This window comes from Hoplias malabaricus, chromosome 17, assembly GCF_029633855.1.
Source record: "Hoplias malabaricus isolate fHopMal1 chromosome 17, fHopMal1.hap1, whole genome shotgun sequence".
NCBI lineage: Eukaryota > Metazoa > Chordata > Actinopteri > Characiformes > Erythrinidae > Hoplias > Hoplias malabaricus.
The window spans coordinates 29,058,611-29,302,403 of record NC_089816.1 but is presented as its reverse complement, the minus strand read 5'-3'; the positions used below and the strand labels follow the sequence as shown (position 1 = coordinate 29,302,403).

Genomic DNA, 243,793 nt, shown 5'->3' with positions numbered 1-243,793 from the left:
TTTCTGATGGACTGTGAGCGTGTTCATCTATAGATGTTTTTAAAAACAGATTTAAAACCATTTAAATATTTTTAAACTAGCATATGGATGATTTTTTTTTACTTCGTTTATTGTTTATTGTACAGTGTCCTGAAAAGTGCTTTTTTAAATATTTTTTTAAAATTATTATTATTATTACCCTTTCCTGGATCGGGGCCTTGTCGTGGCAGAAGGGCTTGTGTGGTCTAATGACTTCCAGGGCTACGTCGTGGGGAGCTGTTAGCTCCCAGTAGGTTCTCTCATGGTGAACAGGTCTGGAGTGAAGATAAAGACAAACACGATCCAAGAAGCATCCCTATGACTACAACATTTAAAACTAAGTGTACCCTTCCTGGGGCTGGGAGTAGTGTCCGATGGTGAGCGCTTGGTGGCCGGGCAGCCCACGTGACCCAGCCGGGCTCAGCCCGAAACGGCAACGTGGGAGAATCATGTGGGCTCACCACCCACAAGATCCAGAGTAGGGTTGCGGTGCAATGCCCATTGGGAACAGAGTAGGGGCGAAGGAGCCCCTGGTGTCATGGAGACTGGCAGCAGAAACTGGTTGTTCTTGGACATAGAACATAACCTAACCTCACTGGGGGGTTGGAGCTGGTGCAGGAAGTTGAGTTTGGGTGGGCGTTTGTCCTGGTAAATGAGTGGGTCGCCTCAATGCAGCTCCGGCTTGCAGAGAGGAAAATTTTTGACTATTGTGTGTGCATATGCACCAGGGTATTCAGCCTTCTTGGAGGTAGTTGGTGGAGTTCTAGAGAAGATTCCATGCACTGACTCTATTGATTTGGGAGATTTCATTGCTCACGTTGGCATTGACTGGGAAATCTGGAGTGGAGTGACTAGGAGGAACGGCCTGCCTGATCTGAACCTGAGTGCTGTGATGTTATTGGACTTCTGTGCTAGTCATGGTTTGTCCATAACGAACACTATGTTCGAACACAAGGTGGCTCATAAGTGTACTTGGTACAAGAGCATCTTGGGTCAAAGGTCAACGATCAACCTTGTGGTCGTGTCCTCTGATCTGAGGCCATATGTTTTGGACACTCGGGTAAAGAGAGGGGCTGAGCTGTCAATTGAACACCATCTGGTAGTGGGTTGAATCCGATGGCGGGGAAAGCTACTGGAAAGACCTGGGAAACTGAAACGTAAAGTGAGGATGTGCTGGGAAAAGCTGGCAGAGGACTCTGTATGAATGGATTTTAACTCTCACCTCTGAGAGAACTTCTCACATGTTCCAGAGGAGCTAGATGGAGTGGAGTCTGAATGGATCGTGTTCCAGACTTCCATTGTGGAAGCAGCTGCATATAACTATGGTCAAAATCTTGTTGGTGCCTGTTATGTTGGCAATCCAAGAACCCGTTGGTGGACACCAGGGGTGAGGGAAGCTCTCAAGCAGAAGAAGGAGGCTTTCTGAGCTTGGCTGGTTCAGAGAACTCCTGATTCCGCAGATGTGTACCAACAGGCGAAAAAGGCTGCAGCTGTGGCAGTTGCAGAAGCAAAATCCAGAGCATGGGAGGAGTTTGTAGAGGCCATGGAGAATTACTTCAGGGCGGCCTCAAAGAGGTTCTGGAAAACACTCAGACAGCTCTGGATAGGGAAGGGGGGACACTGTCCAAGTTGTGCTCAGTGAGGATTGTGAAACTCTGAACTCGACTGAGCATATTGTTGGGCGTTGGAAGGAGCATACTGAGGAACTCCTAAACCCAAGAGACATGCCTCCTGGGCAGGAGGTAGGGCCAGAAGTGTGTGAGGTGTTAGATTCCATTTCCTTGGCTGAAGTCACTGAGGTGGTGAAAAAGCTTTGCAGTGGCTAAGCCCCAGGAGTGGATAGGATTTGCCCAGAGTTACTGAAGGCACTCGATACTATGGGGCTGTCTTGGATGACACGCCTCTACAATTTTGCATGGAACTCAGGAACAGTACCGTTGGATTGGCAAATGGGGGTGGTGGTTCCCATTTTTAAAAAAGGGGACTGGAGAAAATGTTCCAATTATCATGGCATCACACTTTTCAGCCACCCTGGGAAAGTTTATGCCAAGGTGCTGGAAAGGAGAATCTGTCCAATAGTGACACCTAGGATTTTGGAGGAACAATGCAGATTTCGTCCTGGCCGTAGAACCAGAGACTAATTCTTTACTTTTTCATTGATGATCCACATGCTTTGTGAATTTGGAGAAGGCGTAAGACTGTGTATCCCGAGAGATTCTGTTGGAGGTGCTTTGAGTATGGGCTGCCAGGGTTGCTCCAGCGAGCCTCACGGTCCTTGCACTCTCAGAGTTTGAGTCGTGTTCGCAGCCATAAAGCCAAGCTCTCAATTCACCGGTCAGTCTACGTACCAACTCTCACCTATGGTCATGAGCTCTGGGTAATGACCAAAACAACGAGATCGTGGATACAAATGGGCAAAATGAGCTTTCTCACTCTCCATGATCGGGTGAGAAACTCAGTGATTAGGGAGGAACTCAGAGCAGAGTCGCTGCTCCTTTGCATTGAGAGGAGTCAGCTGAGGTGGTTCGGGCATCTGGTAAGGTTTCACCTGGACGCCTCCCACTGGAGGTATACCAGGCACTTCCAACTGGAAAGAGGCCCCTGGGTAGACCCAGGACACGCTGGAGGGATTATAATCTTTCAGCTGGCCCAGGAACGCCCTGGGGATCACCCAGGAGGAGTTAGTGGATGTTGTTGGGGACAGAGACATCTGGGCTTCTTTGCTCAACCTGTTGCCACCTCGACCCTGAAATGGATAAGAGGAAAGATGATGATGACATTATTATTATGGCATCTGGTTGTTATTATAAGCCCTTCTGTACTCTGTTATTGGTCTGCTCTATACACCTATATAGTGTTTTGATCCTTGTACTGATTCCTCCTTAGTTTCCCAGTATGGCTGTGAAACTGCAGTAATGAACTGCGTTGGATTTTTTTTATCTGCTGGTATAGAGTTGATCAGTCTGCATCTGATTAGTATAATATGTCATTTTGTACTAACACGGTCACTATAATCAAATGATCAAATTTATATTTGTAACGCCGCCCACTGCATAACAGATGCATGATGGCATGCTGGAACATGCAAGATGGCTCATGCCTGGATTTTTGCTTATACATCACATTTCTTAATAATGGCATTAAACCTGTCAGAAAATGGTTACACTAGTCTTTTTACCCATTTTAATGTAGGCATGTTTCAGCCAGAATGTGTGTATTGGTGTATTTAATCACCCCCATGTTCCAAACTGGCAGCTGGAAGTGAAATCTGGTGGTTTTTTTGCTGCTCCATCAGCAATGGCCTAGTGTTCCCTTATGTTTGTTAGTTACATACAAACACTCTACAGCTGTCATCATGGAACCTGGGAGTGTCAGTGTTGTATTCTCAGGGCTTGCTGCCCTGCACATTTTATTCCTTTCCCTGCTTTATCACGTCAATAACTCAGTAAGAGGTTTTTAATGAGGTGTTGAGTTGGAACAGATAGGTTGGGATCCAAGACCAATGTTGGGAAACACTTGTAAATTCTGTTCTGCTTTGTATCCTTCAGCAGAAGTGCATTGGTGCCCCTTAGTGGTGTAAATGGTATTAGATTACATTTGCATTTGTAAGTTTATTTCATAAATTCATCTGTTCAGATTTTTTGTTTTAAATGTTGTAAATGTTGAGCATATTTCACAGCACAAATTTCTGATATCATACCAAAATGTAAAATCTACAGAGCCCCTAAAGGGATTGGGGGAAAAATAAACAAGACTATTGATTTTGCGTTCCCTCGCAAATACTTTGTGGGCTCCGTAGTACTGTGCTTGCTGTTGATTATAAGCTTGCTGTGCGTGTTAGGTGAACTATGGAGCAGCTCGTTGTTTTACTGTGATCTTGGACTGAAATATAAAGACATAGTGTCTCTTCTCAGCAGAAAACATGGATATGTTATTGGGGCACGCCAACTGAAACGTTTGTTGCTGTGTTGTTGATAACTATGAACATTATAGAGATACAGACAATGTACACAGTTTCCAAACAGTGGGGGAGAATGGAGAGTGAACACCTGAATAAATGTGTAGCTATTGGTAGTGTATTGGAGTAATGTGTGTAAAAGTCAGAAAATGGTATCCTGTTTTTACTGCAGCTTTAAAAAAACCAGAATTCCCAGATACAACAAAATGCATGGTGTAGCGACCGGCTCTAGTTCTCAGTGAGCCACTGCCTTACACCCTCCATCTTGGTATTGAATGACCGGAGTTTTTGCAAGAGACTTTGCTTGGTAAAGGTTTTTAATTAAGATTCTTAGCTTGACCCCTACCCCAGTCAATAACAATGATAAAAAAACAGCCGTCCACACTTTAACTTTCTTCACCTGTTAGGTGTACCTTAGAACACAGTTCTAACGTATTGGTCAACCAAAGAAAGGAGTGTGTGTGAGTGTCCGTTCTGTAGCAGTGTTTTGGTGTTCTATATTGTATAGTGTGAAAGTCAAGTATCAAAGTTATTGATTAAAATCACTTTTTAGTGCTGTATATGTGAATAAAATCTCTCATGTTGTGATAAACAACTGAAGCTGTATCTATCCATAATCAGTTTCTGTAGTATTATTACAATCTGTTGCAATGTAGACTTCTCATGTGAACACGTGTAGAGCACAAGAGAAGCACAAGTATAACACAGTAAATTATTCTTAGAATTAAATACAAATAACACGTTACATTTCCAAATCTCACATTGACATTGATTAATTGATTTCTTCTGTTGATAGTCACAGTACTGTGACTTGATGCAAATCCACAGTGAGGATCTTGAAATGGCTTGTGAACAATGGAGTCAGGATCTTCATTACGTTGGCTTGCATTGTGGCAAAATAATTGCAGTATTTAAAAGTTTAAAAATAGTACACAAAACATTTCAAACACTAGCAAGTTTCATAGTGCAGTGAATTTTTTATTGAAGTCCAAGTTACAACTGAAGTTTACAATCTGGATTTCTGTTAATATATATTTGTATATATGAAACAAAAAGGCTACTTTAGGAAGAATAAATGTAATTTGCTTTTTTTTAATATTCTCTCTTCATAATATAATGTACAGAATAACAGTTGGCTAGTAGTAATATCCTTGAAAAAGAGCAATATGTTCCTTTTTTAATGTCGCAGTGCAACTTACATCTTACACACCTGTGCAATGTACTATGAGGAGTACACTCCTTTAAAAACACACAGTGGAGTCCCATCTGACTGATCTTAGAAGATTGACCAATGAATAAATACAGTGTAAAAGTAAGACAGGTAAGTATGACCATACTAAAAAGTATTAAATACAGGATTATGTGGGGAAAAAAAAAGATGCAAATTTGTAGTCAAAGCAAGGCAATGCATTATTGGTTGAGTTTGCTTTTGTTCTTTTGTGAACTTGAAGCAGTTTGTAATATAAAACGAAGAGAACATTATACTTTGCTTTATGGAGTATACCTATTTGTGCTAATGGCCGGTTAGTAATACAATTCTCCCTTAGTCAGGGATTTTTATTGTTTAAAGGCTTGTAACAATGCAGTTACTTTGGCATTTCACAGTGAAAACACACTGTTTTTAAAGCTACAGTCAGTATGTTTTTACCGCACTCCCTCACCTCACCTAAACTTCAGCACAATAAGTTATAATATGTTGCAATTGAATGGTTTAAAATTCATGTTCCCCAGAAATGGTTTGCTAGTTTTAGTATAATTTTTAAGGAAAATTAAAAAAAAAGCAAAAAAAGGAAAAACATACTGACTGCATCCTAGTATTGGTGACATACAAAGTAAATATGTGAGTCCTTGGCCTTCAACAGGTTATAATCTAAAAGAAGTAAACAAAAATGTACAATTCACATTGTGATGCTGCATGTGCTGCTACTTCAGACCAAAGTCTGCAGTGTTTTCTAAACCAGTAAGATTCATAAAACAGTAAAACAAGGCCATGTGTACAGCAGAGTAGTTATGCCATTTACATTGTTGCAATGTATGTGGAGATATGTACATATTTTGGTTTTAATATCATTCGGCTCCATCCACAGTCATTGTAAACCTTTGAACACTGCTTGGTGTCTGAGGAATTATTTACTTACTCTCCATACTTGCCAATTGACCAGTAAAACATCAGTGAGGAGGCTGATTTTATTTCAGCACACATGCATCGAAACAATACTGGCAATTCTCACTGAATTCACTCAGCGAATGATAAAACTCACTTTGTGCTCTTTGTAAATACTCCAGTCCACAGGCAATAATTAAATATGATCTTTTATGGATCAGTCTCAAACACATGCTTTAAAATTGACTGTCTCTTTAATTGACTGTCATTCTCAATAATAAAGTCATTAACTGGGAGATGTGTACTCATTTGCATCAGTTTCTTTATGTATTCGTGTGGCATACTTTTCAGTAAGCTGTTGGTGAGGGGATATTACGATTTGACAATCCGCAAATACAATAACTAATCTCATAGTATGTAAATCTGACAGACTCAGACCAATAATCTCTAAATATTTCTGATAAACTGTACACTCATTACTTTAGACTATATTATTCCTAATAGACTTTTATGTCTCATTATTTTAGAACCTAATTTCTGTCAAACCTTCAACATTCTTAGCCGTAAGTTTGTGATGTAAGTTTGTGACAGAAAGTGCATACTTTGTAGTGCATCTTTTACCTCTATTTCATAACCTCCAAATAATGTGCTTGTATATGTTCAAATGTATAACTGTGGCACAACATTGGACTGGAATGACAACCCATACCAAACCAGTAAATCAAATAAATGAACCGGAACTGTCCATGAACACTAGAAAGTCAATCATTCTAACTCCAGAGTGGGATTTTCCATCTACACCGTTTTAAGCAACAATTAACCATTCAAGCAATGTACTGTAATGTGTATATATCTATTTTTTTATATAGTTTTCTATGCTTTTATACAAAAAAGAAAAAACAAACTGTCTTAGGTGATTCTGTACACACAGAATCCAAAGATTGCATTCACAAGAATAGTTCACAGTTTAAAACAGTGGCTACTTCTAAGCAAACATGAAGGTCTAGATTTCTGTTGTCAGGTGTCTCCTCCATTGGGTACCCTTTTTACCTTCATGGAATTGGCTTCAGTGAAAAGTCTGGAAAGACCAATGCTTAGATCGCTCCTAATAAAGCATGGTGTGATTGCAACCATCGTATCAGTTTCTGATTTGCATTTCTAATAGTCATCAGCAGTAAGAATAGTTATCAGAGCGTCATGGGTGCAAATTTTAATATGAAAGTACAGTGTTTTGGTGGAATCGGTTCCCCTCTGTATTGCTACTACTTTTCCTCCAGTAACACGTTGCAACCCAACCAGAGATAGCAAAAGGAACACTAATAATCTAATCAAAAGTAATCAAAACTCAGTAAAGTAGTAAAAAGAGCTTTCCTCAGAGCTTTCTACTTTAGGTCATTCAACAGAAGGAAGAATGCTTTCTTGTCACACATGCAGTAGGCACCCTGTAAGGGCTGCTGTCGCTCTTCAAAAGTATTTACATAAACCTCACATCTGCTTGCCATCTCTGCCGTATTTACACACGTTACAGTGGTTGGTTGGTCAGTTGGTTCGGCATCATGGGAAGAAAGGAGGAATCGAAGAAGGATGGAAAAAGATCTGAGGCAGCAGTGGAGTGCATTCAGACACCATTTGGGTTTTGTCTCACACGTGGGTCTCGATGAAGGAGTGTGTGTGTGTCATAAGAGGAGCTGCCAGTGGGGAGAGATCAGCTGCCCCGTTGTTGCCTGAGCTAAACTCGCAAATGTCCAGGAAAAGCTCCTGATGCCATTGTTTCCACTCACGGAACTTCTTTGAGGTGAGGCCAGGGTCCTCCAGCAGTTGATTGATAATGGCCAGCTCGTCCTCCTTTGCCTGAGGGAGAGGTGATGTTTGTTAGTGTGAAATCTTGAACTCCTCGCTTGCTGTTCTACACCAGCACAAGCCATACTATGGGGTTGTTAGAAGAGCTGGCAAATTCAGGTTCATAACTGTAAAAAGCCTTTTCAGAATTGTTTCAACAGCCCTGACTCCTGGCCCTGGTCTGAGATGATTTGAGAAAACGGGTAGTTGGAATGAAATCTGGACGTAGACATTTGCCATTTCCAATTCGTTACAAATTCAATAATGTTAATTGAAGGTTGTAATATAGCTGTAAATCTAGGGTACCCCAAAAATGTCCCAAAATCTTTACAGGCAATAATTTTTGTGAAAATAGTTTACATGATATATTAGCATGCTAGTTGTAATTTTACACCCTGAAAAGTACTGCAGTAATACACATTCAATGTTACATTTTTATTGTAAATGAAGGGTTAATTAATATATATATATATATATATATATATATATATATATATATATATATATATATATATATATATATATAAATTTTTGAGCAACACTCAAGGACCACATCCTGCATTTAGCAAAGAATCCAATTACAGAGTGACTCATGTAGGCTCAGTGTTCTCATCAGATTACTAAAATGCTTGCAAATTTGTTAAGTGTTTCTATTCCAAAATTAGATTTTCTGAATTTATCAGATTGTGTTCATTGTCTGTGCATTCCCTTAGGAAGAGTGTTTCAAAATGTTAAAACTGCGCCGTCTGTATTAGTGGTTCACTGTAACAGTAGTCTCCAGAGAATAGATTACTGAGGCATTCAAACTGTGAGGTGTGAAGGAATTGTGGGGGCTGGGGGTGATAAATATTTAAATGCCTGTAAAACTGTCTTTTCCTACTGTGACATTTTCTTATTTCAAAATTCTGTCGTGTTGTGTTTTTTTGTAATAATACACAGGCAAAATTGTTTGTGTTAAATGTAGCATCATGGAGCTAATTTGCAACATCTGTATCTGAATGGTACTGAAAGCTTCAAAATTTAAAATAAGGAATGCATTTCATTTTTTATTTTTTTTAAAGGCTTCACTTGTCCACATTTTAATCTAGAACACGTTTTACAACTTAAAACATATTGAGCATTTAAAATACATTCCATTTAAGTGTTTATGGTCAAGTCGTAGGTAAGGCTTGGGCGACTTAAATATGCCAAATAGACATTCGACAAACAATTATAATAGAATAATTGAGAGCTCACCCACCTTGAGTGTGCTGTTGAGGATTCGGACATGGTGCAGTTTGTCATTCACGATGGGATCACTGCAACGCTTGAGGAAGTAACGACGGAACTCCTGCTTGGTGGTTGGCCGGAGGTCACCAAGGAGTGAAAGGTTGGCTTGGTCTAGAGCACGATAGAGCTCCTCCAGTCCATCAACATCCTTTCCATCATGCCTTTTCTTTCCTGGACAGGAGAAGTACAGACCAAGTCAACCCACATACATGTCAGGTCTGAGAGTGATACAGTCACGGGACATCTTCACATAACTGTTTATACTCAGGAGTGTTTGTCAGCTTTGATTCTGTCAGACTTCAAAACACTTTCTCAAGTAAATTAAGACTACATGATTTACATCAGAAGAAGGGAACATAGGGGAAATGTGCTGGCCATGTAGAGGAGGTTACAGGACACAGTTAAAAATGGTAGTGGAAGGCTGAAACCATTGTCAGTTAAAACATTTTAAGTCTGACCTTTAGAATCCCTGAAAGTTAAAATGAAGGGGTGTTTTTCTTCCTGTATAACACACCAAAAACTGTTTGAAAACAATTTTAGCCATCAAAAACTGCCTTATCCTTCCAGGCATCAGGGTTAAGAACATTTCTAAGAATAAGCATGCAGTAAAAGCTTTGACCACAAGGGAACAGTCCTACACTATAGACCGTCACTGCAGAGACAGGAGTAAGTTGGCAGGAATACAGCCACAGGTGAGCCAAACTGTTTATTATAAATGATAACTATAATAACCCTGGAGGAAATTGCTAAAAATCCTGCTTGTTACAATGGGTACAACAGGGTGTTAACCATCTTTATTTATTAATGAAATGTTTTTATATTTTTATTATTTTTTTATGTCAAGAAACCAATAATGTACAAGTGATGATAGATTTTTTTTTTTTTTCCAAAAGTTTTTCATTCATTCATTCATTCATTATCTGTAAGCGCTCATCCAATTCAGGGTCGCGGTGGGTCCAGAGCCTACCTGGGATCATTGGGCGTAAGGCAGGAACACACCCTGGAGGGGGCGCCAGTCCTTCACAGGGCAACACAGACACACATTCACTCACACCTACGGACAATTTTGAGTCACCAATCCACCTACCAACGTGTTTTTGGACTGTGGGAGGAAACCGGAGCACCCGGAGGAAACCCACGCGGACACGAGGAGAACACACCAACTCCTCACAGACAATCACCATGAGCGGGAATCGGACCCACAACCTCCAGGCCCCTGGAGCTGTGTGACTGGGACACTACCTGCTGCGCCACCGTGCCGCCCCTCCAAAGGTTTTTGTTGTGTTATAATATAATACTTTTTTTTGTTCCCTTCAGGGTTTCTTTACTGGCCACATTTAAATTAAAGAGAAAGTAAAAGACGATTTTTCACTAAACAAATTTTACATTAGATGAACTGTTTCATCACCCACCTTCTTTACTGTCCTCATCATGCCTAGCAGACAGTGCTTCCTCATCTTCACTCTTGTCTTCTCCATGACCTTGCAGCAGGCTCCTGGCCCTCACCTCTCTGTTGCGTGGCAGGCTCTGGCTACGCTGCTTCTGGGCTCTGCGATGCATCTGGTGCCCCCTGTCCTCACTGCCCACCAGAGGAAAAGGCCCATCACGGTCCACATGATGCCTCCTCACAGGCAAAGTTGCTTGTCTCCTGCGTTCCGGGGATAGAGCTATGCGTCCTCCAGCCCCAGGTCCACCATCGTAACCATGTTCACCTTCTGTTGGAACGGTCTGCAGGAAGTGCAGGCCCGAGCTTGTCAGTGGTGTTTCGATCAGGTCCTGCCAGGAGCGGCGCTCACGGTGGTTGGAGCGGCAGCCTGAGGAGTGAGTGCTACTGGAGCCTCCACCTCCCCCCTCACCACCCCGGGAATCTTCAGCAGAGGAGTGGGAGTAGGTGGACTCGCTGGAGAAGTGTCTGCCATGCTTGGGCTCTGGGAAGGGGCTGGATGAATTGACCTGTGGGAAAAGAGGGGAGGGAGTGGAGCGCATCAGGTTCACAGAGCTCTGGGAGCGTGGCAGTGCAGCGGTCAGAGGCTCTGAACAGTGCAGCCTGTGAACCTGAGGGCAGGAAGGTAGCGACCGAGGGGCAGAACGGGGGAGGTGTGCAGGAAGGAAAAGTAGGATCAAGTGAAGGATATATTGGGGAGTGTAAGAGAAGGGCAGAAGAGCACTACATGAAAAATTTGTTATTTTTAAACAGGGATGGCAAAACTAGGTCTTAGCCAGTTACAGCACTGCAGAGGCAAGTCTCCCTCTGCTTAAACTCTGAACTCGAATACTGAAGACCAGTACCGTGTCATTTTCTTTCATTCATTCATTATCTGTAACTGCTTATCCAGTTCAGGGTCGCGGTGGGTCCAGAGCCTACCTGGAATCATTGGGCGCAAGGCAGGAATACACCCTGGAGGGGGCGCCAGTCCTTCACAGGGCAACACACACATACACACTCACACCTACGGACACTTTTTGAGTGTCCTGTCGGAGGAAATCGGAGCACACCCACGTGGACAACGGGAGAACACACCAGACTCCTCACAGACAGTCAACCGGAGCAGGAATCGAACCCACAACCTCCAGGTCCCTGGAGCTGTGTGACTGTGACACTACCATTGACAAAAATATTAACAAAAATAACTAAACTGTGGGCGACACAGTGGAGCAGCAGGTAGTGTAACAGTCACACAGCTCCAGGGACCTGGAGGTTATGGGTTTGAGTCCCACTCCGGGTGACTGTCTGTGAGGAGTTTGGTGGGTTTCCTCCCACGATCCAAAAACACACATGGTAAGTGGATTGACAACTCAAAAGTGTGAATGTGTGTTTGTGTGTGTCATGCTGCGAAGGACTGACGCCTCTTCCAGGATTTGTTGTTTGAAAATAGTAAGCAAGTGTAATTTATAAAAGCATTCATATCAATGAACTGATGATTTGATCAAAGGGAAAAAAGCTGCAAAATGGGTGCATCTGGTCATTCACTGTTTGGGAATAGTATTGTATCAAAAAATGTGTGAGTGTTGATTTAGAGGATTGAAAGTTGGTGATTTTGATGTTAGCAATCGTGAACGTAACCTATTAATGCCTTTTTGTATTAATGATTATGCTCTTCTCCTCCTTGGATCACCACCTTAACGTGGTGGAGGGGTTTGCGTGCCTGCGTGAGCCTAGGAGCTATGTTGTCGGGGGCAATAGCCCCTGGTAGGGTCTCCCAAGGCAAATTGGTCCTAGGTGATGGGCCAGACAAAGAGTGATCCATAAAGACAGATGAAAAGACAACGAGGACACAGCCTCCCTTGCCCGGAGCAGGGTTACCGGGGCCTCACCCTGGAGCCAGGCCTGGGGGAGGGGCTCCTTGGCGAGCGCCTGGTGGCCGGACTTTCACCTATGGAGTCCGGCCGGGCTTAGCCCGAAGGGGATACATGGGTCCACTCTCCCATGGGCCCACCACCTGTGGGAGAGGTAGTAATCCGGGTCTGGTGCATTGTGGATCGGGTGGTGGTCGGGGTCGGGGGCCCTGGCGTTCCGATCCTCGGTTACTGAAACTGGCTTTTGGAACATGGAACGTAACCTCTCTGGTGGGAAAAGAGCCTGAGCTGGTGCGCGAGGTTGAGAGGTACCGACTAGATATAGTTGGGCTCACCTCGACACACAGTATGGGCTCTGGAACCAATCTCCTCGAGAGGGGCTGGATGCTCTTTCACTCTGGAGTTGCCCAGGGTGAGAGGCGTAAGGCAGGTGTGGGCTTACTCATAGCCCCCCGGCTTAGCGCCTGTACGTTGGGGTTTACCCCAGTGGACGAGAGGGTAATTTCCCTGCGCCTTCGGGTTGGGGAAAGGGCTCTGACTGTTGTTTGTGCTTATGCACCGAACAGCAGTTCAGAGTACCATGCCTTCTTGGGGACCCTAGAGGGAGTGCTGGAGAACACTCATTCTGGGGACTCCATTGTTCTGCTGGGGGACTTCAATGCTCACGTGGGTAATGACAGTGAGACCTGGAGGGGCGTGATTGGGAGGAACGGCCCCGCTGATCTGAACCCGAGTGGTGTTCAGTTATTGGATTTCTGTGCTCGTCACAGTTTGTCCATTACGAACAATCGATTTTATAGTCGTATCATCTGACCTGCGGCCATATGTTCTGGACACTCGGGTGAAGAGAGGCGCTGAGCTGTCAACTGATCACTACCTTGTGGTGTGTTGGATCAGATGGCGGGGGAGGATGCCGGACAGACCTGGCAGGCCCAAACGTGTGTTGAGGGTTTGCTGGGAACGTTTGGCAGAGGAACCTGTCAGATAGATCTTCAACTCCCACATCCGGCAGAGCTTCGACTGCATCCCGGGGGAGGCTGGTAACATTGAGTCCGAGTGGGCCATGTTCCGGACCTCCATTGTTGAGGCAGCTGAACGGAGCTGTGGCTGCAAGGTTGTCGGTGCCTGTCGGGGTGGCAATCCCCGCACTCGGTGGTGGACACCCCGGGTGAGGGGGGCTGTCAAGCTGAAGAAAGAGTCCTATCGAGCCTGGTTGGCTCAGGGGACTCCGGAGGCAGCCGACAGATACCGAGGAGCCAAGCGGCTCGCAGCCTCGGCGGTCGCTGAGGCAAAAACTTGGGTGTGGGAGGAGTTCGGTGAGAACATGGAAAACGACTTTCGGTCGGCTCCGAGAAGTTTCTGGCAAACCGTCAGGCGACTCAGGAGGGGAAAGCAGTTTTCCACCAACACTGTATATGGTGGGGGTGGGGAACTGTTGACCTCGACTGGGGACGTCACCAGACGGTGGAAGGAATACTTCGAGGATCTTCTCAATCCCACCGGCACGTCTTCCGCAGAGGAAGCAGAGCTTGGGGACCCCGGGGGGGGCTCGTCTATCACTGGGGCTGAAGTGGCCAAGGTGGTAGGGAAACTCCTTGGCGGTAGGGCCCCGGGGGTGGATGAGGTTCACCCCGGGTTCCTCAAGGCTCTGGATGTTGTGGGGCTGTCCTGGTTGACACGTATTTGCAACATCGCGTGGACATCGGGGGCAGTGCCTCTGGACTGGCAGACTGGGGTGGTGGTTCCCCTTTTTAAAAAGGGGGATCGGAGGGTGTGTTCCAACTATAGGGGGATCACACTCCTCAGCCTCCCCGGTAAGGTCTATGCGGGGGTACTGGAGAAGAGAGTCCGACCGATAGTTGAACCTCGGATCCAGGAGGAACAATGCGGATTCCGCCCCGGTCGTGGAACACAGGACCAGCTCTTTACCCTCGCTAGGATCCTGGAGGGTGCATGGGAGTTTGCTCAACCAGTCTACATGTGTTTTGTGGATCTGGAGAAGGCATTCGACCATGTCCCTCGGGGTATTCTGTGGGGGGTGCTCAGGGAGTATGGGGTACTGGGCTCTTTGTTACGAGCTATCCAGTCCCTGTACAAACAGAGCAGGAGTCTGGTTCGTATGGCTGGCAGTAAGTCCGACTGGTTTCCAGTCGGAGTTGGACTCCGTCAGGGCTGCCCGTTGTCACCGGTTCTGTTCACAATTTTTATGGACAGAATTTCTCGGCGTAGCCAAGTGGCGGAGGGTGTCCGGTTTGGTGGTCTCAGGATCCCATGTCTGCTTTTTGCAGATGATGTGGTCTTGTTGGCTTCATCGAGCCGGGACCTCCAGCTCTTGCTGGACCAGTTTGCAGCCGAGTGTGAAGCGGTAGGGATGAGGATCAGTACCTCCAAGTCCGAGTCCATGGTACTCAGTCGGAAAAGGGTGGAGTGCTCTCTCCAGGTTGGAAGTGAGATCCTGCCTCAAGTGGAGAAGTTTAAATACCTCGGGGTCTTGTTCACGAGTGAGGGAAAGATGGAGCGTGAGATAGACAGGCGGATCGGTGCAGCGTCAGCAGTAATGCGGGCTCTGTACCGGTCCGTTGTGGTGAAGAAAGAGCTGAGCAGAAAAGCAAAGCTCTCGATTTACCGGTCAATCTACGTCCCAACCCTCACCTATGGTCACGAGCTTTGGGTAGTGACCGAAAGAACGAGATCGCGGGTACAAGCGGCTGAAATGAGTTTTCTCCGCAGGATGTCTGGACTCTCCCTTAGAGACAGGGTTAGGAGCTCGGACATCCGGGAGAGACTCGGAGTGGAGCCGCTGCTCCTCCACGTCGAGAGGAGCCAGTTGAGATGGTTCGGGCATCTGGTTCGGATGCCTCCTGGACGCCTTCCTGGAGAGGTGTTCCGGGCATGTCCAACGGGGAGGAGGCCCCGGGGCAGACCAAGAACACGCTGGAGAGACTGGCCTGGGACTGGCCTGGGAACGCCTCGGTATACCCCCGGAGGAGCTGGCGTCGGTGGCTGGGGAGAGGGAGGTCTGGGTTTCTTTGCTCCGACTGCTTCCCCCGCGACCCGGACCCGGATAAGCGGTGGATAATGGATGGAATGGATGGATGGATTATGCTCTTAAATAAAATGACAATTGGGATTTATAAGTGGGAGAATGTTTGATTTCTGAAATACAATTATACATCACACAATCGCTTTCACACATATTTGTGTACATAATACATTACTTATTCAGGCTTAGGTTTATAAGAAGATCTTAAAAACCTCCATTTTCCTCTTGAAAGCAAGAGGAGATCTCAGATGGAGAAACAAAATAACTTTTGTAACAGGTGTTTATTCTGAATAAAAGATCCCATTTACCTCATGTACTACTCAAGTTGTAGTAGCAAGCTTAATAGTCACGTGTGCTTTAATTTCACATCTGTGCTCAGACACTGAAGAAGCGACTGGAACCCAGTAGTTTTTACGCTTTCAGTTCTTACGATGTGTCTGTTTTATAAAATGTATGTAAACCAGAATTATCACAAGTTTCCTTTTTGCCCAAGGCTTAAATTCCTATGTTATTTTAAGAGGAGTATCAAAGCATGTGCACAGCAACATTTGAGCAATCGTTGCATAATGAAAGGAAAAAAGTTAAGTAGGAATCAAGGTAAAAGACACCTGTGTGGACTAAGTACTGTATTTCAAAGGTATTATATAGCATATGTTTGTGCTCTGTCTATATCAAGTTATCAATAGTTAAATTTGAAAAGAAAGAAGTGGCAGTCACCAAAAAACCCCCTCCCCCCACCCTTCCTTTGAAATAGTGGCAAATATCACACTTATATTGACTTGACGCCATCTTGTGGGTGAATGTATCTCAGCAGGGGTGAATATATAAGACGGTTTCTGTACTATTCAAAAACTGGTGGTAATTAATAAGGCTGCAGTATGAAGCTGTTGGCCTGACTCTAATGAATCATTGCAAGATTAGAACCTCATTCCCTAAAGAGTTGGAGATTGGATATTTGTATTAAATATATTACACTGACAAAGTTGAGCATTATCAAGTCTCTGGGAGCATTAGCTTCTTGGAGTACGTATATCTGTTTTGTCAGAACATACCGAGGGTGTTCGATGGTACGTGTCACAGAGCGAAGAAGGTCCTTCCTGCTTTAGAGGCATGGAGCCATCGATATCGTCTTGATCACTTTCACTCCAGTAATCTGAAAGAGAAAGTAGCTTTTAAAAGCTTCTCACTTGCCCTCGCAAAGATCAAACTTAAGTAGAACAGCTCAGTGACTGTGTGTCAAGGGCAGGGAACATCTAATTCTGGCCTTACCCTCATCCAGCCGTGGCACTTTATCATCAGGCGTGTAACCAATAGCTGCCAGCCCCAGTCTGTTCATCCATCTGAAAGAGATTAGAGAGGTGAGCCCTTTAAAGATATTCCTCTACTTACCAATGTAGGCTTGGATCTTATTCTAAAAATTAAGCATTTTGCTTAAGATGAGTTACAACCGTGTCTAAGTGAAGGCTTCTAGCTGGTTTGCCAAGGTTATTCTGGATCATTTTAAGATGTTCTTCTTTCTTGATTAATGCATCTACTTTTGCACAATCTCCACTTCTACTAGCAGCAGAAGAACCCCAAAACAATGTGCAACAGCCAACATGCTCTACAGTTCTTGAGGCTGAATGCCTTACAATTTCTCCTCCAAACTGATTTTTCTTGTGTAATATGTCAATGATATGTCAATGATGATTTTAGCTGTACTCGAGGAAGTCATTTTTTTTATTACATTTACATTAATTTAGTAATTCAGGTATGTGTATGTAACATTTTAAACCTGTATGTTTGATTCAAATTTGTGATATATATTTATTATTAGTATCCTTTTTTTTATAAAGATGTATGGTGTTCAATATTTTTGTCATAGAAAGTTACAGAAATGTTTTAAAGGAAAGTTTAATGAAACCTAAAATGCCTGCATTTCTTTTATTACTATATTAATAATTATAATGAAAATATTCCACCCCAAAATCAGAAAGGTTTGGGACAATATGAAAATTCAGATTGTCAGCTGTAAATAATAAATAAATAAAATCTTCATCACAGAAGAAGAATAAATTAAGCCTTATAGATTTGTGTTTTTTCTCCTTTACAATGCTAAATGATCTACTGTAAAAAGACCTAAAAAGTTTCTCATAAAGATTAACCGTAAAATCTACTGTTGTTATAACAAAACAGCTTCTATGTATTTACTCAATATGTTTCAGACGGGAGGAGCTTAATGCTTTTTGCCTTTGTTATTTTTTTTTTCAATTAAAAGGAATTTGAAGCTGGAAGTGGCATCTTTTTGCACCTTCTACGTTCTCCTCCAGCCTTCATTTCTGTTTGTGAATAAATGATCACATTGTCACAATGGGAGCCCTCACTTCCAAACAGAAGATCGGGGGAGAAAGTCGTATCACTTCTTTTGCATGAATTGATAATCACAATCCATTTTTCATCCCTCTCTGCAAACCAGGCCCCAGCCATAGATTGACAGCACAGCTTGATGTTGAGGCTGGGAAAAGGGTAAAATGGAGGCTGGGTGACTGGGAGAGGGAGTTGGGGGGGGGGCACAGATACAGAACTAAATCATTTACACATATCATCCCATCTGAGCTGACATCCCTCTAAATTTAGCCCCCCTGTCCCGCCTTATGTTCCTGTCCCAGCAGAACAGAGCAGGAAAAGTTATTTGACTGTCACACTGAGTTTTCCTGCTTTGGCTCTATTTAAAAACTAAAATGAAATAAATAATTTGCTAAATCCTTCGGTCCAAAATGAGAGCAGATGTGGGACAAACAGGTTCACACGTTGATCACCGAGGTCTCTGGAGAGCACAGTAATGAGAACATGGCCGAGAATAGAGCCACATTGTCCGCCTTCCTGATTATCCAGCTGTCCAACCTATAGGCCAACACTGATTGGTTGTGGATAGCTGCGTCACAAATGGAGCGACAGCCATCATGCGTCATGCATAACCTTAGCTTGATTAAGGAGCTGGCTGAAGTTTTAAATATATATACAGTGTACAGAGTAATTGCCTCATCCTCCTTTGAGGTCATTACTGATTGGCAGATTTGTTCATTTAGTTCAGAGCAGCGGTCCAAGCAGCCTCTTATGAATTCTACTCAGAATGACCCAGAAAAGAATGAACATGACCTCATGTAGTCTGAAGTCTAAAATATACTATAAACAGTGGTTCTCTTGCTTTGAGTAGAACAAATATTTTGAACCTTTCAGTTCTTCATTCTTAACCGTAAAATATAATTCATAACCCAGTTAGAATTCTATTTTTCAATGGCTGCATGTACGCCATATTGAAGTGAACAGACATGGGCCAACTGTCATGAACTGGGCTTGACTTAAGTTATGGCACTTAAGGCCAGACATGGACCAAATATTGATTTAGTCCAGATTTGTTGCACAACACACTGGGTGTCTTGCCCATGTAAGTTGTACCTGATGCTGCGTAGAGGCAGCCTGAGTCACATTCAAAGCCAAATGTGGCACATCTGCAGTTCTCTGCTGGCCCACATTTGGCAAGTTCTCATTACTGTGCTCTCCAGAGACCTCGGTGATCAACGTGTGAACCTGGCCAAACTTTCATTGCTACCTGGGTAGGCTTGGAAAGCCGTTTGTGTTTGTAGTTGATGATGAAATATCCAGAGATAGGCTATGGATATTTTTCTTATGTTTTTAGTTTGTGAATCAGCAAAATGCTCCAAATAATAGCTCATACATTTCCAAATGCAATGGTTCACAGTCGAAGGAGCTAATGTTCCATTTAAAAATGCATAGAAATGCTAGCTGGCAAAATGATACAAAGAGAATAATACGAGCATGTATGGAAAATCACAGAGGAGATCCAGAGCTGCTGTTTATTTATTGGTTGTGATAACTGAATGAATATACCACACATATGACTTTGAAATCCTGTAAATGCCAATGAAAAGCTATGAACTATGTTCTCCATAGAATAGAATTAAACTAATCAATAAATGTTATCGCCCAATTGGAGATTTTTAAATGCAAGTTGCTCTACTTGTTTTATTTAAAGTGGAATTTGTCATCAGTCACATTTTTGTTTCTAGCAAAAACTTATTATTATTGTTATTATTATTATTATTATTATATTTCAAGTTTTCTGCAGTGACAACTATCAGGCAGGTTTGGAATGAAATTTCAGAGAGGGATTAAAATCCTGTACTTTTCAGTAAATTTGTTGAGTAGATATTGAGTAGTGCCACGTGTAAACAAAGCCATAACATGTAGCTACTGTAACAAGTTGTCATATGGTAGGTCACTGAACTGTGCAGTTGGGCTGACTGATCCATTAGATGCCCTGGATACAAAATCTGTTCAGGGTGCACGAATGGGGGAATGGCAGCTAACAAAATGTACTCTGAACAATCATTTATACATTGGGCAGCAAAGAAAGAGAAACATGCATAACTTATTCATGTAAAGGGTTTAAGAGTTTGGTCCTGGGAAGAAAATAATTCTCTCTGTGTGTATTCACGTGTGATCAGTGACCAGGAAAATAAAACATCAGCATCCTAAGGCTATTGTCTTCTTTCATTCACAGTGTTTGGGCTAAAATGGGCCTTTAATAGTATCACGCACTATACATTTGTCGTCTTTGATACAATCATTAATTTAGAAATACATTTAATTTATGCAGCTCATGCAGCACTGGAAAACTTTCTTTGGGTAAAAAATCATTCGATATAATGTGTTTTTTCCCCACTCCAACAGCACATGCACACAGTAGCAATCTTTTCTGTCTGTAAAACTGTGTAAAACATAAATAGAAAATAAATAAAAATACTCTGAAATGGCTTGGATGTAAATTAATTTATTGTAATTTAACACAAGCCAATCATTTAGAGCTTTACACGGGGCCCGTACTACTTTCTTCCTACCTGTAACCACAGTGTTTCTATTATCTGTCACTGAATGTTTAAATCTTAAACCTAACCACTAGGGTTGCTGTGGCCATTTATAATCTGATAAGCAACCAGCTACACTGTACAGCTAAAGCCTAATTTATATTTCTACATCAAAGCAAAGCCGTAGGCAACGCGTTGACGCGAACCCTGTGCCATAGCATTCACCGTTGCCTGACGTGCAAGTTCATAGTGAGAGATTTCCTCAAACAATGTGTTTACATCAGGGATAAATAAAAACGTTGAACAACGGAGTAATACAGATGTCTCTGGGGAAAAAATAATGAGAAGTGGAACAACGTAGGAAAAACTTGCTGGCTTTGTATTTGTTACATTCTTGGCACCTCATGTAAACTATGCTCTGTCCCAAACAATGACCTACTCCCTAAATAGTGTACTTTAAATATTTATAAAACTAAATCTACTACACCACTACATTGTGTACTACATAGAGTAGAGGAAGATGTTTGAGATTCAACCCTAGTGTTGTGGCAGTGCAATTGCAGAGCAACACAGACACCAATGCAGTAGTATAAACACTTGCAACGGCGTAGGGCTCTTGCATAGCCTGCGGAGTAAACTCTGCGTCGAGTCAATGCAGAAGTATAAATCACCCTTAAGTCTGGTCCCGGACCATGAGAACCCCACACCCACTACATTGCTAGCTTCACAGGGGTCATCAGGCTCCTCCCTTTGGTCAGTGTATTTTTGCTGAATTAAGCCCAACAGTTAGGACACCTCCGGAAGACTCAACATTTGAAGTTCAGCATCCCAGAACTAGCTTTGCAGCCCCATCATGCTCTTATATGTAGAGTCACCTTGGCCTCCCTGGTGACTAAGGCCATACCAAGCCCCACTGGCACCGTTAAAACATGCTCAGTGCAGCCTGTTCCATGTGGACTTTATGGATTACACCAACTGCCAGCACTATCAACAAACGTTAATTCCTCACCGACCTCCCTGGTGACTAAGGCTGTACCTAGCCCCACTGGTACCATTTAATGCATGCTCAGTGCAATCAGTTCCATATGAGCTTTACATGACACATCTCTAACAAACACAATAACACAACACAGCACCCCACTCACCTGCCCTGTCCTTCATGTATCTAACACACAACACACCCCAGCCATTTAACATTTTGAATGTATTTCCCAAAATATTCTGTGCTTTCCTTATCCACAGCTTCTAACTAGAAATTTCAGGTACTTCTGATCCCTCCTTCACAGCTACTGTTAAAAATATAGATGATACAAAAGGTTCTTTGAGTAAAGCCATAGAAGAACCTCTTTAAGTTCCTTGAAGTACAATTTTTGCTGACTCATTTAAATGGGTAAAGAACATAGTGAAAGATTTTTAAACCTTTAAAATGTTCTTCACAGTTATGAATTTCTTAAACAAACATGGTTCTTTATGGAACCAAAAGTGTTTTTTCAATGCCATCACTCAAAGAACCCTTTGTAGCAATTTTACTTTTAAGAGTGTACCCTTAGCTTTCACCATCTAACACCAAACTGCACAAGTAAAGATGTGGCAGACTTTGCTACAGATCCCTTAACACCTGTTTCTACAAGTCTTATATATGCCTACCACCCATGTTCTCTCATCTCAGCCACCAAGTCTGGGTACTTCAGCTTTTTTTCAGCTAATGCAATGATGAACACATTAGTTTAGTAAATGTCAAACACTACTGTTTTCTTTCTTCAATATATAACGTCTTTGGGTGTATATGATTGTCAGTGAGCTAAAATTGAGGTCCTCTCTTACCTGTTCATTTCCTCCAAACAGTCTGTGGCAAAGAAGAAGCTCTTGATTTTGGGGTGACATGCTTTGAAGGCACTGTAAGAGAGAAGTAAGGTCATTCTACAAATGCAGCAAAAGTAAGACTTGCATTTTCACTTGAGTAAACCATTAACTACGTCTACATACAGCTTTGTCAACAGTAGTAAGTAATTAGATTGTATGTCCTCTTACCAGTGATAACAATGTTTGTTTTAGTGTAATTGCAGGTTCCAGAATTAGTGATTTGGTGGCTCTGAGGCATAATACATGCTGCATTTTTAACCCATTAACCCTGCAATTCACTACTGTCAAGCTTTAACACTGCTTAAAAACAAACTCTGAATTTATAATTTGTAATTTATACCACATAGTTTAAAGTTTATAATTTCTGGTAAATTTCTGTATTATTGTCCAATTTTTTTCAGCAAATACTAAAGCATAGGCAAATCAGAACCCCCATATGAGAAACCAAAAACACACAGGAAGGCTTAGCTGAACCAGGAGTGGTGGTGCACCATTCCACTACGCAGCATTACTTGCACAAACATAATCCTTGTGGACAAGATCTTATATATAAGATCATTTTGTTCATTTAGAAAAATGAGGAAATCTATTTCAGCTTTTGGAATGGTCCTTAAAGTCTCCAGATCTTCAAAGAAATGTGTTGACACACTAGCCAAAACAGTCTAGAGACCTTAAAATGATTTTTAGCTTCTACAGAAAACATTTGCAAGCTACGATTTCTGACAAACGGGATGGAATTAAGTACTGACACGAGTATCGACATTCTGCACAAGCCACATTGTTGTTTTATATTGTTGTTGATGTTATGTCATGAAAGACTTCAGTGATATGATATAAATGTAAGCAGATGTAGATATAAGACTTGAACATGTAGCACACAAAACACCCCAGTGGAAGCCTTAATGTTGTTAAAGTAGTTTCTGACATTGTCGTAGTGCTGTGTGTGGAGTACTGATACAGCTTTAAGGAGGAAATGAAAGCAAGAATGTGAAGGAAACAAAAACACTGTTTTGTTTAATAGTTTTGGATGATCCAGTGACCTGTGTAGAGTCTGTGTTCTGATTGACTGTGTTCATCTTATGATACGACAACACTGTTATGTTCACTTACCGTCTTTACATTCGTATATCTTTCATTACTTATCGGCTGCTCTCAGCATGGGGCCAGTGTGATTGTGCCCCAAAGCTCAAATAATTTGGCAAATACTATGTTTTATATTTGATTACTACAGAGGTGTTAAAAAAATATTGAAACCCTATTTAAGAAAAAAACTAGTGTCATTTGGCCTATTGACTGTATGTATTACTTTTGTTCACACTTTTTACTTTTTACTTTACTTTTGTCACGGTATGCGGCATGGTGGCGCAGCAAGTAGTGTCGCAGTCACACAGCTCCAGGGACCTGGAGGTTGTGGGTTCGATTCCCACTCCGGGTGACTGTCTGTGAGGAGTTGGTGTGTTCTCCCCGTGTCCGCATGGGTTTTCTCCGGATGCTCCGGTTTCCTCCCACAGTCCAAAAACACATGTTGGTAGGTGGATTGGCGACTCAAAAGTGTCCGTAGGTGTGAGTGAATGTGTGTCTGTGTTGCCCTGTGAAGGACTGGCGCCCCCTCCAGGGTGTATTCCCGCCTTGTGCCCAATGATTCCAGGTAGGCTCTGGACCCACCGCGACCCTGAACTGGATAAGCGGTTGAATGAATGAATAAATAGTGTTTGAAAAGCCTCGCATATCTGTCACTGTGAATGGTAAGTGAACCAGGACTGAAATACAGAAATATATATTTTTCTTGTTTCTGCCAGACCAGGGGAACACAACTACAAGTTAAAAACAATAATCAAAAGCATATGTTTCTTCTCTCCTTAAAATTAAAGCAATAACGTGTAAAAGACCAACAGGAGACGATTGGTAGAGAAGCAGTGGACAGTCTCTTATGCCTTTCCTGCAGCACATGTAGCCTGAGGAGTGTGATATGACCAGTAACACCACATTAAAAGCTGTGAAGGAGCTTGGCTCATTAGTTAGTGCTGGGATAAGAGGACATGAGACAAGCTGTAATGAGTGACCATGCCTTGTGAGGGATGGCCCAGTCCAGTTTCAATCTTTCATTGTGCATCTTCATCAGCACCAAGGCTCCGGCCCCATTTATTAATTCTGCCATGACTCCATCGTTTGTTTCCCTACCTCAGCGAGGTAATGTATGCTTTATATTACCCAGAGGGCAAAGCGTATTCTGTGTGGGAAGCAGAGTGAGGGGGGTGGGGGGAGTGGAAATGAGAGTGCTCAAGGGAAACCTGAAGGAGACTCACAATTTCCGCCTGCATTCGATTGCTCTGTCAATTCGGAACTCGGGCAAGCTGATGAAGCCCTCAGCCTTCTCATCCTGCAGAGAGAGAGAGAGAGAGAGAGAAATGTGTGTGTGTGAGAGAGAGAAAGAGAAAGTGTGGCAGAGAGAGAGAGAGAGAGAGTGAGAGAGAGAGAGAGAGAGAGAGAGAGAGAGAGAGAGAGAGAGAGAGAGAGAGAGTGAGAGTGTGACAGACAGGGAGATTGGATTGTGAGGGTTTGTTAAGTAAAGGAGGACTGGATGATTGAAGTTTTAGAAAGCATGACGTTGGCAGCATGGGGAGATAAAAGGAAGTGGCAAATCCGTAAAGTAAATGGAGAATATTACTTATGCAAACTTAAAAGTCTGTTTGATTTTGGTGGTTATCTGACTCATTGTCCTGTATAAGCATGGCCATAGCATCATAGCTTTGAATGTGAACTGTACATAGTATAACTTTTGCTCTCTTTTTTAGAGGTTGTGTATATAATAACTACAATGAAAATGGGAGTGGCTTTACTTTAGGTTGAGTTATAGTGTATATATATACAAATGTTTGTTTTTGTGTTTTAATGATTTAACAATGCAAGGAATTTAAAAAGGCATGTTTTTGCAGTGAAGCGCATTTTGAAAATTCTTATTAATTCTTATTTAAGAATTAGAATTAGCATTAGACTCATTTTACTGGCTACTGTGCTTTCACACATAGAAATTTGTTCTCTGCTTTATCCCAATACGTGCAGTGAAACACACATTTACACACAGAGGGCAGCCCTAGCTATGGTGCCCGGGGAACAGTTGGGGGTTAAGTGCCTTGCCTCAAGGGCACTTCTTCATGACGTCTTGACCTGCCTACTCTGGGGATCGAATCGGCAACCTTCTGGTTACAAGCCCAGTTCCCTATTCAACCAGGCCACTGCTTATTAAAACCCCACATTTACATAGCACCTTGGTGTAAGACTATTCAGTGGATGTATATTTGTGAAAATCAGGTGGAAGGAGTCAGGCTTACGTTTTGGTTGGTGTACCAGTAAAGGGAAGAATCCTTCAATATGAACCAGTATTTCTTCCACTTTTGAGTGAAGTACCCTTTGGCATCTTTCTTCTTCCATAACCAACCCTCACAGTCTCCATGGCCCAGATCTTTACAGGAGATTTTCCTGCGGCTGCCGCTGGTCAGGGAGCCTACAGCACAAACGGTCAGGTATTTTAAATGAATAAAATATCTTCAGCTTGAATAATTCTATATGTAAACTGCATCACTCATCTTTGATTTGATGGTAAAATTTGGTAACATACCTTTAGTTCTCTTTTTGGTTTTAGTTCTTAATGAAGTATAATGGAATGACTGTTGAAAGGAGAAATAATAAAAACATCTTGTTGGAAGATCGTTTTACATGTACAGTCTACTAGCATCCAGCTTTAGTGTTTTGTATTCCTCCATTAAAGGAAAATAATCTGAACTGCTGCTGGCATGGGGTCCTGCTTTCTAAGGTTAAGCTAGCAAGTTCCAACAAGCAATATAGGACAGATAAGCGCCCATAGGAGTTTCATGAGGACTGGTTAATTTTTAATAGATCATTTTTAATTGAGTGGTTCATATTTAATGGAGAAATTTCACAGGGCTTGTATGCTTGAAGCTTGCCAACATTACCAAGCGCTGTATACAATGAACGATCACTGAATTAGGAAAACCTACCTCCACTAGTTCCACTGACCATACAGGAACACTTCGTAACTGTAGACCACCTGATTCTCTGCATACTTTCGGTCAGGACCACCACAGAGCAGATATGATTGGATGATTTTCAGCTTTGCAGTGACACTGACAAGGGGGATGTGTTAGTGTGTGCTGTGCTGGTTCGAGTGGATCAGACACAGCAGTGCTGCTAGAGTTTTAAAGCCCTCTTTGTCACTCCTGGACTGAGAAGACCACCAAAAATATCCAGCCAACAGTGTCCTGTGGGCCGTATTCTGCGTCACACTGATGAAGGACTAGAGGATGACCAATGCAAACTCTGCAGCAACAGATGGGCTGCTGTCTCTAACTTTACATCTACAAGGTGAAACAATGAGTTCGGTGTGTTTAACAGAGTGGACAGTGGACACAATGTTTAAAAACTCGTGGAGCACTGCTGTGTCTGAGCCACATGTACCAGCGCAACACACATCAACACGTCACTGCGTGTAGGGGTCCTGACCAAGGAAGAATAAGGGTGAAATGGGGATAAAGTATGCAGAGAAACAGGTAGACAACAGTCTGTTATTGTAGAACTACAGAGTGCTCCTGTATGGTCAGTGGAGCTGATTAAATGGACAATGAGTAGATACAAAGTAGGTGTTCCTAATCCAGTGATTGTTCAGTGTAAATTCCATTTTGTTAATAACAGCCTGTGAAACGCTGACCAATTCAGCTTATGATTATGAAGATTTACCTTCCTCATGGACGTTCCTCCTTGTATTTCCATTCCAGATCCAGGATACCTGCACATATTAAACAGTTTCAGTGTCTGCAGGATGTTTACTATGGAAGCTAAGTGGTCAACAGAGCAGCTGGTCAGTTCTCACCTCTCTGGTTCTGCTCGCAGTGTGTCACCGGCTCTCTGTTGCTGCGGAGAGGAAAGTTTAACACGTCACTGTCAATCTGCTCCAAGTAATGTTCTATTATGTGAGTCATCTTGTACTTGCAAGCACAGATTTGGTGAGTGGTAAACAATACAAAGATTCTGACTCCCACTCCCTGAAGGAAGATGAAAAGTTAAAACAAGCTCCTCTGCTGTGCATGAACTGAAGAATACAAATGGTCCATTTAGCTCCTCTTGACTGGTGAGAAAAATCATTGTGGTTCAATTACTCTTCACCAAACTTGCAAAAGTCAGCCAGCAAAACAGATGTGGATTACTTTCTCATACGCTTGCCTATTTAGCCACCAGCTGGGGCTTCCAAAGGCTCATCCTTCAGCGTGAGACCTCAGCTGAAACATCATGTCCATGTCTAATACTGTCTCATCCTACCCCATAACTGAAGCAGAGTGTATTTTCTTTTGAGTTTCTGTGATAGAGATGTGCCTTGACATGACTCTCATTACAGGCAAATGGCTTCCGAGGCACTGTCTCATCCTGAGTGCCACGTGCGAACCCGTTCTTCTCTGCATTCGGCTTGACTCATGGTCTTTATTTTTCTCGCTCTCTCCCTTCCATCTCACTTTCTTCCTCACGTAGAGGATCTCACAGGGCCTGTCTGTGTGCTGACACCAGGCCTTTAAGCCCTCAGCTATTCCTGTCACATCTCTCCCTGTCTGTTCTGCAGGACTCTAAAGGAGAGTGTGACTGAGAGTGGCTATGTCATTTACACCTTTGACTGACAACTCTAGGTCTGAAACTAATAGTGTGGCATCATAAAAGTCTAAGCTGTGGGCCTGTGCTGTTAAGAGCACACTCTTATTGAAGTAACTGTGAAAACTAAATCCTAAAAAAGTTAACACTGTGTTAACACAGTTTATTTTTCTTTTTTTGACCATGCCTAACACCGACAAACAGCAAACACAGCAAATACAGTTACAGCTTTTGAGTTGAAACTTAAAGTAGTAGTATTTTACCTTAGAATTACAGCTTAAAATCACTGTGATGATTCACTGACCTGTAATAAGGAGTGTACAACCTCTGTCATTACTACTCCAGGCTCATCACTGCTGAGATTGCGCTACAAAACTTTTAGGAAAGGGTAGGAAACCACACCCTTCCCCGGAAGCCAAGTAGCAAAAGTATAAAATATTATGTAATGTTTGCTTTTTTTGTGTGAATTTTGTGGTTGTAGTATAATGTCAGCATATATATATGTGGCTACTAACCAGAGGCGATTGCTCTAAGACTGCAAGGGAAGCTCAGCTTCCCCTAAAAAATAAGTGATCAAATATATTTTGTTGTGTGTACATGTCATTGAATTAATATGCACAACAATGCGCTCAACTTTTGTTCAGAATCAGCTTCTTATCGCTGGTAAAGACGCGGCTTTCCCGCAGCTTCACAGTGTTTTAAATAGCGAAGCAGCGAAGTGCAGCGAAGCGAGACGAGTCATTGGATAAATGCTGGGCTTTGTCCCGCCCATCGGACGCTCAGCGTCTCTGGGGGTCTATGGGGCAGTGGGCTGGCCTCGGCTGGCCCGGACGCTCAGCTTCTGCATGATAATTGGATGATCTGTCTGAGGCTGAATACCTTTTTGATTGACAGCGAAATGAGCGAATCAGCGATCCTTTGGTGTAAAGATCCGTGGGAGCATTACATTTTCATTCTGTTCTGAGAGCCGTAGACTTTCTTAAACCTCTTAGCAGCATTTTCTTTGTTAAAAACGACTAGCGACAAATCCAGCTTCTATTTCTGGTGGGTTTTTTTGTAGCTGCTTGTGTTTGGAGACTGACTTCTATCACTCTTTCTGACTTCTATCGCAGTGTCTGTCCAGCGGGTGCTGCTGAGCCCCTCCACCGTCACAAAGCACTCACAGGCGGACACACTTCACATGGGCCAAGGCCGTTTAAGCAGCCTAGGTCTGCTGGCCATTGAGAGGACACTAGTCAAGTCCCTGGAAAAGACGCCTTGTTGGTACGACAGGGTCAAAGGTCATTTTCTTGTAGAATTTACGTATAAATAAACCGACACATTTTATGATGAAGGCCAAAATTGAGCTTCCCCTCCTTGAAAGACCAGCATCCGCCACTGCTACTAACGCATGTTTAATCTAGTAAAACAAAACTGAATATTGAGTGTCAAAATTTTACAGTCATTAAGCTTTTTACTTTCATGAAGACTTGTCTTTTTGGATTATTTGAAATGCCACTTTTTGCCTGATTGATGAGTTAATGATAAATAAAGCCTGACTCTGCTCTTTGAAGGTATCTGCTTGTATCTGCTTTACCATTATATCTGCTATAACACTTAGCATCTTAAACCTGTGAAGCTCAACATATATGTTTCTAGAAAAATATTATCTATCATGAGTACAGTGAATATGGTATCAATGTAAATTAAATTGTTATATTTCTTAAAACTGAAATAAGACTTCAGCTCATACGTTAGAACATAGGGACCTCCCCGATTACGAGTGGGTATTTCTCACATTGTGTATAATGCTAGTTCACCTGGCATGCTAAGTCTTGCCATGGCCTAAATGAAATTATTAAATGAATAACCATGTTAAGCATTGTGTGAAATACCCACTTCCAATCAGAGGGGCAGATCCACAATATTCAAATGCAGGCATTTAACAGATACAACAACACTATAATGAGTTCTTTTAAATTTCATTTTAGGGACACCTAGTTTTTTTTCTCCAATTCTTTAATAGGGGATTCTGGTCTGCCTGCATGTCATACCTTGGTATTAAGTCAGTTAACCACCTCCATAAGCCAACATACAGACATAAGTTCTGCAATGTGTTTGAGCAGAGCATTTGAGGGCTTTGCGTAGGTGTAGCATGGAGAAACAGATGGGCACAGATGCTTTAGGCACACTCCTGGACTCGCACTAACCCCAGCTGACATGAGCGTTTGTGAGTCATAAACAATGCAAGACAGCAACAGAACACACTTTAAGGACCCTAGAGTTGGACCCACTTTCTTTGTCGGACCATGCCTAAAAGTCCTCCGTCAAACCTGCTCAAAGATGGCCATTGATCATCAATCTCTTGTCATCTATGGCTTTATAATGGAGCTTTTCTACTCATTTCCAGTACATTGACTTGGGTTGCCTGACTCAGGTTATTATGTGAGCTTCAGTGAAATGTCAGAGAAATGATTAATTCCTCTATTTAAAGCTCTAGCATGGAGCAGATAAGGACAGACAGGAGTGTCACGTTACTCACGTGGTAAAGTGGCACAGTGTTATTTTCAGGCAGTGGGAAGGGCAGGCTGTCTGGGGGCGCCGTATCCAGTCGCACAGTGGAAGCCAGAAGAGAAGGACTGAGGGGAAAGCTGGGGCTGCTAGGATTCTTGCCCTTCTTACGGGAGCGGCGACTGGTGTCCCGCTTACATTCCCTTGGTACATCCGGTTCCTCTTGGATGACCAGGATCTTGTCATCACTCATGTAGCGAAGGAGGGATGTGTCTGAATCTGAGGTTTAGAAAGAAATACATTCTTTTTTTTAATGCTTGCTTCGAACAGAATGAGTAGAACTACTCAACCCCCACCCCGGGCACTTTGGTTTTATTCCTTGAAGGTTTTTATGCCTGTCTGAGCTATTTTGACTTGACATGTTTCAATGATTCTGAACTACAACACTAACAGTCTTATTGCCTTGGAAAGCACCATTCCCTTGGAACAAAAACCAGTTTCTCCCAAAAATTTATGGCCAAAGAATATTTTATTCAATGTAAATTAATGCAATATGATTTTATTCTTAGTAAAGCAATAATAGCCTCTTTTCTAGTAGTTTCTCATTAAACTGACAGTTAAAATTGTAGCAGATATTTTTAAATTATGATAAATACACAGAACACACCCTGCATTTGAAACACGTACCTTGTATCTACACTCATTGTTAATTTTATTTGTGGTGGATCATTCTCCGTGCCGCAAGCACATTGACGTGGTAGTGATGTGTTAGTGTGTGTTGCGCTGGTACGGGTGGTGATAAATGGTGGCACTATGAATTCAACCTCTCTGCTCATTCTAAGACCTGACTGATAAATACCTCTTTAACACTTTAAATCTTGTGTGAGCATTACACAATCACCTAAATAAGCCCACCAGTGGCTAGTAGCCTTAATGTTATTCATAGGATGTCTGAAAGATGCTCCCGCTGAGAGTCGATGGCTGAATGCAGATGCACACACGCTGTGAAAGAACAGGGGGAAGGAAGGGCTAATACTAGGAATTCCCATCTTTTACAAAATGACCCTAATCCCTTCATTTTGTTCCACTCAGTGTTTTCTTTCCTCATATATTTTTTCCCTGATTTATTCATGGCCAGATACTCATTTCGCATTTCAGAATGGAAGTACGTGGAAAAAGACAAGTATCTGAGAATGACTGCTTTTTACTAGCCACAACATAATGGGATTAAAACCCTTTTTGACATGAATCAGCTTTCAGTTCTTGCCTAGAGGAGCCAAATTGTTTGGGAATGTCTCACAAGCTCACAAGTAGTTGAGTACCCTACAATGAACAATCACTGAATTCGAAACACCTATCTTGTATGATTTGGGTTGTATTGGAATTATATCGGTATCGGCAGATAACTGCTTTTAAAAAGATAATGGGCATAGTCTCAAGGCTTTGATTTTATTGATATTTCAAACCTATAATTGCTGACATATTTATTTAATGCCACAAAAAGACTGGATGTAAAAAATAAAAAATAGGCTGATGAATGTGTAGATAAATTGGCTCAGATTCTTCCCTCTCTGACACTGTGGAGGAGCATAAAGACAGTGCTGAAGCTCTTATTTCTTTATTACTGTATTTTAGACTAGTTACATTGCTATAGGTCTACTGGTGTTTGTGTTTAATCCTTTGTTTTATGTTTACGATTCCTTTATTTATTATTAATTTTTTAAATTAGTTTGAGGAAGTCTATAATTTAATTTAAGTTGTTTAAAGTTGTGACCGGTCTCTGTAAGGAACAGTTAGCTAAATAAATGTGGCTAACAATTTTCTCCGGAGACACCTTTCATTTTATTGTTTGTGTCAGAACTAATGGATAGTTCCACTAATGATGTTTCTACTGTTGATGGCCCAGTGGCAAATTGCACAATTACACATACTGGGAGTATTTTCACCCTAAACTCTATCAGAGGTGATGGAGAGACAGATGTACAGATGATCCTGTAGTAGTGCAGCAAGAGAAGGGAACGGTTGGAGTGGAGTCTTTTTGGAGGACAAGCTCTCTGAGCCAAGGGAAGAGAACAGAATTTGAGATAAAGGGAATGGGGAAATCCGAGCCATGGCCTGGAGGTTTTGAAAGGCTCTGGCATTTTCTGCTTATTCTACCCTTATACCACACTTTTATCACTCTCAAGGAGAGCACATCTTTGATCATTTGAAACCAGCCTCCTGGCACTGATGCTGACATGATCAAAATAGCAAAATCAAAATCAGCACAGACTCCATAGCTGTCTAAAAGGCAGAGATGAGGAATGGTGATGAAAAATGTGTATAAAACATTGGAGAATGACCCAAGTTCAGCACAGCTGATGAATCAATATCAGTCTCGACCATTGTCTACATTAACGTGTACTGAACACACCACCTTAAATTAGTTCTTGAACTTAAATGAACTTGGAAATTAACTTTGAACTCAAAGCCAGAATGTTATTGATTGCTTTGATACAATCACTGCTGCTAGCACATGGTGTTACTACTACAGTGGTTTGGAAAAAGCCATGGCCAGGGTAAATAATTAGTTGTAAAAATAAAACCAAAAATGCATTAAAAATTGATTAAATGTCATATTAGGAATAGCACTTGTTGCCAAATGTAATAATAACAATACTGCCATGAACTACCATGAAACACATAACCCATAAAATGGTGACTTCAGTAAATACACTTTAGCTTGTATTTAAACAAATATAATATACACAGATCAGCCGTAACCGATTATGACCACCTCTTTGTTTCTACACTCACTGTCAATTTTCTGTCACTTAGCACTACTGATATTTTATTTACCCCATGTCACCCTTTAATAATCTAGACCCCCACAGAGAAAGAATAATTTGGGTGTCGGATCATTCTCATCGCTGCAGTGACACTAGTGGATCAGACAAAGCAGTGTTGCTGGAGTTTTTTAACCACTCTGTCATTGCTGGAGTGAGAATAGTTCACACAGGACACTGTTGACTGTATATTTCTGGCTGGTTAACTCTTTTTTTATGAACGTATGCACAAAGATCTGTCATGATATAGGGGTATGTTAATGCCCATGGCATGGGTCAAATGTGAAAGCACCATCAACCCTGAAATATTTATAAAAAGTTAAGAAAAGCTGTTGCTGGGTACTTATTTCAATATGATCAAGCCAAGCAACATCCTGCACAATCAGTCAATTACACTGTAGCACAGTTTTTAGGTGCAGCAAAAGATTAAAAAATGTAATGTAAATCTAAAGTTTAAAAACATATAATTTTGCTAAACTGGATTGATCAGAGTCTTCAAATGTTTATAAAGGAATGACGATGTAACTGTGTTAATAGTGCTCCTGATGCAAATGTTTTGGAATATACTGTCAGCATCTAATAATATTTGATATTTATCAAATACATTTTATTAATCACTGCTTTCTTTTTTTATTACTGTCCCAGCATTTCTGGATTTTGGGTTGGTCATATATTACATGTAGGGCCACCCTATGTTGTTTTTTTTATAAGCAACTCATAACTCATTTTATGAAAACCAACAGAGAAGGAAATAAGATAGTCATTCATCCAATGCCCTCAACAGCAAATGAGGCAAAGCGGTATGGGCAGCTAAACAGACAGAGCAATGCATCACTGGAGGTGGTCCATGCTGAATCTCATTTACGACTTGAACACCACCACCTCAATTCTTCTTTTTGTTTTGTTGGAGCGGGACGTTTATGTGTGTTGTATGCACGAGAGAGTCCGGGTACTACGGGATGTCTGTGGCCACCAGAGCAGTAGAGGTGGGTGCTGTCAGCTGGAGAACCCACCTCGGCTGCCCCTCTTGTACATATTGGGCTCCTTGCTTTCAGCCATCCAGTTGTACTCCGGGGGCATGGACACAGGCCTGTGATCACCTGGAAAGAAGTCCAATCAGCACGTCAACTGATGGGGCAAAGTATGTGCTATTGAAGAAGTGAAGGGGTAGGAAGTGTGCTCAAGGATTTTGGGGTGCGTTGAGGAGGGACATAAGATAGGGAGAATAAAGAAGGGCATGGTGTCAAAACACAGCCAAAATGTTGGGAACATAATGTCGTTGTCCAAAGAAAAACATGTATCTTTGAAATAGTAACCTTTATTGAAGAGGGGGGGGGGACCTGTAAATTTCAATGAAAAAAACATTTTATTACAAGTAATTTTGGCGCATTTCTATTGGACAGCTGCTGTGTTCAAGTGATGTAGGAAATACTTGTTTTTCTTTAGGCAATGACGATTCAAATGTTTTAAGAACCCAAACCAAGAAGAATATTTTAGATCTAAATTTGTGAACAAGAGCAAAGCCATGTCAAGTGTTTTAGAAGTGGATTTGATTTAAAAAAAAAAAAAATCATTAATTTATTGTCTGTAACTGCTTATCCAATTCAGGGTTGGATGGGGTGAAGGGGGCGCCAGTCCTTTGCAGGTCGACACACACTCACACGTTCACTCACACACACACACCTATGTACATTTGTGAGTAGCCAGTCCAACTACTGTTCATTCATTCATTGTCCCTGAACCGCAAATCCAGTTCAGGGTCGCGGTGGGTCCGGGAGCTACACAGAATCACTGGGCACAAGGTTGGAACACACCCCAGAGGAGGTGGCAGTCCTTCACATATTCACTCACACCTATGGACATTTGAGTAGCCCGTTCACCTCCCAATGTGTGGGAGGATACCGGAACATACAGACAAAAACAGGGAGAACACACCTAACTCCTCACACAGTCACCAGGAGCGGAGCTTGAACCCACAACTCCAGGACCTTGGAACTGTGTGACGCCGACACTACATGTTGTGCCACCCTGATAAAAGTATATTTTTCATTATTTATTTCCATACTTATTACTTTGTGTCAGTACTTTATATATAGGTGATTAAATAAATAATATCTTCATGCCAATGTGGGTCAAAACAACAACATTTCAGCAATAAAACAACACTCGGAGAAACGTAATATGAAAGAAAAAGCAAATAATTAAACACAAATATTCCGATTTTAAAACTCTTAAAACATATGATAATTATCTTATTTACATTTTAATTCTTGGTTATGAATTCTGTTTTTGAGTCCACAGAACATTTGGCTTTATTTTGACATCAAAGAGGGCAAGTCAAAAGAAGGGAACGGGGACACGTCAGAAGGACGGGGGCAGTGAGCATCGAGAGAAACGTGAAACGAGTTTTGGGGCAAGGCGAAACAAGGTGAGGATCACATGAAGAGAAGGCGTGTGTGGAAGGAAGATGCATTAGGATGTAGGCTGTGCAGAGGCACATGTGCGTCTGGGGAATCAGATTGAAGGAGCACGCTTCGCTTCAGCAATTAACAAACTTGGAGGCATTCCAGTTCCCTGGCAGGCTGCTAATAGGAGAGATTTCTCTGTTTCTTTCATCACAAGCTTTATCTGCGTGATGGCCAACATGTTTCTCTATGCAGGGTCTTTCCTGGAGGATAGCAGACAGTGGGCTCATTCTTTTCGCCATTATCCGACCTTGGCCAAAGCTTTAGCTCCTAAATGACACCTGCTGCTGGCAGATAAATGGTCATTACTGCTAATGCTAAAGCCATAATGGATGTTCTTGGACCCAGTCAGACTTGTGGCATATGAATGTGGCATAGACGTGAATTGGACCTGTAATCATAAAGTCTGCGAGTAGGTCTGCTGGAGGACCAACCTTCTCCATTTCTATTGAGAATGGCATTGTTATGAAAGGAAAACCCATCCAGGAATAGAGCTTCTTTAGATTATTGTCTGGTTGAGGGATTATATATATGATGCAGACACATGCAAGGTAAGGACAAATGAAAAGGAGCCAGACTTCATTCCATTGTCAAATAAATCATGCTCTCCATACAATTGTTATATGGCACAGGTCAGCTAAAATAAATTCAGCTGGGTATTTTTGTTGGGTTTTTGTTCTCTTTTTTATTTTCCAACCGTACTGGAGGGCAGACTTGTCTGAGTTGGAATATGCCTAGTCTGAAAGTCTTGGGAGATGTAGATGGGAGCTTAGCATGGAGACTGCTATAAAAACAGTTCTTACCATGGGTTGGAGTCTTGTCTCTCCTACGTACCCCTGTGGACCTGCCTCTGTCATACTCCGGTCCAATCGGGATGCCTTCTCCCTCAATTAAGGAGTAAAACTTGCCACTCTCCTGGTCAACATAGTAGCTGAGTGTTTCTGAACACTTGGAACTGGATTTGCTCATGCTAAACTTGCTGATGTCATCACAGGACATGATGCCCATCTCTTCTCTGGAGTAAATAAAGAACATATGTTGGTCATGTCAGGAGGGGACATCTGACGTTTCATATTGATTTACTTATTTTTTTCAGTCCAGATTTTGATGAACATTATGAAAGTCTTGACCCCTGAAATTAAGAGATCCCACATTGGCTTATTCCAAGCCCTTAGCTTACTCCAACACACATGGAGTCTTTTCTGGCACTTCCATTTAAATTCAAGCTAAAATTTCAGTGTAATGCATAATGTTTTAAAGCTGTTCCAATGTGTTTATCAGTTTTCACACTGCTGTTGATATACGCTATTGTTTAAATACTATCAAAAATTATGGTTGAATTTAACTTAAACCTTGATTTGGACAAATGAGTAATATACAATTGCTGATATAAACAGTGCTCAAAGAGGACATTCATATTCAATTTGGAATATAATAGAATTACCGTTCATCCAGTGAAAGTCTCTACACTGGATCTACACTCAGAAAAATATGTACAGTAGAGTACATTATTGCCACTAGGTACAAACAGTGTGAAAGTACATTTAATGTACAGCAGTGGTTGTAAAGTCCAATTAAATAAAATTCCCTTAAATAAAATTACATTCTCTTCTCCAGTATCAGTGGTGAATATTTGTAATATTTGACTTTAGATCTGAGTAAAACAAAAAAACATAATATAAGTCCTGGAGATGTAATTGGGCTTATGAAATCAACACAAATTATTATAGAATATGGTACAATTATGTTCCCTAAAGAAATGCACTAAATCCTTCAGGGTACCTCCACAGTGGCCACAAAAGGTACCAGCAGAGTGACAGTTTTTCTGAGAGTGTATTGTGATTTTGAGAGGTAATATGTTCTCATTTCTTGTTATTAGAACTCCACAGAGTCTTCCAAGAATCATCCTGTCTTGCTGGCCAAAGCTGACAATTTTGGTGACAAGTTTTCAGTGAAATGCACAAGCTCTTGGGCTGTAATGACACATGGTACACATTTGGCTGTACTCGACTTGTCCTGTTGTGGCTTCAGAGGCAAATTGGTTTACTAAAATGACTCACCTGGTACCATAGAGACCCGAGACTGGAGACAGGATGAATACATCCTGCATATTAGATCCATCTATCTTGGAAGACATGCCCATGGTGCTAGTTGGAGTGGTGGGGTCACCATTAGGACTGGTGGGGATAGGCTGCAGGTATAGACAGAGAAAAAGAGAGACAGTTGTCATATATTGTGCCACAAATTTCTTGTCTAAAACCATCAAGTGGAAGCCGCCAAAACAGAACCAGACAAAACAACCATTCTAAAAGTATAGAATAAAAATAAAGTTCTGGTTTAAGTGGCATTGTTTTATGTGCAAAATAAACATCAGATCTAGTCAAGCTCTCCCCCGTGTACTTTTCATCTTGTTCTAAAATAAAAGTAAATTATATATATATAATTTACTTTTTTTTGAAGCTGAAGCTGCCGTAAGAATACAAAAATCTCAAAACCTGTTATTAGAATTTCCACAAAACACTCTATACACTATGACAAATAAATTATACTGAAGTGTATTACATGTACATATGATATTAAGTGCAGCACTAGGCAATGTTTTACTGTTCTGAATTCATACATATGGGTTATGTCTGCATGAGAATGGAGTATTGTTCTTTTCATTGTTATAAACCTTTTTATTTATAACATAAGAATGGTGTCGGTGTAGAAGTCTTTACCGAAAATAAAAGACAATACCAATTCATCTACTTTAAAGTGCTCGCAATATGGGCAAAAGTTTTTCAATTGTACACATACCATTTGTATAATCTCCATAAATAAGCATGAAATCAAATGAAGCAACTCTGGAGCAACTACACATGAGTCTCATATCTTACTTCCAGAAGAACTGTTCTCTGGAGTAATGAAGAGTGGTGTTTGTAATACAGAATTAATATCTAACTCATATCTCGTTAACACTATTGTGAATGTCATCAAGTCCTTATCGAAATGTTTTAACACCTAGTGTAAAGCTTTCTCAGTGGGGTATCTGTTGCTGCAACCATAGAGGAACTCATTTTTAATAGCCATCATTCCAAAAGAAAAACTTGCTGTGTGTTTATCAGTTATGAGATTATTGTTTTTATTCTCTTATGCTATATTCTTGATTAATTTTAAACTTTCACATTTGAAATACAATGTAAGTGGATTTACCTCATAAAAAATGACTTTGACCATCTGCCAACATCCTTTTTTTTTTTTTTTTTAAAGGTTAATCAAATGAAACCATGGCCACTATCGATCAAACTATTGAAAGGCAGTTTACTACAGTAGCTGTGAAGCCCCTGTGAGTGACAGGCATGAGGAGTTAGTCATAGCACTATGCGTCATGTGGTGCTAACAGGAAAACATCACTTATAAAGGCATGCTGAGATAAAGGCCAGCTGCACACTTGGAGTTGGGATTTAAAAAAAAAAAAACCACCAAAAGACATTATTGGCTTTGTTGAGATGTTTTTTTATGATCCATAAACTTTTCATGTTAGATTCTTTATTTATCTAAATTTATTATATATTTTTCAAAGTTAAATACAAATCTAATATGAAGCTACAAATGCCATTCATTTCTGTTTATGTAAATGGTTAGTGAATAGGTAAGTGAATATAAAAGTTATATAAAAGAGTAGGAACACTGAGACTCAAAAGGTGGGAATCTCCAACCCAGGGAAATAGGCAACCTTGCCCTTAAGTGTAGGAGTAACACACATCCTGTATAACCCATCAGTTTGGCAAAGGTAGCATACAAATTGTCTTTGTGCACCTTCGGGGGGCTGATGGTCAGCAGTCTGAGCAAACTCAGTTCATCTACCTCTTTCCACAGAGAGTAGGTCTTCAAATCGGGACCTTGGATCTAGTACCAGTCAGCTGATATGACGATATATTTGTAAGTGCTAATGAACCTGACTGGCCAGGTGTAGTGTAATACTAGCCATTGTAAAATCCTGGCCTGGAACCTGGATGAAATGTCCACATTTCAAGACCTCTGGTGTAGGGCAAGTAGTACAACCACTGTTGAATGTGTGCGACCTTCAAGCCCTCAGATTGCACTGCATGAGGAACTATCACACCACTCTAAAAATATGCTCTGGAGTATTCTGTAAAATTGTTGTGGCAACATTCAGAGAAGAATAAAACAATGGTGAAGTGACGATGAATGAAGCAAGAATAGGGCAAAGTTCCACTTGCAAAAAATTGTGTCCTCAATTACCAAATGATTCCCAAGTGTATTTTAAAGGAAAAATGATGTAATACAGTGAAAAAAATGCCTCTGTCCTAATGTTGAAGGCATCAAATTCAAAATGTGTGTATATTTACATAATACAATCAATTGGTAAATGAAAACATCCAAATTATTTTTTGTGTGTTTTAGTCAATTAAACAGAGATTCAAGGGATTTAACAAACGATACATTTTTGAATTTACTACGTTTTTACCAAAAAAATGTTAAGTTAACTAACCCTAACCCTTAATTTCTATTATAATGAATGGCATAAAACATCTTGCTAAGCGAAAGGAGGCTAACCTTGGAATTCCTCTCCAACATGATGAAAGAGGTGAGGAGAATCTCCCATTGCCTTAGCAACCACGCACAGCCTTGGCAACAGAGTAGCATTCATGAAAGTTCTTTGCTTGTAACCAAGGTGGAGATAGAAACCCTCAGTGTTTCCCAATCAGTGAACCGTTTCAGTCAGCAGCAGAACTAATGAAAGCCTTGTTTACTGTATGAGATGAAATGATGGATGAACACCCAGAACAAATCAATCCCCCTCTCTCTCTCCCTCTCGCTCTGTCTCTCCATCCATCTTACTGTCCACAGCAAATCAGCGCCACAAATGGAGCCATAATTGATGCTACTGTTCATCTTTTAAACCACGTAGGTAATTTCTTTTAAGGCAATTGCATTTATGAGAAGTCCCACTTGCCAATTTAGCTTGTTATTTCTTCAGTTTCCCTCATTTATTTAAACACCAATATAGCACCTGCGCAGGTGCTCTACAAACACCATTTAAAAAGCAGCCTGCTCAGTTCCATGCCTTTTAGCAGTTTTACTCATAATGACATGGCAGAGGGGGATGTCTGTTCCCATGACAACACACCTCTTACTTCCTAATCTAGATGAGCTAAAAGCTTTGTTTTACTGCTCATGGTGAATGACTGATTTTGGTAGAGTCTTTCACAATCAAACTGCTCATTCAAACTATAAAAAAAGAGCACGGAGCAACACTTCTATTCAAGTGATTCATTCAGACTGTGCCTTGCTAATGAGTGTTACTATTACATCACACGGTTTTGTGCAGCTTTGCAAAGTCACACTTTATGCAGAGTGTGAATGTGCTCAAAAGTAACATTTGTAAAGAAAATCAGCTCCACAAATACTTGGGCTGAGAGATTAAGCACTTTTACATTCGAAATTTGAAAGTGTGCAATTTTTGAATCACAAGAGCTGTGATTATTTTAACAATTATAGCTCTATGATGCCAGGGGCTCCTTCGCTCTCGCTCTGTGCCCAATAGGCATTGCAACGCACCACTACTTTGGATCTTGCAGGTGGTGGGCCCACATGATCTTCCCACATTGCCTTTTTGGTCCGAGCCTTGCCAGGTTACATGGTCTGCCAGGACACCAGGCACTCGCTGCCTATCACTGCCCCCAGGCCTGGCTCCAGCGGTAGGTCTTGGTAAACGGGCAGGGTACACTTTCTTTCTTTTCTGCTGGTCATAGAAAGCAGTCATTCTTGGATATTCACTCCAGAACTGTTCAGCATGATAGACCCTACTGGGAGCTAATGGCTGCCTACAATATAGCCCTGGAGCTTTTCAGACCACACAAGCACTTCCACCACAACAAGGACCCGATCCAGGACACATGTTTTCTCAGACGGGTTGCTGGGCATACTCTCCCTGATCGGTTGAGGAGTTTGGAGTAGAGATGCTGCTCCTTCATGTTGAGAGGAGCCATTTGATGTGGTTGGGGCATCTAATAAGGATGCCTCCTAGAAGTATAACAGGTTCGTCCAACTAGGAGGAGGCCCTAGACCCAGAACATTGTGGAGGGATTATTTTCCCCAGCTAGCTTGGGAATGCTTGGGGAACCCCCAGGAGGAGTTAATGGAAGTTATGGGAGACAGAGTTGCCTGGGCTATTTTGCTCGCATTGTTGCCACCACCATGCTAAAATGGATTAAGCAAAGATGATGATGATGATATTATTGCCTTTATAATTCCCCAACCTGGGGAAACCAAATAACCTGGTTCTTAAACAAGAGAATGCCTTGCATTCTGCAAAAGCGCTATGCAGAATAACAATTGCCAAAGACCATTGCTAAAGGAGGATATATGATGAGCAAATGATTTTGCTCAGTTAGTAGAGCACTGTCCAGCAAAATCAAGCAAATGCAGCTTATATGCCATCTCTAACAAGTTTGACAGTTGTCTTTGGGCATTTTCCATTCAGATTCTGCAGGGCACAAGGCATCTCCTTGCTTGAGGGCAAGTCCACCCTATCATTCTGGGTTGGAAAATAATTTTGGCCTTGGCTTATGGGTGGGTTGCCACATCGAAGGTCTTAGTCAAGTCACTAGCCAGCATTTCTACCTTAAAATGGCAGCTTTAATATCACTGTGATGCTTCACTGACCTATAACAGTAGCAACTGCATTGCAAAAACTCCACTATGTAATTTTTGGATGACTGTAGGATACCACATCCCCTCCCTTCTCTATCCACCTTGATTTCAGGTCAGTGCTGTAAAGGTGAATTACACTCTGCCACTGTGGTGGGAGCCCACAAGCAAAAATGCCAAATCTTACCTAATGTTCTTTTATTTCGTATTGACTACATTTATTTTAAGAGTTTGTGAATCCGTTAAATGCTGATCTGTAACACTACATTCAGTATAACTGACCTGTACATAGATAATCACAGAATAAATTGTTTTGTTGCCTATGGATTATGTTTAAATCATTTCACTTTATTTTATTTTTCTTTTAATAGAAAAGGCCAGATTTATTTTGGCTCATTCCTAGCACGGGAAATCAAGGGGTGGAATTGTTCGAAATGGAAGAGAGTGGGGTAAAGGCTGGTGCTCAGTGGCTCTACCGAATTATATCTGTGGCTCAGTGAAAATAGTATTTTGCTAATTATGGTGACTGGCTGGCTGTCTTCATGGGCTGTGTGGCTCTGATGTGGTGCAGTGGGCCTGACAGTAAGATTACACAGTAGAGAGAGAGAGAGAGAGAGAGAGAGGAAAGTGTGAAAGGGACAGTTATGGACAATTTTCCAAGGCGTTTCTTATTGTAAATTTAACATAGCAGCATATACAACAGTCAGCCATAACATCATGGCCACCAAATTGTTTCTGCATTCCCAGTCAATTCTTCCAGCTCCACTGACTGTACAGCAGCACACTGTAGTTCTACAAGTACAGAATGTTGTCCATCTGTTGTTCTGCATACTTTAATTTCCTGTCAATGGTTCAGGGCCCCCACAGGTATGATTGACTAGTGGATAACTCTCAGCGCTGCAGTAACACTGACAGGGTGGTGGTATGTTACTTTGTTGTTAAGTTGATCAGACACAGCAGAGCTGCTGGAGTTTTAAATCCCTCAGGTTTAGGGATAAGACTAAGTTCCTCTCAACCAACCAAAAACATCCAACCACCAGTGTCCTAGTGGCATCATTCAGTGATCACTAGTGAAGGACAAGAGGACAAACACCACAAACTCTGCAGCAATAAATGAGCTACTTTCTCAGATTTTTTGATTTGTTCAACACGGTCACTGTGATCCACACATACCAATGCAGCACTAACAAACAACGACCACATCAGTGTTACTGCAACACTGAGAATGACACACCACCCAAATCATACCTGCTGTGTGGTCTTGTGTGGCCCTAACTAGTGAAGAACAGGGTGAGAGTGGGTAAAAAGTATGCAGCACATCCAATGGATTATAAAGTCCACTGTCCATCCTGTTATTGCTGTTAGACAGTTAGTGTTGATATCAGGGAATCTAAACTGTAATATATATGTTCTTGACATATCAGGGATATTATAATAAAAATAAATATTATAACATTGCTCGCTTCTAATAAAAGTAAATGGCTGAATAGGTTTGGAAAATCGTGTACAGAAGAGTACAAGCCATCTGTATGTAACTACTTTTAGGCCACAGGTTTAGTCAGCTTTACTCAGCAATAAGCAGCAGCAAAGCCAATGAGATGGAAACATTAAGATTTCCCAGGGTTGACTGGAGAAATGTTTTCCATCTGGAAAGCACAACTACTCTGCCGCAAAGTTACAGCATGTTATAAATAATGAACATCTGAACATGTAACCTCAAAATAGCAAGCATTTAGAGTAAGTAATTATTCATCAGGAAAACAAAACATCAAACAATAAGTGAAGTGTCAGAAATGAGGACGTGCGGTCACTCGAGCAAACCATGCATTGCTGTAATTACATTCAGGCACATGTAAAAAAACACAGAAGAAAATATCAGCAGCCTCATTAAATTGATACATCATTGCAGCAGTAATACTCTGCTATGAAATATGAGCACCTCAGATAATGCAGCTTCTGATTTGAGTGCAAAGTCCAAGTGCTTCTATCAGTGCATTCGCAAAGACAGAACTGCAAGACTAAATATAGACCACTTTAATAGTCTTTCTAGATCATCAAATGGAATGTATGTCACAGGAGTTTCCTATAATACTCTGTCATCTAAATTAGTATTAGGAATTCTCTGTTAACTTCTTTATATTCATTACATTTATGGCATTTAGCAGATCATCTTATCCAAAGTAAATTACAATTAAATCATGTCACAATTAAATCATGACCCCCCACCCCACACACATACACACACACACACACAGAGAGAGAGACTAGGTGTGACTTGGGTGGTGAATCATTCTCAGCACTGCAGTGACACTGATGTGGTGGTGATGTTTAAGTGTTTGTTGTGCTGGTACAAGTGGATCAGACACAGCAGGGCACGCTGGGGTTTTTAAACACTGTCTCCTCTCACTGCCCACTCAGTTAGACACACCTACTACATTGGTCCGCCTTGTAGATGTAAAGTCAGAGGCACGAGCTCATCGGCTGTGGTGCAGTTTGTGTTGGTTATACTATAGTCCTTCATCAGTGGACACAGGGCGCTGCCCACAGGACTCCTCAGTGCTGCGGTCCCCTCAGTGCAGCACTGAGAATAATCCACCACCCAAGTCGTCCCTGCTCTGGGGGTCCTGTGGAGGTTCTGACGATTGAAAATTTGAGTGAAAAGGGGCAAAAATGTACACAGAGCAACAGACAGACTACAGTCTGTGATTGTAGAACTACAGAGTGAATGGTGTGGTCAGAAACAAGGAAGGTGGTCATAATATTATGGTTGATCAGTGTACTCATTACAACAATTCAAACTCATGAAGGGCAGCAATTATATCTATGATGCTATACCAGTGCCATACCGTTTACATACAATAGCTGGAATATTAGAGAGCCTGCTTACCACATCCCACATTCTTCTGACACATTAAAAGAATCACAAGACATGTTTAAACACTCTGCTAAACTGCAGAAGCTGTTGTGTCTTTGCTTACAGTCTTAACTGATTGCAAGAATACAGTAAAAGTCAGTGCACTATGTGCTGCTTAGAGTCTGATGTAAATTACAACATTCAATTTAAATTTTGCAAATTTCACAGTTAAGGCCGGCACGGTGGTGCAGCAGGTAGTGTCGCAGTCACACAGCTCCAGGGGCCTGGAGGTTGTAGGTTCGATTCCCGCTCTGGGTGACTGTCTGTGAGGAGTTGGTGTGTTCTCCCTGTGTCCGCGTGGGTTTCCTCCGGGTGCTCCGGTTTCCTCTCACAGTCCAAAAAAAACACCCGTTGGTAGGTGGATTGGCGACTCAAAAGTGTCCGTAGGTGTGAGTGAATGTGTGTGTGTGTTGCCCTGTGAAGGACTGGCACCCCCTCCAGGGTGTATTCCTGCCTTGCGCCCAATGATTCCAGGTAGACTCTGGACCCACCACGACCCTGAACTGGATAAGCGCTTACAGATAATGAATGAATGAAATTTCACAGTTTTTTTCATATATGAGAATATGTCATTTGAGCTACTAGGTACAAGTTAATACTTTGTTCGGTCACCTTAATTTTCCAAGGGAGCTGTTATGTACTAATTTCCACAATTACTAGAATGTCAAAACAACGTGAAATACTCCTACTGTAAACAACTAACCAGAACAAAATTCAAAAGATTTCTCCATTTTTTTTTTTATGTAGATATGCAGTGCAACCCAACAGAAACTAGGACAGAGCAGTTCACTGCCTTCTATCATTCCATGTGTGCTGTTTGTTAAAAATGTATAATACCCTGAGTGCTTTTGTTAATGAGTGTTCAAGAAGGACTGGAGGCATACCGAATAAAAAGTCAGTTGTAATAAGAGCAAAGGCAGTCATAAAAGTCATAATAAGAAAATATACAGCAGTACTGCTGGACTTTTTAAGTACAGTGTCTCTGTCTGCTCTATAAGACACCCGTGTCTTGTTGGTCCACCTTGTAGAGGTAAAGACAAAGAGAGTATGTAAGATAGTCATTCTGTAGTCCTTCATCAGTGATCACATGATGCTGCACATGATTTTTGATTGGTGGACTTTTATTAGTCCAGAAACTTCAGCAGCACTGCTGTGTCTGATCAGTTGGTAACAGTGCTTGTTGATTTTTAGTTTACTACATCAATTGAATGCAGCGTCACATGTCATATTGTGTGAAAATTTCATGATGAATGAACCAATAGAACTACTCAAAAATGACTTGTAATTAAATCTTTTACAGCAACCTTCCATTGAAAATTAGTAAGGTATCCTTCTGTACAGTTGCCGTTTTGGAGATACATGTTTTTTTCTTTGGACAGTGATTTTATAAAATGGAGATGTGTGTTTAGAATGTAAACATTTGTCGCAACTAGATGATCTGGTGAATCATCCCATATAGTATGCCCTGAATTAACCCTATCAAACAAAACTACGCGAAAGCTATGCGTTCTTCTTGCCCAAGATTCTCTCTGCACAGAGGAGACACAGATTGAATTGTAAATGCCCTGAACAAAGGGCATTTAATAATCCATACACTCATGGATTTTTAGTGTAAGAAATGGAAAAAGTGAGTGAGGGGGCAGACAAGGGAGAAAGCAAGAGAGGGAGCTCACTGACATCAAGGCGAGCATGTTGCATGAAAATGAATTAGCCTAATGTATTTCTAAAAATAGCAGCCGTGCAATCCAGGGCTCCCTGAGCTATGGGCTCATAGTCATATAGCCCTTTAAACATCAAATTCAACCACTGCTTCTGCTACAGTACTATGTGTTTGTGAGTGTGAGTGTGTGTGTGTCTCAAGAAATGTCAGTGCTATGTCATGACTTACACAACATTTGTTAAAGAAATAATGAAAAAAATGACAGTTGTCTGCCTGGAATTAAGGAGTGTCCATTTTGATACAACAAACCCAAGAGAATAGTTTAATACCTGATAAGATTATTGCAGAGCTGTATAGTTCCCTTTTACCTTTTAAAATTTGTAGTGACATCATCAAATGCTTGCTGAACCCTGTATGCCTTCATAGAGATACAATAAGCTCACTGGCCAAAACAATGAAGATTTATTATCTATCAAATTCCCAGGATATTTTTTTCTAACTAAGGGGCATCTTGCTGGTAACACACAAGTAATCCCTCTGAAAAAATAAAATAAAATAAAAAAAAACATCTGCTCATCTAGAGTTTCTACCTGAAATTAAGACAATGATCTAAACCTGATAAATGTTTGTATTAAATAATTATCAAATATGTATGTATGTATGCACCAAAGACAAGTATCTATATATGATATGATTATATATATATATATATATATATATATATATATATGTGTGTGTGTGTGTGTGTGTCCGCATGGGTTTCCTTCCGGTGCTCTGGTTTCCTCCCATGGTCCAAAAACACAGGCTGGTGAATTGGTGACTCAAATGTGTCTGTAGATGTGAGTGTGTGTGTGTGTGTTCCCCTGTGAAGGACTGCTGCCCACTTCAGGGTACTGCTGGGCGATATGAGCGCAAATCAATATCACGATTAATTTTACATTTTACCACGATTACGATTAATGAACAATTATTTTGTTTTGTATTTTTGATCCTCACAGTTCACTGACGAGTCTTGAACTGTAAATATGTTCCAGTATTACAGCTGGGATATTTTTTCTAATGCTGCTGGGAGCTTGTTTCTCTCTGGTTTACTGAGCATTGTTTATATTTGGTGTGTGATTATGCTTTGAATCTATTTTTCAGAGCATAGTTTCACTGAAACTATAAGGGAAACTGTCCTGGGGGCAGATAGGGGCAGAATTACATGACTACAGCTTGGTAGCATGGTTTTAAAGGGACAGTACATGAACACACCGTGGGGAAACAACAGAATAAAAATAATCAATATAATGATATAGACAAGATTATGTCAATTAGAAGTTCTGAATGTCGACTTTGATTCATTTTTTATTAAATGCCCAGCCCTACTTCAGGGTGTGCTCCCCCATGACCCTGAACTGGACAAGCAGTTACACAATGAATGAATATATATATATATATATCAATTTTAGCACTGAAACCTGAAACAATTAAAAAATACCTTTGTTTGTAACCTTTGTTTGAACATTTTCTGTTTTGTTTCGGAATCTCTAGCTGCATCAGGTTATAAAAACCACATGTGAGCAAAGACATTGATATGAAGCACCAAAGCTTCTGAAGGACTTCTGATAAGAAGGGTGTGTATTTTGAACACTACTTTCCCATTGCTGAAATGCCAGAGACAACTGTATGACAAAAACTGTGCAGCTGATTCTTGTCTAGCCTCATTTTTCTTTATCTTTAAGTCAATATGCACAACAACTGCAGTAGATTCTATATTTATTTGGGTTGCCTGTAGAGAATTGCCAGCTTTACATGTTAGATGTAGACATCTAGTTCACAAATAATAATTATTAAATAAAATCTAAATTCAAGTCTATTAATACAGGGTTTGCCTGCTTTTGCTGCAGTACAGCTTCTTCTGATTTGTGACTTTACACAATAAACTGGAACATTTGCTATGAGGATTTTATGCCAGTTAGCAACAAGAACTTTAGTGAGGCCAGGTACTGTTGTTGGATACAGTTGGACAAATTCTGGGTCACAAAAGCTACTCCAGCATATCTTGTACACTAGGTCCATCAAAGCTTCATCATTGCAAACGAATGCAGCCCAACTATTCTACAGCCTAGTGCTGGGGTCTTTACAGAGGCTTTTTATAAAGATTTGTTTTTATTTAATGGCAGTCTAAGGCATTTTTCACTGTACATCTCAATGCCTTACTGCTTGACTAGCTATACAAGGTAAGGTTCAACATGACCATGACCAATTCAAGCATTGACTTGGATAAACAGTACTCTATGAAGGAAAGGTAAGTTACTTGAAGAGCAAGAGGCTTCCAGCGCGCATTCTTTAGCAGAGCAGGCGTTGAGGTCAATGTGTTCTGTGGCCTCTTCTTCAGGGTGAGAATGACACCGTTGGGATCCTCACGTAGTGCATTTACAAGGTTCTTCAGCTGCCAGCCCACCTACAGGAACATAGACACACGGCAAAAGAAAGGCCCTTGAAATATTGACTTTGTCAATTTAGTTAGTCACTAAACACAAACTGTTCTTTAAACAGTTAATACTGCTTCAGATTTTCTGCTCTTCTGTTCTACTTGTATTCCCTTAAACACATTTCTGTTTATGTTTGTGTGTGAACATGTGTGTGTGCACATGATTTTGAAACATTTGTTCAACAACTAGAGATTATTTCTGGATCATAAACACCACTCCAACTCAACACAGAGGTATTGAATTTTGTGACATCAATGCAGAACACTGTCCCACTGCTCCACAGTCCTCTGTCTGGCACTTAGGGCTTGATTTCAGAATATTGTTTTGTGCAGATTTGATTGTATTCAGTAGGAAGTGTTTAGTTTTGAATCATAAACCACTCTCCAAATCTTCTCAGAAGCATGGGATGCTGAAACTCATCACAGCCCACTAGTTGACTCTTGGTACTGAGCTTAGGCTCATGTGCAGCTGCTTAAACACTATATATTTCATGCATCAGCAGTAGGTGCAAGAGTGAAACTCAAAGTAGCTGAATAAGACTATCATTAGTTTGATACTGATTCTATATTTGAACGTTGCAGTCCTAGTATTTGGAAGACATGAGTTGATGAATGAAACTTGTTAAAGTGGAATGTAAACCTGATTATAGCTGATACTTAGGTTAGTTATTTTTAATATGATCCTTTTCATTTTCAGTGATGCCTTTCATATTTACTCAAATTTAACTGGCACAATTAGACTCAATTAGAAACACTGGATTCAGATTTCAAACTGTGGGTCAGGTTGTGTCTGGTTGAGGCATAATAATTGTTGGCTATATTCATGTTTTGACCAGAATTTCAGGACAGATTAAAGCACTACATCAGATTAAATGGAATTGGCTGGACATTTTATACAGCATAAGCCAAACTAAAGCTTTGAATATCTTGCAGCAGCCGACTAAGGGAAGAAATGACAGTTTACAAAAGTCGTCTTCCTTTCAAATAGTCTGTGGCCTCAAACTGGGGATAATACTTCTTCCTACCAACAGCAAGGCCACAAACAAAATAACTTTATCCACCCATAAGATGATGTATCTTTGTCTGGACAGCCACATATGTGGAAACATGCCTCTTACCTAATTCACCAAGGCACATGTCACACATGACAAGAGGCAGATGGGGCAGCTCAGACCCCAGACCAGTGCCCAGTCAGACAGAAGTCTGCGCTGACAGAGTCCAACTGTTCCTATGATACATCATCATCTCCTTTCTAGGTCATTCACAAAGGTGCATTTCATCAAATGTGAATTTATTAAAGGCTGCTTCAATTTCAATATTTACATTAAGTCCACACAATGTGTAGAATAAATAAAAAAACGAATTTACATTTTCTGTTTTTCATCATGCATTCATCTTTGTGCAATGTCTGTGTTGAATGCCAAACAATAATGTACAATAGACACATATAATTTATATCATAAACACCAGATCAAAGTTATTTTAGCTGACTGCTATTATTACCTGTCAAAATGATGCTTATCACAACGAACAGAATGTGAGTTGGATGTATTGTTTTCATTAAAGCCAAGGCCAATTAATATTAATAAGAGAAATCAGGAAAAATCTTTATTAAACATCATCACTGGGTTTACAAGCATTCTAACTTCTAACCAAGGTTCTAACTCTTTTAGAGAGCAGCAGTTGGTTATGTTTTAGGAAAATTTCTGAGCTACCAAGAAACAGTCATTAAAAACTAACCATATCAACAGCACTTATCATTGAGGAACATTGTTAATATTGTCAATCTAAATTACAGCAGCTAGAAGAAATTAAATATGAAATAAACCAAACTTTATTGATGAGAGGTGTAGAATGATGTTATTGTTTGGTGTGACTATTATATATAAGCATGTAATTAAACGATGTATTATTGCAGGGTACGCACTAGTCATGATTATGTTGTATTTCTTGATTGGTATCCATTCACAAAATAAAAGCACGGTATAATGTCTTTTAACAGTGCAGTGTTTGAATATTGTGTAGTAAAAAAAGATATTCCTATCCTGCTGTCTTGATTTTGTTATAGTTATATCTAGTGTAGAGGACTTTGGTCAACTTTGGAATTTTAAATGTGTGATTGAATTACATCCACTTTTTAAATGTTTATGTTGTTAATGTTGACATTATAGATTATATAGATGTTTTTTGAGAAATGCAAATCAAGCAAATTTGTATATACACACTTTTATTGAGTTAAGGGCCATTGTTTTAAACTTTGTAAATTTTGCCAATGATTTTTAGTGGCTAAATTAAAAGTAATTAACAAAATTACAAAATGTTTTCCAGTATGAGCAGCAACCTGTTGGTTGTTAAATGAAAAGTAATTCCAATATTAGAATGATAGCAATTAAAATGACACTATTCCATTTACACTGGCCAGAAACATATTGCCAACTACTTTAACCATGGCCTGGGCATCATTAGATCACAATGACAAGGAGACAGAAATGAACAATTCTTGAAAGAGAGAGAGATTGTTTGGCATCCGCATTTTTCAGCAGGGGACGCTCTGGCTCTGGGAGGGGGGAGATGTCATCAGTGAATTGAGTGTGAAAACTAGTTTTGTTTGACTCCAGGCCATGACAGTCAGTGCTCCACTCTGACCTTGGCATTGGGGAAGTGATGAGGTGTCAGAAAAGGTCCATTACAAAAACAGGCCATGAGGGGCCAGTCTGAACTCTATAGTTCAGGCAGAGGGCAGTAGCCTTACCCTCTTTGAACTTCAGCATGGTCAGCTGATAGTTATTCACAGTAGGGATGTATGATGTTTAAATTGAGGTATAAATTTGAAAGTGAATTTAACAACAAGAATGAGTTTATATGCATCCCAATGTGTTGAACGTTTTCAAGAATGCTTATAAGTTTAGAAATATGATGTTTGCATTAGGGGCAGCAGGGTCCGTAGGTGTGAGTGTGTGAGTGAATGTGTGTGTCTGTGTTGCCCTGTGAAGGACTGGCGCCCCCTCCAGGGTGTATTCCCGCCTTGCGCCCAATGATTCCAGGTAGGCTCTGGACCCACCCCGACCCTGAACTGGATAAGGGTTACAGATAATGAATGAATGAATGAATAAATAATGGTTTGTATCAGCAGGTTTGCATCTGCACGACCAAATGCTTTCTTTTCATTGTAGCATTGCTGTAAGGATATGATGGCATGGTAGTCAGGTACTGATGCTGGATGATTGGTTCTGGGTCACAAAAAGCCACTCTAGCTCATCTCAGAGTTACTGGCTGGAGCGCCATCCCTCCAGAAAACACAATTCCAATGCTTCACTGCACAGCAGAGGGGGCCTTTATAGCTCTCTAGCTAACACTTGCCATTGTGCAAAATGACATCAAATGTGGCTGTGCCAGAGTGTCCCATTCTATTTCAAAGCTCTACTGTGTCAACTGTACAGACAAAGCTGTCTACAAACATTTGGACATATAGTGTTAAATCAGGAGGGCATGTATTCCAGAAATGATAACACGTGCTTGAGAGAGAAACGCCCAACATCACATATGGCTGCTCAATTAACTCAAAGTAAAAATTTCCACAGGGCCTGCTTTATAGTCAGCTGTTAGTTATGCATGAGTACAGTGTATGGGTGAGCGAGTGTGCTTGCACATGAATTTGTGTCTGTGTGCACACGTGCATGCATGTCTATAAGTTTGTCAAAACACAGTGAACTGCATTTCATTTTTAAAGCATCTCCTAGTTTACTGTTTCTATAATGTATTTTCACGGGAGCTCTGTGCCAGCATACACTTGGAAAATGAAATATATTGGTATTTTAGGAGGCAAGGAAAGATTCCTCTACATAAGCTCATCAATGTGGTACGTCAGCATTTTTTTTTTTAGTAAATATACACTTATTGTGGGGGGGCACAGTGGCGCAGCAGGTACCTCCGGGTGACTGTCTGTGAGGAGTTTGGTGTGTTCTCCCCGTATCCGTGTGGGTTTCCTCTGTGTGCTCTTCCCTGCAACTGCTCATTGCACTGCTTATTTGCTGCTGCATTTTTTTTATAAACAGTTTTGAAATTTCTGTTTTAATTTGGTCCTGGCAGCAGGACTCTATGTAGTCTGTAGATACGCGTGTCAGTCATCATGCAGCAAACAAACCTGGCAATACGATACTGATGGATGTTCCCTTTGGCAGGAAGTTTGATTCCTAAATGTGCCCATTTCCTCTTAATGGATAGGAGTATTACTTGGCGAGTGGTAGGAGGTATAACGTATGTGTTAGAAAGAAAAAACAAAGGTTGGCCATATTTGACGAAAGTAACAGTGCTGATCAAGCTAGATTCTGCTCACCTTTGGAGAAGAGCTAGAGGCACTCCACAGCAGTGATAATAGCCTTATAGCAGGTTTGAAGATGAAGTACCACTAGTGCCATGAGATGATGTTTTGTCATCCTCCTGTCCACTTATCCCAAAGGTACTACTCACACATCAATCATCTGTGCTCCACAGTATTGAAACCTTCATTCTTTATGCCCCATGCATCCCCCAGGAAGCTAGCTCAGAAACAGAATGCTAACATACCAGATTTTTAAGAGGAACACAATATTATAATGCATTTAGTGCAGCATTAATTGTCAAAGGTATGATCTGTGAAACCATGAACCATGTGCTTTAGCAAAGGTTTAATATCTGTGTGTTTACCTTCTAAACAAATGCAAATATCAACAGCTGTTCAGTGATAAATTTGATTAATTTCAAGGGAAACTTGCTTTTAAATGAGTTTGTTGAAAAGGCCCTTGCCTGAAGTGGGCACATTTTCAGGTGAGATGAAGATAATTGGCCTTGTGATGGATACAAAAGCAAAACCAGAGAAAAAGGACACAAAGTAGCTTTGATGTGAAGCTTTGAATAGCACCCCCTTGTGGGAACAGTTCTTAACCGTGAATGTGTATGTGTATGTGAGAGAGTGTCAAGAGGTGCTTTGTATGTAAATCACTAATCACTGGATTAGGAACATCTACCTTGTATCTACTCTCATTGTCTATTTTATCAGCTCCACTGCCCATACAGGAGAACTTTGTATTTCTACAGTTAGAGAACTGTAGTCCACCTGTTTCTCTGCAAACTTTCTTATCACCATTTCTCCGTTATTCAATGGTCAGGTCCCCCAAGGGACCACCACAGAGCAGATATGATTTGGGTGGTGTATCATTCTCAACACTGTAGTGACACTGACACTGACGGTGGTGTTACTGTGAGTTGTGCTGTTATGACTGGATAAGACACAGCAGTGCTGCTAAATGTTTTAAGGCCCTTAGTATCACTCCTGGACTGAGAATAGTCCACCAACCCAAAATATCCAGCCAACAGCCTCCGGTGTACACTGATGAACTATAGGACGACCAATACACACTGTGCAGCAAGAGATGAGCTATAACCTCTAATTTTACAGCAACAAGGTGGACCAATGAGGTAACAGAGTGGACAGTGAGTGGACACCGTGTTTAAAAACTTCATCAGCACTGCTGCGTCTGATCCACTTGTACCAGTGCAACACACACTAACACATCACCATGTCCGTGTTACCTGTCACTGTCACACAGCTCCACTGTCCTTGGGTTGGGGGTTTGAGCCCTGCTCTGGGTGACTGTCTATGAGGAGTTTGGTATGTTCTATCTGTGTCTGTGTGGGTTTCCTCTGGGTGTCCTGTTGGTAGGTGAACTGGCTTCTCCATAGGTGTGAGTAAATGTGTGAGTGTGTGTCGCCCCTGCGAACGACTAGTGCCCCCTCCGGGATGTATTCCCACCTTGTGCCCAGTGATTCTGGGTAGGCTCCAGGCCCATTGCGACCCTGAACTGGATAATTACAGACAATGAATGAATAAATGTAAGTCAAATATAGACACCCCTTATAAGGATTTGGTTCAGCTACTGTAAACTGTACCCCACACTGTACACACACAACTAAAATAATCTCAAACCTGCACAGATGCTCGTGAGTTTAAGGTCACCATGTCCAATGTCAGTAGTTGGCTAGAGGTGTATAATGCCCTCAAGCCCTGGGATATGGAACAGCATTCTCTGGAGTTATGGGCGCCATCCCGTGCACTTTCTGAAGGAAACTAATTACTAGTCACTTTTGTGATTATCAGTAGATATCAGTCACTCTCAACAGAATCAAAATAGGAAGTTTAACACAGGAAGCTCTGTTGTAGTCTTTTTATATCAGTTATTTGTGTTGTAGCTATGATCTAATGAGCTGATTCTCCACATTTGAACATTTTCTAATTCTCAAAAAACGTGTCTTTGAAAGTAAGAGACACGTCTTCTCAGACATTTGTATTTGAGAGTAAGAGAATGAGAGAGAGACACAAACACTTATACTCACCACAGTCTGGTGATTGACCTGGATGACCTCGTCCCCAGCGTGGATCTTTTTGCACTGGTCAGCAGGGGACTGCAGTAAAACAGAGGAGGCCAGATAACAGAAAACATGCATGCTACTTGCTACATATTCAAACCCAGCCTTGATTATTAGTAACAATATATGCACTTTAAATTTTGGTTTACATCTGTACATCTGCTGCTTCTCTGTAGCACAGAATTCTTTTTCTGGTGGTGATAGCAGCAAACAGTAAATGTAAAACACGTCCCATTACTTACACACTGAACTCTAGACAGGGCATCTATATTTTATTGATAATTAAGCAACAGTAGGACAATAAGAGTTTTCACAATTAATTCTGTTTTGGTGACTGTCAAATCTTTTTGTGGAACATTTCCAACATTCTAAATGAAAGTACATGAGTATGTTACAGACTAATCTTGTGCTTTATATTACGTTTTATTTGGGGTGTTCTGATATAAAATCTATGCAATATTTAATAAGTTTAAAACCAAATTCCTTTAATAATTACATTCTTTTTTATTGTGCAGTTTATTGATCAGAAATGAGAATTTATAATTTGTATTGTTTTGGTTTGGTACCATCAGGATTCTGCAGAATAAAACAGAAATTGATATTTTGTGTGTGTGTGTGTGTGTGTGTGTGTGTGTTTGAGTTTTGTGCATGCATGCGCTTCAGTATGGTGGTCCACTTCTGAAACTCTTGAGTGCCTCTCATTTCCCTCCACTACAGAACACTGGGCTTTGTCTCCCAGGTAACCACAAGGTTGCATAGCAACGGGAGGCAGTGCCTCAGCTGTGCAAAGCAGCGAGGGGTTGATGGTGAACGTTCTGCCTTGGGGAGGAAGGAGACGCAAGCTGTTTAGGTGGAATCACTCTATCGCATCCAGCCGACTCACTCAGCTTCAATTAGCCAACCAATCAATCAAGGATTATAAATTCAGCGATGGGCAAGCTTCCTTTCCTAGATTCTTGCCCACAGCATTCCTATATGTGCATCGGTATTTGCTTACAGTATACAACATTAGGACTAGCACTCGCTCATATAGGGACCAGTTAGCATAAAACATTTATGTTTATGTTAGTTTAATTGTATGTCTTATTGGTAAATTTTTCATGCAATGTTAGAACCAAAACCATTTCTTCTACATTATAAATCAGTGTATTGACATCTGCTACAGCTGTTCTTGACATCTGTATATATTAAGATGTGTACTTGCTAAACAGGCTCCAGTTAGCATGAGCTAATTTTCAGAATGCTGTTGATGATACTTTAGAACTGGGAGTTTTTGGTAAAACATTCCCTTAATAAAAGAAGAAAATAGCACTTTTTGTTTCGTCTCTCACATGTCCAGTGGTATCTGCTTACAGATTCATGTGCATGGCATTAAGATGTGTACATGCTCAGTAGGGACAACCTAGACTTAGCATAAGCTTTTGTTCATTATGCTAAATTGTGCTATACTAATTTTCATTTTACACTTACATGTATGGCATTTGGAAGACACTAATTTATCAACACATTGCAGCGGTAATTGAATGCTGTGTTAGGAGTCTTGCCCAAGGTTTAATGGGCTAGAATGCTGTTTCTGCTCATGTCAGCTGTCATGTCATGTTTTCAGGCACAGTTAGAACCTGATTAAATGTTTCCTTTAAAAGAGCAATATTCTGCCTCATTATCTATCTCCTAAGGCATTACCTGGCAGTGCAAGCATTCAAATTCATGGTTCATTACTAATGTGTCCCAGTTCTGTTTTCCAATAGCTACCTCCCTTCCTATTATAGCCCTGCCCCTCCATTAAAAGGTAAGCAGCATGCATTTACACTAATCTCCTCACGCCAGCCTCACTGCGATGATTAAACTGTAGGCCTGAAGAGACAGCCCTGGCGGTGCCAGTGAAGGTGCCAGGCACTTTACTGCAGCCTCCTCTCACAAGTGATGCCATCAGGCTTTACACGCACTCGTTTACCCACCCACCCACCAGGCCCATTATAATACCCATAAAAGACTCGCATGCTTCCCTGGCAGCAGCAGCAGCACCATCACAGGGCTGGAACTCGTCCTTGGCAGTGCCTGCTGTGTGCCAGCCAGTCGTGGTTATGTGGCAGCACCTGTCCCTGGCAGGCTCCATCTGGCTCATGTGGCTTTATTAATGGAAGCTTAATGCGTGGGGGGTGGAGATGGACAGTGAGCTAACCACAAGTACACTTGCCAAACTAGACTTCGGAATGTCAGCCAATCACATGACACAGCAGCCTGACCTCTGTCTATTGTGTAGTCAGAGTTCACCGATATGGTCATTCTGGCCTGGCTAAAGGCACGTCTGCCCCTGACAGGCCCAAAAATAGACTTGATATCAGTGTCTAATTGTGTGGCCTTGAGGAAGAAGCTGTAAAGGCACAATATCTGTTTCAAAACATGCAAAGATCCTCATTTAACCCAGAAATTATGAGCTCAGATCCACACTTGCAAAACCAGAAAAAAATTGATAATCATAATTATTGAGGACAAGCCCTAGAGACAAGCCGAACCTGACTCCCAAACAAACCCAAGATTTGAATCTCATGACCTTTGTCGGGGTCAGCTTTAGACAATTTCAGATTTGGGGGTCTGACCCTCCTAATTAACACATGGACTGCCAAAATGGACTAAAAAAAACTCAGTTTGGGGGGTGTAAACATATATCCTTGTTGTGATTGCAAAAATTACAATATACAGTAAACAATCTCTAGATTAGGAACACCTGGCTTGTATCTTTGCTCATTGTCCAATTTTATAAGCTCCACTGACCACTCAGAAGAACTTTGTAGTTTTACAATAACAGACTGTAGTCCTGTAGCATTGTTCTGTGCAGGAATCTGCAAGAAATTCCTTGTGCACCTTTCCCAAAATTGGGAAATGGGTCACGTTAATGTGAACTTTGGGACAGGTCAGAACTCGTTCCCTGTCTCTCAGCATAACACTGGCTCTGTGTAAATCCTAAGGCATCTTTAATGAGGGCTGAGTTTACCAAACCCAGAAAAACAAGGGCACACATGGAACCCTGTGTCTGTGGGAACGAGAGGAGGCAGCGTGGAGGCTCTGGAGGAGAGAGGCTTGGCGGAAATGTTGAAGGAAGTGCTGCCATGCCCTCTGCCTCGCATGTGTTGTTTTCTCACATGCTGTAGCGAGGGCTCTGTTTAATCTTTCATGAGCTGCCTCCCGAGTGCCGCTGTCAGCAGCTTGTGCTCCCTCTTCCCCACTGTGTGGTAGGCAGTCACTTACGTTTTCTGTGGTTCCTGTGATCACATGGAGCCCGTCGTACGTGGACTTGATGTACATGCCCTGGAGATGCCCATTACATTGGTGGGGGAAGAGAAGATGAAAGTGGTGTTACATGAAACAGAAGAAAGAAACACAGTCTGAAACGCAGAGGACATGGACCTGATATAGACCGACAACTTTATTTGAAATCATGCAGCTCTTCCTTGAAGGTATACATTCCCATGTTAATGGCTCAAAATGGCCATTAACCTCCATATTTTGATATTCAGAATTTAGTGTGAGCTTTTTCTTTGATGCCGGCAGCTTTTTAGAGCAAGACGAGTCAATATTGTTCCACTTAGTGTTGATGGATTCTAACAGTTAATGAAAAACATTTCCAAACTATTTAGTGTTTGTGAGGCCACATATTCTCTAAAGAATTTGAACTTAGACCTTACCAGATCAAATCAAGAGCCTGACAGACTTGTTCCCAAGCCACTTCTTTGCAGTACAAGCATTGACTTGTTAAAAAAAAAATCTCTACACATTCCTCTTTAGAAAACAGATATTGCTCTAGCACTCGACTTTGCACTATGCTACTATTTACAGTTCTGGTATGCTAACTGCATTTCACCTTAGACAAGGCATCATTCCATAATAGGGCATTACACGCTCACCCAGTCACTCACACACTCACAACCCATGGACAATTCCGCACAGTCAATCCACCTTCCTTGTGTTTCCGGACTGTGGGAGGCAACCAGAGCACCCGCAGGAAGCCCACATAGAAACACCAATCATCTCACAGGAAGTGACCTCAGGACCTTGTGTGGCAAGCACCTTTTACTTTAATACACTACAAATTACAGCTTTTGAAGCTTTTAATGTTATGAGTTTATAGAATATAGTATTCTCTACACTACATTGTAAAAGCGATTTAGGCGGCGTGGAGAACATAAGAGATTAAGGGCGATTAGGATTAATTCTGACGTACCAGTCCTTCACTGGGCATAATGTTGGTCAGGTGCACCACCTCCAAGTGAGCTGACTGGGACACTAGCGAGTCAGAGGACAGTGAGATGATGTGATCACATATTCCAGATAACGTCTTACACTGAGAGAGAGAGAGAGAGAGAGAGAGAGAGAAGAAAAGAAAATAATACATCATAGATTACTCAAGGGTTAAAAGAAATTGATCTGTGACCTGTGATATTAATCTCATTTTAATTGTGCATACCTACACAGTGTTTTTACCTGTACAAAGTGTCTTCGGAAGAGTATTAATAGAGACTTTGTTCCCTTTTTCTGCTACAGTTACAGACTCTGCTCCTCAAGGAAGACTTTGCACTAGATTTTGGATCATTTCTTTGAGGATCCAATTGCATTCAGGCACATGAACATTAGTGAGGTCAGGGACTAAAGTTGGATGATTAGTTCTGGGTCACAAAATGCCATTTTAACTCATTCCAAAGTTCTGAATTGTGCTCTGTCACTCCAGAGAGTTTCAGAGAGTTTCACTGTTCCTCAGCTCCGTGTTGGAAGAGTTTATACCCAACTAGGTCACATTGGGTATGGTCGCTCATGTGCACTTACCCTAGAGCATCTTATTCTACTGGTCAGTGATTTTTACTGAGATTGTACAAGCTGTGTGTGCACAATAGGATTCAAGTAGCTGCATTAAAGGCATTCTCTGTAAGACTTAGTATGCTGTGCATGGGTTCTCTCCTATAGTTACAAAGTGTAATTCATCCACTGAAATCAAAGGGAAGAGGGGCTGAATTGGAGGTGGTTTCCTGAGCCTCCTCCAGAAGCTACATAGTGTATTTTCTAAAGTGCTGAGCCCAAAGCAGCAATGGCAGAGTCTCTGTTATCCCTATTACAGGTCAGTGAAGCTTCATTTGAAGTATGAAGTAGTTATTTTGAAGTAGTAGGTTTAAGATAAAAATAACACCTAAGTACTCTATTAACAAGTTGTTAGGGGTGTTTACAAACATTAAGCCTTAAAGTACTGTGCAAAAGGTTTTAGTGCCCAAGAAAGTGAGATTTAAAAATGTTTTTATCTGAGCAGTAAATGTTTATTTGCTAAAAAAAAGCCAACAAACCAAATATTAGTATAAAAACAAATAATATTACAGTAAGTAGTGATATTCTGTATTTGAATGGCCTTGTTTAATTTACAATAAGTTAAAAACCATCAAAGGTTTACACTAGCAAATGTTTTAAGAGTGTAGCCCTTTGCTGATTATTTATTTATCTCCTCACTTGCATCATCAAGCAACAAAGCTTGCATGAAATTATCTTCCAATCTGACCTGATTTTTAATGAGCAATTATAGGATTAAAGTTCTCAGCAGTGTGCAGTGAGTTGACGCCCTCCAAAGGCACAGCACTTCAACAGCATTTAACAGCCTTGTCAGGAGCGAGGGGCGGATTGAATGAGGCGGACGCACTCGCTAAAACACAGTATATTTAATAACGGATGTAACAACACAACGAGACTAAAACAGAACGAAAACAAACGGAGCAAAGCAAGCTAAATAAAACACGGTGAACTAGACAGGGTAAGCGTGACAGACGGACAAACAGCGAAAACAACGATAAAGGAAAAGAGACGGGGAGAAGCTGAGGAGACAGACGGACAGACAAGAAAACACGACCGACATGAGAAAGGTGAACCAACGTGACTGAACAAAGGTGAAATGAGAAATGTACGACAAACAGGACGTGACACAAGAGGGCTTAAATACAGACATAAACGAGACACACCTGGACAGATAACGAGGACGGGCTGACACATGACACGGACGAGGAGGCGGGACGAGGGCGGAGACAAGGATATAAACAAAACATAGCCATGTGCGAATAAAGCACATGGCGGGGACAACAGACAGACAGGACGAAGGCGTGACAGATGCCCCCCCCAAGAACGCGCAACTCCCGGGCGCGTACTCCTAAACCCCCCAGGAGCTGGCACTGGAGAGGGCACGGAAAACAAGACAGGACTCAGGACAGGACGGGAACAGACACAGGAGCTGGGGACACGACAGGACCGAATATACGAGACGGGACATGGGACATGACAGGAGACTGACAAAGGGGGGCAGCAAGAGACGAGAACGGACTGGACAGGACAGGAGTGGACACATGGGACTTGACAGGGTTTTTTACATTGGACATGACAGAAGACGGGACAGATGATAGAACTTGGTGCTGGGACTGGACAGGAGCAGAGACTGGTGACAAGACACTGGACAGGATAGGAACGTTAGACTGGACAGGGGTACGTGACTGGACAGAAGGCAGGACAGGTGACATGACACTAGACTGAACCGGAGACGGGACTGGAGACTGGACAGGGGATTGAAAGGGAAACTGGACCGGAGACAAGACAGGTGACTGGACATTGGACGGATACGGGAACTGGACGTGAGACAAGACAGAGGGTTGAAACAGAGACTGGACAGGGCTGACAGGGGACTGGACATGAGACAAGACAGAGGGTTGAAACGGGGACTGGACAGGACTAACAGGGGACTGGACATTAGACAAGACAGGAGACTGGACTGGACTTGGTAGGGGAACAGGGACCAAGACGTTTACGGGGACAGACATGAATACAGTAACAGGTACAGGGACAGAGACAAAGGCTGACACGGGTACTGGGACAAGGACAGAAACGGGAATCATGACAGGGACAGACAAGGGAACCAAAATAACAGGGGAGTGCCCAGGACTGGCTAATGTCTGTGGGACAGTCTGAGGAACCAGCCTGGGCACAGTTCTGGGGATCGGCCCTGAAGTCCTTCGGGCCGACCTACGGACATGGACAGGGGAGGCCGTAGCCACAGTCACGGGTACAGGAGCGGCGGGCGCCGCCGCAGTCACGGACACAGGAGCGGCGGGCGCCGCCGCAGTCACGGACACAGGAGCGGCGGGCGCCGCCGCAGTCACGGACACAGGAGCGGCGGGCGCCGCCGCAGTCACGGACACAGGAGCGGCGGGCGCCGCCGCAGTCACGGACACAGGAGCGGCGGGCGCCGCCGCAGTCACGGACACAGGAGCGGCGGGCGCCGCCGCAGTCACGGACACAGGAGCGGCGGGCGCCGCCGCAGTCACGGACACAGGAGCGGCGGGCGCCGCCGCAGTCACGGACACAGGAGCGGCGGGCGCCGCCGCAGTCACGGACACAGGAGCGGCGGGCGCCGCCGCAGTCACGGACACAGGAGCGGCGGGCGCCGCCGCAGTCACGGACACAGGAGCGGCGGGCGCCGCCGCAGTCACGGACACAGGAGCGGCGGGTGCCGCCTTCACGGACACTGGAGCGGCGGGTGCCGCCTTCACGGACACTGGAGCGGCGGGTGCCGCCTTCACGGACACTGGAGCGGCGGGTGCCGCCTTCACGGACACTGGAGCGGCGGGTGCCGCCTTCACGGACACTGGAGCGGCGGGTGCCGCCTTCACGGACACTGGAGCGGCGGGTGCCGCCTTCACGGACACTGGAGCGGCGGGTGCCGCCTTCACGGACACTGGAGCGGCGGGTGCCGCCTTCACGGACACTGGAGCGGCGGGTGCCGCCTTCACGGACACTGGAGCGGCGGGTGCCGCCTTCACGGACACTGGAGCGGCGGGTGCCGCCTTCACGGACACTGGAGCGGCGGGTGCCGCCTTCACGGACACTGGAGCGGCGGGTGCCGCCTTCACGGACACTGGAGCGGCGGGTGCCGCCGTCAACGGGACAGGAGAACCTGCGACTTCCTCCTCGGAGGCAGGGGAACCTGCAGCGACGTCGTCCTCGGAGGCAGGGGAACCTGCAGCGACGTCGTCCTCGGAGGCAGGGGAACCTGCAGCGACGTCGTCCTCGGAGGCAGGGGAACCTGCAGCGACGTCGTCCTCGGAGGCAGGGGAACCTGCAGCGACGTCGTCCTCGGAGGCAGGGGAACCTGCAGCGACGTCGTCCTCGGAGGCAGGAGAGGCGCGCGCCGCGCTCACGAAGACAGGCGCGGCAGGAGGCCCCGCGTTCACGAAGACAGGCGCGGCTGGAGGCGCCGCGCTCACGAAGATAGGCGCGGCTGGAGGTGCCGCGCTCTCGAGGACTGGAGCTGTGGAAGGGTTAGGAGGTCTGGTGGGCGCACACTTGTGGGGCTTTCTGAAGGCGCCCCTGTTAGCCTCATTTCCTTTGTCTTGAGGGACGAGGCCAACAGTACCAGCCCTTAACCCCCCCCCAAAAATTTCCCCGGACCTGAGGGGGTAGTCCTCGGGAGCAGGGGTTCCTGCAGAGACGTCCTCGGGAGCTGGTTGTGAGAATCGTCTTTTTAGAAGTCCACAAAATGAGTCAACAGTAAGGGTTGAGGCTTTTTCTTTTAGTAGTTCCTCTGCCCACTTCAACGCTTCTCCTCTAAGGAGGGATTTAAGGAACATGACCTGGATCAGGTCAGGAGGAGCAGGACAGGTTAAAAACTGAAAATAAAGTTTGCACTGCAAAATAAATCCATCACACTTGGGACCGCCTTCGAATTCGGCAGGAACTCCCATAACAGACTGTAAAACAGCGGGTTGATCACCCACCGTTCTGGCCAGTAATTTCTCCCCTTGTTTAAGGATTTCGTCCAATATTTCGGCTGTGTTAGCTGCGTCCTGGGGGTCGTACATTCTGTCAGGAGCGAGGGGCGGATTGAATGAGGCGGACGCACTCGCTAAAACACAGTATATTTAATAACGGATGTAACAACACAACGAGACTAAAACAGAACGAAAACAAACGGAGCAAAGCAAGCTAAATAAAACACGGTGAACTAGACAGGGTAAGCGTGACAGACGGACAAACAGCGAAAACAACGATAAAGGAAAAGAGACGGGGAGAAGCTGAGGAGACAGACGGACAGACAAGAAAACACGACCGACATGAGAAAGGTGAACCAACGTGACTGAACAAAGGTGAAATGAGAAATGTACGACAAACAGGACGTGACACAAGAGGGCTTAAATACAGACATAAACGAGACACACCTGGACAGATAACGAGGACGGGCTGACACATGACACGGACGAGGAGGCGGGACGAGGGCGGAGACAAGGATATAAACAAAACATAGCCATGTGCGAATAAAGCACATGGCGGGGACAACAGACAGACAGGACGAAGGCGTGACAAGCCTGCGCACGTAATTATCAGCTAGATACTGTCACTCATGTGTACACAAAGTTATGGACTTTTATTTGCAGCAGTAATAAAGCAGTAAATCTCAAAAAAATTAAAATAATAAAAAATCTCAAATAATTTCAGCAGCTCCTGAAAATCATTTCCCAAAATTCTATACTAGCTTCTAACAGTTGATCAAAACATTTCCAAAATGATTTGTCTACAATTTGTCTTAATGTGAGACCAAATATACTCTATAGGACTGGCGCCCCCTCCAGGGTGTGTTCCCGCCTTGCGCCTAGTGACCCACCACAACCCTGAACTGGATACGCATTTACAGACAATGAATGAATGAATTAATTCAAATCTAGACTCTACTAGGCTCATAGACTTCAAACCACTACTTGTTCCTTGTTTCATGAAATGATATATGATCAATGTCAAGTGTTTGCTAGAAGAGTATAGAGCCCTCCAACAGTTCATATGAAGGAGAGACAGTCTGTTTGGAGTCAGAATTCAGCATAACACTGTGCAGTCACATCTTGTAAAGTGAAACCTAGTTTGTTTGTTTGCGGATCTGATCAAATAGATTTGTGGCTGGTAAAATTGTGCAAATGTTTAAAAACTTGCAGAACCGTATGTACATGTGCAAATCAAGACAATAAGTCAGGCTTTATTTCAATGAAGCAAGAATAAGTCTACAATAACATTCATTCATTCATTCTTTCATTCATTCATTGTCTGTAAGCTCTTATCCAATTCAGGGTCGTGGTGGGTCCGGAGTCTACCCGGAATCACTAGGTGCAAGGAGGGAACACACCCTGGAGGGGGCGCCAGTCCTTCACAGGGTGACACATACATTATATTGCACATTTATTTATTCCAAAGACATTTCTGGCAGTAAGATCAGGCAAACCTTAGGGCTTCCAGGCAGACCATTACTGGTTTATAACAAGGTATTTGAAAATCTCAACCGAGCACCTTGATCCCTGCCTGTTGGCTGGTAACCAATTACATTTATTCTGCCTCGAAGGCAGCGCTGCCTTCAGAACCATTTTGGATAGTGATTTTTCACACGAGCGAAACTGTGACCATCTTAGAAATTTCAAAGTACCCTGAATACTTTCACAAGTAATGCAGGGCAAAGGGAAACGCTCTTGTGACGATAATATGGATAAAATCATATTAGAACCTGCATTGTACTTTTCTGTTCCATGGAAAACACTTTAAGGAAGCATTAGAATTCAATGTAGTATATTCAAATCATGCTGAACTCCTGAACTCAATTAACACACAATCCAAAGAGTGTAAACATTAATATTTAACATCTTTTACATTAATAACCATAAACAAATGAGCAGGATGAAAAATGTAGGGATTACAATAGATTTTTGATCATGATATGGTAAGTTTATTTTAAGTTTTTCCAGCAATGAAAGAACATTCATTGAACACTAAGCAATAGAAGTTGCTGGCACCTAAGTCTAATAACTCATAGGTCTGCAATATTTGATATGAAGTAACAGCATCTAAACACAGAGCCAGACAGACATACATTTCTTCTTTTTGCTGCCCAATGTATTCTGTTTTACTCCACTGCCCACCTCACCCCCTCTCTTCTGTCTTCCTCTTGTGCTCACATTTATACACAATAAAAACAGAATGACAACTAGGACATAATTATGTAATCCATTTCATCATCACGCATGAACGCCCCACCCCGCTCTCTCCACATATGCGCGCACACACACACACACACACACACACACACACACACAACTAGGACAGGCTTATGTAACACTCTACATCCTTATGCATGCATGAACATAAGCATGGGCCTATATCTACCCTCAGACTGAGGTGCACAGAAACACACACACACACACACACACACACACACACACACACACTATCACTCTATCCATCTGACTGCTGTAGGCTAGAGTCCTTAGGGGACAGGGACCAGCAGTGAAGCTTTGCAATATTGAACACCAACTGCCAACCAACAAATGAAAAAAAAAAGCTGTTTTTAAAGAAATCTTTAGGCTCTCCCCTATAAATAAATCATTAATCTTATGAGTGGTCTGTGAACAATCAAACTGTGGGTGTGTGTGGGTTGGGGGGGTAGTGGGGTGGGAGTGTCAGAAGTTTGGATTCAAGTCGCAAGACTTGGGCTATATTGACTATATAGTGACTTTAGATGCAACTCCATATTGATCTAAACAACATATTGACTTTGGACCTGACCCTTATTATTCAAAGACCTTCAACAAACTGTACAAAACTAATCCTTGGAAAAGTAGGGATGTTTAACCATGTGATTTTGCTATAAAATATAATACTTTTAATGTTGGTACAAAGGCAAAATCAGACTGAAAAACAGCTAGACAAAGGAAATCTGGAGTAATCTCATGGCATATTGTTATTGTCATATAGTTGAATGATCATGGCTTTTGAACCCTCAGATAGTACTGCCTGAAAAACCATCAGACTATTCTGATAAATATCGCCACATGAGCTTGAGAGTAAATCAGAAAATTACAGTCACTTAACACAATTAGGACGAAAGGGACCATCCTGACTCTTATCACTGAAAGGTGCAAAAGCCTATATCTGTCAGTATGGGGTGAATCAGTACTGATGTCCTGGATATTGCACATGTAAAAATATCACTGATATTCTCAGTTCCCTAGTTATTAAAAGTAAAATTTAACGGTTAGAATATAAAGATGCCCCTGTGCTGCAGGCATGAAATTCAAAATTAACTTGTATTTGCAAAATACAGTCAAGTTGATCAATGAAATGTAGGACTCTTGTAAAATAAAGCTTCAAAACAAAAATAAATAAATAAATACATACTACTTGCTGATGCTTTTTCTTCAACTGTCCTGAACAAACACTGCTGTTCAAATAGAGCCAGTAACCGCCATGAAATCGCTTATTAGTGATATTTCTTTTATACCTTGTAATATTTCAGTGTAATATTATTCAAAATTTATAATTCACATATCAATACTACTACTACTACCCCTACTACTAGTAATAATAATTAGTATAATAATAATAACGTTAAGAATAAATGGTTTTCCCTATTCAGTTTAACTCATAAGCTTCCAAAACCTAATAGAATATTAATATAACCATGATAATGTCACGGGGACGTGATGAGTGGATTTACAGAGACGGACACACTCGCTACAACACAGACAGTTTAATAACGAGATGACACCACAAAACTAACTTGACGATAAACACGAATTAGAAATATAGGCAAAGAGCACGAACGAGATAGAAAACAAACAATACCAATGACAATAACAAATGACCGATAACAGGAAGTGACAAGAACGGAAGTTATATACATCAACAAACAAGAGACACCTGACACAGATAATGATGGAAAATGACCAGGAGGCGGAGCAAAGGTGAAACGAGGGTGGAGATAGGAAAAACAACAAACAGACAGAGCCACATGGAAGGGGAAAACAAACAAGAAAGTGCCAGGGTGTGACAGATAATATTTAGTTGAATAACTCAAAAATGTGAAATATTATCTTATTTTTAAAGCTTATTTAACACTATGAGAACAACATGTTTAAAATATTTTGTATGAGTTTAAAGTTTAGAATGTGTACTAGAGAAGTAAATGTTTATGTGTGCACCATGAGGGAGATATGAGGGTTAAATTAAGTCATACAGTGTCAAACTGGATCAGATTCCACTCAGTAGGTGTAATTGTAACTCTATGGGAGTGAGTTTTACACTGGTGATTTGTGGAGGTAGGAGGTGGAAACAGTGAGGCGCTCAGGGCTCTGCAGTAGGACAGAGTTTAGTGAAACTGGGTCAGGCCTCAGCTGGCCTTTCCCTCCACCACACTGTCTCACAATGGAGCCAAGGCAAGAGAGCAGGACACTTCTCTCACACACACACACACCCACACAAACACACAGTTTACAGAAAAACTGCAAGCCAAACAAGTAGTGTGCTGGGACTGGAATGTGTTTGGTGTACCAAAATATTAGCAGGTTCCCTGTCTTAAAATACCCATTCCTCACCTCCTTCATTTGATGTGTTTATTGCAGACCTAACAATACTGGCAATCTCAATCCATTATGTGTACATTATCAGTGTGTTCACAAGAGTAAGGAGTAAGACTTCCATAAATAACCATGAAACCTAGAATATAGACATTTTTAAATAAAGGAAACAATCATTTATCAGAGAAATAGAAAGAAAGTGGAACTCACCACATGAAGAATCTTGTTTTCAGTTTCATACACGGTGCAGTCCTGTGAACACACACAGACAGTTGAGAAAGAATCAGGCAAAGGAGCTTCTAATGAAAGCAGGAAGGCACAGCCATGTCAAGTGAAATCTTTAACATTTGCAGAAAGAGTCCCACTGGAGGCTAGTAGCCAGCGCGCCAAAGGGCAACATGAGGAATCAATCCTGAGAATGACGCTGTTCAGCAGCTACTGCAAATCTGTGTCATTTTAGCTTAAAAATCATGCCTAAGAACATGACACACACAGTTTTGTTCCAGATAGTTTAGGATGCAATGTGCATCAGCATTGCATGTTCTGAGCCAATTGACATGTTAAACAGAGCTCTATTGGATGAATTCCTCATGGAATACTTCAGGAAAACATGTGTACTTACAAACACAGTCATTGACAGAAAGAAAAAAAAGTCCAAGAAGGATTTGTTGGAAACTTTATAGGTGTGAATGTAATGATGATATATGTAATTGATTATAACATATTAGTGAAATTATTAATTAAAATTAGGCTCTAGTACCCTTTTGGGCTTCCTCTCACCAGAATATAAGATGAAATGGGCATGGAGGCATAGAGGTTCTGTATGGCTTTCTGCAGAACATAGAGAACATTTGGAGCTGGGTCTGTAGATCCTGCACACTCTGAGGTTGCTGAATCTGCTGCAATAAATGTGTGATTGGCAGTTAAACTGTCAAACTAGCAGGCCAAGAAATCATTGCAATCTGGCAATGACATTCCTGGGAAACGCTAGCTGTGTGTAGGTGAGCAACATCATGCTGAAAAATGCCAGTTGGAAGCCCTGCTTTGAGAGGCGATGCATGGCTGCAGGATGTCCTGCACATTTCACTGAGCTGTTACTGTCCATCATATCACTACCAGGGGTGACAGACTATGATGCGAATATGATGGCTCCACAGATCATCACACTAGCTGTTAGGGCAGTGTGTCACTCCACAGCAAAGGCAGGACTGAAGCACCCACCACACAGCATCCATATTCAAACCTGACTGTCGTCAAATCCCAAACAGAACTTGGATTATTGCTAAAGATGGTCCTGTTCCAGTCCTTCACAGTCCAGGTTTCTTGTTCACCACAGCACTGTCCCAAACACCTAATAGCTTGGTCAGAGTGGCCTAGATGGTGGGCAAACTGTCAAAACAGTCATCCTACTTAATCATCCTATCAAAATGTATTTGAGAGTCTAGTCAGACCACACATATAATCATTTACATATCTGTCTGAGACATAACTGCATTCAGAGTTTGACTGTAATTAGGGTGCTTTTTTGGGGGTGAGTATACTCAAAAATACTCATGAGTATACCGATTTGAGTCAATGAGTATACTTATGTTTGTGGCTTCTGAGTAACTGTCTACAATTGGGCCTTATCACTGGGAAATCATCCTCTACGGTGCTGCCATACCCAACTGTAAGCATAATTATCCTTACGTTAAGTTGGTTTCTCCATACATCACTCAGCTGGTCAATGCAGGTATCTATTAGCTGGCATAAGGTATTTTAGGGCAGAGTTCTCCTCACATTGTGTCAAGAAATTCAGTGACATGTTAGCAGCAGTTCAAAGCATGGTGAGCAAACATCACAAAGGAAGCATGTACTAGCCTTTACAAAAAAAGGTAAGAGTACTATGAAGGCAACCTACTTTGGGATATACAAGCATTGCCATGAAACTAAAGTAAAATAAGATTCACTGAATTCTAGGAACTTTGCCCTGTATTAGAGAAAACGTATCTAAGGCTAGATAAAGAGATGATAGAAAAAGATCAAACCGATGCCTTGCATGTTGCATCATCATAAACAAGCTCACATGTGTTCCACCCTCAGTCATCATCCACAGGGAGCCAATCAATGAGAGCAGAGGATACAGTCAATAAATAACCCAGCCATATCACAGAAGATATACACCAGTCACAAACCGAACTAAAAAGAGTTTACATAGTTTGCGATCCAGCAACATGGAAACTAATTCCAAAAATAATTAAAAATGAAAATAAACTTTGATTATATTATATTACTATAGTGGGGCGGCACGGTGGCGCAGCAGGTAGTGTCACACAGCTCCAGGGACCTGGAGGTTGTGGGTTCGATTCCCGCTCCGGGTGACTGTCTGTGAGGAGTTTGTGTGTTCTCCCTGTGTCTGCGTGGGTTTCCTCCGGGTGCTCCGGTTTCCTCCCACAGTCCAAAAACACACGTTGGCAGGTGGATTGGCGACTCAAAAGTGTCCATAGGTGTGTGTGAGTGTGAGTGTGTGTGTGTTGCCCTGTGAAGGACTGGCGCCCCCTCCAGGGTGTATTCCCGCCTTGCGCCCAATGATTCCAGGTAGGCTCTGGACCCACCGCGACCCTGAACTGGATAAGCGGTTGCAGATGAATGAATGAATGAATATTACTATAGTGTATATTTTATAAATTAATATTATGCTAGTGTCCTCCCCATGTCCACGTCAGCTTCCTCCGGGTACTCCGGTAGGTGGATTGGTGACTCAAACCATAGGTGTGAGTGTGTTAGTGAATGTGTGAATGTGTGTCACACTGTGAAGCAGCTGTATACTTCATTATAAATCTGTACCTGCCTATTGGGGAATGAGTATAATGCAGTAATGGCATAAAAAAGGTTTTAAATGTATAAAACTGGTGTTATCAGTCCTGAATATTTAATAAATATTATTAGCACAGTGGTAAACTCTGGTGGTAAATTCTAGGGATGCACCAATACCACTTTTTCCATACTGATATCAATATTTCATGTTTAAGTATCTGCTGATACCAAGTACAGATACCAACTCTATCTATCTTACTATATCTATAATTACTAGATAGGTGCCTATAAATCCAGATATTCATATTGTTATGTGGATAATGGATGGATGGATGGTGTTCTGTATCGTTATTAAGATATAATAAGCTTGAATGAACAATACTTACTTTTTATTAACTACACATTAAAAATTTAAAAAATTAAAGCTGCATCTAGCGGCGTGCATGCGTGTCAGTATCTGCTTCATGGGATGTGTTGCAAAAAGTGCCCTGTGTACTACATGTAGGGAATAGTGAGTAGTGGGTCATTACAAAAACACCTATGGTATCAGTGCTCTCTGTAGCTGATATTGACACTGTGATTAAGTGTGAGTTTCGGTGCAGATACCGGTGCAACACTAGTAAATTCTGTTCTCAGTGTTTTTGAAACATGTTGCAGATATCAAATTTGGAATGAGCATATATTTACCAAAAAAATCTAATGTTCATGTTCTTGGAGGTAAATGTATAATGTATTAATCACTACTTTCTGTTTCTGCTGTCCCACACAGATTGGGTATTCCGTATACTGACTTTGAAATGAAGAGTAGTATGATATTTTTGAAGTTCTCATGAGGAAACTAACCTTGTGAATAGACATGCCCAGCAGACAGACATCCACATCTACCCTAGCATTTCAAGCTCTGTTTGATGTTCTGTATGGACTGGATAACCCAGCGTCCACCTGGCTGTCCTTGGCCCAGAGTATTTGTCTAGCTTGTTTATCTCTCCAGCACCAGCCATGTACGCTTGGACCCGTAAGCCGCCTTGGTCCTGAAGGAGGCCGTTGGCCAGGCAGTGTCCAGCCTCATTGTGTGAAAATGACTCTATGAATGGTTTTGGTTGTGGAGCATGAGAAAACAAGGCCTTTGGCTCAGGAGCATTGGATCAGCATAGCAATGGGCCACTAAGCCCTTAGCTAAGACCTTTGTTTCAGAAGGTGCCAGTGATGCCACATGTTTCCTAAGCCACGTCTTGGCCCTGAAATAGTGTCCTCTGCCATAGTTTGCACAGATCAACATTCAGAGCTAGAAATGAATGTAAATCTTAGACACTTAGAAGCTAGCATGAGATGCAAGGTAACAATGCTATCCATAATGAGGATTGAGTTTAAAAGTATTAACATTCTTAATATTAGGTTTGCAAATAATTTATAAAGCATTTTTTGTCTAACATATATTTGAAATTTAAAATTCAAGAGAATGTCATGTATTAATACTGAATAGTTTTTTTTTTTTTTCATTTTGAATCATTTGTTTACTTTCAGAGGGCGGCACGGGAGGTTTCCTCCCACAGTCCAAAAACACACGTTGGTAGGTGGATTGGCGACTCAAAAGTGTCCGTAGGTGTGAGTGTGTGAGTGAATGTGTGTGTGTGTCTTTGTTGCCCTGTGAAGGACTGGCGCCCCCTCCAGGGTGTATTCCTGCCTTGCGCCCAATGATTCCAGGTAGGCTCTGGACCCACCGCGACCCTGAATTGGATAAGGGTTACAGATAATGAATGAATAAATGTTTACTTTCAATACTATGTAAAAATTACCATAAAATGACAGCGGGAAAATGTTTGAATTTTGAATTACAATTAGGTTACACAAAAAATGTGTTTTGTACACCTAATACTTCCACAAAAGCATTTGTGTGGTAGATACCTGTTGCACAATTGTTGTTAACTCCAGGCACAGTTGAACAATGTTGTTTTTCAGTAGTGAATACTCAGTCACACTGACGAATGGCGACCTGTAAATAAAAATGGATAAAATAAATATTTTGAAATTACACTTTAAAATGAATGTCAAAGTGTTGTATGAAATTAAATAATCGACATCCAGAGAAATAACTTGAATAACTTGTAATTACTGTCAAATTATATCTCTGGATGTAGATGATTTAATTTCATAAAAACCTTTCACATAAAAAACAAATTCAGATGACAATTTTATTACATTGTTTTAAATAAAGAGTGTGTGTAAGCCATGAAAATTGTCTTTCATATTTATTATGTATTTTCAAATGCTGCATTTCTATGTCTAATAGAGAGAAGAAGTTACTATCAACGTACTAGTTTGCCAGAGGTCACACTAGTGTGGTTTACCTGTCGAGCCACGCAAGCAGGTTTTTAGCAGCTCCAATAAGGTCTACCACTGAGGTGAGGAAGTCATTTGGCAGGCGCCGGGAGGCTCGTCCATCGTAGTGACCGCCCCTGCGTCGACCCAAGATGAAGTTCTGCAGATTCTTTGCTGAGGCATTGAGCTTATGAGAGAGGGTCCGCAGATTCTCTGTTTCCAGCCCATAGTTCTGAAAAACATAAAAATTAACAAATAAATAAATATTCTGGAACAAGATAAATTTAAAAATTATTTTAAGGCAAATACATGCAAAACATGTTCATTTCTGGTTACAATGGTCACACAGCTCTAGGAACCTGGAGTTTGGTGTGTTCTCTCCGTGTCTGCGTGGGTTTCCCCCGGGTGCTCCATTTTCTTCCCACAGTCCAAAAACACACGTTAGTAGGTGGACTGGCGACTCAAAAAAAAAAAAGTGTCCGTAGGGGTGTGTGTGTGAGTGTGTGTTGCCCTGTGAAGGTGTACTCCTGCCTTGTGCCCTATGATTCCAGGTAGGCTCTGGACCCACTTTGACCCTGAACTGGATAAGCGTTTACAGATAATGAATGAATGAACGAATGATTGTAAACATAAAAATACCAATTCGTTCTATGGAGGAAGGAAGAATCATTTCCTCACTTCCCAATTTTGTTATATCAACATTTTGCCTTGTGCCCGATGCCAAGGGAATACAGGAACTGCCTTCCCTGGAGTGTTGGAGCACTGTTCAATACTCCCAGAAGAGTAAAATCTGGCTGAAGCAGAGGGAGATATTCTTTATGTATACTTATCCTTTCTGAAGAAATGATGGATGAGCAGTTTTCTTTTCATATAGTGTACATGCTAAAATACAGTCATTTGGAAGAGGTGGATTGCTAAATCAAGCTGTGAAACATACACTTGTCAACCTTGTGATAGGTGTGAGGTGGGGGCATGCAGTTCTCATCACAAAGCCTGCAGTATTTAGTCCTCAGTGTCTGTCTAGCTCATTAATCAGAGCAGCATTCATTAAGGGTTATCAGACTGTAATGAAAGACACAAAGATAGCACAGCTATCAGCAGCAGGTCAACTCCAAACCAATGTCACACACACAAAGACTCTCTTTTGCGACTGTTTGTAAGACAAGATATAAGCCATAGTACTACATTTTCCTTTGCTTATTAACTTAATTTCTTATTGCTGAGAAATGCACAAAGCTGTTGTTCGAGGATGAGGAAGGACACGTTTATTCTCCAGATGAATACACTGACCAAAAGTTGGTTCGCTATAGCACATTTTTATAGAAAGGTTTTATATGGCACCAAAATGGCATATGTCAAGTTTGTAACAATAGACGAACAGTTTCCGTGCTATATATGCCCATCTATAGCATGTTCTCTATCAATCTGAAAACTCCTGAATGCAAAAGAACCTTTTAATCATGCATTCTTTATGCATTCAGGGTTGTATAAAAACAATTTTCTTTAGTATAGAACCCTTGAAGAACCATCATTTTTAGTAAAGGCACACAACCAAGTAGAACGTGTCCCTATGCAATGGTATCCTCCAGCCCATCTTAGTACTGTACTGGAATGACACAGTTTGAGGGTGCTCCATGTTCTCCACCTTGTAAGTTATGCTGTCTCCCCAGTTCCATCCTGCCAGGGGTAGAGATCACACTCCTCATCTGCTCAAAGACAATCCTAGCTCATGAGCGAAAGAATCACTCAGTCTACCACTTGTCAAATAGGATGAATGAGTCTACAGAAGATCCTAAGTATATTAAGAGTGTATAGTTGGGCAAAGACTTGACCCTGGCTGGACATATGCCAATCGCAGATGATACGTGTTTGTGCATGAAGGTCATTACCCACTGGCAACCGGAGGGTATGCAAATACCTGCTCCTTTTTTCCTCCAACATATATAGCAAGCTGAGACTGATATGCTGTATGCGTGCTACTTTTTCTTCCAGTGCAACCATCAAAGATTGTCCAAGAGTACTCAAAAGAAACGCCATATTGATTACCAGTGTAATACTGCACAATATCGGTCAGTTCAATATCTCCATCCCCACCTCTCAGCCTCCTCAGTCACCCAACCCAAAGGGCACCCAACTTATGTAATTTGATTCAACATTTTAAACCTCTAGACGTTTGACAAAATATGTGAGCAGGATAGAAAGTATGCACACTATCTCTTGCAATTGGCCTGTGCTTTTGCCACCCCCCCCCCCCTTGCTCTTTACTGAAGCACAGCTATGTATTGACCTTGTTTTAACCCCTGCCCTGTCAGATTCTTCATCTAGTCACTATGTATCAGATCACTTGTAAATACTTCTGCTCCCTTACCCATAATTGTCTGGTTGCAGCACTCTAGCTTTAAGGTGTTGATACTAAAGATATCTGATGCAAGCATTCATTTTACACACTGCTTGTATACACTCTATAGAATATTATTCGCCAGTAAGTAGTAGGGGACTCTCGTGAGCAAACCCACCAGGATTTTCAACAACTGTATGGTTTTCTGATTGTATCAGACCAGCAACAGAAATGACCATACAATGGGGGAGGGGGGGTTTGCTACTTTCTGGATCTAGATTTGCCACAAGTACCTGATTGATCCTCAGATCAATGCTTACACATAGTGGAATTGCTGGTTATCATCACAAACATAAACAACTGGTAGTTACGATTTGGTTTATTGAAAATGTACCTCACTTGATGCCTTCACTTGATGCTAGTATTTTGAAAATGCAGAAAAAAGATGGCAAGCATTTAAAAATGTTGGTAAAAACTGGATCTGGCTGCTTTCTACAGGATTTGAGGGCATAGGAAACAGCTTTGCAGGTGCTTGCACTGTGGGGTTTTGCTTTATGTAAGATAGCACAAATTCCCCTGGTTTGCTGAGAGCTTTGATAACACATTCTGTGTCTAGCGTCTCCAAAAACCTTGGCACATGCTTGAGTGAGGGGAAAGGAACCACAGGTGAGGTGTAGACTCAGTTGTTGCCTTCTGATATAAAGCCACACATGAATTTCAAAATAGGCTTGTGAGCACATTTCTTGCTGACAAAGTCGATTTTATTTTTATTTTATTATAATTTGTAATTATATTCTATATATATAATACATTGTTCATGCAGTTAGTATTTGTGCATTTTACTGTACCCATGGTGTTTGATACTGTAAAATATGTCCTAAACTGAGATACGTTAAGGATTATTGCCACGCCTCAAGAAAAAGACCAAAAAACAGCATATAAATATTTTTGTATTTTTTTTATCACTTTTGACAATTTTATTTTATTTTAAAATTATACACTTACTGTTACTTTTTGTAAAACACTGTGTAGATATACAAATAAGCTGCTTACTTATTCAAGCCCAAAATATTACGTATAACTTTACTGAAGCATAGAAAGGAATACAGCCAGGTCCCAGAGAGACTGAAAAAATGCGCTCTACAGTTCAGAGGCCTTCATTTTTTTCAGTGAGTATTTGGTGACTGAAATGACTACCTATGAAAACTGCCCATGACATCCATAATCATGTCCTTTCAGAACTGATGTCTGCTGACATCCACATATATTTCTGGTCATCTGCTAAATCTTCTGCTACACTGCTCAATCACATTATAACACACATTTTGCGCAAGGTCACATGTCAGATGTCAGATATGTATTATACATTGGGGAATACCTCAAGGCCATGTAGACCTTCTCAGAAGACCATGTGAATGCTGTGAAAAAAAATTTTTTTTAAATTTTTGTAATAGAATCAGCATGCTAATAGCATAGAAACTCTTCATTTGTATAGTAGTAATATACTTACTGTTTTTATACTTAAATTCTGTACCTTTAAGGCAACATTCACAATTGTAATCAAAAACATTTCTTATCAATTTCAAAAGATGTTTCCTCATTATTTGCTAGCTCCCTAGTCTGGTTGCCTACTCAAAACAGGTCTTATATGTTTAAGAAGCCCCAGTATCTGTAAATGAAAAACAAGCTGTCTGGTAAGCTAGTCTCTCTCTCTCTCTCTCTCTCTCTCTCTCTCTCTCTCTCTCTCTCTCTCTCTCTCTCTCTCTCTCTGCTGATGGCAGTGTCATCTAAAGTATTTTTACGACAATGGAGACAACTCCAAACATTGAGAAGCCCAACCGAAATGAGGCTATTGTTCTATTCTTACTCCATAGGTGAGTAATATTGACTTATTTTTTCTGTTTCAGATCACTTAAGGTGGAAATGTCTCCAAATTCGTGAGATGGCTAACTGCATTACCAAATGTGCGACAAAACTAAACAACTCGACAAATGAGTTGCAAATGAGTTTCTGTGGCAATTTAAACAGTGAGTAAAAACATACAGACAACTTAGCCACATACAAACAACATTTGTTTTTTCCCTTCAAACACTGATCCACCTTAAAAGATACAGAGTTTTGAATGTAAACAAACAGAGAGAACGGTTTCCCCACAATTGTGGATGTTTGCTTAGAAGTTATTGTTGAAATTTTGGATAATCAAATAAATTCTTGAAAATACATATGACAAATTACCCAATCAAGATCTTTTTAATCTTGGTATTTACGTAGAAACTGCTTAACTCTCCCATAGGTTAGTACTTCAAATACTGAACTGGAGGTCTAACAAATCTTTCAGATGAACTACTAACATAATTGTGAAGACAAAGACGGCTCAACCATTGTGTACTGATTTCCCACCAAATAAAATCTATAAATAAAGCACGGAATGTATTATTTGAGGTTTTGTCCTGGCAGAGATGATATGCATACACATATTTCTTATTGTTTGCCAGTGCACTCATTATTTCTTTTAAACCTGTTGCAAAACCTAATGAGAGTTGATATTTAGCTGCAATACATTCCATCATTAGGGATATAGTGAGGAGCACATTACAACCATTGTGGTATATTAATGAATAGTCGTTTGTTTGAGATTCTAATTTAATATTCACAATAAATATTTCAGTATTCACTCAGCGCCAGTACAGTTGCACAAGCTATGAGCAAAACATTTTCCTAATGAGTATTACGGGGCAGTATACAGCAAAAAAGATGCTGCCTACTGAACAAAACAATAGAGATACAGTACTGCTGTTGGTGCACAGAGAGGAGAGAGAGTGAGAGCACTTTGATTCAGAGGCATAATTGGGTCGGGTTATATTAATTTATTTATTCCCCTCCTGTATCTAACTGGATTTGCAGTCCAAGCAAGTGCATGTGTTTATTCAGCTGTTTGTAGTGTCCAGTGTGTGTTATTTATTTATTTTTCACTGAATTTTTATTCCGTTTAACATAGCTGAAGGACAAGTACAAAGTGTGCACAAAATGGCCTTAGTTCACCATTTGCATTGAGTCTTTTATAGTCTTTTACCTCTCTGAAAGAACTGGTTATTATAAGAATCACATATCACATTAGCCACCTCAGAGGGCTAAGAGGGGATGTTGAATTTTACTGGACTCGCTGAGAGTCACTATGGGTTGGTCAATTTTGTCACACACAAACGTAAGTTAGCAATAGATGATAAAGCATAGTTTAACATTATCTTGTTCTTTAGAGACATCTGTGTGAAGTATGAAATCTGGATGAGTGGGAATGTTTATTCGAGTGGTATATTGCTTGATGTGGTCAAAGAGAATGTTGAGTAAGCATGTTTACTACGATGATGGAAGCTTTGTCTTCTGTTTGTTGTAGTGGTAAAAGATGTCAAAGGTTAGGAGTGGTTTAGGTATAGAACATCAGCATTTAGATACTGTAAAGACTGGAATATATACATGTGTGTGTCTGTGTTAATTTCATTGATGGACTGTGGGAGGAAACCGGAGCACCCGGAGGAAACCCACGCGGACACAGGGAGAACACACCACCTCCTCACAGATAGTCACCCAGAGTGGGAATTGAACCCACAACCTCCAGGTCCCTGGAGCTGTGTGACACTACCTGCTGCGCCACCGTGCCGCCCTAATTCCATTAATGACAGCTATAATTAAACATACTTGTTGATGAATTATTTATTACAATGAAAATTAGACGTGTTTTGTACTTTTTGTCAAAGAGAAATTAACAATAATTTAAAAAACACTTTATTCTCAATTTTAAAACAGAAAATAGCAAGGAAGTTTTTAAAAATGGCAAAATTCTTCCTGTTGTCAGGGTAACAAAAGCGGCGAGGTCAAAAAGTGAAGAGAGGTTGACTCCCAGAGATTTTCTTCTTTGAGCATCGCTGAGTGTCGCTGGTTTAATATTTTGGCCAATGATTCATAGAGTTGAAAGTCTTGGAAGCAACTTAGTCTCAGTTTGCAAGCACCTTCTCCAGCACGTTCAACTTAAAATGTTAATGTTAAATGTGCAAAATGTTTTTGCAAATAATAGACATATTACTTGCATTGTTTTAGATGTTAATGGGGTTTGGGATATTACATTTTTTAAGATGTTTTATGGAAATGATAAATAATACCTGTAAAATAGTGTGTGTGTGTGGTGTGTGTATGAGAGAGAATTTCTCCATTTAATACTTTATTCAGGGTCTATGCATTCACAATATGCAAAACCAAGAGCATATGCTGACTACCAGGACAGTGAGGAAGCCTACACTTATGAGTACATCACTATAAAACTAATCAATAATTAGCACAACACTGCTTAGAGAAATGCCATTAGCCTTTTCAAGAGCTTCTCTGATCCCTGAGATTCTCCATCATCTGGGCACAGTTCACTGTGTTACCATGGTAACCATGCACCCGTTATGGACATTAAAGTCTTTTATAATGTCATATTTTCCCACAACCTCATTCAAAAACCCATTTCATTCTTGACATACCAAAACCTTGTGTCTCTGTAAATGTACTGTGTGAATCGAAAACATTCATAAAGGAATTCCTTTCTCAAATTGATCTCTCTGTGCCACAATCTGTAGAATAGGGTGGATTAACATGGACAGTAATTTAAGTGTTTCCCTATACTTCAAAGGGCTGACTTCACAGGAATATTTCTGCATGATTAATCCTGTTTTTATAACAGGGATGAGTTTATCATGAAATGATGCACTGCCAGAATTGACCAGAGTTATTTCACATTTGAAGCATAATAGTCAAGTAATTACTTTGGTGGGAATATAGCCTTAGCTCTGATTAGAAAATTAGAGCAGTGTGGGGATACCCTTGAGGTTTTAAACCCCATTCTTCTACATGTAGTCCAAGTGCTACAAAGGCAAACACAAGGCACATACACAGAGATGGCCCAAAAACTACTCTAATTACTGGCCTGTAAAAATGATTGAAATGTGTTGAAGATAAAATATCCCCTTTCACTTGAGTCTCAATATTATGGCGCCCAACGTGGGGCCATCGTTTTGTGAATGAAATGACGGGATCCTTTGGTCATGACAATACTCCCTAAAATGTGAGTGTAGCCACAGCTTTAACTGCTGCTAACACATGGACAGCTCAGTGTGCTCAGAGGACAACACTAAGTGCTGAAATATAATATGATAGCTAAGAGACACTTGCACTGGCTGTTGTTCTGCTGTAAGATTGAGGAGAGGGTGAGATAGCCAGAGTGAGTGAGCACTGTACCTGGTTAGTTTTGATGTGATAGTGAGGATTTATTGTTAAAAGGCTCACAACTGCTTGTGTTTTGATAGGGATTACTGCTACATTTAGAGTGGTTCACCTTGCACAATATAGCAGGGAAAGAAGAGAGGCTAAGCTGGCATAAATATATAAAAAAAATATATATATATATATAATTAAAATAAAGACCACACTTTTTTCTGTGCAGTCATAAATAGACTGGGCATTTGTTTTGGACCCTGTGTGCATCTAGAAGAATCCTATATATCTAGTCCACATTTTCTCTGTGTGTGTGTGTGTGTGTGTGTGTGTGTGTGTGTGGGCCCAAACATTGCATGTGTGCATTCATTCTGGTAACGAGTCGGATGGGTTCAGGAGTTTTTTGAGTGGTTTGAGTGGAGCGTGATGTACAGAGCGGCTGCTAATCCACCAGCCGTGTGTGAAGCTGAGATAACGGGTATTTTCTCCATCACCACTGCTGCGCTCTCACTCACACACGCACACAGTCCAGAGAAGAGAGTCAGCAGCTGCCCCCTGACTAATGCAAGGCACTTCCAGCAAGGAGGCGCTACCATAGCAATTCCCCGGGCCAGCCGCAGCCTCCAGGGTCCGTGTGTGTAGGGCAGGGAGCTGAAAGCACTCTTTAATGTGCCCTAATGCTCTAATCCCTCAGCATGGCCGCCATGGCCCCTTTTTTTGGCTGTTTTTTTCAAGGGTGGGCCAGACACTGCCAGGTTTCTGGGGATTATTTCCAACAGGAATTAAAAAGGCATGATCATGTTTATTTAAATACATATATCTGAACTCACTTTTGTTTACTTGCATTTGTTTACAAGCTTTTGAATAAGAATTACATATTAATTATATTTCTGTGAATTAGTGTTTAAAAAAAACATTTTTATATATAAATATGTGTGGCACGGTGGTGCAGCAGGTTCTCCCTGTGTCCGTGTGTGTTTCTTCCAAGTTTCCACCTTGTGGCCAGGGATTCCAGGTAGGCCCGGACCCACCGCGACACTGAACTGGATAAGTAGTTACAGTGCAAACACAAATGAGGGCATGCACAAAGTGCAAAAGTCAGAGGCCACTCTTCATTTACTTTTAAGTAAAAAAAAAATAAGCTCATCAAACAAAATAATGTTTGTAATATACTGACAGCTTGTTCCTTTCATTGGCCATTTTTAAAAAATATATATATATATATATATATATATATATATATATATTTGCCTATTTCTGGCCTCTTGGCTTCTAAGCATTCTTTCAGACCCATACTCTTAAGCTACCTTCCCACAAATTGATTTTTTTTTCAGATCTGAACTGAGAGACTGATTACGTACTTAATTAATGCACTAAATGTGTGTTTCGACTGCAAATTAAGTCTTAGAAATTGGTTCAGTTTTGGATGCAGTTTTGTACACTTCATTTTAAATAACATAATTGAAAATATGTCAAATATTCTAATAGATATAGTCAGAGTAAAATGTCTCATTGTTTCTATGATTGTTCAGCATGGGGTAGCCAAAGGCTCAAACTTCTATGATGTTGCTATTAGTTCAATGCTTATTTGAAAGCCAATGGCCCTGTGAAATTGTGACTGGAAGATTAATGAAGAAAACAATTAAATAACCATTAGCAAAATGTAAGATGTAATACGTTAAGTTTGGGATAGTATTCCACTGTGTGCACATTTCTACACACATTTTCACTCTTTACCAACTTTGAGTTAAGTATTTTCATTTATTAATTTGCACAGTACTGCTAAACATTCATAGACAAAGAGTCATCTGAAAGGTACTGATGTGCCATAACTCCTGAGTTCCAATGTTCCTCAGTTCAATGATGGAGGGCTAGCCTGTCCTTGGCATTAGGCATATGGATCTTACATTAAAGTGTGGCTACTCCAGAGTGTCCCAATCTACTGCCAGTTCTTTTAATTGGAAATAAAGAGTTCTGTGTGCACAGGTGTAGACATTTACTGCATACATGTGTTGATATATTGCATTTTCATTGAATTTATAAGAAATTTATAAGAAATTTCTAACCAAAGCATTCTCAAAAACGTAATAATTCCCAGCCCACCAATGAAAAGTCATGTGCTATATTTTACATTACATCAAAGCCCATGTCTTTCCAAACTGAATAGCTGCATCTGGGTCTAGCTCTCTCTCTTACTCTCTCTGCCTCTCTCTCTGCACCTGGCTTCAGCGCAGTCATTACTCATGTTTGCCAGGCTGCCAAAGTGACGTAATGCCAGTGATCAGGCAACCCATGGATTTTCCACAAGGTCCAATGCAGGGAGATTAGTTAACTTAACTTGAGAATGAGGGAGTTGACAAAAGACAGTTAGGGGGGACCCTTTCTAAGTAGACAAACTGACAAACTAGGCTACAGGCAGAAACTGTAAACACTGGGTCTTATGAAGATAAAGCTAACGCACTGATGCAGTCATAGTGTGTTCAGCAGTGTATTATTATAAGGTAAATGAAAAGCTGTATTTGAATGAGAGGGCTATATTCACAGATTGTGCTGTAAGCAAAGTGAGCAGCATCAGCAGCTGGAAAAAAAACATCTCTAATAGAAATCAATATATTTATGACATCATTTCATTTACCAAATCACCTATGACCAGGACTGACTAAACTCATGATGTTCATGCATGTCTAACTATGATGAAAACAAAACAAACAAAGGCCAAAACTTGAAGAAAGGCTAAATATAAATATGCCTCAAAACATGTTAAAACGTAATTTAAATTTAACCCTTTAATTCATGAAAACATCCATAGTCGTTTATCATATATGAAATACATTTAAACACTTTTAAGAAAACAAATTAATAATATAATTGATATCTCTCATGAGACAAATCAAAAATAAGATCTTAGCAAAATAAATTACATTTAGAATGTGTGTGTGCCCTCTTTCAGGATGCAATTCAGTGCATCCAAACAAAGGGATCGTTGTGCTTCTTTTATACAGTGATCACAGAAGGCAATGTCCAATTCCACACACTAATCCATTTTAATAGGCTTGTTATTAGTTAAGGGGATATGTCCAAAAACTATAATACACTAGATATGATAGGGTTAACTGTACTAAATAACGCTTGTCTCAAGCAGCACTGATGAAAACACCACTTTGTGATGTCCGATATTTTCCCACCGAAGGAGCCATCAAAGGATGGCTGCTTCTCAGATATAGCGCTCCAAAGCAACCTTGCCAAGCTCATTAACCACACTGAAGTAATTTACAGAGGAAGAAAAAATAAGTGGTTGGAGACAAAAAGGAGCCTCACTCCTATCTTGACTATAGAGCTCTTGTGACTGTTGCCAAGAAGAGCAGGAACGAGAATGGGAAAAAGAGGGAGAGTGTGTTCAGTGTCCTTGATAGCAAGCAGCTGCATCCCCAATGACAACAACCCTGATCATGAATCATAGGCTGGCCCCTCCTCTCACACTACTTGCCTAAGTCCCAGCATCCACAGCAGCATCTAGAATCAGTTAATCTCAGCAGCAATTAAAACTTTCTTCTTGCTTTCTAAAACACGTTAGCATTGTCATCATCAACATCAGCTGTCACTGATCCTATCTTGAACCATATATTGTAAAGAATTCCTGTCATATGTCACCCACATACCCATACCCATACACACATTTGCCCAGCCAGTCCACCTACAAACGTGTATTTTTGGATTCTGAGAGGAAAACCCATATTTATCTGTGAGGAATAATCCCACAACCCAAGACCCAGGAGCCAGTGCTTAAAATATTATACAAAGAAAATACAGAATTGTCAGCTTAAGTTAATATTAGCATATAACTTATTACCAAAAAAAATCATGGCATATTAAGTGATGAACTTTTCTACGTTTAGTTATATCTTATATCAAGCTGTAATTGATGCCAAAACATTCACATATGTGAAGAAGCTGTTTTCTTTATTAGAATCCAGTTAACAACACAGTAACTGTAATCTGACCATGATTTGCCATTTAATGTTATTACCACACAATTAGTGGTGTATGTACTGTACCTTTCCCACATGGACTTTAATACAAACTCTACGTATGGAACTGATACCTAAAAATGATTTTTCTATAATTGTAATTCAAAATTCAAATGTTCTGCTGTGTTTTTGTCATTTTATGGTAACTGCTGAGTAATATGTCAATTTTCATTTGATTCACCAAAAGTGTGCTAAGAAATATGTAGCTTGAAAGTAGCAAGTGAGTAGAATTCCATTTAGGAAGAATCACTGCAAAAGCATGTGGGTCTATTTATTCTATTCTGGGGGATAATATTTTATCCAGAAGTATGTGTGAGCTTTGGGTTAGATGATTTAAAAATGGTGATTTTGATGTTGACTATTGTAATTTTAATACTAGTCAACGATCACTTTAAAATGAAATGAGTTTTGTGTGATGGTGTGGGGCGGCATTTCCCTCACTGGAAAAATTTATGAAAAACCAGCATGAGGTGGAGGAATTAATTTTTATTTACGATTAAACATTGCACACATATGACTGCACCTCCTAATAATAATACTAATAATACATTTTGTTGAGTGATACATTGGTTGAGTTGCATCTTTTCACAATTATTTTTTCTGTTAATGAATTGAATCAGAATATAATCAAACACACTCTCACATTGGATCAGATGGGTCTTCACTTACCCATCTTTCTGTAAAAACTTGGCAATGGAAATTTGATTTGAGAAGTACTCATAAGGCCAGTAAAATATTACTTTCTGCATCCCTGGCCATGTCATTGAGAATTAGCCCCTTCTTTGCTCTCATACTAGCGTTTATGGCATTTTATTCTGTGGCCCAGGAGGGTCAGTCCCAAAGGAATGGACTTCTTGTCACAGCCACGGTGAGCCACTGGGAGGCTGACATCTGCCCTGATTCACATTAGCAACAGCTAGCGGCTAGTGTGCAGCAAGATGTCTCTATTATCCTCCCTTCTTTACTTTAACATGATTCATAAGCTGGTTGCGGCTTGTTAGCTATGGATAGTTTTTACACTTCTTCTTTTTACTGTTTATAAATTGCAAACCTAGGTCAGCTATACTGCCTGCTAACTGATGTGCTATGCTAGTGTGTTGACCTTTGCAGCAGTGAAGAATGCACTAATCAGACACAACAAAACCAAACTTTAATCCAAATCTCTGGGGGATGCAGTTTGTCACCCAGTGGGCTAATTTACACTAGAATTTTAAGCTTTATGTACATATTTTGTTTGGTTCTGAGAATATCCTTTCCCGTTATTAATCTCTGTGCAAATATTTTTTGTAGTTCAATGTGAGACAGTGTAGTAAACAAAGAATGCTAATTAGTACTAATTGTAAAAGCTACTGGCAAGCATATAATCTTTTATTAATTATTACCTTAGTTTGAGCAGTGTAGCTCTGTTTAAAATTCAAACAGTGTGGTCCTCAGAATGTCTAAGTGTTGGGCCCATCTTTAGGAAATGACATGTTTGCTCCCTGTTGATGCCAGCCATCTAATGCAGGTAGTGCAAGAGGCTATAATTTTTCTCGGTCTCAGGGTAGACAGGATGGCACTCTCCCAACATCACTTAGCAAGATGCCAGCCAATTTAGTAGTTATCATCACATATTCACAGCATTGTGGCACTGATATTGGGGAGTGGGAGGACTTGACAAATTTAAGACTAAAATTAGCAAGAACATAAAAAGTCAAGCATTAGAAATTGAGAGTTGAAATGGCTTACCAGTGCACACAGCAGATCCACAGCCTCGAGTATGAGTTCTTGGTGACCAATGCGTGTGACTCCAAGTTCCTCCAACTCCTGATGTGTAATGTGGAGGAGTTGTTCACCTGTTATCTTCTCCCTCTCAAAGTTCTTGATATACTGCTGCAGACAGTCATCCAAGCCTGGAGAACACATCACATGCAGGACTTTCAGAGTTGCCCAAATTTGCACATTTTATTGCTAGATATGTTGCTTTGCTTTATTAAAAAAATTATAAAGTCCTCTCATAACATTGTATTGTATGCAGAGACAATTGGAAACACAGAGTCGTATTTTTAAGGTACTTAAACACATGGCATCATATTGATCCTACACTCTCAGAAAAAATAAGGTATGTATAGGTACATTATTGATCACTGAAGGTACACACAGTGTAAATGTACCTTTAAAAAGTATAATAGTGGTTTTAGAATCCAGTTGTGTTCCCTAAAGGTACATTACACCTCTTCTATCGAAGGAGGGGTGAATATTTTTCATTATAGAACTCTGTAAAATAAAACCAACATAATATAAGTGCTGGAGATGAAATGGGGTGTATGAAATCAATATAATTTTAAAATCTACGCGTATAATTGAATAAGGTACAATTACGTTAGATATACTTTTACTGACTTTTGTCAGTCTATAATTTCATACATTTGCTAGCTTTTAACCCATCCATAAATGCAAATGGACCATCCCAGAACGAGCAAAGACCTTTTTTGGGTGGGGAACTTCTCTAAGCACAACATGTAGCAGGTTAGTTGGTGTTGGAATAAATGTAGCAGGACAGTAGGCACATAGTATGTCAGTGTATCTGTCACTTACACTGTAATATAACATTAGTATTGCACAAATGACATTGTAAAGGTCCATTATGTCCCCCACAATACAAAAATTTTTGTTGTAATCTCAAAGATACAACAGTGGTCATATCCTTTTGTATGTAATTAACATTGTCTTAGGGAACAATGAACAATAAGTAGCACTGAAAATATTTATATGATGTAACATTTCATGTTATAGTTATCATGCATCAAAGTTTGAATTGAGGGCGGCACGGTGGTGCAGTAGGTAGTGTTGCAGTCACACAGCTCCAGGAACCTGCAGGTTGGGGGTTTGAGTCCCACTCTGGGTGACTCTGGGTGACTCTTTGTGAGGAGATTTGTGTGTTCTCCCTGTGTCGGCGTGGGTTTCCTCCCACGCTCCAAAAACACAAATTGGTAGGTGGATTGAAGACTCAAAAGTGTCCGTAGGTGTGAGTGTGTGTGTGTGTGTGTTGCCCTGTGAAGGACTGGCACCCCCTCCAGGGTGTGTTCCTGTCCAGTGATTCGAGGTAGGTTCTGGACCCCCCGCGACCCTGAACTTGATAAGCGATTACACATAATGAATGAAAAAAATAGGTTTGAATTGAACTAACAAGATAGGAGTATAAAAAAACATGTCATTAATATACCTAGCAGATCTGTCTGATAACAATATAACAGTAATAATACAGTTGGGGCCACTGGGGCATTCAGTCTAAATCCCCTGGAATGGATTTTAAACTTAACAAATAAAAAGTAACTAAAAGTACATGAAACATACTGTTAATATTCATTCATTCATTATCTGTAAGCGCTTATCCAGTTCAGGGTCGCGGTGGGTCCAGCGCCTACCTGGAATCATTGGGCGCAAGGTGGGAATACACCCTGGAGGGGGCGCCAGTCCTTCACAGGGCAACACAGACACACACACATTCACTCACACACTCACACCTACGGACACTTTTGAGTCACCAATCCACCTACCAACGTGTGTTTTTGGACTGTGGGAGGAAACCGGAGCACCCGGAGGAAACCCACACAGACACAGAGAAAACACACCAACTCCTCACAGAGAGTCACCCGGAGTGGGAATTGAACCCACAACCTCCAGGTCCCTGGAGCTGTGTGACTGCAACACTACCTGCCGCCCGTGCCGCCCACTGTTAATATTATTTATTAATTTTATTTTTACTCAAATGACAAGCATTTGTAAATAGTTATGATTTAGTCGTCCTAAACCTCTATGATTATTACTACTACTACTACTACTACTACTACCACCACTTCTATCTTTATACTAGACTCCAATAGTGGTAATTTTCTCACAAGAACAAGTGGATAAAACAGTACACAGGTGCTAGTAAATGTAAACAGTAGCTAAACTAATTCATTTTTTCCCCTCACAAATCCCCCAGCAGCTTTTCCTCCCACAACACTCTTAAGATTAGCAGCACCTAGAGGTGCCGCATCAAAGACTTGTCAGTAAATTTGTCTTCCTTTTTTTTCATGATTTTCACTTTATTCTGCATACAGAAAAGACCATGGCTGGAAATAGCATAGGTGCAAGAAGAAAGGCTGTCTGGCTTCTTTGAATGGTTGTGGATTTCTCAGTGTTTTGGCCAGGTATAGATCCTCATACAGGCCTATAGAATGTTTATTGGGCTTTATTGGACCAGCTGAAGCTCCAGCATGAGGCAGCCTGCTTAATAAGAACAGATTGTATGGTCAGGGAAGTTCTTGTGTTGAGAGCCCTGTAGGTAAATTCTTAGTTTGTGTATAAAGCAACGAACATCAGGCAAAACTGGTTGAAGCTTTCAATGCAATACATTATTTATTTTTAAGCTCAATTTAAAGATCCCAATACTTAAAACATATTTTAATGTTTAACTACTTCTAAATATAAACCCTGGTAATATACTGAATAAATTATGTTTCTCAACACACACACACACACACACACACACACAATGCATTGGCCATCATGTGTCAGCTCAGTTCTCAGCAATCATGTTCAGTGTTATGAAATAAATGTGTAAGATGACATACTTTTGTTATCATATGTATCATATTTGTGCAGTTAGTTAGTTTGCTAAAATAAGTATAAGAACAAGAAGCCAGACAGTGTTAAAGGTGAGCCTGTAGCATATAGGCTAACATTTAAGATTGTAGGAATGGTGCAGTATGCACACAGCTTTGGTTGCCTTGTTAATGGACAATTGTTTCTCTTTACATTTTGCAGAAATGTGTAATATTAATACATTGGCAAAGACTATGCTCCATTTCATCTGCTCTGTTTGCTGTCTCAGAAAACTGTACTTCTTGTTCACACTTTAACACAAACTCCATTTCTATTTACCTATATTCAAAATAGTACAAAGATAACATTTTAAAAGTTGAAACTGAGAAAGTTTATTGTTTTCTGAAAAGTATTTGCTCATTTTTACTGTTATACCAGGAATATGCTCCCCAAAAAAATTGATGAGGTGTTGCATCAACTCTTTTTTTAACAACAATCTGTGAACATATGGGAACCGAGGAGACGAGTTGCGATACTTCTGAAAGTGAAATGTTTTCCCATTCTCGCTTGTTATAGGATTTCAGCTGATCACTAGTATTTTGTTTCATAGTTGTTTTCAGTGATTGACAGGTTTGGAATAGTTTAGCACCTGGGCGATTCTATAGGGAGCCATGCTGTTGTAATCAATGCAGAATATGGATTGGCCTTGCTTAGAAAGAAAGTATTGTCTCTTAGCATGGTGCTCCAAAACCTGTATATATATATCTTTCAGCATTAAAAGTGCCTTCACAGATGGGCATGTCACCCATGCCATGTGTTATAATGCACCCCTGTGATGCTGGCTTTTGAACTGTTAGCTTTTAACACTGTATGGAAAAGGATAATTTTCCACTTCGCTTCAGGGCATCTTAAATGAGCTTGGTCTGAGGGAAGGTTTTGGGGTAGGTCCATTGCATATTGAGGCATAATGAGGGACAAAGTTTATCATGTTGCTGTCTTTTTTGGACCAATCAACTGTACATAAGTGGACAATCTGTCATAAATTTTTATTTTCTTTATTATTATTATTATTTTACATTAAATCATGGTGCCACATGGTTTTGTAAATTCATCAAAATATAGCTAGTGGGTTCTGCAAAGATCATACAGCTGGGCACACCTGTTTAACACATTGTGGCCTCAAGCATATACATATCTGAGAAAATTACACCGCATGCTACCCGTGCACAGCAACAGCCCTTAGCTAGTTTTGAAAATGGTATTTCAGCAGATTGGCAGAGAGCTGATGACACTACTGGAAAAGAAAGTCTACTTGCCTGCAGGTCTACTAAGAATAACCTCCTTCAATGACCCCCCCCCCCCCCCCCCCCCACACACACACACACACTGCCTCCCCGCCCCATTTGCCATTCTTTGGGACACGGTTGTTCGATTTAGGCATCAGCAGCTTGAGTCATATGCTTGAGTCCCCCGTCTTCCACACATCTTCCACAACAGCTGAGACCATCAAGCCATGTCTTGAAGGCAAATGGTATGAGTACACCCTGATAACACCCTGTTTCAAAACTTTTGATCTGAGGGCTCTTTCTGTTCAGTAATTCAGATGGAGAACCACGCAGTTTATTCAGGTTACATTCAGTTTAAACATTGTATAAATTGGTTTAAGATACATTTACAGCACATTCTGCATAATTTCATGTTTTGATATCAGAATTGTACTGTATAGTTAGTACATCAATTCATAAACTAAAATCAGTTTATTAAATTACCAGTCCAACAGCCATTACTAAAGTTACTAAATTGTAAAAGTAATTGAAAATATGTTTCTGCCTTGTGCCCAGTGATTCCGGGCAGGCTCCAGACCCACTGTGACCCTGAACTGGATAAAACGGTTACAGACAATGAATGAATGAATTAATTAATTAATTTCATTTAGTTTGTACATTAATTGTTGACTTTATTACAGGTTCCATTCTTTTCAGAAGATTTGCTTAAAAAGTTTTTGTGGAAAACTCCCAGGATATTTTCCCACAAGTTTTGTCTTGGAATTATGTTGCTTTTTATGCAATAAACCTGAATACATTTAATGATGTTGAGGTCTAGGCCTGAGGACTAATCCCATCGATTTGGTACACCACACAAATTCTCAGAAAAGGCAGAAAAATACTAGTTGTTTAGATAAAAGATGAATGCTTTAAGTAGTGTATATATAATTGTGACCATTATGGCAATTAGTTCTCTCCACAAAATTGTATAACGTTTATCGTAGTAACTCCTGCTTTTTGGCTTTCTTTGAATTTTCTTTAATCTAAACATTTGTTTTTTGTTGAATTCAAAACATTATAAAACTCCTGGTCATTTTATGAAGTCTAGAATCTGCAAAACCAACAGAACTTATTTGCTTGGGTTACATATGAGAAGGATTTGTCAAATTACAACATGCTTTTTTGACCTCTATATTTATGCCAAAATACTTTTCTACTTTGATGTGTTCTCTTTCACAGCTCCAAGTCCTTGGCACTGATATAAAAAAAGAACACCTCTACAATTTCTCTTTGGTATGTCTATGTTGTGCTTTTGGGAGAACCTTTGACAGACAAGGCCCTGAAGTTTCTGCACTGCTGTGGGCAAAGTGTTGAGTTTTGCATGACTCTTCAAGCACAGTTCAGCAAGTGAGTCCCCCCAAGTTACTCAGGGAAGACGTTCACATCAATCTGCAGAAAACATCTAACAGACCACCCACCTTCATGTGTCCTATCTTTGTACTAGCACACACCTTCACAGCTAATAACTGTGGCAGCTGTTTAGAAATGTAGCCTAATATATTTGAGACATCCACACCTGTGAAACTCATTCTAGAAATGCTGGGACTTTTATGTAAAATGTTAGTAAAACAGAAAGAAATGATTAGGCCAGGTTTAACCGCAATTATCAACACTTATTAGTCATTACACCAAATGATCCAGTTTGATGAAACATTTTGCCATTCATCTATTACACATTTTCAGCTGTACAATCACACTGGGTGTCAATGTAGTATTTTGCTTTTTTTTACTGTTAGGTGGTTTTACCATAATTAGCCAAACCAGTCATTACATGTTAAATATCATATTATTTACTGGTGCGTTTTTGGCAAAAGGGTGTGTTTCCAATTTTAAGCAGTTTAGGCTATTATTGCTTGTTTGAGTTTACAATTGAGTTCCATGAGATGCTCCACATATAAAATCAATGGAGTTGATGGGTTAAACATTAAATAACATGTCTTTGCTTTGGTCAAAATGGGTTTACAAATCACTACTTTGTTTTTATTTGTTTTTCACATATAGTCCCAACTTTTTTCTTTTTTTTTGGAAATGAGCTTGTACAAAGAGTCTCCTGAATCCTTTAGCGGCCACCTGAGATCAGCTAATGCCATAGGGACCCTTTTAATGGAGTTCTTTTATGCCTCTGTACCGTACACAGGAGATGGACCCCATTTGAATGGAGCTGTGTTCATTACTTGAATTGGGCGCAGCAGCTGCAGCCCCTATAAAGAGCACTGAGCAGAGTGCTCCTGAGCTCCGGCCTGTGCCAGAAACATGAAAGTGTCCAGCATCATCATGCTGACCATGTCAGCACCGCTCATGTAATGATAACAACCATTTGGATTTGGACGCACTCCAGAGGAGCAAACACTTATTGTCAGGGACAGGATATAGGCCCTAGAGCAAAAGTGCACTGTTCCAGGCTTGCACTCTTGTGAGACTTCCGAAGTTTCCGAATGGCTCTTGGTTTGGATGAACCCTTCACAAAAAACAATAACTGGTATTGATATTGTGGCGGTTCTACACCAATTAAGTTACATGTTTAGATTATTTAACCATAAGAACTGTTGCATTACTCTAGTGTGGCTTGTGGAGCTACACTTTGAACAGCATTTTTTTGCAGGAGATGTTGGGTCACAGCACAGTCCGGTTTAGTGTTCTCTCTGCCCTCAGCTAATCAGCTAAACAACTTATATTCTTTTTGGAAGGGAATTGACATCCGTGATTTTAAAACATTACTTTTTCATTTTGCTTCTCTCATAGTTTGTAAGAACATGATTACATTCATGTGTTTATCTCTGTGGTAAACCTGGAATGCTTGGTAAAATACATAGAGGTGATTTTTGCCTTCAGGAGTGAAAAGAACTGGTTTGAAATACTGTCATTTTCAGCAGGAAAAAGGACGTCCAGCGAATTCCAACTGTCACTATCTTTGAAAACCTTTCTACAGATATAATTGACTATATGAAAAAAATAAAAGTCAGAAAAGAAAAAAAATATATGAAAAACAGCCCATTGTTTAATTTACAACTCATAAAACCAGGCCCATTGTTCTCCACCCCCGGACGGCAAATTGCTGCTTTAGCTGCAGAATACCTCCGGATTGTTGTCCTCATGATTTTAATTGAAAACCCTGGTCTTGTCGCCCTGTTGTTTTTTTTTCTCACTTGTCCCTTTGTGCGGCTTCTCCTCTCCAGCTGGTAATTATCACCGTACACCTGTGGCACTGCCGCGGCAGAGTGGCAAACACAGGTTTTTAAATGTGTGGATCTCTCGCCTCACTGCTGAGTGGTTATATAAAGATATGATGAATAAAGAATCAAAGAGACCACAATCCCCATTCTGGTTACATCGGGCCCTTCGGGGCTGTAAAGCTATGACCTACTTTCACGTCGTCTTCAGCGTCTTCCACAGATAAATCCAGCTATACATTCGCTCACATCGGTGCCTGTGAGGGCTGAAATATTGCCGTCCCTTACTGCACAGATAATGCCAAGGCTGGTGTCCCATTCAAAACTGCCAAACCAAATCGTTTTATCACTTCAGTTCAAGGCTATTATAAAACCTACCCACAGGAAAAGAAAGAAAAGCGAAAGAGATCTGAGTAATCTTTGTAGTTTCTCCTAAACAAAATCATGATCAGATGGAAAGACAGGGAAGATTTTAGCTTAAGTCTCCTGTCACTCGAATGAGTCTCCTGAGAAAAAGAGCCCAGAAATCCCATGTGTCTCCCCCCGAGGGTAAGTGGAGATCTCAGAAATGTCTCACAATATGCTCTGTGTTTCTGGGCTACTTTCCTTGCCCTGTTTCCATCATGATCTTGAAATGGACTAAGAAGATAAGATGGAAGATGATGATCATGTGCTCAGAAGCTAACACTCATGTCTGCAACTAAACCAAAGGTATTAACCCAAATATATTTTTTCTGCGCCCAATGATTCCAGGTAGGCTCTGGACCCACTGTGACCCCGAACTGGATAAGTGGTTATAGATAATGAATGAATGAATGAATAAGTGCTTTCTCAGTTCTGATGCTATGAATAATGAGCAAGACTTTATTGTCATTTTTATTTGGGCCAAAAATATCTCATGTCCATTTATTTAAATGCTGTTTCTTCTAAGATATTTTTGTAGAGTTGTCATTAAGTCTCTTAAGTCACCTGTAAGCAACTTTTGAAAACATATCTTAATTACCTCAAATTTAAATCATTTTGCTTTACAAGTAACAATTTCATTAATAATTGTACAGTCACGGCAATCAGAAATTACATTTTTATTTGTGCAAATGAGTTTCACAGCATTTTTCATGTAACAAAGAATTGTAATTCAATCGCAGTCACACAGCTCCAGGGACCTGGAGGTTGTGGGTTCGATTCCCGCTCCGGGTGACTGTGAGGAGTTTGGTGTGTTCTCCCCGTGTCCGCGTGGGTTTCCTCCGGGTGCTCTGGTTTCCTCCCACAGTCCAAAAACACACGTTGGTAGGTGGATTGGTGACTCAGAAGTGTCCGTAGGTGTGTGTGAGTGTGTGTTGCCCTGTGAAGAACTGGCGCCCCCGCCTTGCACCCAATGATTCCAGGTAGGCTCTGGCCCCACTGCGACCCTGAACTGGATAAGCGGTTATAGATAATGAATGAATGAGTGATATGATTAAGATGGATAAGCGGAAGAGATGATGATGATGATACCATTAAGCACAAGGGCATTAGTGAGATCTGAGAACTGAGGTTAGATAAACAGCACTAGATCATAAATTCATTTTAATTGTGATAGACTCGGGCGACATGGTGGTGCAGCAGGTAGTGTCGCAGTCACACAGCTCCAGGGGCCTGGAGGTTGTGGGTTCGATTCCCGCTCCGGATGAGTGTCTGTGAGGAGTTGGTGTGTTCTCCCTGTGTCCGCGTGGGTTTCCTCCGGGTGCTCCCATTTCCTCCCACAGTCCAAAAACACACGTTGGTAGGTGGATTGGCGACTCAAAAGTGTCCGTAGGTGTGAGTGTGTGAGTGAATGTGAGTGTGTGTGTCTGTGTAGCCCTGTGAAGGACTGGCGCCCCCTCCAGGGTGTATTCCCACTTTGCGCCCAATGATTCCAGGTAGGCTCTGGACCCACCGCGACCCTGAATTGGATAAGGGTTACAGATAATGAATGAATGAATGTAATAGACTGGGCCTCACTACTCCTTAAAATGGTGTTCACTGCTCCACCACTCAATGCATACAGGCCTCTAGTGTAATCTTGGCATTGGTCATGATGACTTTAAACAATCTCTTCAGCATTAATTAAGTTCTCTCTCATTTCCTTGAAGCTGCATACTTCCTGAAGTTCATGAAATGCAAACGGAACAAAACATCTCTTCTAGCACTTCCTGAAAGTTTAGAATCTGCACGTTATACAAAAATTCCTTTGCTTATTTCTGTGAGCTGGGCGTGAGATATAATATCACATGACTGTCACCAGGTACTTGTAAGTGTTAAGAGTGCAAAGGACATCCTTCTCGGTGAATCTCTAGCTTTGTCTTGGAGTGACTGCACACATGTAGCTGATGAGGAAGTGAATCATACTCAAGTGCCTCTTTCTTCCTCCATTTGCCTTGCTAATTAGAAATTCTCCAGCCGGGTACAGGCCAAGAGTTCACCAGAGAAAGAGAGAGAGATGCGAGATTTAAGTACATGACAAAAGAAGTCTAGCTAAGACATGGCTTCTCTTTCAAAAATGCATAACATATTGCTCTGCATCAGCAATGCTGGCACCGCGTCCTGATTCCCGACAACTCAGCGATAACACTCAGCATAATTTGAGTCAGCCTTCAGTGTTTCCACCCAAGCATTTGTTACCTGATCTGCCTCCTAGAAGACTAACACTGAATACAATGTCTCTATGTTGAATATTTGTACTGAATGAGATTTATGAATGATAGTTACACTTATATAGTGCTTTACAAGGCACTCAAAGCACTTATATTCTTTGGAACATTAGGGAGTCACATCAGCCATCACCAATGCGATTTGATAGCATCCGATCAGTGCCAGTACACTCACCACACATCAGCTATTAGATATTAGTGTATTTATTATTTGAGGATGAGGATGATTAGGAGGCCACAGTTTTAGTTTCAGCAAGGCACTAGGTAAACACACTTATCAAAGAAATGCCCTGGGGTCTTGTATGACCTTAGAGTCAGGGCTTCAGTTTTACAGTTTTTATAGTGACATTTCTTTAGTACAGGGTCCCTGTCAATGCTCTCTGACACTGGGGTCCACACAGACTGTAGGGACAGCTACCACATTTGGCCCCACAACAAACAACCGTCTGTGAGGAGTTTGGTGTGTTTTCCCTGTGTCCGTGTGGGTTTCCTCCGAGTGCTTTGTTTTCCTCCCATTGTCCAAAAACACACTTTGGTAGGTGGATTGGCGACTCAAAGTGTCCATAGATGTGAGAGTGTGAGTGAATGTGTGAGTGTGTGTTGCCCTGACTGGCGCCCTTGCACCCAGTGATTCCAGATAGGCTCCGAACCCACTGAGACCCTGAATTGGATAAGCGTTTACAGACAATGAATGAACGTTAAAATAATAACATTAACATAATATGAATGATAATATTATTATATTATTAAATAATATGTGTTTTATACACAATCCATGTGAATATGTAAAGCAAAAAATGTTAAACCATTTGCAGATTTGTGGGAACAAAACTATATGCATTACTGTTCGGTACTAACTTTCATTATTTTCATGTCCAGGCAAAAAGGCCATTAAAAAGGAAATCTTATTTAGATTGTACACTCACTTGACCTGATTAAAACATACCATGCTGGAGTATGTTTATCCCCCTCCCCTACCCCCCCACTGGCTTGGGCTCACCCTGTGTTTTTTGTTTACTAACCAAAGCACACTTATGTGATTATACAGTGGCTTATTTTGCATAAAGGAGCTTTTGCACAGCACAGTAGAGTTCAGGATTGTACTTTATGGCTTATTTGGAGAGGTTTTGCCTGTAATGACCTCCAGACTAATACATTTATCAGTAATACAAAGCTGGGATTTTCCTTTAATCGTACTGCATGTATAAGAACATTTCTTCATGACATTTTCACACAATGTGAAGGACAGCTGGTGTGTTCATATTATGTAATAAACTAAACTAAATCAACAAAAATGGAGGTACATGTTGTTAACAGCAAAGCAGTGATATGTGTCTATGAATAAACCAAAGTGATCCCTGTATCGCTGTGTGTGTTATCAGTGAGTATCAGGGCCCTGAGATCAAGTTCAGGTTCTGGCAGGTTCTCACACTGATGCCTGGATCAGCTGGACTGGTATGGAGCACTCACACTAGTCAAACGAACTAGACTATTGCTGCCAAACACAACTGGACACTGTACGGACAGTCTAATGTGAGTACACCCTTGGAGACCTGCACAGAAGCATAACTAAAATAAATTATTCTACACTTACAACCAAAGATCATTCTTAGAAGTTGTTTTCAATCCAGGAAATCCCACATATGACCTGAGTAATTACAAACAATTTGAATGATGTTGAGGTCTGGGCTCTGGGGTTTTCAGTTAAATGTCCTGAGAACACAAGCTGCTTCAGGTTTAAAGCCCCTAATCAGGGATAACCTTTAATTTTGAAGTATCAATGCCAAATTGTCATGCTGGAATGTACTTGCTACTTTACTGAATTCTTTCCTCTATGTTGCAAGCCAACACTGTACACTTCTCTAAACAGTAAGCTAACGGCTGAAATGATTTAATCTACGGTAATCTGTATCACTGTCTGGACTGTCGAGCCACATCATGCATGAGATGTGTGTGTGTGTGTGTGTGTGTGTGTGTGTTGGCTAAATCTGTGTTGGCTCACTGTGCTACATCACACACACTTCCTGATGTAGTCTGTCCCAGTACATCTCTCATCTAGAAGACTCCTAACTGACTGGCCAAAGCACGTTTTAATGGGAAGTGTGACTAACAGATTTTCCATCCCTCTCATGGATTATCAATAGAATGGGCTGCTGCCTAGATATTCTCTCTCTCTCTCTCTCTCTCTCTCTCTATTGCATGCCCTCAAGCTTTGCTTTGCTTTTACTTTGCCTATTTGTCATGAATACAGTGAAGATGCTAGCTACTCTGAGCTTAGTGCTGATACTAGGTTTTTCTTCCATTCATGTGGGACCTGGATATACCCTAGTTTGGGCGTATCAGCATGCATGTGCAGTGCTGAATTATTGCCTAGATGCACTCAGTTTGAAAGGCAATGAAAAGTATATGGGTATGTAATGTAGGTTATTATTTTCTGCACCATGCTTCATATATTTGCATTGTCATAATAACGATACTTTAAGGGGTATTTTCAAGTATCAACTCAGCTCGGCACAGCTCAGCTCACTTAAAACACGTTGCTTCTCCACTAGCACAGCCCGGCTCAAATGGGAATTGCAGGCTTTGAAAAACACAACAAAAACAGCAGTATATTTAGGCGCTGTTTATTCATTGTGTATTTGCATGTTGTTTTGGTTTTTTGGACTGAACATGGCTCTCCACCTTAAAAACAATGCCTTTAATAATCCCCAAACAAGCAAAAATAGTGTTTGTAGCTATTGTTTTATTTTCCTTTTACTAAACACTTAAACTGCTGCATTAAAATGTGTATATTAAGTTTGACCTTTTCATTTACATCCGTTTAGCTAGGACTCCCCTAGTCTGTTGACGGATGCTCCGTTCGAGTGCTCATGGAAAGGATGTATACACCAGGTGGTTAACGACTTCACTCTGTTCGGGTGCTTGCCTGAAGATCCACCCACTGCATACAACATGTCCCCAAAAGGTGATTTATCATTAAATAGAAACTAAACGTTTTTTAAGAAACTCGTGTATCATCTAGAATCCTGAGTTTACCAGTGGTAAATACGACATTGTCCGCCGTTCGGATGCAAATTGGTATTTCCCGGTTTCTGACATCACTCGAACACAGCAAGCGTGTCTGATATTTTCAGCGCACAAACCTGGCCTCACTGTCAGAATTCTGCCGGTTACATTCTGATTGGCTCTCTGTACATCTGCATATACACCTCCATGTATCGTATTTTTTTACTGGTATTGGTCAAATTTCTTTTCTTGTTGTAGCAGGCGGTTCTTAGCCAAATTAAGTGGCGAAAAGCAGCAGATTTTCCAACTGCAAGATTAGGACTCCCCTAGTCACAATTAAGCCACCTACCTAGGAGAGGGTGGGGTTCCTCTGAGAGATGTAAAGCCAACTACTGATAAATTACAGTTTTCTGACTATTGTTGTCACACCAACACCGGACAGCTCAGTGCACTTGGAGGACACCAACTGCCTAGCTCTGTTATGCCAGCTAAGAGATGCCTGCACTGGCTAACTTTATGGGGATCAAACAGGTGATAGGGCCAATGCTCATATCACGGACCCAATAAAGACCTTGAGTAGCCTACATTTAATTAATCTGAAATTATTCTAAAAAAGAGACCTTAGCCATTAGTCTGTTCTAGATCTGTCATATTTTTTTTTCTTATTTGAGCTGTGATATACCTGTAGGTAGGTAGGTAGGTAGACAGACAGACAGACAGACAGATAGATAGACAGACAGACAGACAGACAGATAGATAGTTAGATAGATAGATAGATAGATAGATAGCACTAAGTAATTGTGTTTTACTGACCCAAGCAAGCACACCATGCTATACTATTACATTTTGTTAATATGTTAATAATACATTTTAATAATACAAATAAAAATAAATATAATATTGATTTATAATCCAATTTATTTAGTAACATGATCTACCTGTTCTTTTTATGCTGCAATAAAATGACTGCACAGTGATGAACACTTATAAAATTACTCAGTTATTTATCTGAAAGTTGTTCATTAAAAAGTGAATATAAACCAGTCCTCTCTCATTAGCAGTCAGGGGAAATATAGGGCAGATTTTATAAGCCATTATCTTCTGTGCGGCCTGCAGCTGAGTAACTCTGGATTATGAGTTTATAATATCCTCACATGATTTTAGTAACACAGCATATTCCCCAGCATTAAATTTAGGTCTTCATTTAGGTCAGTTTTCTTTTGGGTCCACTTTAGTGAATGACTTTATTGAACAGTGTAGGTGTTCATTTGCTGTGTTACAAAACATAGCTAGGGATAAAATGGACATTTTCTAGCCCCTCAGAGACTTTAGTAGCAGAATCAGGGTCTGGAGACACTTGATCTTAACTCTTTCTCTAACATTTGACCTGGAGATGATTAGTGTGTTGCTAGCTTTGTTGTTTAAGTATGATCAGTCATAGCATCCGATGTAATCTGCACTATGTTCAAAAGTATCCTCTTCTAATTAGGGAATCCCTTTGGGTGCAGCTATTGCTGACACAAGCATTCAGTTACACACAGCTATAGGCTAATCTTTAAAGAAAAACGCTATCAATAGAATGGGAGGTTTGAAGCTACTGCGCATGCACTAATTACCAGTTAGAGGTGATGGATACTTTTAGGAACATTTAGGGTTAAAGTTCATTCATTATCTGTAACCGCTTATCCAATTCAGGGTCGCAGTGGGTCCAGAGCCTACCTGGAATCATTGGGCGCAAGGCAGGAATACACCCTGGAGGGGGCACCAGTCCTTCACAGGGCAACACAGACACACACACATTCACTCTGACACTTTTGAGTCGCCAATCCACCTACCAACGTGTGTTTTTGGACTGTGGGAGGAAACTGGAGCACCCGGAGGAAACCCACACGGACACAGGGAGAACACATCAACTCCTCACAGAAGGTCACCCGGAGCGGGAATCGAACCCACAACCACCAGGAGCTGTGTGACTGCGACATTACCTTCTGTGCCACCGTGCCATCCTAGGGTTAAAGTTACTCATTGTAATGTTCCAGTATTATATTCAGAAGATTAAGGCCAGTTGCTGTGGCCAAACTCCTTTTAATGCCTTTCCTTTTAAAGGTTTCTGAAAAATTTTGGGCAGATTGGTAGTGCATGTCAATGCCTCAGACCTAAATCATTCAGTTTACACTGAAAGCAAGCACACAAATAAGCAAATAAATAAATAAATAAATAAATAAATACAAATGTTATAGTAAAATCCTAGCAGCTGTGTTTGTTAAAAATTTCACCCAAAACATTTGGATGCACTGTATCTGATAATGCTGTAAGTTTATTAATTGTATTTATTTAAATATTTATATTTATTTATTGGTCTTGTTTACAATATAATACTGTGAGGAATTAGATATACACTCTTAAAAACTCATGGTATTTACATTAGCAAAAAAAAAAAAAGGAAAAAAAACCCTGAAACATGGTGTTGAAACATATATGAAAATGGACAGCCATACAACAGAACTTTATACAGCCCTTAAAAAGGCATAGTCCAGAGAGGATCATTGAAACCAGCAGTGTTTGGATTTGGTGTGTGATGACATTCAGAGGGTGACACACTCCAGTGCTCAAAGAGTCAGATGAAAATCTTCCCTGACCAACACACATCTTGTCACAAACCAAGCCAAAATATTTACAGGCATGCTGGGAGCTACCCCATAAGTACCAGCTCTTCCCAGTCCTTGGCTATTTGTATCATAAATAATGGTGTTTTATTTTAACAGTGACCAAATGTGTTTTGTGAACAAAAGTGTGGTCTATTACCATTATAGTAGCGGTGTATTTAACATTAGATAATGTATTTATTTCCAGTAAATAGATGTTAAAATTTTTGAAGATATATGTATTTATGTTGTTTTACAATTACAAAATGTTTTAGACTTTACAGACTTTTTCTGTAAAGGTTCGGCAGTATATTAGTATTTTACAGTCTAGACATTATGCAAATGTATGTAGAGAAAGGCACAAATGTGCCATGATACAAGAAGAAACTCGGTGCAACTTTTTTTTCTTTGGTTTGTTTTTGCCTAGGCAGCCATTTTGTGACTGCATCATGGCTACAACTTAAAAGTGTTTACAGTGTTTAGTCTATGACTCACTGAATCAGTCACTGAGTCTAAGTAATATCTCAAGCTACTCTGAAAACCCCTGATTGGATCATATAGTCTATACTGCTGTAATTTTACCCTACTGTCTGATTGGCACTAATTCTCTCTCATTCATGCTTCATTTCTTTCCATTAGCAATCTGGATGTCGTAGTGTTGTTTTAAGAGCTCACTGTCACGGTAGACATTCTAATAGTCTGGCATGGCTGAACTCTATGTTAATGGAGTCCTCCAGCCACTCAGTTCACCCTCTAGGCAATGGCCTTTCTATCAGTCATCAAGGAAAGTAACGGGTCCATATCTGTGAGTGAATGTGATGAGTAACTCACTCACCCTTGGCAATGGGGAGCTGATATGTTGCAAGTGTATTTTATCTGGTTAAGTTCATCTACCAAGCTGAAAATAGTGGAGATTATTAGTTTTAATAGGCTGGCTTTGTGTTTAATACTCAGTGCAAAGCTTGATCAATATAGGACCATATGTTAACGAATATTTGCCCCTCAGTATATTCAAGTGAATGCAGAAGTTGAAAAGCAAAGAAGGTTCCTATGAATAGTTAAAGTCCTATGACATATTTGGCTGCATACTGTTTATGACAAACATGTTTATGACATTACAAGATATTACCTTTGTGCAATGTCTCTGAGGAAGAATATACCTTCACCATCTTGACAAAATCTCATATCTCCAAATATTTATCTTGTTTAATTTCCATTCTTATATTGTCTGCTCTACATGTTCTGCCCCATCAGCCCACACAATGGAAACCATATGGAAAAATACACCACATTTGTGTGCTACTACAAATCTATGGTCCTTTATTAGGAAGGATCCCACAAAATGGCAGCAACATTTCCCATGCCACATTACCTATTTTAAACACAGGGCACCTTTTTTGAAATATATCTCAAGGACATATCTCCTACTAATAGGCTTACTACATGAATGACTGCATCTCTGCTGTGGAAGAGCTGTGCCGCTGTATGAGAAATGCAGCCAATGGCAAAAACTGGCAAAAATAAGCTTGTCTAGTTTCACCTTCACTTGTTTTTATTTATTTTTTATTTTTTCAATCCCTGCATGTCCTTAAAATAAATATTGGCAAGGACAAGCATTTCTATCATGCAACCAAAAATATTCAACATATTTGTAAAAGCAGTGAAATGTAACCCATCAAAGTATTGCATTGTGTTCCTTGCAGGTTGTAGTGATGTCACAGATATATATATATGGTGGAGCAGCAGGTAGTGTCGCAGTCACACAGCTCCAGGGGCCTGGAGGTTCTGGGTTTGATTCCCGCTCCTGGTGACTGTCTGTGAGGAGTGTGGTGTGTTCTCCCTGTGTCTGCGTGGGTTTCCTCTGGGTGCTCCGGTTTCCTCCCACAGTCCAAAAACACATGTTGGTAGGTGGATTGGCGACTCAAAAGTGTCCGTAGGTGTGAGTGTGTGAGTGAATGTATGTGTATGTCTGTGTTGCCCTGTGAAGGACTGGCGCCCCCTCCAGGGTGTATCCAGTGTACCCTGAATTGGATAAGTGGTTACAGATAATAAATGAATATATATATATATATTTTTTTTTCTTGAATTATTTCTAATAATTATAGCAATACCCTCATTTTGTCTGAAAAGGAAACCCTCCAGGGTGTGTTCCTGCCTTGCACCCAGTATTTCCGAATAAGCACCAGACCCACTGTAACCCTGAACTGGATAAGCGATTACAGACAATGAATAAATGAATGAATGAATGAATAAACAAATGTTTACTGTATTGGAAAATTAACCTGTTAGAAGTTGTTTTGAGAATAGTGATGTCTCCACACTGTGTCTCTAATTTCATAGTAATAATTTCTTTGGTTTAACAAGTGAGCAACATTTTCAATGTGTTAAACAGTTTTGGGATTGAAATGCCCTCCTGGGAATCCCAGGGTTTTAATTAGAAACCCATATTTTATGCAGTTTGAGTGACAGCAAATGATGATAAATAAATATTTAGAAAAATAATTTTATTGTTTTTGACCTTTAAAAACTATTAATCATAAAACATAAACACTGTAAATTCAGCTACTTTAAGATGCTCCTTGATTTGTAGGCATTAACAGAAAAGGATTAAACTAAATGAGATGCTCTGGGGCAGCTGCACATGAGCTTAAAGTCACTATTCTCTATGGCAAATGTTGCTGTTTGCTGATGTTTCAACATCTAATGTAAAGCCTTCCAAGAAAGTAGAAGTTGTCACTGCAGCATAGATGGGGTAAAACTACCTATTAATACCCTTCGTTTTGGAAAAAATTAAAGCTGAAATGTTGTGCAATTGGTCGCCTTAAATTCTTAAGTTGACCTGGCTATTTTTTTGTCTGTATCTGGACTCAGCAGATGCACACAGCTTAAGGGGGGAAACTGCTTCTCAATCTGGTGATCAGTGTTTGATGCTGCTGAACCTCCTGCCAAAGCCCAGAAGGGAGAACAGCTTGTGGCTTGTCTGGGTCTTGCGCTACTGCACAGGCCTCAGCTTTGGTGTGGCAACACACAAAGTGAAGCTTTCATTCTTCAGTATGCAAAAGACTGAATAACCTTGGTCAAAATACATTTTTTGTTGATTATCTGCCATGTTGCTTTTAAACCTCCTGGGGTCTAAGGTCATTTTCTTGATTTTTCATTTTCTTATATTGATTATTTAAATATGCTTTCTTATGTTATACCCATATATTTATACCAATATGTGCAGAAACATCTCAGCTCTCTGTCTCTCTGTATAACTGGGCCTCTAACTGGGCTAGAGCATGGTTGAAAAAGCATAATTCCTTGATATCACAGAAGAAAATTCTTCACATCTCTTGTGAAAACATTCATGTACTCTGAGTGTCCATTGGTCAGTTTCACATGAGATGTAGGTGGACACGAATCCATTAATTACACATAATGCGTGGCAGATGATGTGTACGTCATGCATTTCAACCCCTATTCATAGTTTTATAACTCGGCATGTGAGTCACCCATGATGTCATGAAGAGAAGAGGGCAGACACTATAGATTCAGGAAATGTTTGAATCATAAATCTGCTCTGTAATATCTCAAAGATATTAATGTAAACATTGAATTAGATGTGCAAGTGTGTTCACAGACCCCAGGGTGGTTAAATATTTAAACAGCAATATTTAGCACACAGTACACTGAGGTGTGGTCTTTGTAGAAGGTTATTCTTCATATTTTGCATATTATATTACTGTCATCACAGTGTACGACAGCATACGACATCTTTAAATGTATAAACAGATAATTGTTAGCAGTAAATCAATATTGTTCAGTCAGCTACTGTTTACTATGCAGTTATTTTACACTGGAAATGGTGACAACAGATCAAGCTAATGATAACATCATCAAGTTGCCCACCTCACTCAAAATATCTTTTCTGTGATGGGTGTTACCACAGCAGACTGTGATGTAACCAGTGTGAATACTTTCAGTGTTATGACAGAAATTCACCAGTGTATGTTTACTTAAGGTCCCTGAGCGTCTGGTACAGAACAAGCTCTTCATGCCGTGTTCAGACAAGCCTTTTCCTGCACTGTGATGGACACTGTCCAGGGATGAAGATGAAATTCTTAAAAACCAACAGACTATGTTCTCATTAAGATGGAAGGACAGTACTGGTAGCGTTGTTTCGGGCTTTTCTGTAACATTTTAATTTACAGCCCGCTAAACCATGGGTAAGTACCTGTTAAGTAAGCCGTAAGATAAAATAACGTTCTGAATCCATTGTATTTCTGAGCATAATTCTAGATCACAAAATTGAATTAAAAGTATGACCATTTATGCAAGTGACTATTACTGTCAATTTTTATGAATAATGCAGCTACTATTTTAAATTCACTGCAGTTCTGAATGTAATTATAGATCCTTTAAAATTATATACAGTGCAACTACCGAGAAGGACATGGTCGGCTACTTTCATTACAGGCACTAGCAGAGTTTCATGGTGCTTTGTAGTCATTAGGTTCAGCATATGTGATTTACCACAATAATCATCATCACATACGTCAGAGATATTTTACACTGTTGCCTATATGTATTGGGGCATTATATGTACATAGCAGACTAATGATGAATGGGTGTTTCTCTTCTGCTGACATGGGTACGGCAGGGAATATGGCTCGGCGTTGTCTTCCACACTTTCCCACTTCCTCAGCTCAGCAGACTTACCTTTGGGTCATCATCTTCAAACAAGAAGTACTTGGCATATATCATTCCTTTTATATATTTAACATCCATTGAACAACCCATAAAATAAAGTAAATGTGCACCTTATAGACTTACCCTTAAGTGTTATGTTAGTACAGCTTAGTTCCCCGGTACTTTCCTGTATCTTACCCCTAAGTACCCTGTGCAGGCTGTAAATTAAAGTGTAGCTTAGTACCCATTTTTTGGGTCTTTCTAAATCAGCTCACTTAGGACCCCTCCAGTTGTGTCACTGTAAGTAATCCTAACCCTAACCCATGTAAACTGATGCAGTTCACCATTTTGCAAAATGTAGACTGCATGTAGTATTACTTACAATACTTATAATTTTCAAATTAGTATACTATTGCAGTGGTGGTAGGCTATGTAAACAAAACATTATTTAGATTTGACCTCAGATTAAAGATAAGGCTTCATGTTTTTTATAATTTTGTGTTGTGCAGTTTTAGCACTGACAATCACGGTGATATTGAAGCTTTTTATAACCACAGGAGTTCATTTAAAGGAATACAATGTTCGAATTGGCTTTTTTGTCTCCTGAGCACCCCTTGCCTGCTGCTGAGTGTAATTCACATTTACAGTACTGTTGTGAAATCATGTCTCACACACATCTCTTTGTCCCTCACTCGCTCGCTCACTCACTTAAACACTACGTTCTAGCACACACTGTCCCTGTCTCTCTCTCACAGACAAACACACAACTCTCTCTCTCTCTCTATCTCTAATCAGTGATGTTTACAAAAGTAGTAAACAGCTCTCTGGGCTCCAGCTGATGTTGAGCCGGGGGAATGTGTGTAATCGTATAAAATAATGTTGACTACCTGATAAAACACATATATCCCTCATAATACACAACAGACTATGTTATTACAACCATAAAGTGTAACTCTGTACACTAGCCGTTATAACCACAGCAACTGACTGTAAAACACTTATTACCAGAATCAATGTCCAATGCTAAAAACTGAGCTAAAGTAACCGGCTAAAGTAAGCAGGCGCTACAACTCACCCTTGTTCATCAGTAGCTCTCAAAACTGGATCATAACACTGTCCTCAACAAAGCTTGACTTCCACCAACACAGAGTGTAACTTCAGTCATTTAATCCACATAGCAACCGGCGAAAAATTACTTATGATCACAATCGATGTCTAACTTGAAAAAGTGAGCTAATCCGGCTAAAGTTAGCAGTTGCAAACCCTGAGTCACTGCTCAGTAACTCTCAAAAACTGATTATAACACTTTCATCAACAAAAATATCACTAACTTGCACTGCGATAAATGAAAAAACAGCAACAAATAGCTACTGCTCCAACTTGTGTCCTTCCTCAGGTCTGTTTCAGCTCACTCTGTGTTAATTCAGTCTAGTATTAACTCTGGTATGTCGGCTTATTCTCTCTCTTTTTTTCTCCTCCCTGATCTCTTTGCCATATAATATCCATACCGGGAATATCGAACGATAGATTCTTCTTGTATCTAGGCCACCTGTGTGCTATGTGCCAATAAGCGGTACCCATTTCTTGTGAGAGTCCTCCGCCCCGTGATTCAGAAGTTTCTTAATGCAGTAAACCAGCAGAGGACCTGGCATAGCAGCCACAGAAGCACTATTCTCCCTATTACAGCTCAGTGGAACATTACAATCATTTAGAAGCTGTAATTTTTAGGAAGAAATACTATAGTGTTGTTCCTTTTATGTAGGCTATTTGCTTTCACATTTGGAGCTCACCTTTCTTGGGAAATAAGTTTGTTAGCAGTTGCTTTCCCTCATTTTTTTATCTTTTTTTATTTTCTGAAAACTGGATTTAGCTTTCTTGGGCATCATCTTCCATTGCATGGATACAACATGCACTTCCGCTTAAGCAGAATGAACACTAACTTAAATGTGCATAGTTAAAAAGCCAGGTGAATGTGGATTAAACCCTTTCAAGCAAGAGGTGAGGGTACCTGTCCTCAGACACTATATGTAGGCTAGGACACACAATTCAATCCAATTTATTTACCCAAAACATTACATTTACATTAGTTAGCAACATTTATTGTGATCTTTAAATGATATTAATATTTAAAGGAAAATAAAATTCCAGAATCCTCAAGTCCCCTCCCTCCACTTGGGGCCCTGGTAACTCATTCCCCACTACGACACACCTGGATACAAAATGCAGTCACTCTGGCTCCTGAATTTGGAGACCTTCCGAAACAGCATAAAATGGTCAATATTACCCACCTATGAAGCAGAATTAGAGCAAAATCCTTATCTTGGTTTGTATTTTTCAACATTTCGAGTTCTCTCTATTGTCTAAAAAAACTCCAGACACCTTTGCTCTGACATGAGCAGAGAGAGAAAGAGAAAACTTAGCATACTGGACTTTACACTGCGGCTTTGTAAACACATCACATAGGTTTTGAGCATACAAACAGGCCATAGAGCGAGCAAATCATGAGGAAACATCTTCATGTACTATCCCTTTAAAATCACGCTACCAAACCCTGGTGCCCCTCTCTCATCCCTACTATGGACAATAGCATTTTGACCACTGCGGAAATTACAGCAGGTGCCAAACAAAGGCTTCAACCACACCAAATACATGCTTGATCTGCAGTTGTAGTAGGTTTTTGCTTATATTTTATAGTGTATAATAGCCAGAGAATCCATGTTAACAATAGGTTTTAAGATGTAAACACAAAAGAATTGTGTGTTGGTGTGCTTTTTACATGCAAAAGCAAGATGGAATTTTATCTCGTTACACTTGGTATGTATATTTGTGAAACATGCAAATGGAATAGTGCTAAAATCCAGATATGAAATACATTGAAATACATCAAAGCAAAGTGTAAACAGGTAATAGTTCTGCAATTGTTCTTTTATGGGTTGTTCTGCTGTTATCCTACAGCACTGGTTCAAAATCTCTCTCTCTCTCTCTCTCTCTCTCTCTCTCTCTCTCTCTCTCTCTCTCTCTCTCTCTCGCTCTCATATATATGTGTGTGTGTGTGTGTGTGTGTATGTCAGAATATATCATGACAACTCATGGCCACATCTTCATATGACATGTTTGACCTCTTCCAATGATTTCCAATATTTATTGTAGGGCTATGTCAGTTTTACAAAACAGGCCTCAAGTACAGTTTTACCAACCCCTTAGAGAAAACACACCTATGTATTTGCTAAACTAAACAAAATGATACCACAGTTAGTTCCGACCCTGCAATGTGATTGGTTGAGTGGCTGAGAGACGTTCCAGGAGTGCTAATATAACATGATAATGGCACTCTGACCGAAGCTCTTCAGGTATCACTCCGCAAAATACATGTAACCTAGCAACGATGCCAACAAGACTGTGCCTGGACTTTTTCACCCAACGGATATCTGGTTTATTTTCAATTCACGCACATTATTTTGAACAGAGTAAAGGGTTATGGTGCAGTGGACCGTTATCTGCTTTCTGATTTGCAAACAAAAGAAAATCATAAATAAATAAAAAGCGATTGTGTTTAACTCGAGTTGAGACGCATCTTTTTCTCCGCTTTCATTCACCATCTCAGCACCAGAGTTTGTTGAAAAGAGCAAAAAAGGAATGTGTGACGGAATGGAACTATTCTACCTTGTGGGATTTATCTTTAGCCCTAATAATACACGGCGATAACAAACTGTGGTATAATCACAATAATACACTCAAGGCTCATGCTATAACATGAGATATTGGTACTGGTGAACTGATCTTCAGTGACTGCAGCAGACCACTGCCAATATCTTACGTTATAGCACGAACTTCGAGTGTATTATTGCGTAAATATAAAACAAAACATGTCCTATTGCTAATTGTTTTGCTAATGTAATATTTTATATATATTTTTTTGTTTGCTCGTTTTGTGTTGACATCACATATATAGAAGCTGTGCACTAAAAAAAAGTACCTATCTGAATCACAGACATGCTGTATGCTGAAACAAACCCGTTCAAGGATATGGTGATATATTGTTTACATCACTATATGAACAAACTATATCACATTAGCATTATTGTTGCTAAATGTACATAAATTGAAAGACAAAATGTACAGCATTATTCTTCATGTGGAAATGATGTACACACTTGAATTAATTAAATTCACTTCATCAATTTAAGGTGCTCTGTGCTTGTTTTCATGCTCTCTCATGGGGAACAAAATCAGGTACGGAATGCTTAACAACTGATTAGAAACAGTTCATTGGATGGGGAATGTATTTCTCTTGCTCCATGTTAGATTCCAAAGCCAAGCCGTACAGTTTTATTGAACAGGAAGATTGAAGGCAAAGCCATAGTCAGTACTAAATAGAAGCAAAGGACTTTCGCAGGTATTCAGTAGTAGGGTTTAGCAATAGAGGAACTGCCATTCAGAATCAGCAAATGTTTCAGCATTTCTATTCTGGTTCAGGATGCGTGTTGATGAGATTACATAAACAACAAGGCATATTATTCATTCATTCATTCATTATCTGTAACCGCTTATCCAATTCAGGGTCACGGTGGGTCCAGAGCCTACCTGGAATCATTGGGCGGAAGGCGGGAATACACCCTGGAGGGGGCGCCAGTTCTTCACAGGGCAGCACACACACACACACACATTCACACCTACAGACACTTTTGAGTCGCCAATCCACCTACCAACGTGTGTTTTTGGACTGTGGGAGGAAACCGGAGCACCCGGAGGAAACCCACACAGACACAGGGAGAACACACCAACTCCTCACAGTCACCCGGAGCAGGAATCGAACCCACACCTGGAGCTGTGTGACTGCGACACTACCTGCTCTTTCTTTTCTGCAAGTTAGAAAACTAAAAAAGAGGGAAAGTCACTACTATAATAAGAAGCTAGTGGTCTCCCCCGAGATCTCTGACCTCAAATCCCAGACCTCAACCTCACTGAACATGTTTGAAACAGCAATGAACTAAGTTTCAATTACAAACTGAACATATGTCAGAATATGTCACCGATAAGTGAAATAGTCTTTCATGTCCAATCTTTATATTTTGACCCTACTATGTTTGATGGAATCAGAAAATGAGGCACTTTATTTAATTTAACTATATATGAAATGAGCATACATGATTTTCACTTCCCTTTTAATCCCCAGTCTATTTCAATTTCTAGTCAAGCCACAAATTAAATACATAAATTAATAAAGCTCCCAAACATGCAGAAACTGCAAATGGCTGCATTACAGGAACATCACTAGGGAGGAAACCCGACGTCTGCTGATCTCTGAGTCACAGACTTCAGGCAGTTATAGACTGCCAAGGATTTGCAACCAAGTATTAAACATGATAGTTTTTACGAATATGTTAATTTGTCCAATTTTATATGGTCCTCTGAACTAAGGGATCTATGTATAAAATAGCTGTAATTGATTTATGGTTCACTAAACCAGCATTCACTCACCAAAGAGCCTCACACTCATTTTAAGGTTTCATTTTGTCATTCTTACTTTTAAGACAGATGCTGATATTTAGATTTCTGCTGTTGTGATTGGTTAACTGTATTGTATTTCATTTAATAAGTAAAAATTTCTTCTGAAATCAAGAGTGATAATAAAGAATTTGTACTCCTTTGTAGTCCTGCCATTTTGGGAAATCTTTATGGTAGATGCTGTAATATTGTTTTTGACTGCTTTCAGCCACATAAACATGTGATAGAGTACTGTGCTATAGAGATTAGAGATTATTATTCTAAATAAATGTGCTGCTATTATTAAATTATTATTATATAATTACAATAAACACAGAAACATAAATGCAGTAAAAGTAAAATTATTGTTTGTTTGTTTTGTACAAAGTAGTAAATGTGTTTTGAAGCAGGTTAGTGTCGCAGTCACACAGCTCCAGGGACCTGGAGGTTGTGGGTTTGATTCCCGCTCCGGGTGACTGTCTGTGAGGAGTGTGGTGTGTTCTCCCCGTGTTCGCGTGGGTTTCCTCCGGGTGACTGTCTGTGAGGAGTGTGGTGTGTTCTCCCTCCGGGTGCTCCGGTTTCCTCCTACAGTCCAAAAATACACGTTGGTATGTGGATTGGTGACTCAAAAGTGTCCATAGGTGTGAGTGAATGTGTGAACCCTTTGAAGGACTCCAGGGTGTATTCCCCGCCTTGCGCCCAATGATTCCAGGTAGGCTCTGGACCCCCGCGACCCTGAATTTGATAAGTGATTACAGATAATGAATGAATGAATAACTATGCAATAACGATGCAAGGATAGTAACCTCAGATTATATTGGACTGCCACAAGGATAGAGTTAAAAACAATATATTCACAAACAGAATATCACTACTTACTGTAATAATGGTATTTGTTATATATATGTATGTGTGTGTGTGTGTTTTTGTTTTGTTTTTTTGAGCAAATAAACTCTTACTGCTCAGATAAATATCTTTTTAAATGTCATTCCTTTAGGTTCCTAAAACATTTGCATATTACTGTAAGTTGAATGGTTTTAATTAATCTTTTAATAGTTTAATATATCATAAATGCCACAGCAATGCATTCCAAGTCTGATTGGAGTGTCATCACTCCCCAGATCTCAGATTTTTCATTTTTATTTAATTCCATGCATTTCGATGCTGATTATGATGGACTATGTGTGTCCAAAATAGACACAATACAGCTGAATTCAATTATTATATCTACAAATGGTGGAACATACAGTGCTTGCATTCTAAAATAAATAAATCCATAAATCCATGAATCCTCTGTATTAATTAGTCATGTTTCCAAACGTCTAGTCAAAATAGACAGATTATCACTGGGCAAAGTTTTTATATTAGAATAAATGCATTTATAATTTCTGCAAAGTTTGAGTGCATACCAACTGATATTAGTGGCAGTTAATTATGGTGACCGGAAGATTAGAAACGATAAATCTGAAGCAGCCCATCAGAGGGAGACAGTATTTCATGGGAGTTGTGTGCAGCGTAGCTCTGCTGATTACAGAGAGAATATTGAGGTCGAGTGATGAGATCAAAGCGAGAAGCGATGAGGGAGTAGAACAAGGGATGGAAAATTATAAGCACTGGGTACCACTGAACAAAATCTAGCTTTGCTTTGGGGTTGTAAGAAGAAGATATAGAGGAATATTTTTGTGCCTTCAGCTCAGCAAGTGATGTGTTATGAGCTGCTAGTAGCTATGTGCAATTAGCTAGACTGGATCGATAGGCTACTGCAACTCCATAGCAACACTAGGGTGCTGGGTTTATGCTTGGTTTTCTCTCTGTTGGGTATGAAACAAGATACAAAGCATGGTTCCGATCAGCTCTATCAGGCAAACCTTCCAACCAACGTCAAGGCACGCTTTTTAACCTTCCTCCTGTGTTAGCTTTCTGTTACCATCTCTTATGTTAATGGGTCGATTTTGACCCGTGTCTTAAATCAGCCATAAAATCACCCTAAAAACAATTAATTATCAACCAATTTGTTTCTTCCCTCTTGTTGACCTTGATAGGCTTCCTTAACCATGAAAGGATTGGTTTTAATCTTTCATTGTTACAGACTGTAAACTGGAGATGTACACGATACAAAACACCAACTCTAAACTGACTGGGCCTTACATGTCTGGACATGTCTGTCTTTCCTTGTTTTGAGAAACAGGCAAAGCTCAGGTGGTTGTAGCTGTTGGTGTACAGTGTGTTTATGATTCCAGATTTGGCACTTGTTTTTGTTTTCTGATTTAAAATTATGGGTTGAAACTGACCCTAACAACAGAAAAGCCATCATTTTAACAAGAGCATTGTATAATTTAGTAAAAAAAATTATTATTGTTTCAAAGGAAGTTCCTGACAAAGTCAAAAAATCTTGATGCAGTAAACAAATTTATGGAGTACTTTTAATATGCATTTAAACCCTAAAAACAGGACGGTGAAGACCCTAACACAAGAGGAACGTTAAAAAAGCCTAATGGCATAATCTCTATTTATTGATTGCTGCATACATCATTTCTAAAATTAATGTTACATTGCTAACTGGGTAACTTGTTTACTGTCATTTATAGAATTACAATCATTTGACATTCCTGGACACTTGGCTTATGCTTAAAAATGTGTTAGAGAAATGTCAAGGTATTCCAACTTCAGCTAAATTAAATAAACACAACTCACTGGTGCCCTCTAAACATGCTCTAGTGCCAGGTATGAAGTGAATGTTTATGTTTTCAAAAGACACATGATGAGAAATCTGTTCTATGCTAAACTTTATCTCTATGTATCTGGGTCATTATGGGAAATAAGACTCCCTCATTTCGCATTCTGTTTGTTGTGACACAAAGTGACTCTGAAAGTTGGTTCTGAGAAAAATGATAGCTTTTCCTCAGAAAGTTCAAACATTTGACTGAATTATAGCTTGATTATTTGAGTAGTGTAGTGAGTAGATTAGAAGTAGTGTCACTGCCACACAGCTCCAGGCTCATGGGCTTGTGGGTTTATTCCTGGCCTTGAGTGACTGACTGTGAGGAGTTTGGTGTATTCTCCCCATGTCTGTGTGGGTTTCCTCCCACCATCCAAAAAATAAATTAATAAATTAATTTAAAAAAAATAAAGTTAGTCCGTGAGCGTAAGGGTGAGAATGTGATGCCCTGTAATCGACTGTTGCCCTGTCCAGGGTGTGTTCTTGTAGTGCAGTTAGAGAAAATGAAAAAATAAACTAATGAACTTGCTTTTATTCTAAGTGTTCCAGGGGTAAAGGCACATTCAGCTATATGCTATATATAGTTGTGTTACTGTGCTGTTGTTATTGTAGCTGTTGAAAGAGACTTTACTGTACCAAAAATTAGCATGAACAAAAAAAGATTTATACTCGACGCCCTCACTGCAGTGTTCTCTTGCAAGCTTTCCTGCTAAAATATTCTGTTGGGCAGACACTGATTTCCATAGATAAACAGACATTTGCATAAACACAGACTGAAGGAGAAGACAACAGTAATGAAGATGTGATGCACTGATAAACATGGTGAGAGATTTGGGGAGATGAATATGGAGATCAGGCCTCGGGAGCAACTGGAAAATCATGACTCCAGCCATCGACGCATGCTGTAATCACCTCTGTGTGAAATGCTGTAATGTGCCTTTGGATGACTTTCCTTGGCTTGCAGGGTTGTCGCCCTGTAAATCATTGAATATGCACTGCCTACTTAATGAAAGGCTTTGCCCAAAAATGCTAGTGTAGCTAACAATGAATAAAGGCTAGTGAAAGCCAATTAGCTTGAGTCATTTACTGAAAGCTAATTGGTTGCTATTTGCTTCATATCTTACTAGCAGTGTTAGCATTCTGAGGTGATGTATACCTTCAAAATAAAAGCTAGGTTGATTTTTGTTTCACAGCTGACGAAGAATGAGTTAAATCAAGTTTACTCTTGCTAACAAACGTTAGGCTAACACAGACACGGGGAGAAGACTTCAGGACCCTGAAGCTAACAGTATCTCTACTCACAACACCACTGTCTGTCAGATGGCTAAAGTTTTCTTACATCTCCCATAACTTTTTGAAATCAAATTTGAACCCTATGTGGACCCCCCTTGTCTGTTTTTGCAAGTGCAGTACCATGTTTAGACCTGTTTTAGAGGAGCTATAACCCCAAAAATATTTATTTAGCCCCCCCAAATAAGCTTCCCGTAAAATACAGAACCAACCAGTGTTTTGACACTAAACGATAGCAAATTGAGGCCATATGGGAAGTGATTTGTATGTGTGATTTTGAGGTGTGTCAGTGTGGCCTTCTTATAGGCACCGCAGAGTAGGTACTAGTGAACCTGCCTGTCTGGGCCCTCCAACAGCCTCAGAAATAAATTTACTTTGGTTTCTAATTTTTGTACTCAGTGGTTACACAAATCCATGATACCAGACTGTGTCGTTAATGATAAGTTATTTTTATCTGAATGTTGTTTTTTTTAATTTCTTAATTTCTCTACTAACTCGTAAAATGAACAATGTTAGTTCCAGATGCAGCCACAGTCCCTGAAGAAGAAAGAGTAGACACCTCTTCATTTTCTGATGCTGATCGTACAAAGCAAGGATGAGCTCCGAAGAAACCATTTGTTGGACAGTTTAGTACATATTTAAATAGTATTAGATGCTACAGTGGAATGTTACAGTGTAATGCCAGGATTAATACCCAATAGCAGATACATTTATGCCCCCCTCCCACCCCTCAGTGTTGCTGCTTAGCCCCCTTAGCTCCTGTATTCATAAATCTCTAGAGACAATATCTGTGCAAGTAGATTGTATTTTAAATATAATCTTGTGTTCAATGGAAACTGTATAATTATAGCATGGTCTCTGATGTTTGCAAAGACCTTAAAGTGGCCAGTGAGATTATAAGTGTTTTGTTGATAATAAAATGTAATACAATAACCTCATCTTTACACAACTCCTTCAGTACCATAGAGTCCACCTTTGTTATGTTAATGGCTTTACTAGGAGCTTTTATATAGTAATTGTATAGCTCCTGATAAGTGGGCTTATACAATTTGCAGGAGGGAAATTGCAGCAGGCAAAAGTCAATAAATCTGCATGCAAAAGCCAGACCAAAATTAAAAATGTCCTCATGCTGTAGATGGACCATATCCAGGTTTGTTTTATGGCTACAATTCAAACTGTAACTGTCTTGTGGGCTGTCGTGTGGTAATCCCTAGCTTTGTGTGCAAGTGGATATACACTGTTTTTAATGCCTATATTAAGACTCCATCTGCCATGGAGGTGGCATACACAGATAGAAGCTTTAGTCCAAGTACAAAGCCTAAATAACGTACTACCTGCATATTGTATCATGTAGCACATGCACAGGGTTCATTACCCCATTTTGAGGAATACTTCCAAATGCTTTAATGAACAAACTTAGGTGCTTATATGTTTTAATCAATCTCTGACTCACTGATTGATTCACTGATGTCCATTGCTGGAACATGCATCCAGTGTTAGTGATTGACTTGATTTCCTAAACATGTAAAGCACTGTAGTTGTCTAGAAAATAACTACATATCATTGCTGTCCAAATAAAAAGAGAAGGGAGAAAACCTTCTTAAAATGTAGTGGAAGTCAAGGTATATAAAACAACAATAATAATAATTTTGGAGCATTTCTATTGGTCCATTCATCATGAAATTTTCACTGAATGTGAAGAACGGCTGCCGTGCTCAGATGATGTAGTAAAGTAAAAATGACAAAAAAAAAAAAAGATATGTTTTTAATTGGAGAGTGATGATATGTATCTGTGTGTGTGTGTGTGTGTTTGTGTGTGTGTGTGTGTGTGTGTGTGTGTGTGTGAGAGAGAGAGAGACTAGCATTCATTTATTCATCATGCATCCACAAGCATTGTTTGAGGCAAGCAGCAGACACCAATAACATCCATTAATTCATATAAACTCATATAAATATTATAACAAAAATGGAAGATGGGACATTTTTTCTTGATCATGCTGCAGCTATTTTTAACTGTTTATGGTTACAGTGGCCAATACAAGTCAGAGTCAAGTCACACGCTTTTAGGCTAGAGTCTGAGTCAAGTCTTGAGTCTTTAGGCTACACACCATTAGTGTAAAAATGTAAACTCGTCAACACTCTGTGTTAATTTAACTTTAATAGTGTTGATTTAACACTGGTAAATTTGCTGTGTAGAGTCCAAGTCAAGTCTCAAGTCAATACAGCATGCAAAAAAATGTATGGTAAGTGTAGCATAAAAATAAACTGCTCATATATTCAGATGAATACAAAACACAACAGAACACAACTTTCAAAATACAGGAATATCTAATGTCTTTGTGTTTTTTGTTTAAATCAATCATGCACATTTCCTAGAACTCACAAAAGTATTACAGTATCTCTTTGGTGCTTTTAACATTTACTTTTTTTTGGTCTTCAGCTAAATAAAATATTATAACTCAAATAGGGCAAGCCAGAAGCAATATCACTTTGGTTTTGTTTAGTACATATTTCAGCAAGTCATGTGTACAGTAGCAATGTCAAGCCAGAGTAAGCTGAGGGTAAGGAGATGGAAAAACTGTGTTGTATATCACTGGAATGAAGGCTAAGCGCCTATTGTAAACTAAACAGACCTCTCCAGGTGTTTTTCCAGGTTCTTTATGAAGCTTGGTGTGGTCAATGTCTTTAATCTGTTTCCCACCATAGATGCACATTGCCAATCTTCTCTTATATCCCATGGTGCTGCCACTAGAGCCATGCTCTGTTTACACTTTGCTCACTGATCTCACATTGTGATAAACCAAATGTAGAAAAGGGCTGTGTCCCAATTCAATTAAATAAAGTTAGTAATCACAGAGAGAGAGAGAGAGAGAGAGAGAGAGAGAGAGAGAGAGAGAGAGATGGATGGATGGATGATGATTTAGAGACACTTATTTTTCACGTTATTTTATGAATCTGAGTTGGGAGTCATAGTTACATGTCGACTCTGAAATCTCTTTGTATACGACTTAAATCTGACATGAACTCAAGGTGCTAACTCAAGTGCCCATCTCTGGCTCACAATAGGAACACACCCTGTCCAGGGTGACACTCCATCACTGGGCATTACACACTCACACCTGTGGACGATTTTACACTGACAGTCCAGCTACTGACATGTGTTTTTGGACAGTGGGAGGAAACCTGAACAGCCATTGGAAACCCATGCAGACACAGGGAAAACACTGTGCTCGTTATTATTATTATTATTAGTAGTAGTAGTAGTAGTAGTAGTATAATTATTGTAACACTTACAATAAGGCTACATCAATTAAGTGTACTTATGACAGTATTACGTAATAAGACATTAATAAGCATTAATAAAAAAAAGTACTTCACGTCTCAATTACTCAGTAAGTCATGATAGAAACAAGAGCTAACATTATTTTAGCATTTTATAAAACCCTAATTAATGCTAGTTCTTGTTTCTTATCATTACTTGATGATTAATTGTGAAATTTTGTAATGCTTATTACTGTCTTATGTATTGTTAATGAATGTACCCTTATTGTAAAGTGTTACTATTATTACCTTTGTATATTATACAGTGTTAAATTGGAAGTCAACTTCAGATTGTTTAAAACAGTGACTGATTTATCAGTGGTGTAAGGTATGAAGGTGGGATCCAACCTCCACTCATTTATGAATGTTTGGACCAGCAGACCCTTGTTTGGCCTGCAGCTGATCTGTGCCCACACCACAGCAGCAGATAATGAAGAACTACCCCTGACTGTCCCACACCTTCTGCAGGGTGTAAACAATGGCTCCAAAAGTGAATAGCATCATTAGCTTCTCAGCTAACAACAATGGTGTGAAGTAAGTCTACCCCAATTTCAAAGCTCTTTCCCAGGATGAGCTGGTGCTGGAGGTAGTCTTCAACTGCCTATTATCAATGGCCCTCCAGCGTCGCATGTGGCTAATGTCACTGAGGACCTTGGAGCAGGCGGAGGCAGAGTGAGCAGAGTTCATCCTTGCTGTACGGTCTGGATGGACTAGATTGTCGGAGTGGTGGCTCACCTGTGTTATAAGGGGCATCCAGTTCACTGATGTTGGCTGCAGTGTGCACTGTTCTCGACACCCCTGGGGACGCACTTTTGCTGCAATATCACTGCATGGTACCTACAATACTTGAGTTTACTCGGCTATATTTGCTTTGATGATGTGGTATTGTTAAGTAAACAGCACACTCGATTTACCATTGTGACGTATGTATTAACCAGTAAAATAACCTCAGATAATACTGGACTTTCATGCGGAGATATTAGGAAGGTGTTAATCAAACACATTCAAAATCGAACTAACAAAACTTACGTAATAAATGTAAAAACCAGAATGCAAACAAAAATAGAGTTAGCTGTTTGTGCTAACTGTCTCTTACTGCTCAGATAAACAGCTTTATAAGTTAAAATAATAAAGCAGTACTGTGCAAAGTTTTAGGCATACGGGAACATTTATTTTAAAGGAACACTAGATAGTATTTTTACCTCAAAATTACAGCTTGAAAATCATTGTGAGGCTTCACTGGCATGTCATGGGGAGTATAGAGCCTCTGACTTTGCTAGGCCAGGCTCTAATCTGCACAAACTGCACTATGTAACCTCTAGAGGAGGGTAGGAAACCATTTTTTTTTCAGTACGTGCTTAGGCAGTTACTGAAAAAAAGAGGCATGTTGTCCTTGATATTTTCCACAAACCTGCTGTAATATTTAGTAATATTTTCCTGTATTATTGTATATGTCATTTATTATAAATACAGCTGATGCTGATACAGTAAATGTGTACTACCCTGGTCTTAGTTGAGGTGCTTGTGATTATTAAATTAGCAAGCGTGGCCACATGCTAATGGTTGCTTGTCTCCCGGAGGCACCACCCAAGCAGCGGCAAGAGACTGAGGCGAGGGGGAATATCCACTCTGAGATAAATAAATCAAATAAATAAATAAATAAATACCTCACGAAGCAGTCATCCCCTGACCGAGCGTGTGACGAGTGCATGCCGCTTCCACACGGCTGTGAAATAAGGGCGGGGTTGCTATGGTGACGGCTGGCCCATTTACAGCCGGCCCCAGCGGTTCAAGGTGCACGCGCATTGTGGGCCGTTCATGCCGCTATTACACCAGAGCGGTAATTTGCTTACACAATAAAATCAGCAAAATGCGTGAATGAAAGCAGGGGGGAGAATAAATGGATTTTCCCCTTGAGAATGAAATAAGGATGTCCACAAGGCTTTCCAGTTGCACACCCCTACAACGCCCCCCACACACACACACATTGCCACCATCCAAACTAGTGATGGGAATTTCGGCTCTTTTTGGGGAGCCGGCTCTTCTGACTCGGCTCTTCATAAAGAGTCGACTCTTTCGGCTCCTAAATGGCTCTTTGTTTTACCACTTATTTCCACTGGTATAGAACAATATTACCTACATTTTTTATGAATATGGACAAAATATTATTGTTCAATATTAAAAATAATAAATAGTGTTGCAATGGCCAATTGTTTTTATGGCTGTCTTGTAATAACTCACTGATTGCACTCACACATTCACTTGTATAAATAACTGGATTTTTATTTAAACACCTTAATAAAAAATCACTTGTAAACTCTGAAATATAGCCAATAGAAGGTAGGTTTTACAAAATAGTTCATTAAATTAAATAATCATCCATTTCTGGGGAATAAAATAAACAAATACTCTGCAAAGTGAAAAACAGCAGCATTCAATGGTAGTGATTAAAACAACCACAACTGTCAACAAACATTTAACTGATTTAACATTTTCTTCAACTATTTTTTGGAAGGCAGATTGGCATTCAGGAAAACCCAGTGTCTCAGCTCGGAGGGTTGGAGCTTGCTTGTTGTTCTCTGATTGGTTGAATGACAAGCCTTAGAAAAAAAATGGCTCGGTCTTAGACGGGAACCGGCTCTCATCGTTCACTTACAAGAGCCGGCTCTTTGAACCGGTTCGTTCGCGACCGACACATCACTAATCCAAACACTCTTACACCTGATTGCATCTCCATTTTTAAGAGCACAAATTCATGGCCCTAAGCTCTAAAGTGGTCTCTGAATGGAGCTGAAGGGAAGGATCACAATCAGTCAGGAAGAGGCATGAGAAATAAAGGCTATGGCCAATGCTGAAGGCAGCAATAGCATCTCATCCATCCGTTTGTGCTTGAGATTCTCATCTAGGTCTTTGGTCTCAACCTCAATAGGCATGGAATTGAAATACGATGTTGACCACTCACAACCTTGCTCTGAGGCTCTGAGTTCTTATCTGCCATTTCACAATGCATGTGGTGAGGAGCAGACTTGGGCAAATATGTATTATATTTATAGATGACCATGCTGACCCCACACATATATCTGGTGGTGTGATATCTGGGACTGAAATGGAACATCATTGTATATCTGTGTTTCCTGACATAATACACTCATCAATAATCTAAAGTAAGTCCTATACGTGTAACTGATACACTGTAACATTCATGTCATAATGAGATGAAAAATATATTGCAGAATAGGGCTGAACCTAAGCACAGAGGCTAACCAAGCAAGTTAAGCAGCTTGTACCAAAAATGCTGTGTCTCTCATTTGGACTTGTCTTAACTTTAGAGAAGATGACACTGAACACAAAGAAGTCAGATATAAACTCTGACAAATATAGTTTGTTACTGTAATACTACCTGTCTCTTTCAACAGCTGAAGCACAGTCACCAAATATTAACTGTCTGTGTTCTATTTAAAAAAATGTGCATGTCTAAAAAAAAAAAGAGAGAGAGAGAGAGACTGACAAGCTTCCAGCCATAATAGAAATATATATCCCTATTTGCAGCTGAGGGTCCCGGTGGGTCCGAAGCCTACCTGGAATCACTGGGCGCAAGGCAGGAACACACCCTGGAGGGGGCGCCAGTCCACAGGGCAACACACACTCACAACTATGGACACTTTTGAGTCGCCAATCCACCTGCCAAACGTGTGTTTTTGGACTGTGGGAGAAAACCCACGCAGTCAAAGAGAGAACACACCAAACTCCTCACAGACAGTCACCCGGAGGAAACCCACGCAGACACAGAGAGAACACACCACACTCCTCACAGACAGTCACCCGGCGGAAACCCACGCAGACACAGGGAGAACACACCACACTCCTCACAGACAGTCACCCGGCGGAAACCCACGCAGACACAGGGAGAACACACCACACTCCTCACAGACAGTCACCCGGCGGAAACCCACGCAGACACAGGGAGAACACACCACACTCCTCACAGACAGTCACCCGGAGGAAACCCACGCAGACACAGGGAGAACACACCACACTCCTCACAGACAGTCACCCGGAGGAAACCCACGCAGACACAGGGAGAACACACCACACTCCTCACAGACAGTCATCCGGAGGAAACCCACGCAGACACAGGGAGAACACACCACACTCCTCACAGACAGTCACCCGGAGGAAACCCACGCAGACACAGGGAGAACACACCACACTCCTCACAGACAGTCATCCGGAGGAAACCCACGCAGACACAGGGAGAACACACCACACTCCTCACAGGCAGTCACCCGGAGGAAACCCACGCAGACACAGGGAGAACACACCACACTCCTCACAGGCAGTCACCCAGAGGAAACCCACGCAGACACAGGGAGAACACACCACACTCCTCACAGGCAGTCACCCGGAGGAAACCCACGCAGACACAGGGAGAACACTCCAGACAGACAGTCACCCGGAGCAGGACTTGAACCCACAGTCCCAGGATCCTGGAGCTGTGCAACAACGACACTCATCAAGGTAATGAGTTCAATAAATCGTGATATTGATCTTTCATATCGCCCTGCACTATTGCACAATACAGGCTGCAGAATGGATGTTGGATGTCATGATGACACCTAGACAAAATATACATTGCTCAGTTCATGTCGTGATGAGTAGACATGGACTAAATAAATAAATAAATAAATGAAAATAAATAATAATAATAATAAAGTAGCCTATGTTTAAAGATGCCTGTCCTGATAATAACAGCTGAAAATCTAGCTGATATTTTTAGTGTCACTCAAAGTGGGATGTGATACAACTGTGAGTCAGTGATCTAAAATCAAGTAATGCCTCAGCCCTATACTTGCCTTGTAACTGATTCAGTGCCCAGTGAGTGTCATGAAAAGACACTGACAGAAATAGCTTATTTTTTACTGTACCACAATGACACCATGTATGAAAAGAGCTAATACTGGGGGAAACGGTTGTTGTATTCCTTTACACGTGTATATTTCCTGACTTCATTCTATTTTGAGTAATGCTTCAACCCTTTTCTTCCCATATTTGATATATTTGTGTATTCTAATGAGACTTGGGCAAAGCCTCTGTTTAAAGATGGGCTCTGTTTAAAGTCTGGCAGATATTTGGGTTACATTTTAAGCCAGTATTGATAAATATAGGCACTGACAACTGGAAATGAAATTCCATTAGACATCAGTGCTTCCTGCCTCGATACAGTTGTGAATATGATCTGAAACCGAGCACTTCTAAACCCGGAGCTCTAGCACATAAATAGCTCACAACACGTCTAGTGAATAGCCTGTTTTAAAGGTTTAACGTGAATGGCATGTTTTCTCATCAGTGCAGTCAAATCTGTCATACAGAGATCATGCAGTGTATGATCACAGTTGTCACGCCACCTCATACTGAGCCTTCCACACTCTCTGTGATGTTTAACACAATTATCTGTTCTGTACATGACAGGTACGGCCATTCTATCAAGTGTTTCCATGCTGCTCATCTCTGTTCTCAGCAGTGTTGTTGGATTTGACAGAATTTTACAGGGGCAAGCGAAGGAACAGGAGAGTGCTTCTCCGGCCGACTGCATTTTGCACTGGAAGGGAAAGCAAGGCTCTCATTTGCCAAAGCCACGGTCTCAGTGAGTAATCAAGGTAATTTCAACGTGACAGACGTGACAGAGTTCGCCCCCCAGACTACTACGCATTACATCATGCATATGTTGAACTTCGAGGCTGTGCAGCAGCTTGGCAAAACTACCAACGGTTCTTTACAGGGGGCTTGACCAGTAATAACACACACACACAAAAAGCCTGAGAGTCGAACGCCTGCCATATATGGTCAACGTGAGCTGTCCATGGTGCTGGTCCTGACTTTCTGTTATAGCAGAGGGGCAATAATCTTTGGACTAAACTGATAAGGTATTAACTCCACTACGAATCTCTAACAGACCCCTGGCTATTAACTCTGGATGGTGCTTGGGTGGTAAAAGCGTTTGAATGTTAGGCTCCCAATAAGGCGAGGCTGAACACATCATCATGACACTCGTGTCTGCATACGAAGCCCCCCAAACAAGAGCAGTAATTCGCCTAACGTTAACCCACGACTTTAACGTGCCGTGTTGCCGTTTTTTAGCCCACCAACAATAAAAAGTGACGCGCAGGTCTTTACCTTTCATCCAGTCCAGCACTTGCTTGGGATTCCATTTGCTTATAGGTTCCATTACCAGTGCCATAATCGATGTGACAGCGCTCTTCTGAATCAGCACCGAAGCGAACGGGAGGCTCTGGCTGCTGCGCGCGGTGGGCTCGGCGGTCGCATTGGGGAAACAGCACGCGCTAACCGCTGGGTCGGTTGTTCAGAGCATGGTGCCGCTGGACGGGGACGCGCTGCTGCAGCTCCGAGCTCGCGCCTGTGAGCCTCTTTACTGTAGAGCGGCGAGGTCGCTGAGCGCCAGCAAAGTGGAGCAACCCCTCCCTTCATCGGCGACGCGCTGCAGCATCACTCCACCATCACTCCACCGGCCGCGAAACAGGCGCGCGCCCCCGAGAATGGTGCAGCACTCTCACTCCCGGTGGAAATGAAGGAAGCGTGTTTTACTGTACTGAAATATGACACCAACTGGCTGATGGTTTGGTGGTCGTCGATTCTGGTGCAAATTCAGTGTTGGGGGTGAGTGGGTAGGTGGAAGTGGAGGGGAGGGGGGGGGGGGTAGTACCTGTCCTGGAGTCGTGTTCAACCCTGTGTTCAACCCTTCTGTAATCTTCTACGGATCTTATGCTTTAGGAAAGACCTACATTTTGTTCAGTTGTTTATAAAATGGTGCAGATCAGACCCAGAGTTAAATGCCACTGTAGTATGTACCAAAACTGAGTTTCTACTAATTACATACTCATTGTTATTTATATTGATTTATAAACATGGTAATATTGACATTAGTGTAATTGTAGACTTTTATTTTATAAAAACCAAGGTTTAAATTTGCCTAGCTGCTTAATACCACCCACATACCCACACCCACCCACCCACTCTTCCTCACCTCCACCGCCCCCCCCCCCCACACACACACACACACTTCTGTTGGAGGTGTCATACTATATATATATTATTGTAGACATGCTTTGTGACCCTCAGGTTTGATAAGCTATGGATTTCCCCTGATACACACATGTTATTTTACATTAAGGTATTGCTGAGTGAAAAAAAAAACACTTGTCAGAACAATGACTTCATGTCTGTGGGTTTGTAATGGTCTAAATTTTCAATGCTCCATTAAATCATTAAATTTAAGTATATGTCACATATTTGAGACGGAAACGTGGACTGTACAAATGATAAAACCTGTATAAATCCACCAAACACTTTTAATACACGCAACGTTTTCCACAGAGGCCCGTGCTAATTGAGCTAATACTTCTTATTTAGAACACACTTCTTTGCCAGTCCACTTTGTACTACTCAGAACTGGAGGAGCGCCCCCTGCTGTGCACACTGCGTTACTGAACAACCACTCTCACTGATTCTGCTTCAATGAGCTGTTCCAGGGTGATTTGTAGTTACAAATCAATTCAAAAGAGGAACATTTGCATTTTTAGATGTGCAAAGTATTTTACTGAGTTAAAGAGGTATCATTTATTTATTACAGAGTGTAAAAATGTCACAGTAATACAGACTGATGCATCCACACAGTTACATTATTTGTTCAACCTTTTAACACATTTGTTAGGGTTGAGGTCAGTGTCATCTACAGTTCAGAATTTGGAATCATAGGTTTTAATGGCCTTGAATTGTTATTTTATTATTATTAAATGATAAAGCTAAATGGATGAAAAATTATGTGATGCTACAAAGTTCGGCTAATTATTGGGATAAAATCTATGAAATTATAAAAGGCCTAACATTTACATGTCTTCCTGTTTGGAAAGCAGTGAGTGGATCTCAGGCGGTTGACTTAAGATAATAACATTCATTCATTCATTATCTGTAACCCTTATCCAGTTCAGGGTCGCGGTGGGTCCAGAGTCTACCTGGAATCATTGGGCGCAAGGCGGGAATACACCCTGGAGGGGGCGCCAGTCCTTCACAGGGCAACACACACACACACATTCACTCACACACTCACACCTACGGACACTTTTGAGTCGCCAATCCACCTACCAACGTGTGTTTTTGGACTGTGGGAGGACACAGGAGCACCCAGAGGAAACCCACGCGAACACAGGGAGAACACACCAACTCCTCACAGAAGACAATAACAGACGTTCTATTATAATATAATAATATAATATAATATAATAATAATAATAATATAATAATAATATAATAATTATTATAATATAATAATAATAATAATAATTATTATTATTATTATTATAATTATTATTATTATTATTAAGTAATACATAGCCTTTTGTCGATTTTTAGTTTGATGTTGAATTATTCGGAATAAATTTGTTTTTACGCTGACTCCCATTGAAAGTTGAAATGTTTTTTTTTTTTTTTTTTTTTTTACATTCTCCTATAAAGTTACTATTTTGTGAATTCATGTTTTTCTTTGGAAGTGATGATGTGTAAATAATAAATTAACCAATACCATGGTTTAAATTTTAATATTGTTTTGGTTACAATTTTTATGTTAAAATAAAAAAAAAACTATAGTTTAAATACAATAAAAAAAATTAAATATCAGTTTAAATTAGGGTAGATATTATTTTGAATGTCATTGTATACATGTGAAAATAGGTACACATCCTCACACAACGCTGGACATTGCTGAATGCACGGTTACTGAGCAACAGTTGGAAAATGCTGCATTTTAGTTTGATTTCCCCCATTTTAAACATTCAAATAACCAGAAGTAACACACTAAAACATGCATACAAATCTGATATATGTTTATTTGTTGTAGCTGTATAGCCTACACTTTTTTCACTTAGGTAGTAAGCAATGGTTTGAGCAATGTTGTCCAAACTTTGTCATTTATTTTCTCATAGAACACATTATTGAGCCTTGCAGGCATTGTCCACAGTGTCGCCCATTTCCTAAATCAAGTCTCTGGTTGTCAGATGTGGGCTGTGTAAATAAAAGCATATACTGTTCTATTTGAGTGTATAGATACTTAGCAAATCGAAATGTGGACCCATCCTTGTTTTGCCTTGAAAAAGATCAAATATAACGTATAATCTGAATTCAGGCTACATCTACCATCTTAATCTTGGTCCTTCTCTGCAGAAGTAGCGTTGTAACACGTGTCTGTGTGAGTTATTACTCCAAAACGCTCTGAAATGGAGAACCATGCTTCTTTTAGCAGTGACCTCCCACCATGTCTCCCACAAAGTCAGCGGTGGGCGGGTCGCAAGCGCTCAGCTTTCAGTCGCTCCCGCACGGTCACAGCCCTGATCTCGCACGCCCATTGGCTCCTGTCTGCGGCTACGTCACGATCATGATTAGAATTGATGATCGGACGTTTTGATTTCATTGTCTGGCGAAGGGGACCCGTGAAAAAATCTGCTGAATTCAGGCGGCCGTTCGATTTGGCAACAAAAACAAAGGTATCTCTCACGTTTCGTAGCGCTTGACGGTTTTAATGTGTTTTCGGCGACACGAGGGACATCCCCCCCGGCTCCGGAGAGGTTAGGTCATACATATTTTTGACCAGCATCGGGGTCGCAGGCGTTTGAAAATAAAAGAAAAAAGTTTATGGTGGTCTCCGAGGGCCGGGGTGGGCCTTTCTGCAGAAGCTCGAGATCCACGCTGCTTTTTTGGCAGTCCCGCCGATTTTGTGCCAGATGGAAACGTGCCTTTGACGTGGTTTGGGCTTGTTCTAGTGTCGGGAAAGTTGCGTTAGGATTCGCCGTTCACGGAGCGTGGATCCGGCGGCCAGCTTTTTTGTTTCACCCGTTACGGGGAAAATCTGGGAGGGTGCTTTTGCGTTTTCCTCATCAATTGTGCTGGAGATGTAATCATTATTTCATTCGCTAGCCATGCGCACTGAGGCTTTTCTGAACGGAGAAAAGCCAATAACCCCGCGCCGCCTCCCTCCTTATTAAACCAAACACTGGAGCAGTCCTCACAGCCGCCAACCCCGAGGAAATCTCGGGAAATACCGCTTATTTTATCACACCCCTCAAACGAGCTACCTTTATAGGCAGCCGAAATAACAGGAGTTAGCGGAGAAGCTGTAGTTGTGAACAGCTGAGGACCATTAGGCCGATATTTTAACCAATTTTCACGGGCTACCCCTGCTGCGATACAATGTTTTTAGCATTGTGGCTAGTAGCAGACCGGTTAACTTCACTAGTTACAGTTAGCCTCCTTTCCGCTGCCTTTGTTTCATACACGAACACTGTTGTTGGATACGTTAAAGAAAACCAACTGAACCAAAATATTTAACGATATACGTCGCAGCTCACATGCTTTTTTTATTACAGTGTGTGTTATAATACAGTTGGCTGATAAAATGTGACACAGCCAGAGACCGTAAAACGTTACAATTATAGAAACTACAGTATAAGGAGCCAACGTATGGTTTTGAACGCTGCACAGGCCTGTAGGCTACATCCCATAAATAAACCAAAGATAACGTTACAGTAACTATGTAACTATTAGGTGTAATTCTGAGATATATATATAAGCTTGTATGTTCGGAATATGGGTTACCGTGAACTGGAATTCTATAAGAAACTCAGAATTGATAAACCTTTAGGCTGATATTTTAAATAAAAAATGAAAAATGCTGGCTTTATTTTACGCGTGAACGCTACCTTGAATAAAAGTGTTTACATTTGCAGACATGCACTAATCTTACAGGAAAGCAATAAAGTCCGTTTGGTAGTTTCCTGCCCAAAACACTTGGCAGTTAGTATGGAGACCTTAAGATCATGTGCAACTGCTCCAGAACGACCCATTTCGTTTCAAGCTAGTCTATGGGTTTTATCCAATATTTGTGCACCATTGAAAGACTGTGTTCAAAATGGGTGCACCTTAGAGCAGATTAATTCATGTATTTTAAAGTGTGTATAGCAGCGTTTATACACACAGAGTTCATTAATAAAGAGTTGGAATATAATCATAACCGGTGTAAATTCAAAGCAGTTTTTTGCGCTGTCTTTTATTTATTACACATTCAGATCATTGGTGTAAATGGTTGGAGCTGTTCCGCTTTGTGTCATTCCCTCTCTTGTCTTCCAGACTCTTGTTTGGCCAGATCACTTGAGAGAGTGGTCAACTCAGCACCAGCCAAAAGTCAGACCATGCCACGTTGTGAGGAAGCCCCCAGCAGATAGCGCCATGGCAGATCTTAGATCATGAGATTTAGCCAAAACTTTAGCTAAATTTTAAAACAAAAAAAATTGACCAAGAAAGTAAACGATAATTGGTGATCGTGTGCATGCTGAATGGCTTGCCTGAGTGTTGGTGTACAGTGGCAGTGCTTGTGTGCTGTATGATAGAGCTCAGTTATTTGGCCAGCTGGTCACCTGGATTTCTCCCTCACCTCACCCACCAGAAGCATGGAAACATGGCAGGAGAAGCGAAGTATTCAGACTGTGAGTATGTGGACAAAATGGCTAAACAATTAACACAGAAATAAACTTGCAGCTTCAAAAGTTGTGCCAGGTCGTGAAACAGACCATCCAAGTGTTTAGGTTTGTAACCATAGTCGAGATATCAGGCTTACATATGTCTGTAATTCAAAATTTGAACATTCTTCCATGCTCTTGTTGTTTAATGGAATGTGTTACATAGTAATAAAACTGACAATAATCACTTTATTAAAAAATATTGAATTTTATGGGGTCTTGCCCAAGGACTCTTATAGAAATAGAGAGGTTTAGTTAGTTGCCTGGGCTGAGAATCCAATCCTAGTTTGCTTGGTGGAGAGAACACTCTTAGCAGGTCTGTATATAAGAATGGGTTAAAAATGAGGCTATTCTTCCCTGCACCTTATAAAATTGTTGATGATTCAAATGTGTGCAAATATGATGGCATGTGAATAAAATATGTTAAATCAACTCAGTTACTGCCTGCATGTTTACTCCTTTTGGCAAGAATTGTGTTGTGTGATTTGCCATTTTTTAATCAAGTAGATTCAAGCATAATTTTTCACACACTCTTGAGCTTGGAAGGTCTTGTTATTGAGATGATTAGTTGAAGTTGTTGACGCAGGGATTGCACTAAAATATGACGAGAAGGGGACATCCAGGATCAGGGTTGAGAGCCACTGCTGTAAAGACATAAATGATGTTGTTTGGATGGGGGTCATTAGCCCAGTGTTCTAAATCATGGAGTCTAATGTCTTGGGGACCTTCTGCCCTGCAGTTTCAATCCATCAATGACCCGGCACCCCTGATCCATATTATTATCAACAATTTATTAAAAGCCTGAGCTACATCAGACATGCTTATCAGGGATTAGTATAAACTCTGGGGTCCCCAGGACTGCAGTTCAAAGACACTGCTCTAAATTGTCATCAGGCCTGAGGCTATGAGAGACTGCACATTCAGATAAAGCAGGTTTTGTTAATGTAGCTTTTGTTTTCTTCACCTATTTCTCAGATGAATCTACGATCAGTGTTCACAGCTGAACAGCAGCGTATCCTTGAGCGTTACTATGAAAATGGCATGACTAACCAGAGCAAGAGCTGCTTCCAACTCATTCTGCAATGTGCCCAGGAGACCAAACTAGATTTCAGTGTGGTCAGGGTAAGCTTCTCTTTATTAAGTGGCTATTAAGTCTGAGTGTGGGGAATTTTATAAATGTTGTTTTTATACCCTGCTTAGTAAAAATAGTTTGCTTGCTTACTGTTCCCCTGGAGCTACAAATAAATTACTGTGTTCCACCTGTTATTACACAAAAAGACACATTTCTACCAAATTTTTAGTCTGTTTTTACACTGCATTCACTAATTTCAAAAATACATATTTATGTGGTTTCTATTGCCAAAAAATTCAGCCTTCAAGATGGCTACTCCATTTCTTTAGATTTATTTTTACTTTAATAGGTATGTGTCATAAAATATTGGCAAATGAATAAGGAAGTTTGAGATTACTTTATAGTTTGAGGCATCAAATATTTAAGGCATGGACTTTTACACTTTTTTTGCTTTGGGATGGGGGTACGTTATGATTTACAAGGCAATCGTGTAAATGAAAAATATCACTGACACTGGCACTGCAGCAGTGTTGAGTACGTTTTTTGGTTTGTCTTAATAATGTAAGTACATGCAGTAATATTCTGTTCATATGGCTTTAGACATGGGTAGGCAACAAGAGACGGAAGCTAGCCTCCAAGGCGGATAAGAATGGTGTGTCTGGCCTCTCTAATCATCCACTAGCAGGGCCCACCGGGGCCCTTGTTGCTGGATCAGTGTTACCAGGAGAGCTGGCTGCAATTCGAGCTGTGCAACGTGGTCCAGTTGTAGCCCACCTCCTCCCACCTGCAGCCTCCTGTCCTTCCTCCTCTTCCTCCCCCTCCTCCTGTTCACCACTCAGCAGTGGCAGTGGAACCAACAATAACAACGATGTCATAGTGACGGGTACGTACTCTCTACTGCGCAATGCCAACCGCCTGGACTCTTCTTCTCAGAGCAGGACGGGGTCAAAAACTATGCCCTTACAATCTGATCCTGAACTGGGTACGCAGGCTCGTCCAGCCTTGCACTCAGGCCCAGTTTCCCTCCACTCAGCTGCGGTGGCTCTCCAGCGTAAAGCTTCCCACATCCCTACCTCCAGTGCTCTGATTCTGAGCCAGATGAAGAGGACATACTCACCTCGAGAACCAGTGACTGTTGCTCCCAGCTGGGCAAAGCAATACGGAACTCCACAAAACCATGGACAGTCATGGCCAAGCATTTCACACCAACAAACCTTGCCAGTGCGCAATAGCCCTCCAGCCAGTACCTCAGAGAGTGGGGTTAGGATCCAGCAGGTGTACACCATTGCTGGATTAGGGGAATCCTCCCAACGTTCTAACCCTGGAACTAGTCAAGAACGAAGTTCGAAAAAGCCGCAACAGGCAGATACATCAGAGACATTTTCAATTGCAATGGAAACGGGTGATGTGGATGATGAGTATTCGAGGGAAGAGGAACTGGCTAACATGGGTGCGCAGATACAACTGAGCAAGTCGGTTAGTAGCAGTGTTAACGCAGTAGAAGGCAACAGAACTTCGGCACGTGGGCCTTCCTTGATCGATAGCAGGGGTATGTACACAGGGACTGCAAGGAACCAGCCATCGGCACCACTCAGTTCCCCAAACTCTGCCCTTGTTGGAGAGAAAGGGTGCCAAACCAACAGTTCTTTACTTCTTAGTACTGCCTCCCGAGACAGTTATCCATTCAGACTCTTCACACAGACTTCTCCATCAAGAATACCAAGCCTCAAGGTATAGTAATAACTAGCACACCTCACCTTTTGATGTATTACACCATTTAAAAAATACAATATACTGAGAATATATATGAAAATATATTATGATATATAGGAGAGTGTTCTCATCACAAACACACTTTCATTTAGAATATCAACAAAAATGGTCATTGAACCAGGGCGGCTTCAGTATTGCATATTAATGTGTGTGAGAGTGAGTAATGCATTTTCAGTATTAGCCTTGTAAAGTGGGGACATCATGGAGCTGAACTTGTGGAGCACGGTATAAGCACCCCACTGGAGCTCACAAGCCAACGTGCAAGTGCCCAGCTGGAGGTACTGGAATGTGGCTTAAGCACCCCACTGGAGCTTCCTGGAGCTACCAGTGTGTGATATCACCAAACAGTGAGGAACACTGTGTGCTGTGTACACTTGTGCTGTGGGCAGACCTCTCTTACTGTTAGCCAGTAAAAAAAAAAAAAAAACAATAACGGGACATTATTTTTAGGGTGTTCTTGCAAATATACATTATTACTTCCTTTTATAAAATTATGATTATGATATTGCTAGCCAGGATGTCTTAAATGACATATTAATTAATAATATTTATTATAGGTATTTAAGGAATAACACTAGTAGTGCCCATCATGAGTCTTTATTGTCTGATACTTTATTATTTTTTAATTTATTTAAAAATTAATGCAAAAGCTTGCAATATGTTTTATCTGTTCCTTTCTAAAACTTAGTTCACAATTCAAAGTAAATGTTTAAGAATGTGGTTCAAGCAATATTAATAAAACTATACAAATGAAACATTGCCTTTATACATTTTATAATTCAAATGGTAAACAAAAAAACAGTTTTTAAACAATTTTTTTTTCACATAAATAGATTTTCCATTGTATTCATTAATTCATTCATTATCTGTAACCACTTATCCAATTTAGGGTCGCGGTGGGTCCAGAGCCTACCTGGAACCATTGGGCGCAAGGCGGGAATACACCCTGGAGGGGGCGCCAGTCCTTCACAGGGCAATACAGACACACACACATTCACTCACACACTCACACCTACGGACACTTTTGAGTCGCCAATCCACCTACCAACGTGTGTTTTTGGACTGTGGGAGGAAACCGGAGCACCCGGAGGACACCCACACGGACACGGGGAGAACACACCAACTCCTCACAGACAGTCACCCGGAGGAAACCCACGCAGACACAGGGAGAACACACCAACTCCTCACAGACAGTCACCCAGAGGAAACCCACGCAGACACGGGGAGAACACACCAACTCCTCACAGACAGTCACCCGGAGGAAACCCACGCAGACACAGGGAGAACACACCAACTCCTCACAGACAGTCACCCGGAGGAAACCCACGCAGACACTGGGAGAACACACCACACTCCTCACAGACAGTCACCCGGAGGAAACCCATGCAGACATAGAGAGAACACACCACATTCCTCACAGACAGTCACCCGGAGGAAACCCACGCGGACACAGGGAGAACACACCAAACTCCTCACAGACAGTCACCTGGAGGAAACAAACGCAGACACGGGGAGAACACACCAACTCCTCACAGACAGTCACCCGGAGGAAACCCACGCAGACACAGGGAGAACACACCAACTCCTCACAGACAGTCACCCGGGGGAAACCCACGCGGACACAGGGAGAACACACCAACTCCTCACAGACAGTCACCCGGAGCAGGAATCGAACCCACAACCTCTAGGTCCCTGGAGCTGTGTGACTGCGACACTACCTGCTGCACCACCGTGCCGCCTTTTCCATTGCATTCTCCCCTTAAAATAAAGTTTCAATTAAAACCATGAGCTTAAACAGTAAATATTTTTTAGGTTAGGTACATTACTGTATGGAAAGTGCTCTTAAGCTGTTTTCTGTGTTTTGATAGGTAAGTAGCATGTCGGCTCCGTGGCTTCTTAGCAACTCTCGTAAAAGAACGGTGAGTGTTTAAACTTCCTGTCAGCTCTTACGATGCCTCGTTGTAATTTTCAAACTTAATTTTTGTACATCTTTCATTCATACAGCTCCAGGATAGGACACAGTTTAGTGATGGGGACCTGTACACACTGAAGAGGTACTGGGACAATGGTATGACCAGTCTGGGATCTGTGTGCCGAGAGAAGATCTCAGCAGCAGCCACAGAGCTCAATGTGGACAGTGAGATCATTAAGGTCAGTAGGTTACGTGCCTCAGCAATTTTTTCCATCTTTCTATTGCCTTGATATGGGATATATTTCTCCAGATATGTGAAAAAACACCAGCAATTCCATCACTTAGTAAGTTAAACTGCATCAGCAGTTATGCATGCCACTAAGCCCTTTGATATTGAATATTTTATTTATATTAATATTTTTCCGGCAGACCTGGATCGGTAACCGCAGGAGGAAGTATCGACTCATGGGCATTGAAATTCCACCTCCTAAAGGAGGCCCAGCAACCTTTCCTAAAGTAGCCAGTACTGAGCCGCCTTCACCTCTGACCCCTGAGGAGGATGAGACCAGTAGTGTGAAGCCCTCAGAGGACAGTGAACAGCATGAAGTTGTGTCACTTTGCTTGTCTGAAGGTACGTTAAATCCTTCATTTTATTGTATGTGACTATTTAACTAGTGGACATGACTTAAAATGTCTCATTTAATAATTTTTAGTTATTGACTAATCAGGGTTTCAGACATGTCATGTTTTAAATTGTGTGTGTATTAAATCATTTGTTTGTATATTTTTCTTAATCACTCTGATTATGAGAGTCAAGTATTAGTACATCATTGCTGTAAAATTTGATATAATAATTATATCCACACTTTAGTATAAGTTACATTTTATTTAAAGTAATTTTAGAACATGCCGACTAATGCATTTGAAATGTCATGTTCATATTTATTGCGATATATGTTTTTAAAGATGGCGTGAGCGACGCTTATCTGAAAGAGAATGATGAGAATGATGGGCATGACGGTTCGAATAATTCTGCTCTCGCTAATAATGTGGTAAGACAATATATTACACACATTCATATTTCGTGTTAAATGTACAGACTGGTGATGAATTAAAAGGACAAAAAAACACGTTATTGCCAAAACTTTATTTACACATCTGCTTTTGCACGCATATGAACTTGAGATATCCCATTTTTAATCCATATGGTTTACTATGATGTCGGTCCACTCTTTGCAGTTATAACAGCTTTAACTTTTCTGGGAAGACTTTCCCCAAGGTTTAGGAGAGTGTTTATGGGAATTTTTGACCATTCTTTCAGAAACGCATATGTGAGTTTAGTTATTAATGTTGGACAGGAAGACCTGGCTCGCAGTCTCCGCTCTAATTCATCTCAAAATGAATATCGGGTTGAGGTCAGCACATGTGCAGGCCAGTCGAATTCTTCCTAACCACATTTGCTCATCCACATCTTTATGGACCTTGCTTTGTGCACTGGTGCACGGTCATGTTGGAACAGGTAGGGGCCATCCCCAAACTGTTCCAACAAAGATGGGAACATGAAATCGCCCAAGATCTCTTGGTATGCTGAAGCATAAAGAGTTCCTTTCACTGGAACTAAGGGGCTGAGCCCAACTCCTGGAAAAAAAACCCACTTCTTAATCCCTTCCCCCAAACTTAACATTTGGCACAATGCAGTCAGCCAAGTACCGATCTCCTGCCAGCTGCCAAACCCAGACTCGTCCATCAATTTCACGACTGGACTTCCTATCACGGTACCAAACTGGAATTTAATGGGCTTCTGGGAGTAACCCATTCTTTCACAAATGTTTGTTGAAGCAGTCTGCACCTGAATTAAATTGTTTGGATGGGTGAGTGAATATTTTTGGCAATATAGTGTATAGTGCCAGTTGTGTACCTTGAAACTCCATTACATTATCTACTTCACAAGGAATCTTAAATATCTGTGTTTTCATATGAAAATTATGAAATTAGTTCACTTTAAAAATCTACAATGAACAATAAAATATGGTGCCATTATTTTCCCACCACACTGAAACTTACCACCACAGTGGCAGATTTTCTGAGTGTAGGAATGTGTTAAAACATCACTAGCAATCAGAACAACTTTAATGCACTGGAGGAATGGAACACCATTCTTCCAATAAAGAATGGTGGAGAACAAGTTGGAGAAAAGTGCTTTTCCTGCAGTTGGTGTTTTGATACTGGTGGAGAACACTAAACATGTTGTTCCCAGGTCTTCCTTCCATAAGTCTTCAGCTGATTTGAGATCTTGAAAGTGCAAAAACCATAGCGTATGATTTATAGCTATGCCTTGTCTTGTCATTGGAGCAGTGTCATCAAAAAAAAGGATAGAAGTGTTTCTTCATAGGATAAAGCTTATCGCTCAGAATAACTTCATATTGATTTCAGTGACTGTTCTCCTTGAAATAACAAGGAGACTCAAACTGTGCCAGCATATTGTCCATCAAATCATCACAAGCCAGCCTTTAAACCACCTTACTCTAGGGGTGAAGCATTCATAACCCAATGTTCTCTTGATTTATGCCAAAACATGCGCACACAGAATATGGTGAGGAGGAAGGATGATTCATTTGACCAAATCCTACTGTAATATGCTCCCATTTGTGTTCTTGCAAACACAGAGCTGTACACAGTTGTACTCATGCACAGGCTAAATATATAGCATTTGAACATCAATATCTAATTTGATTTACTGATTTACTTCCTGTAGAACTAATCACATGTTACTATGGTCTTTGTTCCTATTTATACATGAACCACTTGGGCATTCTTTCTGATCGAAGCTCCTGCAGTCCATGCACTAATACCGAAACCTCTTCCAAAGACGGTTCTTTTCCTCTTGCCCAACATCAGTTACTCGCTCAGCAGTTTTTAAAAATGTCACAGAGCTTTTAATGACATTATTTACCTAATTAAATGATGTAGAACACATTTTTGAAAATATCTGCTCTTGGTCTGTTTATCATGTGATTTTTTTTTTTTTTTTTTTGTTTCAAGTTAACATTTGACCCACAAATTCCATTTGATCCTTTCCATATACCACATTAGCACACTACAGAGTGCATCTGTATTCTGGGCTGACAGTGATATGCCATATTTTTCATGTACATACAGTTATGGCAGAAAATGAAGCATTTCTCCCAGAAAATGATTGCAATTGCACTTGTTTTGTTATACACATGTTTATTTCCTTTGTGTGTATTGGAACAACACAAAAAACAAAGAAGCCAAAATTCATATAATTGAATGCAAAATTAAAAAAGTGAGCCAGACAATATTATTGGCACCTTTTCAAAATTGTGATTAAATAAGTTTGTTTCAAGCATGTGATGCTCATTTAAACTCACCTGTGGCAAGTAACAGGGATGGGCAATTTAAAAATCACACCTGAAACCAGATTAAAAAGAGAAGTTGACTCAGTCTTTGCATTGTATGTCTGTGTGTGCTGTTGGGAGAAGGCATCCTTCAAATACGAGAGACCTGGAGCAGTTTGCATAAGAAGAGTGGTCCACTATCCCAGTTGAGGAGTGTAAGAAGCTTGTTGATGGTTGTAGGATGCGATTGATTTCAGTTATTTTGTCTAAAGGGTGGCGGCACGGTGGAGCAGCAGGTAGTGTCGCAGTCACACAGCTCCAGGTTGTGGGTTCGATCCCCGCTCCGGGTGACTGTCTGTGAGGAGTGTGGTGTTTTCTCCCTGTGTCCGCGTGGGTTTCCTCCGGGTGCTCCGGTTTCCTCCCACAGTCCAAAAACACACGTTGGTAGGTGGATTGGCGACTCAAAAGTGTACGTAGGTGTGAGTGAATGTGTGTGTGTGTGTGTAGCCCTGTGAAGGACTGGCGCCCCCTCCAGGGTGTATTCCTGCCTTGCGCCCAATGATTCCAGGTAGGCTCTGGACCCACCGCGACCCTGAATTGGATAAGCGCTTACAGATAATGAATGAATGAATGTCTAAAGGGTGTGCAACCAAATATTAAGTTGAGGGTGCCAATCGTTTTGTCCAGCCCGTTTTGTCCAGCCCAATAAACGTGTATAACAAAACATGTGCAACTGGAATCATTTTCTGGGGAAATTTCATGATTGCCAACACTTTCGGCCATGACTGTATTTACTGTAATTACCCTATATGTTAAGTGTAGCTAAGAAAATGGCCAGAGAGTGTAGAAACAAGGAGGTCATGCTTTTTGGTGCATTATTACATATACATACATTATATATGTCCATTCATTGCCTTATTAATGCGTGAACTTTAATAACCCTATCTACAAATTTATTTAGATAACCCTGTCTGCAAATTTCTTTTAAACAGAAGATTGAAATTGTTGATGAAGAGGATGATGAGGATGATGATGTTGCCGAGCTGATGGCCACGGATATGGAACAAATGCATAGTCTTTTAGAGTACAAAGTAAGTACAGAACATGTAACCCATGATATTAACATTCATAGTGCTCAAAAACGTTTAGTAATGAGGAACTTTCACAACAGGTTAATTATTTTATATATCTTTGAATATTAAAACTTATTTTTTCCTGATTTTTGGTTTTAGATACTATAGCCATGTTACCATTACATTATCATTATTTCCCCAGATTATTTGCTGATTATGGACAGTTGTATTATGGTTAACCTGATTTCAGACACTTTTTATTATTATTATGTCTCAAAAGTGTTCCCACTTACCTTTTTTGAGAGCACAGAAATGCTTATTTTTAATTTGTTATATTGGTAAATCTCTTTATTTATGCACGCCATTGTTAGCAGGTAGTAAGATATAGAGTACATTGGCCTTGTATTAAGTAGTTAAAATCATGATATTATATATTGCAGCTGAATTAATAGCTGAAAATAAAAGTGTATATACTGAGAAAGAATAAAATTATAGTCATAGCAAAACCTAGAGCATGTCCTACCTTCTGATCACCACACTCTTGTCGTTTCAACTAATTTTCCCCAAACTCGTTGTTAAATACAGACACTTTATTTTTTTTTCCCTGCTGTGTTTTTCTTTTCTTTTTTTTTCTCCCCTCTCTCTGCTACAAAGTGATGCATGGCCAGTCACGCCTTAAACTGTGCACTGCCACTCATCTATAATCCTTTCCCTAAATGAAAATGTTTCTGCTTGGCTGACGAGCTCTGGAATTCACTCTGCTCTGCCTTGCTCCCAGACACCCACAGCGTCTTGGCTTTGCATACAAATAGTGACAGTGGCAAATCATTTCCAAGCATCAATTTGGGTATAGTGAAATGCTTGTGCATTTTTGTTAAGTTTGCATTTTTATATCTGGATTACGTTTTACTGGATGATTCATTTAGAGCACAAGCTTGCAAATAAATAAATAAATAAATAAATGTGTATTGCTTGTAAACAACAATTGACTGGTATTTTTCAGGAAATTTGTGCAGCACTTTACAATATTGCACAATCATTATACTAAAAATAACACATGGGTATAGACTGTGCCTGGTATACTTGTGTAGAATTGTGTTTTTACTATCATATATTATAATAATACAAAGTAAACAAACCCTGTTTACTGACAGGTTGGGATGATGTGGAAAATATAAATAAAAAAGAGAATGTGAAAAATCATTTAAAGACCAGATCTAAAATGAACAATAAATACCCGTTTATAAGTTGATGTCAGCAACACCTTCCAAAAAAGTTGGGATGAGGCAACAAAAGACAGGTCAAGTAGTGTAATGCTACAAAGATATATATAGAATGTTATATGTATAATATTATATAATTATAAGACAATGATTGTTGTATATATACATACACATACAGTGACGTGAAAAAGTGTTTGCCCCTTCGCGATTTATTTTTTTGCACGTTTGTCACTTTTAAATGTTTCAGATCATCAGACAAATTTAAATATTAGTCAAAGACAACACAAGATGCAATTTTTAAATTAAGGTTTTTATTAAGGTAGAAAAATATCCAAATAAACATGGCCCTGTGTAAAAAAAAAAAAAAAAAAAGGTGTTTGCCCCTGATTGGGCCACCCTTAGCAGCAACAACTGCAAGCATGTGTTCGCAGTAACCTGCAATGAGTCTTTTCCCAGTAAACATTTAGCCGTTGATTCAACGTTGAAATAACGTAATGACTGCCGTCTAATCAACGTTCTCTTAAGGTTGAAAATGAAAGTTGAAAAGACAAACACAGACATTGAAAAGACGACTGTTAGACGTATTTTGGACGTCCATTGACATTATTAATTGGTCCCGAAATAAATTACTTGTATAAAACGCATTTTGGACGTCCACTGACGTTATCGATTGGTCACCACTTGATAACTAGCTTAAGATGGCTTTTGGACGTCCATTGACGTTTAAAATATGTCCTTGACGGACAGACTACTTTTAGATCTATTTTGAACGTCCAGGGACGTTCCTTGTTTACTGGGTTACAGCACAGAATTTTGGCCCACTCATCTTTGCAGAATTGTTGTAATTCAGCCTCATTGGAGGGTTTTTGAGCATGAACCGCCTTTTCAAGGTCCTGCCACAGCATCTCAATAGGATTCAGGTCAGGACTTTGACTAGGCCACTCCAAAGTCTTCACTTTGTTTTTCTTCAGCCATTCAGAGGTGGACTTGCTGGTGTGTTTTGGATCATTGTCCTGCTGCAGTTCGTTTCAGCTTGAGGTTACAAACAGATGTCCGGACATTCTCCTTCAGGATGTTTTGGTAGACAGCAGAATTCATGTTTCCATTAAACACAGCAAGTCTTCCAGGTCCTGAAGCAGCACCAGACCATTACACTACCACCACCATATTTTACTGTAGGTATGATGTTCTTTTTCTGAAATGTGGTGTTACTTTTACGTCAGATGTAATGGGACACACACCTTCCAAAAAGTTCCACTTTTGTCTCATCAGTCTACAGAGTGTTTTCAAAAAGGCTTTGGGGACCATCAAGGTTTTCTGGCAAAGTTGCGACAAGCCTTAATATTCTTTTTGCTCAGCAGTGGTTTTCGTCTTGGCACTCTGTCATGCAGGCCGTTTCTGCCCAGTCTCTTTCTTAAGGTGGAGTCATGAACACTGACCTTAACTGAGGCAAGTGAGGCCTGCACTTCTTTTGATGTTGTTATGGGGTCTTTTGTGACCTCTTGGATGAGTCGTGGCTGCGCTGTTGAGGTAACCTTGGTCGGCCGGCCACTCCTGGGAAGGTTCACCACTGTTCCACGTTTTCACCATTTGTGGATAATGGCTCTCACTGTGGTTCGCTGGAGTCCCAAATCTTTAGAAATGGCTTTATACCCTTTTCCAGACTGATAGATCCCAATTACTTTCTTTCTCATTTGTTCCTGAATTTCTTTGGATCTTGGCATGATGTCTAGCTTTTGAGGATCTTTTGGTCGACTTCACTTTGTCAGGCAGGGCCTATTTAAGTGATTTCTTGATTGAGAACAGGTGTGGCAGTAATCAGGCCTGGGTGTGGCTAGAGAAATTAACTCAGGTGTGATAAACCACAGTTAAGTTATATTTTAACTAGGGGGTGGGGGCAAACACTTTTTCACACAGGGCCATGTCGGTTTACATTTTTTTTTCTCCTTTAATAAAATCTTAAATTTAAAAACTGCATTTTGTGTTTACTTTTGTCTTTGACTAATATTTAAATCTGATTGATGATCTGAAACATTTAAAAGTGACGTGCAAAAACATAAAAAATCATTAACACTTTTTCACACCGCTGTACATAAATGTACAATAACATAATGTAATTGTTTTATTATATATATAAAACTATATAATAACTATTATAAATATTATTACATATGATTATTGTTGTAGAAAATGTATTTGAAAAACGTAAAACATATTTCGCAATGGAATTTTTACATATGGTTAATTTTTATCATCTGTATTTTATCTCTATAATTTTCACTGATTGTCAATACAAGCACTTTTCACTCATTTATAGTGCATATATCTTCTAACAACATATAGTAGATGCATAGTGGATGCTTTTGGTCTTTCTAAAATCAAGGTCAAACAGAGAACTTATTTTTTTTATTATTATTATTATTATTATTTATTTTATTTTTTTAGCATGAAGAGGTCCAGTATCTTGAGAGCGAGCTAGAGAACCAAAAACAGAAGTACTTTGAGCTGAGGAATTTCACCAAAAGTCTACTGATAGCACTGAAGGATAGTGACAATGAGAAACAGCAGGTAAGAATAAGAGAAGAAGAACTACACTACGTATTCTGAATTATTCCTGCTAACAAAAAAAATGGACAAGCCTGTGCTTTATTTATATTATTACATTTTTTATATTATATTTAACTGCAAAGTGTAAAAAGCATTGCTGTTTATCATGTGTTTTGGTAATTATAACAATGTCTTTTAAAGGAACTGTTAGCCAGCCTACCTCAACAAGTGGAAGAAGACTTGGGGCTGAGTCTGGAAAGAGACACAGAGACCAGCATGGACATGACCTCCAATCAGAAGGATTCCTCTGTATCAGAGGAGGAGGGGGATGCAGAGCTGTTGTGACTTTAAACTCTGGGGCTAGTCCCTCCTCTCCTGTTCTCACACACTCCACACTGTGCCTGTGGAAGTAATAACGGACCTGCCGCTGCCTTTTTTACAGCATATCAGACTGTCTACTTAAGTGGATCAGATCCTACATCAATAAATAACACAAACTTGAGAATGGTCTGCATCTCTTTACTTTTTCTACTTGGATGAGTTTGTTCAGAAAACCTCAGAATATAGAGTACAGAAATATATATTTTAATAGAGATGTTTAATAGATATATCTTGAGCACCTCCAGGCTTTTTCCATTTTTTTTAAATGATGTCTATCTGCAAATTATTCATTACCACACCCAGTAATTTTGGCAGCTATTCATTTGTCTCTGTTCTAAAAATGTAACCTGAAGACGTTACAAGCAAGAGAGTCATTTGAATGATTGAGACCATTATGTTGACGCTGCACCCCAGAGCACTGAATTACAAAACGTATTGATTATGAGGCTGGATGGACTCAACTAGCTTTGGGCTCATCTCACTGTTTGAGCTGTTTCTTTGCGTTAAGCTCCTGCTACCTTAAGCCCAGTAATCTTAAAGCAAACTGAAAACTGAATCCTGGTTTACTGTTCAAGTGGTTATCTAAGGTTATAAGTCTACACTATTATTGATTTTGTTTTGTACCACTACTAAAAAAAAAAGGGTACAACTCAAATATTGCTAGTGTGACCTTTGTGTTCTTTACACATATACGAACCCCTGGGTGGGACTTAGTCTTTCTGTGTGGTTCGGGATAGAGGGGATGAGACTTAAGCTCCTTAATTCTACCAGGAAAGAGGATGTAAGCCGATGGCATTGGATGGATTTTGAAATGTTCTGGTCAAATTTCCCCCATGGAGGTCAAGTGTCTTAATGGCTAAAAATGTTACTAGACTCAGAGAAAAATCCAGATTTATTTATTTATTTATTTATTTTTTGGGAGGGGGTTTGGTGACTTTTTATATTATGGTTTGTTTCTGCTTTTTATCCAGGTTTTTATTATTTTGATTTAGAAAAACATAAATGAAAAGTGGCTTCAACGGTCCACATCATGGAACAGTGCATTTATTTATTTAAAATAAAGTGTGTTTGATATGCTAACACTGAACATATTCACACTCCAGTCCGTACAGTCAGTGGAAGCAGTCTGAATATTTTATTTTGGTGATATCATAACACCATTCCCAAATACCAACCTATACAATACCCTTGTACAGCTACCATGATTTTGAAGTCATTTATTCATGCATAATGACTGGGTTTGTGATTTACATATTTGGAAATATACAAAATGTGTAATTATTTCTTCCCACAGGAAAATTTTATAAACTATTTTAACCAAAATATTGTTTTATTTAAAAATTAGGATGTGTGTATGTTTGCCCACATTTTTGCATATTGTATCAGTAGCCTAACAGTCGTGATACATAAACGCACACACGTCTCAAACAACAACAAACGACCTTCAACCTCCTTCCTTTTTTCACATCCTTTAACTATAAAGCTTTTATAGCTCTATAATCACAGACTGTGGTCTATCTGTTACTCTGTATGGTGTTTTAGCCCACTTTCTGTTACTGGGTATTATCGCAGCGGCTCTGACGTGGTGGTGGCGGTGTATCTAGCGTGTGTTGCGCTGGTACAAAATGATCAGAAAGGACCAAGTAATGCCTGCTCTGTGGGGTTCCTGGCCATTTACAGACATGGTGAAATTGAGCAGAGCAACACATGGACTGCAGTCTGTAACTGAAGAACAATTTGCACCTATGGTAAGCTGACAAACTGGACAACGAGCCTAGCGACGAGGTGATTTTCTGGATGACGTTAATATATTTTAAAAACATATCTAATTTTTGTATTGTAATTTAATTCCTTTATTTTTATTTTATTTGTTATTACTATATGTATTTTTGTATTGTATGTGTTTCTGTACTTGGACGGGGGAAATCCTAAACTGAATTGCGTCAAATCTACGTCAGCGCTCGGCCCCGTTGCTGTGGGTAGCACGGAGGCGGCCATATTCGTGTCAATGGGAAAGTAACTCTCGGCCGGTTCGGTTCGCGTATGGTCCAGAAGAACAGAACAGAGCAGAGCCTCCACGGGAAAGAGCGTCTCTGTGTCTGTCTAAGCCCCGGCCGTGCTGCCCCGAACCGGACTTTAACCAGTCCCTAGCTCCAAGTGAGCGTCCAAAGGAGCCGCCGAGCCCGAGTCGGAGGAATGCCTCTCCACAGCAGAGAGTGACCGCGGGATGATGATGATGCCTTTCGCCCAGCCGCACGATTCCTGGCACAAAATGGAGGTGCATAGCGTTAGTAGTGAGGTATGTTAAAGTGCGCAGCTGAAAGAGTTTAGTTCACTGAGAGCTTCAGAAAGAAGCAGCGTCTGCAAATATACAGCCGCGGGTTCGACCTCTGAAATGTGCTAGCAACGTTAGAGCTGAATGTGGCTTCTTAATCGCTTGCTCTTGTCCCAATGATCCGGTCCACCTTAAAACCTGCTGATGTTACGACTTTATTTAAGGTGGAATTCCGACAAAAGGCTAACTTCAGCTTCGCTCTAAGATTGAGGTAAGAGCTGACGTTACCAGGCGCCGGAATGCTACTTAACTGATGCAGGATTTTAAGGTGGAACGGAGTATTCTGGCGAATGAGAAGCTAACTAAAGCAATTATGCTAGTTTATAAGAGATGAGCAGTTAGCAAAACAGCTAAAAGGGGGTTCCTATTGAAGTCTTAATGTGTTCCGTCTGTCACAAAGTTTGTACTTCTTTTCAGAAGTTCGGTCCAGAGTTGCTGGAAACTTTAATATGAACACGGGTTACATTTGTTTACTGTGTGCTCTTACAGCTTGAGTCCTTGCAGAAACATTAAAGCGAATGAGTTGAGCTTCAGTTAAAGGTTTAATTCCTCTGCAGTTGCTCAGAGTTGGCGGACTGGAAAACTAACCTTAGCCGTTCCATATGGGTTTTATAAGTGCAACTTGGTGCATGTGTTGTGGTGATAGGACACTACAGAGTACAAATGTAGAGTGAGTTTCTCGCCAGCAAGTTATTAGCTACTACTTAAACTGGGAAGTAAAAAACCTGAATGAAAACAATGCTTTGTAAATCTACAGGATGATAAATGAAGTAACGTATCCATCGCTGTCAAGACATTCGCCTCACGAAACACTAGCTGCGCTGTTTATCTTCTGAGACGTTTGTACCTCGTAAACATTGTAGTATTTGTAATTTAACACGACCAGACGAGAAAAGTGACAGCATTTTTTAGGTTAAGTACCTTGGTACTGACTAAGGAGGCTAGAAATATAAGTCTAATAACCTAGCTAATGTTTCACTATTTTTCTTCTTTATATATATATATATATATATATATACTATCTCAGTTTATTGTGCCCAGGAAAACAGTGGCAGATTGATAATAACAACTGGACCTGATATTATAATATAGGTATACTTTGTAGTTTTACAAGAACATACTATTGTCTGTTGCTCTGCACACTTTGTTAGCCCCAATGTACCTTGTATTAGTGATCTGGACCCCTGCGGAGCAAGTATTATTCAGGTCTTGGATCGTTCTCGGTCCTGCAGTGACAAATTGGAATGAGAAAAGTCCACCAATCAAATGAGAATGAAAATAGTTCACCAACCAAAAATATCTAGTCAGTGGCATCCTGTGGGCAGCGTTCTGTGATCACTGATATGTAGAGGTAGAGAGAAGTAGAGAGGATGACTAACACTAGACGTGAAGCAACCGAACTGCTGTTCCTGAATATGCATCTTGAACGTTGACCGACAAGATAGCTGTGTCTGATCGAGTGAACAGTGATTGGGTAGAGTAGAACTCTTAGCAGTATTGTTGTGTGTGATCCACCCCTACCAGCACAACACAAACCAACAGGCCACGACTGCAATGTCAGTGTCACTACAGAAATGAGAATGATCAACCATCCAGATAATACCTGTTATGTGATTGTTTTGAGGGTGTCCTGAAAGAGACAGACTCCAGTTTGTAAAAGTGGAAGTGCCAGGCGTAGCTTTATACAGTACTGTTGAGCCGATACAAGTGTGTATAGTATTAGTGAGACTTATTGGCATTAAATATACAGTCATTTCTAATGGGTTAATAATGTTGTAAAAATTGTAAAATAATCACTAGAAAGCTTTTGTCAAATCTAAACATCTGCCCAGTGCTGATAAATTTGTGTGCCATTATTTAGTTACATATCTGTATTATTCAGATATTTTTGTATTTCAATTCATGAGCAGTCTTACAGTTGGATAACTTGGGGTTGAGTCCTTTAGTATTGGTTGGTGAGGTAAGGTGTTATGCGTTAATGTGTATTACATGATCTGTGTGGGAGTAATGTTAATTGTATGCTATAAAAAACTTTGGAGCCAAATTTGTACGTGCCATTTGGAGTTTTGTTAAACTCGTTGTCATCACAGAACGTTTAGAAATACATCCACTCGCCACTAGAAATTCAATGATGTGAACTGTTGTTTTTGATGTAGATTCAAGACCCAAGTAAACCTGAAGTCCTCAGCTTTCTGGTCGTGGGATTTGAATAATTTCCTCAAAGCTTCTCAGAGAATGTGTAGAATTAACTATACAATCTATGTAAACATTAGAAAAGGAGTATTTACGTTTTAGATTCCATATTCCTCATTACATGTAAAAAGAAGCAAAGGTCTGTAAGAGAGACTTTTTTTTTTTGGGTTTTCCAGAGATCCTCTTGCAAAATACGTAGCATTTCCATTCAGTGATGGTGATAAATGGTATGAGTCATCCTCTTGAGGGATTGGGCCGAATGCATTAGATTGACTTGGTGTGCTGGATTGTTAATGGCTTTAAACAGGGATGCAGAAAGATACACAGTATTTTCTTCATCAAAACAAGAGTGTTGTGTCACTGTGCAATTTTGACCTTAGGGCCAGTATTCGCAGTTATATTTTAAAAGGTCGTAAGCCTGGTTATTGTAGGGAAGAGCTTTTATTTACTTACATTGCTTTCAGACATGAGCCAGTCTGTGTATTTAGTTAAGACGGACGTTCCTGTCAAAAGTCACTTATCATTCCAGTGTGCCTAGTGGACAGGTAAACAAACAGTGGGAAGACATGATCGGAAGTGACTAGCCTAGGCAGCTTAACCTACATGAGTTCATTGAATCCCCAAACAGCTTTAAAGCCTCACAAGGAAGGAGAATCATATTCTACCTGTCCTTTTACAAAAAAATGAATCATATAAACCTTTTAAAACAATTGAATTTTGAGAGAGCAGCATTTATTTATTTATTTTTTTGCAGTAGATAAAGGAAATAAAATGTTTCTCCTTTTGACTTATTAATTTATTTAATGTTGTCGTGAAACTGTTGATGGTGGAGGCGGTTAGTGATGTACCATGCTTGTTTGTGGTGCACACGCAGCTGAGAGAAGGAGGCGGCGGAAGTGTGGGACACCATAAGCCGCCCCTCACACCCTCTAACCTCCACGGACACTGACGTCAGTGCCTCCTTCCAAACGAGTGCATCACTATGGTTGGGGGAAGCGGGGGAGTGTGCCCTCCTCACTTTCTCCCACACGGAGGCTGTGGAGAAGCAGAGAGAGAGCGCTGCGGCTTGCAACTCCACTCCTACACACCGATTCAGCATGACACACTCGCAGAGCTGGGGACTTGGAGCGGTTTTGTTGCTCAGTAGCCATGCCTAGCTTGTGGCCTATGCATAAGCACAAGACTTTCTTCTGTTATTTGTTTTCTCTCACATTGACTATTGCAGTAAAATCTTATTCACAAAGAGCTTATGTTATTACAACATTTAGTTCAAACAAGCAGGAGCACACATGATCAGTTGTCTGACTTAGGCCACTAGATTAACTAGTGTGTTTAGTTAGATTGGACATCACTCTTCTAAAATGTTCTCTGGTAGTGATACACAATATTGCCAAAAATACTTCACTTAATCGTCCAAATAATTGAATTCAAGTGTTCCAATGACTTCCATGGACACACACGTATAAAACCTAGCACCTAGGCATGCAGACTAATTCTACAAATATTTGTGGAAGAATGTGTCACTCTCAGGAGCTCAGTGAATTCCAGTGTAGTACCTAGGCAACAGGTTCAGCTCTGAAATTTCCTTGCTACTAAATATTCCACAGTCACCTATCACTAGTGTTATAACAAAGTGGAAGCCATTGGGAATGACAGCATCTCAGCCATGAATGGCTAGGCCATGTAAAATGACGTCAGCGGATGCTTAGTGCGCTACAGTCAATCGCTACAGACCTCCAAATTTCATGTTGCCTTAAGATTAGCTCAAGAACAGTGTGTAGAGAGCTGCATGGAATGAGCTTCCATGGCCAAGCAACTGCATCCAAGCTTTACATCAACAAGCGCAATGCAGAGTAGCGGATGCAGTTGTGTGAAGCACAGTGTCATTGGAGTCTAGCAGTGCAGACTTGTTCTCTGTAGTAACAAATCGTTCTCCAGAATATATTATTGGCTGGTATATGAAGGCCCTATTTACACAGATCTGGCCTCCTGTCCACAGGAAAACAGAGGTGTTCAAAAACGCATTCCAAGTTGGAGATGTCTGAAGTCGCCGTTGTCACCATTCTCGTGTGGATGGCAGTATACTGATGTCACAGAGCATGCCTGTCTCTGGTTGAAATGCAAATAGCTCCTCTCTATATAGTGAAGTACATAAGTCATTAAAATACAATACACATGCAGCTAGCACTAGATTTCAGATTCCCACATTTAAATATGTGTAAATGACGCTGTATATAATGCCCTATTAAGCAGCAGAAGCTAAACTATGTAACTTTTGTAGGAGGGGAGGAAACCACAAAATCTGGACCCCTCATTTTATCCTTTGTTTCTGACTAGGTTGTTTTATTATTTCAAAATATGTCTCATTTTAATTATGGTTACAAAAAGATAAAGCTTTATTGCATATAATGTGTATAATATTTCTCAGAGAACCTATATATGGGCCCGGGGGATAAATAAGTAATCATTTATTTTTAGAAATAAATTATGTACATAAAGTAGGAGTAGAAATGTGGGTTCAGACCTGTGATCCTCTTCCTTAGACCTAGAACGTCAGTTACATAGTCAGGATGGTGCATTGTAGCTATGCAAAATACTATGTCAATGCTCTAATGTTACAGTTTTGCTGTAATTTTTTTTTAGGTCAATGGGCATCAGATCATGGACGAGCCAATGGACGAAGGAGAGTCCTTCCCACACTGTGTGAGTAGAACTTTGGTTTGTGTGTGTGTGTTTGAAGATGCATGGGTAAGGAGTGTCTTTCAGGTGATGTTATCACAGCTATAGTGTGCACTTGTGTGGGCCGTCTTTCAGTTCTGTTGCTTCCAGGCTTGGGTTTTAGCACTAATCCCTTAATATGTTGCTGCATCCCCATTTAATAAGGCTTGCTGTAGTAATAGAACACATTTCAGATATATGAAACTAAATCATATGAAAGATTCCAAAACAACTGACTCCATGGTGCACCCTTGTAGGAACTCATGTATGTGCCCAGTTCCCAGCAGACACTTTGTTTTGTCTGTGTAATACTGTGTGGTATAGGAGTAGGTCAGATCTCCGTCCAGTTAAGCTGATTAGTGGCTCTCGGAAGCAAAGGCTTCTCTTCAGCTCTGATTCTGCCTTGTACTCAGCACCGGCCAGCTTCGCCATCTCAGTCCCTCTCCTATTAATAATGCAGGCAGGATTTTTGTTTTTCCCCCCCTCGCCGCTGTGATGTGAAAGGCACTTTCGTCCGTGCTTACACCCTGGCGGCCTGGACTTATCTCTGTCTCTCAGGTTGCGTCGAGTCCGCCGAGAGGCCTATCCTGCCTCGCTTCCTCGCCCACAAGCTCTGACTCGGAGCAGCCAATTAATTACTGTGGCACACTTTTTCCGCGAGGCATGCCATTAAGTTGGCTGTTATAATAAATTCAGCCAGCAGGGAATACTGATTCACACTCTTTCCTCCAGGGCGTTAGTTTGCCTAACATCTATATTCAGACTGGTGCATTGTGGGTCCAAAGTCCTGAGTCTTCATATTAATGGTGGGGAGGACAGAAAGTCATTTTCATACGGAGAACGGCACATTTGGAGTTACAGAGATGACTGTTTTCCATGAGCCATCAGGCGTTCAACCGCTTGGTGTGGTGTGAAATGCGTGCGTTTCTGGCTAGGGTGAGAAATGCATGTTTAGCACCTAAGCCCTCTTGAAAGAAACAATTTTCCATCAAATGAATGTGGACACCTACTGTGATCTAAGTTGTATAATATATATTTATGTATCTATATAGTCATAAATGCTAAGCCAGTCTTCATTCTTTGTTTGAACTGAAGGTATTTGGGCATCCAGTGTTGTTATAAAGGTTTTTGTCTGTACAGGACGAAGGGTCCTATAAGGAGATCCCTATCACTCATCATGTGAAGGAGGGCTGTGAGAAGGCCGACCCTTCCCAGTTTGAGCTGCTCAAAGTCCTGGGCCAAGGCTCGTTCGGAAAGGTGAGTGCTTGTTTAAGTCAGTCTCATGGGCATATTGGGCTTATCGTCAGTATTGTATGAACAATGATTTTATTAAGAATATAGACAGGCCTGATTCACTTTGTTAGCACTAGAAATGTTGCCGTTTTAAGAGTGTGAGTATTGAAATAATATCATAGATGGGGATTTAAATCTTTTAGACCTACATTGTGGCCTTTGAGCTTTGCATACGGTTATTACTGTTAGTTATGTTATCATTTTCAGAGGCAACATTACACAAAAATATTGAAAGCAATTTTTCAGTATCCATAAATAATAAATTATTCACTCGTATTTGCATTTTATTTAAAAGCAATGGGCCTTTTGCACAAATTGCAAACTTGCCGCAATAAAGCTCACCGGATTTCTTTTTAATCTCCAGCAATACACTGAAAAGCGCCAAATTAATATGGCATAAAATACTGTACCTAGTGTAATATAACATTGAAACAAAGTGTTTTTTGGATAAGCAAAAACATAAATAGATTCATTAAATAAATAAATAAACGAATGACATCTAACTGGAAAGATGTCATAAATGTAAGAAATTAAAATCTGTTTAGTTATATTAGCTTTACCTTATATGCTCTAAAGACAGGGACCTCTTTTTTTAATCAAAGCACAAATTAATTCAGTTTGTGTCTGTAATAAATAAAAGCTTCCCATTCTGTAGCTAACCGGTAGTTACATTCCCCAGTTCATTTTAAACTGAACTAACTGCATTGTATCAACCTTTTAAGGTAGAATGCACATTTAAAATAGGAAGCTAACATGCATCTGCAAAGAGCAGACATAATGTAGTGTGCGTTGTAAGATTTATTCGATTTTTAAAACAGATAAGTAAATGTCTTCTTGCTTTCAAATCTAAAATAACAGGACAGTTTAATGAAAAGTAAATTGAATTATCTAGTGAATACAAAGATTTTTGTATCACTTTTGGCAGCTAGTAAAGCTGATTATATTCTATGGTTTGCTGTATTTTTACAATAATTTTCATGTTACATTACAAAAGCAAAACAGATATTAGATTAGGGCTGCAACTAATGATTATTTTGATAATCGATTAATCTGTTGATTATTTTTTCGATTAATTGATTATTAATCGGATAAAAAGGAAGACAAGCCAAATTTGGTTTCCTGTCTGTTACTCGCATATTCAGGATACCATCAGTGAGAACAGCTGCTTGCTGTGGTGTGCAGATCTTCTTCAAAACATAGTCAGCAATGCTGGGCTGTTTTTATCTGAGGTGAGAGAGAAAGTGTAGATATGAACATACACCTTTTTTAAGTTAATAACTACTGATCTAAAATGCAGACAACAATGCAGACAAATTGAAGTTACATAAATGGATATTGGGTGATGCTGCCATGTGCTGAGAATAAAAGAGAAATTCATCTAACACATGATCAGATATGGTTAAGATATTTAAGATTTTAGAGAACTAATGTTGTAATTGTATAAGGAACACACAACCTACCATTATTAAAAAATTAGTGTTTACATGAAGAATTAACCCAACTGTTACATTAATTTTATATTCATCAATATTTAACACAGTGTATGTAATGTAATATACACTTATAATGTATTATACACTTGGCTGTGATACTCAGACACTAACACGCAATGCCAGTCAGAAAAGACCTTGAAAAAGGCTTTAAATGTATTATTTAAAAAAAATGTTTGGATTTTTTTTTTTAACTCTGAATGTAACTGCCGCCACATTTAAGGTGGAACGGAAAACTCGCTAAATACAAGAGTGATATAAATTTACTAAAAATGAGACATCTTGTTTAACTACTCTAGCAGGCTCTAGTGACATTGAGTGAGAGAAAAAATAGAACTTGTCACTAACGTTAGCTTGACTAAAGCTACAGCCTGTTTTGGAACTGCTGGTCGAGCTGACACATTTAAGGTGGAAGAGAAAACTCGGGGGGGATGCTAAGGTTTGTTCGCTAAACGCGAGTGTAATATCAATGTACGAAGAAAAACAAATGTTGTTTAACTACTCTAGCAGGCTCTAGTAACATTGAGTGAGAGAAAAAGTAGAATTAACTTACTATACTTAATCTCTTTCACACATAGCACCAACAGGCTTCCTTTTCAGATGCTCATGCAGTGATGTTGTGCTGCCGTGCCATGCGAGATCAGCTGTGCACATTTTGCACCTAACGCTGTTCCTTGAAGGCGTTAAAGTAAAGTGTTCCCATACTTTTGATGACTCGGGTCGTACATTTTTCTCTCTGCTTGTGCTAACATTATCCTCTGCTGTGACCGCCTCCGCCATTTTTCAAACCCTTCTTCCAGAGTTCGTCACGTGTAGCAACTGTACCTATGTGTATAATAACTTAGACCCAACAAATCGATTATTAAATTAGTTGCAAACTATTTTAACACTCGATTTTAATCGATTAGTTGTTGCAGCCCTATATTAGATACAGTATATTTTGCCACTGTAAATATGTTCCTAGGATCCAACACAGTAGTGCTGGATGATGTGAGCACAATTCAATATCACGATTAATTGTACATTTTACCATGACTGCAATTAATGAACGATTGTTTTGATTTTATATTTTTTAACCCTCATTTTTGACGAGCCGTGTGCTTTAAATATGCTCCAGTATTAAATATGGGATATTTTTTTCTAATGTTGTCTATTGTTTTCAGAGCACTGTTTATATTTGGTGTGTGATTATGCTTTTACATAATCTCAGCGCTTACATTTGACTTCTTTTTGTTCAGTGTCGTATTAATTAGAGTCAAAACACAGCACGTCCAAACCACAGACGCTGTGTTTTTATTTGGTACGAGCTGCTCGAGTCACTTGGTGGGCCTCTGCATTTAGGTTGCTTCCATGTGGCAAATAGAGGCAGAATCATGTGACTAAAGCTTTGTAGCATGGTTTTAAAGGGACAGTACATGAACACACAGTGGGAACATAACAGAATAAAAAAAATTGATATAGACAAGACTGTGTCAATTAGAAGTTCTGAATGATGATTTCGATTCATTTTTTCGATTAATTGCCCAGCCCTACAACACAGTCTACTTTATGAAATTGTAAGTCACATTTAAAATAAACATAGTGGCATAAACACTAATTAATTCTAGACAATTTACTGTTAACACGAGGAAAATTAAATGGTAATTTTCTTCAAATATTTAATTAACTTAAGTTACTGAAAAACTGTGGTTGCTTAAATCAGTTGAAGGCACATCCACCTGGGCAACTGACCTTAGATCCCATTTTGAGCCAGGAAAACTGCTGACATTATTTTCAGATTTCACTTGCTGTGACATTAGCTAGATAAACGTCTTTTTAAAAAGGCTAGTTTGCTAAAATATGGCTTCATAATTAGCGGCTGTGCTATCAATAAAAATGAATCAGATAAGGATGATGAGCAATATTAAGGATTTTGCAGGATTGTTAATTGTAATAACATGTATGTGACCAACATATTGAGAAAAAAGAAAAGAAACATGATGGCCAGTGTCTACAGGCCTGATTGACTTGGTGGCCCAAGTGGCCAATGCAATATTTTTATATTCATCTTCCCTGTTTGATAAACTGTATTGAAATTATGGATCCCATCATTACCCCGTGAAACAAAACTGAGCAAAAGTGTGATTTCATTTCCAATGAAGGATGATTACATAAGCTCTGTTATACCCTTAACAAAATATGAATGGCTAATTGGCTGCTTTAAATGGTATTTTAAACCAGTTTTGGTTTCTTAAGCACTGTGTGTAATTTGTAATGAGGAACATAAACATTAGATTCAGTGGTACCTGATAATTATCTGATCTGTTTAATCATGAAAGTTGTTCCAGGGGATGTTTGAACCTAGTGCTGGAGTTGTTTAGGACACAAATAGCAAGTGCAGTTTTTATGCTAGGCCGTTGCTGCTTTCAGAGGCCACTTACTTAATCAGTCCAATTTCCTTGGTCTCAGGTGTTCCTGGTGCGAAAGATAATGGGTCCGGATGCTGGTCAGCTGTATGCAATGAAGGTCCTCAAAAAGGCATCTTTAAAAGGTGAGTCATCATCTGTGTTCAGCGAACAGTGCTTTGAAAAGGATTTTCAATGATGGATGTTTGCCATTTACCATTTAGAACAATCTGAAACTGGGGTTTTGAAGAGCCTCATTTTGTCTCTTGTTGACAGTGAGGGACAGGGTTCGCACAAAGATGGAGCGGGATATTCTGGTGGAAGTGAATCATCCCTTCATTGTAAAGTTGCACTATGGTAAGCTCAGCATGACCCTCCAAGGCTCTCTTTTTCTGTCATTCTCTGTTTATTTGCTACTACACCTGGGACGAATAATGGAGTCGCACATTTGAAGATTGTTCAACCAGAAGTTTTACCTTCTAGGAAACAAACGAATCACAGATATGACGTGCACACCTTTGATGAAATTTATAAATATAGAATCATTTCAGTTAATGACACTATTTTCTCACAATCCTAAACAGGAAGTCTGTGGAATCACTCAGTGCTGAGGAAGGAAAACAAATTTGCAATACTAAGACAAATTTCAGCTCTAGTCTAAAATGCAAATTAATTTGCAGTTTAAAGGGAGTGCTTACAGACATTAAAAAGCTGTTAGACTTGGATAATTGAAAGAAAACTGCTCCAAAGTGAACTGTCAGTTGAAATAGCAGAAACAATTATAAAACCACTTTCAACTAAAAAATTCAGTACAGATTTTAGCAAGGGAGGCTGGTGATTCCCAGTTAGCTATGTGTAAGATTTTGTGTAAGTATGAATTTAAAAGGAATATATTAATTTAGTCAAATATGTATCAACTGAAAGCACTTTCTCTGTGTTAGAAAGAATTCTAAGAAATCATCTGAATGAAATGGGATTTATGTGTTAAAAAGCCAAACAAATAACAGCATTAACACCTAAAGAAAAAAATATATATATTACAGTGGGCTAAATAGCGATCATCGTGTGTGGATAACTGGATATATGTCATAATTAGAAAAGAATGATGTAATGATGTAACATTATATGTGAGGTAAAGCACCTGGGAAGGTTGCAGCTATAACCTTGTGTTTAAAAAAAAATCTTTTCTTAGAACATTGATTTAAAACATGCTTTTGGTCTTGATGTAGTCAGTTTCATTTTTTCAGCAATGTGTCCTACAACAAAGAAAAAAGTGTTACAGGTATTCTTCAGTAAAAGCGTGTCAACTCAAAGAAGTGGTCAGCCAAATGTCTGGATATCAAAGTCTCAACATCTGTGGAAACAGAACAAACAAACAACCAAACAAAAAAAATGGTCTATGAATGAAGTTGATCAACGACTATTCAAGAAAGATGGAACCAGCTCTATAGGCGTTTATTTATTTATTTATTTTTTGAAGGAATAAAATGCCTTCAAATGTAAACCCAACAAGATATTAATACTTTTTAGTTTTTTGGATGATTCCATGATGTTTTTTCAACACTGAATGATGCCTTAATGTTTCCCTCAGGTTGATATGGAAAAAATGCCATTAATTATAGTCATTTGTTTATTCATTCATTCATTCATTATCTGTAACCCTTATCCAGTTCAGGGTCACGGTGGGTCCAGAGCCTACCTGGAATCATTGGGCGCAAGGCACGAATACACCCTGGAGGGGGCGCCAGTCCTTCACAGGGCAACACAGACACACACACATTCACACCTACAGACACTTTTGAGTCACCAATCCACCTATCAACGTGTGTTTATTGGACTGTGGGAGGAAACCGGAGCACCCGGAGGAAACCCACGCGGACACGGGGAGAACACACCAACTCCTCACAGACAGTCACCCGGAGCGGGAATCGAACCCACAACCTCCAGGCCCCTGGAGCTGTGTGACTGCGACACTACCTGCTGCGCCACCGTGCCGCCCTGGTCACTTGTCATATCTTTGATTTATTTATTTGCTACAAAGTAAAACAAATCTGGGTGAATATCCAGTTTTGTGATTCCCTAATTTTGTCCAGGGGTCTACTCTCCATTCTGTCTTTCGGAATGGTGGTATATAAAACAGCCCCTCATTGTTTCGTATTCTGCTCTCTTCATTTCTTTCAGTGTGTTCTTGTCATTGGTTTATATTCAATACTTTGTTTGCTGGAAGCAGCAAGTCACATCCTGTGCGTGGCTTCAGTTTTGTATAATGTAGTGCTTTGGTGGATATTCACCATATGGAAAGAAGGACTGATGGAATGTGATAAAAAAAGGTTTTGTGCATGTGTGTTAATGTGTGTGCATATGTCTTATACAGTGTTTCTGCCTTTCACTCACAGCCTTTCAGACAGAAGGGAAACTCTATTTAATTTTGGATTTTCTCAGGGGTGGAGATGTATTTACTCGCTTATCCAAAGAGGTAAGCGTCCTCCTTTCTCATGCTCTACCCTTTAACAGCAGTCTTTACCTGTCATGCTCCCTGGGAAAGGCTGGTGAATTAGCCCATAATGTTCCTTTCTTCAAAGGTCCACACATACTATGTCATTGTGGCTTTGCATCTGAGTAAGAAATGTAACCAATTTCCCGCTAGAACCATTAGTATCCAAAACATCCAAAACATAAGTGGTCTTTGTTGTTGGTTTGTTTATTTTTGAGGAATTTAAAATGACAAATTTCAACTTGTTTGATATTCGAAATTTCAGTGCATAATTTGGCTCTACAGGCACGTTGTAAAATTTAAAATCAATTAGTGTTGATTAGAAGTTATGGTAACAACACGGTAACTACTTTGCTGCAGGTTTAAAAATAAATAAATAAATAAATTATTGGTTTATATGTTTTATAAGCACATTAGTATTACCATACTTCAAGATGTACATGAACTGTATAAAATATCATAAGTAAAGTGATTAACGTCTAGCATTAATGTTTCATTTAACCTGACATAGAATAGAGGCTGTTCTGAAAGTTCAGCTGTGATTGCTGAACATGCTAATTGCGGCAGACCAAAGGTCAATTATACCTGTTTAGAAATCTGCCTGCAATAAAATCTACTTCCAGCAACAAATCCATAATGTACCCCCCAATTTTTGGGCTGATACACTCTTCAGTCTTAACATTACTCAATATAATATGTAGACACTGTATTACTTTTTAAATGCTGTTATAATTAATTGATATTAAGGACAAATAAAGTTAAGCAAGACTAGGGATCATTTTTTCTTGTCACGTTATGGCCAAAAAAAAAAAAAAAAAAAATATATATATATATATATATATATATATATATATATTTTTTAATCACTGCAATTTGCTGCAACTAGCGTCATAGAAAATGATGGGTTGTCTGTAGCTTTGTGAACTGCTAATCTGCACATGCGGTAATGCCCACATCATTCTGACTGTCATACTGTGAAAAGTTTGTGCACTGGACCAGATCTTTTCATTGACCAGATTTACGTTAGTAAAACTGCTTCAGTGTCAGTTTTCACACACGATCAGAAAAATGCCAAATCTGTGAGTGTATGTGTTTTAGAAACAGACCCCCGTGAGGACATTTTGAGGGTATGATTGTAGAGTCTACCATCAACTCAGCACCATGGATAGCACCCATCAGTTGATGGCATGAGAAAAAACAAGGACAGTGTGTGTCACGTCATTCATAGATGTTGCATTAAATATTGTAGCTGTTCCTTTCTGCTACACTTAACCCGTACTGCACATGTTTAACCTGTGTATTGCTGTTGCTTTCGATTTGCAAGCTTTTCACCCATTTTCCGACTAAAGATATTGACACACATATTTCCTTTGGCAATGTCACTGTAATTAATGTAGCATTCGTTATGTTTTTGATGGAGAGATTCTGAAAGATTTCTCTTGTTTGGTTCCATGCTGCCTGAGTGTACATGTATAGGCTGGTAATGATTTCAGATCCTTAGATTTAGATTTTTGACTGCCATTAGCAACCAGTAAATGCAAACAAACCCAGAGAATCCAGTTTATAGGCAAGAACCTAACCTTAATTTAAAATTGTATCATAACATTAATTTTCTTTAAATACAAAAGTAGTAATGTGGGTTTTCAAATAAGTTCATTTTAACATTTGGAACCTCTCATAGTAGGACATATTTAAATATGCCAGTCACTGGAGCATATGATGAATATATGTGTATCAGTGTTATGTGTTTATATGTTTAATATATCTCTTTGTAATTTTGTTCTTGTGCTTTACTGTGTAATCTTTATAACAGTAACTTGTTTTCTCCTGTTCTGTGATTACATATGCTGTTATTTGATTTTATTTTTTGTTCTTTTTTTTGTGCAAAGTTCAGAAAGTAAATCTGTTTAGTTCTTACTAGGTTATGTTTACAGAGGAGGATGTGAAATTCTACCTTGCAGAGCTGGCCCTTGCATTGGATCATCTTCACAACCTAGGCATTGTTTACAGAGACCTGAAGCCTGAAAAGTAAAGTATCATCTTTCTCTCAAATACATGTCTATCTGTCTATCTATCTGTCTCTTTCTTTCTGTATAAGTCTTTGCTTCTGTGTGTCTGTTTGTGGGAGTTTCTCACAAATAAGCAGCACTGGTATAAGTCTTCTGATTAGTGTCTAACAATACCTTCGTTAAGCATGTCCACTAAAGGGTCACTGCTCTGGATGAGTGCACTGTAAATAAAGAGTGCTTGGTATGATTACTCTGCATACCTTTTAGAAATCCATCTCTCTATTTTAAAAATCCTTATAAATTACACAATCAAAAGACCGTGTGTAACATTTTGTCTAATTTATGTTGTGTTTTTATTGTAACCATGTATTTGTGTACTTGTATTGGAGAATCTGATTTTAATTTTCAGCATTTTGCTTGATGAAGCTGGACATATCAAGTTAACAGGTACATATACCTTTCTCCCTGTTGCTATGTTCTTACATATATATGTAAATACGTGCATGGAAATGTATATAACATCAACTCAGTGCTTCTAAATCATCAGACGCTGCATGGTTGAGCATGCATACTGCTGTGATGTATGTCCTCTGTTCATTTGTAGTTCTTATGCATTGATGCTCCTGTTGCAGACTTTGGGCTCAGTAAAGAATCAGTAGACCAGGATAGAAAAGCTTACTCTTTTTGTGGCACTGTGGAATATATGGCCCCTGAGGTGGTCAACAGGAGAGGACACACGCAGAGTGCAGACTGGTGGTCTCTAGGTGTTTTGATGGTAAAACAGACCGACACGTACACACTTCACTTGGATTATAAGATGCAATACGTATTAATAGCTACATATTTTAGTTTGCCATTTTTACATATCAACATTAGATGCATCTACTCTGAGTACAAAGTATAAAATTAAAAATCTTTCGCTTACAGTTTGAAATGCTGACAGGGACACTACCGTTTCAAGGAAAAGACCGAAATGAAACTATGAACATGATCCTCAAGTAAGTAGGATCTTAATATGAAAACATTATTATTGTAAATTTTTTATATTGTTATTAATACTTCAACTATGTTTGTTTACATTAAATCAGAGCTAAACTAGGAATGCCACAGTTTTTAAGCTTGGAAGCTCAGAGTCTTTTACGAATGCTCTTCAAAAGAAACCCAGCAAATCGTTTAGGTAAGTGGCACTTCTTTTCAGCATCTGAAGCCAAAACCCAAGGCCTGTTTCGCCAGAAAGTTTATGTATATAAAAATATTTCCCAGGAGCTGGGCCAGATGGAGTAGAGGAGATCAAACGACATGCCTTCTTCTCCACCATAGACTGGAATGTGAGTATCAGCTAATTAAAACACAGCTTAAAAAAAAGTTTGCGATAATTTCATCCACCATGGTGACGAGATAGTAAAACATGTGCGAGCTTCAAATGGAAAGTGAAAGAATGTTGCAGTCTCTTGACATCACAAGTAACCTTTTTAATGTGAATGCATTTTCCGAATGGCCTTCTTAGGAACCCAAGGACGCTTTACAATCAACACTCAACATTCAACCCACACAAACACACACTGGCGAGTGTGTGTGTGTGTAAGATCATTCAGATGAAACATAAAGCAGGCTTTCACTGACAGCAGAGAGAGGATTAGTGGCTGCAGTTTTTTATTAAGTAGAATCCTAACAAACAGCAGCACGTTTACTACTTTAAATAATTAAAATATATAATTTTATGCATTGAAGCCATAACAAGTAAGCTTCTCTGACTGACAGTTACAGTGCCACTGTTGCCTGGAAACAGGAAGAAGAATTACCAGAAGCATCATTAACCCTCTGGAGTCTGCGCTTTCGTCAGCAGGATGAATCAGAACTTGCACCAAAACACTTATGTAACTCAGCGAGAAACATCATAAACCTATTCTCAGAAACCTTAAAGGGTCTACTTTTCAAATATATGCTTGAAGAAAGAAATTTATGTTTACTTGTTGTAGAAAGATGAGTAACAAGAGGCATGTGTCTCTGTGGGATTCAGACCGAGACCCTTCATGGCCCCTCCATTTATATCCATATGATAATGAAATGATAATTCGGCCACTCTTATTGGAGGATTACGAAGTGTGAAAATGCTCATTGTAGTCATATAAACAAATGCACATGGCTGTGTTTTCATACTAAGTGCAGAGCTCCAAGACGGCGCAGTCACACTTTTCAGCTGCCTGAGGAGGAACAGCTTCATTTTGTGATGAGTAAATGAAATGTATTTCACTCGTTTTTCTGCAATACGTTTGATTAGCATCGAGGCTACGCTAGCTCGGTATATTCTAGCGAAGGAATCCGTGAAGCTGACGGTAAATGTTTTGTAAATGCACACAGGCACAGCTCAGCTGATGGAAAAACAGCTTGTAGTAAAGTCTGGGTGCTCTCTGCTGCTTTTAAGCATTCGTCCAAAGCTCATGTATGGCTTTGTTTTTCCAAAGCAGTCTGTGTCTTTGCTAAATAACTAACATAGCATTGGGTGGGGGCTAATGGGCCATTATCTGTGACAGTGGGGAGGGAATCTCTCACCTGTGCTTCACACCTATCTAATGAATAGTCAATGTGTGAGCCACAGTTATTGAGAAAAACAGTGTCACATCAGATTCATAGCAATATAGAAGAAAAAGAGCAAAGAGAAACTAGGCAAGCCTAGTTTTGCCGGACCGCTGTTAGCCGTATAGCCATTGTCACGGAGGTGTTTCTGGTATTTTAAGGTCAGGAAATGCAGAAAATACATACCCTTGTCATTGGGAGGTCTGGAGAAGCTTTGATGCTTCACATCAATGTCTTTGTTTACAATAATAACAAATAATTAAAAAAATATAAAAAATAGTTACAAACAAGCACCTTAACAGTTTATCAACAGGGCATCACTGGAACTAGATATTTATTACTGACTTATATTTCTATAAGGGTCCGACTGATAAAACCATGCTGTAAATAATTCACAGCCTCGTTTATTTTGAGTAACGCCTCGCTCTGGTGTTCTGTCTTTAATAATACAAAGATTTTGTTCGTTTTTGTGTAAAGTTAAACAAAAAGCTGTGCAGATGACTTTGTTTGTTAAATATTTAGTAGAAAACAAAAGGCTGAGTCACAAAAACATTCTCCAAACATAAACAAAAGACTATGATAAATATTACCTCAACAAACTTCAACACATTTCTGTTCGAGGGTCCAGTAAAACACTGAGCTGCTCACCGCGGTGGACGGTGGAGCTCAGAAGTGGTGCAAATGTGTCACAATTCAGCTCTCAACACTCTGACCCCCTTGAACACTTCAGCCCTCATGCCGTCTGCTCACCTTTCAAAATGTGAATATTTTAATGAAGGATTTAGGGCTTATAGCAAGGAATGGGACAGGGGAAAGCCTGCCGGCAGCAAAATCCTGGACGTTTTTAGCAATTTAGAAATCCCTGCTGGACGCATTTTCTAGGTCCCGAAAAGAGGATGTTTGGTCACCGCCCAATGGTTCCAAGTTTAGTTCACGAACTGGAATGAAATATGGCTGAACTAACAACAGATGCTGTAGTGGCGCCACCTTAGGTTTTCTCTGTGAAATACGGCTGATTTAACAGTTACTCCTTGCGTATGCGTTTCAATATTAGGTGTCAGTAAGTCAGTAAGCGCAAATGCCTCTTCTAGGCCGGCCCGGTAGGCGGTCCGTCAAAATCTAAAAACACCAGTAAGTAGCCAACACTCGTGTCTACAAGTTCAGTGCTCTAAAGAACACTTCATAAATGTTCGCAATGTGTTTTTTCACTATATGTCAGTCCCTTTGAAAATAGGTTTTTGGGAAGTTCAGGTTTAATTTAAACAAAAACCAGTTGAATGACATACTTCTCTCACATTATTGTTGCTGGTTTGTGTTGAATATTAACATGTGTAGCTTTTTGAAACCAACTTTTTTAGGTTGGTGAAATTTGTTAAAATATCAAGGCATGTCCGATCACCTCAGACTCCAGGGGTTAATAAGAATAATGTGAAATCAAAGAAAAATTTTGCAGAGTGAATCTTGCTCTTTCATTTTGGTCTCAGAAAAACACGGGGTTGATATCATTTCTTCATTTGTTCATCCCTCATTCCTCTCCTTGGCTCCTTTTTAGCTCCTATCTCTAAGGAGGTGACATATAGACACAAGAATGGAGCAATTCATACCAAATGTGTTTTCAAAACCAAACATCTTTCACTCTGCTGTCTTGCTACTTTTTTGCATTTGTCACTTGCTGCTAAGCTTAAATTTGCTGCTGTTATTAAATAGATTTAGATTATTTGAGTACCAACAGAATTTTACCTCCAGTATATTTTCAGAAATTAAAAATACAGATTTATTAACTTTTATCAAACTTTTTCAGTGCCTTCTGTTCAACAGAACTCATTAAATAAGAACGGGTGAAGTGCTGCAATTGGGGGAAAAAAACAATTGTTCAGCATAGAACATACCTGTGTTTTCTTGTTCTGAAAGTGTTTCTTTTTCTTGAGTTCTTCAAGCACATTTAGAGCACTGATATGCCCTTAAAGATGGCCTAGTGCAATCAGTTTTTGGATCACAGGCAGTGTAGGTAGGACAGTGGTATTGAGGAGGCAGCAGTTAGGAATATGAGGTCCATGCAGCATGAGCTCCCTCTTATTCTCCTTTCACTTTTGACTGGAGTATGAGGATTTTGAAATCACTGCTTGCAGGCATCCCGTCCTTCTGAAAAACAAAAACCTGAAAAAGACTGTGAATTGTAAAATATCACTTTTCATGTAGCTCAATATAGCTCAATAAAATGCAACAGTTTTGGAAATATAAACTTGGTCTTAGTTGGACAGTTAGCCAAAGACTGCTTTGTAGTATTTTATTATGACTTGTATTAAGTAGATGCAAGATATTGCATAGTGACATGCTTGTGGTTCGGTCGCCATATTCATGCCTTCTCCTGAAAAGCAATAAAGCACAACATTATATTGAATTACCCTATTTGAAATTGATTAAATTGAACATGGGGCGGCACGGTGGCGCAGCAGGTAGTGTCGCAGTCACACAGCTCCAGGGGCCTGGAGGTTGTGGGTTCGATTCCCGCTCCGGGTGACTGTCTGTGAGGAGTTGGTGTGTTCTCCCTGTGTCTGCGTGGGTTTCCTTCGGGTGACTGTCTGTGAGTAGTGTGGTGTGTTCTCCCTGTGTCCGCGTGGGTTTCCTTCGGGTGACTGTCTGTGAGGAGTTGGTGTGTTCTCCCTGTGTCTGCGTGGGTTTCCTTCGGGTGACTGTCTGTGAGGAGTTGGTGTGTTCTCCCTGTGTCCGCGTGGGTTTCCTCTGGGTGACTGTCTGTGAGGAGTTGGTGTGTTCTCCCTGTGTCCGCGTAGGTTTCCTTCGGGTGACTGTCTGTGAGGAGTTTGGTGTGTTCTCCCTGTGTCCGCGTGGGTTTCCTCCGGGTGACTGTCTGTGAGGAATGTGGTGTGTTCTCTCTGTGTCTGCATGGGTTTCCTCCCACAGTCCAAAAACATGCGTTGGTAGGTGGATTGGCGACTCAAAAAGTGTCCGTAGGTGTGAGTGAATGTGTGTGTGTGTCTGTGTTGCCCTGTGAAGGATTGGCGCCCCCTCCAGGGTGTATTCCCGCCTTGCGCCCAGTGATTCCAGGTAGGCTCTGGACCCACCGCGACCCTGAACTGGAAGCAGTTACAGATAATGAATGAATGAATGAATTAATAAATTGAACGTAATTTTCCAGAGCCTTAACCTTTAGGGAGCAACTGTCCAACCAGAATTTAAAGTTTTAACCCTTGAAATAAGCCAGAAAATATTTTTCCTGTGAAAATGTGCACCAGGAGTCGTTTAGTGGATCTATTCTCTCCATTAAGCAATAAGTGGAGTTTGAATGAATGGGACGTGAATCATATTATTTTTTCTTCTGGTGCTTGGTGACATAGTCATACATCTGAAGATGTTTTTAAAACATTAACTACACTTAGATAAAAGAATACATGAAAACATGACCATGAACTAACAAGGTGAAACAGGTCAGTGTTAATGCCAGTGTTTTCTTTTATTTTTTTAATATATAAAAATGCGCCAACACCATATAGTAGCCAAAGCTTCCATTTGCCAGTGTACATTATCCTCATTTATGTACCCTGTCTGTACGCGTGTAGCAGACAGCCAGGCAGTGGGCCAGCTCTGGCTGTGTTTGCGCTAATGGACACAGCGAGGAGCATTTAGGAGCCAGCAGTACTTGAATGACCATGAAGTAGAGGGAAGGGCATTCCTGGAGAGATTTGACAGTTAATCTATCTCTGTCTCACCTCTTCAATACAGCTGGTCAACTGCAACTTGGCCTGTCCACCTCTAGTTGGACTCCGTCTGAGCAGACGTAGAAAGGCCACACCACCCATAAAGCTCCAGTGTGCCAGTCTGTGACCTTTAGATAGACAGCCAGGGAAATGGAGAAAATGGCACAAACTGGAGAGGGATTTATATGTTTCAGGGCTATCACAATGAATCTATTAAATCAATAGATTAAAACTGGCAATTCAGACAGTTTACATATGAGTGAAGCTTTTGTGAAATATTAGTCTTTCTTAAAGTGTGAAAGAGACTTTGATAAACAAACAAATATATAAGGATTTTATTGGTAAATGGTATTTTTTTTTAGCTTTTGTATTTGAACACACGTATTTTTTCCTGAAATAGCTGTACATTGTTTGTTTTTGTTCAGTTAATTTGGCATTTTATAAACGTACTTGGTTAATGTGAGAACAATCTTTTACTTGATTCTTCAGTTTCACATATAAACTTCAATGGCAACCCCAATCTCTATAGTGACTTTGTTGTTTACAGAAACTCTACCGACGAGAACTTCAGCCTCCATTCAAACCAGCAGCGGGGAAACCAGATGACACATTCTGCTTTGACCCCGAATTCACAGCAAAAACACCAAAAGGTACGTCTAATTAAACCAATTTTTTCTTTTGGATCCATCTACACCCGACAGTTACCTGTATTTTTAGTGATCGGATTTCACTTCGCATGAAAAGCCAGTTGTAAAAACCCCCAAGACTCACGGGATTATGATCAGACAACGCATACCACATTCAGAGGTGGTCAGAGATGGATTCTGTGAACAGAATGCGCTTTCCATGTCTGGATAGAACTTCGCCAGCAGAAACACTTCTTTTATTCATTGCGTTTGAAAGGAAGGACAAGGAAGGTCTGTTGTTCATCTGAAGTGGTAAAAATGTTTCACACGTTAACTTTTAAAGGAGTGACAAGAATTCCACATAAATCACGTTGCGCCCAGTGTTTACAGGCTTTTTATCCACAGTTTTAACAGTAAATGGTTCTAAATTCCAAACCATATACAAGCTCCATTTTCTTTTTCCTTTTGTGTGTACACTACAAGCACAAGCAACATATTCCATTGTCTCATTGTTTTCACTCTGTTTACTGGGAAAAAACAATGTGATGAGGCTGACCCTGGTCTCAGGGTCTTTAACAGATTCTTAGAGGATATGTTTTAAACCTTAACTAAATACATTCTGTTTTAGATATGAACAAGTTCTCCTTGTCTGAAAATGTGAGCTTTGAAACAGACTGAATCTCAAATGTCTCTGTCCACTCTACATGGTGCACATTGTAGGTCATAAATACACAGTCTCCCAAAATTGTGCGCCTTATGTTTGACACCAAAAACCAAAAGAAAAACTAGTGATGCACAATATATCGAAGCCCAATATATATTTGCTGATATGTGGATTTTTTTAAGGTACTGTTATTGGTCCGACATTGGAATTTAACTGATATTACAATCAATAATTGGCACCTTTTTAGTGTTTATGCATATGCCCAACTACGTCTGCCGTGTGGTGTTTTTCAGTTTCTGCGTAGAACAGTCTCTATCTATCTCTCTATATCCGTGACACTCACACACATGGCGAAACACAACAGGTTAATGAGAGAAACATACTCTCAACCACCACAGTGCAGGAGCCCTTTTTATATAAAACACAACAAAATAGATATAGAGTCATTCAGCGTCTGAACTTATTACTGAAACACTATGATAAACGATTACAAACACTCGCTCAAACACTATCTCTCCTTCACTCGCTCGGAGCCACTTTATGCCACTTTTATCTTTGATAAAAATATAAAAGAGCAACACCTAAACACACCTATGTATAAGATAAAATAATCAGCTATTAATATAGCTATCGGTAACCCCAAGGGTCTAATTATCATTTCGGCACAAAACATTCAAAATCGGTGCATCCCTACCACTTACAGTATATTCGTCTACACGCTCACCTTCTCTTGTCTAACATTTAGTGCACTTGTTGTTGTTGTTGTTGTAGTACACATCTTATTTTTATCATCTGTGAAGTGCACTATGTAGGGAGAAGAGATCTATTTGGGAGCTTCACAGCTCACATTTTAAGCCATTTTTTTAAACACTGGGCAGCTACCCACAAATCTAAATTTTAGGACTTCTAATAAGACAGATGTCTAATTTTCACCATGAGTAACTATTATTATTGGAATTATGTTGATGCTAGTATGACAAATATTTTGCAGCCTGTCTGGTCTTGTATTGACTCGTAATGAACGTATAGCCATTACATTACATTCTACATTTTGCATAAACATTATAGAATGACTGTTTAATGCAAAGGGTGGGTTGTTAACAGCACAGGGAGGGTTTTAAAAGTCCAAATTCTCATTAAACACACAAAAAAAAACGTCTTTCCTCTACTGCGTGGAAATTTGTTTTTCGCGGGTGGTCTTGGAACGCATCCCCCACGAAAAACGAGGGGTCACTGTACTGTTAACATCACTGACCTGCGCGCTAGCCCCAACATGTTTTGCGTTGAGGTGGTAACAAACGGTGGAAGTGCTCCTGTGATAAACAAACTCCTTCCTGCATGAAGTGCAAATAACAACATTTTTGTTTGTACTTCCATCTGGAAGTTTCTTGTATTTAAATTTCCCATCCACCAGCGTAGTCTCTTCCGTCATCTTCATCATGTTCATCACATTGTGCGTCATTATAACTTGTACGCCTGGAACTCATGCACTGAGAAACGTTCCACGGTGCAAAGTGCGATTAAAATGCGTTACATTTTTTATTTCTTTTTCCCCCTTAATTAATTAATCGGGCTTGCAGGCCGACTTTAAGAATGGACTTCCAATAAGACAGATGTCTAATTTTCACCATGAGTAACTAATATTATTGGAATTATGTTGATGCTAGTATGACAAATATTTTGCAGCCTGTCTGGTCTTGTTTTGACTCGTAATGAACATATAGCCAATTGAATATTACATACTGTTCCAAAATTCAAATTCAGATTGCTGCATGAAATTTTTCAACTATAATATGTCTTAGCAAGTCTGAGTTGAGACACTTGATCTCTTTTTATTTGACTGCTTTGTTTTTGTGCTTTTGGCAGGGTTTTCTCTACAGTGTAGTGAGGTACTTTGTTGTTATGATGCGTGTGACTATATCTCCTCCCTTACCCCCATCTAGACTCACCAGGCATTCCTCCCAGTGCAAATGCGCATCAGCTCTTCAAAGGTTTCAGCTTTGTAGCACCAGCCTCTTTAGATGAGAGCAAGAACTCTTCTCTAGTCAACATTCTCCCCATTGTGCAGGTAAGGCCCACCAGTAAACACACGCAAAACCTCCCCTTTCTCCTCTTAAGCTCATCTGCATTCCTGTGGTTGGTTCTCAAACAGTGGGCTATTTTCCAGCACACTTAACGCCTATTCACACAGAGTTAAGTTTTGAAAATGATCATGTAAATGAACTGGGACAGGGGTCAGTTATTTTTAATTAGAACTTATTATATTTTCTGTGTTGTACAGTTTGTTAAAATCAGACTGACCAATCAGGACTCATTATCATGGTTACAGACTAAATAAATGAGTAGCGAGGTGGCGGCAGAACAGCTCATCTTGTTCGCAGCAGAACACAAAAGAACAAGCAACAGTCTGGCTACTAAAATGTTAAAAAGGGTTAATGTTAAAGAAAGCTTTTTTAATGAGAGGAGCAACACGCAGATGCAGAGCCTCAACTTCCCTCACTGAACTACGAAAATACCTTCATAATTGCTCGTTTTACAGCTTTAGATCTTGAATGAGGTGCTGGAACTCCCAGTTTAGTTGTCTTTTCTGTAATAAAGTTGTTTACAAGCAGGCAGGTGTGGCAAAATTTCAGTGGTTTGCCCCTAAATAAACCCAGTAAATAAGCTTTCTAAGCTCCTCACGCCCAAATAAATATCCCAAGTGAAGTCAGGGTCAGCGCATGTGAGAACGGCACAAAAATGTTCCGGGTTTTAAGGCAAGCTCTATCATTTCAGGGAACTGCAGTTCTCGCTGGTTTGTTTATGTTCAGAAGCTCTACTGCTTTTAAGGTGAAACAGTATGTTTGGGGAGAAAAACGACTGTTGTTTGTATATGGTTGAAGTTTAATTTGTCTGTAAGTTTTATTCACAGTTTGAGATTCCATAGAAACTCAAGAAGATCTGTGTTTACTTTTATGCTGTTAGCAGTCTCCTGAATTTAGAGCCTGTTCCAACCTAAATAATCTATAACAGCAAAAATGAGTCAATATTACCAACCTATGGAGCAGGAATACAGCAATTCTGATCTTTTTTTATTTTTTTATTCCCCCCCCCCATATCTTTAAACGTTTGGACGCCTCTCTCAGCTGTTTCTTTGCTGTGAGAAGATCGACAGGAAGCCTAGCTTGTCTGACAGAGCCCCTTTGTTTTTTTTACTCATTTATTGACACTACGGTTTTGTAAAAACTAGGGGTGGGACTTGATAAAAAAAAAAAATAATCTAATTATTTAATCAAAATTAATCACATTTTAATCACATTTCAATATTTAGTATGAGAAATATTGATTGAAGTTTGGTTGATGAATGAATCAACGAACATAAGCTTAAATTCAAAATCTTGTTTATTTTCCCACCAGTCTATTACCAGTGAATTGGTCAATTTGTCCGACATGGACTTTGACATTTTGTTTCTGAATGTGAACCCCGACATGTGGCGACACTGTTTGCATTACTGTAATCCCTCGCTACTTTGCGGTTCATCTTTCGCGGATTCGCTACTTCGCAGGTTTTTTCAAGGGGGCTTTTTTATCATTTACATGTATTAGACTGGGCCTGTAGGTGACAAAATATATCATTTACAAGTACTTCTTACGTACAGTACATGTATTGTTTATGTCCACATCCGAGTGAAATTTACTGACGCTAAATCACAGCTTAGGAATGACTCTATTAAAGAAACTGGTAGGATATCACATGTAGTTCCAGCTGAAAAACATTATAGAATGACTGTTTAATGCAAAGGGTGGGTTGTTAGCAGTACAGGGAGGGTTTTAAAAGTCCAAATACTCGTTAAATACATGAAAAAACTTTCCTCTACTTTGTGGAAATTTGTTTTTCACGGGTGGAATGCATCCCCCATGAAAAACGAGGGATCACTGTACTGTTAACATTACTGACCTGCGCGCTAGCCCCAACATGTTTTGCGTTGAGGTGGTAACGAACGGTGGAATTGCTCCTGTGATAAGCTCCTTCCTGCATGAAGTGCAAATAACATTTTTGTTTGTACTTCCATCTGGAAGTTTCTTGTATTTAAATTTCCCATCCACCAGCGTAGTCTCTTCCGTCATCTTCATCATGTTCATCACATTGTGCGTCATTATAACTTGTACGCCTGGAACTCATGCACTGAGAAACGTTCCACGGTGCAAAGTGCGATTAAAATGCGTTACATTTTTTATTTCGTTATTTTCCCCAAAATTAATTAATCGGGCTTAGAGGCAGACTTTAAGAATGGACTATGACATATGAAATATGACAGTCTATGTGATGGTGTTTTGTGGGCATGGTGGATGGTGTTTTAAAATAGTTTTCATATCCTTCAAATCCTTTCTGATTTACCTGTTATATCCATCCTTTCAAACCTCTTGTCGTTGAAAAGCTAGTCTCAACCACAGATCAACAAAAAAAAAGAAAAATTTTGTTGTATTTTTGCTGTATTGCCCATGACTACCTTGAACTTCATAATTTATTTTCATTACTTTATTGGCCAGAGATCTGGATAAAACTGACAATCTGTCCAGGTCCAGACCGTTTCTTGATGCCTGCTGTAGGATATCGAACAGATATTTTCTTTAAAATCCTTTCATAATGAAATGATATTATAATTCAAACTCATTCACAATTCCAGAACTACAAAACTGTCTTTTTTTTATACTCCCTAAGGAAAGGTAACTCAGCTGAGGACAGGAGCAGAGAATATCGAGTGTATGCATGTGGGTTGTTTTTAGGTGGGATACTGTAGGCACTGCATCTATTTTAGAATACACCTCTGTGTTGAATTGAGTGCATGCCTGATTTAGTTTGGTGATTCAACATGTTCAAGCGATACTTTTGCTTTTAAACAGTAGTTATTTATAATCCTAGAATATGTTTTTTAAGTGAATTTGGAAGTTAATATTTCACTTTGAATGGAGTTTCTGAAAGAATTCTGGAGCATTTAGGATGTTAATTAAATGTCTAGAATATGATGTAATAATATTGCTTCTGTTTCCTCCCACGGTCAAAAAAACACACGTTGGTAGGTGGATTGGTGACTCAAAAAGTGTTCATAGGTGTGAGTATAAGTCGTACTGCAAAGGACTGGTGCCCCCTCCAGGGTGTGTTCCCGCCTTGTGCCCCGTGATTCTGGGTAGACTCCGGATCCACCGTGACCCTGAACTGGATAAGGGTTACAGACAATGAATGAATGAATGATATAATATTGTACAAACGTAGTTTGAATTCCATTTGCAGTTGTACTTTAGAAATGTGTAGGAATCAAAGATCTTAATATGAATAATGTGATATTTCAGTAACCCTAAGAAAATGGAGGATATAAATAGCTTTATCACTAAGTACACACCAGTTGATCCTAAATGCAGATGAGACATACAGTACAGTTTGTCAGCACAGCCGTTTATTTATTCTGTTTTAGCAGGAATCTGGCATTTACAATCATTTTTCAAAAACACTGACGTGTATGTGTGTGTGTGTGTATATATAAAAACAGGAAATAGTTGTTAATGTGTGAACAGTGTATGAACAGTAGAGTTAATGATCAGCAGGGGGATGATGAGGGGTAGGAAGCTGGACATCCTTGCTGATGGTAGGGTGTTTTACAGTGTGTGATGCTGCTGCTGCGCAGGACCTTCCTCTCAACCACAGTGGTGTTGCCACTGTCAAACAGTAGGTCAGGATGCTCTCGGTGGTGCAGAGGTATAATCTGTGAGGATCTGAGGAAATAAGTGGTCCGTCCTCAGTCTACTCAGGAAGCAGAGATGCTGACGCACCTCCTTAACCAGATGAGATGTGTTGTGTGTCCATGAAAGATCCTCAGAAGCTGGAAATGCACTCTACCTCTGTTCCGTTGATTTGAACCGGAGAGTGTGCGAAGCCCTTGGTTTTCCTTTAGTCCACATTAAGCTCTTTGGTCTTGTTGATGTTGAATTTTTATCTTTGTTATTGTAAGTCCTCCCACCAAAGTTTGGTGACATAATTACGCTGCAAAGACACACATATGAACACATTACAGAAATATACCATAGCTGATTGCTGATTTCTTTCTCATGGCCAGAGGGGATAAGAGCATCATACACTTGCATGAGGAAGGGGAATGTATAGAAAAATACATTTGAAAATGTGTTTTCTATCCGTCCTTTAAAACCTCAGTAGTACGGGTTTGTAGTTGACTGGAGTGTTGAGTGCTGTGGTGGCCCGGGGGTTAAAAAGGTGTTAAAAATGTGAAGCTTTTGGGCAAATATTGTGGGTGAGGTAGTTTGGGCAAATTCAATTTACCACTTAATGTTTGCTATAAATTGAATGTTACATTTATTTCCTACAGATGCATAGCGGTGCGGCTGTGTTCTCTGATGTATACGAACTCAAAGAGGACATTGGCGTGGGTTCCTACTCCATATGCAAGCGCTGCATCCACAGAGTCACCACCATGGAGTTTGCAGTCAAGGTGAGACATGCCCTACTATAATAAAGGACATTCAGAAAGGTGCACTTTGATAAATGCATAGATTAAGCATTTATTTTTTATTTCCAGTAGAGGGCAGTAAAGTCCATACAAAGACTGTGATTAGATTATCGAAATGCAAATACATCCCTTTCTACATTTGAGCTTATAAGTTATATACATGTCTAGAAACTCTGGGGGGGTTGGTATATGTAAAATATAATTTTATATAAACAGTGGAATTTTACTAACCGGAATCCTTTTTAAAAGATAGGGGTATTTTTTCATTATTTTTTTATGTAATTACTCCTTTGATATAGATTATAGACAAAAGCAAACGGGACCCATCGGAGGAAATAGAGATTCTCATGCGGTACGGGCAGCACCCAAACATCATCACACTGAAAGACGTGAGTCCCCACTTCACTTCTGCAGTCCTCATCTGTGCAGATCTGTCAGTGTGTCCCTGAGTATGACTGAGGTCACTGTTCTGAAACCTCTTTCTGTGTATGTTCCAGGTGTATGACGAGGGGCGGTTTGTGTATCTGGTAACGGAACTGATGAAGGGAGGGGAGCTGCTGGATAGGATTCTCAGGCAGAAGTTCTTCTCAGAACGAGAGGCCAGTGCTGTCCTCTACACCATAACCAAAACCGTGGACTACCTACACTGCCAAGGGGTAAGACACATATGCAACATCTCCATTTACTGCTGTTCAAATATCTGTGGGTATTGTTGGATTTGTCTTTATTATTATTTATTGCATTCATTTAGATAATTTGATAAATATCTTTATTGGCACTACTTACACCACCTGTTAATTTCTATCAGAACTATTCAGGTAGCAGTATCTAATTTGAACTCTTCATATTTATACTTTTAATTAACATAAAAATTTTGTGTAAACAGAGTCTTTAATTAGAGCATGTACACTGTTTTTATTATTTTCCCCATGTACTCTGAACAGGTCGTTCACAGGGACCTAAAACCCAGCAACATTCTCTACATGGACGATTCAGGGAACCCTGATTCTATCAGAATATGTGACTTTGGCTTTGCCAAACAGCTGAGAGGAGACAACGGCCTGCTGCTCACACCCTGCTACACTGCCAACTTTGTGGCACCTGAGGTATGAGGGATTTTTAGTGTAATCAGTGCATGTAGAGCAAGTGTTAGAATGGAGCTGTTAATGCCTTTGAAAACTTACTGGCTGGAGGGTCCTATAGGTTTCTATGAAGATACACCTGCTGCAGTTGTTGCCTGACCTCCAGTAGTTGAGAGTACCAATTTGAGTCTTAATCTGGTTATTTTTTTTGTCTATGTATTACCATATATAGACATCTAATAGTTTCATATTCCAGAGTGGTCATATATATCAAGCTCAAAGCACATAAAGAATATTCATTCATTCATTCATTCATTGTCTGTAAGCGCTTATCCAGTTCAGGGTCGCGGCGGGTCCAGAGCCTACCTGGAATCATTGGGCGCAAGGCAGGAATACACCCTGGAGGGGGCGCCAGTCCTTCACAGGGCAACACACACACACTCACACCTACGGACACTTTTGAATCGCCAATCCACCTACCAACATGTGATTTTGGACTGTGGGGGGAAAACGGAGCACCCAGAGGAAACCCACGCAGACACAGGGAGAACACACCACACTCCTCACAGACAGTCACCCGGAGCGGGAATCGAACCCACAACCTCCAGGTCCTTGGAGCTGTGTGACTGCGACACTACCTGCTGCACCACCGTGCCGCCCCTAAAAGAATATTATTACATTGTTTTATGTCACCAGTGTGTGCTGTTTTAACTACGGATGTCCTGCCAATCTGAGTAAATATTTGTAAATATGTGTTTGCATGTGGCTTTGTAGGTACTAATGAGGCAAGGTTATGATGCAGCCTGTGATATCTGGAGTCTGGGAGTACTCCTATATACCATGCTGGCTGGGTGAGTGTTCCACTACAAATCTCTGCATTTCATTTTCATCTGATTTTTCTAATAGCTAATGTACTAGCCTACCTGGTCGTTTGAACAGATGTATACTGAAGTAGTTGGATACAGTGCATGTGAATTTAACATTTAATTTGGACCAGTCCTCTGCATCTAACTGTACTTGGATTGATAATTCAAGTTAATAAGCTAATGAAGACTGTATATCTCTATAATTAAGCAATTATTGGGAGAAGAGTGGTTCCTCTTTATCGCAGCAAGTCATTTATTTTGGCATTCGCTGCTGAAATATTGGTCCTGGCGTTTCAATTCCCAGTCTTGAGGACTCCATGCTGCTTATGTTTAGCACATGATTCAAGTCAATTTTGTTACTGAAGTAAAAATCAACAAAAACAAAGCAAATGTTTGGAACATGTGGACCTCAGAACTAGTGTTAGGAAAGTGTTTTCTTCCACTTTGTAATGACACTTATTCGCAAATATGGCTGCCGTAACAAAAAAGCAGTCCAACGTTCTTGATCTAGAAACAGAAGTGTACAGAAGAACACATTTGCAGAAAGCCTGAAATGCTAATAAAACCCAATAGAAATGTGGTGTGTGACCTTTTAGTCTTGTACATCTAAGGATATGTTGTCATACTGTGAACTCGAAAAAGGAGATTTATCAGGCTTCATGGAGGCTTAAACTATCACTGCCAGGACTGTGCTTAAGCCTAGATAGAAGCAGCAGAGGAGAGCTAAGAATCTCAGCGTCAAAGCTGTTGTTCTATGCAAGATTATAAATGGCTGGAAACAACCATTTTAATGAGATCTGGACTGAAGGGGGGAAAAAAAACAGCAAACCACTTATTTTAAACAGCTTCTCAGCTAGCTAGTACTATTCATTGCATCACTGTAGAGCAATGCTTTGAGAGAATAAAAGGTAGAGGCCATTAAGTTACTTGCAGTGTCCAAACAATAAATGTGTTGTGGACAAAAGCCTTATCTAGTTCCAACCATGAGGTTCTTTGTCTTCTGATGGCGAAATTCATTTTAAATGACCTGCCTGTCTGGTGTTTAGCTTGTTTATATTAATAGGATGTACTTAAAGGAACACTACGGAATATTTTCACCAAAAAAAAACAAACAAAAAAACATCTAAAACCAATATTGTTTTAGGGAGATTTTGGAGGGTGCATCCAGCATTTCGTTATGACATGTAGCATTTAATGGTAATTAACACTGGACTGGCCCTGAATGTGGAGGTGAATATTGTTACTGACTGAAGGAGGAGGTGGTAGTGGCTCATCAGCGACAGGAGATGGAGGGCAAGATGTAACACCTGATGTCTGTGGCACTGGTTCAAGTTTATGGTGAGATGTTTATCCACCACCTTAAAGAACCAATCGAGTGAGGCCTGGGTGGTGGCTCTCTTCGTTTTGTCATACATAGAGATGGTAACAATGCCTCATGAGTGGCTCTTATTTAAACAAACAGGCACAGACGTTCACGTTGTAGCAGACGTACTGTGTTTATTTTCATTATTTATATTTTAAATGTACTGTCTCTGAATGCAGTGTGTCGATTCTTGCTTTTTTTGTTCGTGTGTTTGTAGGTATACACCCTTTGCTAATGGCCCTAACGATACCCCTGAAGAAATTCTGTTGCGTATTGGCAGCGGCAAGTTCTCCCTCAGCGGAGGCAACTGGGACACAGTGTCTGACTCCTCAAAGGTAGAACACGAATCATTTTTCCACTTTAATACTTGGACCTAATTAGTTGGGGTGTGAGGGATTTCCTTGTTTAATTACAAATTAGTTATAGTGGGTAAACCAAGTGAATGTATTCCTCTTGTTCTCATTATTTAAATGAGGCTGGAATTGTGTAATGTTAATAGATACGTTTTATTCAGTCAGCTTGCTCAGTCATTTTTATTTGTGCAGCTCACTGTTTTTCTATGGGAATTTGAAACTGAAGAAGTATCGATTCAGCTTGCTTTATACGATGATACCAAAATAAACTTTTTTTTATTTTTAACCCACAGGATCTTTTGTCTCACATGCTTCACGTGGATCCTCATCAGCGTTATTCTGCCGAGCAGGTGCTGAAACACTCGTGGATCGCCTGCCGGGACCAGCTCCCCCACTTCCAGCTTACCCGGCATGATGCACCTCATTTGGTCAAGGTAAATTACAGTAAACCCCCAGTAGAAGAGACAGAGAAGGAGCTTGGGAAATGGAACCTGATCAATGTGAAAATTACCAGTTATTAAAGATTTCATTCATTCATTCATTCATTATCTGTAAGCTTATCCAGTTCAGGGTAAGCGGTGGGTCCACAGCCTACCTGGAATCATTGGGCGCAGGCGGGAATACACCCTGGAGGGGGTGCCAGTCCTTCACAGGGCAACACAGACACACACACACCCGCATTCACTCACACACCTACGGACACTTTTGAGTCGCCAATCCACCTACCAACGTGTGTTTTTGGACTGTGGGAGGAAACCGGAGCACCCAGAGGAAACCCACGCGGACACAGGGAGAACACACCAACTCCTCACAGACAGTCACCCGGAGCGGGAATCGAACCCACAGCCTCCAGGCCCCTGGAGCTGTGTGACTGCGACACTACCTGCTGCACCACCGTGCCGCCCCTTTTAAAGATTTGAAGTAGCTAAAATTCAGAAAAATAATGTTTTAGTAATATTTTTTAGTGTCATATTTGAGTTTCATGATAACAGTTGTTTCTACCTTAAGGGAGTGAACCTGTTAAACACTTTATGGGTCAACAGCCTTATGCAGAGGACACCTGTGTAACTGCAGGCTTTTTCCTTCCAACTAAGCAGGAACACACCACAAAAAACGCTAATCATTTGTTTGAAGACTGAGACCCACTGCTTAAACAGTAGCAGGTTTTCCATCCTGAATGGGAAAGGTACAAAAGTCCCCCCCCACAACTAAACTCTGAAGGTGGATTGGCGACTCAAAAGTGTCCGTAGGTGTGAATGTGTGTGTGTGTGTTGCCCTGTGAAGGACTGGCGCCCCCTCCAGGGTGTATTCCCGCCTTGCGCCCAATGATTCCAGGTAGGCTCTGGACCCTGAATGAATGAATGAACTAAACTATGAGGCTGCAGCTGGTTCGTACCCACAGTATCCCACAGATCCCCGGACACTGACCCTGCGACCACAGGCTTTTGCTTTAGGACCACTCTGTTCTCACACCAGCACCACCCGAGGGGTGATTATTGTACACACACATAGCACTGAGCAAAAGTCAAAGACAGAAACCCATGGACGTCCCAACAATAAATAATAAATCAAGCTTTTTTTGATAGAAACAGCTGTTAAAAAGTATTGTTATCAAAGCACTCACCCTTTTCTACACTATTTCTTTATTGCGCATTACATTTGTGAAAGTTTGGAATGAAAACCTCTTGCCACACCAGCCTTTTGTGGATAGGTCTGTTCACTCCTGCTTTTAATGAAATAAGCTCCTTGAAATGCATTGTGGGGGAGGACAGAAAAAAAAATTGTCTTGATTGTTAAGGTGCTTTCACTGTTCTGCTGGTGGACAATTTAGCTTAGCATTTACCTCATCAAATTAGAAGGTGGAGGCATCTATTTTGCTCCAGCATTTAAAGATTTTGTTGCATATTTGCCCTGAGCCCTAGTTAATTTGAGATCCTGACCTCATTGTTCTGTTTGGGTTTATATTGTGTTAAGAACCGCTAAGCTAATTACCCCTGTTCCTTCCAGGGAGCAATGGCTGCCACATACTCTGCGCTGAATCATAAGACATGTCAACCGGTCCTGGAACCCGTGGCAGCTTCCAGTTTGGCGCAGCGCAGAAGCATGAAGAAGCTCACTTCCACTGACATGTCATGAACAGAGCAGTGTTAACTTCACTGTGCTCCCTCACCACCCTCCCTCCCTCGTTTTGTCTATTTATTTACATTTCCTCCTGTCCCCACCAGTTCCACTGTTTTTTGGCGTTTACCCTGAGCTCCCATGCCCTGTAATTGGACCTCAAGACACCATGCTTTCACATCAGGGAGGCTGTAAAGCAAGCTGAGATGGTGAGACACCTCCCGAAAAATGGCTGAAATTCAAATCCAGACAGCTGCAAGGGTTGTTTTTTTTTACTTTTTACCTTCTTTCTTTGCTCTTGTATACATTCTCTGAATCTGTCTTTTTTTTTTTTTGCCCCCCCACCCCCACCTTCCCGCTACGTAAGAGAGAGAAAAAAAAAGAAAAAGAAAAAAAACACCAGCGCCTATTCTCATTCACTGTGACTGGCCGACCTGAAGCTGCTTTAAGTAAACTGTGTTCCTCCTCCTTTCCCCAGTTCAGTAAGCATGTTGCTCCTTCTCCACTCCTCCCCTCCTCGTCTCGCTCAGCCCATGCTTTAGGAATTCCCTTCTCCTGTCTCTTGACAATTTATTACCTGGGCTCACCGCCCTTGGGAAGGAACGGGTGGAAGACTCTGGTTTTAAGCCACTTAGCGTGCCGCTGAAGGAATGGTATCGGCGTCTGCAGGGGATGAGCTTCGAGTCTGAACCCCGTCTGACGTTACCTCAAGAAGCTCAAGAGCGCCGAGCAGAGGCTTCTTTAAGCTTAGAAAGAGCGTGCGTGTAGAATTCAGCACCAGAGTGATTGCCAACCACACCTGCCAGCTCTCGTCAGACCTGATCAATCCTCGTCTTGTCGAAAATATATTTAAGCACATTTGCACTGAGGCTTGGCAGGTTGTTGCTTTCGCTCTGTTCTTTTATTTTCTCCCCTTAGCCCACCACATTTGTTTTTATTTGTTTTGGGCTTCAGACCCCTTTAATTTTTTTGTTTTTTAATAAAAATAAGCTAAATTAAAAAAAAAAAAAAAAAAGTATCAGTGGTCAATGAATGTGGACTAGACTTCATAGTGTAGGGGGTGCTCTCTGGATCCAGTTTTAGGGTGGAGGACTGGAGCCAAGGACTCATGGGATTGGGGAACGGAACCCTCTGCTCCAAGAGTGGCTGGATTGGGAAAAAAAACAAACACACACACAAACATATATAAATATATATATTTCCATGAATATCTCTACAAAGACATTGTGGAAATTGTACCATATTGTATTTATTTCATTTAATTTTTAAAATTATATTTTTCTTTCAGGTTCTGTATATATTGACATTAAAGATCATTATTGACATGCAGTTTGTTTTTTGCAGTCGTTATTCACACATTATTTTAATTACAGATCCGTCAAGTATGTCCCCCTAAGAATAAATGGCCAATGTTGTGATGCAGTGGCTGTAGCTCAGTCGGCAAATAAAACAAACTATTGCAGGTTACAGTGTACAGACTTTATCTCTGGGAGAATCTGAGCAATACATAATGGTGAAATTGGCTGTCAGCAAAGCTTCAAAAAGCCCCAGTTCCATCGTGCGTTCCCTTTATCTACTACAACAGCAAAGATGCTGCAGAGAATAAATAGATACGTTCCACAAGTCCGTGGCTATAGGCTGTGTTTTTAACCCACTTTATTTATCGCGGATCTGTGTGGGGTTCAGTTCTGTTTCATTACTTTCCTTCTGTATTTTTGGAGATTTTACTATGTTCAGAACTTGGGTCTTTTCTTAAATAATTAATAGGACATAATTGCTAGCAGCGTCTGAATGAAATCACATAAGTATGTGTTTAAATCTCTGTAGGGTGCAGTCTTCATTAACTGTTCATTAACAGTGGTGAATCACTGTTCGCGTCATCATTTTATCATTTAGTGAAAGCCTATGTGTGGAAATGTAAGGTCCAGGTCCAACTGCTCTTAATGTAAGGGCCAGTTGGTCCTGATCTGTTTACAGGCCTCATAGTCTCATGAGCCAGGTGCTTCCCCTAGATGGCAGTGTTTCCCTAGGCTGAACTTCGAGTGAATTTGTTGGGTTTCTATTCAGTACAATCCCTGTGCGCAAAGTTCTGTTTTTACGGTGGTTATAAGTTGTTTCCCCTCTTTATTACTCTGCAGTATGTCTAACTGTTAGCCTACTAATGCTTTCATTTTACGCTTAGTGTTGTATTATGATTGAATAATGCAGCTAGTGGATGATAAAGATGAATGATTTTAACACATACAGGACTGTACGTAAGAGAAAAACTGACACAATGCTATTTCTACTCAAGCGATATCACAATATTTTCTTAAAAGTTGTTTGTGTTTTTATGTTTTTTTTACGGCATGGTGGCGCAGCAGGTAGTGGTCGCTGTTACACAGCTCCAGGGGCCTGGAGGTTGTGGGTTCGATTCCCGCTCCGGGTGACTGTCTGTGAGGAGTTGGCGTGTTCTCCCTGTGTCTGCGTGGGTTTCCTCCGGGTGCTCCGGTTTCTTCCCACAGTCCAAAAACACATGTTGGTAGGTGGATTGGCGACTCAAAAGTGTCCATAGGTGTGAGTGTGTGTGTGTGTGTCTGTGTTGCCCTGTGAAGGACTGGCGCCCCCTCCAGGGTGTGTTCCCGCCTTGCGCCCAATGATTCCAGGTAGGCTCTGGACCCACCGCGACCCTGAATTGGATAAGGGTTACAGATAATGAATGAATGATTGAAATAATGAGATCTGGGCTTTGGAGTAGTCAACCAAGTTTCTTTTTTCTTCTGTAACATCTTTTTTAGACCCATATTTTTAAGTCGTTTTCTCGCAGTGGCAGGATGGACATAAACACCAGCGGTATCTGAAGTAAGAGTGGAGCTTTATTCCCTCCCATCCCCTCCTCCTCCCCCTCCTCTCTCACATCTGTGTCACTCAACGATGAAAGCTGTAAGTACTGCTGCTTATCTGATGATGACAGTTTTGCTGTTCTAAGATTTACATTTTTTAAGAATATTTTTGAACTTTAAGAATGTTTTTTTTAAAATAGATAATGTGAAATATTCATTCAAACCATTGAACAAAACAAAAGAAAGATACAAAAAGTCACTTTTACAAGTTTCTCATACCATTTCCTTGCTGCACCCCACACCAACCCAACTTTGGGAGCCACTAACGTACCGGAATAGTCTACAAATTAACTACGTTTCACATGTTTTAGCATTATTATATCTAAAACTCTACGAGCATTCTGTCCGCGTGAAACAATCCTGTTGATTCTTATCCTTTTCTCCAGGACCCAATCTAGTCTCAGATCAGTTCAGTCTCTGTTTGCTGTATATTTAAAAATGCCTGTGACTGTTCTTTCCTCCTTCACAGACTGTCCCAGCTCTGGGGAGATGACCCAGTCAACACCAGCACCAGCTGCTCCCTCCTGTACCTCACAGAGCCCCTGCTCACCACGGTTAGGCCTGCATTCAACACACACACACACACTCCTAGAGCGTCCACACTTGCCTACTGTCAGCTGGATTAGAGTGCCACTGATGGCAGTATGGCAAGGTAAACAGTAGTGTTAATTGCATTGTCACACGTTATTCTTTAGCCCAGGCCTTGTCACGTTAATTACCCTTTAGTGTCGACGCCAGCGTTCTGTTTCAGCCGCCACTGTTAGTTTGTGCTTGACTTGTGCTTTTTTTTAAATATTTTATTTACTTATTTGTTTATTTTTATTTTTTTTTGCTTTTTCCAAGGCGCCTTATTTCCACCACCCCTCGTCCAGACTCTCAGGAATGTGTCTGATCTGTGAGTTTGTCCCTCTTTGTGTTATGGCGTAGGTTGAAGGCGCGCTCAGGTGTGAATCTATTTATGCCAATTAAAGATGAGCCCCTGAAGTAAGCCAATTAATGTGCTGCACTTAATGAAGTCATTAGCTGTCAGATTAGCTTTCGGAAATGCCTGTCAACAGTACAGATGCAGGCAGAACACTTGGCTAATAAAACCAGCGAAATTAATGGAGTGAGTAGCATAGATAATGAGTTAATGTGGAACATATAGGACAAAGAGTGATCAGCCTTGGTGCTGCAAATGAAGATATCATTCGAGGTAGTGATTTACTCGGAAAAGATTCCGCGCAGCATCATAAATAGCCGAGGATCACATGCATTAGACACTTGTTGGGAATTACACACCACCTGAAAGCCCCTCTTTGAAATGCCTGCTCCTTGTAAAAGCATAGTCATGTATGTGTGGAATGTTCTTAACCTGCTGTTACTCTCATCTCTCATGAGGGAAGCTTTCATTTGCATGCAAAATATATTTCAGTTTATTTATTTATACGTTGTATTATTTATGCTTTCTCCGCAAGGTTATGCCAAGTATGTTTCTTTGGTCTCCGCTAAATGACCTTGACTCTTTTGCTCTTATCTTTTTGCTTTTTAAGAAAGGAAACTAATATCCATGGGAATCGCTGGCTAAAGTAGCTGCCAAAGCGAGACTGTGAGCAGCCAATGAGAGTTTTGAAGCTAAATTTAACATGAAGCACAGGGGGGAAGATACTTTGAGCCAATCGTAACATTGGACGTAAAATCTGAATACTTTACAAGGAAAAACGCTGGTCGCTATTAGAAACTCCCTGTAACTGATCCACACCGACTGTTCTCAGATCTGATGTGTTTACTCCTGTGTAGCAAAGGCAGGACAGTATGAAATCTAAAGTAGATTTTAATGACTACAAACATTTGTTTCTTTGTATTCATCTGGCAAATGCTGATATTCGCATATTGTGTGGCTTCAAACTCATAATTTCAGTATTATTTTTTTTTAGATGAAACAATATATGCTACTCAGGGGTGCTATATTAGCGCTCCTCACGTGCTGTACGCATTGTCATTGGCTTCAGAGCTGTGGCTGCTGTGTTTCATAGGTTTTTTATAGTCATCTGTCTGGTTTATAGAGGGTTAATTTTCTGTACATTTGTTTTAATAATTCCACTTTTACAAACACTTTCCTTCACTTATGCCTTTATTTTTAATGTTTTTCTTGGAAAATAAGTAGCTTTTTTGGTTGGTGTCTATTTTGACTTGAAATAAATAGAGAGTATTTTCTGAATTTTTTTTTTTTTTTTTTCTTAGTAATGTAGGCGCACATCTGCTCCTGTTGAAGTTCTAAGTTATAAGCCACCATCTACTGTACTTATCAATAGAAAAGCACCACTACTGTGGGTGTTGCACTGGTATGAGTGTACACGCTATTACTTTACTGTAGGCTGAGCACTAAAGCTAACATTCGTATTAGCTTAACCTTTCTGGATATTAGGAACATATGATTAATCATGTTTTATGATTCAAATAACTGCAACTGCCATGTGTCTTACCACCGCATTTTTCCAAATCTACCACATTTCTAAATTTACTACAACTACTCGATGAATTTCCCCTCGATGTGGAGTTGTTGGAACTGCACTTTCAATGGTGATTTCATTCTGACCTGTCAATAATAAACCAGTGGTGAGGAACCCAGTCTATAAACACACCAGAGAATATTACGAGCACATGTTTTTCAGAAAATACTGGAGACATTTAATGCGTACGATAGTTGTCCACATGCGATAATGTATTTCTCTGTATTTATTACTCTTCAGACTTTGGATTCCTGTTGTTCTACTTGTACATTTTATATTTCACCAGTGAAATCACTTCCAACCCATCCACTCGTTACTAATGAACTGATGTATATTCTGGTTTCAGACTGAGTGCGATAAACAGCGACTATTCCCCAAGTCACTTTCAATGAACACCGGTCCTGAGGTGAGTTTTCCCCAAAGAACTGCACTTTTATTATTGTGGTTATTTTATATGCCCAGTCTCTACAAGGGAAATAAAGAAAGACAGAAAGAAAGACGGAAAGAAAAAGAAAGAAAGACAGAAAGAAAGACGGAAAGAAAAAGAAAGAAAGACGGAAAGAAAAAGAAAGAAAGACGGAAAGAAAAAGAAAGAAAGACGGAAAGAAAAAGAAAGAAAGACAGACAGAAAGACGGAAAGAAAAAGAAAGAAAGACAGACAAAGACAGAAAGAAAAAGAAAGAAAGACAGACAGAAAGACAAAGACAGAAAGACAGAAAGAAAAAGACAGAAAGACAGACAGAAAGACGGAAAGAAAAAGAAAGAAAGACAGACAGAAAGACAAAGACAGAAAGACAGAAAGAAAAAGACAGAAAGACAGACAGAAAGACGGAAAGAAAAAGAAAGAAAGACAGACAGAAAGACAAAGACAGAAAGACAGAAAGAAAAAGAAAGAAAGACAGACAGAAAGACAAAGACAGAAAGACAGAAAGAAAAAGAAAGAAAGACAGACAGAAAGACAAAGACAGAAAGACAGAAAGAAAAAGACAGAAAGACAGACAGAAAGACGGAAAGAAAAAGAAAGAAAGACAGACAAAGACAGAAAGAGAAAGACAGACAGAAAGACAGAAAGAAAAAGACAGAAAGACAGACAGAAAGACAGAAAGAAAAAGACAGAAAGACAGACAGAAAGAAAGACGGAAAGAAAAAGAAAGAAAGACAGACAGAAAGACAGAAAGAAAAAGACAGAAAGACAGACAGAAAGAAAGACGGAAAGAAAAAGAAAGAAAGACAGACAGAAAGACAGAAAGAAAAAGACAGAAAGAAAGACAGACAGAAAGACAGAAAGAAAAAGACAGAAAGAAAGACAGAAAGAAAAAGACAGAAAGACAGACAGAAAGACAAAGAAAAAGACAGAAAGACAGACAGAAAGAAAGACGGAAAGAAAAAGAAAGAAAGACAGACAGAAAGAGACAGACAGAAACAGACAGAAAGAAAGAAAGAAAAACAAAGAAAGACAGAAAGAAAGAAAGACAAAGAAAGAAAGACAGAAAGAAAGAAAGAAAGAAGTTAGGAATAGAGAGAGAGAGAGAGAGAGAAGCAGTGTCTGTGAAGAACCACTTTTGATTTTCCCTTTCATTAAAGATAGATGGTTCCTTGGATAAAATAAAATAATAATAAATAAATAAATAAATCATTTTTTAAGGATCCCCTTCATTTACTTCACTCCAAAGAGGTTTTTTTTTTGTGTATGACACAGTATCGTTATCTTTCCTAATCTTGACGATGACACCTTGAGTATTTTTCCGATATATTCTACTTTTCTGAGCTTTAAAATGAATCATTTTAATGACATCACTTCATTTAAGATGAGCATTGATTTAAGGGTGTCACAATATCAACTACTCAAACAGCCTGCTACCCCAAAGGATTAAACACAGAGCGTAAACACTGAGTGCTATGCCATGTTTGTTACAATATCGGATGGGATTTGATCTATATTTTCTATATCTGACAACCGATTGGACATATTTTGGCTTATATCGGCTCAGTAGAGCACATAGTAGCAGATCGGTGCCATCTGTACATACAACACAAAGTTGTAGAAGAGTTAAAGTTATAGAGAAACAAGACATTCGGATGGAAGCGTTGGCTGTCTGAGGCTATAAGAGATGTAGGTGCTGATCCACTGATGAGGGACAGTTCGTCCGTCCGATCCTGCCACTCCATGCTGCTCTCTTTCTGCTCCAACACACGTTCTAACCACCTGAGGAACATGGAGAGGAACTGATGAGGTGAATCAGCTGAGCCTGAGAAGAGTAAAAACTAAACTGAACAGTGGAGGATCAGGTTTGGTGAGGGGGGGGGGTGGCACAAAGACCCACCGCGACCACCCGTGGCGAGCTGGAAACCGAACTGCAGCAGCACGGGACAAATTGGTCGGAAGGGCGAAGAGCTCATAGGGCCATTATGTAAATCCTGCACAAAACAAGCCGCTCTCAGCTTGCTGCTTAACCACTGAACCTCAAAGTGAAGATTAGAGTTCGAGTTTTGTCTCTGAACACTTTACTGTTCTTATAATAATCATAATGATAATAATAATAGTGCACCTTCCTTTTGTTTTCCGCTATTCAGATCAAAGCAAGCTTTGCATAGCTTTGTTTTGCTGCTATTTTTAAACAGTGTTTTCATTTAAACCAAGTTTATTTATTTATTTTTTTATTTTTTGGAGGGAGGGGGGTTTGTTTTTGTTTTTTTGGGTTTTTTTTTTCCTCCCCTTCCCAAACTAGACCAGGCTATTTCAGCTGCTTGGCTCCCCATCTGAACCTCCCCATGGTCATTGAAAGTTGCAGACTGAGGAAATGCATATATTAGAGTGAATTAGTATTCCAGTCAGGCACTGCATTTCAAGGCAAGGCCTGCCTCTCTCTCTCTCTCTCTCTCTCTCTCTCTCTCTCTCTCTCTCTCACTCACACACACACACACACACACACACACACACACACACACACAAACAAACAAACTGCATTTATGCAGTAGGCCTCTGAGCATTGGGGGGAATTATGCTATGGCACCATTAACATTCCTATTTTCAGTTTCAAATGGAATTCCTCACCAAATATAATCCAAAGATTAGATCATTATTTTTTAGGTTCACGTTCAAAATGTGAAAATTAAGAACAAACCTTAGATTAAAGCTCGAATTGGATTCAATGAAAAGCTGCAAGTTCACTGCCCAAACTAACGCTTCTACAGTTCCATCATATCCACTACAGTTCAGCCTCAGCTTAAAATAAAATAATAATCATAATAACATTTAATGGAATACTTTGAATAATAAAATTTTTCGTATAAAAATAAGAAATATGGCCTGCAACTGAATACAATTCTATTTATCTGTAAATATCAGTGAGATAAGACTCAAATTGTACCAACAAGTTGTTTTATTACAACATACATTATACAGTTTGCTCCAAAAACATAATACAAGCTTTTATACTGAAAATAAATAATCGCTCGACCTGTTCTCGAATTTGGGAAGAGGACCGCCGAAAACGTCCATTCATTTATTTTTTTTTTTCGGATTTTTTTTCTTTCATGAAAATATTTTTTGTACATCACTAAGTGCATGAATAACTAAACGGTATTTGTTTTGTTTTTCTTTTTAAATTAATAACTTCAAAAAGTTGTAATATACAAAACTGTACAGTATTCGAAAAAATAGTTCAGAAATAAACCGATAAGAGGAGTATTTAAGATTATAAAATTTTTAGATAGTGAAGGTGTAGAATAAAATAAGTATAGGCTATTAGCGCAACGCTGTCACCGGCGAGTAGCTCGCTTTCTGCTTTAGTATCAGTACACAGTAATGTGGTCCATGGGGAGAGGAATCATGACCAGCCCATCTTTGTTTTTCTCTTTTTCCACAACCATTATGACGTTGTGCGTTGTTTTGTTTTGAAACGCTGTTTCTGTGAGAAATGACGGGCTTCTGAAGTACTCTTCTCGAGTTGTGTCCTCTAAGCCCGTAGTAAGACCCACCCCCCTCCCCAAAAAAACCTACAACAAAACTAGACAAAAGCCATTCTCCCAAAAAAAAAATAAGCGCGCTGAGAGAGAGGAGAGGACCAGAACATTGCTTTAAAAACCGGCAGAGAAACGAGTCGAAGCCGCGGTAGAAAGGTGTCGATGCTGTAAAATGGCTGCTGCTGAGTGACTCCGCTCCACCTCAGCGATGAAAATCGATTCAAAAACATACATCAACTCATGGCAGTCTGTCTTATTTGTTTGTTTTTTTTTCTTTCTTTTCTAATTCCCTATAGATTTTTAATGAAAATGTGCAAATGAAGCACTGAGAGAAGAGACAATCAGCTCCAAAACAAAAACAAACAAGCATGCGATAGCGGGAAAATCAAAATAAACCGCATACTCAACCTGAAGTGGAAATATATTTGTGAGAGTATTTTTTTTCCGGTTTTTTTAGAACCAAGGCGCTGGGAGGTCATTTTAATAGGCACAATTTTGTATTCATATTCTTGCTGTAATACAAAAGCAAAGAAAAAAAAACATTTTGGTAGATCACTTCCATTTGAGATATCAAATAAAAAAAACATTGGTGTTGTCGCGTTTTAATGCCCACGAGACCGGAGATTTCAAAAAAACGCCAACGAAAATGGAAAAAAACGCAAACAACCACAAAAACGGACAGTTGTTTCTGGCGTTTTCGTTCTCAGTGCCCTTCTACGGAGATTATTGTTGAGTGCTGGAGAAAGCGGACCCTCCATCATCGTCGTCGTCATCATCCAGGCAAAAATAATAATATTGAAAAAAAAAATCAAATGCTGATAGATTTCCTCTGGTGTTTTTTTTTTGTTTGTTTGTTTGTTTGTTTTTTTTTTTCTAAAAGCGTGTCTGTGGGGGTGGGGGTAAATCTGTCCTTGGTCAGAGGTCGTGGCAGCTTGTGGTGTCCGTGGTCACGGCGTGTGAGGAGTAGAGCTCGTGCCCCTGCGGCTCTCCCGGTGGGGTCATTCTCTTCTCTTTCTGTCTCCTGTTGCAAAACCACACACGCACCACCTCCTTCTCCAGCTGCAGACTGTCCGCCAGCGAGCTGATCTCCTGCGCCGCGGGCTTCGGACACTTCAGAAAGTGCGTCTCGAGCACGCCCTTTACGCTCACCTCGATGCTCGTCCTTTTCTTGCGCTTTCGGCCCTGCGCCGCGATCTTGTCGATGCTGCTCGGGCTCCCGGTGCTCGAGTCCGCCTCCTCTAGCCACTTATTCAGCAGCGGCTTTAGCTTGCACATGTTCTTAAAGCTCAGCTGCAGAGCCTCGAACCTGCACAGATGTAAGAACCAAATCGTTACAAACCTTAAGCTAAAGAACTGGTTTTTATTTGGGGGATGGACAGTTAAACAATGATTAATTAATGATTAATAATGATTATTATTTATATATATTACGATTGGTTGGGTAAAAATGTCATGGGAATAAAATAAAATATAGCATTCCCCACCTCCATTAACTCTTATGTTTTGGGGATTATTTTTAATTGTTTATTTTTGTTTTGTTGATCAAATCCCATATTTTTTTAGTCTAGAAAGACCTCACATATTTCATTCAATGAGCTTAGCCTGGAAACAATGACATCTTAAACTTCACCTTGATCACATTGATTTTCTTCAAATTAGTGCATTGATTTCTTTGGGCGCAATTCGCTGAACGGTTTAGATACGTTTTTTTGTTGTTTACAAAATGATTGTAAACTTATCATCGCTGGTACAACAGTGGTTTTAAGGTCATACGGTGTCCCTTGGGTTTTAAAAAATAGAAACTAAAGTTCATTCACAGAAATGAATATTAGTGCATTTTTTAACGTAACGCCAGAATTCAAGTGTAAAGTCGATGCAAGTTTAAAATTTAGCGTAATTATTTAAAACCATCATTTTTTCCCCTAATGCTTCTAAAGAGGGGCCTTAGAGGGTACCACCCCAATGACGTGAGCTGTAGCACCCTAGTGACAGTTTAGTAGTGTATAACATGATTTGTCTCATTGTAAAACATTAGGAGGGAGGGGAAACAAACACTACACAGAAGCCGGAAATTACTCATAAAGAATTTTCAAAGCATTTATTTTTTTTAACTCGAAACATATAGTACGTCGAAAAGGAGAAAACCTGTCCATCGTGTCCTGTCCTGAGGTAGTGTGAAATTTAATGGTGAAGAACTGCAAAGCGTACGATCATATTCGAACTCTACGCTCGTGTTTGTTTTGGAAGGCGGAATTACCGGGCCTGAATAAATTGAGCTAACTTTCTATTCAGAACGGTGTCATCCCTCAACCCCAATCCCACCCCCACCCCCACACCCCCTCAAAAATACCCAACAAGTTCAGCTGCAGCTGCAGTGCCTTGAATGTACAGATGATGCAGGATAAATGTTCCATTGTATCAAAACTGATGAAGAAAAGCCCGCGAAAGTTTTCCAAACAACATAAATACTTTTTTATTTTTTGTTTGTTGCTGTTGTTGTGTCTGTGTTTTGTTTGTATTTAGGCGAAATTCTTGGGTCTAAATAAAATTCTCGAACTTTCCGTTCGTTCCATCCCCCCGTCACACTTTCTATGAAAAATACGAATAATAACCGAAAATCACAGCGCGTCGCACCTGCAGATGGTGGTCTGCGAGAAGACGTTGCCGTAGAGCGTGCCCAGCGCGAGGCCCACGTCCGCCTGCGTGAAGCCGAGCTTAATACGCCGCTGCTTGAACTGCTTGGCGAAGAGCTCGAGCTCGTCCGACGTGGGCGTCTCCTCGTCCGAGTGCTCGTGGCAGTGGTGCGCGTCGCCGTGCTCATGCACGCCACCCTGCTGCTGAACTGGGGGTCCCTGCTGAACGGGTGGTCCCTGTGGCGGTGGCGGCGGCGTGAGCGCGCCGTGCATACCATTCACGCCGAAGCTCGTCTGCGGGTAAAGGCTCGCGGTCTGGCCACCGCTGCCGAGGGTGGTCGTGCCCCACGCGTGCGGCGAATGGTGCGCCACGTGCGGCGAGCGGTGGTGGTGGATGATGGCCCCGAGCTGCAAGTCCTCGCGACCGGGTTTTATGTCCTGTGGCTCGAGGGCGCTCCACGCGCCGCCTTCGGTCAAGCTGCTCACCCATTGGTGCCCGAGCGTATGGCCGTTGCTCTGTACGCTCTGGATGTAGTCGTTCTGCAGCGCTTTCTGGTGGCTCCGGAACGGGCTCCCCTGCTGCATGACCGAGGCGTCCGCGTGCACCATGGACCCCGAGCTCAGGACGCTGTAGGGATTGGACGCAGCTGTGGCCATGCTTACTCTCGCAGATCCCCCTTACTCCTTATAATGTGGCAAACGGCAACGGCTCCAGCCTTTCACATCCACCACGCTCCCGGAGCCAGCGCTGCCCCGCGGAGGAATGATTGACAGGCCCCGGCGGCCAATCAGAGCCAAGTACTCGCCACGTCACAGCCAATCGAGATCGCGCGAGCAATCGACTCGGCAGCTTAAATTGGACACTCTAAAACATTTTTGACACCAAAACAGGAAGCGTTCGCTATGGAGACTATAGTCCGCTAATACAGTCGACTGCACAAGTTCGGGGACTCCTTGTGGAATGCCTTTTCCGTGTTCTAAAGGAAAATTAGCGCAAATCCTCTACAGAGAACACACTTCTGCGCCATTAAATGCACATTCAGTTTAATGAATTGACCTTGTTTGGGGAAGACAACATGTGTTATGGTGAATTTCATATTCTTTTATTTTTTTCCCAGAACGTAAACTCGGCAAATAAATAGCAACAATGCGACAGAACTGTGTTCCACGTAGATGACGTGTTAACGTGGGATTTTCCACTGTATGTCACAAGGGTAGCAAAACACTTCAATTGACTAGGGGTGTCAAAATCTCAGCATACGTTTAATTATACGTTAAATATCGCTTAATTCTGAGTCCTTTTGCCGAAGCTTGGTCAAACACATGAATGTAAAAATTACATCTTAAATTTTATTTTCAATTTGTGTAAAATGTTCCACTGTAAAAATTGAAATTAAGGTCATGTGAAGGACAGTAAAAAAACAAAATCTCAAATTAGGCAACAACAAAACCCGTAAATCATAAACCAAACTTGTTTTTTTTTTTTTTTTTTTTTTTTAAAGGGAAGACAAAACCCTGGGCCCAAATAAAGTTTACCCTTTCGTACAAACCCCTGGCCTTAAAAATACCAACGCGCGCGCACTCATACACACACAAAAAGGGAATCTTTGTGGTTCTTTGGCTCTTGTCAACAATGAGCAATCTTTGCACGTAGGTCTTTAAGAATCTCGACAGGTCTTCAGTGAGTTGGAAAAAAAAGCTGCATATTTCAGAGGTTACCTAGCTGCGTAATTATATTTGCCATTAGAAGACTACATCAGAGTCCCCCTTATTGGTTCGAAATTCCATTAAATATATTGCAAGAGCTCCCAGGTTAAGCTTGATTTAAATTTGCATACATTTTCATACATTTAGCAGAAATAAAAGAAGGCTAGCAGCCACCAGAAAGTCATTAAAGACTGCAGTTTCTCTAAGGAGAGGTGATCAGGAGGAAATTGGGAGGAAGCTCAGCTGCGACCAGGTGAGCTATTTCTCGTGCTCTTACAAAACAGATACGACTGATTTTCTCTCGCATCGATCTGTGAGATAACGTGGCATACAGCGAGGAACGGGGAGGAGGACGTGGTGACACTGGCTTTTCGTTTCATTGGCTGTGAATCGTACATTTTCGTCGAGATTTTGCCCACGTTAAAAAAAAATCGCTAAAAATAGCGGCTTTCGCTGGCGTTGTTTATAGAACGGATTTCAAACGTGAAGGCGATCGAGTTTGTGTTTGCACTGAGATTGTTGTACGATGTCGTGGGATATGTGCGTGGGTCATGGCGTGCAGTACATTTTCGATTTCCAGATTTTAGACAAAAATGAAATTTCTACGTTGTTGACTTCGGAACGCGGATTTATTTCTCAGCGAATAATCTGTGAAATAACGACACAAACGGAACGAAGGCAGGAGGTTTTGACTTGTATTGCAGATTAGTCCGGTATTTTAATATGGACGTTTTCTATTTGTATTTTAAGGCTGGTAAAATTTGAACGTAGCGATTGATAATCTGTTATTTCTACTGATAAATACGCGACACAATTCAGCTGAAACGTGGGACTGCAGGGGCAAGTGGAGCTACTTCTGTCCCCTCTCCATAGTCTAAGTTTCCGAGTGTAACAGATGCTTCTGTGCAGCCGTTCCTTGGGCCGATTCCCCCTTTATTCAGTCGCGCATTTTTCCCCTCACCATCCGCGTTTCCATAGAGAGGCGCATAAAAGGCGGCCACGGCCACAAATCCCCGTCCCAACTGGAATAAAGGGGCTCATTGAAAAGAGAGCCCAAGCTGGACGCGGGGGAGAATAAGAGCACCCCAGCGCCTCATGCTACTGTTACAAGAGCCGATATGTGGGGAAAACGTACGCAGATCACCAATACCAGGCGAATAAGAACTAAGGCTAATATAGAAACATTATTGTTCTTTTTAATATCTTAAAAGTAAAGTCTAGATCTATTTTTCTTCCTATTTTTCAATTCTTAAAAACAAACAAAATAACACGCTAATGACGTAAACTCTGAGAATTATCATCGGTGCAAACTGTTTGTTTCCGAGCCCCTGTACCGTACTCTTTATTAAAAACACTGGCCCTAGACTGAAGATATTCTGTAAATGCTTTTCTACTTGGTTTAACGATATTTTATTTTTCTGTAATGGAAAAACATGAGGAATTTTATTTATTTTAGAAAATGGTTGTTTATTTAACGATTATTACAGTTTTAACAATTTATTTTGGTACCATACAGAAATATAATAATAATAATAATAACATTGAAAACACAATATTATGCATGTAGATGTACCACTGCAAATGGAAAAAAAACATCTGTGACTGTGACTGTGACTGAGCTTAATCCCTGTCTGGGAAATCAACCCAAAGTCGCTAATTTTGTCTGGAGTTGGCTTGCTATTCTTGGCTACAAATAATAATAAAACAAACGCGCATTACAAACGCTCCAGCCCTGTTTCCATGTCTGTAGCTTCAATATTTTCTCCTGAATAAAATAATAACAACAATAAGGCACTTCATAAAAGGTTAATTTGGAAATTCAGTTATTTCTTGTGGCAGTGTTCACGTGGACAAGGGGAACGCTGAATCTTCGAGGCTGTGGTTTAGGCCTAGTGCTTCTCATTGTGGCATGCTCTGTGTGTGTGTGTGTGTGTGTGTGTGTGGTGTGTGAGAGCTGGAGCAGCATGGTGTCCAGGCCAAGACCTGCCATTCGCATGTCATGACCTCTTTAACATCACACTGCTCGCATGAGTTCAGAACCCCGCTGCTCCACCACCACCACCATTCATACACCCAGCACCAAGTGCAGCGCTCCTACAGCAGCCACACCAACTCCACCGCAGCTGCGCACTGCTCTGAGGACAGCGTGCAGTCTCCAAACTCTTCCACGTTTAAGAAAATAAAACTTTCTCGTGCTAGGAACGTAACGACTCAGAATGACTGTTTAATTTACACTTTTTTCACTAAAAGACGTGTGTGTGTGTGTTGTAGGATTCGAGTGACTTTCTATGCCACAATGTAGCAATAAATATATGTTTTTTTAACATATAAAAAGACCATTATCCAGTCACTGATCAATGGATAAAGGGTGGAAATTCGTATGTAAATATATTGTTTTATTACTTGCTGTTGAAGGATACGTGAACAAAAAAATCGTGGAAATTGAAATTCGTAAAATTAGCGTTTGTTTAAAAAAAAAACAAAAAAACACTTTTTTAGCACTGATTTTTTTCTTTTTTTTTGTGCGCTCGTGAAACTAAAAAGCAGTTGAGATATTACAGCAATTATTCCTAGCTACAGTAATAAATCTCTCTTTGAAAGTATTTTAGTACCCCTCGTAAAAATGGTTCTAACACACTAGGCTTTTTTTGACTTGTTCAGAAGAGTCCCATTGAAAACATTTAGTAGAGGACCGTCACAATTCTTTCTACATTCGCATGGTTCCATATAGAATACCATTTAATGTATTTAAAAAGAAGAAGAAGAAGCTACAGGAACCTTTCCTTTTCTCAAATACGAATGGCTGAAGTTTCTGTTGCTGGGTTCTGAATATTAGTTTTCGTTAATTAAAATAGCTTTAGGGAGACTAATATGCGGTTGCACGCCCCTCACCTTACACACACATAAACACACACACACACACACACACACATTATAAGTGCAAACAGAGTCAGCTAGGCGCTTTTAGCCCAATGAAATGAGACCTCAAGGCAGTTTTGGCAGGGCTAGCGTGGTGGAAGAAATGCATTAGTAACGCCAAAGCAAAGAGGATGTAGGACACAGAGAGGGGCGAGCTGCAGCCCCTCCATCCAGCCACTCTCACATGTTCCATCGCGGCCTGATAAATGAAGGTACATCCATAATGTATGAAGTCTTCCTCTCTTTGTTTTGTCTCCAGTTCGAGGTCCTGAGGGCTGTGCGCATTCCCTCAGACGCGTCCCACAGAAAAGCGCTCATTCTCATACACGGGGATTGGGGAGGGTGCTGTTATTTTTTGCGCTAAGGCTCCAAACCCCAGTGTCTTCTCCAACTCTTAACCCTCACCGACTAGTCCCACTTTCCCGACTTTGGCAAGCGACATTTGTAGGCCTTAATCCCCCCCAAATAACGAATAAATAAGTCCACGCGCCCGTGGGGCTGGTCTCCTGTCTTATTCACGCTCATCTCCACGTCGCGAAAGGTTCATAAGTTTAATCCGACAACTTAAAAAAAAGAAAAAAAAGTCGTCTTTCTTTGGCTTTGGCTTTACCAATCGACACTGTTGTTTGTATGATTTATGATTTGTATGACATTCTCTAAATCCGGTTACAATGTTTGCTCTGTTCTCTGTTTTTGAAGACAGTTCGATCTTTATACTTCCCTTGTATTATTCGTTATTTTTGCGTATCACTTTCTTCTTTGCGTTTTGCGTAAAATGCATAAATAATTTGGTGTTTCCATTAAGAACAGAAAACACGGCGTAGTTCTGTTTGTCACACCGAGGTACAGATCTCAGTTCCCTCTTGTACATTTAGGGAGTGGAAAGGAATTCAGAAAACCCTATTTCTTAAAAAATGAGCTGACATTCGTTTACAGGATGAATGAAGTATATTCAGCGCTTTCCTTATTTGAATAATCGCTGTCTACGTAGCGTTGATATATCAGCAAAAAAATGACTCTCTTGAACCTAAGATTAATTTATGATTTTTTTTGGTTTCCTCTTTTGACTTTCTCTTTCTATCTAAATAGAATTTAAATAAATTTCTTCTTTCTATCTCTTTCTAAAATAATTTTACTGACATCCTGAATATTTCATAAGCGTTATCAGCCCGGGTCTTATATTCAGATCTGCTGCGTATATACGCCACCTGTTTTTGTCCAGTACGTGAGACCAACACACGCGATTTGAAAGGCTCGGTGAGACAACAGCTCTGATTGTTATGAACCGAAAAAATCTCAGTCTTGGTTCAACACCACGGTTAAAGGGGAAAAAACTGACTGAAAGCTTCAAAGAAAGCATTTGTAGAGAGAATCCAACTAATTAAACAACGGAAAATAATGCTTTAAAAAGTTGCGCCTGAAACGAAAAATTAGTTTAAAATACCGCGCGGTACCGAATATGGTCAAAAGAATTTGCAAAGTAAATGACGAAAGTTGACTAATAAATGTATACATTTAAAGCACCGGGCACACGTTAGTGGAAGAAATTGACACATTAATATGCATTATGTATCTAAAAAAAAACAAAAAAACAACCCGAAACGCTGCTATCAAGAACACGCACTGACGTAAAACAAACTAATACACTTATATTTATATATATGTAAGAAATGTGGTTATATTTAGCAAATACGAAGAGAAAGGGCACTAATGGTGTAAGTTTTGACGTAGACCATATTTAAAACACACACATTAACACTAATAAATGAGGCTGAGCTCTAACACAATCACTCACTAACTCCCTAACATTCACATCACTTCTTCTTTCTGACAGTTGAGGAACAGTGGTTGTTTATTCTAGAACTTTGTGTGGAATGAGTAGCTGCTGAGTAGCCAGGCAGAAAATTTATGCTCTTGTAGTGCCACTGTGATCTACATCAACGGCAGGCTAAATGTGTGTGTGCATATATATATATATATGTGTGTGTGTGTGTGTGTGGCTTTGTTAGGTGTGCCAATATGTAGAGGCACATGGTCAAATGACATGTCCTAGTGATATTGAAAGTCCAAATAAACGAACCCACGTACCCACATCCTCAACTCCAACTTAGATATAACGTTTTACATGTTTTGGAATTTAACCCACAAAACATGCTCTACGTTGGGCAGGCCTTAAATTCAGCCATGATACGTTAGCAGTAGATGTGTATCGGAATGTGCAGTACGTACTAAACTTTCTATTTACTGTCACTCTCCGAAAAATCAAAACCTGTAACTGGAGCAGAGGCACCCAAACTTTTGCATATACAACTTGTCTGTGAATAATGGATGGCAGTGTGTTATATAATACGCAGTGTGGAAAACACGCAAATCCCAAGCACTCTGCTATAAACGGTGCTTAACCGGTGTTTCAGGAACGAACACATTAAGATCTATTTAAGAAACACTGGTCATTCGAGTGGCGGCACGGTGTCGCAGTCACACAGCTCCAGGGCCCTGGAGGTTGTGGGTTCGATTCCCGCTCCGGGTGACTGTCTGTGAGGAGTTGGTGTGTTCTCCCTGTGTCCGCGTGGGTTTCCTCCGGGTGCTCCGGTTTCCTCCCACAGTCCAAAAACACACGTTGCCCGTAGGTGTGAGTGAATGTGTCTGTGTTGCCCTGTGAAGGACTGGCGCCCCCCCCAGGGTGTATTCCCGCCTTGCACCCGATGATTCCAGGTAGGCTCTGGACCCACCGTGACCCTGAATTGGATAAGAGCTTACAGATAATGGATGGATGGTCATTCGATGAGTCAGATGATTAGTTATGGATCGTGCGGAGTTTAGTTTCATTGTTGTTGCGTTTGTTTATGCATTACTTTTAAATATGTAATCATTGTAATACATGTGGTATATCATCATTGTCCAAGAAGAGCACTACTTTCTTAACTTTCAATGGAAGTCAGTGTAAAAAGATGTCATTTTGGAGCATTTTTATTGGTCCATTCATTATGTCATTTCCAAACAATGTAAAGGAATGTAGACTAAAAATGGGGATCCATGTTTGTGATTGGACAGCCATGATACACGTTTACCTCAGTCGTAAATAAATTTGCTCTCAGAAGAAGTGATCATTTGATGAGTGAGGTGATTACTGCCCTTCAGGCTACGGCAGATTGCGTGAGGTGTTCTCTCATTGTTTATATATTGGAAAGGACATATTTTCCTGTAGATCCATACGTTGCTCACAGATGATCACCACCAACTTGTAAAGCTACGGTAAACTTAACGGATGTCTGTACATCTGTATACGTATTTAAAACACAAATTCAGAAACCAGTGCAGTGAACAAGTGGCAAATAAATAAGTTAATTTAATGTTTTAATATAAAAAAGCACGTCTATCTTTATTTCTATTTTTATTTGCCCCTACATTTGAGCACAGATGTCCTTTGCTTTGTGTGATCGGAGACCGGATTTGCATCTTCTGAAAAAGCTGATATTTTGTAGTGTTGTGTACTGTTTGACAGTAAAACTGTTTTTAATTTCCTACCCTTTAAATGGTTGCTAGGGGTTAAAGTTTAGTGTTGAAAGTTGCAAAGCTCAGGTAAACTCCATGCCCCCCTAAACCCCCCACCTCATATAGGCTTTTGCTGTGAAAATGGCTGAAAAAACATTGAAGAAAACAGAGTCAAAGGCTTTGACCGGTCTCCAACCCCCTGATGTATGTCCAAAATGGAGAGTCTGGGAGCGAGGGATGTTTTTGTTATGCTTTTATTGAGAGAGAGAGTTGATTCTAAAGGCTGAGTCTGCAGTGGTCTTCACTGGTCTTCTCCTCTGAGTGTCCCCGCCACTCTCTCTATGAGCTCATGGAAGTGTGGGAGTTTCTGATGTGCTCCATAACTCTGAAGCGTATTACCATCTCTTTAACTTCAAACAAACTCTTCATGCCTTCCCTCTCCATCCAGATACAAAGGACAGCAGGCCTGAGAGGAACCGCTGTGTAATGGATCTCCTCCTTCAGAAGCTCTCAGCCAAACACTTTGAACAATGGCGAGGACCAAGGCCCAAACCTGCGGCCAGGAGGTGATGGCACCGCAACAGCCGCAGCCTGCACCTGCACACCTCCTGTGTGTGTGTGTGTTTATACAGTCCTGCTCACACCCTTGTTCAAATAACATTTGGTTGATTTTTCTGGTGGAACGTGAGTTCACCAACTCTCTTTAGGAAAGACACCTAAAGTTGGTATTTATTGCAATTTCAAGTTCAAAACGTCTATGTATTTACTACATTGTGCCATGACTTTTTCACAGGCCACATATCATCGCTGTCTAAAGAAAAACATATATATCCAAAATGACTTTATATGAGAGTGAAATCACCTTAACTTTCAATGGTAGTCAATGGATAAAGATTTTATTTCAAATAATTTTAGAGCTTTTCTATTGGTCAATTCGTCATGAAGTGAAGAAAAGCCACTGTGTTGTAAATGATGCAAAATACCAAAACCCGACACAAATGGAGATGCATGTTTTTCTTTGGACGGCGATGATACATGAGTGTATGCCCCTGGTAACACTGATTTTGATTCATTTCTAAATGAAGATAAGAAAATGCATTTCTCAACACACTGCCTACGAAGAAGTATTAAATGTGCCAAAGTGTGTTCTCGTATATTTTTCATTTGGAAGATCAACAAAAAAAATGAACGCTGTTTGACTAGGGCCACTCTTTTGAATACATTTGTTTACGAACGCAAGGGATTGTCCATTTATTTCAACGGGTTTAAGTTTTTAATTTCTTGCCTAATCAGACTTTAATTCTTATTTACCTTTAATGCTTATGTCCACCTCAACTTCCCAACCACAAATCCATTTCCCTGGTCGGGGCACGTAAGAAGTGTCAGCAAGCCTCATTATGGTAAGATACCGTTTCTTTATAATCACTGTTATACGTCAGTGTTTTTCATAATGGGAATTCCACGTTCCCCAACAATGTTTACATAGTTAAGTCTTAAGAGTTTTATAACTAAAGTAGCTGAGTGAGGGTCTGACGTGATATTAAACTGAGGTTAGACTTGTTCACAGTGGTAGCAATAGGAACCAGACGTCTGAAGCATTTAAGACCTCACAATATGACTTTATGAATATTCAGCCTGAGTGAGAGATTGTTGTACCATCTCAGATAAACTGTCAAACGTACTATATGCTATATTTAGCGTAGATTTTTGTGTTGCTTCAGGATTTTTATTTTGTTTTTCTTTTTAAAACAATTATATTGTTAAAGCTGGGTGGCACGGTGGTGCAGCAGGGAGTGTCGCAGTCATACAGCTCCAGGGACCTGGAGATTGTGGGTTTGATTCCCGCTCCGGGTGACTGTCTGTGAGGAGTTGGTGTGTTCTCCCCGTGTCTGCGTGGGTTTCCTCCAGGTGACTGTCTGTGAGGAGTGTGGTGTGTTCTCCCTGTGTCTGCGTGGGTTTCCTCCGGGTGACTGTCTGTGAGGAGTGTGCTGTGTTCTCCCTGTGTCTGCGTGGGTTTCCTCCGGGTGACTGTCTGTGAGGAGTGTGGTGTGTTCTCTCTGTGTCTGCGTGGGTTTCTTCCGGGTGACTGTCTGTGAGGAGTGTGGTGTGTTCTCCCCGTGTCTGCGTGGGTTTCCTCCGGGTGACTGTCTGTGAGGAGTGTGGTGTGTTCTCCCCGTGTCCGCGTGGGTTTCCTCCGGGTGACTGTCTGTGAGGAGTGTGGTGTGTTCTCCCCGTGTCTGTGTGGGTTTCCTCCGGGTGACTGTCTGTGAGGAGTGTGGTGTGTTCTCCCCGTGTCTGCGTGGGTTTCCTCCGGGTGACTGTCTGTGAGGAGTGTGGTGTGTTCTCCCCGTGTCTGTGTGGGTTTCCTCCGGGTGACTGTCTGTGAGGAGTGTGGTGTGTTCTCCCTGTGTCTGTGTGGGTTTCCTCCGGGTGCTCCGGTTTCCTCCCACAGTCCAAAAACACATGTTAGTAGGTGGATTGGTGACTCAAAAGTGTCTGTAGGTGTGAGTGTGTTAGTGAATGTGTGTGTGTGTGTCTGTGTTGCCCTGTGAAGGACTGGCGCCCCCTCCAGGGTGTATTCCCGTCTTGCGCCCAATGACCATGACCCTGAATTGGATAAGCGGTTACAGATAATGAATGAATGAATGTTAAAGTTTATAAGCTCTAATTCTGGAATACAGCTGGACAAATGGTTATATTCCATATATATTTCTGTACCCTATTATGGATGACGTATTTTGCTTTATTTTCAACATGGACAACAAACTGTTATATATTTTAGTTATTAGAATTACATAACTTTCTCGATTGCATTAAAACCTGCTCGTTTCTATACATTTCAATAACCGAAACATGCCCGTGTTTAGAAAATGAATTGAAATTCTCCTATATGTGACTGTCATTTTCCTTCTTACCCACCCACTCCAGTTCTCTCAAATTCAAGTTTGTGGAGGCATCCTTGCCAAAGTAAAGGTCTGAGATATGATGTAGCATTTGCATTTGTTTCAGAAACGATGTAGTGTAGCTGTATCTGTGTCATATTACCCACACCCTTCCCTGACCTCGATGTCTTAGTCATGATTTATTCATCAGCTCGAGCCGGACAAAAGGCTAGGCCAGTGCGGGTTCAACACACACACACACACACACACACACACACACACAAAAAAAGAAAAAAATAATAATAATTCTGAAGCAGAATCCACCATCTGACTTCAGTTTCACAAAACCAAGACAACTCTGCACAGACTTTCAACCTCATTTGGTCACCGGATTATTTTTGCTTTTCTCAGTAAATGAGTGGAATCCGCCATGAAAACAACCCAAGGCCGAGACAGTCGAACTTCTCAAATGCTGCAGCTGATGGTAGCAATCAAGAGCAGAGTTTGACATCGAGTCACTCATTCATTTCATAATTACAGACTTGTTTAAAGACTTAGGATAATCCATTGGGATAAAGAATGGGGAAAGTCAAGGAAGAAAAATGAGTTTCCAAATTTGGGGAAATGGGACTCCACAACAACTCAATACCTTCTAAACCAACAATAGTCTCTACATCAGATAAACAGTAAATCAAGTGCCACTCTTGTCCCAGACCAGGAAATATCCACAGGTGTTTCAGTCCATCCCTCCACTGAGTACACAACAATATGGGTCTGAAAGGACGTGTCGCTATCAATAAGCTGTTTTTTGCCTAATCAATGTCATTTACATGATGTTACTGACCAAAGAAAACCATATCCATTGCCCATTTTTAGTTTACCACATCAGTGATGATGAACTGACCAATAGAAATGCTCCAAAATTACTTGGAATAGTTAGATTTCCTTCTCCTTTAGAGTTACTGTTTTTGAGAAGTGGAGTTCTGATACTACTAAATATTACTGTTTGTATCTGTTTAACAAGCTGAGGTGCGGTTCAGATCAGGTTCTAGGGGAGGTGCCTACCTGATGACCCCTGTGAAGAGCTAGTGATGTAGTGGGTGTGGGGCCCAGTGAGTAACCAGTGAGTTGGGTGTTAGGTGCCGCTGGGTTGTTGATCGAATCATAGATGACCACAGCAGCCCTAGTGCTCAGGTGTAGGAGATTTTCAAAGATAGGTGAGATATGTTGTGGCTGCAGGGAGGACGAGAGTGGGGTGGGCCCTGTGTGAAGCTGTAACGGATTGGCTTACATCTTATCATGTGTATAATTACAGTGAATGCTTATGAAGGTATAGCACAGGCTATTGAAGGCCTTATGTGACGACGCAACTTGTATGTCCTTAATGTTAACTTTTCAGCAGACGGCTAAATATGAATTATTTCTAATGTAAGTCGATATAGAGGGATGTCAGTTCCTGATCATTGTACTTTTGACAGTTGTTGAGGTACATTTCCAATGAGATATATATATATAAAAAGAATGTAGATATGTAGAACTGCCTTGTATAATAGGTCTGTATATTCCCTTCTAATTTCAACCCCAATCCATCCCCCCATGGTTCAAACTCGCTATCCTGTTCCCGAACTGATCCATTTGATCCTCTCTCCCCTGTTTCCCCTGGCCGAATCAGCCCCTCTTCCCCACAGTTCTGAAGAGTGAGGAACTTCAAAGTGGGTTTCAGGTAATTAGCAGCTGAAGGGAATCTAATCTAAACCATCAGCCTTGCTTTGCACCCAGGTCTGCTGCCACAGCCTGCTAACAGGGGAGCCCTGATTCCCTGTAGCTTCCAAATCTGCTTCCTCTGAAGCTCCGTGCCAAGCCTGCAGTTATCACATCTGCATTTCAAACACACTGTCTCTGGCATTAATTATTAATTAGCCTACAGTCACCCTGGAGGATTGGGGATTCAGCCTACACATACTTATTCGGTGACCTCTACCTCGGACCCCGATACCGCTCCCCTCCCTCCCGTCTTGGGAAATCCCTTTTCCAGAATACATAAAGCGTCGCGAGTGCCGAACAGCCTTGCTGACACTCTCCTAGCTTTGGGCTCATGAGCGAACAACAGAATCCAAGGCTGTCGTGTCACACGGAGGACTCTTGGAAACTGTCCCTAAATGAGCCGTGGCTTGGAAGCATAGTCTTAGAAGACGCTGTGCAGAAAATAATTTACAATTATGAGGTGGTTCTGTAAAATAATAATAAAAAAAAAGGTTCCTCACGTTTAAACACAGTATTTATAAAAAGATTCTTCACAAAAGCATCCAGTAAAATGTTCTTAAGGGAACTGGAAGTGGTTCATCGCTCTGGCTTCGCTTGGAAAACGCTTTTGGGCACATTTTCTTTTAAGAGTGCATATAAAATGGGATTGCTTGGGGAATATATATATATCCCAGAATGTTGTCATTCAGTAGGTTGATTCCTATATTGTCTCGACTGTTATTGTGTGGGGGTGTGTCATCGCTAAAAGGGAAGCCAACAGTTTTATAATAAAAAAATATCTTATTGCATCGTGCGTTATAAATAATTTATTAAGTAATTCCAAGTTGTTTGAAACTGGAAAATCATTTTACCTTGAACCTCCTTCATAAAGAGATTACAAATGAATATAAGGTAAAAACGTAAAATGTATTATATACTAATTACAACAATTCGGTGTAAAACTTTAGACGTCTGGTTCCTATCGTTTATCACAAATCTGACTCAGCGAGTTTTACATCAGCTCATTCCTTGTTTACAGCTTTTTCTGTATACGACATGTTACTTTTGGAAACGTTACACATAATTCCCAGTGCCAGTTATGGCTTCTATTTAATACTCACTTACTGATTAACATATGGACTTGATCTAAACCTAACTGATGTTATGGTCTCTTGCATTACACACACATATATATACACACACATAGGCATACGCTTATCCCTTGATACACAAACTCTGACCATACGTATCCTTCCTCAAGCTAGAGTCCAGAGGGTGTTAAGGAAAAGGTGGTTGGTGGTTTTGGTAGAGGAGGGAGAGGGAGGTGGAGTAGCTCTGGAGCTTTGGGACTGCACTCCTCACCGGCCCACACACTGCTCTTCTACACAGCGCACACACACACACACACACATGCACACACTCCTGTACCACCAGAGAGCTGCTTCTCCTGCCAGAGGAAAGGAAATGGCTTTCCAAGACAGTTTAGACCCAGGCCGGCAGGGTCAATACCCCCGTGCTCCATTATTGGCAGCTGTCTGGATCTCTCTCGCGAGTCATGAGGCTCAGCTGCCAGGGGTAGAGGCTATCCTCCACTGAGCACCTGTAATATTCAATACAGCCTTATTCCCTTTCTTCTTTCCACTCCCACTTTATGCCGCCACGCTGTAAACACAGGCCGTTAATGTTTGAGCTGCTTAAAGAAGCAGTACACAACAGTGCCACCACAAAGTTGCAAATATTTATCATATTGATAACAGTGGTTATTATTTGTTTATTTTCTAAACAGTGCAGTTCACATAAGAATTCCTTGTAGTCCTTGAGCCGGTTTATGCTACACAGAGTGGGTCCCTTACACGGCTACGGTCATGTTTGAAAACGTTTTAGTACAGAATCTCTGATACCTATGGAAGCCTGTTTCCACCACATACAATAATACAAAAAGGCACCAGTTGTTATTTTTCATTAATATGCAATTTGCTATCTCAATATTTTGGGATACTATCTCATTATTTTGAAAGTATCTCTCATGAGATACTGTCAATATATTGAGATTGTATACTATCTCAATATATTGACTTATTATCTAAAATCATGAGATACTATCTCAATATATTGACTTAGTATCTCAAAATAATGAGATACTGTCTCAAAATAATGAGATACTATCTCAATATATTGACTTAGCATCTCAAAATTATGAGATACTGTCTCAATGAGATAATATCTCAATATATTGACTTAGTATCTCAAAATAATGAGATACTGTCTCAAAATAATGAGATACTGTCTCAAAATAATGAGATACTATCTCAATATATTGACTTAGCATCTCAAAATAATGAGATACTGTCTCAATGAGATAATATCTCAATATATTGACTTAGTATCTCAAAATAATGAGATACTGTCTCAAAATAATGAGATAGTATTTCAAAACATTGAGATAGCAACTTGCATATTAATGAAAAATGGTGCCTTATTTTAAATTATTTTATTTGGCAGAAACGGGCTTCCATAGATACCAGCTGTCCTTAAAACATGAACATTCACTAGGGAAAATAACTGGTGAGGTATTTTTGCTCCTCAGCGCCCCTTACAGATGGGGGTGGTTTCCTACCTGTAAATTTAAGGTACAAATACTATTGTCTTTAAACATTCACAAAATGCATTATCTGTTTACATTGAGTCTTGATTTCACTGTCATTTTGCAGCTGGTTTTACTCTTTTTCCAAAGACTTTGCCTTTCATGGATTGAATTTCACAAAACGTTGGCATTTTTAATAATCCAGAAGTGTATTCAATGAGTTGTGAATCAGTGGGACCGAGTGTTACAAACACATTCTGTTTACTTTTAGGAATGTCTTGAATCTGGATTGCTTCCTGTTTGTTTGTTTATTATTGTGAACTTCAAGATAAATAAACATATTTGCATACTGTATACTTCTTGTCTGAGTCTTGCTGGAGTTTAGCGAATTATTTATAGTAGATACACACACAAACACACACGTATAAATTGTATTGGATTTTATTTATTTATTTATTTATTTTTTTGCCATGATAACATTCAGAAAACGTATCTCCAAATGTCTCCAAAACTTTGCACACTAGTTAAGTTTATATGAGTAATGCTTTCTGAAGGGCACTACTTTTCACTGAGCTGAGACTGTGCTAACTGTAACAACCGCGTAACACCAGACGTCAGTGGGCGCCACGTCACGCCCTGAAAGTTCAGGTCTCTCTTACTCTCTCGCTGTGTGTGTGTGTGTGTGTGTGTGTGTGTGTGTGTCCCGCCTCCTCTCCATCGAGGGAGGTGCGCGGTGAGTTGTCTCTCTCTCCGCCGCTGATTTAAATGAAGTCTGCGGGTCTGTGCGGGCGGGCCCTCATTACACCGCCACTGCCTCCCCGCCACTAAACCTGCAAATCACCGCGAGAAAGAAAGCTCGAGACAGGTTTTTATACATACAATCAACACAGAGAGAGAGAGGAGGGGGGGGGGGGGGGGGCAAATGGATGCGAGCCCCGGGGAGGTGGAGGCAGCGCGAGAAAAGGCTTCTCATTAAAATAAGTAGCAGTCTCTAAAACAACTCGCGCTCGCGCAACACGGGCCGTCAAGCCATTAACACCGGCAACCTCCGCGCGCCGCGAGGAGAGGCTCCGACTCACCAGCCAGGTGCGCTGTTTGTGTTTGTGTTCGCTCCTCTGCGCATTTAACACACGAGCAGTTCAAAAGCCATCTCAAACAAACACTGATTATGCATTTCAAATGTCTCCAGGGGTCTAGAGGAAAAAATAAACAACAACAACAGCAGCAGCAGCAGCAACAACAACAGAAAGAGAACACTTTGTCCACTGGACTGACGAGACAATTGTTCTCAGTCTTTAGATTTCAGAAGAGATTATACCTCTGCAGGAAAAACGACTCGGGCCCTTTTTGTTTCAACAAAGGATAGCCGCAGTCTATTTAGTGTATTAATAACATTGTAGTTACACATTAACAACACACGTAGCTACAGTTTTTAGAGCCGATATATTAACTAGTTCTGCGTAACTAAAAAGTTATAAATGGCTATATTTAGAGGGACATGAATTAAATTGATTCTGCTTTGTGTTCTGTTTATAGAAATAAAGAAATCAGGAAATAGTTTTGGCTCCGCTTATTAACATGATTAATAACAATGTAATTACCCGTTATCAACACTTATAAAAACATTGTAGATAATTCAGGAGAGATGGATTGCAGAAGTAGTAATATACGTTGTATTAGCTTCATGTTTGTGGTTGTATAAGTAATGTTCGTGTAATTAATTATGCACACACTTCTGATTTTAACTGGAGGTGTGTAACTGAATTTAAAATCACGTACTGCCAATATCCCCCATAGCTAAGTAATATTAGTCATTTACTTGTGTTGTGCCAAACAATGACATTTGATACATATGTGTTTTACAAAAGTTTGAAAATTGATCACATTTATTACCAAAAAAAAAGAGAATTGCAGATACATTACATAACATTGTACGTTATCGTCATTAGCGTTAAATAAGCACCAATGTTGCATTTTCTGACCTATCGGAGCATAGCTTTAAGATTAAGGGTAAGTTTAGAGTAAGGCATAGGGGTCTTTTAATTCACAGCCTGTATTTAGTAGATATTACACACTGTAAAAAAAAATCTGCTGTGGCTGCCAGAATTTCACAGTAAAACATACGGTCACATTTTAGGACTGTTTTGTTTACAGTACATTTCTGTTAAAAAAAACAGATATACACTGTAAAAAACATGGTATTTACATAAAAATAACAAAGAAACATTGTTTTGCTCTAAAATTAACGTGTAAATTGTGTGACAAATTAGAGAAAGGAGACTAAGATATAGCCGTATTTAGATAAAGACAAACTGCCTCCTGTATTCAGCCCTTAAAAGGAGATATTGCTGAAAAGACTAAAGAAATGTTCGGTATCTGGGCGCCACAGCGGAACACAGGCTGATGGTGAACTTTCCTGACCAACACACGTCTCGTCATAATATTCACAGAAACACAAACACACACAGTGATCACCCCGATGCCACCCAAAATCTGTACGTCTCAAAGACAAAAAAACAAAGAAACTCTGAAAATCACAGAAAGTATGGAGAAGCAAAGCATGCTGGGAGCTCCCTAATGAGTCTCAGCTCCTCCCAGTCCTTGGACACTTGTACCACCCCTAATAGTTTGTGTGTTTAACAGTGAAATAATGTATATTTTACAGTAAAGAGATGTACAAATTTGTATTTTGGCTGATAAAAGTATTTATGGTATTTCACTGTTACAGAAACTGTAGAGTTTACAGTCATTTACTGTCATGATTTTTTACAGTGCATGACTGTTAATTATATAAAGTACACATTGTACAAGTCCTGGAAATGGGCTGTTAATAGGCCATGGGCAAAAAATAACATTGCATTATTTATAACCATAAACCAAAATACGATACACTGTGTACTAGTGTTTGTATAACCAACGTTTTACAATGCACATCCTGAGCACCTACTTTGTTTATGAAGTTTTCAAAGTTATTTACAGTGTCTACAATTCCCATACAGTAGATGTGTGCTGTGATCTAACTGTACAGAGCCTGGGATTGTATCAGGACTAATACAAATGGAATTTAAAATTAGTTTTAAAAGGATTTTAAAGTAGTTTTACCCTTAAAGCATTACCAAAAAAAGTGGGACCAGATGTCCTTCCTTTTTATTTGCAAGTGGCGATGTATAGGATGGATGCCAAGCTCTGACACAGACGTGCTTTTGATGTGGCCCGCCACATCATTTTACCATTAGCTGTAAATAACAATTGAAGGTGCGGATAACTTGATGACTTTCACTCTGAAGTGCACCAGCCTTGGAGCAAGCATTAGTAGATGGGAATGTTGTACTCCCTCAAGCTATGGCTGAGGCCCTTCAAGAGTCTGCATGTCTGGGAGTAATTTACCAATTATTGGGTGGTTATTTGGGTTTCAATTGACCTGCACATAAAAGGACGCCATCAACAGGCTCTTTCGTCTCCTATTTTGTCTCCTGAATGTCAATTTCTGATATTGAGCCGTCAGACCTAATGCCTTCACTATTACATCAAGAGCACAGTAGCAACACCCACATCTTCCTGTACTACCCTCTACTAAAATACATCATCTCCCAGCTGTTAAAGCAGTGGTGGTTAAACTCCAATTAGAGTAGATTGAATATTATTGGTGGATCACAGCATGGGTTGTAGTACCACATGGTAAGCAAATACGTTAGCTTTCTGTTCTTGTTTTACTTGATCTCTCTCTCTCTCTTGCTCCTTTATTTCTCTCTTATGCCGTTGTTTTTACATAACACAGTTAATCATTCCTTCGTTGAGATGGAATATTGCAGCATCTCTGACATTAGTCATAATTTTCGCTGTCATACGCAGTGCAGTGATGTCTGGAAACAATACAGCTACAGTCCACTGGAGGAGAATTATATTGGTTTAGTCGAACCCAAGTAGCAAAAACACATCTGACAACATTACACCCAGCACAGCGTTAATCCACTCTCTGTAATAACGTTATGTGCAATTTCAGTATGGCACAACTGCATTAGAAATATCCCCCACATATCCACACTGTTATATTCTGGTACAAGCAATGCACCTTAATAAGAGACACTTTATTTGAAGGCTTCCTACATGGGGTCTTCTTTACACATTTATTAATGAATTCATTCATTCATTGTCTGTAAGGTCGCTTATCCAGTTCAAGGTCACGGTGGGTCTGGAACTTACCCAGAATTATTGGGCACAAGGTAGGAACACACCCTGGAGGGAGCTTTTTAACACATACGTAACCATTAATAATATATTTATAGCTCAAAACCCTGCTAGATGACATGATATTGAATTGATATAAGGATCCTTAAAGGGGACTTCTATGATCGTAGGGAACTGCTGTTCTTTTGTTTGCGTTCAGAAGCTCTGCATCGTTTAAGGTGAAATAAACAACAGCTGAAGCTACCACAGAAATGTATTTGTAACACGAGTTGGTTAGTTTAGTAGTTAGCTGTCTCCTAATTTCGGAGACATTTCCTGCTTAAATAAACTGAAACAGCAAAAATAAGACAATGGGTCTGTCCCAAAACCCAGTGAGCATTTTACGTCATAGTGTGTATGCTCTGGTCACGTGGCTGTCCTAATTTTTAGATACATTAAATATGCTGCCTACTGAGATACCTTAATTTGGCTGAATTTTACGGTAGCGTCAAACCATTCCTCATCTGCTAAGGCAATCCCATGATGCAATGCAAGGACAATCCCCATCTATTTTGATGCCTACACTGTAAAACAATTGCTGTAAATTTACAGCAAGTTTGCTACAGTATTTTACTGTATCTTTTAAGTATAGCAATGCATCCTGGGTAACGGACTGGAAGCTGCAATGAAGCAACTAGCTTTACAGTATTTTACTGTATTGTGAGCTGAGGAGGCTGAGGACTGCACACGGCATTTAAAGGTGAGTAACTTATTTACACCATTTATTTCTCACTTATTTTATTGTTTTTGCAACGAAAATAAAGCTTAGATCGTTCCAAAATTACATTCGTGTTTTTTTAGGCAATGGTACAGTTCATTTTTTTTAACATAACAGAACAGGAAAAGAGATTAGTTTTCGTCCAAATAAAAAAGAGAAAGAATTCTGTTTATTACCCAAAGCATAACATTTACATTAATTAGCAAACTTTATTGTGATCTTTAACTGATAGCATATTTAAAAGAAAATTAAATTCCAGAATCCTCAAGGGCCCTCCCCCACTTGGGCCCTGGTAACTCAGTCCCACTTTTCACCCCACTACGACATCCCTGACTGGGATCACAATTGTTACTTTATAGGTCAAGATACTTTATATAGTCAATTCATCACTACATTCTTACCACATATCAGACCTAGACACTTTGTTTTTAAATGTATTTACAAGCACACAGACAGACTGGAGGGCTAGCAAATGTGAGGAAACCTTTTGGATTAAAATTGTAAACATTGCCTTTAAACTAAAGGGCTTCACTGTACCATAGGCTGGTGTTCATAAGGCTATGACACGTACCTAAAAGCCCCTAATGACAAATGATGTAAACATATATAGACATAAAATCATATGCTAGTAAGCATCAATTCTCATAAACACTCCATTTTGATGTTTTGATGTCAGGCAGCATTATTATTTTATCTTATGTTATTATTTATATTCCCAGTAAACATTTAGCCGTTGATTCAACGTTGAAATAACGTAATGACTGCCGTCTAATCAACGTTCTCTTAAGCTTTAAAATGAAAGTTGAAAAGACGTCCAAACACAGACATTGAAAAGACGACTATTAGACGTATTTTGGATGTCCATTGACGTTATTAATTGGTCCCGAAATAAATTACTTGTATAAAACGCGTTTTGGACGTCCACTGACGTTATCGATTGGTCACCACTTAACTAACTTATTAAAATGGAATTTGAACGTCCATTGACGTTTAAATTATGTCCTTGATGGACAGACTACTTTTAGACCCATTTTGAACGTCCAGGGAAGTTCCTTGTTTACTGGTTTATTTCCGTACACTGGGTTGTGTCATGACTTCTTTCAGCAAAGAAATGCCATTGCGTTTTTTGGTGTGTCATGGCATGTTATAACAGACTGACAGTTTTTCACTGTATGTAACACTAACATAACGGTTGTTGTGACTCTTTCTAGCACAGTTACAACAATTTGACACAGTTCACTCAAAAGAAGCGTTATAACGTGAACCATCGTCTGACATGTTATGGTAACGTTATCAGAGTTTACAAAACCAGTCTGACACATGAAACATTACTGATCAACACTGAACTCAGCACGTTTTTATTTTATTTTCGTCAAGAGTTGCATGAAAGGACACAATCTAGATCCAAATATACCATTTGAGAACATGTATGTTACATAAATGATATCTCTAGATGTATGTTATTTAGTTCCATGTAAACCATTGATGTAAAAAGTAAAGTAAATTCAAAGAGTCATTATATTCATTGTATTGCAATATTACTTTATTGTAATAAAGAGCTTATATCTTCAAGAATAATGTGTAATTTGAAGTAGTCAATAGCACAGTGTGTTATAGTAACGTGTTATTGCCATAGCCATCCATTAGCAGAGGTCTAACAGAGCATAAGAAGCCATTTTTCTCCCATTACTATACAAAATGCTATAACAAATGTGAGATTCTCCTTGTGGACATGACAGAATATGGCAGTTCTCCAACCTTGTTGAGCTCACCAATGATATTTTTGTTTGTGGCAGTTTGTCTCTCACTTGTGACCGTTAGCTTTTTTAAACTTTCTTAACAATCCTACACATATTGGTGGTCTATTACGTGCTAACAGTAAAAAAAACAAGACTTACATTTCTAGCCTTTCACCTCAAGACTGTATTGATTTTCTTGGCAAGTGTCTTCCATGTAATGTTTCACCTACAGCCAAACAGTATGATAATGTGTATGTGAAGGTGACAGTGTTAGCAGTAAGGGAAAGCACAATTAGCGTAATATTGATCCGTTCTAGCCTTTGGTGTCAGGGCATGACTGGTCAATACATGCTCTCATATGACAATGATTGTTGGGCTTCTCGGCTAAGAATGGCAGGAAGTCACTGAGCATGTCGTAATATTAAGAAGGAGGCAAAAAAGAGGCTTGGCTTCTGTACTCAACCATCACGTCTTCTGAAAATGTATTTCAGTTTGCTGCAGTAACAATTTCTACTTTCTGGGAATCTTTTTACCACATAAACCTTACTGAAGTCAGATGATGATGTTGGCTGATCGCAAGGAGCACTTCGTCCAGATACAGATGGATCTCCAGAGAACACAGTTCAACTGTTTAAAGACCAGTGCTGGTGCAGCTGCTTCAGAGCATTCCATGTCATACTCTTCAGTGGAAATTTATCTAAGTATAGTTAATTACCCACAACGTTTAGTGTCAGACAACAGTTCCTTTACTTAGTCTACTGTACCTAACAGTGAAGGGTAGTTACTATAAAAAATAAACCGATATTTATTACATATTACTACCTGAACAAATACTATTATTGCTTATAGTCCCTACTTATAGCTCAGTACTCTTTAGTGTCACAAAGTTATCACTGGTGAGATTTTGCTACGAATTATCCAGCTCTCCTGACTCTGAAGAACTCTGAAACTCAGAAACTCGAAAGTTGGGATCTCCTGACTCCATCCTGGAAGAACAGGTCAGGCTTGCCCTTAAGCAAGTGAATGTCTCACACTTTGAGGAACCTGACCCTGGAGCAACAGGGTGGCCTTGCCCTTAAGTGACAAAAGGCCTCACACTGTGTGGAACCAGAATGAATCTTCTCAAGCGTGTCAAACATCATCTCCCCAAGTATACTTGGCACTGGGAACCAATGCTCTATCAACTGAGCAAACTTGTGACAGTGGGTCAGTAGAAATGCTCCACAATTGTTTGGAATAAAATCTTTTTACATGGATTTCAATTGAAAGTAAAGAGGATTTTCTTACACGTTTGTACTGGATCCTGGGGTTGTGGGTTCGAGTACTACTCTGGGTGATTGTCGGTGAGGAGTTTGGTGTGTTCTCCCTGTGTCTGCATGGGTTTCCTCCGGGTGCTCCGGTTTCCTCCCACAGTCCAAAAACACAGGTTGGTAGGTGGATTGATGACTCAAAAGCGTCCGTGAATGTGTGTGTCGCCCTGTGAAGGACTGGCGCCCCCTCCAGGGTGTATTCCCGCCTTGCGCCCAATGATTCCGTGTAGACTCCAGACCCACCGTGACCCTGAACTGGATAAGCGCTTACAGATAACGACTGAATGAATCTTTGTATTGGACAGCGATGATATATAGAAGAAATGTATGGCATATGCATTGCTTATCTTTTAAACATGTTTGTAATCCAAGTAACACTTTAATGATTGAAAAACTGTAATAAATTACCATAATTCGTTAATGGAAGAAGTTCTCACATGTTATAACATGAGTAACTAACATGTTATAATCATTACATAACCCCAAGGCTGGTAACTAAATCATAGAAGGCTGTTCTTAAGTGGTTAGCTTCATGCAAACCACATCTAAATAGAGAAGCATGTCTCTAGCTCACTCAGACCTTACATGGGCCACAGGGACGTCAGACTAGCCAATCTGTTTTTAACACACACACACACACACACACACACACACACACACACACACAAACAAACCACTTGATCGTGATGTTTCGTTTCAAGATGCCTCTTCAATTTGACAGATTTTAAACTCTCATTTGCCAGAACATCACAGCAAATCACACGTTGCGCGTGATCCATTTCATTTCTGACTTGGCACGTGAAGCCGTGCCTTATATATTCTTTCTGAAAGGTTTTTCTTTCTCATTGTCTTCGGTTTTATGCACGGCCTTGTGTAGAAACAGACCCACTCGTAGTTGGCTTTTTACTGGCTTTTTCCGGAGCCAATGTCCCATTATTAATATATATATTTTCATAAAGCAGAAAGGTTTGTGTAGACAGAGCATCTGGTTCATTTCTATATCTTAGAGGCACAGTGTAAGGGAACGCGTGGCCTGCTCAATAGTTTTAAAAGCAATAGATTTAAATGTTAAAAGAAATATTATTTAAACACCCGTCTAATTCAGTCAGACAGAAAATCATTTCTCTTGATGGGGTCTGGCCCCGGCTGCTCTGGAGTGATGTCACAAGTTTGTGATGCGTTAGGGAGACTTCTGTAAGCAAAATGTATCACTTCAAATGAATGACTTTCATCTCAGAAGATATGGTATAATGTAAACAGAGAAAGCGGTCACTTGTACCCCTCTCTGATGCTTTTACACTGTGACACATTGGTGAAACTCACTCTTCCTCATATTACAGGCTGGACCACCATGCCATTAAACACTACTACATCAGTACCTCTCTGTATCTTAGACTCCTGAGCTCCATGACTATTGCCCTGTTTGTTTGATATTTTTTTATTTTTTTATTTATTTTTTTGGAAGAGTGGATGTGTGCTGTCTGTATTTGTTTAGTGTAGATGGTGGTGGAGGAGAGATCCTATCCTCTGTACTCCCCTACGCTCTGTAGCTAAACACCGGAGCCTATCTTTTATTCATCATCAGCTGTCTGCATTGCCATGCGCTCTCTCTCTCTCTTGCTCTCTCAAGCACACACACACACACACACACACACACACACACACACACACACTCGTTCTCTCTCGCCTTATGAAATCAATACTGGAGCTGTTTAGGGAGGGTTTCTATGAAGGCTTCCTCTACTTTTTCCCCCTGTGGCAAAAGGAGGCAGCTGCCTATGTGCACACACACTGAGGCCCATTGTGCTCCCAGGCCGATAGCTCCTCATCACAAGGGCAAGCGAAAGCTTCCTTTGGGCCCAGCCACTTGCTCCTGGCTCTTTCACTTTTCTCATCCGCTGTTTCTCTTTCTCTCTCTCTCTCTCCCTCTCTCTCTCTTCCCCTCTCTCGCTCTCATACATTCTGTCTTGTCTCTCTGTTTCTTTTCTCTTGCCTGTGCACCATCTCTCTCTCTCTCTCTCTCTCTCTCTCTCTCTCTCTCTCTCTCTCTCTCTCTCTCTCTTCCCCTCTCTCACTCTCATACATTCTGTCTTGTCTCTCTGTTTCTTTTCTCTTGCCTGTGCACCATCTCTCTCTCTCTCTCTCTCTCTCTCTCTCTCTCTCTCTCTCTCTCTCTCTCTCTCTCTTCCCCTCTCTCACTCTCATACATTCTGTCTTGTCTCTCTGTTTCTTTTCTCTTGCCTGTGCACCATCTCTCTCTCTCTCTCCCTCTCTTTTTTCCATGGGCGTTTGGAAATCCTTAAGGTCGGACTGCATTCCTCAGCCCCTCCCTTCTGCAGGCATCCAGCACGGCTATGGCAAGATCCCATTAATCCGACGCTTCCGTGATGGTATCAAGGGCGTGCTGAGGGAATTTAGCGAAGAATTAATTTGCCACGACAACACGAGCTCGCGAGATCATAACCCAGGGACACTCAGTGCACAGCTCTCGGAGGCAGAAGAGAAAGAGAAAAGGGGAAGAAAGAGCGGGAGACAGGCTGACTGACAGACTGAATGGTATCATGGGAAAGCCATGTTAGATGCAGTGTTTAGTCTTCTGCTCTAAATAGTAGCACTCCAGGAAGATCAGCGTACCCAAACCATCGCATTCATTATCCATACTCAGATATCATACGTTAAGTAGTTAGAATCATGTGTCCAAACTGAGCCTCATTCAGATCCCAATATGAGCGTGATTTGTAAGCTATATATAATAATCATTAATGCCTGTGTATGGGTATTAAATATCATGTATTCTTGAAATCATATTAAATACACAGAAATACACTCACACATTCCTGCATTGAACTGCAAGATCAATCCTCAGCTAAGCCACTGTCATTGGTGGCTGGGAGCTCAAGAGAGCATCACTGGCCTCACTTTCTCTTGGAATTCTTTGAGCATCTCTCTCTCAGACTTGATATTTAGTGCATATGGAGCTGTTTGATGACACAGTAAGTAGCAACCTTTACATAAGGCTGGAAGTGTTGCTATTCCAATAGAGTTACAACCCTGATAGCGAGGAGATGGCAGGCCACTGAGGGCAAAGTTGGAGGTCCACAGCGTTTTCTGCGCGGACCACTGCTGATTAAACAGAATTTTAGCGCAGTAATCTGAGTGGTCCGATGGTGGTCTACAGTCAGTGGTGTGCCAGCCTTTTAATGCCAGTGGACTGATATATGCTTGCTGTCTGGGATGGTATATACAGTATACAGTTACATTGGTAAAATTGATGGATTTACATGAAGGGATTTATCTACTAAAATCTTTATTAACTCTCAAATTAAAGGACAGATTTATATATTTCCTAGAAGCACATGAAATAAAACATGAAACATGTTCGCAATTCCATTAGTTGCCTGCCCACTCGAGGTCATGGAGCCGGCACCACACAGCTGGGGTGTGTCTTTCAAACACAGTATTCAAATGGAAAGTGTGTCACTGTGCAGTGCATCCTCTGTTTGCCACCTACAAACTTGCTTTTATCGCCAAAGACTACTCTTCCTGTCAAGCATCTTGAAGTATGTAGTTTTTCGGGCTAAAATTGTCTGCATCTAACGTTTCATTCACAGGGTTTTCTTTTTACATCTGACTATAATATTGACTTATTGTTTTGTTGGTTTGGAAATATCTCTCAATTTGTGAGACGGCTAACTACATGAAAGTAATCAGACAAAAGTACTACAAAACTAAACAACACGAGTTACAAATGAGTTTCTGTGGTAAAAGAGGCAGAGCTTCTGAATGTAAACAAACCAGAGAAAACTGCAGCAGTCGTAGACATCCCCTTTAAGTAAGCAGTAATGTAAGAAAATGTTGAAGTATTCCAAAGAATTCAGAATACATTACTCACACTCATTCATTCATTCATTCATTATCTGTAACCCTTATCCAATTCAGGGTCCCGGTGGGTCCAGAGCCTACCTGGAATCATTGGGTGCAAGGCAGGGAATTCAGTTCTTCACAGGGCAACACAGACACACACACACATTCACTCACACACTCACACCTACGGACACTTTGGAGTCACCAATCCACCTACAGTTTTTGGACACTCCTCACAGACAGTCACCTGGAGGAAACCCACGCAGACACAGGGAGAACACACCAACTCCTCACAGACAGTCACCCGGAGGAAACCCACACAGACACAGGGAGAACACATCACACTCCTCACAGACAGTCACCCGGAGTAAACCCACGCAGATACAGGGAGAACACACCTCACTCCTCACAGACAGTCACCCGGAGGAAACCCACACGGACACAGGGAGAACACACCAACTCCTCACAGACAGTCACCTGGAGCGGGAATCGAACCCACAACCTCCAGGTCCCTGGAGCTGTGTGACTGTGACACTACCTGCTGCACCACCGTGCCGCCCCATTACTCACACTGAGTAATCCAATGAAATATGTTATATATAATATTTTAGGGCATGTATTTTGTATTCTGTAGTTGAATACATTTTAAAAGTAAGACTCCCAACAGCTATCGATGTTGATGATTAGTTTTGGGGGTCACAAATACTGCTCCATCTTATAACAAAGGTATTATATAGTGCTCCATCACTTTAGAGAGCACAATCCCACAGTTCCAAAACCCAATCCTGGGCTCACCGTGATCTTAGGTACAGATCATGTACAGCTGCTTCAGAGCATTCTACTTCATTTCATGAATTCCTGTTTACATTTAGCTATGACAGCCCCACGCACTTTAGATTCTACTATCATTCAAGTGGAGAAAATTCCTACTAACCCAGGAGGACATTAAGCACTATTGATGGAAAGAAGTGTTTAGTAAGTACCCAGAAGGAAATGTTATTGCTCTTTAATGGCTCAGGGGACAGAATAGTGATTCTCCTAAAAGTCCTTATCATTACGCATAAAGGAGACATGAGACAGAGTGAGAGAAAAAGGAGAAATGAGGGTTACTTTCTCAGCAAAGTGTGTGTGACTTGACTCAGATCTCTACTGAAACTAAAGAGGAGACGTGAGATTTCTGTGCTTTTTCCTCAGGAGAAATATCCAAGCAGCAAGAGACTTCAGCTAAAGTCTTCTTTGTCTTTCCAATGGATCTCATCGCAGTGCAGTTCTCCTTTCTGATGTTTATTTCCTATGGGTGGTGCTCACATTTCAGTGTGGAACAGCATTAGGAAAAGCCACTGGATTATCCTCTAACTCAAACTGAAAAGTGCGTATTAACCTGACGTGCAGACGCTCTTCTGTAATATGTACACTTCTCACACTTCTCAGCCCTGTCTCTTAACAACCGCTTTGTCTTGGAGTGGTGATATGAGAGAGTGAAAAGTGCTTGTCTTTCGCACATGTGGCGTGTGTTCTGTAAGAAGCACAGCAGTGGCAGCCCACCGCTGAGATGAGCAGCAAGAAGAAGCCCCTCCACTGGGCTTGTTTTCTGCTGCAAACATGGAGCACGCTGGCTTGATTGTAAAACAATTAATCAAGGAGGAAGAGGGAATGAAAGAGAGAGCTGTTTTTATCTCTCTCTTAATTGTGTGTGTGTGTGTGTGTGTGTGCTTGCAAATGTGTGTGCGTCCTTTGTTTATCCAGAAGAACAAGAAACCCCCAATGCTAAGCACTTGGATACTAAATTACCAGCTCCATGCTCCAGTTGAAATAACACCAATTAAGATGCACGGTGAGCGGCACACACATTTGGATTCAATTATCAGATCGCCAAAATACCGCGCAAGCTCGGCCCAGATATTTGACTTCTTTGTGGAATCTAGATGTTTGAACAAACATGTTTATTGCATCCAACGACCGCCCCTTTCCTCCACCTGTTTACCGGCCCGTAGTCCAGACCTGATTTCATTCATTCATTGTCTGTAAGCGCTTATCCAGTTCAGGGTCGCGGTGGGTCCGGAGCCCACCCGGAATCACTGGGCGTAGGGCAGGAACACACCCTGGAGGGGGCGCCAGTCCTTCACAGGGCGACACACACTCACACCTACGGCCACTTCTGAGTCGCCAGTCCACCTAATAACGTGTTTTTGGACTGTGGGAGGAAACCGGAGCACCCGGAGGAAACCTACGTGAACACAGGGAGAACACACCAACTCCTCACAGACAGTCACCCGGAGGAAACCCACGCAGACACAGGGAGAACACACAAACTCCTCACAGCTAGTCACCCGGAGGAAACCCACGCGAACACGGGGAGAACACACCAACTCCTCACAGACAGTCACCTGGAGGAAACCCACGCGAACACGGGGAGAACACACCAACTCCTCACAGACAGTCACCTGGAGGAAACCCACGCGAACACGGGGAGAACACACCAACTCCTCACAGACAGGCCCCTGGAGCTGTGTGACTGTGACACTACCTGCTGCGCCACCGTGCCGCTTTTATATTGAATTAATTTAGGAAAATAAAAACAAAGGGGGAACCAATTGTCTTTAAAGTTCAGTGATGTGTAAAGAAAACTTGAGGTAGCATTAATACCTTAAAACATCAAGGTATTAAGCCTAGAAATGACTTTTTTTTTTGTTACACCATTTGCTATGCACCAAATTTCAAGTAAATATAATATTGATTTCCTCTTTTTGATACCATTTATTTCATCATAATACCATCACTAGATGTGGGAGGATGAGACTGAACCATAGCTGCATTTTAAGCAACCTTCATTTGACCATTAAAAGAGTAAGAAAGCAAGGGGATGAGCAGCGGTCTGGGCCTGGTGTGTGGTGAGATTCAGGGACACCCTGATGCAACATACAAACCCCAAACAACAACATTAAACCCCACAAAACAGCCCTTAACAAAATCCCACTTGAGCCCCTCCTACACTCAGAACCACCACAATACTAAAACTCATTTAATTGAACTTTAAATGGATAGTTAATTTAATTAGATATAAAATTCAAAGATGATATTAACAATTAATCTTGACACTGTAATATAAAAACTTCCTGATATTTTTGTTCAACAAGTAGCTTTCTGGGAGCTGAAACACCTGCTGACCACCTGCATTGGGGAGCGTATGATCAGCTGCATCAGACAAGTAAGAGGCTTTCTCAGAGGCTGTGGCTGCTTCTGGAACTAACATTGTGCAATTTATGAATTAATTGCCGTATAGAGTTATGACAGCAGAAGCACTTTCATACTAAAAGATGACTGTTGCACTGAATTTAATCAGCTGTTCTAGTTACTGTGTTAGCTAACTAGCGTTTGTACAGCATATTTACTGTTCTGGCTCTTACTTTTCTGATGCAGCAGAACATACAACCTCCCCAAAGCAGGTGGTCAACAGGAGCATTGTTTATGTCACAATAAAATCATTTTATAGTCTAACCTCAACAATAACAAACTTTGGTAGGTGGACTGGCTACTCAAAAGTGTCCATAGGTGTGAGCGTGAGTGTGTGTTGCCCTGCGAAAAGCTGGCGCCGCGTCCCGGGTGTGTTCTGGCCTTACGCCCGGTGATTCAGAGAAGGCTCCAGACTTACTGCAACCCTGAATTTGATAAGTGGTTACAGACAACATATTTGGGAGGCTAAATTTTTTTTATTGGAGGCTGTAGCCCCTCTAAGAGAAGTCTAACCATGCCACTGTTACAATGTTTGTTTTTACCTTGGTCTACCATGCTACTAGCATACTAGCTTCCTCTGAGACATGTGAAGCTAGTCAGAACTTATTTACAAACTGCTGTCTACACAACACAATAAGAGTTTAAGACACTGTCAGCCTGGTTAGCATTGTGCTGGGTGATGGGGATGAGTGAGTACCAATGAATTTGGGGATTGAATTCGCAACCTCCAGATGACAGGGTCCTCACTTTGACAGCTGTGCCACCTATGAGCAAACATATATTTTGTGTGTGTGCTTCTGTTTTGAAATGCAACTGAAATGAATGCCTGTTAAAGCATTCCCATGAATAATAATAATCAGTGGTCACCAACTCTGATCTTTGGCAATCGCAGACCAGACATGATTTCTTAATGAAAAGGCACAGCTTGTTAAAATCTTGGTAGTAGATTTTGGCCAAATGTGGTACTAACCAGAATGTCTCCTCTTATACCCACCCTCTAAAGCAAATCAGAGCACAGTCAATAGCACATGAAAAAGAAGCTAGCAAGTTGTGCACTTTTACTCATCACTTTTACTTATTTAATTAATTTAATTAAATTCCTTGTATCTACACTCCTTTTCCATTTTATCACCTGCACCTACCTTGTAGGTGACTGTTGTAGTTCTACAATTACAGAGTGTGATCCATCTATTGCTCTGCATTCTTTGTTAGCCCCATTTCACACTGTAATTCAAAGGTCAGGACCCCCACAGGACCATCTCAGAGCAGGTATCACTTGGGAGGATGGATCATTCGCAGCACTGCGATGACACTAACATTGCTGCGGTGTGTTATTGTGGATTGCACTGGTGTGAGTGAATCAGACACAGCAGTGCTAGGGTTAAACACTCATTGGCCACTATGTTGGACATACCTACCTTGTGTGTCATAGAGAGTAGCTCACATGTTACTACAGAGTCATTATCTTGTCCTTCGTCATTGGCCACAGGTCGCTGTTGGTTGGATAGTTTTGATCAGTGGAATATAATGAGTCTAACGTTGACACTGAGGGGATTAAACTCAAGCAGCACTGCTGTGTCTGATCCACTCATTCGAGTGCAACACACACTCACACCACCACCACATCAGGTCCTGACCTTTGGAGTACAGGATTAAAGAGTGTTTAACAATGTAGAGCAACAGATGGATTCCAGCCTTTAATTGTAAAACTACAAAGTACAAAGATATGGTCAGTGGAGCTGAGTGTAGACACAAGGAGGTGGCTTTAATGTTATGGCTGAGTAACGCATGAAAAACGTCTGTTTGAGTTCATTCTCTTGATCTTTTAGGACTTCCTTACAAGTTGCTCATAGAGCTTCACAGGCTGAGAATCACAAGCAAACGGCTCAAGCTCTTTGTTTTCAGATCCTAAAAGCGGATGAGCCCTTCGCCCTGTAGAGTCCTGGCAGTCCAGAGGAAGGAGCATGGGTTTCTCGTGTTATCGTAAACCCAGTTCCATCTGGAGGCTGTCTCAAAAATGAAGAACAACAAATAGGGGAAACATTTAATCCAGCATAATGTGTTTGCTCAGAGATCTGTGGAGAGGCCTCCGGAATGGAACGCTGTTCTGATGTGGGATGGCGGACGTGTTTGTCTACGGGTTTCGTGTTTGACTTGGATGTGCGAGGAGCTCGGGGGGACCCCTTGCGACCCTTAGGGGTCCAGGAACTCGGGGAAGAGAGGAAGCCAGGGTTGACAGTTTTGGGTTTCGGCTCGGGGTCTGGTGGTGTGTGTGGGGGTTGGGGGGGGGGTACATTCGAGTGATAGAACCCTGGGAGAGCTGTCTTCACCCTCTGAGATGTGAAGGGCTGGAGGCTTGGTTAGCGGCCGAGAGGAACGAGGAGAGTTTACACAGGCAATGTACAGCCTCCTGACTGACCAGCTTTGCTATAAGTTGCTGTTCAGTGGAGAGCAAGTGGGATGAGGGAGATACGAGGTAATGTATACATTGAATGATTAGTTGTCTGTTTCTCAGTATTAGGCCACAGGTCACTGTCTTAATCACTGTTGAACATAGTGGGTGAGATTCCACTTTTTTATTTTCTAGGAGTGTGGGGGCGTCTACTCTGGGCCAGATATGATCATCCATCTTCACTGATGTGCTGACAATACTAGGCAAAGATATCCCTTGTTTTTCATTGTTTTGCTTAAAAGGTGATGAAAAGAAGATGTCACAACATTCACATACAGTTTGTAAAAAAATATTCTTTCATTTATTTTGGCTAACGTAGAAGAACCAACCAAGTGGGGGAATTCCACAGATACTTCACTTCACTCCACTTCAGATCATTTCAGTTCAATTTTATTTATAGAGTGATTTTTACAACTGGTTTTGTCACTAGGGGATTTACAGAATGCTAGGTCCTCACCTCAAGTGAGTGTCACTGATGCGACCTTAGAGCATAAAGATAAAACCTTGAGAGGAACCAGGACTCAAAAGTGGAACCAGTCTGCCACTGGGGGGGGGGGGTACTTAAAAACTTATTATTAAAAGTACTTATAGCAGTAGTGTTAGGAACCAGATGCACAACGTTTTTAATGGATTTACTCTAAATGGTAACACTGAATAAACCTGAATATGTTAGCAATATGTAAGGCAATATGTCTCATAATTTGTAACATTTAAGTTCAGTTAAATCTATCATATACAGCTGTGTTTTTACTTAAAGCCACAAACAAGACTCTGCTAAATCAAATCTTTAGTATTATATACGTTTCTATATAATTTTGGTCATACACAGGATGAAATGTAAAATATCATATATTTATTGACACTCAGGCTTTTGTTTCTGCCATTTAAGTTCCAGTTGAAAACCTTTAAAGACAGAAAAGGCAAAAAACAAAAAAAAAAAACGCCTGTTATTTTAGGTGTTACTGGATGCTGAGGATAACAGGCTAGCCATTTCTTTATACATTCTGATTCACTTGTAAGACAACATGCAAAAAGAGTCAAGCATTATAGGGTTATACAGAATTTTCTGAAAGTAGACAATATGTACCTCAAAGTGCCCAAAAAGTTACACAACAAAAAGGTTTTATTTGGTTGTTCTGCAATAAAACAAGTACATTTAAGTTTACTCTAAAATATTTTGGCCCGAGTGGCATTCCATAGGGCTCTTCCAGCCATCAGCCGGAGCCTCTGTACTCCATATCCCTCCCTCTCCCAGGCCCAGAGAGTGAGTGATCTCGGCATATCGCCTCTCTTTGTCTTCGTCTGAGTCCCTGCTATTGTTTACAGAGGTGTCAATCACTTCTGACCCTCCTGTTGAGAGCTGTGATAGAATCCCTGTGGAGAGCGGCATCCAGCAGCGCACCCCTCCCCCGCTCATTGGTCCACAGCTACACTAAATCTAAGAAGGAACACCCTCAGCTTTGAATTCACAAAGAGTTTACGTAAAACTTTCCCATTGCATGGGCGCTAGGAGCTCCAGAACAGTGAGTTACAATTACGCAGGAAATAAAGACATGTTCACTGTGGCGTGGTGAGCAAGGGATTATTTTATCGAGCATTTTGATCTGGAGCTTTTCACAGATGCGGCTCCTCTCCTGAAACTTCAAAAGAATTGGAAGATTTTAAATGTCTGTTATGGTTTAAAATCCGAGTTTAAATGGCATCCTACTGCAGGTGTAAAGAATCAGTACCGAGCAGGATGGGCTCTCGTTTTTTCTGGAAAACGGTCGAGTGTAGGCAGCTGCACATCGATGTGCGATATAATCATTTGACGCCATCCACAAATGCATTTAATGGTTGGCTGCTTCAAAGTGTCCATAGATGTGAGTGAGTGAATAGCTGTTTCTCAGTACAAAGTACAGGTTCGTACTGCCGTACTTGGTAGTACAAACTTGGCGAGTACCACCTCCCGAGGATGCTGTGGTGGCGTACTTGATGAGTCATCGTCTCCGTGGCGTGAAAAAATGAATCTATCAAGTCTCCAGAACCATGTCACAGTCACAGTGGGTATTTGAACTGTACTCGGGTAGATGTGAGCTTTTAAATGTTTCCTAAGAACACAAGTACAGACAAGAACACGTATTGATAAATAGCTAATGTGTGCTGCCCTGCGATGGATTTGGTGACACAGGCATATTTCTGTTCATATAATTACATATTAACAATGAATAATAAACATACTTTTAAATGTTAATAAACATTATTGGTAAACAAAGCAGATGAAGGTAATACCGTGTAAATGAGTTAAAGCATTCACGCCTGTTAAATAACATTTTTATTCATAGCCATCCTATCAGTTTCCTATCAACAGCACTGCAAATATATATTTATATATCTTATATAGCTATATAAAACTGTAAATATTATATATAACTACAGTGTGTCATTTACACCTTAGTGACAGCATTATGCAGAAATTGAGCAATGGTTATTAACTCCTAATACATATTAGGTTTCATAGATTCTGAATGATGGCTATACACTGAGGTTCTCATTTTACTGTATTTTCCAAATGACAATGACATGATTCTTTCTGTCTTTGTTGGAGGATACTATGGGCTTGGACAATAAATCCCCAAAACAACACACAAGATTATGACCCTGTATTACTTTCCGTTTTTTATGAATACATACTTCAATAAAAAAAAGTTAGGGAACTAAGAGGATAAAAGGCAAAGTAAATGTAATCGGATGGGAGACGTTGTTCATTTTCATATAGGGTTAGGAAATAAAACAATTCATTCTGCAGCATAATGCCATTGCTCTGGTTCCTATGGGAATGTGCCATGGGTTATTCCATTAGAGACGGCCTTGCTCCACACATACTACCCCCCAGCCCAGGTCCCAGACTCCTGCTGGGTTTTGCTATAATGAACCTTTCCCCTCGTTCCACCCCTCCATTACTTTGCAGCCTGCTCTGTGATAGGGAGGCAGGTATGGAGAGAAGGTGACGAGGACCACCTTTAAAAAGGAGGGGAAAAAAGCCCTCCCAGATGTAATTGCACAATTAGGATCCACCTCGCCTCAAGGCTGGGTCATCTAAAGGTTAATCAAAGGAAACAGACCTTAAAATGCATCTCATTGCTCAGTCTATCAATATGTTCGCCGTACTGACATTTTAAACATCTATTTATTGTTGCTGTCATGCAGAAAACTTAGTATCTTCATTTTTAAAACCTAGCAAACAGTATTGGTTTCAAATTTCATGTGGAACAGACCACTACAAGTAAACCTTATGTTATTGTCTTTCATTAGAAGTAAAGGTTTTTTTTAAAAGTGACAAGATATTTTTGTTTACAGTGTATTTTAAATGTGTTATATTCTTTTTTTGAACTGTTCCATTGACAACACCCAGCACAAAGGACATAGGAGCGCTTTTCTCAGGCAGGGCAAAGGTTCAGTGGAACACTTTGATTAAATGGCTGACATTATTAGTTGAATTATGCACTGATGTAAAGACCAGGTGACATTTCCAGGACCATGGACAGAGCTCTAGTTTCAGAAGTGGAGCCTCTTCAGACGAGCAGTGAAAACATAATCCTCGAGAGAACTGAGCTGACTTTCTTCTTCTCCACATGGATCTTATGTTTACTCCAATTTATCCTCTTATGTCATTTTCTTTGATCTAATGTGTCATTCAAACACACGTGCACACACACATGCACACAGGCACTGCATATATTTTTCAATTCAATCTGTCTCACAAAAAAGAAAATGATGTAACACTAGCATCGCAATGGAAGGTTAGACTGTGAGGAGAAGAATTCAGAGGCCATTTATTTAATTTTCAGGAATGCCATTCATTTTCAAGACAAATTTCGGAGGAGACTAGATCCTGAGGAGAAGAAAATTCAACCAGCTTTTAAGAAGTAATTTAAGTTAATTTAAAAAAATTCTAGATTTAATTGAAAAATACAACAAAAATAAAAGTAATTTACCAAATAATTGAAGTGTTGTTCTACATTTGAGTAATTTACTAAAACATTTCAGATCGGAGGGGCGGCACGGTGGCACAGCAGGTAGGTGTCGCAGTCACACAGCTCCAGGGACCTGGAGGTTGTGCGTTCGATTCCCGCTCCGTGTGACTGTCTGTGAGGAGTGTGGTGTGTTCTCCCTGTGTCCGCGTGGGTTTCCTCCGGGTGACTGTCTGTGAGGAGTGTGGTGTGTTCTCCCTGTGTCTGCGTGGGTTTCCTCCCGGTGACTGTCTGTGAGGAGTGTGGTGTGTTCTCCCTGTGTCCGCGTGGGTTTCCTCCGGGTGACTGTCTGTGAGGAGTGTGGTGTGTTCTCCCTGTGTCCGCGTGGGTTTCCTCCGGGTGCTCCGGTTTCCTCCCACAGTCCAAAAACACACGTTGGTAGGTGGATTGGCGACTCAAAAGTGTCCGTGTTTGTGAGTGAGTGTGTTGCCCTGTGAAGGACTGGCGCCCCCTCCAGGGTGTATTCCTGCCTTGCGCCCAATGATTCCAGGTAGGCTCTGGACCCACTGTGACCCTGAATTGGATAAGCGGTTACAGATAATGAATGAATGAATTTCAGATCAGCCAATTTTACACCTATCAAACCTCCATGTTTCTACAATCCTTAACCATTGTATCAGCTCCATTTACCACTGGTACTCTTTGTCTTTGTACATTGAACAACTAGGGTCCATCTTTTCTTTTGCATACATTGCACACTGATTACGCACTGATTCCTATAGCCAGGGCCCTCACAAAAACACCACAGAGCAGGAATTATTTTAGGTGGTGGGTCCGTGGTTCTGGTATGAGGTTTGTAAACGATGTGAACATCCTATGCCCTCTTTATTTGACAAACCTAAACTGTCTGTTCACCCTGTAGACTGTTCTCAGTCCAGCAGTCTGACATATCAACAGCACTGCTGTTTCTGTTTCATTCATACCACCACAGCAAACACCAGCACATGACCACCATGTCAGTGTCACAGTGTTGAGGATAAATCCACTACCCAGATCATACACTCTCTGTGGTGGTACTGTGCTGGACCTGAACATTGAAGAACAAGCTCAGGATTTTGTAATTGTAGAACTGTAGAATCAGTGGATCTGATAAGTTAGACAGTGAGTTTAGAAACAAGATCATATTAATGATTTAGCTGAATGGTGTATACTCACTTTTAATGGTCATTAATCATTATTTTGACATTGTCAGTATTTTAAAATAATGCTTAACCTCAACCTTTTGAGAATGTCATTGTAAGAAAATGTCATATTGCGAGTTAGATTTTATTTTTATTTATTCATTTATTAAATATTTTGTACTTTGTTTTTTAATACTTATATCATTTATTCATTCATTATGACATTCAGGGTCACATTGGGTCCTCTACCTGGAATCATTGGGCGCAAGGCGGGAATACACCCTGGAGGGGGCGCCAGTCTTTCACAGGGCAACACACACACACACACACACACACCTACGGACACTTTTGAGTCGTCAACCCACCTACCAACACTGGGAGAACACACCAACTCCTCACAGACAGTCACCCGGAGGAAACCCACGCGGACACTGGGAGAACACATCAACTCGTCACAGACAGTCACCCAGAGGAAACCCACACGGACACAGGGAGAACACACCAACTCCTCACAGACAGTCACCCGGAGGAAACCCACGCGGACACTGGGAGAACACACCACACTCCTCACAGACAGTCACCTGGAGGAAACCCACACGGACACAGGGAGAACACACCAACTCCTCACAGACAGTCACCCGGAGGAAACCCACGCGGACACTGGGAGAACACACCAACTCCTCACAGACAGTCACCCGGAGGAAACCCACGCAGACACGGGGAGAACACACCACACTCCTCACAGACAGTCACCCGGAGGAAACCCACGCGGACACAGGGAGAACACACCACACTCCTCACAGACAGTCACCCGGAGCGGGAATCGAACCCACAACCTCCAGGACCCTGGAGCTGTGTGACTGCGACACTACCTGCTGCACCACCATGCCGCCCTATACTTATATCTAGATAAGTAATTATATTGTTGGGAAAAATCATAAGATACCCAGTATTTCAACATACTGTTTATTTATTTGTAAATTTACGATTTTTTTGGTATTCCTTTTTATTTCTGTTCAAAACCTGCTTTCAAAATATATAGGGTGAGTGAGTGGGAGCAGATGGAGGATCACCGTCATTCTGGTTTCCTAGTGTGCGTCCTGCCTATTCCCTTTAGTGACTGTTTTACGACATCACCAGCTATATTTTTCAATATGGGGAATTTGTAGTGGAAAACCAACCAGGTACCAGGGGACTAAAAAGTCAGCCGAGTAGGTATCAGGCAGTGGAAAAGCAGCCAACTAGTACTGAACAACTCATTGAAGTGTTGGCATAGAAAAAAAGTACTATATCTTAGTATTAAATTGTAAAAACTCTACAACATCACTCTATAAGCAAACTATTTTAATCATGTTACATATGTAGTGTGTCTTGCCCTGGAACAACACGGTGTATTTAGTGTGTTTACCTAGTTACAGAGTCAATCCCCCAGTCTACAATAGTAGCAGCTATGTTCATACTTTACATCACATGTTATATTACCTGCCATCAGAAGTAGCAAACATAAAAAGTAAATAAAATTGTGCTTTAAACTGTAATTTAAAAAGTCTCTTCTTCTTCTTCTTCTTCTTCTTCTTCTTATTATTATTATTATTATTAAGTTGCTGTCATGCAGCTCCAGGGTCCTGGGGTTGTGGGTTCACGCCCTGCCTCAGGGCACTGTCTGTGAGGAGATTGATGTGTTCTCCAAATGTTTAGATGGGTTTCTTCTGGGTGCTGTGGTTATATCCATCAATTCAAAACACAGGCTAATAGGTGGACTGGCTATTTAAGTGTCCGTAGGTACGAATGTGTGAAGGTGTGATACCCTGTGATAATGTACAACAGGTGGCCTTTTAACTAAAAAACTGATTAAAAAGTACTCATACAGATACAACCAATATATCTACAAACAAGTTACTTTTTAATTACTATTTATAATTTAATGTCGTTTATCATTTGCAGGTCTAATTTTACATATAACACATCATATTTTATTTTGAGTAGGTTTTAAGAGTCAAACTGGTTTTGATGATAGAGATGGTAGATTTTAACAATAAAACAAAGAAAAGAATGGAATTCTAGTAAATTACATTCACTTTACAGTTAATACCTTATTTATTTATTTAATTATTTCTTAATTTAACCTTTATTTCACCAGGCAAGTCGATTAATACCTTACCAAGCATTGCATTAAAAATAACAGAACAATCTATTTGTCACATTCTGACACTAACTTCTTAAATTCTTCTCTTTTTTAAAATAGTTTTTCCATATTATTTACATTTGCCACTTTATAATGAAGTGTTTCTTACATGAGGTCATACATCCGGTCCAATGTTGTTCTGTGGTGAAAATACAAACACTTTATTTTATTTAGATATTTTCTGCATTTTGACATCTGATAATGACCATCAGGGCGGCACGGTGGTGCAGCAGGTAGGTGTCGCAGTGACCTGGAGGTTGTGGGTTCGATTCCCGCTCCGGGTGACTGTCTGTGAGGAGTTGGTGTGTTCTCCCCGTGTCTGCGTGGGTTTCCTCTGGGTGCTCCGGTTTCCTCCCACAGTCCAAAAACACACATTGGTAGGTGGATTGGCGAATCAAAAGTGTCCGTAGGTGTGAGTGTGTGAGTGAATGTGTGTGTCTGTGTTGCCCTGTGAAGGACTGGCGCCCCCTCCAGGGTGTATTCCCGCCTTGCGTCCAATGATTCCAGGTAGGCTCTGGACCCACCGCGACACTGAATTGGATAAGGGTTACAGATAATGAATGAATGAATGAATAATGCGAGAGTTATCTGAGATTGCTACACACACTCTAAGTGGTACCAAACTACCATCATTGTGGCGGTACACTCAATTTTAAACTTTAACTAATGCATAATTGGACCGTAAGGAAAATTGTGCGTTTGAGGGTATATTAACATTGTTTATTATTATAGTGAGCGAAGAATGTACCTGTAGCGTACATTTATTTCTGACAGTCCATGGCCATGTGGAGTATTAAACGACTGGCTCAGATCTATCTGTATCTGTAGCAATTGCTACTTTGTTGGATCATGGCTAAAAGCTTGAAATCCTGTTCTCCACTCCTGCATATAATCCCAGCTTAAAGCCTTCATGGATAACCTGTCGAACTGGTCACAGATCAGTGAGATGTTGCACAGAGCTGCTGGTTCTCTCTCTCTCTCCTTTTTTTCTTTTTTTTTTTTTTGCTCAGGCAGTGTGTCAGACGACCATAGCCCAGCCTGGTGTCAGCCAGGGCCCAGGGGTGGTGGAGGGAGGTTGATTTTTAAGGTATGGTACACTTGGAGTGGTGTGTGGGCACAGAGCCAGGCCAGTGGGCACAGGGTACAGACGTGCTGGAGTCATGCCAGGCCTCTGGGCGCTGTGCCCAGGCAACGGCACACTGTCACACTGTGTCCTTTTTAGAATATCCACACGTTCAGGTTGAGGGTTGAACTGACCGGCAGTACAAAAACCTCCTTATAAAACAATACTTAAGGAATGCCATGTGGTCAGTGATATTTCTCCAGGAATGTCAACTCTGGTAATAGTTATCCAATGAATATTTTAATATGGGTGGAATGAAGTGAAATATTACAGTGTTGCAAGAATTTTCATTGGACTTTGTGCCTAGCGTGATAAACACCGTTCCGTGTGCATGACGATCTGGAGTATGGTGTGGTTGGTGGTAGGCGTTTTTGTTTTTGAATAATAATGTAGTTTTCTTAATTTGTTTTGAATACAATTAAAATAGCAATTTAAATTGCAACTCATTTCTATGTGTTAAGGTCTGGTCTTATTTATTTTGACGAATTAGTTTGCGACTGTGATGTCAAAGCACATGGGTGAATAGCTGACTCTGATTGGTCTATGTCACCAACAAGTAATTCACAATTGGTTGTGCTCACCATTTCATAGCTTCAAATTTGTTAAAGCTGTGTCAGAAATGTCTCCCTATTCATATTTTCCTACATTATTCACTGTACACTGCACTAATATAGGGAACTGAGTTCAGGAGCGTAGTGTACGACTTTTGGAACCTACCTCATCTGGTTGGCATCCACTCTCTACATGGGTTGTACATGGGTTGTATTGTGGGGTAGTTTAAAGGCACTAAAACATGGACAGTTTTGGACAGTGTAAGTCAGCATTGTTGATGTTGTTGACTATAATCACCAGCCGTTAAATAGGATTTTGATAACAAAATGTTTTAATATTTCATTCATATTTGACTTTGTTCTAAAATGTTCCAAAAAATTATAATTTTTTTTAATTGTATTATTTTTTTTTTAGGTTTGTATCTTAGTATTGTATTATTGCCTTTTTCACTGTGCCCTCAGAATATTTAGCCTGCATTTTTTTCAATGTTTGTCCATAAACAACACTATACTGGTGTTGATATGCTTTCCATGAGGCTTTGCCATTAAAGCAGATATAGAAACATCTCGACACAGAATGTTTCCTCTAATCTGCTACTCATTGCTCTGAGTGGTGAAGTTAGAGAGCTGTATTCGCTGGCTAACAATGGGCAGTTTGGGTTTATTTTGTGAGCGGGTCGAAGCCTGTGTCTCTTGTGGTCCGTTACTGGCTGGGTTTTGGTGCTCCCTGCCCTGCCGGTCACAGTTCGCTGAATAACTGATCCTTTCCCTTGATTCCCCCACGGGACTTGCACATTAGTATTCTGCTCGGGGTCTCTTAGCATAATAGCTTTAAAGCCAGACTCTGACCCTGTTGTCATGGATGCAGCACAATACACACACACACACACACACACACACACAACACGGCTGCCTGCTTACACTTGAGTCTCCTGTGTGGTGTTCATGCGTGTTGGTGAGAGGCAGGCCGGCCATAGTTTCCATCTCACTGCTGTATTTATAATCAACATGAATCAATTTCGGCTATGTATAAACCTGTGTGATTTATCTCTATATTCTAATGCTAGCATTTATTTTCCTTGTAGTAGAGCGATGGGCACTTTTGCACTTAGTGAGCCATGCAGCAAAGGCCTCGATGGGAAGGGAAAGTGTCAATCATTGACATGGAATACAAGGGGCTGGAGAAAAGAAAAAAAAAAAAATTGGAAGTCCTCCCACACACACATGAAAATGAGAAGATTTGAACCACTCCATGTGTGTTTCTGAAAGACACAACCCTTTCTTAAAGTTTTTCTGTCATCTAATAATGGCTTGTGCAACATACAAACTCACAATAACTAGCGAGGTAATGCCTTTTTTAGCTTAAACATATTTTACAGCGTCTGCCCACTGTGCCGGATTGTGTACACCAAGAATAATGACGGTTCAGCCTCTATATGAGGAGGCTTTTGAAGGATGACTGGAAAATGTGTTGAAAAATGGAATCCCATTACTGTGGCTAATCTGTCGCCGTGTTTTTCATCCTAGATTAGTCACCCCCTGCCCAGACCTGTATGGGATAGGACCACCGACTGCCCCCTGAACCTGCACTGATCAGAGAACCCAGGTGCTCAGGATCCTTAGGTGATGCTAATGTGCTAATGCTAATGAGAGGCAGCAGTGTGAAAAATGTAGCAGCACCAGATCTGCAGATTTCATTATTTGATCAGTATTGCAGCAGGCATGTCTGGCCTGCGTGGATTTGCCAGGAGTAATTTGTCTGATGCTGCTGCTGCTGCTTTCTCTCTCTCTCTCTCTCTCTCTCTCTCTCTCTCTCTCTCTCTCTCATACACACACACACATGCTCTCTCTCAGTCTATCACGTTTGCTTTGCTCTCTTGCTTTTTTTCCCCCTTCTTCCTCCAACTCACACTTCACTCACTCTCATCTCTTTCACTCCAACTCCTGTCTTTCTCCCTCTCTCTCTCTCTCTTTCTCTCTCTCTCTCTGGGTGTGAGAAAAAAAGAGGGAGTGCGGTGAAAAGGGAGATTGTGTGGAGCCGGGGTGCTGAAGATGTCAGCTGTCTTGGGCTCAAGGGCGTCCAGAACAAAGGCGCTTTTCACCCCCTCCGACACATCCCTGGGCCTGGGCTCCCCTGTGCCATTCAGACCCCGCGCTCGTCACCAAAAATCATACCTCCATTCAGCCCTGCAAATCAATTTCCTGATAAGCAGGAGGAAGGGGGAGGAGAGGAGTGTGTGTGTGTGTGTGTGTTGGTGGGGGGTGGAGAGGTGGGGGGGGTTTGGAGCTCTACATTGGGTGGCAGGCTGAGGGGTGCATTGGGCTTCGGTTAATTGGGGAGCAGGGAGCAGATTGAGGGATTTGAGGCCGTCTTTGTGTGCGTTTGTCAATTGGCTGAAGGCTGGGTGGGTGGTGTTAGGGGGTGGAGGGTGTGGGAAGGGGGGTATCAAGGCTGCTAGGAGCAGTAAGTGACAGCAGCCAGATAACCAGTCAAAGGGCCAGAATAATACAGGAAGCTGCCCCTGTGGAAAAAAAAGGGAGAGAGAGAGAGAAGAAGGAAAAAAAGAAAAACGCACACATCCGATAGGGCTGCCTCAGGACTCTCTCTTAGGAACCCCACAGGAAGGGCCCAGGCTCAAAGGGAAGGGTTGTTCAGCTAAAAAACACTACATCAGATGGCAGAGGGAAATGGAACCAAGTACAGAGTAACAGCACTCACTCCCCCCACCCCCTTTTTTTTTTTTTTTTTTTTTTTGAGTTGAGTATAAGTGACCTGGATGTTCTCGGAAAAAGCAAGTCAGCGGAAAATTAGCATGCAGAGATGACCAGATAGAAAGAGAGTGTGTGTGAGAGAGTGTGTGATGTGGCTGCGTGAGTACATTTCAGAGAGTTCGGTCAAATTTGATAGCCAATTGATTATTAACCGATTAATAATCTAGTTCTTCCCCCCAAGGCAATAAATAAATATAAAAACCTTACATTGTCTCTTTCTGAACTATTTTAACATTTGACCAATTAATAAAACATGGTATATTAACTATTAATATTACAAATAAGATAAACAAAACACTATGGTAATATGGTAGTTTGTGTTAGTGCCATGGTATACATCAAGAAATCTGTATCTGTAACTCTGTGTTGTAGACTATGTATATTTTTTAACATGCTCTGGGTTGAGGCAAGAACGAAGCCAGCTAAGTTTCTGGTTTTGTTTGCTTCAAGCAACACTAGGTAGTATTTCTACCTAAAAAAAAATACAGCTTCAAAATCATTGTGATACTCCACTGCCTTAGATTTGGTTAAAGGTAAAGGTCAAGATATAGGTTAGGAAGTAGAGTTCCTGCAGGACCCCCAAGTATTTTACTATCTGTGCATAGTAAAGACTGGGTGTGTGTCTCATTTCTTTGTGACCGACTTGCTCGCTATTACCTACAAAGGCAGAACATATTATACAGTCTCAGACAAAAAGGTACTGTACAGGTACATTATTGTCACTAAAGGTACAAATGGTTTAAATGTGCCTTTAAAGGTATAGCAGTGGTTTTCAAGTACAGTTTTGTTCCCTAAAGGTACATTCCATTTACTTCTCCAGGAGAGGTGAATATTTATAAACATTCATTATATCAACTATTATATCTGAGTCTGTATGAGGATTGAATATTCAGTGTGTTGAATATGGACATAATGCTATTGGTTAGCCTCATATTAAGAAGATGATTGGTAACTGCTCATGAGCAGAGAGTAGGGTGTATATCGCTTTATTAGTTTTATATGTAGATTTCTTTTTCTCTCTCTCTCAGAATGTTATGATGATCTTTTTGTTGTATATTATATTTAAAGGATAATATTGATCCAATTCAAGTACACTCTCAGAAAAACAAAAGGGTGGTACAGGTACATCATCGTCACTAAAGATACAAATAGTGTAAATGTAACTTTAAAGAAGCTACAACAGTGCTTTCAAAGTCTGGTTGTGTTTCCTAAAGGTAAATTACATCCTGTTCTCCACAAGGGGAGGTAAATATGTGTAAGAGTTCAGTATAGAACTGTAAATAATAAATAAAGCAATGTAATAATAAATGAAGATCAACACAATTTTAAAATCTTCAATTATAACAGTATATGGTACAGTTATGTGCACCAGTTAAAGGTGCAGAATTTGTACTTTTGAGGGTACAGTGACAGTTTGTCTCAATTTTTGTAATTTCTTCAATTTATGGCATACTTTTAAAACTTTAACTGATGTTTACCTCAAACATAAACACACACATTGTGCTGTTGTGACAAACAGACCATTTTGGAGATACAATACGTTTGTCTTACAGTGACATTACTGTGTTTAAAATTGGAGCAGTTCAAGCATCTTCCTGCGTCCCTGGTTGGCGGAATTCAGCTCCAGTATTACAGAACCCAGCTGAAATCCTCCCAATAAATAGTGCTACTAATGTGTGTGTGTGTCTGTGTGTGCATTCCACTGGAATATATTTGGAATATAGGAGTGTGCGAGTGAGCAGGAGCAGAGAGAGAAGGGAAGATGGAGAAGGAGCTTGTGCTCCACAGCCCCAGCACAGCCACCCCGCCGGTCGAAAAAATCCCCTTGGTGCCACAATATCAATTACAATTCCTGCCCGCAAATGTGATGCAAGGCTACGGGGCACCGAGATTAAAATTCAATTTGTTATCGGCCAATAACAGAGTCTCGCATGCGCTTCCAGCCTTTTCCGCAATCAGGTGCTGCGGAGTGAGCAAAGTATTGTGTGCTAAGATAATCTTGCTGGTAACAAATAGGCCCTGCGTCTGGCTCTCATCTCCTGTACAATATGAATTACTGTCATTTAGGGATCTGATTGATATGAGCGGGTGAATTTTCATTGGGTTCATAGCTTTTTTTTCATGTCGCTCACCACATTCAAATATGCACCAAATCCATCTGCTTTTCTTGGTTTTTCTTATGGCAGCCATCAGTGTTGGAGAGAAAGGAGGAAAAACGCAGAAAAGAGAAATGGAGTGCTAGTCTGTATGTGTGAATAAGGCAGGATTGTGGATTGTATTTTGTATAACAGGCTGAGCATGCTGTCGAAATTGATGTATGGAGCTTGAACAATGCGTGTTGTGTGCAGAATGATATGGTAAGCTATTAACCTGGCACTAGCATACAATTTAGAAACTTTAGAGCGAATACATTTGGAAATAGCTGTGTATTTGTATCAATGGTCAGTGTTGAAGTTGTGTATAACAATAATGTGTTATCATTAATAAACAGTAGCAGTGAAAAATATTTGTTTATATTAAAATTATTTATATCCATTCATTCATTCATTGTCTGTAAGCGCTAATCCAGTTCAGGGTCACGGTGGGTCCGGAGCCTATCTGGAATCACTAGGCACAAGAACACATCCTGGAGGGTGTGCCAGTCCTTTGCAAGGCAGCACATGCTCACACTCTCACACCTACGGACACTTTTGAGTCGCCAATCTACCTACCAACGTGTGTTTTTGGACTGTGGGATGAAATGGACCCAGAGGAAACCCACGCAGACAAGGGAAGAACAAACTCCTTGTAGACAGTTTCCTAGAGTGGGCCTCTCACCCTGGAGTGGTGTGACAGCGACACTACCTATTGTGCCACTTCAAATTATTTATATATTTTAAAAAATAATATTAAAAAATAGAAAAATTATTTTAGACCAATCCAAGCTGAAATATCTGAAATATCTAATGGAGGAAATGTCTTGGTCAGACAACAAGCCCTGGCTCACAGTATAGTACATTGCTTTAACGGGACATCTACGAGTGGTAATCTCTGGTTTGTTTATGTTTAGAAGCTCAGCGTCTTTTAAGGTGAAACAGTAGGTTTGAGGGGAGGGGAAAAAAACATCCTTTGTTTGTATGTAGCTGAAATGTCACTTGTCTGTAAGTTTTTATTAACTGTATGGACTACCACAGAAACTCATTTGTAACTCAAATTGTTTAGTTTTGTATCACTTTCTGTCTGCGTTTACTTTCGTGCAGTAAGCCATATTCAAACTTGGGAATTTGGAGACACTTCCACCTTAAGTAATCCAAAACAGCAAAGCAATGTTAATATTAATCACCTACGCAGCATGAATAAACCAATATCCTCGTCTTGATTTGTGCTTTTCAGTGTTTGGAGTTCTCTTTGTTGTCTAAAAAAGTCCAGATACCTTTACTTTTCCATGAGCAGAGAGAGAGAGAAAGCCTAGCAAACCTGACCGAGTCGCTTTGTTTTTTAACAATTTCCATACACTAGGCAATAAAATACTCAGGGTTGTTTCTTGTTTTTTTTATTTTTTATTATTAAAATCAGGAAAATCACCTTTAAGGAGCTTGGCCCAAAGAACAAAAACATTCCCAGACATTGATTTTTCCTCTTCTGTACTATTTGAACTTTTGTATCATGCATGAAATGGTGAAGCATATGTCATCACTCCAGTCATTGCTTATCATAGCACAAGTCTTGCTGTAATATTACTTTTAGAGGCAGTTTGGAATTTGACAGTGAGTGTTGCAGCTGAGGACAGATGTTTCCTCGACTCATTATGAGCTTCACCATGTGGCAGACATTCAGCGGGCATGTGTATCCACCTTTTCTACATCATAATAACAGTATTCACAGTTGACCATGGCTACTTTAGCAAGAAGCACATTTGACAGAAACATTGTCACCTTGAAAGTGTTTCCTATAGAGATAGCATGTTAACGTTTCGTGATTTTTGTTTCAAAACTTATACTTTACTCACAATCAAAATCGTTCTATGGAATGTCCCAAAGATTTTGGCTGTGTCCCAATTGTGTACTACACCCTAATACTATTTTATGTACTAACTAGGGCTGGCCCTGAATATTCAGCTATTCATTCGTTAGTTTGTTATTCAGTTTTTATTTATTGATTGATTGTGATAAATGCAAGCTATTGATAAAAGCAATGTTCCACTCCAACCATATTCAGGCTCTCTCCAGTGGTTTAAAAATACAACACTCCGTTCCCGGAAAGACCTCACTCCACCCATACTCAGACTTGTTAACATTAAAGTCCTTGTACAAATGAAGCCTAAAAGAGCCTAACAAATTACAAAAGCATACTTACAACAAAGAATTGCAATGCCACGGTTCATTTTGTCAGCTTCGTATTTGAAATTAGACCACCACTGCAAAGCTCTGATTAACTCATGTATACTCTCTGCCCTTAATGGCACAGTATATGCACGAGTTAGCGAGCGAAGCCACATTGTGAGCTGCAATGCAGCCTGGAGACCCTAAAAATGGTATTCCAGACTAATCAGAGTTCCTAGTTTGTCAGGTTAGTATTTCTTACAAAAAGGCTGTGATGCACTGTTGCTGTGACATGCACGTGATACCAAGCTGCTGTTGCAGTGCTGTCCGCCATTTTCTTTAAAGGCTGAAACTCAAAT

The 243,793-nt window shown here is 40.5% G+C and overlaps 3 protein-coding genes and 1 pseudogene across 3 annotated transcripts; 2 read left to right on the top strand and 2 right to left on the bottom strand.

Moving 5' to 3' along the window:
* Positions 1 to 4,995: 4,995 nt before the first annotated feature.
* LOC136673503 (connector enhancer of kinase suppressor of ras 2-like) lies at positions 4,996 to 127,056 on the bottom strand (annotated as a pseudogene).
* Positions 127,057 to 130,265: 3,209 nt separating this feature from the next.
* On the top strand, positions 130,266 to 145,847 carry hdx (highly divergent homeobox). Its single transcript, XM_066648445.1, has 11 exons — positions 130,266 to 130,372; positions 132,012 to 132,367; positions 133,376 to 133,522; positions 134,073 to 135,203; positions 137,114 to 137,164; positions 137,250 to 137,396; positions 137,587 to 137,788; positions 138,124 to 138,209; positions 141,509 to 141,607; positions 145,258 to 145,380; positions 145,561 to 145,847. The coding sequence occupies exons 2-11, from the start codon at positions 132,332 to 132,334 to the stop codon at positions 145,702 to 145,704; spliced, it is 2,166 nt and encodes a 721-aa protein (XP_066504542.1). The 5' UTR covers positions 130,266 to 130,372; positions 132,012 to 132,331; the 3' UTR covers positions 145,705 to 145,847.
* A 1,867-nt stretch (positions 145,848 to 147,714) lies between these two features.
* rps6kal (ribosomal protein S6 kinase a, like) lies at positions 147,715 to 183,839 on the top strand. The gene is made up of 22 exons (XM_066649133.1): positions 147,715 to 148,039; positions 152,912 to 152,971; positions 154,127 to 154,243; positions 158,218 to 158,299; positions 158,430 to 158,510; positions 160,550 to 160,629; positions 162,569 to 162,675; positions 163,066 to 163,103; positions 163,289 to 163,431; positions 163,584 to 163,654; positions 163,745 to 163,833; positions 163,920 to 163,984; positions 169,497 to 169,599; positions 172,183 to 172,307; positions 176,599 to 176,721; positions 177,039 to 177,128; positions 177,237 to 177,395; positions 177,684 to 177,845; positions 178,596 to 178,672; positions 180,268 to 180,385; positions 180,697 to 180,837; positions 182,411 to 183,839. The coding sequence occupies exons 1-22, from the start codon at positions 147,968 to 147,970 to the stop codon at positions 182,537 to 182,539; spliced, it is 2,232 nt and encodes a 743-aa protein (XP_066505230.1). The 5' UTR covers positions 147,715 to 147,967; the 3' UTR covers positions 182,540 to 183,839.
* Positions 183,840 to 191,306: 7,467 nt separating this feature from the next.
* Positions 191,307 to 195,167, bottom strand: LOC136673806 (POU domain, class 3, transcription factor 4-like). Its single transcript, XM_066649540.1, has 2 exons — positions 194,496 to 195,167; positions 191,307 to 193,167 (listed from the first exon to the last, which is right to left on the bottom strand). Exons 1-2 carry the CDS (start codon positions 195,149 to 195,151, stop codon positions 192,777 to 192,779), a joined length of 1,047 nt encoding a protein of 348 aa, XP_066505637.1. The 5' UTR covers positions 195,152 to 195,167; the 3' UTR covers positions 191,307 to 192,776.
* Between the last annotated feature and the right edge of the window lie 48,626 nt (positions 195,168 to 243,793).

Excerpts from the sequence above, each read along its gene's own strand:
- hdx (XM_066648445.1), top strand. The coding sequence starts at position 132,332 with ATGGAAACATGGCAGGAGAAGCGAAGTATTCAGACT. Across the intron at positions 135,204-137,113 it reads CAAGAATACCAAGCCTCAAG|GTAAGTAGCATGTCGGCTCC; the intron begins GTATAGTAATAA and ends GTGTTTTGATAG. Across the intron at positions 141,608-145,257 it reads ATAGTCTTTTAGAGTACAAA|CATGAAGAGGTCCAGTATCT; the intron begins GTAAGTACAGAA and ends TTATTTTTTTAG.
- rps6kal (XM_066649133.1), top strand. The coding sequence starts at position 147,968 with ATGATGATGATGCCTTTCGCCCAGCCGCACGATTCCTGGCACAAAATG. Across the intron at positions 163,834-163,919 it reads AAACCCAGCAAATCGTTTAG|GAGCTGGGCCAGATGGAGTA; the intron begins GTAAGTGGCACT and ends AATATTTCCCAG. Across the intron at positions 180,838-182,410 it reads ATGCACCTCATTTGGTCAAG|GGAGCAATGGCTGCCACATA; the intron begins GTAAATTACAGT and ends TGTTCCTTCCAG.
- LOC136673806 (XM_066649540.1), bottom strand. The coding sequence starts at position 195,151 with ATGGCCACAGCTGCGTCCAATCCCTACAGCGTCCTGAGCTCGGGGTCC. Across the intron at positions 193,168-194,495 it reads TCGCAGACCACCATCTGCAG|GTTCGAGGCTCTGCAGCTGA; the intron begins GTGCGACGCGCT and ends ACATCTGTGCAG.